Source organism: Trachypithecus francoisi, unplaced genomic scaffold (genome assembly GCF_009764315.1).
Source record: "Trachypithecus francoisi isolate TF-2019V2 unplaced genomic scaffold, Tfra_2.0 Lachesis_group0, whole genome shotgun sequence".
In the NCBI taxonomy this organism is placed as follows: Eukaryota; Metazoa; Chordata; class Mammalia; order Primates; family Cercopithecidae; genus Trachypithecus; species Trachypithecus francoisi.
In genome coordinates this window covers 161,370,522-161,584,212 of record NW_022681453.1, presented here as the reverse complement: position 1 = coordinate 161,584,212, position 213,691 = coordinate 161,370,522, and the positions used below count along the sequence as shown (strand labels likewise).

Genomic DNA, 213,691 nt, shown 5'->3' with positions numbered 1-213,691 from the left:
AGGAATATGGTTTATATACACGTTATGCAGTTATCCTGTATGAAGAGTTTTTAGCTATTGTCCAATGGCAGTAGATAAACCTAAGGTCTACAGAGAACATGGCCTCATTCCCTGGACCCTAACCAATGCCTGTAAGCAGGAAAAGAGGAACTCATGCCCTCAGTCTATTTCAGGGAAAAGTTTACGAAGATGTGGCATGAGTCAATGAAAGAATGAGTCATTTGTCTTCAAAAGGAAAGGTCATATGGAAGTAATTCTACAAATATTTAGCTATGCATAAGTTCAGGAAAGTCACTGGAGTTACTTAAGCTCAAACCCCAATCTCACATTTTAGTATTTTACACGACTCAAAATAGCCCTTCGTATATATCTATCAGGTCTCCCAGCATTCCAAGGCAGGAAATGGAACATTTTTCCCAGCTTTAAATCTAAGAGCTGACCTGAGGACAATCTTGTCAACACTAAAACAATCAAGGTGAGTTCAGAGTATCTAAGCAAATCTAGAGTTTGGAACAGAAAACTTTATCAAGTGATACACAGCTGGATGATAGCACACCCTTCCTGTGGCAGAGGCTTTCCTAAAGTGACTCAGCACTGCAGAGAGCCTTCGAAGGCAGCCCTTAGTGTGAATGCTGACAGGTGTTTACCTGCAGGTATGGCAGTAGAAGCACAAAAGAGGCCAAAACGGGAAGAAAAAAGGAAATCTGGAGGACACTACGAAGAAGAAAGCATTGGAAAAGAAAGCTGTATAACTATACCGTCAGAGATAAGCATTGCATCTACAAAACAACAGGATGCCACTTTGAAAATTTTTTCCCACAGAAAATCAGGTCTTAAAATTTTTTTCATAAAAATAGAGGAAAAACAATAGAAGACATTGACAGAGAACGTTGAGGTAATCTTGTTAAGCAGAGTAAGATGGAAAAATAGAAGAGACCCAGTTCAGGGAGCCCATTATCCAAAAAACTTAGATCCCAAAAGAATTCTAGTTTTTGGCCGGGCGCAGTGGCTCACGCCTGTAATCCCAGCACTTTGGGAGGCTGAGGCGGGCAGATCACGAGGTCAGCAGATTGAGACCATCCTGCCTAACACAGTGAAACCTCGTCTCTACTAAAAATACGAAAACCTTAGCCAGGCATGGTGGCGGGCACCTGTGGTCCCAGCTACTCGGGAGGCTGAGGCAGGAGAATGAAATGAACCCGGGAGGCGGAGCTTGTAGTGAGCTGAGATTGTGCCACTGCACTCCAGCCTGGGCGACAGAGTGAGACTCCGTCTCAAAAAAAAAAAAAAAAAAGTTTTGAAAAGGGGCTGAGAACAAAATAAAAACTACAAGCCCTTTCCCAGTAAGGAAGACTATGCCACTGAGGAGGCCAAGGGAACTTGTCCTTCATCCTCTGAAGGTTTGCTGAAAAATCAACTTGCAAAACACAGATTCATTGGAGAAAAGGCATACACATTTATTTAATGAGTATACACAGGAGCCTTCAGAATGAAAGCCCAAAGATCCTGGGGATATTGTTCACTTTGATGCTTAGGTTCAACAAAGTATTGACAGCCGTACTTTGGCCGCGTTTATGATTGGACAAAAGGGAAAGACCGAATGCTAAGGGGCTGCGTGGGGAACCAGTAAGGTCTGTTTAGACTCTCCTTGGCCTATCTGAGCACGCAGACCTTCCTTCTGGGTATGGGGCGGGTCCTTCTCTGGAACAGGGGTCCACTGACCTGTAGTCAAACAAGGTAAGTCGGATAATTTTTATGGCCAGTTTTTACATAGAAAGGTGGAGGGAAAGCGTAATAATTCTAGGTTTTATGGCTGACTTTGGGAAAAAGAGGTTCTGGTTTCTGACCCATCTTGGGGAAGAGAGATTCTAGTTTCTTTTTTTGTTGTTGTTGTTGTTGTTGTTTTGTTTTGTTTTTTTGTTTTGAGATGGAGTCTCGCTCTGTCGCCCGGGCTGGAGTGCAGTGGCCGGATCTCAACTCACTGCAAGCTCCGCCTCCCGGGTTTACACCATTCTCCTGCCTCAGCCTCCCGAGTAGCTGGGACTACAGGCGCCCACCACCTCGCCCGGCTAGTTTTTTGTATTTTTTTTTTTTTTTTTTTAGTAAAGACGGGGTTTCACCGTGTTAGCCAGGATGGTCTCGATCTCCTGACCTCGTGATCCGCCCGTCTCGGCCTCCCAAAGTGCTGGGATTACAGGCTTGAGCCACCGCGCCCGGCTGTGACTATCCTTGGGGGAGAATGGAACTGAGCGACAGGAGGGTAGAAGAGGGTAGAAGAAAGTCAGAAAAACTTCTGGTTCTGAGGCTGCTTCTGAGGCCTTCATTTTGGGGTTTGTTTTATGAGTCCCAGTCAGAGGTGTTTGAACCAGAGTGACTCCACCTTGAATAGGGGCTGGGTAACATAAGGTTGAGATCTGCTGGGCTGCATCCCCAGGTTAGGCATTCTCAGGCACAGGATGAGACAGGAGGACAACAGGACTGGTATCACAGATACAGGTCATAAAGACCCTGCTAATAAACAGGATGTGATAAAGAAGTCACCAAAACCCACCAAAACTAAGATGGCAATGAAAGTGACCTCTGATGGTCCTCACTGCTCATTATACACCAATATATTAGCATGGCAAATTATTCCCACCAGCACCATGACAGTTTACAAATGCCATGGCAACATCCAGAAGTTACCCTATATAGTCTAAAAAGGGAATTTTCTGGAAAACTCATGAATAATCCACCCCTTGTTTAGCATATGATCATGAAATAACCATAAAAATAGCTGGCCAAGCACGGTGGCTCATTCCTGTAATTCCAGTACTTTGGGAGGCTGAGACGGGTAGATCACGAGGTCAGGAGTTCAAGACCAGCCTGGTCAAGATGGCAAAACCCCATCTCTACTAAAAATACAAACAAAAATTAGCTGAGTGTGGTGGTGTGCACCTGTAATCCCTACTACTTGGAAGGCTGAGGCAGGAGAATCACCTGAACCTGGGCGGTAGAGGTTGCAGTGAGCCAAGATCGTGCCACTGCACTCCAGCCTGGGAGAGAAAGCAAGACTACATCTAAAAAAAAAATAATAATAACCAACCAAACCAGCAGCTCTCCGGGCCATTCTTTTGTTTCTTCTTTAATAAACTAGCTTTAACTTTATGGACTTATCCTGAATTATTTCTTGTATGAGATCCAAGAACCCTCTGTTGGGGTCTGGATTGTGACCTCTTTCCAGTAACACCAACACCACCGAATGCCAGCCCAGTAGATGAAAATCAACCCTTACAAATGCATGTAATTGTGAAATTTTACCATATGAAAACAAAGATGCTATAACCCTCCAGGGTGTGGCAGGAGAAGAGGAAACATTTCTGAGAAAAGAACAAGAATCAGAATAGTATTGGATTGCTCAGTAACAGTGAAAGAAGAAAAGGGAGTGATGCCTTCAAAAAGCTCAACCCAGGATTCTATATCCAGTGAAACTATTGATTAAGTGAAGGGACAGAATTAGGAAATTTTTACACACACGAGGTCTCAAATTTACCTCCCATTAATTCTTTCGTAAAAAGTTCCAGAAAGATGTTCTGTACTAAAGCAGGGGGTACCCAAAAAAGTGTGGGGGCCAAAGTAGAAACTTGCCCGTCACCCTCTGAAGGTTCACTGAAAATCAACTGATTTTCAGATGAATAGGAGAAAAAGCATGCAAAGTTATTAACGTGTACCTGTGGTCCCAGCTACTCGGGAAGCTGAGGCGGAGGATCACTTGAGCCTGCAGGTTGAGGCTGCAGGGAGCTATGATCATGCCACTCTACTCCAGCCTGGGCAGCAGGCAAGACTTGGTCTTGGAGAAAAAAAAAAAAAAAAAAACAGCTTTACAGGATACGTCAAAGAAGTATATTTGGGGGTGAAATATTTTGGTTTTCTTCAAACGAATGGTGGAATTCTTCAAATGGTATTGAAAAGACATTTCAAATTAAGACAACAGCTTGCAGCTGACTTAGACAACTACCCATCCAGATGGAACAGGTTAGAGGCTCTGGGAACAAATTCTTCAAGAAGATGAAATTGATAGGCAATATATGTATGAACATATTGAGAGAAGAAAGAAGATTGACGTACCTGGAAGAAGAGTTTAGAATAGTTGGGCAACGAGATAATCATAGCACAATGTAACTGTGATAGGTCTGTTGCTCTTTGTGTACAGCAAGTCAACACTCTGAGACATCGGGTTGCTGCAGAGAAAGAGGTTTAATCATAGGGCCACCGAATGAGGAAACGGGAGGATGCCTCAGATCCATTTTCCAAAGGAGTTGGGGCTGAGGACTTTAAGGGTTTTTGAGTGGGCCGAAGTGCGCAAATTGTTGATTGGTAAAAGGGTGCAGGGGGAAGTCATGGGATGGGGGATGAAGAAACTATATAATGCTGATTCTGTTCCTCTGTGGGGGTCTTATGTACTGTGAAAGCAAAATAAATATTGGGACCCCAAAATCACTAGGCCAAAGGGAAAAGTCAAGCTGGGAACCACGTAGGCAAACCTGCCTCCCATTCTATTCCTAACAAAGATAGCTACAAAGATAAAAAGCAACATGCTTCCCTCACAATTTGCCCACAGGGAAATTCCTTGTGGAAAAAGGACTGACAGATCTCAAAGTCATCCCTCTGCTCATGTGGGAAAAATGCATATCTGATTGCCTCCTTTGCCCCATTGTTTTACTAAGCCAGACTAAGGCATAAGTGACTATTCCTATAAATTGTGTACTCAATAAAAGGCTAATCAGAAACCCTCCAAAAATGCAAGCATTTGTCCTTTACCTATGACATGAATCCCCCTCCCTCCCCACTTTGAGTTGTCCTGCCTTTCTGGACTGAACCAGTATACATCTTACATATATTGATGTCTCATGTCTCCCTAAAATGTGTAAAACAAAACTGTGCCCAAACCGCCTTGGGCACATGGCATCAAGACCTCCTGAGGCTGTGTCACAGGGGTGTCCTTAGCCTTGACAAAATAAGCTTCCTAAATGGATTGAGACTTGTCCCAGATACTCTTTGGTTTACACTACTATGATTATTTTGCTTCCCAACTCTTCTAAACTCTTCTCTCAGGTACATCAGTCACCTTTCTCTCAATGTGTTCAAATACATATGTTGCCTATCCATTTCACCTTCTTGAGGAATTTGTTCCCAGAGCCTCTGACCTGCTCTAGTCTGAATGGGTAGCTCTCTAAGTGAGCTGCAAACTGTTGGCTGTTTCACTGGAATTCAAAACCTTAAAAACATCTTAAGCAATTCTTAAAAGCTTTATTATTCTAACGTGAGATCCTGTCTATAGGAACAATATGCATGCAAATGGATCTAGCGCTAGGAGACCGTCAGCAACAACGAGGTAGGCAAAAGTGCAGCCTAATTAATGCTTAATTATATTTCTGCTCAGAACCCAGCATGCAATTCTTGTCAACCTTGTGGGGACAGCTTCACATATGACATGGTAAGGTAAGGTTCTGACTGGTACTTACATAACTATAGTATCAATGTGATTATATTAGGAGGATGAAAAAAGAGGGAGTATATGTGAGAAAATAAATACTTTTGGTGGGGAGAGAAGATCAACAGTTGAATTCTCATCTTCTAAACTGAGAAATCAATAGATGACTAGACTACATATGACCTTGTTTTATCAAGGTCAAATTCTTGTGTCAATATTGTTAGGTGACATAATATCTGCACCTAACTCTCAGTTCAGAAACAGAAGGAGAAAGCAAGTGTGAATCTAGATAAGGATATATAGGTGTTCACTATATTCTGCCTCTAACTGAAGGTTTAAGTAAAATAAACCATTGAGAGGTGAGAGTATTATAACTATTATTTCAAGACTTGGAAGTAGATCTCCATGCTTATCAGTTAAACTGTTTTGTTTATTTATTTAATTTTGAAGTGGAGTCTCATTATGTTACACACACTGGGCTCAAGCAATTCTTCCACCTCAGCCTCCTGAGTAGCTGGAACTGTTAACAGAAAAGGGGTTTTGTCCCAGGGCCCAAGAGTGGGTTCTTAGATCTTGCATGGGAAAGGGTTCAGGGCCAGTTACATAGTAAAGTTAAAATAGTTTATTAAAAACTACTATATTGCAGAGTAGGGTGTCCTCAGAAAGCAAGAGGAAGAATGCCCCTACCTTAACCCATTTATGCCTCAGGTTGCAATTTTTTGAATTTTTGCAATCAGACATTGGCAATGACCTTGAGAGCAGTAGGATACAAATAACTCTTGCATGCTTAGCCTTCCAATAATGGAACACTAGTTATAAATGGATTTAAACAAGAATGCTTGCTTATATAGGATATTAGGCCTATAGCACAGTTTATTATAAAGGCTTGTGACAGGCTGTTAGTATAGTTATTCTCTTGTGTAACTTCTGATGTTGGCAAGAATTTACAAGTGTACAATATATTATCTTTAGAGGAAAACCTATTTTTTAAAATAAGAATGGCTTTTTCCACTAACTTGTTTCCTCAACCATAAACATCTTGTGATCAAGAGTGCCTAAATTCCTTGGAATGTAATGCAGCAGCTCTTGCTATATCCAGCCTTTTTTTGAGATAGAGTCACTCTGGTTGGGATGCCTCTAACAGGACTATAGGTATCCAGCTATATTAAATGTTTTTAAGTAGTTGTTTATGGGAATGAGAAATTAGCATGTTGGGATGGTGAGAGGAAGAACCACTGATGGTTTTCATAACTAGCTTTGGACAGTAATTTGATAGTTGAACTCTGAAATGTATACCTTTGATTAAAAATTAAACTAAACTATAAAAAAAGGATAAATTAAAAATCAGTAAAACCAAAACAAAAATTAGCAGCTTTTGTGGTAAATATAATTGAAAAAAAGGCAACATTCAATTGCTTAAAAAAAAAATTCAGAAATAATTTTTTTTTCCAATTGAATGTTTCCTTTTCCAAAACTACCTATGGCCTGCCTCACCCCCATCCTGTGCCTACAAAGACCCTAGACTCAGTTGGTAGAGGAGAGAGAGGTGGTTTGATTTTAGTGAGGTGGCTTCACTTCAGTGAGGCTGCTTGATATCAGAGGCAGCCTGACTTCAGGGAAGAGCTGGTCAGACTTTGGAGAAGAGATGCTGGACTTGAGGGGAAGACTACCTGCCCATCCCATCCCCTCTTCAGCTCCCCTTCTTTGCTGAGAACCATTTCCATCTCTTAGTAAAATCCTCTGCCTTCACCATCCTTCAAATATTCGTACAAATTCATTCTTCTTGGACACTGGACAAGAGCTTGGGACCCACCTAACTGCAGGGACCCACGAAAAGGCTGCCACACCAGTGGAGGAAGTAGACTGCCAATGTCAACGGGTCTATGTTGATCAGCCTGAGAACCAGCAGCTATGACTACACGTGAAAGCAGGCTGTGAAAGGAGCTCATTCGCTTCTCTGGAGAAGGGGAGCTTACTTTTTCACACAGGGACCATCCACATCTGATCAGCAGGCCATCCCTCTAGCCTTACATCATGGCTGAGTTCCTTAACAGTAGAAAGTTTGTGTGGCCTTTTTGTGGACAGAGATGGGAGTTACAATGGTCTCAACTGAATGAAATGCAGCAAGTAAGCCCTTCCGGTACCATTTCCCCTGAAGCCAAAAACATTATGAACAATTTTCCAGAAGGTAGCTTGGAAAAGAATAATGATAACCATTTTTATTTTTTATTTATTTATTTATTTTTTTTGAGACAGGATCTCACTCCTGTCACCTAGGCTGGAGTGCAGTGATGTGATCACAGCTCACTGCAGCCTTGACTTCCCAGGCTCAGATGATCCTCCCACTGCAGCCTCCCAAGTAGCTGGGACTACAGGCATGTGCCACCACACCTGGCTAATTTTTTATATTTTTAGTAGACACAGGGTTTCACCATGTTGCCCAGGCTGGTCTTGAACTCCTGGGCTCAAGTGATCTGAACTATGTAATCTTAAGAGATTGAATTCACACACACTTCAATTCCTATGTATTGCTATGTATTGGAGTCAACTTTTTTGGCAGTCAGAAAACCTAACCACCTTGCACAAATACCAATTTTCCTTCAAATGATCTTTAGTAATATCTATATTACAGGAACTTTGGTAAACTAGAAGCACTTAGCAATTTCTTTTCATGCTACGTTTGGGTTTTATTTTACTTTTTCTTTAATACAGGAGATGAGTACAGTCAACTTTGCCCTTGCCGGTAGAGGGCAGCCACCCCATGCAAGGAGGCAAGGGGTCAACTGAGCTGTTAACACACGGCCATTCACGGACAGCAGAACGAAAGGAGCATTGTAACACCCACTCCAGGGCCTCGAGGTCGCAGGCAGTCCCCCACAACCCGGGCACCACTGCATGGAGCTTTCTCCCGCTGGTGTTTGGAGTGGCCAGCTGGGACCTGCACTGGCTCACTTGCACCTGGTCTGGCTGTGGGCCCCACCCAGAGCTTGTTCCTGGGTCAGTGCCCGGAGTGGTCAGTCAGGTCCCGCACTTGCTCACTCACATGCTCCCTCCTGCAAGGGGTTGAGCGTGGTGGGCGGAGTAAACTTTCGCTCTTGTCACAAGTTCAAAGAAGGGGCTGAGAAAAATTCTGCACTATTGCCATGCCAGTGCTCTGAGCGTTGTACTTGACTCTCACATCTCTCTTACCACACTACTTCTAATTTATTGTGTTCTGTTACTTCTACATCTTTAATATCTCTAACAATCTATGTCCAGTACACCTACTGTCGTGTGGGCCTCTAACATGTCTTCCATGGGTCAATGCAACAGGATCCTGACTGGTCTTCCTGCTTCTGATATAGGCTGAATCCAACCCCTTCTTCATGTAGTATGTCTACTGCCCATCAGTGACTCCACTGCTCTTAGGACCAAGTCCAGTGCCTCATCTTGGACTGTGAGGCCCTTTGTGATCTGGCCCCTTCTTTGTCTGGCATCATCTCTCCATAACAGGAAACAATAACATTTACCAACTGACATTAAGAAAACCACAGGTTGTGTCTGAGTCTATGCTGTGTGGGCTGGTTTCTAAAATTACAATGAGTAATTTCAGTTCCAGGCCAGTCTTCCCTGACCTCAAAATATTTCAAAGTTGACTCTAGTCCATCTCCTATATTAAAGGCCTCCAGAAGGCCAGCTTCTCAGACATTTGGGGCTGGGACTGGAGTTCCCAAATAAAGAGAAATGCCACCTATTGTCTTTTCCTACTTCTTGCTTCAAGGTTCTTTCGTTGAAGTTGCTTCAGACTCATCTTGCACACTGTCCTCAGTGGCAATGGCTCTTAAAGAAAACAGAATTTGCAAATGTTTCTCTTTTGTTTTCTATGTAAAAACCAGCTTATTTTCTAAGTTGTGTGGTTGACAAAAATCCTGCCCTATCTAGTAGGAAAGGGTGGGGCTATTAGATTAAGTAAATTGTCAGTTGAATGAACTATCTACCTCCTTAGGACAAGGACACCAGGGGCCTTATCACATGTGCATCCTCCACAGGCATCCGTAAGGACTCCTTGAATTGTTCAGAATTGCATGTGTCCTCTGTCTCCTCTAAAATTAATCTGGTTTCTTTCAAGTCCAATTGATCTAGTGTTGTGTTGCTTCAACTAGATATGAATAAGACATCCTTTTGATTTGATGCACTCTGAAGTGTATCGAGAGCAAAGACACCACTGAACAGGAAGGAAGGATTTTAAGCCCCGCAGCCTACGTGCTCCACATCTGGGAAAATATTACACTGTGAGTGGCTCTTTCTTCCTCATTTCTTTTCTTCTAGATTTTTTTTTTTGTTTGTCTCAAACTTTGCCAGCAAAAGAAAGGTTAAAAATAGAAGAAAGAAAATTCTCTTAGCATGTGAAGATTACAACATATTATGGATTTGCCTGTTAAATTATGTATTCCTTTAAGATTAAATTAGTCCAGCTGTCTTAGAGGGCTGGAAGAAGACCTCTTGCAGAAAGGTTTCAGCTGGATTTAGAATTTAGAATCTGACCTCAACCAGTGGAGGAGGTAGACTGCCAAGGTCAACAGATCTGTGTTGATCAGCCTGAGAACCAGCAGCCATGACCACACGTGAGAGCAGGCTGTGAAAGGAGCTCATTTGCTCCTCTCAAGAAGGGGAGGTTATTCTTCCACACAGGGGCCATCCACATCTGATGAGCAGGCTCTCCCTCCAGCCTTACATCATGGCTGAGTTCCTTAATAACAGAAAGTTTGTTTGGCATTTTGCGGACAGAGATAGGAATCACGATGGTCTAAACTGAATGAAATACAGCAGGTAAGCCCTTTCAGGACCATTTCCCCTGAAGCCAACAACTGTATTCTGAAGTTTTCCAGAGGGTAGCTTGGGAAAGAACAATGATTACCATTTTGAATTGTTTCTTTTTTGGAGACAGGATCTCACTCTTACCGCCCAGGCTGGAGTGCAGTGATGTGATCACATGTGGCTCACTGCAGCCTCAACTTCCAAGGCTCAGGTGATCCTCCCACCACAGCCTCCTGAGTAGGTGGGACTACAGGCATGTGTCACCATGCCTGGCTAATTGTTTATGTTTTTAGCAGCTACAGGGTTTCACCATGTTGCACAGACTGGGCTTGAACTCGGGCTCAAGCGATCTGCCCGTGTCAGCCTCCTGAAGTGCTGGGATTACAGCTGTGAGCCATCGTGCCCAGTCCAGTTTTGAATTGTATAAAAAATCTTTTTTCCATTTCTCATAACAAGATCATTCTGAATCCCACTGAGCAGGGAAGAGTCTTTGGCTCATAAATCAACTATGTAATCTTAAGAGATTGGAGTTCACATACACTTCAATTCCTATGCATTGCTATGTATTGGAACCAACCTTTTTTGGCAGTCAGAAAACCTAACCACCCTGCAGAAATAACAATTTTCCCTCAGATGATCTTTATTTTTATTTATTTATTTATTTTTGGATGGAGTCTCGCTCTGTTGCCAGGCTGGAGTGCAGTGGCATGATCTCGGCTCACTGCAACCTCCGCCTCCTGGGTTCAAACGATTCTCCTGCCTCAGCTTCCCGAGTCGCTGGGACTACAATATCACAGGATTGTTGGTAAACTAGAAACACTTAGCAATTCCTTTTCATGCTAGGTTTTTTTCTTTCCTTAAATACAGGAGATGGACTAGAGTCAACTTTTTCCTTCACCAAACAAGATATATAAAATCACTATTGTGAATGGAAAATAAATTCCGGGACCCCCCAATCACTAAACCCAATGGAAAAGTCCAGCTGAGACTTTTGCTTAGGGCAAATCTGCCTCCCATTCTATTCCTTAAAAAGATAGCTACTAAGATGAAAAAGCTATATACCTCCCTCACAATTTGTCCACAGGAAAATTCCTTGTGGACAAAGGACAGACAGAATTCAAAGTCATCCCTCTGCTTTTTGAGATAAGTGCATATCTGACTGCTTACTTTGGAAAGGTTAACCAGAAACTCAAAAGAATGCAACCGTTTGTTTCTTATCTATTTATAACCTGGAAGTCCCCTCCCCACTTCAAGTTGTCCCGCCTTTCCAGACTGAACCAATGTACATCTTACATATATTGATTGATGTCTCATGTCCCCCTAAAATGTATAAAACCAAACTGTGTCCGAACCACCTTGGGCACATGTCGTCAGGACCTCCTGAGGCTGTGTCACAGGCATGTCCTTAACCTTGGCAAACAAAAAACAAACAAAAAAACAAACGACAACAATAAAAAACAACTTTCTAAATTGACTGAGACCGGTCTCAGATATTTGGGGTTCATACTATGCTCCCTTAATTACCACAGTGAACAATCGTTTGGGGCTGCTCCACATCCATCTCTATTTCTAATAATGTCCCAAGTTTTTTTCTCCCCACTGAGTGTGAGTTTGGTGAGAGGGAGACCTCTGAAACCGTGAGGACCAAGGGGCTGGAGCTGAGTGGCCCAATACAACAGCCACTGGCCACACATGACTACTGAGCACTGAAATCGGGCTAATGTGGTTGAATTTTTAAAAAATTATTTATTTATTTTGAGAAAAGGTCTGACCCTGTCGCCCAGGCTAGAGTGCAGTGGCACTATCTCAGCTCATGCAACCTCTGCCGCCTGGGCTCAGGTGACCTTCTCCCGCAGCCTCCTGAGTAGCTGGGACTACAAGCGTGTGGAACCATGCCCGGCTTATTTTTGTATTTTTTGTAGAGATGGGGTTTGGCCATGTTGCCCAGGCTGGTCTCAAATTCCTAGGCTCAGGTGATCCGCCCACCTTGGCCTCCCAAAGTGCTGGGATTATAGGCGTAAACCACTGCACCTGGCCCTGAATTTTTTACTTAACTTTAAATGAATTATTTAAATTTAAAAACTGAGTTCAGGTTATTTGAAAACTGTTAAGTATGTTTAGAACAAGTTGGGCATGTGAACCTACTTTTTTAACTATAAATTTTATGAAGCTTACTTACACACAGTTAACTTTTTCCAGATCAAGTATTTCCACTGAAAATTTAGCTTCCAAGTTGAGATGTGCTATAAATACAAAATATATTGGGATTTTGGGGCAAAAGTGTAAAATAGCTTACTGATAATTTTTTATATTGATTACATGTTGAAATAATATTTGGATATATTAGGTTAAATAAAATATATTAAAATTAAATTTCATTTTTTTAAATGTGGCACTGTAAAATTTTAAATTACATATCTGGCTTACCTTATATTTCTATTGGTAGCACTGGAAGAGCTGTCCTCTTCCTGGACAGCCCAGAGGGCAGCCCTGTAGCCTGAGCGTGGTCAACCATGAGCACCTCAGAGCCGAAGCAAGGCAAGGGCAGAGAGACCTGCTGGACAAGGTCAGACGGAGGTCACCAATGCAGGGGTGTCTCTTCCATCCGCCGGGTCAGGCTGCTCTGGTCCCGGCTGCAAAGACCTGCTTCCTTCTCTGCTGGTGTCTTGGCGGGATCTTCCAGACTTCCACAGTCTTCCCTTCCCATACTCACGCAACAGATTTTTTGGCTCACATTAGCCAGTCTTTTCCTAGTGTTTGCAGCCACGAATGCTGACTTAATCAAGATTTGTCAGGAAGTGAGGCTCTCCCCTGACCATCGAGTCACTAGAATCCCAGGTGAACCTTGTTATTACTAAAGTAATCGTTACCAGGGCTGGGGCTGAGGCAGCTGTAGCTATAGCAAGCTGCTCAGGTGATTCTGATGTTCAGCCAGGGTAAGAATCACTGCTTTAAGTTGTTTTTTTGAGATGGGAGTCTCGCTCTGTTGCCCAGGCTAGAGTGCAGTGGCGTAATCTCGGCTCACTGCAGCCTCCGCCTCCTGGGTTCAAGTGATTCTCCTGCCTCAATCTCCCGAGTAGCTGAGACTACAGGTGCCCACCACTGCACTCGGCTAATTTTTATATTTTTAGTAGAGACAGGGATTTTGCCACGTTGGCCAGGCTGGTCTCAAGCTCCTGACCTCAGGTGATCTGCCTGCTTTGGCCTCCCAAAGTGCTGGGATTACCGGCATGAGCCACTGCACCTGGCCCTAAGTTTTAAATGTCTGCATGGCAAGTGAAGGAACATGAGCCTATGCTACTGCACTTCTCACATAGAGTGACTCAAACATCGTGCGTTCCCTGCCGTCTGCAGCCAGCATGCATTCACGCATTCAACAAATGTTTATTGAGGACGTATTGTGAATGCTCCAGGCATCGCTCCAGCTTCTAGGGATGTGGCAGTGAGCAAAACAGACAAGAACCCTTCTCTGCTAAAACATACTTTCTAGTAGGGGGAGAGGAAGAGGTAATATGCAAAAGAAAAGAGAAAAATACATAGTATGTCATACGATGAAAAGTTCTAAGAAGAAAACCAAAGCAGGGAAAAAGAATGTGTGTGTGTGTTGGGAGGGTATAGAAATTTAGATGGGGTGGTTACAGAAGGAATCTCTAGAAGGTTACATTTGCAGGAAAGGAGGAAGCCTTGAGGACATGCAGTGCGGGGAGAGTTTTCTAGGCAAACAGAAAGGCAAGTGTAAAGACCCTGAAGTAGGAATATATCTGGGATATTGGAGGAACAGCAGAAGGCCAATGTGTCTGGCATGGAGAGAGTAAGGAAACAGAGCAGTAGAAACTGAAGTCAGAGAGGTGGTGGAGGGAGGGGGTGTCTGCACCCACTTAAAAAAATGAAACAAAAGGCTCCTCATCGAGGTGATTAGCCATCAGACGAAGGAAGACTGGGTAAAATACCTTCTGGAGATCCTATCCATGCAACTGGTCTCCATTTGACCTGTACTTATTTAGGGTGTCCTAAGAGTGACGCGCCTCTCCAGGATAAATTGTTACGCTTTACTTCGTCACATGATTTGGGGGTGAAGGTAAGGCAGAAAGAAGCCCTTGCTTCACAGAGCTTATGGTAACCACACTCTCACACTAGAATGCACATGAGTTTACTTCACAACAAACTCATAATCACCACAATGAGAAAGAGGTGCTGAAAAGAAAAATAGCATGGCAGGATCATAAATCCTAAATGCTCTTTGTCTGTTTTGAATTAAGGGAGGGCACTTCCTAGAATCCTGCTTATTTGGAAAATTGGAAAATTCCAACAATCACCAGAAGTGGTTTTGTTTCTTTTAGGCATCCTGACTGCCCTCTGTACCTAGAGCTGATCACAGCCCTCCAGTTGATTAGACTAGATTAGACATCAGGAGAAAAAAAACAAAATGCATATTTCCCTGGATTGTTAAATACTCATTAAACACCTATTCCATCAACTGACTTGCCCAAACTACTGTGCGCCCCCACTGCCAGGACACTGATGTCCTTTCCCAGGCTTAGGTTTTCTCCAGCTACCCATAAACCCTTCTGGGTCTGTTGCCCAGCCTCTGTGTTGACTGACTGGGGCTCAGGCTCTGGCTCTGTTCTGTTGGCAGGCCTATACATGAATGACAGGGTTTCACCATGTTGGTCAGTCTGATCTCGAACTCCTAACCTCAGGTGATCCGCCTGCCTGGGCCTCCCAAAGTGTGGGATTACAAGCGTGAGCCACTGCGCCCAGCCATGGTGCTAGTTTCAAGCAATGGTTAAGAAAGGACATTTTAATAATGTGCCTTTTGACTTAGACATCTGGAAAACCTCAGCGTAGATCCTTCAGGCAGAGAAAACAGTCCGAACCACGGCCCAGAGGCCTGGCTGTGCTGGCATGTTGGAAAGGCGGCCAGAAGGCTGTGCTGGAGCAAGTGAGCCAGGGCGATGAGATCAGACAGGTGTCAGAGGACGAGATCAGATGGAACCTCGTCAGCCAAAGCAAGGACTCTGCATTTATTCTAGGTGAGATGGAAGCCACTGCAGCATTTGAGAAGGTCATCCTGGCTGCTGTGAGAATAGATTAGAACTCCAGTTAAGAGACTACTGGAGGCCGGGCGCGGTGGCTCAAGCCTGTAATCCCAGCACTTTGGGAGGCCGAGACGGGCAGATCACGAGGTCAGGAGATCGAGACCATCCTGGCTAATATGGTGAAACCCCGTCTCTACTAAAAAATACAAGAAACTAGCCGGGCGACGAGGTGGGCGCCTGTAGTCCCAGCTACTCGGGAGGCTGAGACAGGAGAATGGCATGAACCCGGGAGGCGGAGCTTGCAGTGAGCTGAGATCCGGCCACTGCACTCCAGCCTGGGCGGCAGAGCAAGACTCCATCTCAAAAAAAAAAAAAAAAAAAAAAAAAAGAGACTACTGGAGTGATCCAGGCAAAAGAAATGGTGGAGAAAGACATGTGACAGACAAACACCAGCCTGTCAACAAGAGGCCTCCCCGCCCCTTTCCTCTGCTTCTTGGAGAGGGGTCATCTAGTGAAAGGGAAAGGGAGGAGCCAAGCGGGGCTGCCTGTTTTGACTGAAATAAGACATTTTTCATAGCAGACATTTTCATAAATACATTGCACTTTATATCCTTTATTTAAGAACTTGACGAACTTAAAGCCCTTAGAAAGCCTAAGTAAAGAATACCTGCCTTCTGAACTTCGCCGGCACTGCTGTAGCTTCATTCAAGATAAGGAGAAAAGCAGTTTTGAGCAAGCCCTGCCCAATGTATCCATTAAAGTGTCTAAATTGCTTTTCATCTACTTTATTTCTCTTGGACAAAATGTGGGCATGCCCATGACACCTAAGTGAGCCACAGTTGTATGGGAACAGCTGGGGTGATGAGGACCCACCCTGAAGAAGCTCTTATCAATAACCACAGGCTGATGAGGAAATCAGTCCTCCATCATCCGCTGAACTTTCTGTTGCGTGTTCTTAGAGTAAAAAGGTCAATTACCAGAGACCTTTAACTAGCCCCTCCCCAGGACAATCACAGCTACCCCCCCGAGCATCCTAAATGTTTGCTGGAGAAAGACCATGACCTTTTTGTGTGGCGCCTCATGGTGTCTTCCCTGTCTGGCAGTCTCAAGGCCCCTCGTCGAGGCTCTGTCACTGACCACTTGGCAATCTTGGAGGGGTCTTCATGGTAGAGCCCTGACTGGTGAGCTCTCTTATCCCTGCTCCCTCCCTGCCATCTCATTATTAGAAAGGGCAGTTTCTTGCTTTAAAACCATGTGGTTTCAAACATATGGCAAACCTGGCAGACTGTCCCAGATGAACGGCTGCCTAGTGACTCCCAGTGACAAACAGAGCCCTAGAAATGGTCACAATGCTGAGGAGTTTGCCTTTGGTCCATTCTCCCACCAGGACTGGGGCCCTGATCCTGAAATTGATCTTCTCACTTTATCCTTTGGAGACTTTTTTCCTTTTCAAAACAATCCTTGGTGCTCTTTTTAACATAATTTTATCTGACTACATTCAGGGAAGGGAGAGAGGTAAGCATAGATCACATGGAGTGACTTGCCTTAGGGATGGCCAGATACATGACAATAGATTAACTAAAACAAATCACCAACCAATCCAGCCAGCTTTCCTCAGACAGAGAAACAAATTACAAAACTGTAAGGACCAGATATAGCCTTTATTTCCTAATGTTCAAAAACAATCCTGCCTTCTAAATCACAACTTTTAAAATTAACCATAAGGTTAAATAGTTTGAGTTATAAGATCTGTCCACTTCAAATAAGGATACCTTTTTATAAAGTACTTTATTGTGGTTTCACAGATTTCAAGGTGCTTCTACATGGCTTCAGGGACTCTCACAACAAACCCTCAGTGGGTCAGGGTCTTCTAAGATTAAAATATTAACACCAATGCATGCAAAGTAAAGTGAGGTACAGTGAGGTTAAGGCAAAGTGGCAAATGTTAAAGAGGCCCACAACACACAAGGGATCAGAGCCCAGGTCAAATTCTTGCTCCCCACCTCCACCCCTCCCCAAGAAGAAATTTATTTTTTATTTGTTTTTATTTTTAGAAAGAGTCTCACTCGGTCACCCAGGCTGGAGGCCATGTCATGATCACAGCTCCTGTAACCTCAAACTGCTAGACTCAAGCAATCTTCCTGCCTCAGCCTCCCAAGTAGCTAGGACTACAAGCATGTGCCACCACACTTGGCTCATTTTTAAATTTTTTTGTAGAGATGGGGGTCTCACTGTGTTGCCCAGGCTGGTCCCAAACTCCTGGCCTCAAGAAGGCACTAGATTGAATGACAACAGCTACAGCATTTCTTATTGAACTCAACCCTGTGTGACCCTTGAAATAATAAAACCCACTGATCAAAATAGATGCTATAATCTTTACCACAAGTGAATAATTAACCCTGTGCTCAAACTGCTACAAAAATATGAGATTCAAATGTTGGCGCCAATGAAGTTTGTATGAAGGAGAGTTTCTGCCGGTGGGATGTGGCAGTGCCACTCTCCTTACATCTTGGCTGTCAGCTTTTTGGCTTGGTCCTGCAGCTCCATTGTTGCGATTGCTGAAAGGTGAACTTCGTCAGGTCCATCTGCTAAACGCAAACTTCGGGTTACAGCATACCTGAAAAAGCAAAAGAACCAGGGATCACAGGGAGTTATGGAAGAGGAACATGGTACTTTGACGTCAGTCACTCTGATTGTAAAACAAAACTATATTAATTCTTAAATCCCACCAAGGTCATGGTAAGAAAAAGAGTACCAGGAAAATAAGCTAAAGGGCTTCTGCAATGCCATCTTAAAGTTCCCAACTTCGGAAAGTTAAATGGCAAAGTACAGTGGAGTTCATCTCATTCCTGGTTTCCTATAGTTTGCTAGATGTTGCTAGAACTTAGAACAGGCAGTGAATGGTATGATACTTTATATTTAGTTCTTTCTTAAGGGTAAAAATTGATGAAGGATGAGGCTCTATGTCCAGTGTGATAGAGAAGGAGACGCTGTAATTATGTATGGAGATAGACAGATGGGGAATGGAGAATGTTCCTGCCTCCCAGTAATCAGGATCTAGATATTAGATAGTCACTGACATGTACCGCTATAAATTCAGCGAAACCCCATGCTGTGTCTATGGCCCAGGAATCCTCGGTGGGTCACCTCAGTGTAAAAATTAACATAATTGAATGAAACGATTATTGTAATAATAAGAGCAACTATTTCTTGGCGTTGAGCTCTATATTAAAGTATGTATATCACTTCATTTAGCCTTTAATTACACTGAAACTAAATGTAAGCAATTCATGTCAAGGCATCTATAGATTTTTTACCTCCATGCCTATCAAATGTAGACAATTATTATTATTTTTTTTTTTTTGAGACAGAGTCTTGCTCTGTCGCCCGGGCTGGAGTGCAGTGGCCGGATTTCAGCTCACTGCAAGCTCCGCCTTCCGGGTTTACGCCATTCTCCTGCCTCAGCCTCCGGAGTAGCTGGGACTACAGGTGCCCGCCACCTCACCCTGCTAGTTTTTTGTATTTTTAGTAGATACGGGGTTTCACTGTGTTAGCCAGGATGGTCTCGATCTCCTGACGTCGTGATCCGCCCGTCTCAGCCTCCCAAAGTGCTGGGATTACAGGCTTGAACCACCACGCCCGGCCGTAGACGATTCTTAAATGACATCTACTCACATGTTGGCCAGAGGGTAATCCTGGGAAAGACCAGCACCTCCGCACACCTGGATGGCCCAGTCAACGATTTCGCAGACAGCCCGTGGGGCAGCCACTTTGATCATTGCAATCTACATAAGCAAGATATGAAAAGAATGCTTTTTTCTTAGACTATACACAATGTGGCAAAACTGGGAAATGAAACAAGGGAACTTTCCCACACCCAAGTCACCACTCAAACAGGATCTTTAACAAAAGCCAACAAAGAGATCCTGCTGCAATGCAGTTAATGGCCGTATTTCAGTCAATACAGACCCTCTGGAAAGAGACACCTCTTCCAAATCACATTTTATCCATTTATTTCTAACTTGCCTTGTTTCCAAAAGGATTTCAGGCAGCTGATAAATCACACTCATTACCTTAGGGATCATAAATATCGTCCAAGGGCCTTTGTGCCACTAATCAGTTTTCTTTTAGCAGTTTTATGGGCTTTTAGAATTAAATGATTATGTCTTTATTTCATATAAGCCAGAAACATAAGAAAGCAGAGGATGGGAGGTCTCTTCCATGAAACATTTACCATGTAGCAGTATCATGCTGTGCATTTTTTTGTTTTGTTATTTGAGACAGGCTCTCACTCTGTCACCCAGAATAGAGTGGAGTGGCTATTCACAGGCGTGATCATAGCTCACTACTCATGCCTCAGAATCCTGGGCTCAAGCTATCCTCCTGCCTCAGCCTCCCTGGGACTACAGGCACATGTTACTATGTCGGCTATTTTTTTTTTTTTTTAAGAGACAGGGTCTCACTATGTTGCCCAGGCTGGTCTCGAATCCCTGGCCTCAAACAATTCTCCCACCTCCACCTCCCAAGTAGCTGGGATTACAGGCCAGAGCCACTGTGGGTGGCTGCTGCACATTCTATGTATATCATCTTGGTTACTCTTCACAAGAACCCTAGGCCTTAGGCAGAAAGGTTAAGTACTTTACCTGTGATCACAAGGCTAGCAGAAAGTGGCAGAGTGGGTGCAGTTCCAGGGCTGTGTAAAACCTATGATTTCCCCCACTCTTTGTTGCTGTATCTTAAGAATGCTGAAGATACTCTCCCTCCCGAAAATCATTCCCTAAAGCACTTGCTAGGAGACTAGCAAGTGACAGGCATTTATAATTTATAATCCAAAATCACATGGGGGCTTCCAATATTCTGAGTGCCATCAAGATGCCATGAAAACTGAAACGTCCAACAGGTGGAGAGAACTGGAGAAGGCTCAGCAGTTGGTGGTCCAAGGGGAGAAGGTAGCCTCACCTCCTTCTTAGCGCCAGCACTGCCCAGAGTGTCAATGCTGTGAGCGGCTTTCAGAGTCAACAAGCGGATCTTCTCAATGGCAATGCGGCTTTCAGCAATCCGGTGAGCCACAACCTCCTATAGGGGAGCAAAAGGCACCAAATGAAGGAGGAGCTAAGCTGTAACAGTCTTATAGTTTGGTGAAAACACTCTCTCAGCCAGAGATTGTTCACAAGCTTTACTCTAAGTATTTTTAAATGGAAGAGTTAATTCATTTGATACACACCAGCCTAACCACATACCTGTGGAATGCTACAGTTAAAATTGAAATATTTCAGAAAGACGTTTTATTTTCCCAGAAAAATCATTTATTTTGGATATCTTAATGTCTAAGGTAAAGATGGCTGAACTAAGCAACTGCCTTACTGCCAAACCACTCAAAGGCCCTCCTGAATGCTAATTGCCTGCTGTCATGGAAGCGTGGCTAAATGTATGGTAGTGAAGCTGCTTATAGGTAAACTAGAAAATTCTCAGGACAATTTCAGTGTGGGGACAGTTCAGCAGCAATCTGCTGTGCTGTCAGTGTTATTTATTTAAAATGACCTTTCATTTGGTGGACAGTTGAATTATAATACATGTATAGATTGGAATAACCACAGTCAAGAACACAGAATAGTTCCATCTCCCACAGAACTCCCTGGTGCTGCCCCTTTTTAGTCACAGCCTCCTCCCACTCCTAACCTCTGGCAACCATTAATAGGTTCTCCATCACTATAGTTTTGCCTTTTCCAGAATGTCATATAAATAGAATCATACAGCATGTGTTGTTTTAAGACTAACTTCTTTCATTCAGTTTAATGCCTTTGAGCTTCATCTAAATTGTTCTGTGTATCGACTGTTCATTCCTTTTTATTGCTGAGTAGTATCTGAGTAGTATTCCATTGTAAGTATGTACCAGTTTGTTTATCTATTTGCCTGTTGAAGGACATTTCAGTTGTTGCCAATTTTTAAATTTTATTTATTTATTCTTTGAGACAGACTCTGGCTCTGTCACCCAGGCTGGAGTGCAGTAGCACGATCTCAGATCACTGCAATCTCCGCTTCCTGGATTCAAGTGATTCTCCTGCCTCAGCCTCTGAGTAGCTGGGACTACAGGCACCCGTCACCATGCCTGGCTAATTTTTGTATTTTTAGTAGAGGCAGGGTTTCACCATATTGGCCAGGCTGGTCTCGAACTCCTGACTTTGTGATCTGCCCGCCTCGACCTCCCCAAGTGCTGAGATCACAGGCGTGAGCCATTGCGAGATTATTCATAGAGCTTCTGTGCATTTGTATATGGGTTTTTGTGTGGACATGTTGTCATTTTTTAAAGTAGATAGCAGGAGTAGAATTGTTGGGTCAGTGGTAAATATTTATTAAGAAACTGACAATTTTCTAGAGTGGTTGTACATTTTGCATTCCTACTAGCAGTGTATGAGAGTCCCAGTTGCTCCACAAACGATCAGCACTTAGTATCATATTTTATTGTAGTCATTTTAACAGTGTGCAGAGATATCACGGTTTTAATTTGCATTTCTGTAATGGCTATTGCTATGAATCCCTTCAATGTACTGATTTGCCATCTCTATACCTCTTTGGTGACATGTCTGTTAAAGTCTTTTGTCCATTTTTTAATTGGGTTGTTTTTTTACTATTTGATTTAGAGAGTCCTTTATATATCCAGGACACTAGTCATTTGCCATATGAGCAATTTGTCAATTCTTTCTTTTATGGGTCTTGCTTTTGGTGCATGTTTAGGAACATTTTACCTAATCCCGGAAAATGATCTTTCCACTACGTTTTCTTCTAAAAGTTTACAGTTGTACCTTTTACATTTGGATCTATGATCCATTTAGAGTTAAAACTTTGTGTGAGGTGTGTGGTTTAGATCAAGGGTCACTCTTTTACCTATGTATGTCCAATTGCTGCAACACTATTCACTGTAAAGATGTAACTTTCTCCATTGAACTGCCTTTGCACCTATATAAAAAATCAATTGGCCTATATTTCTATGAATCTATTTCTGGACTCTCTCTTATGCTCCAAAGATCTACATGTCTTTTGCTTACTGATTACTGTAGCTTAGAGTAAGTCTTAAGATTGGGTAGTGTGATTCACTGAGCTTTCTTCTTTTTCAAATTCTTTTGGCTACTTTAGTTTTTTTTGTATTTCCATATAAATTTTAGGATCAGCCTGTCTTTATCTATAAAAACATCCTTTTGGGATTGTGTTTGGAACCGCCTTAAGTCTGCAGATCAGTTTGAGGATGGTTAACATCTTTAATCTGTTAGTCTTCTAATCTACATATTTACTTAGGTCTCCTTTGATTTATTTTATCCCTTTTAGTGCATGTGGATATTGTACGTGTTTTGATAGAGTAGTACTTAAAAACAAAACACTATTGTAAATGGTATTTTAAAACTTCCAGTTCCCCGTTGTTCACTGCTTGTATATAAAACTAAAATTGTTATGTATGGACCCTGTATCCTGTAACTTTGCTAAACTCACTTATTAGTTCTGGGAGGGTTGTTTCGTTTTGTTTGATGTGTTCCTTAGGATTTTGCATACACTCACATTGTCATCTACAAGCAGGCCCAGTTTTACTTCTTTTTTCCCCAACTACATGCTCTTTTTTTCTCTTGTTTTACTGCACTGGCTAGGAATTCTTCTATGATCATAAATTGGAATAGTGAGAGTGAACATTCTTGCCTCATTCCCAGTTTTGGGGGAAAAGCATTTAGTCTTTTATCATCAAGTGTGATGTTAGATTTTAAAAAATACTCTCTATAAAGTTGAGTAAATTCCTTTGTATTCCCAGTTTGCTGGGAGTTCCTATCATAAACAGATGCTGAATTTTGTCAAAAATGCCAAAGCATCAATTGATATGATGATGTGATTTTTTAATGTTCATGCACTTTTCACTGTTAGTTTGGCAGATTATAATAATTTATTTTAAATTATCAAGTTATAGATATGAATCAGGCTTGCATTTGTGGGATAAACCCTACTTGACTATGCTGTATGATTATTTTTACATACTGCTAGACTTTATTTGGTAATACTTTGCTGGTGGTTTTTGCATCTATATTGGTCTATGATTTGTTCTTGTCTGGTTTTGGATTAGGATAATTCTGGCCTCATAAAATGAGTTGACGTGTGTTTCCTCCTTCTCTATTTCTGGAAGAGATATGTAAAACTGGTGTTATTTCTTCTCTGTTTAGTAGAATTTACCAGTAATACCATCTGGGCCTGAAGATTTCTTTTTTTCAGGAGCTTTTTAACTTTGAATTCAATTTATAACAATAGTTGTAGAACTATTCAGGTTGTCTATTTCATCTTCAGTGAGTTTTGATAGTTTGTGGGATTTGAGGAATTGGTCTACTTCATCTAAATTGTTAACTTTATGTGTTTTGTACACATACTAGAGCGTGTGGGTCCCAAGTCCTAGATCTGGAATGGAGGAGACTCTGCTTCCGCCTTGGCTCCAGGCCCCATTCTCCAATCCATGTTTTCCCAGAGAGCTCTGCATTGTGGCTTACAGACAGCCTACGAAAATCAGACTAAGAAAATCAGTATGTCTGATATCCTCTGCTTCTAACAAGGATGGAATCGATATATTTTTCCCTATTCCTTCTGTTAAGTACAACTAATAACCCTGGGCATTATCTATAAAACAAACTTAAGAAGACTCTGAAAGGTAGAGAAAAAGTAGTCTTCAGGTCCAAAATAATAACCTAGTGGTGTGTTTCGGAGGTTTTCTTTTTGCCTCATATATCTCAGCTGCTGAGATTCTTCCCAGCAGCTGAAGAATCTAGTAACCTGGAAATGTCAGTGAGCACAGACCAAAACAAAACAAAAACATAAAGCACCCCAACAAAAGCATAATCTCTCTAACCAAAGGATCAGCAAAGGGGCAGCCTAGCAAGTCAAAAATCTTTTAGAGAATAACCACCTTACTCCAGCCAAACACCACAGAAAAAACACTGGCCCCCACCCCTCCTCACACCAGCAAAGACAGGATGGGGAGCACAGGCTTCCACCCTGGTAAGCACTGTAATGAGGTGCCCCAATACCCCTCCCAGGAAGGTATCAGACAGTGCCAAGTAAAAACCTGAGGCTTTCCTCCCCACTGGCCAGTAGTAAGTCCCCCTGACCCATCTTATGAAGTGTTAGTGCCGTCCAAATGGGATGCCCGGACCTTCATCCCGCCTGGCAGTATGAGGGCATCATCCTCTTCAGATACTGATGGAAGCTGGGAGGGAAACCTGTACTTCTCTCTCTGCCTAGCAGTAGTGAGGTGATGCCACTCCTTTCTCTGACTGAACTCAGGTGTCAAAGAAGGCTAATTAAAATAGCAGCTTTAAAAAGGTCCAGAGTCTCACAATATAAAACTATTCAGGTTTCAATTTTAAAAATCACCCATAATACCAAAAACCTGGAGCAATTCAAAATGAATTTTTAAAAAATCAAGAGACACAGTGATATCGTTTGGATGCTTGTCTCCTCCAAATCACATATTGAAACATGAAGGTGGAACTTAGTGGGAGGGTCATGGGGGAATATCCCTCATACATGGTTTGATGCCTTCTCTTCAGTAATGAGTTCACAAAAGATCTGATTGTTTAAGAGAGTCTGGGACGTCCTCCCTTATCTCTCTTGTTCCCTCTCTTGTCACGTGATGTGCTGGCTCCCTCTTTACCTTCCACCATGATTGTAAGCTTCCTGAGGCCTGCCCAGAAATAGATATTGGCACTAGACTTGTACAGCCTGCAGAACCATGGGTCAAACAAAACCTCTTTTCTTTATAAATTACCCAGTCTCAGGTATTCCTTTATAGCACTATAAAATGGACTAACACACCCAGATAACAGAGATGTTAGAATTGTTGACAAAATTTTAAAGCAGCCATGATAAAAATGCTTCAGTGAGCAGTTACAAACACAACTGAAGCAATTAAAAAAATTGAAAGCCTCAGCAAAGAAATAGAAGATGTAAAGAAGAACCAAATGGGTATTTTATAAGTAAAAAACATAACAGTTCAAATAAAAAGCTCAGTGGATGGGTTCCACAGCAGAATAGAGGGGACAGAGGAAAAAAATCAGTGAACTGGAAGATAGGACAATAGAAACAGCCCAACCTAAACCACAGAGAGAAAACAAACTGGAAAAGAAAAAAAAGAAGAAGAAGAACAGCATCATAGGAACCTGTGGAATTACAACAAAAGATCTACCATTCACATCACCAGATTCCAGGAAGAAGAGAAACAGTAAGGCTGAAAAAGTACTTGAAGAAACAATGGCTGAAAACATCCCAAATTTGGCAAGAGACCTAAACCTGAAGATTCAAGGAACTGGGGTGAATCCCAAGCAGCATAAATCCCAGAAATCCATACCAACAAACATCATAATTAAATTTCTGGAAAAATAGAGATAAAAACATCTTGAAAGCACCAGAGAAAAATGACATCTTATCTACAGCAGGGAGATATATATGTCAGAAGGAAGTAGCACAATATTTTTCTAATGCTGAAAGAAAAGAAACTTATATCCAGTGGGGATATCTTTCAGGAATAAAGAAGAAATAAGACATTCTTAGATGAAGCAAAACAGAATTTGTCACTTTTAGACTCTAAAAGAAAGGTTAAAGGAAGTTCTCTAAATGGAAAGGAAAAGATAAAAGAAGAAACCTTGGAAAATCAGGAAAGAAAGAACACAATAAGCAAAAATATGGCTAACAAAATTCGTTTGCTTTCTTCTCTAAAATTTTCTAAAGTATATTTGACAGTGGAGGCAAAAATTATAACCCTGATGTTACTCTAAATGTATTTAGAGAAAATAATTAAGACAATTATATTGTTTATTTATTTAGAGACAGAGTCTTACTCTATCTACGAGGCTGGAGTGCAGTGGGGTGATCTCAGCTCACTGCAACCTCTGCCTCCTGGGTTCAAGCAATTCTTGTGCTTCAGCCTCCCGAACAGCTGGGGTTACAGGTACACGCCACCACGCCCGGCTAAGTTTTGTGTTTTTAGTAGAGACGGGGTTTCGCCATGTTGGCCAGGCTGGTCTCGAACTCCTGATCTCAAGTGATCCACCCGTCATAGCCTCCCAAAGTGTGGGATTACAGGCATGAACTACTGTGCCAGACCCAAGACAACTGTATTATAAATGGGAGAGTAAAAGGAACTTAAAGGAAGGTAAAATGTCTATACTTGACTCAAACTGGTAAAATGATGACACCAATAGACTTTAATAAGATCTAGAGAGAAAGGTAACTAGATAGATAAATAAACATGTATATGTAATACCTAGAACAGCCACCAAAAGAGCTATACAAAAAGATACACTCGAGAAATATTATAAATAAATCAAAATGAAGTGCTAAAAATGTTAAATTAACCCACAGGAATGCAGGAAAAGGAAAACAGAAAAGCAATAACCAGAGAGAACAAACAGAAAACAAAAATAAAATATCTGATTTAAGCCCTAACATATCAGTAATTATAAAGACAAAGATTGATAAAGTGGATTAAAAATATGACCCAACTATATGTCATTTAGAAGAAATATACATCAAATATAATGATATAGGGCCAGGCGTGGTGGCATCCACAACAGGACATCTACAAAAATGCTATAGCTAACATTATACCTAATATTCCCCTAAGACAGAGAACAAGGTAAGAATGTCAGTTCTCACCTCTCTTATTCAACATAGTACTAGAAGTTCTAGCCAGTGCAGTAAGACAAAGGAAGGAGACAAAAAGCATGTATATCAGAAAAGAATAAAGAAAACTGTTCCTTATTTACAGATGACATGATTATCTATGTAAAATTCCAAGCAATCTACAAAAAACTCCTAGAACTAATAAGTGAGTTCAGCGAGGCCACAGGGTATGAGATAAACATACAACATGGTGAAACCCTGTCTCTACTAAAAAGACAAAAAAATTAGCCAGGTGTGGTGGCAGGCACCTGAATCCTAGCTACTTGGGAGGCTGAGGCCAGAGAATCACTTGAACCTGGGAGGCGGAGGCTGCAGTGAGCCGAGATCATGCCATTGCACTCCAGCCTAGGCAACAACAGTGAAACTTCAGCTCAAAAACAAAACAAAACAAAAAACTAAACTTCTATATACTAGTAATAGACCCTGAAGTTAAAAACACAATACTTATTATAATTGCTCAAAACTGAAATACTTATGTATAGGACTTGTATGCTGAAAACTACACACAGATGAGACGATGTGTGTAGATGATGAAAGAAACCAAGGAAAAGCTAAATAAACGGAGAGATATACCAGGTTCACAGAACAGAAAACTCTACATAGTAAAGATATCAATTTTTCTCAATGTTTGCAGATATAGACAAGATTATTTTTAAATTATATGCAAAGGCAAAGGAACCAGAAGAGCTGAAACATTTTGAAAGAGAAGTCTAAACTGAGAGGAATCAGTCTAGCTTATTTGAAGATTAATTATGTAACCACAGTAATCAAGACTGTGTGGTGTTGGCAGAGAGACTGACACATAGCTAATTAGGACAGAAGAGACAGCCCACATATAAACCCACACAAATAATGTCTGACTGATTTTTGAGAAAAGCATGAAAACAGTTCAATGGAGGAAAGATAGCCTTTAAAAAATGTTGCTGAAGCACTTAGACATCCACAGGCAAAAAAAAAAAAAAGAACCTTGACCTAAGTTTCATACAAAAATTAACTCAAAATGTAAGCAGACACAAATGTAAAATGTGAAACTTTTAGAGACACATTATAGGAGAAAATCTTCAGAATATAGGATTAGGCAGAGTTATTAGACTTGACACCAAAAGCATGACCCATAAAAGCAAAAATTGACAAATTAGAGTTCATTAAAATTAAACACTTTTGTTCTGTGAACGACCTGGTTAAGAGGATGAAAAGACAAGATACAGAGTAGGAGAAAATATTTACAAACCACATATCTGACAGGATAGTATCTAGAATCTAGAAAGAACTCTCAAAATTCAATAGTAAAAAAAGTGATCTAGGACATGGACACAGGACATGAACCAAAGAGGATGCAAGATGGCAAATGAGTACATGAAAAGATGCTCAACATGATTCACCCACAGGGCAACTGAGATTAAAGCCACAATGGGTGGTTTTAAAACCACAAACCCATCAGAATGGCTAAAATTAAAAAGTAGTAACACCACCATATGCTGGAGGGGATGTGGAGAAACTGAATCACTCATACTCAGTTGGTGAGAATAAAAAATAGAAAGGTTTAGCAGTTTCCAAAAAAACTAAACATGCAACTACCACATGACACAGTAATTGCACTCGTGGGCATTTATCTCTGAGAAACGAAAACTTATATTTACACAAAAGCCTACACAAATGTTTACAGCAACTTTATTTGCAATAGTCCAGACCTGGAAACAACCCAGATGTCCCTCAACAGACAAACAGTTAAACAAACTGTAGTATATCCAGACTAAGAAATACTACTGAACAATAAAAATGAACCAACCACTGATAAACACAACCTAGATAAATCTCCGAGAAATTATGTTGAGTGAAAACAGCCAGTGTCAAATGTTTTCATACTGTATGATTCCATTCTTGGAATGACAAAATTGTAAAATGAAGAACAGATTAGTGGTTGCCAGGAGTTAATGAGAAGGCTGGGGTGGAAGCAAACTAAATGTGGCTATAAAAGGGCACCATGAAAGATCCTTGCAGCAAATGGAATGCTCTGTATTCTGACTATATTCATGGCAACATCTTGGTCCTGATACTGTATTCTAGTTTTGCAAGAGGTTACCATTGGGGAAACTGGGCAAAGGATTCAAGAGATCTATATGTTCTTATACCTGTATGTGAAACTGTAATTATCTCAAAATGAAAAGTTGAATTTAAAAATGGTACTTGCTTCTTGTTTAGCTTAGAAAACATTCTCTGAGTTTTCCCAATTTGTCAGAACTTGTAAGAGAAGCAGGGAGGTAAGTGGAAAAACATTAAAATCAAGCCTCACCGTAAGTCTCACAGGCAACCAAACATTCAGAATTCCTCAATGAAACCCAGGGAGCATACAAAATGCATCCGGCGAGCTCTAATGAGTTTTTTGGTTTCCAGTTCTAAACACAGAACTGAGTTGGTCTGAGTGTCGCGGGTTATTGTTAAGCTAAACACAGAATTGGTTTCCAATTCTAAATACAGAATTGGTGTTTACACTGAAGAAAAACGTTCATTAAGATGACTTAAACCAGCAGACAATTACAGTGCTTTGATTCAAGCCATATTAACCTTCCATACCTGTGTTTTCCAGATTATATTTACATTTTATTTTATTTTTTTCTGATGGTAATCATATATTTTTTATTTTTTATTTTCTAACTTTTCTTTTAAATTCAGGGATACACGTGCAAGTTTGTTATATAGATAAACTCATGTCATGGGGGTTTATTGTACAGATTTTTTATTTCGTCACTCAGGTATTAATCCTAGTACCCATTAGCTATTTTTCCTGACCCTTTCCCTCCTCCCACCTTCCACCCTCTGGTAGGCCACCATGTCTGTTATTTCCCTTTATGTGTCCATGTGTTCTCATTTAGCTCCCACTTATAAGTGACAAAACGTGGTATTTAGTTTTCTGTTCCTGCGTTAGTTTGCTAAAGATAATGGATAATGACCTCCAGCTCTATCCATGTTCCCACAAAAGAAATCAACTTATTCTTTTTATGGCTGCATCATGTTTCATGGTATTTATATACCACATTTTCTTTATCCAGTCTATCATTGATGGGCATTTAGATTTATTCCACGTCTTCACTATTATGAATAATGCTGTACTGAACATATGCATGCATGTGTCTTTATAGTAGAACATAGAACGACTTATATACCTTCACTTATATATCCAGTAATGGGATTGCTGGGTCAAATGGTATTTCTGTTTTAAGTTCTTTGAGGAATCCTCACACTGTTTTCCACAATGGTTGAACTCCTACCAAGAGTGTATAAGCCTTCCTTTTTCTCCACAACCTCACTAGCATCTGTTATTTTTTGACTTTTTTTTTTTTTTTTTTTTTTTTTTTTTTTTTGAGACGGAGTCTTGCTCTGTCGCCCGGGCTGGAGTGCAGTGGCCGGATCTCAGCTCACTGCAAGCTCCGCCTCCCGGGTTCCCGCCATTCTCCTGCCTCAGCCTCCCGAGTAGCTGGGACTATAGGCGCCCGCCACCTCGCCCGGCTAGTTTTTTGTATTTTTTAGTAGAGACGGGGTTTCACCGTGTTAGCCAGGATGGTCTCGATCTCCTGACCTCGTGATTCGCCCGTCTCGGCCTCCCACAGTGCTGGGATTACAGGCTTGAGCCACCGCGCCCGGCCTATTTTTTGACTTTTTAATAACAGTCATTCTAACTAGTGTTAGATAGTATCTCATTGTGGTTTTGATTTGCATTTCTCTAATGATCAGTGATTTTTAGCTTTTTTTCATATGCTTATTGGCCACATGTCTGTCTTCTTTTGAAAAGTGTCTGTTCATGTCTTTGGCCTACTTTTTAATGCTTTTTTAAAAAATTTGTTTAAGTTCCTTATACATGTTGGATGTTAGACTTTTGTCAGATGCAAATAGTTTGTTAAATTTTCTCCAATTCTGTAGGTTGTCTATTTACTCTGTTGATAGTTTCTTTTGCTGTGCAGAAGCTCGTTAGTTTAATTAGACAGCATTTGTCAATTTTTGCTTTTTTTGTAATGGCTTTTGGCGTCTTCATAATGAAATCTTTGCCCATTCCTATGTCCAGAATGGCATTGCCTAGGTTGTCTTCCAGGGTTTTTATAGTTTTGGGTTTTACATTTAAGTCTTTGATCCTCAACAAAATACTGGAAAACAGAATCCAGCAACACATCAAAAGGCTTATCCACCATGAACAAGTAGGCTTTATCCTTGGGATACAAGGTTGGTTCAACATATGCAAATCAGTAAATCTGATTCATCACATAGAACTAAAGACAAAAACCACATGATCATCTCAATAGATGCAGAAAAGACTTTCGATAAAATTCAACACCCCTGCTAAACTTTTCTATTAAAAACTCTCAATAAACTAGGTATTTGAGGAACATGCCTCAAAATAATAAGAGTCATCTATGACAAAACCACAGCAAACATCATACTGAATGGGCAAACAATGGAAGCATTCCCCTTAAAAACTGGTACAAGACAAGGATGCCCTCTCTCACCACTCCTATTCAATACAGTATTGGAAGTCCTGGCCAGACCAATCAGGCAAGAGAAATAAATCAAGTGCATCAAAATAGGAAGACAGAAAGTCAAACTATCCCTGTTTGCAGAACACATGATTCTATATCTAGAAAACCCCACAGTCTCAGCCCAAAAGCTTCTTAAGCTGATAAACAACTTCAGTGAAGTCTCAGGATACAAAATCAACAAACAAAAATCACTAGCACTCCCCAAGAGCCAAATTGGGAATGCAATCCCATTCACAATTGCCACAAAAATAATAAAATACCTAGGAATAGAGCTAACCAGGGAGGTAAAAAATCTCTACAAGGAGAACTATGAAACAGTGCTCAAAGAAATCAGAGATGACATAAACAAATGGAAAAACATTCCATGCTCATGGATATGAAGAATCACTATCATTAAAATGACCATACTGCCTGGGGCAATTTATAGATTCACTGCTATTCCTATCAAGCTACCAATGACATTCTTCACAGAAGTAGGAAAAACTATTTTAAAATTTATATGGAACCAAGAAAGAGCCCAAATAGCCAAGGCAATCCTAAACAAAAAGAACAAAGCGGGAGCCATCATGCTACTTGACTTCAAACTATACTACAAGGCTACAGTAACTAAAACAGCATGGTACTGTTACAAAAACAGGTACATAGACCAATGTAACAACAGAGAGCCCAGAAATGGGGCCACATACCTACAACCATCTGATCATTGACAAGGTGACAAGAACAAGCAACAGAGAAAGGACGCCCTTATTCAAAAAACGGTGCTGGGATAACTGGCTAGCCATATGCAGGAGATTGAAACTGGGCCCCTTCCTTACACCTTAGCCATTTTTTTCACATTTAATTATCCTTTTATTGTCATTTCTTTTCTTCTTTTTTATTATTTTAAGTTCCGGGATACAAGTGCAAAACATGTAGGTTACATAGGTATGCAGGTGCCATGGTGGTTTGCTACATTTATCAACACGCCATCTAGGTTGTAAGCCCTGCATGCATTAGCTATTTGTCCTAATGCTCTCCTTCTCCTCGCCCTGACCCTCCAACTGGCCCCCGTGTGTGTTGTTGCCCTCCCCATGTCCATGTGTTCTTATTGTTCAACTCTCCACTTATGAGTGAGAACATGCACACCTTAGCCATTTTTATGCTGGTCATGTTTGCCCTTCAACAGGGGATATTTGATTAGAGTTTCCCTAAAGCAGTGATGTTCAACATGATAGCCACTACCCATATGTGGCTAATAAGCATTTGAAATATACCTAGTCTGAACTGAGATGTACTATAAGTATAAAATATGCACCCCATATGGAAGAACAAATGTTAAAATAGAAAGTATCTCATTAATAATTTTTATATTGTTTTCATGTTGAAATAGTATTTTTGATATATTGGTTTAAATAAAATATATTATTAAAATTAATTCCATCTTTTTACTTTTTAAAAATGTTGCTATTAGAACATTTAAAATTACATTTAAGGTTCACAATATATTTCTTTTGGATGGCACTACCCTAGAGGTTGAAACATGGCTCTGAATTAATTTCAAACAAGTTGCTGGTGGTGAATAAATATTTTTTGATGGCTGTAAAACAGGGTAATTATAACTTTTATAACTTCATGAGCAGACTTGAAAGACATTTACTTCTCAGCTTTAGAATAAAGGAGGTATTCTCAGCAGGGTTTCTATAGACCCTAGATTTGCTGAAAAGCATTAAATGGGTAGAAACTAGGTGCTCTAGGGAAATGCCAAATATATTTCCTGAGACAGAACTGGGATGGAGAATTTTTTGTTACAGCCTGGAGTAAATTAGAAGGCAGCTGGAAGGAGCCTTCAAATTCAAAGAAATGAAATGTTCCTTTCACAAATTAAAATAAAAAAGCTGGCCCAGATGTTTGCTTATGACATGCTCACACATCTTTTTGCTTCTGCCAGATCATGTTATTTGTGCCAGATGTGAGAAGTTTCCAATGAAGACAGGCATATTTGTTAAAAAGCCAGGCTTGCTCTGCATGAAGCATTAACTTTAAAAGGTGGAAGGGAAATTTTGTACTAGTGCAGTTTTAAAACACCACTCATGAAAGAGCACTTGCACAGAGTGCTTTTGTGCATTCGAGATGCTTGTCTGTCGACTTTACTGTGACCTCCCTTCACCCTGCGCTCCAGGGTTTGCACGCAAGCTTGACAAAAGGGTAAGAAGTAATGGTTGGTGCCCTGAGCACCTCTTCATCCTTTTTCAACAGCATCAGGGGCTATATCCATGGCCCCAGAAGGTCACACATTCTCACCTCCTCCCACAGTGCCCACCCAACAGCTGAACCCTTGCCTTTGCTGCATACTAAAAGGGCTCCCGACAAATTATTCCCAGGTGTAGTGTCATAAAGCGGCTGTAGCTTTTCAGTCAAAAACCTATACAAATAAATCATATACATGCTGAATAATACTTTACAAAAAGCAAACATAGATTATAAACATTTAAGGTAAAAAAATATACTGCACATTTTATAGGATGGCCAAAAATGTACAAGGAGACCGACGTACTAAAATATACATGTGCAGCAAACACAAATACAATTCCATCACCACAGATTTGACATAACACTGTTAGCAAAAATAAAGAGTGAACATTTAATAATAGTTCTTCTTGACTTCTTAAAACTTAGAAGGGAGATGATTTGGATATCCTACTTCTTTGTAAAAGACTTTTCAAGGAAGTTTGAAATCATACCTTCTAATTCCTCTCAATACATATTTCCTAATTTTTTTTTCTTTTTCTGGAGGCAGAGTCTCACTCTGTCGCCAGGCTGCAGTGCAGTGGCATGATCTTGGTTCACTGCAACCTCCATCTCCCGGGTTCAAGCAATACTCCTGCCTCAGCCTCCCGAGTAGCTGGGAGTACAGGCACATGCCACCATGTCCGGGTAATTTTTTTTTTTTTTTTTTGTATTTTAGTAGAGACGGGGTTTCACCATGTTGCCCAGGCTGGTCTCAAACTCCTGAGCTCAGACAATCCACCCACCTTGGCCTCCCAAAGTGCTGGGATTACGGGTGTGAGCCACTGCACCTGGCCATATTTCCTAATTTTTATTATATGGCCCACATGTAACTATGTTTACAGTGATTTGTAACAACAGACTCAGTAGTATATAATTTATAATGAAATTTCAAAAAATCATGAATATCTCACAAAATGTTGGTCCCATTTCTACTTGTGTTTCTCCAGTGGCAGAACTCAAGTCCTCCTGAAGAAGCTGATTCCACTTTTATGTTTATTAGCATGTCTCTCCTTTCCCTGAGTTTTGGGTTGTTTTCCTGTATCTTTACACTTATGTGTCCTAATTCCTTCTAGGAAACCAAAGGACAATGCAAATCCTTCTTCCTTATGACGGCTCCTTCATGTCCACAGGGAGCTCTAATGTTCAAGTTCTCTAGAGAACAAGAATCTGAGAAAGTTGAAGGAACTGTCTACACTCTTGTGTGCAGAGGTGTTAAAGCATTTTAAGAACTATTTAATCTTTCACAAAGATACATACCTCTCATCAGACTATATTTAAATACAGACATAAATACGCCTTATTGAAAAGGATCACGCTGTTCATGTAGAGAAAGTCTCTCTGCCACAAGTAATGTTTTTGTTCAATGTTAGTGTAGTGCACCAGGCTACAATAAATTCGAATAAGTAATCATCCTTACATGTGCATACAACTTCTTCTTGAAGGCTACCCTTTGTGTTGCTCGCTCACACATGATCTGCAAAGCACGTTCCGCCAAACCTACTGTTCTCATACAGTGGTGGATTCTGCCAGGTCCAAGGCGGCCTTGGGAAATTTCAAATCCCCTACCTTCACCTGGGAAGAAAGGGGAAATAAAGCGGGAATGTGAAAATGGCCTAGCCCATTCCTTTTGTTATTTATACAAATCCTGGGAAAGTGATGAGCTGCCCTTAATAAAATGGCTTTCTGGTGAAGTCAGTTCTATAATAAGGTTCACTATGAATTCATGGGAATTTTGATTTCTATGTTTTTGAAACCACCACCATTAAACATTTCAAATTTAAGAACTGTCTCTTAAGTATATACTATGCATAAGCTATTTTATTAGTGCTGCAATAGATACAAATTTGGAATAACGCATAGTCCCTATACTAGGAGTTTAGAATCCAGAAGAGTGGGCAAGGGTAAGGGATATAGAGAGAAACAAAGAAAGGCAAAGGAGGAAGAGACTTTCTTTTCATCATTATAACCTTAGGGCCTGGCAGGTATCAGGGGCTTGGTTAATGGATGGGATGAACACAAAACATTCCTGGAAGAGGTAGTATTCTAGATGTTCTTTGAAAGGGATATAGGATACTAATAAGCAAGAGGATGGCATACAGTGTTTGAAGTTATTTATGCTTCTAACTTATATCTAAGACTTGAATTCATAAAGTACTGAGGTTTTCTTAAAACAAATAGAGGCCTACAGATCATGTTCTAGGAGAAAGTGTGTTGCTCTGAATTGTATAATTTTCATATTAAGTTATCTTTTCAATTGACGTGATATACAAAACCACATCCAACAATTAAATAAAACCTCACCATTCCATGTAAGAAAATCCACCAAATAGAAAACTTTCCCTTGACAAATGGAGTAAACAAGAAGGGAAAGTATTAGGTTGGTGCAAAAGTAATTGTGGCTTTTGCCAAAAACCGCAATTACCTTGGTGCAAAAGTTACTGTGGTTTTTGAACTGCAATTACTTTTGCACCAACCTAATATCTAAATCAAGGTAGACTCCAGGTCTAAATCTGGAAAGACTTATCTTTTCCAGATTTAGAGCTGAAAGTATTAATATACAATACTGAAGAATCATTTCCAAATTCAACTCACCTAGTATTAGATTTGTGGCAGGAACTCGCACTTGATTAAAATGGATCTCAAAATGTCCTCCATGAAAATTATCTATAAAATAGAAAATAAAATTTTAAAGAGCAAAAGGAGTTGAGTAGAGAAGAGTCACATATACTTAATCTGCTGAAATACAATTACTTGAAGAAAATAGGATTTCAAAGATCCATATGGCATGAACATTCCAAAGTAAGCCTCAGCCCTGAACCCCAAGGACCCAGCAGCCCAGAAAACTCATCAACTGTTCAAGAAGAGAAACTCTTTGATCCAGACGTTTTCTAATTCATTCTCTGAAGTACAATTTCAGAGAGTTAGGAAAAAGGAAGACTAGGCTCCATAGCTACAGCCAGAGTATTTTGTTTGTTTTATTATTGCTGCTTCTTTGAAATATTTTACATATGGGGTTCCAAAATATTTGCATGGAAAAAAGTTTCAATGTTTCAAAAATTAAAAATGAGTAACGTAATCCAAGTTTCTAATTTTATCATTGTGGAAACCAACGCCTAAAGATGAGAAGGATCTGCTTGAGGGGAAAGAGCAGGCTTGGCATTAGTGATGATACAGAAAATGGACCTTCAGGCAGGTTTACTACCAGTCTACACTTGTTCCACTGTGTGTTCGTCTCTTGAAAACACTGGCATTTGAATCACTGAGGCCAGGAACACGTTCACATTTTATCTTTGCATTATCCCTTCTCCCCGCCAAGTTCTAGAGATAATCTCATGCTAACGCTACTCTCTTTTCCTGTCAGAAGAGACAATAATCAGCCTTCTCCACACTATTTCTTTTGGCCTTCGACACAGGGAGTTGGAGAGGTGCTAGTAAAATTTTCATACTGAATATTCAAATGTAGCCTCTGCAATGGAAACTATCTGCAGTTCAACTATATTATAAATGCATTTTTGGTATCTTTGAGGCTGTTTCTCTGCAACCCAACAATTTCCTACGTGCAATTTTCTCCAGCAAGCTTGTTCATCCCATCTTGCCACCTATGCTTACCCCGTGGTACACCCTACAGCTGCATCTTACTGATAAGTGATTCTATAAAACTACAAGTCTTATATCTGCTGCTTGAACATATTCATTAGTCATATTCAATGATAAAAAGAAAGCCAGGAGCCGGGCCCAGTGGCTCATGCCTGTAATCCCAGCACTTTGGGAGGCTGAGGAGGGTGGATTACCTGAGGTCAGGAATTCGAGACCAGCCTGGCCAACATGGTGAAACCCCATCTCTACTAAAAATACAAAAATTAGCTGGGCGTGGTGGCTAAGCAAATACTTCCTAAGAGAGTGATCTTAGCAAATATTTATTGGTCACAATGAACATGTGCCACGGTAGATGGCAGGAAACAAATGGATCTTTGCTTCTTAGAAATCCCACCCAAGGGCAGAGGAAGGAAGAGTTTTGCCCTCAAGTCAAAAACTGCTTTTTAACAGTTCTTGTAAGTTGATTAAGAAGGCTAAAATTGGAGACAAAAATAATTTTATTGTGGATTATCTGTGCATTAATCCATTTTTATGAATGACAGAGAGAAGACCAGTAGAGTTGCTCTTCCTTAAATACAATCTTCCCTTTCCCAAAAAGTAAACAAAATGAGGTAGAATGCTATACTATTTCTTTTTTTATTTATTTATTTATTTATTTATTTATTTTTATTATACTTTAAGTTCTAGGGTACATGTGCATGACGTTTATATCATGTATAACTCCCCAATGCAATCCCTCCCTCCTCCCCCCTCCCCATGATAGGCCCCAGTGTGTGATGTTCCCCTTCCCGAGTCCAAGTGATCTCATTGTTCAGTTCCACCTATGAGTGAGAACATGCGGTGTTTGGTTTTCTCTTCTTGTGATAGTTTGCTAAGAATGATGGATTCCAGCTGCATCCATGTCCCTACAAAGGACGCAAACTCATCCTTTTTTATGGCTGCATAGTATTCCATGGTGTATATGTGCCACATTTTCTTAATCCAGTCTGTCACAGATGGACATTTGGGTTGATTCCAAGTCTTTGCTATTGTGAATAGTGCCGCAATAAACATACGTGTGCATGTGTCTTTGTAGTAGAGTAATTTATAATCTTTGGGTATATACCAGTAGTGGGATGGCTGGGTCATATGGTACATCTAGTTCTAGATCCTTGAGGAATCGCCATACTGTTTTCCATAATGGTTGAACTAGTTTACAATCCCACCAACAGTGTAAAAGTGTTCCTATTTCTCCAATCCTCTCCAACACCTGTTGTTTCCTGACTTCTTAATGATTGCCATTCTAACTGGTGTGAGATGGTATCTCATTGTGGTTTTGATTTGCATTTCTCTGATGGCGAGTGATGATGAGCTATTTGGCTCTACTCTGAACTCCACCAGCAATTTTATTAAGACAGTTGTCAGAGACAAAGGAATATCTAAGAATCTATTTCATGCATTAAAATACTATTGCCTTCTATGTTACTGCATGTTCTAGCTTTCCTGCTTGCTAATGCATGGTCATATGTATTGAATACCTACCTATGTAGCCAAAAACTGACAAAGGCCTTATTATTTCTACTCCAGGTGTGTTCATGGGAACAAGAATCATGCTGTGCTGTTTGTGTCTAGTCAAAAGACAAATCATGTTAGAAAAAGTTTGCAAAGAAGAAAAGCAAAACCGGTAACAAGCAGAGTCACAACTATCTTTTTGATGTTTTCATGTCATCATGCAAGCAGTGATGACTGGAATGGGACCTGTGTAAAAGATGTACACCAACATAGTCTGATGCAGGCTGTGATCTGGAACGGAAACAATGATTTGAAAATAAATGAGTTGTTTGATTGAGGCTTCTCACTGCTCAACAATGGTAACTGGAAGCTTATATAATTAAACATTTCAAGACTATTGCCTTTGATCTAAACATTTAATCACTTCATTACACAGGTCTGAAAAAATTTAGGTCTGATAATTTAATCCAAACAGCTTTGATAATTTAGCAAACTTTCTAATACTGAAAATTCCACAGTGAAGAATGTTCAGCAATACTCCCTAAAATGTTTTCCAAATACACCTGTTAGAAAATACTTGTGAAATACAAATATATGACATTTACTCTCATATTTTATATTATGATTTGTGAGTCCAAACAGTGAATTTTAAGTAAATTACATAGATAGGAGGAAAGATTGACTCATTCCTACACAAGTTTCTCAATCAGAATTGTTTAATTACCTGGAGACAGAAGTATTTTGAGTTTTTCCCAAAACAATTGCGATTTTGCACTTGGGATTCCCAGCTCCTAAAACCAAAGGGAACACAAGCAGATTATAAAAGGAAATTTCTAGTTTGACATTTCACCTTGAAGGTTCTAATCCTTCCCATTTTACCTATGGCAGAAAACAAAGAGGAAGAACATTCTTGATTCATTAAGATAATAATTCTTTTGTAACGCTACATATCATCCAAGAAAAATGATTAGGCAAGGACAAGAATGGACTCCATCCATGAAAGCTGCTACACAAAAATAACCAGAAGTGAAAGCAGCATGAAAGAGTTGACACCTCTCCCATATACACCATTTCAGACATCAGCATGCTAAAAAAGCTGAGAAATTTTGTATGTCTAATGTAATATTTTATATGTCAACATATATGAGGCTGTGATCCTGCTTTCAATAAGCCTGGTTCTCATTTATTAATTTCTTAAGGGTAAAATTTTAAAAATATTTTCTCATTTTAATGCAAAATTTTAGTTTATCACAGTTCAGGGGTCGGTAGCAATTGCCTACAAGGGTCTTTTTGCAAAAAATACTTTTCATGTTTACTAGTAAGTCTAAGCATCTAGTCCCTTGGAGAAACTACCATTTAACTAGATTTTCAATTACAAGGCCACACAGAACTGGATCAGATTAAGTTAAACACATCTGTACAAAGTCTCAAACAAATGATCGGACTCTTTTTTCTCATTTATTATAAAAAGAGGTTTGAGGAGATTTGAAATCATATAAAGATTTAATGAGAAATGTTAGGAATTATGTCAAATAGTTGAATAATATTATAAAATTCCAGGAGTTAAAAGGATAAACTCCGTGGAACATATTAAAGGACACTGCAGGGATGTAATCAGTAAAATTCAGACTGTGGGAAATTTATAAGACAACTAATCCAATTTCTTCAACAATTAAATTGCGGCCGGGCGCGGTGGCTCAAGCCTGTAATCCCAGCACTTTGGGAGGCCGAGACGGGCGGATCACAAGGTCAGGAGATCGAGACCATCCTGGCTAACACGGTGAAACCCCGTCTTTACTAAAAGATACAAAAAATTAGCCGGGCGAGGTGGCGGGCGCCTGTAGTCCCAGCTACTCGGGAGGCTGAGGCAGGAGAATGGCGTAAACCCGGGAGGCGGAGCTTGCAGTGAGCTGAGATCCGGCCACTGCACTCCAGCCTGGGAGACAGCCAGACTCCGTCTCAAAAAAAAAAAAAAAAAAAAAAAACAATTAAATTGCAATAAAAAGAAAAAAGAAAGAGCAGTAGCTTGTAAGAACAAAAGAGAGAGACTTAAAAGGCATATCAACCAACAGCAATTTTTAGACCTTACTTAGATCCTAATTCAATCAAGCAAAATAAAAAGTATTAATGATAATTATTAAGCAATTAGAAATGTGAATAGTTATTGGATAGGTAATGATATTAAGTAATTTTAGGTGTGCTAATGGTATTGTGGTTATATTTTTTAAAAAGCCCTTACAGAGATATATACTAAAATATTTGCGAAGGAAATTATGTGATGTCTGAGATTTATTTCAAAATATTATGGGGAGAAGATGGGGAGAAGTTAATAACAGATAAAACCTCAACAAGCTACCCTTTCTTTTCTCTTAAGTGTGAATAGAAAACAAAGAATCTGTAATATATAAAAAGAACCTGCAATATTAAAGAGAATGGCCAAAAATGTAAGAGACTCTTAGAGCCAAAACATGAAGTCTAACATCAGAGTAAAAGGAGTCAAATAAAGGGAAAACAGAGAAGAACAAAGGGAATAATTTATTGAATAAATGTGTAGAAGAAAATTTTCTAGAACAGAAGAAAAACATCTTCAGATTGAAAAAGCCATTGACTATCAAGAAGAATCTATTAAATGCTTGTGACATTTCAAAACATCAACGATGAAGGGGAAATCTTAAAAGGTTTCAGAGAGAATAAAACAAGCCAACTAAAAGAAATGAGGATTAGCCTGGCATCAGACTTCTCAACAGCCACAAGGGATGCCAGATGAAAATGAATAGTTCAACTTAGAATTCTATACTTGTCCAAACTATCAATTTATGTAATGGCAGAATAAATACATATTCAGATATGTAAGGTCTCAGAGAATTTAACTATTTTTCTCAAAAAAATTAAGAATATACTCGAGCAAAATAAGGGAGTAAATCAAGAAAAAGGAAGTCCTAGAATCCAAAAGATACTGGATCCCAGGAAAGTATTATCTGAAAATCCTAGGATAATTGCATCAAAGTATGCCTAAAGGGTAATCAGTCCAGATTGGAAAATAAATACTGAAATCTTTTAAGAGAGAGGTCTCCAGAAAAGAAAGTCAATAGAAGTAAAGGTGCAATCTAGAGATGTGTGTGTATGTAAGGGGAAGGAGATATTATAAAAGCAAATAATGCAAATAAAGAGACATGGCAATTAGAAACTCCAGGAAAATAATGTTGAAATACACAACTGTGGGTCCAAATATAAAATAATGTGACATGAATTTAATATATAGTATATAAGAAAAGCATTCTAATTGACCTTAATTCTAGAAACATTCCTTAGAATGGCCCAGGTGATTTTATATTGCATCAGTTACAGAAGGACACAAAATCTAACATACTACTTAGGCCAGTATCAAACAATATTTACATGGTCCTCTAAGCTAAGTGCTGTGTATTGGTTTTCAAAGTTTATAGTCATCCTGTAGTCAACTACAATTGTGGTTGTAAGACAGAACATAAATATTACTAATCCTGACAATGTGAAAGTATAAGCTATAGCTGATACAAGTTACAACAAGAAAGGGAGGGATAAACAGTATAGAAAGGGTTAAGAGTATACATATTCTTATATTAAAGTAGAATTTGAATAGAATCTGTGAAATGAGGATGCAGAGAACTTTAACAATTATTTGAGGTTTAAAAAATAATAAAAAAAACAACGTAATAAGATATATACATTAAGAAAGAGCAGAGAGAGTTATGAGACAAATGAGCGAAATTGTCATTATTCAAATTGGGGAGTCAATGGATACTGTCTAAAATGAATAAATTAAGAAAGAGAAAAAATATTTTATCTGTAATTATAATGGAAACCAGAGAACTAAAAACAGAAACTGTTAAAAAAAAAAGTTTTCTCTAGGGCATGATGTTGGGATGTGGAGACAGGAAACAATGCTCTTAGATATTTTTTTTTCCTTTGTTACTACTTCTAACTGGATAATAATAATGACTTTAAAAACATTAAAGAAAAAATCCATCTTGTAAACAAATCTGTGGATCCCCAAGTAGGACACTGAGAGGCTTGTTGAGTGAACTACATTGTTTTATTTTTCTTTCCGAATTTCCTTTTAATCTGAATATCTAATCTGAGGGCTGTGGAGGAATCATTTCCCCACTTTTGTGTAATACATAACTCCAGAAATCCTACATGCACACTCTGCCTGATAAAATGCTAAAACTGATTTTTAAAAAACCACCTAAAATAGATATTATCTGAGAAAGGGAGGGAAGGAGAGGAAGGCAGTGTGCCTAAAATGGGTGACTCTGTTCATCTCCAGGCTGGCGGCAGAATAAGGAGACACCTTAAACTGACTTAGAACTTGAATCATAAGCCTGCTTTCTCCACAGTCACAGTCTCAGAATTCTAAGAACATACAATCATATATACATATAAATGATTTTATCTATGACTAAAAAGGAAGAGAGAGAACTCTTAACTGGAACAGGAATTTTTTAAAAAATATGCATTAAATTGACCAAGAGATGTCCCACTGCAATCAGATAACAAATATGTTGGGCAAAATTCTCTCTCCCATTTTTCCCACAAATACATGACTTATTGTCTATATTACATCTGAGATAGAAAAACCATTTTCTCTACCTTCTGGGCATTTGCTCCATAATCTCATTAAATAAAATAAGAAACTATCATACCGAAAATAAATTAATTTTTCACTAAAAGAAAAATTACAAGCATTTTCATAAATACAAGTTAAAAAATGTAATGTTTTTCAAGTAGAACACTTTATCATGCATCAAAAAGTCTATAATAGGCTGGGCACGGTGGATCACGCCTGTAATCCCAACGCTTTGGGAAGCCGAGGTGGGAGTATCACCTGAGGCCAGGAGTTCAAGACCAGCCTGGCCAACATGGCAAAACCCCATCTCTACTAAAAATACAAAACATTAGCCAGGCGTGGTGGCAGGCGCCTGTAATCCCAGCTACTTGGCATGCTGAGGCAGGAGAATTGTCTGAACCTGGGAGGCAGAGGCTGCAGTGAGCTGAGATCGCGCCACTGTATTCCAGCCTGGGCAACAAGAGTGAAACTCTATCTCAAAAAAAAAAAAAAAAAAAAAAAATCTCTAGTATATGCACTGACATTAGACAATAAAGACCCTTAATTCAGGTTAAACACATTCATTTTACATCAATCAAAAATAATTAGCAGTTTTAGAATTTTTAGAGTTTATTCTTTCAAACACAAATCTCTCCCTCTTGCCTCTTCTTGAACTCTACACATATTTTAGAACTAAATGGTCCCTAGGATTGTTCATTTCTTTATATCTTTTCTTCATATTGGATAATTTCTATTGTCTATCTTCAAGTTCATTATTTCCTCTGTTATTATGTTATTAAGCCCAGTCAGTGAATTTCTTTTCACATATTTTACCTTTAAGTTCTGATATTTCTACTTGGTTATTTTCTGTTTTCTATTTCTCTTCTGATATTTCTTATCGTTTTATTTTTCTTGACCTCAATAAGCACATTTTAATAGCTGCCTTAAGTCCTTGTCTGATGATTCCAACATCTGAATCATTTGGGTGTTGGCCTTTCCCCTTGAAAATGGGTCATGTTTTCCTTATTCTTCATTGGTTGAGCAATTTTAGATTGTATTCTGGACGTTGTGATTTTGTTTTTTTTTTTTTGTTTTGTTTTGAAACTCTAGATTCTGTCATATTGCTCCACAGAATGTTGATGGTTTTGTTTTGACAGGCAATTAACTCAGGTAGAGTAAAACTGCAGAGTCTATCACAATTCAGGTGGAAATCAAATTTCAGTGTAGTTCTTATTATTTAGCTGCAAGGTGCTTTGAGTTTGCCCTGTGCATTACTTTCATTCAGGAGTTAGCCAGACACCCAGTTTCCACATGAAAGCTGGAGCTCCCCTTTTCTGGCGTTTTCCTTTCTAGGAATACCCACCTCATTTCCCAGCAGTGATGGCTGCCCTAGACACTCTCCTCTGGTTTCTCAGGACACAGAGATCTGAGTTTTCCAAAGAAGCTTTAGCTTTCCTGTTCTACACTTTTTCCTCAGGCTAAACTCTAAAAATGAAAAGCTCACCCTATGCCCATCTCACTTTCCAAATTTTGACTCCCCTACAAAATCGGCTTGCCTTTTGTTTACTCCCCTGAGGATTTCAGGCAGGCAGGTATGTATGTATGTATGTATGCATGCATGCATGTATGTATTTTGTAGCTTTTTAGTTGTTATCTGTGGGAAGGTTAATCTTAAGTACTTACTCCACCCGACTGGCAATAGAACTCCTCCAGAGTTCTTACCTTTAAACTTTGCCAAAAACCAGGTCTTCACTTACCCAGTGTTATAATTTCTTATACATTCATTAATATTTGAATACAAATATACATTTTTATTCATGACAAATACATTAGTTTTATTTATCAGCTGAAATTTGAGAAATGCAATGCTCACTTCAAAATGATCACATAAGCAGAATTAGAAATCTTAGAAGCTCTCAAATTTCAAAACTAATAAAACCAAGAGCTTAAAATTCTAATCTCCTCCATTATTCCATACTATAAATAACATATGTAAAGTATAGTTAAGATTGAAATGCAATGCCTTTAAAACTGTTGCTTATAATTTAGATTCCTTCAAATTTAATGGAACCTATGTTTTAATCAGTTCAGAAAGGACCATCCTCATTTGTACTAATGAGAAAAGATCCCCCATTAACATATTTAAAAGTTAAGTTTAAAAATCTCAAATGTCATATTCTTCACAGTAACTCTATTTGGCTTTCCTAATTTATCCAAACATCTAAATTTTCAAATTGTTTACCATTGTTTATATTTACAAGAACATGTCCTTTTGATTTTTACAGATGTTAACAGGTAAAGAAACTGCTATGGTCTGAATGTATGTGTCCCTCCCTAGAAGTCATGTGTTGGAATCCTAACTCCCAAGCTGCTGGTGACGAGGTCCCAAAGGAGGTGATTAAGTGATTAAAATGGAATTAGTGTCTTTATCAAAGAGGCCTGAGTGAGCTTAGTCACCTTTTTCACTATATGAGGACAGAACAAGAAGGTGCCATCTATGAACCAGAATGCAGGCCCTCACCAGGCACCAGCTCTACCGGTGCCTTGTTCTCGGACTTTTCAGCCTCTAGAATCATGAGAAATACATCTCTGTTGTTTAGAAGTTACCTAATTATTGGTGTTGTATAATAGTGGCCTGAATGGACTATGACAAAATTCCACTAATCTGAGGACCAACGCAAAGAATATTAACAAACCTCCTTTAATCATTAAAGATTTAATGATTTAATGGCAGATGATTTAATGGCAGATGACAATACTTACCTTTCATTGTGGATGTTACCTGAATGACTTATCTGGAAATGCTCAGTTGGGGGAATCTTTTATCCCTGGCTATGCAATAATATGCAATCATGCTTTGATTCTTAGTTAGAAATTAAAGAGGAAGAATCATTTACAGAGTGTTCGCTTCTAATTTTTCAACTGGATATTTTTCTACTTGGGGCTATCTTTGAGGTTTTAGTTGTAGGAAGCCTTGGCCAGTGCCTCTCTAGATGCCTACAGGCTGAAGGATCAAAGCTACTTGCCTCACATAATGCATTGTGTGGGCATACTCCTTGGTAGGCATACTTCTGAAAATCAGATTAGGACATAACATGATTTGAGGTTCATTTTCATGAGAAATATTTTCTTTAAAAAAACCCCAAACTTGTATTTTAGGTTCAGGGGTAAATGTGAAGGTTTGTTACATAGGTGAACTTGTGTCACTAGGGTTAGTTGCACAGATTATTTCACCACCCAGGTATTAAGCCCAGTACCCAATAGTTATCTTTTCTGCTCCTTTCCCTCCTCCCACTCTCCATGCTCAAGTAGACCTCTGTGTCTGTTGTTTCCTTCTTTGTGTTCATAAGTTCTCGTCATTTAGCTCCCACTTAGAAGTGAGAACACGCGGTATCTGGCTTTCTGTTCTTGCGTTAGTTTGCTAAGGATAATAGCCTCCAGCTCCATCCATGTTCCTGCAAAAGACATGATCTCATTCTTTTTAATGACTGCATAGTATTCCACGGTGTATATGTACCACATTTTCTTTATCCAATCTGTCATTGATGGGCATTTAGGTTGATTCCATGTCTTTGCTATTGTGAATAGTGCTGCAATGAACATTCACATCCATGTGTCTTTATGGTAGAATAATTTCTATTCGGCCGGGCGCGGTGGCTCAAGCCTGTAATCCCAGCACTTTGGGAGGCCGAGACGGGCGGATCATGAGGTCAGGAGATCGAGACCCTCCTGGCTAACACGGTGAAACCCCGTCTCTACTAAAAATACAAAAACTAGCCGGGCGAGGTGGCGGGCGCCTGTAGTCCCAGCTACTCGGGAGGCTGAGGCAGGAGAATGGCGTAAACCCGGGAGGCGGAGCTTGCAGTGAGCTGAGATCCGGCCACTGCACTCCAGCCTGGGCGACAGAGCGAGACTCTGCCTCAAAAAAAAAAAAAAAAAAAAAAAAAAAGAATAATTTCTATTCCTTTGGGTATATACCCAGTAATGGGATTGCTGGGTTGAATGGTAGCTCTGGTTTTTTGTTTTTGTTTTTGGATTTTTTTGAGACAGTCTCACTCTGTTGCCAAGGCTGGAGTACAGTGGCGCGATCTCAGCTCACTGTAATCTCCCTGCTCCCAGGTTCAAGTGATTCTCATGCCTTGGCCTCCTGAGTAGCTGGGATTACAGGCATGTGCCACCATGCTTGGCTAATTTTTGTATTTTGGGGTTTTGCCATGTTGGCCAGGCTGGTCTCGAACTCCTGGTCTCAACTGATCCTCCCACCTCAGCCTCCGAAAGTGTTGGGATTACAGGCAGGAGCTACCGTGCCCAGCCAGTAGTTCTATATTTAGCTCTCTGGGCAATCTCCATACTGCTTTCCACAATGGTTGAACTAATTGACACTCCCACCAACAGTGTATTAAGTGTTCCTTTTTTTCTACAACCTCATCAGCATCTGTTATTTTTTGGCTTTTTATTAATAGCCATCCTGATTGGTGTGAGATGGTATCTCATTGTGATTTTGATTTGCATTTCTCGAATGATCAGTGATATTGAGCTTTCCTTCATATTTTGTTGGCTGCATACATATCTTCCTTTGAAAAGTTTCTGTTCATGTCGTTTGCCCACTTTTTAATGGGATTGTTTTTCTCTTGTAAATTTGTCAAGTTCCTTATAGAAGCTGGATATTAGACCTTTGTCAGATACATAGTTTGCAAATATTTTCTTCCATTCTGTAGGTTGTCTGCTCTCTCTGCTGATAGTTTCTTTTGCTGTGCAGAAGCTCTTAAGTTCAATTAGATCTCACTTGTCAATTTTTGCTTTTGCTGTGATTTCCTTTGGTGTCTTTGTCATGAACTCTTTGCCCATCCCTATGTCTAGGACAGTATTGCCTAAGTCGTCTTCCAGGGTTTTTAATAGTTTTGGGTTTTACATTTAAGTCTCTAATTCATTTTGAATTAACTTTTGTATATGTTGTAAGGTAGGAGTCCAGCTTCAATCTTCTGCATATGGCTAGCTAGTTATCCCAGCACCATCTATAAAATAGGGAGTCTTTTCCCCACTGCTTGTTTTTGTCAGCCCTGTCGAAGATCAGATGGTCATAGGTGAGCAGCCTTATTTCTGGGCTCTCTGTTCTGTTCCATTGGTCTATGTGCCCATTTTTAGAGATATTTTTCTTTCTCTACTTTCCATTCTAGCAATCAAGAACACTTGGGTAAATCTTTCAAAGTTTCACTGATGCTAGATATCCAGCATCAGTGAGCTGAAGTAAAATCTTCTTTCTATTTCCTTTGAACCCTGGCCTAAAGCCCTCTTTTTCTAATATTCAGAATATGTAATTTTTTATCTAATACTTCCCAATATTACTTCTTACCTCATTCTTTCTATCATTTAAAAATGCTGGCCGGGCATGATGACTCATATCTGTAATCCCAAAAGGGAAGCTGAAGCGGGAGGATCACTTGAGCCCAGGCATTTGAAACCAGCCTGGGCAACCTAGCGAGACTTCATCTATACAAAAAAATTTAAAAATTAGCCAAGCATGGTGCAGTGTGCCTATAGTCCCAGCTACTTGGGATGTTGACGTAGGAGGATTGCTTGAGCCCTGGGAAGTCAAGGTTGCAGTGAGCCGTGATCATGCCCCTGCATTCTAGCCTGGGCAACAGAGTGAGACCTTGTCTCAAAACAAAGCAAACAAACAAAAATGTTGCCACAGACTTACATAAATGCCCAATAGATTTCAGATACCAGGTAAATATTGAAGAAACTCAAGAAGCAAGGCAAATAATTATTTGATTCTGTCTTCCTCAATCTTATATGGAGAACAATTAATATTCTAAAAAATACAATTTTTAAGTTGGATGTCTTTTGTGACCATTAAGTAGAGGAAGTAAGGGTGAATGCATAGTTTGTAGAATTTGAAATATTTGTATTTAACAACGATGTTTCAGAAAAATGAGAAAAACCCTTCTCAAAGATATCATCTCCCCTTAGCTATAAGCAGAATTTGGCAAGTGCAGCAGTTGAAACAACCTTCTTTTATAGAGAGTTTTGCTTGTTTGTGGCATTTTAGTTAATGAACAGGATACCCAATGTCATAAATAAAAAATATTACAGGAAATCTGAATAGACCAGAGAACATTTAAACACATATGCTGTGTCACAGGCCTTCATGAATGAAAACGGATGGCCTAAAGTAATTTTGTTTTTAATCCAGACACTGTGGTATTTCAAGGCTGTTCAAGTGCCAGGATTAAATCAGGCTGAAAATTACATCTCCCTGATGTTAGTTGGTGATTTTTAATTTCTTAGGCTTTTATCCACAAAATCATTTTCAAGCAAAATGAGATACGATAGGTGGATAAAAAAACATGTTTTTTTTGAGTAAAGTGTGGTTTGTAACTATTAAGAAACTGATGTAAACAATTACATACCATGAAGCACAGATAGCTATCCACAAATTCTCAAGGCTGTTTCTTCTACCAACATTGAATTTCTGAGGTGGAACAATTGAACTTCATTTGGTTTTAGCTTTAATACTGACAATTCAAATTGAAGTAAGTACTATTTTGCAATAAAATTTCCCTTATAAGAAAAAAGATGTTTATTGTACAATCCCACAGTTAAAGAAAAAAAAATCCCATGTGTTCTCTTAGAGTGTGTATCTTTAACAGGGAAATCTTCAAAATTCACTGAATCCATCTCTAGGTTTACATCTAAATAATAAGAATTAAGTAATAATGTTACAAGCTGCTGCTATTATGTTGTTACTATAGAATATGGTTAGATCAAAATAAATCCCAAATAGATCAGAGTTTAAAATTTAAAAAAATCAAGACATAAAAAACTAGAAGAAAAATAATAGAATATTTATCAAATCTCTGGGTGAGAAAGGATTTTAAAACTTAAAAATGATAAATGAATCAAAATCAAAAGATAAAGATCAACTGCTTTGTCCATATAAAACGGTTGTACATTAGAAAATAAAATTAAAAAGCAAAAAAAATTGGGGGGAAAATGTTTCAACATTTATGACAAAATGTATGCAATATTTAGTTCCCTAAATTATAAAGAAATCATACTGTATACTGAAAATCAGTATACAGATGGACAAAGAACACAATTGCAAAAAGAGGAAATAAGAATAATAAAAGAGATTTTTAAAATTGCTTAACTTTACCACTAATCAAATAAATGTGGAGTAGAGTAATAAGGAAATAGTCAAAGCAGTGTATTATCCAGTATTCCACACATGCCTGGCAAGGGTAGGTAAGGGGTGCTGAAGTTGTTACAAGTCATTTAGAAATCAGAGTGGTAGTGAAACAACACATTCTACTGGCAATATTTTAGAAAAACAGACACTTCTAGACATTATTGGTAGAGAACAAAGTAATACCATCCCTGTGGAGTACAATTTGGCAATACTCGTCAAAATTACAGATTCACTCCAGCACTTTTGGAGGCTGGGATGGGCGGATTTGTTTGAGTCTAGGAGTTGGAGACCAGCCTGGGTAACATAGCAAAATGACAATACAAGAAAAGGGATGAGAAATGGGTGGGGGGAGAGAGATTCTTCAAGAACAAGGGACACTGCTATGTTAGGGAGGTTAAGAGTAGGAGCCAATTTATGGTAAGCAGCAAAATGGAATCATCATCAGTTCTTAGGAATACGAGAAGTAGAAGAGAGTTACACAAGCATCAAGTAAGTACTTTGAAAAGTTGCCTAAGGTGAGTGATGCTTCTGCCTACCCTCCAAGCTACATGATTTATTTTGCATATTTTGTCAAATCTCCCTATTACCACTGTCTCTCCTAGTTCTATCAGGAGAAAAGGGAAAATACAGGAAAAGGCCAGCCAGTTAGCTAGTTTCACCATGATTCATACACCATGATTTATACACAGCATTCATACACACGCTACCAGAAGAAGCTGGTCAATCCTGAGATCCCCTATGCCTCAAGGGCTTTGTATGTGTCTCAGTTAGTAAAAACAATGTGTAAATTCAAAAGACGTAAAGATTATAGCATTACAACCGATTTGCAATAAAGGAATCCCATTTACAAGAAAGTTTATGATTGTTGGGGGTGGGGTAAATAAAGGAAAGGGATAGATACTTTTGAATCTATAAAAGAGTATCAAGATTCTATAATAGATGGTATCATAAAATAACAAAGAGATATAAGAGATAAGATGATAAAATAGACTGAAGATCTGAATTCAGAATTCCAATTCCATTGCTAAACTTACATGGCTGTGGAGGATGAGTTACTTAAACATCAGTTGATTGATTCATGAATTTAATTATTATTCATTAAGCTGGTACCATGAGTAAGGTACCAAGCCAAATGTTGAGGATACAGCAGGGTATAAGACGCTATGGAAGAAAATTTAAATAAGTACCAACAATACAGTGAAAAGACTATAGAAGAGTAGGTATCTCTGATCTAATCTGAAAGAGTTATGGAAGGCTTCCTGGATTAATGTTAAGGTCAGAACTAAATCTGAATTGTAAATAGGAGTTAGGGATCTAAAATAGGGTGGGAAGAGTGCGCTAGGCAGGAGTAAGAGTACTTGCAAATGCCTACAAGTCAGTATTGTGTATTACAAAAAAAGACCAAAGAGATTATCAACTGATAATTATGGAGGCTGCAGTTACAGACCAGTTGTTAGATAATAATCAAAGTGGACAGTAGAATTTTTTTTATTAATTCAAAATAGTTTTGAGTAGTCATTATGTGCCAGATACTATTCTTGGTACTTGGGATATATCAATGAACAAAGCAAACAAAAGTGCCTATCCTGATGAAGCTTATATTCTAATACAGGGTGAAAGACAATTTACAGCAATCATAGTATAAATGATATGGTACATTAGAACATGATAAGTGCTATGGGTCTGGTGGACTGGGAGTCCAGGGGGGTGAGGGGTATTTTAAGTAGAGTAGTCAAGAATTGCCTCAGTGAGTTGGTGGTGATTAGGAAAAGACTTGAAAGAGAAGAGGAAGTGAGCTTTGCAATTACTAAGACAGAACACATTCCAGGCAGATGGAAGAGCCAGCACAAAAGCCCTAATAGGACTGTGACTGGTATGCTCTCAAACAGCAAGAAGCTGGGCATGGCAGAACAAGTAGGCAAAGGGGTGAGTAGCGTGAAATGAGGTCAGAGAGACAATGAGGGATGGAGGCAGACCCTGTAGGATCTTGTAGGCTACTATGATAATTCATGATGAAGCAATTGCAATAGAAGCAAAAATTGGCAAATGGAACCTAATTAAACTGAAGAGCTTCTGCACTGCAAAAGAAACTGTCAACAGAGTAAACAGACAACCTACAGAATGGGAGAAAATCTTTGCAAACTATGCATCTGACAAAGGTCTAATATCCAGCATCTATAAGGAATTTAAATTTACATTTAAAAAACAACCCTATTAAAAAGTGGGCAAAGGATTGAGAACAGACACTTCTCAAAAGAAGACATACCGGCCGGGCGCGGTGGCTCAAGCCTGTAATCCCAGCACTTTGGGAGGCCGAGACGGGCGGATCACGAGGTCAGGAGATCGAGACCATCCTGGCTAACACGGTGAAACCCCGTCTCTACTAAAAATATAAAAACTAGCCGGGCGAGGTGGCGGGCGCCTGTAGTCCCAGCTACTCGGGAGGCTGAGGCAGGAGAATGGTGTAAACCCGGGAGGCGGAGCTTGCAGTGAGCTGAGATCTGGCCACTGCACTCCAGTCCGGGCGACAGAGCAAGACTCCACCTCAAAAAAAAAAAAAAAAAAAAAAAAAAGAAGACATACATACCACCAACAATCATATGAAAAAAAGCTAAACATCACTGATCATGAGAGAAATGCAAATCAAAATCACAATGGAGATACCTTCTCACACCAGTCAGAATGGCTATTATTAAAAACTCAAAACATTACAGATGCTGGTGAGGTTGTGAAGAAAAAGGAGCACTTATAAACTGTTGGTGGGAGCGTAAATTAGTTCAATTATTGTAGAAAACAGTGTGGCAATTCCTCAAAGACCTAAAGACAGAAATATCATTCGAACCAACAACTCCATTACTGGGTATATACCCAAAGGAATATAAATTATTCTCTTATAAAGACACATGCATGCCTATGTTCATTGCTGCACTATGCACAATAGCAAAGACAGGGAATCAACCTAAATACCCATCAATGATAGACTGGACAAAGAAAATGCGGTACAGATACAGCATGGAATACTATGTAGCCATAAAAAATGAGATTATGTCCTTTGCAGGCACGTGGATGGAGCTGGAGGACATTATCCTTAGCAAACTAACACAGGGACAGAAAGCCAAATACTGCATATTCTCACTTATAAGTGGGAGCTAAATGATGAGAACACATGGACACATGGAGAGGAACACACCAGGGCCTATCAAAGAGTAGAGGGTGGTAGGAGAAAGAGGATCAGGAAAAATAACTCAGGGGTACTAGCCTTAACACCTGGGTGATAAAATAATCTGCACAACAAACCCCCATGATACATGCGTACCTGTGTAACAAACCTGCATGTGTACCCCTGAACTTAAAAGTTTTTTTGTTTGTTTTTTTTTTTTAAAAAAAGAAAAGAAAAAATGGCATGGGTCTAAAATAATTTCTGCAGGTGGAGACTGAGCCTGGCCTTGCATGAAAAAATAGATAACTGCCATGCAAATTTGAGGACAGCCAAGTTCAAATAGACTGATGAGGGCCAAATCGGCATAAATTTCTCTTCTTTCTCTAACTTATTTGTGTGGAAATGTGGAAAAAATAAACAGTCTCCCAGACTGAAGGATTTTGAAGGTTCGTATTCTAGCTTTGGGAAAAAAGGTAACAAGAAAGCAAGAGAGTTTAAAGCCATGGGAAAATAGTCTGGGACAAGGATAGAGGAAGTACAGTGAAGCCAGGAGGAGTTTAATAGTTAAAATAAATATTAAATAATGTGGCATAAAAATGTTAAATTCTATTGCAAATACCTAATGATTACTTATAAGTTAATCTTTGATAGTTTAGTCTTCAAAAAGATATTTTTCTTGGTTAAAATCATATTTGCTTTCTTTCTTAGGCAAAATAACTTTAGAGAGTATTTCTCTAGATGTTACCTACAAGCGCTGCCTAGATGCCCTCAGGTGGATTCTCCTTCTGCTTCAGCAGTCAGTAGCTCAGCTGCAGTCACTTTCTTGTCACCTTTAACTAAACGGAAACTCAGAAAGGTCTGTAGTTTTTGAAAAAAGATGGATTTTTTTCAAATTTGTAACCTAAACCACTTAAGAAGTTGAATGTAACTTCATAGATGGTTTTACAGGAAATAAAAGATCAAGTGCTCACAAGGTTAAATTTCAGGAAAGCCTCTTGGATACGAGATAAAGGCGGGGTGTAAAGTGAAAACAAAAGTAGCTGGAGTTAGGTCATTTGATTTTACACTCTGTACTCAAAACTGCTCCTCTCTGTCGACTGCAACAGGTTGGTACTTTATTTCTTTTCTCATTCTGACTTGAATATGTTTTTTAAGCCCAAAGACCTTGTATATTTACTTATATAGAGGGAGTCTTGATGCATAAAAGTTTAAATGCTTACTTGTAAAACAAAAAAAAGTTACTTGAAAACAGCTGTACACTTTAAACTTAAATGAAAATCTTAATATAGCAAGAAGAAAATATGATTTTAAATACCATTACTTGCTGGTAAAATTTTGTTAAGGAGAAAATAGGTTTTGTTATATCACTTTTTTTCACTTTCTTTTACAAGTACTGATTTTTTTTTGTTCTAATAGTAATTACAAAGACACTTAAAAGTGTGTCTATATATCTGCCAGAAGGATCATTTCTACAAATAATTCCATTTCTACTCTTTTTTACTCACATTTTTAGTAAGACTAATTCTTACTTAAAAATTCCCTTCCTTAATATATTATAATACTTGGCCATATTATTATCATCAGGTTCAAGATTTTCTTATGAAAGAGAAAGGAAGAACAAGGTTCATATTGTGTTAATAATTAATGCATAAGAACATGAAGACCAGAGTAGTCTTCCAGATTGGAACTTTTTAACTAACCTTAATGATAAAAAGAGTCATTTTAAAAAGTTGGCACCTGGTTTTTACATAATGAAAGCAATTCTGCTATGTGGTATCTTTCTTCAGAGCCTTCTTTTCTTTGCTATATTCATTCAAAAAAAGTTAGCAAACATAAGAATGTTCTTTTGAAAATGTACTATAAGTTGGCACACTGTTTTAGAAATAATATTTTCATTATTAATTCTATAAGAATATTTGAGATACTTAAAAGGACAAAAACAACCCAAGGAAGATAGAAAGTCTAAAGAAAAAGGAAAACAAAATTCAGCACTATAGTAAAAACACTGACAGTCATTATTTTATACATTCCATACATTCCAAAACTTATGAATTCTGTGCAAGCTTATCTTAATACTACGGGGTGCTAGTAGCCAACACAGTGCAATAACAATATTGACACAGAATGTTGCTGGCATACTATCTATCCATTCTAGAATAATAGCTTTATATCTGTAGGCAAAACCTTTAATTTGATAAATATTTACTGAGAAGCTACTTTGTGCCAGGCACATTAACAAGATTGTATTTACAAACACAAATCAAACAGGTCATGCTTTGAGGAACTTAAAACCTAGAGGAACAAGGTAGTATTGGAAACGCATCCTTTCCATAGAATGGATCAGTTCTCTGAGGGGTATGTAGAGATTGCTAATACATCAGGAAAGTCTTCTGGGGAGGTGGCATCCGCGTTAATTGAGTAGGAATTGGCCCTTCCAGGGAAGGGCAGGAAATCGTATGGTAGATAAAGGAACAGAATGAGCAATGATGTAGACAGATGCTGCTGCATGGTGGGTGCCAGCCCACTGCTGAGAAATTAGTCCTACCACTGTCTCCAACATGGACACAGAGTAGGGAGAGGTGGCAGAAGCCAGGGATGGCACTACATTATGAAGGGAGCCTTGGGTGTTATGCTTAGGAGCTTGGATTGTGGCTTTCAGGTGAAGAGATGTGTCTTCCAGATGAGGAACAAAACAGAGGAGAGGCAGACTGGCGATTCAGAGATCAAATACTCCGGTGGAAATAGGAAAAACGTTTTTGACAAGGAGGTATTGAGGAGGAGTAACAACAGGGTATCAGTTAGAAAGATACTGCTTGGTCAGGTGCGGTGGCTCATGCCTGTTACCCCAACACTTTGCAAGGCCAAGGCAGGTAGATTGCTGAGCCCAGGAGTTTGAGACCAGCCTTTGCAACCTGGTAAAACCCCGTCTCCATCAAAAATACAAAAGTTAAACAGTCTTATAACAATCAATCAATCAATGGACTAAAATTTAAAAATAGGCCAGGCTCGGTGGCTCACGCCTGTAATCCCAGCACTTTGGGAGGCCGAGGCAGGTGGATCACGAGGTCAGGAGTTCAAGACCAGTCTGGCCAACATAGTGAAACCCCATCTCTACTAAAAATAGAAAAAATTAGCCAGGCATGGTGGTGTGTACCTATAATCCCAGCTACTTGAGAGGCAGGAGAATCGCATGAACCCGGGAGGCGGAGGTTGCAGTAGCCGAGACTGCGCCACTGCACTCCAGCCTGGGCAACAGAACGAGACTCCATCTCAAAAAGGAAAAAAAAATTAAAACTTAAATATTAAAAAAGAAAGATAGTGCAGTAGGCTAGGTGAGAAACATAATAGCTAAATTGTGCAAATGTGTGGAAGACTGCAGATTAAGAGAAGACAGATTCAAGACCTATTTGGAAGGCAGAATCAGAACTTAGGAACTGATGGGGAATCAGGGATGAAGGTAAGAGAGAAGACAAGAATGAAGCAGGCTTACAGTTTAGATGACTAGAGGATAGTGGTGCTACTTAAAAACAGTATACAATAAGCAAGTAGTGACCAGTTTTGGAGTGAAGATGGCTAAAGGAGATCTTGTTTTATAAAAGGCAACTAGTGAAATTTAGTACAAATGCTGAGAGAATTTATTTAACTTACATTTATAAATAACATCAAAATCAAAAATGTAATTAAATAAACCAAGTAATTTACTATTTTCATTTTTATTCAGTTTGTTGTAGATATACTTTTAAGATTCACAAAATTATGTATATAAAGATTATAACACTATTTATTCTTTCTAGTTAAAATCTAATTAAATTTTCATATTTTAAAAATCATTTTTACATAAAAGTCTTCACTTTTATTTAGGATTTAATGATTAAGAAAATTCTCCAGGGCATTATGTTTATTGCCCTGTGCAAATCCCAGTTCTTTCACACAGAATCGTACAAGCAAAGTTTGAGTAACTGATCTTGGGGTCATATTCCAATGTGGCTCCCATTAAAGCATTTCAAAGAGTGCTAGATTCAGGCTCATATATGTTACAGCAACAGGCTATACTCTAGGGAAAGAACAAAACAGCTTGTTTCCTTTTAAGCATATTTAGACAAATATCTATCCTGTATTCTCTTTGCCATCTAGATTGGAGCCATGGCTTTGGAACAGAACCAGTCAACAGATTATTATTATGAGGAAAATGAAACGAATGGCACTTATGACTACAGTCAATATGAATTGATCTGTATCAAAGAAGACGTCAGAGAATTTGCAAAAGTTTTCCTCCCTGTATTCCTCACAATAGCTTTTGTCATTGGACTTGCAGGCAATTCCACGGTAGTGGCAATTTATGCCTATTACAAGAAACAGAGAACCAAAACAGATGTGTACATCCTGAATTTGGCTGTGGCAGATTTACTCCTTCTATTCACTTTGCCTTTTTGGGCTGTTAATGCAGTTCATGGGTGGGTTTTAGGGAAAACAATGTGCAAAATAACTTCAGCCTTGTACACACTAAACTTTGTCTCTGGAATGCAGTTTCTGGCTTGTATCAGCATAGACAGATATGTGGCAGTAACTAAAGGCCCCAGCCAATCAGCAGTGGGAAAACCATGCTGGGTCATCTGTTCCTGTGTCTGGATGGCTGCCATCTTGCTGAGCATACCCCAGCTGGTTTTTTATACAGTAAATGACAATGCTAGGTGCATTCCCATTTTTCCCCACTACCTAGGAACATCAATGAAAGCATCGATTCAAATGCTAGAAATCTGCATTGGATTTGTAGTACCCTTTCTTATTATGGGGGTGTGCTACTTTATCACCGCAAGGACACTCATGAAGATGCCAAACATTAAAATATCTCGGCCCCTAAAAGTTCTGCTCACAGTGGTTCTAGTTTTCATTGTCACTCAGCTGCCTTATAACATTGTCAAGTTCTGCCGAGCCATAGACATCATCTACTCCCTGATCACCAACTGCAACATGAGCAAACGCATGGACATTGCCATCCAAATCACAGAAAGCGTCGCACTCTTTCACAGCTGCCTCAACCCAATCCTTTATGTTTTTATGGGAGCATCTTTCAAAAACTACATTATGAAAGTGGCCAAGAAATATGGGTCCTGGAGAAGACAGAGACAAAGTGTGGAGGAGTTTCGTTTTGATTCTGAGGGTCCTACAGAGCCAACCAGTACTTTTAGCATTTAAAGATAAAACTGCTCTGCCTTTTGCTTGGATACATATGAATGATGCTTCCCCCTCAAATAAAACATTTGCGCTATTCTGAAACTCAAATCTCAAACGCTGTGGTCGCAACTTACAATAAAGAATGGGTTGGGGAAAGGGGGAGAAATAAAAGCCAAGAAGAAGAAACAAGATAATAAATCTACAAAACATGATAATTAAAATGAAAAATATAGGAAAATAATAGTAACAGGCATAAGTGAATAAGAACACTCTGCTATAAAGAAGAGGAGCTTTGAGGTGATAATTTTGTGTCTTGGTTGCAGTGGTGGTTATACAAATCTACACAAGTGATAAAATGACACAGAACTGTATATACACATTGTACCAATTTCAATTTCCTGGTTTTGACATTATAGTATAATTATGTAAGATGGAACCACTGGGGGAAACTGGGTGAAGGGTATCCAGGGCCACTCTGTACCATCTTTGTAACTTCCTGTGAATTTATAATAATTTCAAAATAAAAGTTAAAAAAACAAACCTACTATGCTATAAGTTAGGCCATCTAAAACAGATTATTAAAGAGGTTCATGTTAAAAGGCATTCATAAATATTTTTAATTATCTGAGTTTTAATACAAGAACAATTTCCCTGCATAATTTTAGTACTTGAATAAGTATGCAGCAGAACTCTATCTTTTTTCCTGTTTTTTTTTTTTTTTTTTTCAGTTTGTAAGTAATTTTATAAAACCCACCTCCTCCAAAAAGGCAATAAAAAAAAAAAAACTATAATAAGCTTTTCTGATTCTTTTCAAAACATTCCTGGTAAGTTCCTAAAGACAATTTGCTTCTATGATGTCAACTTTCTTAGTACTAACTGGTTATCATGACAAATGTTAGATTTATCATGTGTAGTCTAGGTGTAATCCTCAGATTATCATTTTCATCTGGGTTCCAATTTCTTAACTTCCTAAAGAACTCATCCATTTATATGAGTCTATCACTGCCGATTGACTAAAAAATACATTATCCCATGCATAAAATGTCCTATTTTCATTTAAACACTTTATTTTTCAGTAATAAAAATATGTACCACAATAAATTATTAATAACATGTACAACTTATCTTTTAAAAAATTTTTGCTGTAAATTATTATAATCCATGTGATATGCTCCTACTAAAATTAAAATTTTCCAGCAATTACTTTGGTCAAAAATAGTAGGCACTAATGAATTTTATCTCTAAAACTACAAAAAATGATGTTTTCTGCTCTTAAACATCACCTAACCAACACATGTTATTTTAAAATTACTTTTTCTTTCAACCACTATTTCTAAGTTTGAAAATGCTTTCACATGCAGAATTAATTAATTAATTTTTCATTTTTTTGAGACAGCGTTTCGCTCTTATTGCCCAGGGTGAAGTGCAGTGGTGCCATCTCAGCACACATCAATTTCCACCACCTGGGGTCAGGCGAGACTCCTGCCTCAGCCTCCCCTCCCGAGTAGCTGGGATTACAGATGCCTGCCACCACACCTGGCTAATTTTTGTATTTTTAGTAGAGACAGGGCTTCACCATGTTGGCCAGGTTGGTCTCGAACTCCTGGCCTCAGGTGATCCACCCACCTCAGCCTCCCAAAGTACTGGGATTACAGGTGTGAGACACCGCGCCTGGCCTACACATGAAGAATTTAAAGAATTATGGTCATGAAACTGATCACTATGTATCACAGAATTATTCTAGCATAGCATCTGGCACAAAGGATCAGTGAGTTAGATGAAAAAATTAGGCTGAACACTCACCACTGCTCCACCACTTCTTGCCATTAATTACATAGCTATCTTCATCTCGTTGGATGCTGCATTCAATATTTGTGGCATCACTTGAAGCTACATTAGGTTCTATAAATAAACAAGAGCTGAATTTACAGACAGGCAGATATCATCAGTAGGCTTAGATAAGGATATGGAAACTTTAAAAACAAAGGCATCTTTATCTTTTTCAATGTCCTATCATTCCCCGTGCCACCCGGCTTTCCCCATAACCTACACACAGTAGGTATTCAATAAATGTGCACTGGAAGAGTGAGTGAATGAATGAAGTATACTGAACATTGGGGATCAGTAATTTGAATTGTATTTTTGGCTTCCTCATTGATATATGACTTGGGATACAACCCAGTCCTTTCTCCAGTCAGCAAATGTAGTAAAAGTATTGTTTTCTACTTCTCACAATGGAGATATGTACTAAATATTGATGGGCAAGACAGATTCCCCCCATATAGTTTACCGTCTTAAGCAATTTCTAATGTGCCTTGCAAATTCCATCATGAATGCTTTTACTGATTTACATACTTTGCATTCTTTAAAGCCTGTTCAACACTTAAGGTCTTCAGAAAGTCCTCCATGGGACATCCTTAGACAACTGCTTTACTGCATGGCACTTCAGAACTGTCTAGCTCTCAATCATAGCAATCTGCACTTGTTAATACGACACTCCTTTAAACGAGTCCTTCAGATATTTCCATGTGTTCTGTTTCTAAAACTTAAGGCTCTTTTTTTTTTTTAGAAAGAGGGTTGTGTATTCTACTTATTTTGTAACCCCCACCTAGTGCTTTGTAGACAATATATCATACTGTAGGTATTCAATAAATGCCTATTACTGATTTAAATGGAGATCAGTTCTGCTATTATAGTAGGCCCCTGTAATCTGTAGCTTTGCTGAGGTTTCAGTTATGAGAGGCCAGCTGCATTCCAAAAATATTAAATGAAAAGTTCCAGAAGTAAACAATTCATAATTTTTAAATAGTGTACCATTCTGAGTATTGCTATAATTGTTCTATTTTATTATTAGTTATTATTAATGTCTTACTATGCCTAATTTATAGATTAAACTGCATCATAGGTACATATGTATAAGAAAAAACATAGTCTAAATAAGGTTCAGGACTATCCCCAGTTTTCAGACACCCACTGGGGGTCTTAGAATGTATCCCCTTCAGATAAAAGAGGAGTACTGTATAAATGTATACAATGTCATACAAAACAATACAATCTGGCCATTATTGAAAGCACTTAAAAATTATGGCCAAGCAAAATTTGGTTTAATTCTAAACTAAATCGCAAAACAATGATTTTTTTCTACTGAAGAGTTCTTAATGCTTCCTATGTACAAATGATATTAAATCTGTTTTTATTAATATGTTCCTTTATTTTCCCACATGATTATAATTTGAGCCATATGTCCAGTACTGGTGAAAGTTCTATTTTTCTGGGTTTATGGAAGAGTTGAATATTTTATAAGTATCAATATAAAATTATCACAAAAATAGATATTTCATACATAAGAGCAAAGATCTTAAATATTCATAGATAGCAATTTTAGTAATGACATCAAAAGATTGTGAAACTAAATTTACTCTGCTGCTAATGCTGCAGCAGGCTACTAGAGAACACCATCTGATATTCTAACAAAGGAGAGGATAATATTTTTCTGAACATTTGAAAATGCCAAAATTTAATAACAGGCTCAAAATAAACATACTCATATTTTTGGCCAATGGCAAATTTGACTGAAACACAGAACCACATCCTATATTTCTTCAGCTCATCCATAATAACTCCAGGATGACTGACTACAAAGGAGAGAATGTTGATTGGCATTTACCTGTCATACAGAAGCAAGAGGTAATGTTCCCTTGAAGAAGAGGCTCAAGCCACTGTTTCTTCTGTTCCTCACTTCCATACAGGTGCAGAACCTCCATGTTCCCTGTGTCTATACATAAGAAGGAGTATTTGTTTTGCATTTGAAAATTTATCAATATGAAATCCACAACTTTATATAGAGAGTACAGAAATGTACCTTTTTAAAGCAAATGTTTGCTAATAAAAATGTTTTGAAACATATAGTAAGTATAATTTACATTGACAGCATGTCATAAATATTTACAAGTACATGGCATTTGGTACATATTTATTCAACTTTTTCTGAATCACATACTCTTCATCAGTTCATCCCAATGAAGAACGGCACTAATGACGTCTAACTCAATTAGAACTGAAGGAAATAATTTACTGGCCTAAACCTTGCCTGCTGCATTGCAAATATGCCCTGCTAGAAGTGATTGCAATGCTCCCGGAGAACAATTAACATTGCATGTCCTACTGAGACTCCAGCCCTTAATTCTATCTGCTGTTCTTCAAACACACCATATGCTTTCTAATTTCCACATATTTGCTTGGGTCAGGCTTTTTCTCAAGTGAAATTCTCCCTGCCCTTCACAAGTAAACTCCTGCTTATAAGCCACCTCCTCTGCAAAGAATCTCTGATTACCCAGTCAGTAATACCTCCTTCCTCTGAACTCATATAACAATTATTTCCATTTAACTCTAACATTGCTCTTACTTTTTTTTTTTTTTTTTTTTTTGAGACGGAGTCTCGCTCTGTCGCCTGGGCTGGAGTGCAGTGGCCGGATCTCAGCTCACTGCAAGCTCCGCCTCCCGGGTTTATGCCATTCTCCTGCCTCAGCCTCCCGAGTAGCTGGGACTACAGGCACCCGCCACCTCGCCCAGCTAGTTTTTTGTTTTTTTTTTTTAGTAGAGACGGGGTTTCACCGGGTTAACCAGGATGGTCTCGATCTCCTGACCTCGTGATCCGCCCGCCTCGGCCTCCCAAAGTACTGGGATTACAGGCTTGAGCCACCGCGCCCAGCCCATTGCTCTTACTTTTATGTACCCCATACTACCTAAAAAATAGTGATAATTCTCAAGGATGATAAAGACAGAATCCCTGCCCTGGAAAGAAAATGGCAGTAGAGAACTTCAAAGACTCTCTCTGACCCTTGGAGGGTATTGTTTATAGTACGTGATGCACTGTAGTATTGCCCTTGGCTAACAAATTCTTCATGTCTGCTATGGAGTAAAATTTTCTAGATGGCTTCCTCTGATTTTCCATTCCTGTCAAATTTCTTAAAATACTGTCTAAAATCTTTTCCTTGAGTGTTGATTATTCAGAAGATTTTGAGAAAACAATTTTCATATCAACATTTACAATGACTTTAAGGATAGTTACTGAAATGCTTATGAAAATTGAATTGTGTAAGTTAAATCTCTCAAGATGTCTGCACTCTGTTCAGGGACTCCTAATAGAGCCAACATTATATCAACATTAACAAAATTCCTTCTAGATTAACACAGCTGAACATTCTTTTTGACTGAGGGAGAAAATAAGTCCTGAGTTATAATTCATGAAGCTCATTGTTTGTTTTCTTTGGCTGTTTTAAACTCACTGTTATGTGTTATAGTACAAATAAGGTAAATATTGAATTCAGAATTTCCAAAAATTATCAGTTTCTTCTGAAAAGCTCACAAAGTTATCATTTACGGATTGGGAAACAACAACAACAACAACAACAACAACAACAAAACGTAGATAAACTACACCAGAAAGAAAAATTATTCCCCATTAAAAGATATCAGACCAGCTCTCTAGATTCCTCCTTTATGGGCAGGGCATCTCTAAAAGAAAGGCAGTAGCCCCAGTCAGGGGCTTATAGATGAAACTCCTATCTCCTGGGGACAGAGGACCTGGGGGGAAGAATGGGTGGCTGCGGGCACAGTTTCAGCAGACTTCAACGTTCCTGCCTGCCGGCACTGAAGAGAGCAGCGGATCTCCCAGCACAGCGCTTGAGCTCTGCTAAGGGACAGACTGCCTCCTCAAGTGGGTCCCTGACCCCCGTGCCTCCTGATGGGGAGACACCTCCCAACAGGGGTAGACATACACTTCATACAGGAGAGCTCCGGCTGGTATGTGATGGGTGCCCCTCAGGGACGAAGCTTCCAGAGGAAGGAACAGAAAGCAATCTTTGCTGTTCTGCAGCCTCCACTGGTGATATCCAGGCAAATGGGGTTGGGAGTGAATCTCCAGCAAACTCCAGCAGACCTGCAGCAGAGTGGCCTGACTCAGAAGGAAAACTAACAAACAGAAAGGAATAGCATGAACAACAAAAAGGATGCCTACACAAAAACTCCATCTGAAGGTCACCAACATCAAAGATCAAAGGTAGATAAATCCACGAAGATGAGGAAAAACCAGTGCAAAAAGGCTGAAAATTCCAAGAACCAGAAGGCCTCTTCTCCTCCAAAGGATCACAACCCCTCGCCAGCAAGGGAACAAAACCGGACGGAGAATGAGTTTGACGAATTGACAGAAGTAGGCTTCAGAATGTGGGTAATAACAAACTCCTCTGAGCTAAAGGAGCATATTCTAACCCAATGCAAGGAACCTAAGAACCTTGACAAAAGGTTAGAGGAATTGCTAACTAGAATAACCAGTTTAGAGAAGACCATAAATGACCTGATGGAGCTGAAAAACAGTGCGAGAACTTCATGAAGTATAAACAAGTATCAATAGCTGAATCAATCAAGCGAAAGAAAGGATATTAGAGACTGAAGATCAACTTAATGAAATAAAGCATGACAAGATTAGAGAAAAAAGAATGAAAAGGAATGAACAAAGCCTCCAAGAAATATGGGATGATGTGAAAAGACCAAACCTAGGTTTGACTGGTGTACCTAAAAGTGATGGGGAAAATGGAACCAAGTTGGAAAACACTCTTCAGGATATTATCCAGGAGAACTTCCCCAACCTAGCAAGACAGGCCAACATTCAAATTCAGGAAATACAGAGAACACCACAAAGATACTCCTCAAGAAGAGCAACCCCAAGACACCAAGGTCAGATTCACCAAAGTTGACATGAAAGAAAAAATGTGAGGGGCAGCCACAGAGAAAGGTCAGGTTACCCACAAAAGGAAGCCCATCAGACTAACAGTAGATCTCTCTGCAGAAACCCTACAAGCCAGAAGAGAGTAGGGGCCAATATTCAACATTCTTAAAGGAAAGAAATTTTCAACTCAGAATTTCATATCCAGCCAAACTAAGCTTCATAAGAGAAGGAAAAATAAAATCCTTTACAGGCAAGCAAATGCTGGGAGAGATTTTGACACCACCAGGCCTGTCTTACAACAGCTCCTGAAGGAAGCACTAAATATGCAAAGCAAAAACGGGTACTAGCCACTTCAAAAACATACCAAATTGCAAAGACCATCGACACTATAAAGAAACTGCATCAACTAACAAGCAAAATAACCAGCTAGCATCATAATGACAGGATCAAATTCACATATAACAATATTAACCTTAAATGTAAATGGGTTAAATGCCCCAATTAAAAGACACAAACTGGCAAATTGGATAAAGAGTCAAGACCCATTGGTGTGCTGTATTCAGGAGCCCCATCTCACAGGCACAGACACATATAGGCTCAAAATAAAGGGATGGAGGAAGATTTACCAAGAAAATGGAAAGCAAAACAAAAACAAACAAAAAAAGCAGGGGTTGCAATCCTAGTTTCTAATAAAACAGACTTTAAATCAGTAAAGATAAAAAAAAAAAAGACAAAGAAGGGCATTACATAATGATAAAGGGATCAATGCAACAAGAAGAGCTGACTATCCTAAATATATATGAACCCAAAACAGGAGCACCCAGATTCATAAAGCAAGTTCTTAGAGACTACAAAGAGACTTAGACTGCCACACAATAATACTGGGAGACTTTAACACTCCACTGTCAATATTAGACAGATCAACGAGACAGAAAATTAACAAGGATATTCAGGACTTGAACTCAGCTCTGGACCAAGCAAACCTAATAGTCATCTACAGAACTCTCCACCCCAAATTGAGAGAATATACATCCTTCTCAGCACTACATTGCACTTATTCTAAAATTGACCACATAATTGGAAGCAAAACATTCCTCAGAAAATGCAAAAGAATTGAAATCATAAAAAAAGTCTCTCAGACCACAGTGCAATCAAATTAGAACTCAGGATTAAGAAACTCACTTAAAACTGCACATCTATGTGGTAACTGAACAACCTGCTCCTGAATGACTACTGGGTAAATAATGAAATTAAGGCAGAAATAAATAAGTTATTTGAAACCGATAAGAACAAAGACACAATGTACCAGAATCTCTGGGACACAGCTAAAGCAGTATTTAGAAGGAAATTTTTAGTACTAAATGCCCACAGGAGAAAGTGGGAAAGATTTAAAATTGACATGCTAATATCACAATTAAAATAACTAGAGAAGCAAGTCATACAATTTCAAAAGCTAGCAGAAGACAAGAAATAACTAAGATCAGAGCAGAACTGAAGAAGATAGAGACAAGAAAAACCCTTCAAAAAACAAATGAATCCAGGAGCTGGTTTTTTTAAAAAAGATTAACTAAATAGACCACTAGCCAGACTAATAAAGAAGAGAAGAATCAAACAGACCCAATAAAAAATAATAAAGAGGATATCACCACTGATCCCACAGAAACACAAACTACCATCAGAGAACACTATAAATACCTCTATGCAAATAAACTAGAAAATCTAGAAGAAATAAACTCCTGGACACATATACCTTCCCAAGATTAAATCAAAAAGAAGTCAAATCCCTGAATAGACCAATAACAAGGTCTGAAATTGAGGCAATAATTAATAGCCTACCAACCAAAAAAAGCCCAGGACCAGACGGATTCACAGTTGAATTCTACCAGAGGTACAAAGAAGAGGTGGTACCATTACTTCTGAAACAATTCCAAACAATACAAAAAGAGGGACTCCTCCCTAACTCATTTTATGAGGCCAGTATCATCCTGATACCAAAACCTGGCAGAGACACAACAAAAAAAGAAAATTTCAGGCCAATATCCCTGATGAACATCGACGTGAAAATCCTCGATAAAATACTGGCAAACCAAATCCAGCAGCACATCTAAAAGCTTATACACCACAATCAAGTTGGCTTCATCCCTGGGATCCAAGGCTGGTTCAACATATGCAAATCAATCAATGTAATCCATCACATAAACAGAACCAATGACAAAAACCACATGATTGTCTCAACAGAAGCAGAAAAGGCCTTTGATAAAATTCAACACCCCTTCATGCAAAAAACTCTCAATAAACTTGGTATTGATAGAACGTATCTCAAAATAATAAGAGCTATTTATGACAAACCCACAGCCAATATCATATTGAATGGGCAAAAGCTGGAAGCATTCCCTTTGAAAACCGGCACAAGACAAGGATGCCCTCTCTCACCATTCCTATTCAACATAGCATTGGAAGTTCTGGCCAGGGCAATCAGGCAAGAGAGAGAAATAAAGGGTATTTGAATAGGAAGAGAGGAAGTCAAATTGTCCCTGTTTGCAGATGACATGATTGTATATCTAGAAAACTCCATCATCGGCCAGGTGCAGTGGCTCACGCCTGTAATCCCAGCACTTTGGGAGGCCAAGGGGGATGGATCACCTGAGGTCAGCAGCTTGAGACCAGCCTGGTCAACATGGCGAAACCATATCTCTACTGAAAGTACAAAAATTAGCTGGGCATGGTGGGAGGCACCTGTGATCCCAGCTACTCAGGAGGCTGAGGCAGGAGAATTACTTGAACCTGGGAGGTGGAGGTTGCAGTGAGCCAAGATTGCGCCACTGCACTCCAGCTTGGGCGAGAAGAGCGAGACTCGTCTCAAAAAAAAAAAAAAAAAAGGAAGAAGGAAAAAGAAAACCCCATCATCTCAGCCCAAAATCTCCTTAAGCTGATAAGCAACTTCATCGAAGTCTCAGGATAAAAAATCAATGTGCAAAAATCACAAGCATTCCCATATCCAATAATAGACAGAGAGCCAAATCTTGAGTGAACTCCCATTCACAATTGTTACAAAGAGAATAAAATACCTAAGAATCCAACTTATAAGGGATGTGAAGGACCTCTTCAAGGAGAACTGTAAACCACTGCTCAAGGAAATACGAGAGGACACAACCAAATGGAAAAACATTCCATGCTCATGGATAGGAAGAATCAACATCATGAAAATGGCCACACTGCCCAAAGTAATTTATAGATTGAATGCTATCCCCATCAAGCTACCATTGACTTTCTTCACAGAATTAGAAGAAAAACTGCTTTAAATTTCATATGGAACCAAAAAAGAGCCCATATAGTCAAGACAATCCTAAGCAGAAAGAACAAAGCTGGAGGTTACCTGACTTCAAACTATACTACAAGGCTACAGTAACAAAAACAGCATGGTCCTGGTACCAAAATAGATATATATATAGACCAATGGAACAGAACAGAGGCCTCAGAAATAACACCACACGTCTACAACCATCTGATCTTTGACAAACCTGAAAAAAACAAGCAATGTGGGAAGGATTTCATATTTAATAAATGGTGTTGGGAAAACTGGCTAGCCACATGCAGAAAGCAGAAACTGGATCCCTTCCTTACACCTTATACAAAAAATAAGATGGATTAAAAACTTACATGTAAGACCTGAAACGACAAAAACCCTAGAAGAAAACCTAGGCAATACCATTCAGGACATAGGCATGGGCAAAGACTTCATGAGTAAAATATCAAAAGCAATGGCAACAAAAGCCAGAATAGACAAATGGGATATAATTAAATGAAAGAGCTTCCGCACAGCAAAAGAAACTATCACCAGAGTGAAAAGGCCACCTGTAGAATGGGAGAAAATTTTTGCAATCCATCCATCTGACAAAGAGCTAATATCCAGAATCTACAAAGAACTTAGACAAATTTACAAGAAAAAAACAAAAAACCCCATCAAAAAGGGGGCAAAGGATATGAACAGACACTTCTCGAAAGAAGACATTTATGTGGCCAACAAACATAAGAAAAAAAGCTAATCATCACTGGTCATTAGAGAAATGCAAATCAAAACCACAATGAGATACCATCTCACGCCAGTTAGAATGGAGATCATCAAAAAGTTAGGAAACAATAGATGCTGGAGAGGATGTGGAGAAATAGGAAAGCTTTTACACTGTTGGTGGGAGTGTAAATTAGTTCAACCATTGTGGAAGACAGTGTGGCGATTCCTCAAAGATCTAGAACAATTTGACCCAGCGATCCCATTACTGGATATATACCCAAAGGATTATAAATCATTCTACCATAAACACACATGCACATGTATGTTTATTGCAGCACTATTTACAATAGCAAAGACTTGGAACCAACCCAAATGCCCATCAATGATAAACTGGATAAAGCAAATGTGACACATACACACCATGGAATACTATGCAGCTATAAAAAAGGGATGAGTTCCTGTCCTTTGCAGGGACATGGATGAAGCTGGAAACCATCATTTTCAGCAAACTAATACAGGAACAGAAAACCACACACTGCATGTTCTCACTCATAAGTGGGAGTTGAACAATGAGAACACATGGACACAGGGAGGGGAACATCACATGTCGCAAGGTAAGGGGCTAGGGGAGAGATAGCATTAAGAGAAACACCTAATGTAGATGACAGCAAACCCCCATGGCACATGTATACCTATGTAACAAACCTGCATGTTCTGCACATGTATCCCAGAACTTAAAGTATATAAAACAAATATCAGCCCAAAGGCCCCCAAACTTTCCAGTAATAGCTTTAGAATTAAAGTTGCTATTTTCAACATTCCAATATACAATATTGTATGACTTATTGAAGGGGGGAAAAAGCGCAAACTGGAAGACTATATATGTTTCCCATATGTTTTATAATTATTTGAGAAATGATCTGGGTGACTTAAGTAGAAATTCATCTTTTATACTTAAGAAACCTCTCGAAGTATTTACTGAACATCAATTATACTGCCTTCTTCATCTGCTTTGGAAATGACCCAAAACACAATGCTTAAGGCCTTCATGGTATCTCCACCACAAAGAGAAAATGCCTAGTTTTCTATTTATAGTTTTACACAACTTGTTTGCTTAGGAGAGCTGCTCATCACTTCTTAGTCAAATCAAATCTCTGTCCAATTTTAAAATTTCAGCAATTTAGTTATCTCCTTTAGGCAGTACAACTGATGGACTCATGAAATTTTAATGCTAGAGAAAAATCCATGACCATCTAGTGAAAAGTGAGTTCACAGGTCAGTGGCAGAACTCCATCTGCAAAAGAAGTCTTTGGTAGCATTATTTTTCATATTATGATCCATTAGTGCACTATGAAATCAACTTAATGAATATAGCTAGCATTCTCTAAAAAACGAAATAGAACAAAATATGATGCATTAGATTAGACTCGGTGGAAAATATCCAAATGCACTTGCATGTAGTAAGAGAAACTCTTGTTTTGTGAAACTTCTGTTTCAATAATATACATCTATTCATTCATCCATCCATTCATCCATCCATCCATCCATCCATCCATTCTGAACATATACATACACCTATATATTCTACAAATTGGATCGCAATATAAAATATAAAATACATTTCTTACTATGAGTAGCAATCAAAAATTAGCATTCAGTTCCCTTTCCACAAAATCATGCTACCTATGTAGAATGATGTAATAGCCTTACACAGTTGAGACGAAATCTTTAGAAGCTCTGTGAATAGACTTTACTTTTACAGTAGCTTATTATCGGAATACAATCTAGTACAGCAGTAATTTGATAAATCAGTGTTTGGAAAAGAGAAAATCATTTCAGGGACAAGTTCTACCATTATCAGAACTCTACAAACTATTTTAATGATGCCAAAGAAATGAGACAAAGTCCAGTGTGGAAAATCCAGACTGCATTTTGTCTCAGAAGTCCAGTATTGCCTTATATACCTTTTTCTGGCGGCCTACATTAACTTGTTTTTGGTAGAGCTTTAGCACCAGGGCCATGTATAAACACAAAAGGAAATACTGAGGCATATCTTGTACAGGGATGGGCCTGCCATTGGATATTGTGCCATAATCATCCTACTACAAATCAAGAGCTAGTCCTTGACTGGTAGCATTAGGATAATCAGAGTAATTTGAAAAAAAATATATTCCCAGGGTCTACCCTAGATATACTGAATGAGAATCTCTAGGGATGGAGGCTGGGAATCTAGATTTTTCAAAAGTTCCTTAGGTGGTTCTTCTGCAAATCCAGGTTTTAAGATACCTCCTACAGACTACATTCCAGGTTTACTCCTTTCATTTTACTTTTTAAAAATTGGCCTCCTTCCTTCATCTTTTCAATTTGATGTTCACCTCAAAATCCTTGGAGGCATCCTTGACTCTTCCATTAATACCCCATATCCAATCAGGATATCCTCATGGCTCTGCCTTTAAAATATATTTAGAATCCTGCTACTTATCACCCACTGCACTACTACCACCCCAGTCTAAACCACCATTATCTCTCACCGGGATTATTGCCACAGACTCTCTGCTTCTCTCTAACCCTCCTTTGGTCAATTCTCAACATAGCAGTCAAGGTGATCCTTTCAAAACTGAAGTTACAACTTATCACTAATCTGCTCAAAATTCCCATTGGCTCATCCTTTCAATGAAGGTATAAGCCCTTCTTATTTGCCCTATAAAGCTCAAAATATGAGGCCCTTACCTCTCTGATCTCTTCTCCTATTATTTTCCTGGCCACACTGGCCTCTCTGGTTATTACTGGAATACATCAATCACACTCTTGCCTTTTCTGTTTCCTCTGCTATAAAAACTCTTTCCCCATGGAACAGCATGGCTCACTCAAGCAATCACCTTCTACAAGTTATTATCAAATGTCATTTTCTCAATGAGGCCTATCCTGACCATTCTATTTAAAAATGTAACCCATATTCCCTGTACTTCAAATTTCAGAGCTCCCCTATTCTGCTGGTGTTTTCCCAAAGCACTTTTCATCTTCAAACTTATTACATAAGTTTGAAGTTTACTTATTATAATTATTATTTATTTTTGTCTCTTTGTATGTCAACTAGATCCTTGAAGGAAGGCATCTTTGTGTATTTTATTCACTGATATATCATTGCAAGAACACAGAACACTGCCTGGGACATAGTAGGTAATCAGTAAATAATTGGTAAATGAATGGTTTATTCATTTGGTGAATGAACAGTGAAGCTAACCAAAAGATCTGAAACTCTCTATCCATTCCAACTAGTAACAGAAATATCCAATTCCCAATCAGGAAACTGAGATCCTTACATGACCAATCCCTTTGGTGGCTAATTTTTTTCACCAATACTCTTAATTGTAATTATATTTAACAAAGGAATAGTCCAATGAAAATTTCAAATCCATTTCTTACATTTAAATCAAAGTAACTGAAAAATAAAATTATAGCCAAATTCGTAAGTCAATAACTTTGTATAAAAACACATTCTTAGAAATTTTAAACACTGATCAAAATATTAGAAAAAAATCTGTTTTCAATTAATGTAGTAACCTGGTGCTTGGCAGTTAAAGACATCTGGAGCAAAAAAGCATTTTCCTGTTTCTTCAGCAATCAAGGCATAGTCCACGTTGCTGAGACCGCTGACAGCCGGCAAAAACAAGTTCCAGAGACCCTCGGCTTTGGCCATTTCCTGTCAAGGTGATGAACATGCCAGAGTGACCATAATTTACCAGGACTCACAGTAGTTTATTTCTTTTTTAAATATTGGTATTTATGACCTTTGAAATTTAAAAACACTTATGGAGTTATTTATTTTACTGTATTCTCCAGTGAGCAAAACCAAGTTCTTACTAATTCATTATAAATCAACAGTTTAACCACTAATAAAATGTCTTTTCCCTCAAGCTTCCTTGGATTTGGCTGAAAAATTAAGTTGGCCACTTGAGAACTTCTTATCAAATCAGAACTATTACAATCTCCCACATTTGAGTATAATATGCCAAATATACTACTTTGTGCATTTTATTTTCTTACATGAATTGATGTTAAGATTTGAAAAACATGAAATTTAGATTAATTCTATGTGGGACAAATGACCTGCCTTGACTTCAGTCTCAATTCAGTGATGGCTAATAATAAATAGTTTTAATCATATTTTTCCCTTTGAACAGCTTTAAGAGGTTGTCTTCATTACTACCATATATAGAACACTACCTAGCCTAATTTGTATGTTATAGACTCTGTTAACTTGCTTTTTTAAAGGTTATATTGATATAATTTTCCTCTACATATATAACAGTAGCAACAACAAAACTAAGGTCTAGGGTCTCAAAAAACACTTGCATATGAATTTTCCAGCATTAAAGATTTTCTTACCTTGAGTTTATCAATCACTGAAGGTCTTCCCCACTTGTCCACTGAATTTTCATTTTGAACATAGAACTCAATCACCTCCTTAAAGTAATAAAAGAAAAAAAATTCATTAGCTAAAGTTAATACAAAGTAAACAACATCATAAACTGCTAATATCTAAAATAAACATTTTTAGGCGAAGATGCTTTTTCAGCTATTATTAAACCAGACACAGAAGCATAAAACATTCTAAAGGTTTACTGATCACAAAATCATGCTGCCACAATATTAGATAGTAGGCTACTAAAATCTTATACCAAGATTTGAGTGTTTCATTTCTAACAATATGGCAAACTAGATAGTCATAGAAACCCCTCAACTAAAAACGTTGTGTAAAATATTAAAAATAGTTTAAAAATACATTTATTAATACATAGCCATGCTGGAAGGAAAAGAAGAAAATTCCTTGGAGGCCAGAAACAAAAAAGCCTGCTCAAGTGTGAGCACACATTGCAGCCAAGTTTGCCCAGGGCATATAGGCTGATCTATGTTAGCCTAGGTAGGCCGTAGGTTTTAATGGGCCACATAGACAGGAGTCAGACATAGTCAAATGCCCCAAACATGGCAAGAGGGAGGATCAAAGATCAGCTCTTCCCTCCACCAAAGCTAGGCTGCTTGATGGGTAAAACCTAAGTGGAAGAAAATTTATAAAGCAAAAATAAACAGAAAACCCACCCCTCAGAGGTAGACCACAGGAATACAGGCCTTTATATAGGTCTTAGTTCTAGCTGGAATCGACAAAATAAACACTTCTAACTGAAGCCTGTCTTCACCCAAGTTTGGGACTGAATTCACAGACTTACGGGGCTCTAAAACTGCAAGCCAACATTTAAGTTTGCAATGCTTCTAGTGACAGTGCCTGCTAACACATGGCAGATGCAAAAACAAATCCTATCTGTAGGAAAGAGCTTTAAACAAAGCCTTAAATAACTTTCATAGATAAAATTCCAGAACATGAGTTCAAAATAAAAAAAGTACTTATCACTCAAGGAAACAAGCCACCATTAGTAAGAGTTAGCAAAAACAATCATTCACCCAGACAGAATTGCACTTCCCAAAGACTATAAATAGAGTAATGATCAGTCACAGGAAATAAACTATTTGTGTTTAACATATTTCAAGAATAAAGGAAGAAATCAAAAGTATAACAAAGGACTATCAAAAGTGACCAGGCACATTTGAAAAAGAATTGAATAAAACCTAAAGAAAGGAAAACCATAGAAATGAAACTTAAAAACTCTATGGCAGTGATTCCCAAATTTTGGTGGCTCTAAGAATCTCCTGGGGAACTTGGTAAAAATATGGGGGCCTAAGCTGTGTCCTACTTCAATGAACCTGCACTTCTGTGTCCTTTACTAGCTTAAGCAATTCTTACACACTCCAAAATTTGATAACAGTTACTCTGTGGATGTTGAAAAGTAGATTAGATAACAGCTGAAAAAACAAATCATGAATTGGAAGAAAGATCTGAAGAAATTTCTCAGAACGATGCACAGAAACTCAAAAGAAGGCAAATATGAGTGGTAAAGGAATATAACGAATTCAAAGAGAAGTTCTAACATAAGTCTAACTGGAGTCCCAGACACAAAGAATGAAGAGATGCAATATTTGGAAAAATTACTCTTAAAAGTTTTTGGAACTGATATGACAGCAATCCTCAAATTCGGAAAGCCAATGAGGCCAGAGCATTAAAGAGAAAGAAAAGTTCTTAGAAAGAGAAAGAGGAAGTTGCCTCCTTAGCGCAGTAGGCCGTGTATCAGTCTCATAATCTGAAAAAGAGAAAGAAGGGGGGAAAAAAGAAAGATTACTGATAATAAAACAACAGTTAAGATTGACAGCTGACTTCTCAAAGCAACAAATGAAGCCAGAAATCACTGGGATAATAGCTTCAATTGCTGAGAGAAAATAACTGTCACTGTAAAATTCTATACACAATAAAACTATCTTTATAGAACTAGGGCAAAATAAAGGTATTAACAATAAGTAAAGTCATTGACACCTCTCCCTAGCAAGAAAAAAGGAAAACAAAACAAAAAAAAAAAAAAAAAGAAAAGAAAAATAAATGAAAGGTTTACTAGCACATTCACACTAAAGGAACTTGACCTAGAAGAAACATCTGAGTTGCAAGAAGGAATAGTAAATAAAATGATAAATAGGTAGGTAAACTTAAAATTTTAAACTATAATCCCAGCATTTGGGGAGGCCAAGGTGAGCCACAAATTCAAGGCTGGCCAGAATCAGAATTCTGGCCAGAGGTCAGAAATTCAAGGCTGGCCAACATAATCAAACCCATCTCTACCAAAATATACAAAAATAAGTTGAGTGTGGTGGCACATGGCTATAGTCCCACCTACTTAGGAGGCTGAGGCGGTAGAATCACTTGAACACTTGAACCCAGGAAGCAGAGGTTGCAGTGAGCTGAGGAGATCACCCCACCTCACTCCAGCCTGGGTGACAGAATGAGACTCTGTCTCAAAAAAAAAAAGAAAAAGCCAGATAAAACAATAACAATCTCTAATTTATACAACTAAAATAATCAATATAGAGCAAAAACATTGGACTATAACCGCATTTTCCAATATTTTGCTATTATAGTATCTCTGTATATTTCTACACTTAGGCTAGTGGTATTAATTATAAACATTGTCAAAACTCTTAATCCATATTATCCAATTATTTTCCAAATCTTTCTTATCAATTTACACTCATATAACAATGTACTAAAATGTTGCTTTCATTGAAGCATGGCTAGTCTACAATATTGCTGTATTTAGTGAAAACCTCAAGAAGGCAAAGGTCTGCTCTTTCAAAGGTACCAGGATGAATAGCCCTTGTCATTTCTGTCAGGAAGTCAGTTAAATTGGAAGATTTCCTGTTTGGGGTTGTTTATTATTTCCATCCCTTATACTGCCTTGGAAATATTCAGTGCTACTGTGTTTGATAAGAAATATGTAATATATTTCTCATTTTCTAATCTCTGATCACCTTTTCTCATCTCTGATCACAGTTTGAAGAAATTAAATTATGCCAGTGTTTATATAATTATTTTAAAATTTGTATTATTTAATACTTTGAGTTCTAAATTTTATCCATTTAGATATTTGCAAAGTTTATTTGTGGCATGGTAGGATTCAAAATTAAATAAAATTCCTCACTACAAAGAACCCCTCTTCGGTTCTTAAAGTCAGAAAAGTAATTTATAGTTAATAGCCAAAAGCAGAAACTAGGCTTGGTGCCTGGTCAATCTTCCCAAAATATCACCTGTAGCATTCTGCGTCCTCATTCACTGACAGAGATACTAATTTTAAGTATGTTGGTTGGTTCAGCATCTTAAATCTGAGCCTACAAATAATTTTGCAAAATGTTTTTCATTTTAAACTGAAGTCTACTAGAAAGAAGCAACAGTTCATCCTTAGTACATTAGACTCAGTAGGAAAGTATGATTAATGTTACCATTAATGTTAAAAGTGTGTTCTCAGTGTGTTATGTTGCTAGTTCCTGTTTTACATGCTATTTTTAGGATGTCTTATCCACTTTAAATTGGCTTAAACTGGCTTTTAATGTTTTCCAGTTGGAAGAATTGGCTTTTAATATTTTCATAGATATGGGTTATGTTCTCACTTTACAATATTCAAGGGGTTTCAAAAGGTCATTAGAAAAGTTTAAATGAAGCTTATGTTTTCTCATTATAGAAAATTTGAAAGTACCTAAAAATATAAAGAAAAAGTAATCAAGAATCTCAGTAAAGACAAGTGCTGTTAAAGTATTGTATTATATGATACAACCTATTTTCTAGAAATGACTATTTTGGTTTCCGTAAACTTAGTTATAATAATTTTGGATAGAATCTTATATAGATTTTTCCCTCTTTCATTTTGAAAAAGCTATTTACTTTTCTCCAGATATAATCTCCAAATAACATCCTCTAATATGTTACACAGAGATTTGTATTGTTCACAATCATTCTACAGAATAAAACATTTTTACAGATGTTGGTACAGTACAATTTTTTTAAAAGAAGAAAAAGCTCACATTATCAGATATGGATATGTCTCAGATTTAAAGGATCTTCAAAGATTGTGGCTTTTCTGGTCACACAAAACATTGGCAATCTTCCCTTTAAAGTCACAGGCTGCTTTTTTATTTATCTTAAAGCACTTCCTTTTATTGCAAATTTTTTGTACATATTTCAATAGCTGCATGATACAAAGTTCAGCAGAGTATCACAACCTAACCTGTGATACCTCTTCTGTGCTGCAGTTTCTCTTATATGCTTATTCACATTTACCAATGAAAGAACAAGCCTGCCTGGTTTCCTCTGCCAATTCTGGCCTCTCCTCTGAATGATGGGCTGGTTCCAAGTACTAGCATGCTATCAAATAGGCTTCATTTTAGAGAAAGTAGGTACTGACCCATTTGCATTTTTTGGAGGGCTGTTGCAGCCTTCTGTCTGGGGGCAAACACTACTGCTATAACAGGTTGTAAGAGACCAACCCAAGCAGTCGTCCATGTGTAGGTAATTTTTAAATCAAACATCTTGATTTCTTTTCCTTTCTCATTTTTGCTGTCTATATAAGCCAATCACACGGGGCTCCATTGTGGGAAAATGGTTGCCACTTGTGCTACAGCCTTCTTTCAAAATTCTTTTGAGATATGGCTTCCGTTGTTTCATTATTCTAGGGGTTAATCCATTCTGCTTTCCAAATCTAATTTCCATTCTCTTTTCAAAACCTTAATTCCTCTGATATGTCCCTCTTCTGTTTTCAAGCTTATTCCAATTTATTCCATTTTATAAACAAACTTTATTATTTATTAAATTGGATTTTATTTGAGGGAGGGGAAGACAATGTTGAATTCCCACTGCTATCTTAACCTAAAAGTGTTGCATTCCCTTTTTAATACTCAAAAGCTCACAGTTTTAAAACTCAGAACTGAACAAATACTAACTAGATCAGAAAATATTCAACATGATACTTTAGTCACTAAACACATGTGAGAGGTGACTATTTTAGAAAGAATTTCCTCACTTTAAGTAGTATTTTTAAAATAAATTATACCCTATTCTGAGACAAAGTTAATCTCAAGCCAGATATTTACTAAAAATATAATATTTATATAATTCAAGCAATAGCACAAACTGTCCTACAAACACATATTAGCTCTGAACATTTCTGTTGAAAGGATTTTGGTCTCTTTCGGTTCCCTATTTGATTTTGCCAGGCTAGTTGCAGATCTCTCAGAATCACAGATGATTAAAATGAGAATGTATTGTATATTTAGTCATATCTACTCACATTGTAGAGGAAAATACTGAGGCCACTAAAGACCACCTAACATAAGGCCACCTAACTTGTGACAGGAATAGACTAAAGCCATTTGCATTTCTACACCAGTGTTCTACCCACATACACACACTCTGCCCCACCTCCCTTACATATTTTTGTAAAAGCTTTTTTATCTTTTCTTCACAACATTTATCATCTCTTATTTAGTGTCTTCCTTTCCTGCTAAAGTCTAAGCTTCACATGAGCATACGCCCTGTATGTCTTATTATTTATTTACATTCGGTAGCTCTCCAGGTGCCTAAGCCATCATCAAGTACCCAATAATTATTTGGTAACTGAATGAATGGATGTTCCATGTTGCCTCTCTACTCTCAGTGAACTTATTGAAACTTAATGCCTTAAAATAGTAGCTTATAGGGAAGAGGGGTGGTAGTATCTGTGAACAGCTTGAAATGATACGTAAAATTTTCTAGGTGTGTCCATCTTGTATAGTCAACACTTCCCATTAAATTCTCAAAGGGGTCCACATTTACAAAAAAAAAAAAAAAAAAAAGATAATGCCTTAGGACAAGGCCCCCAAAGTAGCGTTTACTCTAATATATTTAGGCTCCCAATTTTAAAACTACTAATTCTCTTTGACTTAATTATAAAGCCACAGACTTATCTGTGCATTCCCTGGGTTCCATCGTGGCTCAATGCTAACGTGAGAAGAAGAATCTAGGTAAGGACTGACTGAAGAAAATGACACCATGCTTCTCCTATAAGCAGAAATAATAGAAGTATTCATCGATAGTCTTTCAGCACAAATACATTGTTTACATAATACTCACCTTTTCAGCTGGAAGAATGTGTTGTTTCATGAAATGCTTCACCTTAGTAAGAACTTCCTGACCCTTCCGAGTCTGTACAAACAACTGTCCAGTAGTATCAATCTGTGGCAGTACAGTACTGAAAGTTCTTTGCCAAAAGAAAAAAGGAAAAAGGTGACAAAGATGTCCAAAGATCATCATTACATATTTCTAATATAATGTGAAGTTTCCTCAGCTACCCAAAAAATATCCCCCAGAAGGAGGAGCTATATTTTATATTTTAAAAAAGTCTTTCATATTGTGGACTGAATGTAGAATCTCTTATATTTTAAATATTTAACTTTAATGCTTAAAGCACTATTTGGGGAAAACATATAGGCCTGGCATCACCTCAAGCAATGTTAGTGATAGATGCAGGAAGCACAGGGTCTTGTCTGGACGTGCCCACAACAGACTGGAGGCACGCCTGCACACTGGGGGAATGGGGTGGAGCCACCGGAAATTCGAGCCTTATGTAGGGGGAGGATCCTGGCCTCTTCAGCTAGCGTGTGGTAGCCTGGCATTCAATCTGTGAGGCGGGAGCCTGTTGGCAGGACCATCTCTTTCTTTGCTGAGAGCTTTCTTTCCGCTTAATAAATCGGCCCTCCTCACCCTTTAATGTGTCTGTGTGCCTACTTTTTCCTGTGAGACGAGAACCTGGATTTTAGCTGAACTAAGGAGCAAAAAATCCCGCTTCATTAGTTTTGAATCTTTATTGAAGTCACCTGTCAGAATCTCCAAAAGAAAAAGCAAAGAAGTTGAACACAAATAATCATTATTCTTAGTATTAATATATGCCTCACAAATATAGCTGCTGAATATTAGATCTGTAGAATAGAAAACCAAACACTGCATGCTCTCTCTCACTCATAAGTGGGAGTTGAACAAACCACCATGGCACATACATACCTATGTAACAAACCTGCAGGCTCTGCACATTTATCCCGGAACTTAAAAATAAATTAAAATAAAACAAAGAAGACCTGTAAAGGTCATTATGAAGCACAACAGAATCAATTGTTATGGTGTAGAGAGAACAAATACCCATCTATAAGATAAATTGGAAAAAGCAATTGCCCTAACATTATGCCATGGGTACTTGTGGCTTAAGCAGAATTTCTGGGACAGCATCACACATGCATTTGGTAAGCAATGGAAATGTAACTGGCAAAGTGTGTTCGATGCTTGAAAAAGTGCTCCCACTGATGAAGACACGATGATGGGTTTCAAATATGCTTATGAAATGTCTGAATAGTGGAACAGAACAATATTTCTAAATTAATAAATCATCTTATATAATGCATTTTTAAAATTAGGTATATGTAAGTGACTTAAATATTAGAAAGAAACACTTGAGAGTTTTATCTATATCCTTAAAAGTTTACACATTCAAGTGGCACAAAAATACTTTTAAACTTAAATATGGAGATTTTCTTTATATTTTAGGTCAATTTGTTTTTAGACATAGAAGAGATTTACCAAAAAAAAAACTATCGTGGTTGGCAGCAGTAATCCTGGTGTATGCAATAAAATAATCCCTACTCCCCTAAAGTTTATAACCTTCACATACCCATAAAGGCTCTAATTTCAGTTTGCCAAGGAATCTGTTTTCCTTACCGTTTGGAGAGTTGTAGTCCAGTTTCTGCCAGAGGTTGCACAACATTGGCAAATAAAAAGCTATCCTCAGATGAATTATTTCCCAGAAGATATCTGCTATATATCCCCTACAAATAAACGTAGAACAATTAAAATTCATTGGAAACTGTCCTTCAACTATCCAATCAATCTTTCCAGTTTCTCAGTTATGTGGGACATTATACTCACACGGTATGAAGATATAAAACAGACTATCAATGATATCAATGTACATGCAGGAGTAATTATACCCTTCTAAAGAGTCATACTCATATCATCCAGTTAACGCACTCTCATCCTAACATAACTCTAATTTATAATCAAATCAAACTTGAAAATGATCTCAGCAGTTACCAAAGATACCAAGTCTGCAAGTTATTTCACCTCTAAAGATCACTACCCTCCTTCAAAAATAAGATTAAAAAAACTATAAAACCAAAGGGAAGACAATGAGATGATCTCTAAGAACATTTTTCTCATTTTTGGGCCCCTAATTTAGGTTAAACTGTCTCTTTTGAACAGTGTTAGTTGAATGCTAATCAGTGTTTCTTTGATAATTCTCCATTTCTGTACTATCAACATAATAAACTCTTTCCTCTCCCCTAAAAACAAACATTACTGTGTCTTCTTTATATGATTCTTTATACAATAAAACATTGTAATAGTTCTATCATATTCAATTTTATATTTCCAATTAGATTGGAATGTTTATGATCATCTGGAAAGCTACTACATGTACTATATATATAGTTTACGTTGTACATTTTTTTTTGAGACGGAGTCTCACTCTGTCACCCAGGCTGGAGCGCAGTGGCGTGATTTCGGCTCACTGCAACCTCCACCTCCCAGGTTCAAGCGAATCCCCTGCCTCAGCCTCCTGAGTAGCTGGGACTACAGGCACATGCCACCACACCTGGCTAATGTTTTATTTTTAGTAGCTATGGAGTTTCACCATGTTGGCCAGGCTGGTCTAGAACTCCTGACCTCAGGTGATCCACCCGTCCCGGACTCCCAAAGTGATGGGATTACAGGCATAAGCCACCGCACCGGCCTATGTTGTACATTTTAATGTCAACCATAATCCATGTCAAACTTTTATTTGAAATGAAAAGCCATTTCAAATTTAAAGCCTATCTGGTATCTTATTTGTGGAAACTGTCAAATACAGAGACATATCCATTTTGAGAAACCCATTCTTTCAACATGATTAACTCAGGGTACAAGATGAGATGTAACGCAACTATTTCAGTTGTTCATGGATAGTATGAACTCTGAGGACAGAAAGTCAATTATGATAATTTTAATTAATCATTCTTTTCCCATTCTTTTTTGCTTTTAAACTTATTCACCTGTTTTTCTTCTAAACCCTAGCCCCTTGCTATTGATGAAGCATCTCAATTTCTTAAACCTCCAAGATTCAAAGTGCCTGAAAACTGGATTAGTACAAAGAAGGCATCTGTTTAGATTACAATATAATTAGAAAAAAAACTAAATTTATGCTCTATTATCTTTCAAAATTAATCACACAAATATGACTATGAAAATGGAAAAATCTTACTCATCTACTTACTCAAAAACATTTTAAGAGGCTACTACACACTAGATACTGTGCTGGCCTCTGAGAAGTACAAAGATAATTCTTCCCTCATCATCAACCCTAACTAATAAATGGTTTCATAGCCTGAGGCAGAGATCATCAAAAGATCTTAGCTTTTTCTCACACTGGATATTCAGGAAATGACTAACCCTTACATGCTTTTCTCTTTTTATCATTATGTCATTCTTTCTTCCTCCCTCCATCTTGTAAGTTTATTATACAAAAAACTGATAATACATTTTGCTACTCAAATTTTTTCCTTGCCAAATTCCTATTCTGTAAATTCTGGATTTGTATTTTACCCACGTCTGATACCTGTCATTATGATAAGCAAAATGATCTAAGGATAAAGAATATAAAACCCAGAAGACTGGAAAACATTGTCAACAGTACATTGGTAAATAATGGCAAAACGCACGTTTAAAACAATTAATTACCTGTGCTATTCCAGCCATCTTAAAAAATGAAAGGGCAAGAAAGAAATTCCAGTTAGGAAGAATAGAATTAATTCCCCTGCAGCGGCAATATATTGAAATCAGTTCTTCCATTGATGGTATCCCTATAAAAACGGCATGTAATATAAACTTTAATTAAAATGTCATGGTGAATATTTCACAATGTTATGAGACAGATATGTAAAACAGAATTGTAAAACCATTAGCCCATACAACAAAACATGTTCTAAACCTTGACTTCCAAAAGGATTACATTTGGTCATAAATTACTAAAAGTGGCATGCTAAGTTCAGAAAATTTAACAAAGAAAATGAAATAGGCCAGTCATGATGGCTCATGCCTCTAATCCCAGTACTTTGCAGGGGCCAAGGTGGGAGGATCACTTGAGAGCAAGAGCTTAAAACTAGCCTGTGTAATACAGTGAGACACCGTCTCTACAAAAAATTTAAAAATTAGCTGGGCATGGTAGCATGTGCCTGTAGTCCTAGCTACTAAGAAGGCTGAAGTGGGAGAATCACTTGAGCCCAGGAGTTCAAGGTTTCAGTGAGCTATGATTGTGGCACTGTACTCCAGTCCGGGTGACAGAGCAAGACCGTGCATCTAATAATAATAATAATAATAAAATAGAAACATGTTTAAGAAACAAAAACTACTATCTAAAATTACAGGATTTTATATTTTAATTATGAAATAAAGACAATTTTATATTAATAGCAATTTAGACAACACTATGTTCTCATACCTGAGTTTTCTTGAATATGAGAACCTTGATTTATCATTGGAACTGTCCTTGGCCAAAAGTAGAAGAGGGAAAGATGAGCTAAGTCTGACAAAGGATGACCAATGGTTGAAAGCTCCCAATCAAGCACTGCTATAACTCGACACTATAATTAAAAATAAAGAGGTCTTTAATATATTAAAACTTAAAACAAGTATAATAAAGAAATAACATCGAATACATTCAAAATCATATTTTCCATCAAAAGTCAATTTCAGGTATTTACCCATAGTGGCATATCTCATTTATAAAATAGCCAATTAGCCTTGATTATATAGAGCTAAGTCCTCTGGTTCCATCGCTGGCCATCAATCCTTCTCATTTTACTTTACACAGCCTTAATATCTCTGCTAATGAGCAGATGCAAAAGCAGTTAAAACTTCTCAACTGAAAGTAACTGTGATAAAAAGAATTATAGTGAATTACTAATATTTTAATAATCCATGTTATGCATGATTAAACATTTGCTTTAGTAATTAATCTAACTACATAACAAATGTACTACTCCACCCATAGTACTTTTAAAAGTTATTTCATGTTGTAGATACAAAGCATAATTGTTATAAAAAATACTGTTAGTTTTATAAATATAAAATCTACTATTACACAGCAACATAAAACAATCATGTAACGTGGAACCAATAAAACAGAAAGCTTTCCTCATTCAACCTTGTAACAGTATGTATCAAGGGAATATATATCTTTTTTTTTTTTGAGACGGAGTCTCGCTGTGTAGCCCAAGCTGGAGTGCAGTGGCACGATCTCTGCTCACTGCAAGCTCCATCTCCTGGGTTCACGCAATTCTCCTGCCTCAGCTTCCCGAGTAGCTGGGACTACAGGCGCTTGTCACCCACACCCGGCTAATTTTTTTGTATTTTTAGTAGAGACAGGGTTTCACCGTGTTCGCCAGGATGGTCTCGATTTCCTGACCTCATGATCCACCCGCCTTAGCCTCCCAAAGGGAACATATATCTTGATGTTAAGAATACAGGACATTCTACTGTTCATTTCTTAAGTTCATTTGGCTGTACATATGGCCAAAAAAATCAATTTGCAGAATAGTACATAGCATATGATCCAATTTTTGCTTAAAGAGAAAGATTATAAATGAATACTGAAAGTTGAAAGGATATTGCACCAAACTGAGAGCTATGGCTGTGGTTACTTTAAGGGATTAAGGCCGGAGGGATGAGGTCCAGAGAGGGGAACCTTCACTGCAGGGTTCTGTACACAGGAGTGATGTGACATGATCTGTATTTTAAGAGGGTCACTCTAGCTACTCTGATTTCAATATACTATAGGGGGCCAGCGAGGCAGCTGCAGCAATACTCTAGGCAAGTTATCCAAGCTACATAAAACTGCAGACCCCATTTAAGTAATATGAGTTACTGGGTTTCATGCCTCCATATAACTGTGTGTGCTTGCATTCCGTTGCTCCTCTGGCAAACTTACACACATTATTGGAGCTTTGTGTGGAAATGTGGGCTTTGGAATCAGACAGGCCTGTATTGAAACTCTAGCTCTACCATTTGCTGACTGTATAACTCTGGACAAGTTAGTTAACCTCTCTAATCCTCAATTTTCTCAGCCATAATATACACCTCTCACACAGGGTTAGTTTGAAGATTAAATGGGCAGGTAGCATGTATAGTTCATTTACCAGTTTCTAGCAAAGTACCTGGCACACAACAGATGGCCAATATGTATTTATTTGATGAATACGTACAGAGCCTCACATATATAGCCAGGCAATCAAAACTTTGCCATTGTTACTGTGGAAAAAAATTGATCACTCCCTTCTCTATGACTTTATGAGAGCTTTTACTGTGGTTATATACTATAAATTTATAATATTATAAGTATTATAAATTACTATACTAGCTAGGTTTGTGAAACTACTGAAGAGGATGGATGCATTTTTCTCTTACATCATTCTATTTGTTATCTATGCTTTTAACATCCAAAGAAAAGATGAGGCGCTTACTTATGCGATAAATGATTACTTTTCTTTTTTAATACAAATTGGGAAACTTCTCTGGAGTTATGTTTCAGAATATCTGAACCATTTTTGGGGTAAAAACACAAAGCTATAAAACAAAAGCCAGTGAGAAAAGCTGATGGCTCATCAAATTGCATAAATTAGTGCAAATTAATTAGCAATAACTTATTAGAATCCTGTCGATGCCTGTTTGTGTTGAGAGTTATTAAAAGCTCAACGTAACTTTTAGTGGTTGATCTGGACATTTACTAAATCGTTACTGCTACTAAGGAACTTATTAGTAAAATGATTTTTGACAGTTTTTCTGAAACCTCAGCACAACAGAAAGCTTTTAGTTTTTTAAATTATCTTCTTTATAGAGAGATTCATTTTATGTATACTTTTTATGCCATTGAATTTTATTAATATGTATGTGTATTGGCATTCAAAACAAACAAAAAATACATACAATCCAACAGAACAAACAGCAGATGAAGAAGGCAGGGAAGAAAATAACAGAATTTGTTATAAAAAGATGAAGCTAGGAGTAAGGTTATTACACATAATTGAAAGTGATAGGACATGCAGGGTTGTTAGTGTGGGTAGTAAGATTTGCTTTGAATTTTATAGCGGGTAAAATAAAGTGTGTGAAGCATGGTCAGTCACAATCTTTACAGCGAATGCAGGTCAAAAACAAACCAGCTGCTGAAGAGGGACAACTTTTCTTGGCAATGAGGCTAAAGAAAAATATCACCCATCAATCTGCATACAGGTGATATTGTGTAGCGGACTAAAACGTCTTCAACAATATAAAGAGAACTTTTGAGGGGCATGATGTAATTCCTAGAAAGCAGGCTATGCTGGAAAATGACTGAAAGGACAAAGATGAGTCAAGTAGAAGACAAGACCATATGCTGGGAGTGGAAGCTGAGATGGGAAAAGAAATGTGAGAGTTTGAGAAGAAGGGAAAAGATTTAGAAAAGCCATTTTTTAAATGTCACAGGTTTTACTAAGAGATGAAGTTACAGCCTAGATAAAATCATGTGGCATAAAAATGTCTCAGACCCAGTTAACCTTATTTCACTTTATTCTGCAGTAAAAATATGAGGATTCAAGTTTAGGGCTAGAAATTGGTTAAAGTCAAGGGGTGATGAACAGCCCCTGTAGGATTATTAGAAAAAGTAAAATAATAATGATGATATAAAGTCAGGATGAGAAGATTCTAGAATAATAAGTAACCTAAAGTCAGGACACTTCATAATTCTTACACTACTTGCATACATCTATAGTCAAAAAATTATTAATGACATCGATACTAAAGAGGGTAGTTTTTGAGATGACTGATTATGATCATGTGGCTTATGTAGGATAAGACATCAAGTGAAGTCATGAAGGGCTTATGGATTCTAAATTAACAGCAATCAAATTTGCAGTGTCTCAGGGAAGATACAGATAAATAAACGAACAGAAGGTAAAGAGGGTGAGGTCAAAGATAACAGGTTTCAATTTCTAGATCACTGAAGTTGACAAGTTCCAATGGATGTTCCTAATTATATTTTTCAAATTGAAATGACAATATGCAGATTTTACATTAAACTCCAAGATCTTAAACATTTCTCTACCGGTAAAATTTATATTTGGAAAATCAACATTTTCCAGGAAAACTGGATTTCTTTTCAACACTGCAGTGAGCATGTTGTGCTACTGAAACACTTGCTCAAACATGCTTTAACTACTTTATAAATAAGTAACGGAAAATAATTTCGTTTTGCCATATCCTGTAGTTTCTTTTACTGGCTTACCCCATACATTCCTGGAAGGTTTGTCATTTAAAATTGCTTTTGTCTTCTTTCTTAATTGTTGTGTTTTCCGATGACAAAAACACAACATGCTGTTGTTTTAAAAATGAAAACCAAAAAACATCAAATCCTAAACATTACAGTAATGTACAATTATGTCTCCTCTAATTCCATTCCCTACAACCACTGTTTAGGTTTTAGTACATTTTATGAAAGATTTACTTATACCCTAATATTTTTCTGAAGAAGCTTGACAAGTAGTCTTAGAAAAGTCAGAGAGAAAAATGAAGGGGAAAAAATGGAAAAGTGAGGGTACCTAAAATAAATTGAGCATCATTGATGTGCCACGTACCAGCTAGTTGCTCCATATTGACTGTTTCATTTTAGCTGCCCAGCAACTCAGAAATTTTTTTTTTCAATTTTAAAAGGCACACAATGTCAATTTACTGGGTTTGATAACGTACCATAGTTGTATAATATCCATTTTGCAGAATTTGGATGATGGATACACAGGACTTCTCTGTACTATAATACTTTTACAACTTTTTGTGGGACTCTAATTATTTCAAAACAAAAAGTTAAAATAAAAACAGAGATACAGAGAAAGATTAAATAACTTGCTTTAAGTTCACACTGCTAGGGAATGAAAGTTAAGCACAAATTTATGAGAAGGAAATAGTTGCTTAGTGAATAATTAAAATTAATCCCTTCAACATAGATACATTCAGAATCATATAAGCACCTGCAATATAAAGACGAATAAGATACAGTCATTGTTTTAAAGGAACTCCAAGTCTAGTGGGTTCTGTTATCTACTATAGAGACTCAATATTACATAGACTTGACTAAAATATTAAATGACACAGATCAAATACAGGCCAGATCCTGGTATGTTTGAGGGCATATGCTTTTATAATTTTCTAGATTATAAATTAGCATATTTAATTTTTCTAATCTAAGGGTAGATAACTACCAAGGTTAGAATTCAGAATTCATCAGTGCCAGTAGCAACAGGTTGCACATCTATGCACATACATACATAATTACATAGTATAATTTTAATATCTAAATTGACTTTTCTTTTTTTTTGAGACGGAGTTTCACTCTTGTTGCCCAGGCTGGAGTGCAATGGTGTGATCCTGGCTCACCGCAACCTCCGACTCCCGGTTCAAGCAATTCTCCTGCCTCAGCCTCCCAAGTAGCTGGGATTACAGGCATGCGCCACCACGCACAGCTAACTTTGTATTTTTAGTAGAGATGGGGTTTCTCCGTGTTGGTCAGGCTGGGACTTTCTATGAAAAATTTTTTCTCCTGCGGGTAAACATGCTCACATGTGTTTACATTATTTTTGGATTTTCAATTGATATACACTACTTTGAGTTATGACAACAATGCAATTTATAAAGGTATTTTCCACCATCCTTTTCCAATAGGAAAGGAACACAAAACCTGGAAGTTTAGCACATGAATTTAGAGCAGCTCTTCCTGCCCTAAAACATCTTAGCATTCTAAGAAAACTAATGAACCCAGAAAATCCTCCTCTCAGAAGCAGGATTCAGGGAACTGCAAATCTTTCTCATGCATGTAGGAATACTAAGTGCCAAATGGCATGCCCAAAGACATACAGTTAATCAGAGGAAAACTGAAGGAGTTTCCTCTTTCCCACTATACTGTAATCCTAGGCCTCATTGCAGGTGCTCAGTGGAGGATTACAGCTTTCATTTGTTTGTACTCTTTATAAAGAGTACAGTGTGCACATTTACACAGAGCAAGCTTATATTAATCTCATGTAATTCTTTTGAAGCCTCAAGAAGCTTTTGGAATTCTGTTCTCAGAGTTTATAATAAACAAAGAATAAATTCTTCATGAGATAGGGCTAAAAACCCCAAAGCAGTATAAATGAACCAGAAAAAAAAGCAAGAACATGGATAAGCTAAATATTGTAAGTAGTAGATGAAAAACTTCTTTGAAGAAAACAGCATCCTGCATGTAAAATTCCCAAATCCTTCTAAGCAGTAAACCAAATACCACTTGGGATTAGAACCAGTCTTAAAGGTAGGCAGCTAACTTATGCTGGAAAATCTTCAGAACTGCTTTCTAAAAATTTTGAGTGGTGACGACAGTCTTGAGCTGTAGGGGAACAGGGAGTCGGTTGGGCTTCTTCAGTGCTCTGGGGGGAGCATTTACTTGGTATTGTGTCACAAAACAGACCTACTCAATTAATTGTAAACATAGCTAACTGCACCTCTTTAGGGTGGAAAACTATATTATCTAGTCTGAAATCTCCATGAATCAAATTCTCTTCATTGTCATTATCCGGCAAGTTCTTCATTAGCCAGTCCGATAACTGCTGCATGGCAGGGATGTCCTGATGAGCTGCAGCTTGATATTGCTTTGTCCAGGTTGATACCTAAAGACATATAAATAAGAAAAATGGTAAAGCTGAAAGTGGAATGTAGGATCTAGCAATTCTAAAATTAAAACAAAATTCAAATGCTGTTTTACTCCTAAATACTTAAGACCCACACTGGTGATACTCATGTCAGCCTAAAACACTCAAATCAGCCTAAACCTTAAACATTTAAGTCTCTTTTCCATATAGTTCCATTTTACTTACCTAGCTTTTTGTCAGGAGAAAAATACTAGCGTAGGGATCAAGAGATATGGTTCTAGTCTTTATTCAGCAACTACTTTGTAGAAGAAAAAAGAAAGAATGCATACAAACACACACAAACACACATGCACACATACCCACTCTCTCTCTCTCTCTCACACACACACACACACAAACACAAATATATAGACATAGATAATTTCTGGAAAGGGTCACAAGAAATAAGTAACCCCTGAAAAAGGGAATATGGGGACTAGAAGAAAAAAAGAAGACATTTACTTTTTTTTTTTGAGACAGAGTCTCACTCTGTTGCCTAGGCTGGAGTGCAGTGACTCACTGCAACCTCCACCTCCCAGGTTCAAGCAATTCTCCTGCCTCAGCCTCCTGAGTAGCTGGGATTACAGGTGCACGCCACCATGCCTGGCTAATTCTTGTATTTTTAGTAGAGACGGAGTTTCACCATGTTGGTCAGGCTGGTCTCGAACTCCCAACTTTGTGATCCGCCTGCCTTGGCCTCCTGAAGTCCTGGGATTACAAGCTTCAGCCACTGCACCTGGTCTACTTTTCATTTTAATACTCTTTCTTATTATCCATAGAATTTTCTAAATATATTATAGGTATGATCAGTGTAAAGATCTTCCATTGTTCTTAGAATTGAATACAAACAAATCAACTTACTCGTAAAGTCTTCCAACAAGTGGGACCATCTTGTTTATTTGTTTTTTTAATCTCCACTTCCCAAGGCATCTTTGCTCAATTTAGTGCAATAGAGCAAAGATCTCTACTTGGTCTTACCCAGTCATATCGACCTGGGTTTAAATTATATCTAAGCCACTTACTTGTGTATTACTTGATTGATGCAAGCCTCCCTTTCTTCATCTGCAAAATGGGAGTAGTAATACCTATATCTTAGGGTTGTTGTAAAGATCAAAAAAGAGAGGTCGACAACTCACTCTGCCACGTAGGACCTAGCATATAGTGAGTATTCTCTAAACTTTAGCTCCCTTTTCTCTTTCCTTAGCCCCCACAAAATGATATGCTTATAAAGGAAAGCAGCCCCATATATATCTAATATTGCTTTCCTTTAATTTAAAATGATCCCCATCACTCTAAATTTTATCTTTCCTTAAATATTCATTATAAGATATCTCTCCCAGGAAGCTTTCTCTATATAAGCAAGGGCAACCCAACTTCTACCCTTTGAATGGCACAGCTCTCATGATGAGTATCAAACAATTTACTACTAGATTTTACACTCTTTTACACCATTTTCAGGTTTCACGTATGACATGCATGTACAGTCTCTCAAAAATGACCACAAGTTCCTATGGGGAAGAACCTATTGTGTATTTTTCTTGATATTTAACACAATACTCAGCAGGTATTAAACACACAGTCAAGCTTAATAAACGTCTGCTAGTCCAACTTAGGAAGATAAAACTGTAGGCCGGGCATGGTGGTTCATGCCTGTAATCCCAGCTCTTTGGGAGGCTGAGGTGGGCGGATCACGAGGTCAGGAGATCGAGACCATCCTGGCTAACACGTTGAAACCCCATGTTTACTAAAAATACAAAAAGTTAGCAGGGTGTGGTGGCGGGCGCCTGTAGTCCCAGCTACTCGGGAGGCTGAGGCAGGAGAATGGCATGAACCTGGGAGGTGGAACTTGCAGTGAGCAGAGATTGTACCACTGCACTCCAGCCTGGCCAATAGAGCAAGACTCCGTCTCAAATATAAATAAATAAAAATAATAATAATAAGAAGAAAAAATTGTATAGTTAAAAGTATTGGAAAATTAAGTGAAAAGTCTAAAACAGAAGATTTTGTGGAACAAAACCTAATATAAAAACATAAGATAATTTTATACTAAAAACTAGTCATTCTGAAGGACAATGTTAAAAGTCATAGCCAAGCTTCAGAAAAGTATACAATAGTAAGTTTTTTTGTTGACTAACAAGGTATATTATTTACCAGAACTTGAAAAAATAGCTATTAATGTGGATGTATTACCTGTCTTTTGCAGTACCCAGCACCTACACCATATCCTTCCAGCTGCAATGACTGTATATTCAAGGAATGTAACTGAGCCAATGTTTCTACCATGGCCACATATATGGCTGAACGTTCTGCTGGGCTAACTCCAGGAACTGTTAAATCACGAAAGATTCGACCCTATGGAAGTGATTACAACAGATTATTTAAATGTGTGCAATCAATACTTTGTAGAATATACTAGAAAAACATTCATTTGTGAAACATATTTAACATTAGAGTATACATGCCAAAGGGAAAATAGAAGGATATGCCAAGATGAATGTAAACATCAAAACTACTCTCAACTATTTTACAGAAAAAATTTAAAACACATTTTGAATTTATTGTTCTTAATGGCTTGACCTATGTGGAGTCTTGTTTTCCCTGCTACCTTATGGACAATTTGGTTATTGCCATTACAGATAGCTCTTTACTGACACCTAGAGGAAAATTTAAAAATATGTCAATACCCCTTAATTACTAAATTTGTTTCGTCTATTCCATCCCTCCCTTTGTAAGTGCTCAAATTTGAACAAAATTGTAAGTCTTTGCAAAGCAATCTAATTACCTAAAATGTTAAATAACAAACTATATCCTTTATTAAGTATCATAATAAAACATCTTAATTAACTTCATAATTAAAAGTAAAAGCAACAACAAAATAAGATTAAGTGTTAATTTACCTGCACATGTTCCATTATGTAAAATTCTGTTCCAATGACAGAAGTATCACTGCAGTACAGTATAGGCTTGGGAACAGGGAATCCAACTGAAAACAAGGCTTTCTGGACTTTAAATTCTCTATCAATCTAAATAGGATGATAAATCATTAAAAATCAGAGAAACTGATTTCATTGTAATTAAATTTAATAACTACTCATCAGCTAACCTTAAGGCTAGAAAACAACGTAAAACAGTATCAACAAATACTCCAGAGGATAATAGTAATAACTTCCCCAATAGTAGTCTTGGTGTAAGCATTATGATTATAAATTAGACCACTACTAAAAAATGTAATTTAATTAGGATAAGAAGATGAGCACCTGCATGAGACTTAACCCTGGCTCTGATAATGTGAAGGCAATAGTTACTGTTCACAATATTTCACATATTTTATCATAAAATATCCCTTTTTCCTCAGCAGTTCCCTGGCTGGCTGCTCACTCTTTCATGTTTTCCAAGGAAGCTCAAGTAAGTCTCTATTCTAGCACTCTGCCACAGTCAGCTACAAAGAGCTGGGGGTGAGAGGTGAGTGGTGGTGGAAGGAAAAGTACCCGCCCTTTCTGGAGAGCAAGGGAGGCATGTGTTTCCAGGGCAGGGGCATGGGGATCTTTCCTGGCACTCATGACTGCTGTGGAGCTCAAGATAACTACCAGGAAAGTAGGCAGCTAGAAGCAAACTGGAGCCCAAATAAGATAGTGGGGAAAAAATGGCTTCCTTAATTAGGACAGATGCACAGGCTATCACTCAGGACCCAAGGGCAGAGCTGTTGATGCAAGCCAAGTAACGATGGCTCATCTACATGTAGTCACCTGGCCCCAGACTCAGGCAATGGTGACTGACCATTCTAAGGAGGGGAAACTATGTAGCTCATTTTGACATCAGGAAGTAAAGCAGGAGCTGCGGCAATAAATGGACCAGGAAAGTAATGAAACCCATGTCCAGGATGAGAGCAGCCAGTGGTACCAAGGGCTGTGAAAAGAAGTGTTAACCACTCAGGTGTTGGGAAATGAGGGGGAGGAGGTAAAGGGGAAAGGGCAAAAGGGTTAGAGAAGCAAAAAGTGGATCACAGAGCAGGAGCATTGCTTTTTTCAATGCAGAGTTGAGAAAACTGAAGGGAGTTGAAACAGAGTACTCCAGATCCTTGGGAGCTGTACTAGGGCTGAGAGCATTATGCCCTGTTCTGATGTGTTCAGGTGGGATGCCATCAAGAAAAAAGACAAATAAAGCTGTTTATTGGGGCATGCGTGGGGATTATCCTTCAGCCATACTATATTGATATTTAATAAAAGTTACGCAACTTTTTTTATCTTAAGCATCCAACTTACTTCATGTTTCTGGGAATATGATATGGGACCAAGAAAGTCCCATAGAATCTACATTTTCTATTACTGTGGTATTAAGCCTACCCCACAATTGTCCTTCCCCAGTGAGCTGGGCCTGGGAAGCACCTGCTGTACATGATTACAGTCATACCCTAAATATGCACAGTGCTTTTAATGTTCTCCAGTGCTTTGATTTCTGTCCCCTCTTGTTCTCTGAAAATCCACAGATAATACCTGTTTTCTGAAGACAGAAAAAGCTAGTTTTTAACAAAAATTTTTATAATTCTCACTAATAGAGAGTACTATAAAATACTCAAATCTTTCTTTTTATCACCAAAAGATTAGAGGATTCTCATAGCCAATATATTAAAATAATTCTGAGTAGCTATTACATATAATAAATATATAATAAAACAAAACATCTATAGATGAGTAGCACTGAAAATATTCATTGGTTGATTTTACTTCTAGCCAACAGTGTAGAGGAAAATCAAATACACAAAAGAACTGGTGTTGTTCAAGATTAATAGCCTAAAGATAGACTTACATCTCAACCTCAAATCATTTTTTAAAACAAAAAAAGATATAATTCAACAGAAATTTTCATTAGAAATAAAATACATTTTATGTTATTTGGCAATCATAAGATGCCTTTTAAAAGTAAATTGGCTTTGTGTGTATTAAAAGCATTTGTCACCAAAGAATTTATCATTACATTTGTATACTATACCTTATGTGCTTTAGGAAGAAGTGAACCTGGTGGTTTTTTCCTGAGCACATATGTTTGAAAGCCCTTCTGGAGATAAAAGGTTGGATTGGACTGTCCTGATCTAGATAAGAGTAAAAAAAAAGAAAAAAAAGGTCAATTACAAAGATATGTTTTCCTTCATCCCCAAATCCTACTGAAATGTCAGAAGAAACAAATGAAAATAAATTTGTCTCAATGCTGGAAAATCAAGAGGGGTGTTATCAGCAGCTCACAACATGAATTTCTAGTTTAAAGCAGATGGCAACATACTGGCAGCTGGAGAATCTGTGACTCACACAGGTAGAAGAGAGGATCCCACTTCCTGACTGCAAATCCTAAGTTTTATCAGGAGTACCTGTAGAACAATCTAAGTAAACCTGTAGAACAATGACTGATCTAAGTAAATAAAGAATCTGAGGAGAGATTGTAAGTTATCAGTCAGAAAATGAATTAAAAGATGCAGGAGCAGTTGGCTTAATGCCCCCTCATCTGCCTTTAGAGAGATAACCCTCATAAGTGTCAACAAGGTTAGCGCTTGAGTTCAGCTCTCTACAATGGGAGTTCTGAGAAGTGAGGTCCCACAGTGAGCATCTGGCCCAGGGAAGTGCGGTGCTGGCCCAACTGACTCACAGACACCAGGGCATTGACTTTCCCTGCCAGATGAGCAGAAATTCTCACCTAGACTAAGGATAGACACTTCCGCTACCAAAACTATTCAGTCTATTCCTTCACTTATAATATGGGCATTTAAGAATCACCCAACTTTGGAAGAATCCAACTATATAAAGGAGAGATCCTAAATTAAATAAACAGAACAATCAATCCTTAAAGTAACAGGTAATAGGAGAAAATAGAAAAAATAATCTTTGAAGCTTCTTCCCAGGACTCCAGCCTCCAACAGGAAAAAACAAGCATGATCCTAGATTGAGTTTGGCAGCAGCCCCAGTGTCTATGTCTTCTATAAATCAGACCCATCCTCCCTGGCAATCATATCAAGGAGCATTGGTTTTGGTACCATCTAATCCTGTGTGAGTGCCTTTTTAACCATATGAAGGTGGAGATAATCACCAGTGGTCAGGAAATAGGACCACCACAGGCTAGGCCGTCTTTATTGATACAGAACAATTTATCTTTGATGCTGCAAACAATCAATTGCAACGAATCTTTTTTTGTTTTTTTTGAGACGGAGTCTCGCTCTGTCACCCAGTCTGGAGTGCAGTGGCACGATCTCAGCTCACTGCAAGCTCCGCCTCCCAGGTTCTCACCATTCTCCTGCCTCAGCCTCCTGAGGAGCTGGGACTACAGGTGCCTGCCACCGCCCAGCTAATGTTTTGTATTTTTAGTAGAGACGGGGTTTCACCGTGGTCTGGATCTCCTGACCTCGTGAACCGCCCGCCTCGGCCTCCCAAAGTGCTGGGATTACAGGCATGAGCCACCGCGCCCAGCCACAGCAAATCTTACAAACACATTTTTTTTAAATGCCAAATATCTGATTGGATGCATTTTTGATGAGGCAGTTCTTTAGTCTTATATAAAGCACTAGTCTTTCATGATAGTAAATGACCCAAATGAAATACAAAGAAAAAACTAAAAGCTTCTTGTTGAAGATAGAGTGACCCAGCAAGTCTGCTTCTACATATATATCCAAGAGAACTGAACACATAAAATTAACACAAAAACTTGTACATGAATGTTCACAGCAGTGCAATTCACAACAGCCAAAAATTAGAAACAGTTCAAATGTCCATCTGCAGACAAAAGGATAAACAAAATGTGGTATATCTATACAATGGACTATTGTTTGGCAATACAAAGGAATAAAATGCGGATTCATTTAGAAGCTAGCCACAAAAGACTACATATTATGTGATTCCACGTCTATGAAATGTCCAGAATAGGTAAATCCACAGTGACAGAAAGTAGATTAGTACCAGCCAGGGATGGGGGAGGAAAAAATTGGGAATATGAAGTTTCTTTGGGGGTGATGGAAATGTTCTAGAACTAGATAGTGGTGATTGTACAACACTGTGAATATATGGAAAACAACTGACTTACACACTTAAAAACGGTTAAATTTTTAAATGTTACGTTATATGAATTTCTCAAAAACAAACCAAAAGTTTCTCTTTTGAGGAAGTATCTAAAATGGTTATAACAAAGACAAAAAAAAATTGCAGAAGCCCATTTGCATCAGAGGATCATTGTCAACACTGTCAATACAGTACTCGCTAAATTTAACCACGCCAAGCATCAGGCCTCCAAATAGCCTGGAATCACTGATGGTCTCAATATAAGAATCATCATTGAGCCAATAGTCGTAACTATTATTAGTTCTTGGACAAGATATTTGGTGCTGAGAGAAATGTGTTGATCCATAACCTAAGAGATGGTACTTTTGATGTGTCCAATCTCCATTAACAAATAGAAAATCTTTGCATGTAAGTGTGCAGCCATGGACACTTACTTGGTTAGAGAAGACTTTAAACAGACAATCTCACGAGACCCTACTAAGCCATCCATAGCATTGGTTCCCTTAGGAGCATAAAGAGACAGGAAAAACAGGATGTTGTCATGGCGGCATCAGATGAGTTTCTTCAGCAGACTCCTTGCAGCAGTCCAGGGTTTACTCCATGCCCCCGTTCCCCCTTGGTGACAGCTCAGGTGAGAGGGAATGAGATCAGGAAATGGATGAGTATGGGTACCACCTTGATTTAGAAGTCTTAGTCTATTTAGGCTGCTAGTCTATTCAGGCTGCTATTATGAAATACCATAGACTGGGTAGCTTATAAACAACAGAAATTTATTTCTCACATTTTTGGAGCCTGGGAAGTCAAAAATCAAGGCGCCAGCAGATTCAGTGTCTGGTGAGGACCTGCTTTCTTATACACAGCACGTTCTTGCTCTTTCCTCACATGGTGGAAGGGGCAAGGCAGTTCTTTGGGGTCTCTTTTATACCACTAATCCCATTCTTGAGGCCACTGTACTCATGATCTAATCATCTCGCAAAGACTCCCCACCTCTTAATATCATTACCTTGGGAGTAAGGATTTCAATATATGAATTTTTGAGGGACACAAACATTTAGATCATAGTACAGCCTCGTGCCCTACAGAAGCCATTATCTGTAATAGCAGTCTTTTGGCACCAGCTTCCAGGGCCCTAGCAAAAGACATGACTAGTTGAAATAATCCTCTACACTTAGGAAAGCCCAAAGCTATGCCTTTCCACCAGATACTTAAACAGTTCTTTTACAGACTTTCCAGTTCAGATGCAGTTTACTAATTAGATGTTATTTTTACCATAAGGAATGTTGCCTGGAAACACATGATATGCCACCTTTACCAAGTTTTCAGAATTACAGAGCTAGAAAATTAGATAAATTTATCCACAGAGCAGGAGAAAGGTTTTTTAACCCTTTATTTATGTCATGGTTAACAAGTCTCAGACTCATGGCATCCTCCTAGATGGTGCATCTACCTGCATCTCTAAGCTTTAGAAACTCAGAAATTCCTATGGGAATTTTTTTTTTTTTTTTTTTTTTTTTTGAGACGGAGTCTCGCTCTGCCGCCCAGGCTGGAGTGCAGTGGCCGGATCTCAGCTCACTGCAAGCTCCGCCTCCGGGTTCACGCATTCTCCTGCCTCAGCTCCCGAGTAGCTGGGACTACAGGCGCCCGCCACGTCGCCGGCTAGTTTTTGGTATTTTTAGTAGAGACGGGGTTTCACCATGTTAGCCAGGATGGTCTCGATCTTCTGACCTCGTGATCCGCCCGTCTCGGCCTCCCAAAGTGCTGGGATTACAGGCTTGAGCCACCACGCCCGCCCCTATGGGAATTTTTTAACAGAAAGGAACGAAAAAAGAAAAGCACAGGCCCTCATAAGGGAATCCGTTATGTTTGTGGATATCTAAGAAGCCATCTAATCCCTTGTGCAGAGATTTGAAAATATTCAGGATTTGCTGCTTTTTAATTTTACTCCTTTTCCTTTGGTGGAAATCATGACTGGTGGAATCATGACTATTCTGATCAAGTGCATTTAATAAAACCACTAAGCAGACTCAGACCTTTACCAACTATCTACTCTGACAACCAGTTTGGTTTGCTCATTAAGGTTCATGAAATTGAGTGAGCAATGATGAAGGATAACAACCATCCTGGCAAATTTGAACTCACAAGCATTCCTCCTGAACCCTTTGGATTTCCACAAATTTAAAAAACTTTTTATATTGATGCCAACAGCATCTCATATGTGTTTGCTGTTGATAAGAGATTAGGCAAAAAGAAGATTAAAAGACAAATGACCCAGTGTTTGCCCATGGAAACATTGAGTATATGGTCCAAGAGGCATAAAAGTACAACGCTGGAAAACAAGAAACAAACAGACAGAGTTTCTCTTAAGAAGTTGCTCAGCTCCTATGAATTCAATAGGCCACAGTGAAAAATGAGAGATGGCAAAGCAGAATCAAAGATAAAGTCAAACAGAAGACTCCTGACAAGTGCAATGGAGTCATCAATGGTGGGTCAAGAATCTCATTACTGATAAGGAAGAATTTAACATCAGCCAAAAGAGCTGGAGAGTGTCCAAACACTTCCATTATCACACTGTACCAGAGCTAGCACCATCCTAGGTGCTTTGCTAGGGACTTCCCCAGTGGTTACCCATCCTCTAGAGGTGCGCCTTCTGGAACCATGACTACAAAAACAGACTAAGCCAACCAAAACTCAACATGAAGTTTGAGCATGAACACACAGTCATGAAATCTGAAGGACTCTGATTTGTAGGAAGTCAGTTTAGTGACAGTTTTTTTTTTTTTTTAAATCATACTTGAGCTGCTATTTCATATATTATTAGACATTTTTGAATACCTGAATATACACAGGGTAAGGACATACAGTTGCACTTCATCCACATGATAAATAGAATTCATGATAGAGGACAAAGGTTTTTAAAATTGGCATCATTTAAAAAAAAAAAAAGAAAGAAAAACAGTGAGTCTGGACTACTTAACTTGGTGTACGACTGTCCCTTCCCAGCCCCAATACATACCTACCACTTCCCATTTCCTATCACTGACAGCACTGCTGCCTTGAGACCACCAGAACTGGTTTCACTGTGCTCTTTACCCCTCTTTATATCATCAATACCAGAAGTCCCAAATTCCCGTTTATACTTGTTTACTGAATTATGATTCCCATAAGACTCTGCACATTCCCTATTTTCTCTCACATCTTCTCCACCCCCTCAACTCCTCATATCCTTCCACTGTGCCCCTGGAACTCACAGTCTTTCACAATTCCATACAGCTTCAATATCTTCTCTGAATAGACCCTTTACCTCCTTGCTCTAACTAAAACCCGAATATTTCATGAGAATCCTGTTTCCTTTGTAGGCTTCTTAAGTGGTAGATGTTTTTCCCACTTCAGTCTTCTGGTAAGCCTGGATGGAGTCTATATCCTTCCTGAAACTCACTGCCACTTCCCAGACTCCTTGCTCTCCCTCCTGTGTAAATTCTTCCCTCAGCTTTGAATCTCAGGCCATGAGACTCTGCCACCCTTTACCCCTTTTTCTTGCAGTCACCTACTAACTCTCAGATCATTTTCCCCTCATTTCTTAAGGACTTTGGCATATTCACTACTACTCTAATTCACATTACTCCTGTCTTCATTCCTGATTTCAAAATCTACACAGATGTCCCTTTTAACATTTAGGCCAATAAGTTCCTTGAATTTTTCTCCACCAGTGATATTTTCCTTGACACTATCTCAGCCAGTAATTCTGAGTTACACCCTACATTTTAGCAATATCAACAGTAAAAGCACTGAATAATCCTAGTTTCTAAACATTTCTACCTCTGACCTCCTGCCTTTCCACTCACTCCTGCTAGTACCTCAATTCCAACAATCCTTCAATCAATCCTAGACCTACCATCTACTGATCATACTGCCATTCACCTCATACCCCCCGACCATGTCCTTTGCCCAAGACTGTGGGAGCCCACCTCTTGCATCACTGTGACCTGGATGTGAACATGGAGTCAAGAGATAGCATTTTGGAACTTTAAGACTGTCCCATTGGATTTTCGACTTGCATCGGGCCTGTAGCCCCTTTTGTTTCGGACAATTTCTCTGATTTGGAACAGGTGTATTTACCTAATGCCTGTACCCCCATTGTATCTAGGAAGTAACTAACTTGCTTTTGATTTTACAGGCTCATAGGCAGAAGGGTCTTGCCTGGTCTCAGATGAGACTTTGGACTGTGGACTTTTGAGTTAATGCCGAAATAAGACTTTGGGGGACTATCAGAAGGTGTGATTCATTTTAAAATACGAGGACATGAGGTTTGGGAGGGGTCGGGGTGGAATGATATGTTTTGGTTGTGGACCCACCCAAATCTTATCTTGAATTGTAGCTCCCATAATTCCCAATTCCCATGTGTCGTGGGAGAGACCTGGAAGGACGTAATTGAATAATGGGGTTGGGTCTTTCCTGTGCTGTTCTCATGATGGTGAACAAGTCTCATGAAATCCGATGGTTTTATAAAGGAGAGTTCCCCTGTACACACTCTCTCTTGCCTGACTCCATGTGAGACATCCCTTTGCTCTTCGTCTTCTGCCATGATTGCGAGGACTCCCCAGTCATGTAAAACTGTGAGTCCATTAAACCTCTTTCCTTTATAAATTATCCAGGCTTGGGTATGTCTTTATTAGCAACATAAGAACAGACTAATACATTCTTTCTTAACTAGGTTAAATTTGATAGTAAATTATATAACCACTACCTTGAATACACCTTCAGTACACTTCACTTGCCCTTTCCTCACTTCATGGTGTTTGCTTGGCAAAACTCCCATCCATGTTAAATCCATTTTTTTTTTTTTTTCTTACACTGATATAACTGGCCATAGCTGAAGAAAGACACATACAGTCATAATTACTGTTTTAGGTTAGGTTCCCAATAAACAGACCATGAGAAAAAAAATTATTAAGGAAATGTTTGGGGAACTAATAAGACATTTGGGGAAGCAGGTCAAGAAAGGGGAGAAAGACAAGCAAGGGTGTGGTCTAAGGCAAAGTCCCTTAGAGGGTAGCTTCAGCCTGATCTCACCACTGTGTGGGTAGGGGTAAAGATAATGGGAGAACTCTGCCGTGTCGAAGTTCAAAACATGTCTCTGAAGCAAGGATAATGAAGATTTCATACTTCTGAATCACTAGTGGTTAAGGTCCATCTCAGGTACTCCAACAGTAAGAGCAAAGTGTGCTCCAGCAGCCTGAGGGCAGTTTGCGAAAAAAAGAGCCATGTTCATTGGAAGCAAAAACCAACAAAGGCAAGACATGTACAGCAACACTAAGAAGGGATCCAAGAGGATCTGGGCAAAGCATTAATAATATCTACTGAAATATCTATTCTTGCTTCAAATTCATGACCTCAGCAAACCTCAAAATGAACCACATCTGGCAATCATATTTCCTTAGCTCATTCATTCTCCCATTCTCTTGGATGGCTGTTTCATAATTCTCTCTCCTCAAACCTCAAACACTTTCTTCTCCATCTTCATTCTCAGCTAATTAATTACCTAGTTTCCTATTTCAATGAGCAAATAGGAGCAATCAGATGAGAACTTCCACAAGCTTACACTACTGTATCTACTGCATACAATAATCTGTACCCATATATTCTGTCTTCCCTCCAGAGTCTGCAGAAGGATGTGCATATTTCTAAGCGCAGCCCCCTCTCTTGCATATTAGATTCCTGCCTTCTTAAGGACTTCTTTCCAGGCTTCTCTCCTACACAAAATTTTCTCTTCTAGATTATTGTCATCAGCATACAAATATGATATTTTTTAAAAAGCTTTGTCTTGACCTCACTTCCCCCTCTACTTAAAACATTCCTATTTCCTTTTGTAGAAAAACTCCTCAAGAGTTTACATGTCCTCCTATCTTCTTAAACCCATTTCAATCAAGCTTTCATTACCTTCTTTCCATTAATACTACTTTCTCAAGATCACTAATACAAACCATGGTTTTCCCCCACCTCTTTGGCCACTTCTTCTCAGACTCCTTTGTAGGTTTCTCTTAATCTGCCAGCTTCTTAATATTGGGGTGCCTTGGACTCAGTCTCCAAACCTCCTCTCTATGTGAACTATTTTCTAAGACCTTCGATCTCATGTCTTTAAATATCTTCTTTTTGTCGATGATTCCCAAATTTGTATGTCTAGTCCAGATCGCTGCCCCAACCTCAAGATATAACCAACTGCTTACTATACATATCTACTTGGATGTCCAAAAGGCACCTTGAAACTCAACACTCCAAAACTGAGTTCCTCAAATTCCCCCCAAATCTGCTTTCCTACAGTCATCTATATTTCAGTTCATAATAACCCTATACTTTAAGTTACCAAGGAAGAAATGAAATAATCTTCGTCTCTTCCTTTCCTAGCCCACATCTAATCAGTTAGTAAATCCTTCAAAATACAGTTATGCATTGCTTAATGACAGGGATATGTTCTGGAAAATATGTTAAGTGATTTTTGTCATGTATAAACATCCTAGAGTGCACTTACACAAACCTAGATGGTATAGCCTCCTATGCACTGATACATAATTATGTTTTGTGATCCTAAATGTCTCAAAATTGAGTCACTTATGACAGGTGACTCAGCTTACAGTGAAATCACTGACCCCTCAGAGTAGTAAGCATATGGACTGAGGTGATAAGATAGCATCTGCTGTGGCCAGGCACCCCGACACCTGACAAGAAAGTGAAGCTAAAAGTCAGCTGAAGATAATGGCCATGGACACTTCTGTGGGGAGCTGTAAAAGCCTCAGAGAAAGCAAAAGCATGGCTGAGATGCCTGCAGAATCTCTGCCCATGAGAACTCTGAGGCCTCCTTTCCTTTGGCTGTGGTAAGCCCTCTGGGAAAAGAGCAGCTACCCACCACCCGGGTCAGTGGGCATTCTGAGGAAAACCAAACCTGGTTTTCTCAGTCAGTGTGCAGGTCTCCCAAGCTACTTGCTCTGTTTCCCCTCTCTATTACTGCCTATGTGTGTTGGATAGAGTTATAGGATTGATGTGTGGAAGCCACACAATAAACCGTGAATTCTTATGCATTTAATTGGTCCTGATTCATTGTGAAACTTCTCAGCTGGTTGGAGTTAGCATAAGTAGGCTGATTCGAACCCAACAGGACACACCTGAGCTCTATGGGACAGCCTGCTGCTCCTTGGTTATAACCTGTGCAGCGTGTGACTGTACTGAATACTGCAGGCAATTAATTGTAACACAATGATAAGCATTTGTGTATCTAAACATATTTAAACATAGAAAAGGTACAGTAAAAACACAGTATTATAATCTAATGGGACCACTGCCATACATGCAGTCCGTCATTGACCAAAACGTCATTATGCAGCATGTGACTGTATACTTACACTATGACCACTTCTTACCTATTCTACACTACCACTCTGGTCCATGCCACTAATATCTCCCTGCTGGAACACTGTAACGCATTGGTGTCCTTGCTTCTGCCCTTGGCCCCTTCAGTCAACACTCTACACAAGAAGCAGAGATTCTGGTTTTTGTTTTTGTTTTTTTAAAGACAGATTACTTCCTTCCTCTGCTCCAGCCTGTTTTAAGTCTCTCCCCATCTCAATTCAAAGTAAAAGCCGAAGTCTCTACATTGCCCGACAGGGTCCCTGTTGCCCTTGCTTACACTACTTCAGGCATTTGGGCTGTTGTTTCCTCAACACACTAGGCACACACCCCTTTCAGGGCCTTTGCATTAGCAGTCCCCTCTGTCTGGAACCACTTTTCCTGGATATTTACATGGCTCACATTTTCATCCCTCTTCAAGTCTTTGCTGAATGCCATGTGCTCAAGGAAGCCTTCCTGCCCCACACCCAAATATTCCCTATTCTTTTTTCCTCCATATTACACATCAACTTCTACATTGTGAAGTTCAGAAGTTGATTTTCCTGTCTGTTTTCTACAAATACAATGGAAGTTCCAGGGAGGCAAGATTATTGTTATATCCTCAGTGGTTGAGACAGTGCCAGATACATATTAGGCACTCAGCTGCAAATCACAAGTTTTGTTGTATCAAGCCATATAATGCTTTCATTATTGATTCGTTCTAAATATTTTTATATTTCCAATAGGATTTAATTTTTGCAAATTTTAAAAGTAAATCTTGCAGATAAAAAGAGTATTTACAAAATTGATAAGGCATGAGGAATAGTAATGCCACAAACACCACTTTCACTACCCAGAGAAAATTACTGTCTTTGAAACCCTGTATGTCCCTCCCCTTGAATAACTAGTTTTGAATTTTATATTTATCATTCCCTTGAAGTTTATCTCTGTACACAATATACTGTTCATTTCTTCATGTTTTTTATTCTGTGTTATGTATAGCTGTAGCTGAATCATTTTCACTATTGTATGGTACTCCATTATGTGAATACACTGCAATTTATTTATCCATTCTCTATCTATAGACGTTGTGTTGTTTCCTGGATTTTTGCTATTACAAACAGTACAATGAACATCTTTGTAGATTGTCCCCTTATACTCTAGTATAGGAAAAGTCTCAGGAGTATACATCTATGAGTAGAACTGCTAGTTCATAGGGCATGTGTATCTTCCCAACTTCATTTTTTACAAGATCATGTCAAGTTGTTTTTCAATAGTAGCTATACTAATTCACACCCCTATATGAGTCCCTGTTGCCCCATATTCTGACCAATGCTTGATATTGTTAGTTTTTTTTTTTTTTTTGAGATGGAGTCTGCCTCTATCTCACCCAGGCTGGAGTGCAGTGGCGCAATCTCAGCTCACTAAAGCTTCTGCCTCCTGGGTTCAAGCAATTCTCCTGCCTCAGCCTCTCAAGTAGCTGGGATTACAGGTGCCCATCACCACATCCAGCTAATTTCATATTTTTAGTAGAGATGGGGTTTCATCATGTTGGCCAGGCTGGTCTCGAACTCCTGACCTCAGGTGATCCACCCGCTTCGGACTCCCAAAATGCTGGGATTACAGGCATGAGCCACCGTGCCTGACCTATTGTCAAATTTTTTAAAAGAAGTCAATCTGGTGGTGTGAAATGGTTTCTCATTGTGTTGTTTTTTTCTTAATTTGCATTTCCCTTATTACTACAGTATAATGAAGTTGAGCACCTTCAAGTTTTCACCTATTTTTCTGGTGAGCTATTATAGTTATATTCTGAATATTTTAACCATTATATGCACTGAAAATATTTTCTTTTGTCTTTTCACTTTAAGAAGTCTTTTAATGAACATTTATCATTTCCTTTGTGGTTTCTGCTTTTGTCTTTAAAATTTTTTCTTCTCTAAGTCATAAAAATAACTTACACATCTTCTAAACATTTATAGTTTTGCCTTTAACATTCAATTCTTTTATCTACCTGGAACTGTGTGAGATAATGAGTCTAATTTCTATTTCTTCATATAGATAACAATTATTCCAGTATAACTACTTGAAAAGTTCTTCTTTCCCCTCCACTGACTCTCAGTGCCAACAATGTCACATATCAAACTTCTATAAATATGTGGGTCTTTCTGTCAACTGTCTATTCTATTTCATTGGTTTGTCTATCTCTGTGCTAATATCATATCAACTTAATTCAAATTTCCCACCCTGTGGTTCTTTAAAAATGTTTCTTCTATCCTTAGCCCTTCGCTCTTACACATAAAATTTAGGAGCACTTTTTCAAATTAGAGAAAAAAATTAGGATTTTGATTGTCATTGCTTTGAATCAATAGATCGATTGGAAGAAAAAAGTTTGCAATACTGAATATTCCTATTCAACAACATGACATCTCTCATTTTTTAAAATTCTTTTTAAGGTCCTAATAAAAGTTTTATCATTTCTCTACAAAGGTATTGCACATCTTTTATTTAGGTAATTTATATTTTTGATGCTCTTATAAGTTTTTGAAAATTACATTTTAACTGTTGCTAAAGTAGAGAAATGCAGTTAATTTCTGTACACTGAACTTTGACAGTTTTCTACTGTCTGTGTAGATTATTGGCTCTTTAATCCATGAATCAATTAATTTATAAACATGTATTTGTTAGCTGTCTTCTGTTAAACTTTTGGCATTTAAAAAAACACATTTTTTTTCTTTCTTTTTTTTTTTTTTTTTTTGAGTCTCACTGTGCCACCCAGGCTGGAGTGTGGTGGTGCAATCTCAGCTCACTGCAACCTCCCTCTCCTGGTTCAAGAGGTTCTCCTGTCTCAGCCTCCCAGGTAGCTGGGACTACAAGCACATGCCATCACGCCCGGCTAATTTTTGTATCTTTAGTAGAGATGGGGGTTTCACCATGTTGGCTAGGCTGGTCTTGAACTCCTGACCACAAGTGATTCACGTGCCTCAGCCTCTCAAAGTGCTGGGATTACAGGTGTGAGCCACTGCACCTGGCCAAAACACATATTTTCAAAATATAAAGATCGATTCTTTTGAATTTCTGAGACTTCCTTCATGGCCTATGTGTTTTCAATTTTTATAAACTTTTGCACGTGTCCTAGAAATGAATGCGTGTTCTCTGTGGGATCCAGAGTTCCGTATATATTTATTAAACCAAGCTTATACAACATTTCTGGAAGCAATTTTTATACCAAACTAATTTCATTTTTTTAACACGATTATGGTTTAACATTCAGCTTGGTTCAGAATTAAGTCTCTTTCAGTTATGTACCTCTTCAACATCCCTACAATATGAACGTTACTATCTCCTGTTTGCCAAAGCAGGACTAGATGCTCAAAGGGCAACTTGTCCAAACTCCACAGCAATTGAAATAGTTGAAATTTGAACTTTGATCTGTTTTAGTTTGTCACAACACAAGGCTTCTGGCCCAGAAATCTCAGCTATTCTTTATTCCACCTTTTCCTTCATCCTCCAATATCTACTGGGACATGGGACCTTTTGATTCTACACCCTAAAATGTTCCCTGATCAATCTCATTTATTACTATTTTCATTTTCACCAAAATCAGTAGTCAAAGAATATAAATGCCAGTGATAAAATACCACTAGCATACTGTGTTGTTGCAATTTTTACGCCCTTTCACCTATATTACGGTACTTCATTTCATTAATAAGACTAATTAAAACAGGTATTACAACTTAGGAAACCGGTTCTCAGAATGTTTATGTAACATATTTAAACTCCCAGACAGCAAGTGACAGATCCAGTTTTCTGAATGATAGGACTCTTTCTATAGCCCTGTATTAGTAACAATGTTATTTTTAGAATAAAGTTTTAAGAATGTATCATCTATTGTAAAACATCAGACTAAAGCCAGATTCCCGGTAGGGAACGGTATTCTCAGGATCCTCTCACCCAGTTGCATTACCTCACTTCAAAAAACCTGAGGCCCAAAGTGGTGCTGTGACCTCCTAAGTGGAAAAGCTAGTACTCGAATTCGGATCCTCCATCTGGTGTCATTAACTCAGCCTCCCGGAATAAGGCCAATCAAACGGAATTACACCAGCTTCTCAGAAAAAGATCTAATGGTTGTATTACAAAAGGAGGCATCTATTTCTCAGAATTTCTAGCCTTAATTGCCTTGGTGAATCCTCGAAGGACATAAATCCATCCTTTAACAAAGACTCCTTTGGATAGCAGAATGGTGAACGTTACTGCGCTTCCATTACCGCCCTCCAACTGGGAAGACCCCAGCATCGAATTCGGGAGGCCGGCAATAGCAGCTCATGCCTGCAGGGTGCGTCCACCGACTGCAGGAAAAGCAGTCGGGGTGGGAGAAACTTAGGAAACCACCCAGGGCCAAAGGAAGGAAAACGCAATGCACAAATTTGTTTCCGCTGGAGGCAAAGGCTGGCGTCGATACCTGTACTGGGCAATGGTCAGCGTAGCCTCACGTTCGGGCCCAAAGCCAGGCAAGTGCTCGTTTAGGTAGGCCTCCAGGGACTTGCTGTCGAACTTGTGCTGGGGCAGCATTTCGGCCAAATCGGGCTCGCCAGTAGCACCTAGCTTCATGATCGCCCCCGCAGGCCACTGCAACTCAGAATCCACAGGTCTGGAGGGCAGAAGTCCTTCAGGATTGGGTAACGCCCCCAGAGCACGGGCAGAGGCCGGGGCGGGGTCTGGTTCCAGCCAACCACATACACCCTACGCGCCGTTGCTGAGCAACGCTTGCCCGCTGAATCTGGAGGTTTTAGCTCTAGCCAAGTGCCAGAAGAGCCTAATGTGTGTTCGGATTTCAGTTCTCCAGTCAGCGTCAGAGTTGGAGGCCTCAATTTTAAAGAAAGCAAAGCCACGGTCATCGTTGCGCACAAGGAACAACGCAGAAGCCTCTTCCATCCTCAAATTTAATGCATCAGCAGGCGGAAGACCTGTAGGGTCCGGTTCAGAAAAAGGCCCGTCAGGACCTCGAGCCCAAGAATAAAAAGACCCTGTTCTCCTAGACACCCGGTTAGAAAGGCAACATCACAGGCCTCCTGCCCTGGACACTTATCACCCCGGTCCTGCTGCGGCCGGGTTTAGCCTACCCAGTGAGGAAGGAAGCCGAAAGAGCCAGGTTTTTGCTAAGGGGGAGCGATGTCTGCGACGCACCGGAAGCGGCTCCGAGGAAGGAGTGAAGGAGACGTGTCTGTCTGTGAGGCGCTGGGTGCACTTCCTCAGGTCTCTGGTCTAGGAAGGCAGCGGCTAGGTGCCTCCCCAAGTACCCTTCGCGGACCCAGCCGAGCAGCGTGGGGCGAAGGCGGCGGCGAAGGCCTGGGCTGGGAGCGTTGGCGGCCGGAGTCCCAGCCATGGCCGAGTCTGTGGAGCGGCTGCAGCAGCGGGTCCAGGAGCTGGAGAGGGAACTTGCCCAGGAGAGAAATCGGCGGGCTCCGGGGAGCGGTGAAGGAGGGGGCGGCCGGGTCCGCATCGAGAAGATGAGCTCAGAGGTGGTGGATTCGAATCCCTACAGGTAATCTGCGTCGCCAGTCGGAGGCAGGCGCGGGAGACGAGGTCAGGCTCCGTGAGGTCAGAAGTGAGGAGCTTCCCACGTCCCACTCATGCGGACTCCCTCCACCCTTTTCTTGGTCTGGGAATCCTGTTCCCAAATGGGCAAGGCCACATCTTAGTACTGATCGGAAGATATTCTTTCTCTTTTTAATAAACCTCCAGTGAGTCAGCCATATGGTGCTGCTCCTGTGCCTGCTGAAGACGTGTGTCCAGTTTCCTATCGCCCTTGCCTTTTAATTAGTCCACCTCGCTGTGTATAAGACTGATAGTAAGAACTTTTAGAAGATGTAAAACCTGCTAAGGTAAACTTTGAGTTTCATAAAGGCTTATCAATGCATCTTAAATGGGGGCGGGGCGGGGGAGAGCGGGGTTAGCGATAATCTGAGATATTCGGGTGCTCCTTAACATCTCAAACCATTCGACATTACCAAGACTGCCCAGGTCTCTCTTTTCTTCTTTCCTAATAAAACCTGTCAATTCCGCAGATGGAATGTAGTGCAATGGTTAGGGTAGGGACTCTACCGCCAGCCAGACTGATTGCAATTCAAATCTAACTACTCTCTTAATAACTGTCTAACCTTAGGCAAGTTGTGAAACTCTCCGCTTCAGCTTCTCACCTATACAATGAAGATAATAGTAATATCTATCTCTGTCATAGTTGTGGGGATTGAAAAAAATCAGTATGTATAAAGGTCTTAGAGTAGCGCTTGTACATGGTAAATCTTATACAAGATTTTATTGCTAGGTGCATTTAGTAGCAGGCAGTTATTGAGCTTTCACTGTGCTAAGCAATTTACATGCATTGTCTCCTCTCACCAAAACCCAATGGGATTGCTACTATTTTACCCCTGTTATATAGGTGAGAAAATTGAGGCTTAGACAGTCACCTCAGGTTCATGCCTTGGTAGTAAATAATACGGCCTGTCTTGCATTAGATTTGTCTTAATGTAAAATTCTCATGAACCATCTCCCCAGTAAAAACAATTAAGTCGTGTGGCTAAAAATTGTATAGTGTTAAAGTAGATAAGGAAGATTTTATTGTTGCTTTTTTCCTTTAAAGAGCATAAGAGTTTTTATTTTTAAAACAGGTTTTAGTTTGTGATACATAAAGCTGCAGTAGAAGTCTTAGGGTGCACTGTTTTAACTGTGTTGCCAAATATGAAGGGTTAATGGTCCAAAATTTTTAGAGATTAAATAAGCATGAACTGACGTCTCTAATCAGAATAAGTGGAAGCTATTTGACATTTTTAAAACATTTTAAAATTTTACAAATGAAGACTTTGAAATTTTCCCTCCAGAATGAAAAGCAGAGGAATATGGGTCATGAACTTAAGTTGTCTTTCAGACATTATTTTAATATGAGATGATCCCTTGACATTGTAATGATGACAAACAAGACTTTCAGAACTCAAGTCTCAATATTTTGTATTTCCTATCTGATTTGCGCCATTGACTTTATTAAAATTGCTATACAGGAGATGGCAGTTTGATACCCAAAGCTCTTCACTGGTATATGGAAGTTTAATAAAGGTCAGCTTTAATTTTTTGAATTGTTCATACAGCAAATATTTACTGAGTACCTTTTCATCTCCAGTCCTCCTTGACAATATGATTTACTTTGTATTGAGTAGTTATTATGTGCAGACACTGTGAATATAAAGTAGACATGGTCTTTTTCCTGTAGAGCTTACCAGATGAGTGTGAGATAAATAGAAAAGTAAATGTGCATTGCAGTACAGGTGGTAAGAATTATGATAAAATACAGCGTTATTACTGATAAATTACAGGTTATTGAATTATGATGAAGTACAGAAGGTTATAGGAAAGGGATATGTATGTGTTCAACACCATTTTAACTGCTTCAAGAGATACAAAAGAAATATAAAGCCCCTGACTTTTGCTTCAGTTTGAGAGACTACATGGATGTGGGATATTAAATAACACAAGTAACCGTAACATTATGTGTTATGGAATACAGTTATAAGCTTGTGGAAAAACTGGAGAGGCTTTGAGATTAGAAAACCTGGTATCAAATCCTGACCCAGAAACCCAGCTCAGAATACTGTTTGCCAGTTAGCTAATCTTGGGCAGTTGATTAACCCAAACTGTTTCCCTCATTTGAAAAAGGGGGTTACCATCCATGCTTTTCAGGTTATTTCAAGATTGAAGGGAGCATCAAGGTAAGGATAGCAAATTCCTGTGATGGATCTGCCATCACTTTCTAACCAACCTCACTAAAATGACAGTAAAGGAATTTTTTAAAAGAAAACTCCCATTGAAAATATAAAAGGTTCGTATTAATAACTTATGGGGAGGGGTGCGTCCCTGTACTTGATTATAGTAACAATTTGGAAACTAGAGAAGGGATGGGTGAAGGTAACTGATTTAATAGATTCAGAGAAGTTTAATCTTAAGCTTGCAACCCAGTTTATTGCAGGAATCCCCAAAAGCTCAGGAATAGACACAGGTACTTGGAGAACTTCAGGGAGGGCTAAAAAACCCAAAACTTTCCGTTTAAAATCTGTTGAAGAAACAAAGCCCCAGATCCCCTACTCCACTGTGGGTAACTGGGCAAACACTCCTTCCCTACCAGAAGAGGAAAGTAGAGATTTCTTCATTAGAAAGACTAAAATAGAAGATTTCCAAGAATTGGGGCAGGTCTTTGTACCTGAAGGAAGGGGTAAACTGTTTACATGCTGAATGTTGTGACTGAATGTAAACTAAATGCTTACATACTGAATGCTGAGACTCACTCCCAGCCTTGCTTCTTCACTTCCAACAGCTGATCGTGGGGTTGGAACTCCAACTCAGGTTGGAGTTTGAAAGATTATTCACTAGGGAATCTGATGGAGCCAAGAGGAAAGACTGAAAGACTGACATTGTGGATTTCTCAACTAGTCAGGCCAGTGAAGTCAAACAGTGTTGCCTATATTGTTACCTTTATTGTGTCCCACTCTTAAATATGAACAGAACAAAGGATGAGAGAAACTTCTAACATGAAAGAAATAAAAATAGCAACTTGGATAGACTATGTAAGAGAAACACATCCCCCTAAATTATCATTAGTATCCTGAGATGAGAGAAGATATAGTACAAATGATACAGGAACAAGGTGCAAAGTAGTTAGATGATCAAGGATTCTTGCAAATGGAGATGGTAATAGAAATGAAAATCTTAGTAGAAGTGTTGGAAAATAAAGTCGAAAGAAATCATCCAGAGAATAGAGCAGAAAACTAAAATGTTAGATAATTGGAGAAAGAAGATAAAGGACAAATCCAAATGGTCCAACTTCCAAATAATAGTTCCAGACAGTCCAGGAAACAAACCAAACAAGGAAGTAACCAAATTCTTCAAGGAAATTTCCCAGAACTGAAAATGTCAGTTTTCATTTTGAAAGCGTTCACTAAAAACTCAGCACAAGGGATGAGAACAGATTCACATTAAGGGACACTGTGAAATTTTACAAGCTAGGAGACACTGGAGCATACCTTAAAATGTTGAAAGACAATTCTAACTTTAGACTTCTTTACCAAGTAAACTATCGATTAAGAGTATATGTGTAGCTTCCCAAAATTATATGCCCTTTGCTTTGTCATTTTTATGAAGAACATAATTTTGATAAGGAACATTTTCAGACATGGAAGTTCTCAAAATTACCTCTGCTGTACCCTTTGCAAAACTACTGGAAGATGTTCTAACCACAGCAAGAGAGTAAGTTTAAAAATAATTGATGACAGTCTTTTAAACTGTCATGTACATCAGAATTACTGGAGGGCTTGTTAGAGCAAATTGTTAGACTCCACATTCAAGATTTCTGATTCAGTGGGTGATTATAGGGTAGGGCCTAAGAAATTTCATTTCTATTAAATTCTCAGGTGGTCCTGTTGCTGATCCATAGACACTTTAGAACTAGTGAGCTATACCATACAGGAAGCAGTGGATTAATACAGAATAAAGAAATTAAGAAACTTTGTAGTATAATGATGAAGGAAGAGCTTAGGAAGGGAGCTGTATGTGCAGTAAGTCTAGAGATATCATGTCAGATTCTAGGAGATACATCTTTAAGAAGATGAAATTGATAAAATACCTCATGAATATGAATGTATCTAGAGGAACTTTAGACAACTAGTGAAAAGTTGGAGTTGATTTTGTGAAAATACATAGGAAATTAAGCATCAGGAGAAACACACTTATTAACTTCAGGGTTGGGGGTTAAAGGAAAGGGTAAGTTTTAATATACTGCATGACCCAGTTGTGAAGAGTTAACATCTAACCAAGATGACCATATAATAATATTGGGAGGTTGGTGGAATGGAAAATGTCTGTGTGCAGTAGGGATGAATGCTAAGAACAAAATCTGATTCAGATAATTGACTATAACTGAAAAAGAAATACAATGTTAGCATGTTGTTTAGGAATATGATGGTAACAGAGTTAAAAGTGAGGGCGTGGAAAATGGGGGTGGAGGCTGAATTTCCTGACAAGCCTGGTGGAACTATTTGACTCCTTAAAGTGAAGATGAATGGGAATTAATTATAGACTTAAACTGCAGATTACCAGTAACTAGTTAAAGCACCTCTTAGAGTCTTTGGCATACAGTAGGTGCTTACTAAAGTAGACATGATCCATTGTGGGCAGAGGCAACGAGAATGGAATTCCAGCCATGAATTTACTCTGATGATGGAGATCTGAGTATTAAAACATTAAATATTTACATATTCTACCAAAGCATAGAAAAATGTTGAAATTTAACTTTGACCCTTAACATTTAAGTAGTAGTCACAATCTTGGCTGCAAATCAGAGTACATAGCTTTTAAAAACCAATCTTGTTTCATGGACTACACTTGGGAGTTTTTAAAGATACCTGGGTAATTTAGTTTCATCTGGTAAAAACCAGCCTGTAAGCATCCTCCTCTTTGAAACGATTAGTAATGATTATATTTTGGTGTTTATTTTCTGTGATGATGTATGTCTATTTGTATTACTATTACCTAAAAGACTGTAAGCTTTAAAACATATTTTTCTTTGTTTTAAGCCGCTTGATGGCATTGAAACGAATGGGAATTGTAAGCGACTATGAGGTATGATAAACCCTTTCCAAGTTTTTGTAAGATGAATTCAGTGAATTAAAATAACTTCTGGTGACATATTTGATGAAGAGCTATTAACCAGCACATACTATTTTGTCTTTCACAGAAAATCCGTACCTTTGCCGTAGCAATAGTAGGTGTTGGTGGAGTAGGTAGTGTGACCGCTGAAATGCTGACAAGATGTGGCATTGGTAAGGTAAAAACATTTCTCTTTGCCTCTTGTATAGGGAACTACTCACTCCTGGAGTAAATCAGGTACAAATTAGGATTCTTTTTCTTTACTAATGCCTTATTGCCTTGCAGTGTATTAGTTCTATTTGGGTTGAGACATATCCCCACCCAAATAAAAGGTGATATTATTTCTAATTAGACAAAGATTGTCTAATTGTGTTTAGAAACGTTTTTGTTTGAAGTAATATGTAAACAATTTGGACTTAAGTGTTTTAGATATAGAAGCTTAGGAAAGAAGGCTGTTAATTTGATAAAGTGGGTGAAACGCTGAAACATCTAACAATTATTTTATTAAACATACCAGACAGAATAGAAAACATGTACCTTTCCTACTCTTGATTTTGAACTAGAGAATGCTCTGGATGGATTTTTAAAAATTGGTACTTTTTTACTTTTTTCTAAAATTTATTTAGATTATGGGAAGAAGTAACTTTCTTGTACCAGAATTCAGTCTACCACTTTTAGATTTACAAAGCCAAAGTCTATGATGTTAGATACATAATGGTTGAATAAATAAACTTTCCACAATTATGTATCCTTTAATTTGTTGTTCTGGTAAAGGAAGCATTCTCCCAGTTTACCAATGCTTTCTAATATGTTGGTCTACCCCAAATTCTTAAAAGAAGGTGATTTCAAAATTGGCACTCACTTATCAATATAGAAATAACACCAAAATACTAAAAATGTTTATTGAAATTTTAATATCTTTCAAAAGATTTACAAAATCTGGGTAAAAATTGCTTACAGCTGACTTAAGCACCCTGACCAGGGATATTAGAGATCACTGACCTCTATTGACCAGGGATAATAGAGGTCATTGAGATTAGCGGCTCTCAAGTTTGAATATGTTATCACAATTAGTTGGAAGCCTTGTTAAAGCACAGATTAACAGATCCTACTCTGGTGGTGTTGATTTTATAGGTGTCAGGTGGACTTAATAATTGACAGCGCTAACAAGCTCCCAGGTGATCCTGATGATGATGTTCCTAGGATTACACTAGTAAGAACCACTGGATCTTTGCTACTCCAAGTTTGGTCCCTGAAGTAGTAACATCAGTATCAGCTCTCAGTACCTACCCCAGACATACTGAATCAGAATCTGTATTGTAACATGATCCCCAAATGATTAATTTGCATATCATTTGCATATTCATTTGGCGAAGTGCTCTTGCATCGCCAACAAGCTTCAGGTGATGCTAATGCAGCTAGACCAGGCCACATTTTGAGTAGCAAAGAGGTAGAACAGTAGTTATATATTGCTGTAGTTAGAATCACCTGGGAAGTTTTAAAAAATTCTGGTGTCCAGACTGCACCCCATATAAGAATCTCTGGGGATGAGGCACAAACATCTGTATTTTAAAAAATTCTCCAAGTGATTCCAGTGTGCCCTCGTTTGTAAACAGAAGCTACACAGGTAAGTTTCAGGAAGTCTTTCTTTAATTTGTAAAACAGATAAATACGAAGCGAATTAATGAGGTTAAATAGGAAAGTAGAAGATGTTAGGAAACCCAGAGTCCATTTCTTATCCCTGAAAGCCTCTGGGATCTCTTTAAAGTTATCTGGGGTGCCTTGGATCACCAGATCTATACTCGCTTCTTTATTTTAGAGATGAAGATACAGGCCTAAAAAGTGAAAGTGGGCCGGGCGCGGTGGCTCAAGCCTGTAATCCCAGCACTTTGGGAGGCCGAGACGGGCGGATCATGAGGTCAGGAGATCGAGACCCTCCTGGCTAATACAGTGAAACCCCGTCTCTACTAAAAATACAAAAACTAGCCGGGCGAGGTGGCGGGCGCCTGTAGTCCCAGCTACTCGGGAGGCTGAGGCAGGAGAATGGCGTAAACCCGGGAGGCGGAGCTTGCAGTGAGCTGAGATCCGGCCACTGCACTCCAGCCTGGGCGACAGAGCGAGACTCCGCCTCAAAAAAAAAAAAAAAATAAATAAATAATAAAAAAATAAATAAAATAAAAAGTGAAAGTGATTTACCCACAATCAGAACTAATTAGTGGCAGAGTTACACCTCAGACCTTCTGTTCCCAAGTTTAATGTTTCCTGCAACTTATGTATAAACAAGCTATGAGGCAGAAACTCATTTAATCCTTAGCCTGACCTAATACATATTTATTGATGAGCTTAAATAAACTATGTTTTGGAGACTCTTAAGTAGGAACAGAAAATTTTGGAGAGTGAGATCTTTTCTAGCAAGGTATTAAGGGCTATCTAGGAGTTATGGGTTAGGTTAATTTTTTTTCTTTTTAGTTTTTTTATTGAGAAGAAAATCCCATTTTTGTGTTTATTGTTTAGTATGCTGAGAATTGTATTACAGAGTCACAGAATTTCATATCAAGAAGGGACTTAGGAAGTCCTTGTCTCTAGCCTGTTCTTATTGATAAGAAATGTAATCTAATTGCCATTTTAATGTGTGTGTGTGTGTGAAATGCTTTTTGAAACAGGCTTGAGTATATAGCAGGAAACAATTAACTGGTTTGTAAATCTATTTGGAATGATGTTTTAGCCATGTCACTGGTATATATATTCTGTCATATACACAAAAGGAGTCAGGTTATACTATATTTTAAGTTACAGCATTTGTTTTTATCTTATTTAAAGATGTCATTTATCCAATAGATTCCTGGCTTTTAGCAAAAAAATGGAAATGAAGTAGGATTTTGCCACAGTTTTAAAAAATGGAATGAAAGGGAATTAATTTTTGAGTGAATTATTTAGAGAGGCAGCAAAGCATTGTGGTTGAGGTGCAGATGCTGGATTGAGAATGCTTGAGTTTGAATGCCATTTTCACCTCATATTAGATGAGTGGCCTTTGGACAAGTGTTGTAGTTGCCTCATTTTTAAAATAAGGATAATAGTACCTACATGCCTCACATGAGCATTCAGTGAATTAATATATGGCACTCAGTGTTGTAAAGTTAGCTAATATTATCATCAAACTGTTACACTAATTAAATGTAAAGCTCTCTAATTTATTCTTTGATATTTTTATTTTTTTGGTATGCTTTTCATCAGAATACCACTGTTTTCATTTTAGTTGCTACTCTTTGATTATGACAAGGTGGAACTGGCCAATATGAATAGACTTTTCTTCCAACCTCATCAAGCAGGATTAAGTAAAGTTCAAGCAGCAGAACATACTCTGAGGTAAATGGAATAGCAGTCAAGAAACATATTCAGTGAAATCTTACTTTATGTATTTGATATGAGTTAATATAAATGGATCTTACTTTTTCTCTATAAAATGCAGATTTCACTTGTACAAAGAATTCTCTTACCTGTTGGACATGGGGTTGGCAAACTTTTTATGTATAGGGTTATATAATAAATATTTTAGTCTTTGAGGGCCAGATGTTCTCTGTTGCAACTGTTAGTTGTAGTGTGATAGCAGCTGTAGGCAACACAAACATGAATAAGCATGTCTGTGCTCCAATAAAATTCTATTTTTGGACTCCAAAATTTGAATCTCATACAATTTTTAATTTTTTAAATTAAAAAACAAATTTTTTTTGAGACAGAGTCTCACTCTGTCACCCAGATTGGAGTGTAGCAACACAATCTCGGCTCACTGCACCTCCATCTCCCAGGCTCAAGCTATCTTCGCATCTCAGCCTCCTGAGTAGCTAGGACTACAGGCACGTGTCACCATGCCTGGCTAATGTTTTGCAGTTTTAGCAGAGACGGGGTTTTGCCATATTCCCCAAGTTGGTCTCGAACTCTTGAGACTCAAGCCATCTGCCCACTTAGCCCTCCCAAAATGCTAGGATTGCAGGCATGAGTCACCGTGCCTGGCTGATACAATTTTTGTATGTCATAAAATGTTCTTTTGATTCTTTTCCCAACCATTTAAAAATGGAAAAAAATTCTTAGCCTGAAGGCTGCACAAAAACAGGTGGTGGGCCAAATTTGGCCCATGGGCCACAGTTCACCAATCCCTGCTTTAGGAACTTTCTTTGTGGCCCCAAATTTGTTCTTAACTGGAATAAGGAAGTGAGGCTGAGCTGTAAGTAGTTACTGGGCATGGTTAAGTCTTAATTCCCAACACTTAGATTGATTGGGGTGGGAACAGTTTTGTAATCTTTATGACAAAAATGAACCTAGTACTTGAAGTGTGAGATAAAAGAGATAGAAAAGAACTTTGGGTTTTCTTTGAATAGCTTGAATTCGCTTCTCTAAGGTATGTTAAATGCCCTTTAGCTCTTTCAATTCTTTTCCTCACAGCTTTTTCTTACTACAGCTACTAGTAGTGGTCTTTTTAAAAACATTTTTTTTTTTTTTAGAGACAGGGTCTCACTGTGTCCCCCAGGTTGGGGTGCAGTGGGTGCGATGATAGCTCACTGTAGCCTTGAACTCCTGGACTCAAGTAATCCTCCCACCGCAGCCTCTTGAAATGCTAGGATTACAGGCTTACAATCATTCCCTTTTTCCTTCTTAGGAACATTAATCCTGATGTTCTTTTTGAAGTACACAACTATAATATAACCACAGTGGAAAACTTTCAACATTTCATGGATAGAATAAGGTAAAATTTTAATTTATGAATATTTTGTATAATGTCTAGCTCAAGTATTAGAAAATTATTAGAAAAATCTATGGATTAATCCAATGAATGGAAGATTGATATATATTTTTCCATTTTTTTAGAACAGTAATTTTTGTGTGATTTTTATGTATTAGAATATCATTTAAAGGTATATATTGTCCAAAAACAATTAAAAAGCAAACAAGCAAAAAACCCCTGTAAGTTACAATATAAGAAGAGAGTGTCAGTTTTAAGTTCTGTGTTCTAGATTGTATTTCTGTCTGAAAATGGTTTTCTTCAGAGACTGTCAGACCACCACTGAAATAATGAATTGCATCCAATTAGCTTTTATTACATTTGTAATGAAGCATGAATAAAAGTGTGAAAGCCGGTAGTGAAAAAGTAATTGTTGTGAACATACTTTATACTTCCTTCACCCTTGTAGTTCTTGTAAAATAAATAATACTACAGTACCACTGATGTTATATTTGTATGTTACTCAATACTTGATATATATATCTTTAATATTACACAGTTATGTGATAATTATAGTCCAACATTTAATGAAAGAATAAATGTTGGACTGAACAAGTAAAGTATAATGTATTAGAGTGTATTTTGTGTCCTGATGTTTTTCAAACTTATTTTCTTTGACTAGTAATGGTGGGTTAGAAGAAGGAAAACCTGTTGATCTAGTTCTTAGCTGTGTGGACAATTTTGAAGCTCGAATGACAATAAATACAGTGAGTATTCCTGCTGTGCAAGATATATTCATGGATTTAGCTGTTTTCCTGTATATTCCATCAGTATATAATCCCCATCCTAAAAACAGTTCTGAATGCAAACCCTTTTCTGTGTTTTATTTGTAATGTTCTCTTAGCCTACTCTTAAAATCTATTCTAATAGCTGTGATACCTGTCTAGCCTTGCTGCTGTGACATGTGTTACAGTATCCTACTCTTTTTGCTGGTAAACTGTGAAACAGCAAATACCTCTGATGTATAATTCTTAAATTGGTATCTTATAATAATTATTGGTCAGCGTTAGTTTTAGCTTTTGTTACTTTATTTTATAAATGTATAAATATGTATAAATTGCCTAAAAACCTGGTTTCTCAAAAATAAAAATAATTATTTTCCTTTTGAATATTGTTTTTAACTTTTCAGATGATATTTTGCCTTTTTTTGTTCCTGAAATTATTTTAGAAAAGTGAAATTTCACATTAATTTGACAAGAAATCCAATAAACTTTGATTCAATTTAATAATATTTACTGACTGCATCTTGAATACTGTCACTTTACTCTTTAATAGAGTATGGTAATTACCAAGGAATTCCATTATCTTACAACTTACCTCATTTGTTCTGAAAATTAATTTTAAAAGACCTTGGTAATCCATTCAATTCAAAGAATGTATTGTAAATTACTTCTTGCCCTTTTATTTTTTTTCCTTATGTTTTCACCCATTTCTACTAAGGCTTGTAATGAACTTGGACAAACATGGATGGAATCTGGGGTCAGTGAAAATGCAGTTTCAGGGCATATACAGCTCATAATTCCTGGAGAATCTGCTTGTTTTGCGGTATGCATTATTCTTTTTGGATTATTCTTCACTGTTAGGTACTTGAGTTCTTAGGGGCATTGAAAATGTATTACAATTCAAAGAAAAAACAAACTTGGATGGAATACTATTTGGAACATCTCATACTTTTCCTCTTTTTTTTCGAAATGTGTTTTCTTTTATTCTTTTTCATGTAGTGTGCTCCACCACTTGTAGTTGCTGCAAATATTGATGAAAAGACTCTGAAACGAGAAGGTGTTTGTGCAGCCAGTCTTCCTACCACTATGGGTGTTGTTGCTGGGATCTTAGTACAAAACGTGTTAAAGTAAGTCAGGGCTAATTTTTCTGAATAGTCTTATATGCTTTCAATAAAAATAAATACATTTCACAAAGCCTTTCAGAAATTGAAATTATAAGCTAAGTATATAGTTACTTTTAAATGTAGTTTTAAATGTTTTCTATATGCATACATGTGCATTCTATTTTATATATGTATGTCTACTTTTCATATATATTGCTATATTAAATATTACATATATTAATATTCATACATGAATATATATGAATGTCAGTTACTCCCTGCATTTGGAATAGCTTTTATGAAATGATACAATGGTAGTGGCATATTTTTTTATGAAGCATTAACCAAATGATTTAAATCTTTCCAAGTCTGACCAGTGGATGGAGACTTAAGCACACTTGTTTCTACTATATTGATTTAAGTCTTACCAAAAATAACCCAAATGTGACTAAACAGTAATTATTAATGTTAATGTAATTAAACATTAGTGTTACTGTAAATTTTACACTTACATATACATAAAATGTTAACATTTATATTAGTGTTAATATAAAACACATTAACAATACTTAAAAAAAAAAAACCAGATTCTTAAAATCTGCTTTTGGATACCTCTGCTATCCAAAAACAAACATCCAGCAACTGTACTATCTAAACTATAGCTAAAAAGAAGGGAAAAGATTTCTTTGCTGCTAAAATTTATGTCAGAGTTCATGAATCAACTCATACTTTATTAAAAGCAGATCCCCTTTAGGTGTTCTCTAATTCAGGCTATTTATTTTCCCTCATTTTACAACTTTAATAAGCTTAGTTGTATACCCTCAGCCTCCAATATAATAAGAACAAATTGCAACAAGACACATGGAGGCACCAATCAATAAGAAGTGTCAGTTGCTAGCAAAGAAATTGAAAAAAAGTACGTATAAACTCTCAAATTAATGGTCTAGGGCTATTTCATATAAGAGCAAATAGCCTGTTTAGACAGCAGTAGGCCCTGTCTAAACAAAACATTTTATAGTATGATACAAAAAAGAAGCAAGGAATCATGGCTAACCAAGTATTCTCTTAAGGATGTGTCCTATTTAGCTAGCCCCTCTGTTGATGGTCATTTAGACTACTTAATTCTTTTTTTTTTTTTAATTAACAATGCTACAGGCTACATCTTGTATATATCTCTGAATACTAGATTGATCTCTCTTCTTCTTGTTTTTTTGGAGACAAGGTCTCACTGTGTTGCCCAAGCTGGAGTGCAGTGGCACAATCATGGCTCACTGCAGCCTCAACCTCCCGAGCCCAAGTGATCCTCCCACCTCAGCCTTCCAAGTAGTTGGAAGTACAAGTGTATGCCACAATGCCTAGCTAATTTTTGTATTTTTTGTAGAGACAAGGTTTCATCACATTGATCAGGCTGGTCTTGAACTCCTGAGCTTAAGTGATCTGCCCACCTTAGCCTCCCAAAGTGTTGGGATTACAGGCGTGAGCCACCGTGCCCAGCCTAGAGTTTTCTATAGTACATTTTTTTTTTTTTTTAAAACAAGGTTTCACTCTGTCACCCAGGCTGGAGTGCAGAGGCACAATCTCAGCTAATTGCAATCTCCACCTTCCAGGTTCAAGTGATCCTCCTACCTCAGCCTCCCAGGTAGCTGTGACTATAAGCACCCACCACCACGCCCAGCTAATTTTTATGTATTTTTTGTAGAAACAGTCTCTTTATGTTCCCCAGGCTGGTCTTGAACTCCTGGGCTGAAGCAGTCTGCCCATATCGGCCTCCCAAAGTGCGAGGAATTACAGGCATGAGCCACTGCACCCGGCCTATAGTACACATTTTTTAAAGTAGAATTTCTGAATTTATGAAATATTTACTAAATTTCTCCTGCAAAAGGATTATACATTTGTATCATAGTTTAGATTATACATTTGTATCATAGTTTAGATTATACATTTGTATCATAGTTTAGGAGTGCCTGGTTCACCCATACCTTTTTGGGTATCATCAAACTCTGTAACCTTTGTCATTCTGGTGGGTAAAAAATAGGCATTTAATTTTTATTTTTATTTGTGAAAAAAGTTGAACACTTACATTCATCTGTGAATTGTCTGCTAATAGTTATTGCTCTTTTTTGTCTTGTTGTATATTAAGAATGTGTATTTGCAAATATTTTTCTTTTGTCATTTATCTTTTTTATGTGATTTTCTCTGTATAGAAACTTTTATTATGTTAGTGCAAAAGTAATTGCAGATTTTGCCATTACGTTTGACAAAAACTGCAATTACTTTTGCGCCAACCTAATAAAAAAAATCAGATTGGCTGGGTGTAGTGGCTCACGCCTGTAATCCCAACAATTTGGGAGGCCAAGGCAGGCAGATCACTTGAGCCCAGGAATTCGAGACCAGCCTGGGGCAACATGGCAAAGCCCCATCTTTACAAAAAAAATACAAAAATTAGCCAAGCGTGGTGGTGCTTGCCTGTAGTCACAGCTACTTGGGAGACTGAGATGGGATTGCTTGAGCCTGGGAGGGTGAGGCTACAGTGAGCCATGATCACACCACTGTACTCCAGCATGGGCAACAGAGTAAAAAGTATCAGATTTGACTGGGAAGATGACAGGAGGGAGCTGGAGGCCATGGGATGCTGAAAATGTTCTATATCTTGATCTGGTGATGGTTCCATGAAAGACTCATACAAAATTTTACTGAGCTATACATTTAAGATTGTGCATTTTATAGTAAATTACATATAAAATGTTAAACAAAAATTAAGTAGCTTTAATACCATATCTCAGGGATTTAAAAAATACACTTCTCCCACATTTTAGCTTCTCTGAAATCAGCATGCTTCTTGAAGTTGTTGACATGTAATAGTTTAGCTGCCAGCATTTAATCTTTATTAGAGGTTCAAAAAAATAGTGTGTTCTACAGTTGATGAAATGGAGTAATCTTTTCTTTCCTTCATTCAATAAACACTGAAGCATCTACTGTGAGCCAGGCACTGTAAATAAGAGAAAATTGCTGTTTTCTGGATGCAGATTTGTTTTCTGATTTAAAAAGTATATCATTTACCTATTTCAAAGTTATTTTTAAAAAATTTAACTGTTCTAGCATTTTTCATGGTTTTAATTTTTTTATTTAAGTCTACTTTGATTTTTCTAGGTTTCTGTTAAATTTTGGTACTGTTAGTTTTTACCTTGGATACAATGCAATGCAGGATTTTTTTCCTACTATGTCCATGAAGCCAAATCCCCAGTGTGATGACAGAAATTGCAGGAAGCAGCAGGAAGAATATAAGGTATATGGCAATCTGTTAGAATGCATGAGGGATCATATTGCATAGGACAATAAATAACTTAAACAGATTTGGAATACAAGATAAATGATTAATTTATTCACCATACTTCAAAAATGAATGTTCTTTCTTGCTTTTGGTAAGATAAAAAGCCTGTCTGAATTCTTGATTAATGCTTGTAATGTCCTATATATTAGTCATAAAGGAAAATTCTTGATTAATGCTTTAGAGAACTGAGAATGAGTAAGAACACTTTGATGCTGTTTGATTTCTACAGCAAAAGGTAGCAGCACTGCCTAAACAAGAGGTTATGCAAGAAGAGGAAGAGATAATCCATGAAGATAATGAATGGGGTAGGTGTTCTTTTATAAATTGAAATGGCAGCATAAAACAAAACCTTTTATGGTAGCCAATCAAATAAGATTATACAAATTGAATAATTATTGCTTATTAAATTCCTTAAAAACTGATACAGGATCAAATTTACAGGTATTGAGCTGGTATCTGAGGTTTCAGAAGAGGAACTGAAAAATTCTTCAGGTCCAGTTCCAGACTTACCTGAAGGAATTACAGTGGCATACACAATTCCAAAAAAGGTACTTCAAAAATATGATTTACCCATATGTAACTATCATATAAAATATTTTTCTTCTTTCATCTTCATTCTAATTTGTAATGCCAGTGAAGTATTTCCTGTTTTAAGATACTTTATGCTATAGGCATTAAGATGTGAGAGAGGTATTCAGTGTTAATATGCAAATATTTATAGCTTATTTTAGACTTTTAAAACATAGAATAAAATGGTTTTATTCACTCATTAATGAACCAGGTATAATAGATTTTGATTAAATGAAGATCTCATTTTTGTTTATTGGTAGTTTTAGCTACAATGTCGTTTAAAAATACTAGAGCTGTCAAGAATATTGAAATTACTGCCTTGTAAATCAAAAGACTGGTGGGGAATGTAAAAGACTTTGTCTGTCTTCTAAAAAGAAAATTTACTTTATAACCCTGTTGAGCACGGTCAAAACTTACTGATTATATATTCCTGAGCATCAAGAATTCTATATGGTTCTTTTTTCACTGTATTTCCCTTATTTGTCAATAGCAAGAAGATTCTGTCACTGAGGTAACAGTGGAAGATTCTGGTGAAAGCTTGGAAGACCTCATGGCCAAGATGAAGAATATGTAGATAATGGACTGGGATATATTTTATTTCTCATGTTAAAGCCTCTTCCCTTGAAATTAAAAAAAAAAAATTAACTGATAAAACTTAGGGCAACATTAATTAATGTATATTCTTACCTGAATTGTTATACTTTTTGAAAATCCTGTGACTTGCCTATTTCTCCCTGCTCCAGTGAAATCATTAACTCTCCTAAAATGTATGTTTCATTCTAGTAAGAAAACCTCAAAGGATATTGTAGGATATAAATCTTACTTGAAAACATAGCTGTTGAAATGTTTTAGCCTTTTGGAGTGGGGAAAGGACAAATCTGATCCTGTAATCTTTTTCTTTCCAGTAATCCCTTGTGTCTGTTGCATGAGGACATGGACAATAAAGCAGTACATGATTCTCAGATACAGGGAGAAGGACAAGGCATACAGCTTATTGATTAGAGCTGGCAAGCGTCTGCTCATTATGTTTGGAATTGCTTTCTGTAAGAAAATTGCCCACTACTTCTAACTTGATCAACAATGAATTCAAAATAGTTAATCTATGAAATAACATCCTCTCAAATGTTTGCTGATGAAATACAAGTTGAAATGTAGTTATTGGAAAAGTCTGTAACCTGTGGATTATATATATTCAAAGTGAGACAAAGGCGAATAAAAAGCAGCTATCTTCATGAATAGACAAAGTTGATTTCAGGAAGTATAAATTATATTCTGCACCGACCCAGGAATAGAAATTATTGCACCTGTGGAACATATATCTGGAGTTACTATACTTTACTGAAGAGCAAGGCATTAATTTAGACTAAAATCCATCCAGATTACATGCATTCTTTAGGCCACTCCTGGATACTTCATTTAAATTTGATTCTCAAGGTAATGAGACGTTGGCAAGGTTTGTCCTGTATATTAAGCATAAAGGAAAAAATCTAAACTGCCTCTGCAATGACTTGTAGTCAGTGGTAGAGTATCACTTTCCCTGATCATGACCACTAAACTGTAAATTGATATAAATTAGTTTTCTCTGGAGTTACATCCAAGTAATGAAGACTTAAGAGAACCTTGGTTGAAATAAATTTCCAATAGTTTGGAAACTCATAAATACCATGCAGGTGTAGCCATTGCCAGTAGGCTGTTTCTATGCTTATTTCCTATTTTGACTTTTACGTTGAAGATAGGAATATCTAAATTATATCTCTAGGGAGAAAATGTTGTAAAAAATTAAAAGTGCATTCCTGATTTGTAAAATAAAGTTAAAAAAACTGATTTCAGAAAGTCTCAAATACCAAATGTGTTCAATACACTAGTTTTGAGATGCTAGGATTATACTGTGATTCTTATGTTTATAGTAAAGTCTGGAAAGCAGGAGGATAGTTTTTTTTAGCCTTGAGACTTATTTATGTTGCCTTGGTGAGTCTTCTATCATTTTTTAAAAATTTAGCTTATTTAACTGTAAAATAGCATTTCTAGTATAAGAGATGTTTTGAATTTAAAAAATGAAATGCAGTTTTTCAAAAATAAATTTCCTGTGGAAATTCTTGCATATCAATTTAGTAAGGTTTTATAAAATTTTATAATTTGATAAAGTATCATATCTAGAATTCACTGTCTTCTTTTATCTGCTCTCAAGTTGGCATTGCATCACTGCCTGTGTCATACACTGCACCAAATCTTACCTAATCTAACTTTTTTTGTCTAATATCTTTCATTAAAAACGACTGGATTATTTTACCAGAAAAAAAAAAATCTGGTAATAGATATGTTGCTATCCTAGAATACGCTTGACAGTCTGCAGGCCATGAAAACTTGCATAAGAAGGCAGCAGATTATGAAAAATTAATCATCATTGAATTTAGTATTACTAAACTCATAGCATTTGTCCAAATTTGTAAACACTACAAATCTGAGAATCAAATTTAACTGATTCTAATGTGAAAGATGGAAAAGCAGTCCCAAAATTTGCTTACCTCAGAGACTCAAAATGATAGTAAAACAACATACTCAACTTTAATTCCTGTCTCATTGTTAATGGGAAGTTAGTTATGGTTCTTCTTAAATGTTGTACAGAAAATAAGTATTACTAGTTTCTTCACTGAACAACACAAAAAACCGAATAGCCACTTAAGAATATTTATTTATTTTATTTTTTTTTGAGACAAGAGTCTCACTCTGTTGCCTAGGCTGGAGTACAGTGGCGCAATCTCGGCTCACCACAACCTCCGCCTCCTGGGTTCAAGCGATTCTCCTGCCTCAGCCTCCCAAGTAGCTGGGATTACAGGTGCCCACCACCATGCCTGGCTAATTTTTGTGTTTTTAGTAGAGGCGAGGTTTCACCATGTTGGCCAGGCTGGTCTCCAACTCCTGACCTCAGGTGATCCACCCGTCTTGGCCTCCCAAAGTGCTGGGATTACAGGCGTGAGCCACCGTGCCCAGCCAAGAATATTTATTAAAGGAAGCTTTGACCCCTCCATCACATTTTTTTCATATTTCCCTTTCTGTAATCTCGCACTTTGGGAGGCTAAGGCAGGTAGATAAAGAGGTCAGGAGTTTGAGACCAGCCTGACCAACATGGCGAAACCCCGTCTCTACTAAAACTACAAAAATTAGCCGGGTGTGATGGTGCATGACTGTAATCCCAGCTACTTAAGAGGCTGAGGCGGGAGAATCGCTTGAACTCGGGAGGCAGAGGTTGCAGTGAGCCAAGAGAGCGTCACTGTATTCCAGTCTGGAAAACCCCCCCCAAAAAAACAGTATTAATGAATGAAAATTATAACTAGAATGAATAAGTACTCTACCAATTCAGATTTATAATTGAGTTGTATGAAAGCTACCTTTTTCATTGTGAAGGTGCATATTAATGTGAATAAAATATTCCTATTTGAGAACTTCAAATATGCATACACAAAGATGTTCCAGCTATTTTTATCTTTTTAAGTATGCATTCTACATGAGAACATTTGGGTTGGTAGTAAAATAAGTAGTAATATCAAAATATAGTTTATTATGTTTCGATTTCATTCTTTTGGAATACATAATTTTGAGTGATCATGTCCCCATCTATAGTTATTCAGGCACAAATTTTGGAGGTACAAAGAAGAAATAATATTCTTAAGGTAGTTTTTCCTTTTGTCAGGGTTCTTCTAGAGTACTAGTCTCAGATTATTTCCTAAAGCAGTTTTTCTAAGGTGATAAACTGAACACATTACTTGCTATGTATTAAATTACTTGTACCCCTAAATAATCAAATTCTAAGCTCTAACAACTTAATTCTAAAATCATTGTCTGGTATATTTGTGTTTTCAATTACTTTGTGTCTTTCACAGCTGCCAAACCCAGAAAGGTATGTTAATGGCTATAGTTTTCTTGTATTTTTCCCTCTTGGACTACTCCCAAAGGAGGAAGAAGGATGCTCATTATATACTGCCTCATTTCTTTTTAAATTACCACTATAGTGCTGTAGGGTTATACCACTGCTTCTCACACTTATGTGCACATTAGTCATCTTGGGATATAGCTAAAATAGATTTATTCCGTAGGTTTGAGGAGAGGCCTGAGAGTCTGAATTTTTAATAAGCTGCCAGGTGGTGGTGATAATGATTTGTGGACCACCCTGTGAGTAGTAACTCGGCCTTAAGAGAACATTAACCAAAACCTTAAGCTGAGCAAACTACTGAGCAGCAAGTATTGATAACATTTCAAGGTTTTTGTTTTGTTTTGTTTTGTTTTGAGATGGAGCCTCACTCTGTCGCTCAGGCTGGAGTGCAGTGGTGCAATCTTAGTTCACTGCAACCTCCACCTCCTGGGTTCAAGCGATTCTCCTGCCTCAACCTCCCAAGTAGCTGGGACTACAGGCATGTGCCACCACACCCAGCTAGTCTTTTATATTTTCAGTAGAGATGGGGTTTCACCGTGTTAGCCAGGATGGTCTCGATCTCCTGACCTTATGATCCGCCCACCTTGGCCTCTCAAAGTGCTAGGTTTACAGGCATGAGACAACACACCCGGTCCATTTCAAGTTCTTAAAAAAACGTTCAGGCCGGGCGCGGTGGCTCAAGCCTGTAATCCCAGCACTTTGGGAGGCCGAGACGGGCGGATCACGAGGTCAGGAGATCGAGACCATCCTGGCTAACACGGTGAAACCCCGTCTCTACTAAAAATACAAAAAACTAGCCGGGCGAGGTGGCGGGCGCCTGTGGTCCCAGCTACTCGGGAGGCTGAGGCAGGAGAATGGCGTGAACCCGGGAGGCGGAGCTTGCAGTGAGCTGAGATCCGGCCACTGCACTCCAGACCGGGCGACAGAGCAAGACTCCGTCTCAAAAAAAAAAAAAAAAAAAAAAAAAAAAAAAAAAAAGTTCAACATATTTCTTTAAAAATTATGCAGAACAGCCCTCTTGTATAAACGAGTGGAGAAAAAAGAACTTAAAATTGCACTTTTATTTTAAAACAGTGAAGTGTGGCTATTACATATTTCACTTTTACAATTAATACATGTTAGGATCTTACAAGTATTAAATTGATGATTTTATTATATATAATACACAAACGGTCCAAAACAATATCTAAAATGTTACAATATTTATAAAATTCATAAAAATAATTTTCAGTATAAAAATGGCATACTAATTTGAGTTTGAGGTAAATGAAGAGACAGATTTAGGCCATCTAAGGAGGAAGATAAAGGAGAATATCATCTCTCTATTTTGGGAAAAGACAAAGAATGCTAAAGAGCTTGACCTGTTACTGCATTAATGACTTCAGACATTATGCAGATACATATACTATATAGTAATAAATAATACACAATGTAGACAGAGCAGAAAGCAGAGGGACTGGACCAGTCTGCTCAAGGAAAGGGTAAAGAATTTTTTAAAATGCAGCAATAGGGATTCTTGTGACTAATGTGTTTCACTGAAGACAATTTGAATCTTTCATAAACATTATCCTTTTAATCCTTGAAACTTTCCTTTGAGGTAGAGAATTGGGCCAGACTACTGCTGAAAAGCAAGAGGAATGGCGAGGCTAAAGTAGCTCTTGAGAGCTGAAAAGAAACATGGAATTCTTTTTATTTATTTATTTATTTATTTATTTTTTTTTTGAGACAGTCTCACCCTGCTGGCCAGGATGGAAATGTATTGGTGCAATCTCGGCTCATAGCAACCTCCACTTCCTGGGTTCAAGTGATTCTCATGCCTCAGCCTCCCGAGCAGCTAGAATTACAGGCATGCACCACCCTGTCTGGCTAATTTTTTTTGTATTTTTAGTGGAGACTGGGTTTTACCATATTGGCCAGGCTGGTCTCAAACTCCTGGCCTCAAGTGCTGCTCCTGCCTCCTCCTGCTCCTGCTCAGCCTCCCAAAGTGCTGGGATTACAGGTATGAGCCACCATGCCTGGCCAAGATTCATGGAATTCTTGAACTCCTTGTCTTAACTGCTGTGCCAGCTTTTGTTGAACAAAGACCAATCCACTTTTCATGATTTGCTCCTCATGTCATCTTACAATTCTAATGTGTCTACATCCTTGGATACCAGATGATAGGAAAATTCTTTTAAACAATTAAAGCAGACACAATCACAATTCCAACTTAATGCATTCCAATACAACTTCATACAAATAGCAGTTAAATCACACATGGTAAGAGTAAAATTTCTTAAAACATTTTTTTAAAGTTTCAAATTAAAATGTTCCGAATGTTTAATTATTTTGTCTTAAGGTACATTTGCAAAGAATTCTAACTGCTGCTATTACCTTTGTCCTTGCTGAAGGAAAACATTAGGAGAATGAGCTGTTTTTAAGCTAAACGTGTCTCCACTTGATGAATGGTGTGAAGGAGCTTTTCCACCCAAGAGTGATGTTTCTGCTTCTTTTATTTCCATTGCCCTTTTGTATAATTCAGCAGCTTTTTCAAAATCTCCTCCTTCATAGCTTTGAGAGAGCGAGAGAGAGAGAGAAAAAAAAAAACAACTCTTAAAATGAGAATATAACCTCTTACTAATTCAAAATGACCTTATGGGATACAGAAAAAGAAGCTATAAATATTTGCCCATTTCCCCCCTTTTCCCAGTGTATTCACTCAAGCAGACGAGTAAAACAACACCTAAACTCTTCTCCTTTTTACCAATATCAGTATTTTTGTGTCTCATATGGATGTCATTAAAACCATGTTGTAATAGAGGCAGTGAAATTGCTAAGGAAAGTTAGGTATTCTCTGCATCCTGAGAAAAATACAAATGAACAAGGAAAAGTCAACATATACTTAATGGCAAATTCACTCTGAGGACAGCAAATTACCCTATTACTCCCAGAGCCAGTTGCAGTGTAAACCATCCTTCACTATTTACCATGATGCATATATACACTCCTCTGCAAAACAGATCATGCAGCCTTCGTTTCATTTCTGGATACTACTTTAGTACCTCTTGAAGTCGATCAGCAAAAAACAACGCCTCCCCACTCTAAGAAAACATTCAGTAATACATATTTTGTGCTCTTCTTAGACAAATTAAAGCTACTTCAAATAACAGAGGCTTTATAAAGAAAGTGAGAAAAATTCTTACCTAAGCACAGCTAAATTTTTCAGTGTTTCTCCAACTCGAGGATGCATCCGACCCAGGCTATCTTCGTAAATCTTTAATGCTCTTTCATATAATGGCAAAGCTTCAACATGTTTTTTCTTATTAAAAAAATAATAATGCTCACTTAGGCACACTGGGTTTCTGAAATTAATGTATTCTAGACTAAGCTAACTGACTTTGATTAGTACTTTAAAATGTTAATATCCTTCTAAAAGATGGGAATAAATAGATTAATTTATGAATAATCATCGAAGAAGCAGTATAATAGAAAGTCAGATACTTAAGATTTAGACCTAGCTTGGTAACCCTCTGACCATAGTCCAATACTGTATGCAAAAACCTGTTCCTTTATTGCCTAATGGGTCCCCCACCTGATTCTTGCCCATCATAATCAAATGCCACAGGCTTAAATACAATAATATTATATGGAGGGGTATAGGGTATCTCCACAACTTTAGAAACTAAGCCTATGCTCTGAACTAAACAATATTTTACACTAAGAGGAAGGGACTTCATATAAGTCTAACTTCAGTAGTTTCTCAAGTACTAAAGGAAGTAGTAGAAATATCTTTAAATTGTCTTTCATTCTGTTTACTGTTCCCTATCTAATTCATGTTTATCTATATTTTATACCATAAAATCATTCACTGATAAAACGTTAAAATATAGGAACTTACCATTTGGCTATAAAGAACAGCTAAGTTCACCAAAGCAGTAGCTACACTAGGGTGCTTTGGGCCAAAAGATTTCTGTCGAATTTCAACAGCCAATTCATACAAAGGTACAGCTTTGTCAGGTTTCTCCTAAAAATCAAAAGTTAAAGCTAACAAAAATATAAGGCAATAAATACTATCTTATCAGAGCTTTCTTCATACGTAAAATTTCATATTAAAGGGTAATTTTGAGGGAAAAAAACCTCAGAAGCATTTCCTCTCAGCTGAATGATTAAGCTAATAGATAACTGAAAATCTAAAGCTACACTGTATACAAAAGCATTTCCTTTGATAATTCAGAACACCCTTTAGGATCATCCACTATTACTGTTTCTAGTGTAGTAAAAACATATCAGCTAAAGTAGATTTACCATATTGCACATAATTTGGAGATTGCATCAAAATAAAAAGCTCATTTCTTGCCAAATCCTTTCCAGATTTTTCTAACTACTTCATTTCACCTGAAAGTTGGGCAGAAATAGCAGCAATGTACCCTTGTTATTAAAACAACTTCAGTGTCAGGATGACCAGTAATGGTTCCACAAAGTCTAAAGATAGTCTACAAAGCTCTGTAACTATGCTAAATGAAAGCAGACTTCCCTGGATTTTTTCTTTTTTTTTTTTGAGAACAGCTAAAAAATTCCAAATATCACTCAGTATAGAACACTATGGCAAACAATGGTTATGTTTAATTACAGGCAAAGCCAAGAAAGAATGAAATAAAAATGTTCACTTAATCAACTACAAAGATGTCTCCTGATTTCTTATGTTTACGTTGCTTTACACAGCAAACTTAATATTGGTGGAATTTTAGAACTTCTGAAATGTAAAATAAGTTTGATTTAGAATGCTAATAAATGCATTTGTACTTGGAATGTATTTAACAAAACAAAACCAGCATATTAATTTACTAGTGTATTATTTCAGAATCAATATTCAATGTTAACCAGTTCAGTATGAAATAATTATTTTTACATGTTCTGCTCAGTTACTTGTTAAAAGTTAAATCATGATTTTTAAAGCTCATGTAAACTAACCTATCCATGATAAAGATGAATTATTTTGCTGATAGCAGTTATGGCTTAACTGATGTGTTGTAAAACATGTAAGAATGCCAAGGATTACTTACCATTTTCTTATACAAGATGGCAAGATGCTTCACTGTATATGCCAAAGAAGGGTGATCAGGAGCTAATGCACGTCTCCGAATATCTAAAGCTCTTTCATAAAGTTCTTCTGCTTTATCATACTGTTTCTTTTCATTGCACAGAGCTGCCAGATTATTCAAAGACTGAGCACAGTCAGGGTGATCTGGTCCTAGAACTCGCTCCCTCATTTCTAAGGAACGCTTCAGAAACTGGTCAGCTGTTCTGTGAACACAATCCCAAAATGGCTTAAACTATCTGTTCTCTAGAGTTTGGAATCCTGACCCCTAAACTGAGTGGAGAACTGAATCATCTTTATTCTTAGATTCAAGTTAAAATAAGAGATTCAGCTCAAAATCTTACTTTCCCCCTCTTCCCCACCCCTATCTCTTCCTGCCCTTTTCATGGCAGTTTGAGGGCCTAAAATGTGTGGATGATTGCCTCAATTCTCCACTTCTGAAAGAAAAACTGACATTTTCCAAAACAAACTTTTTATACTTTAAAAATTATTAGACCTAGGTCAAATAAAAGATTTTGGTATTCACTCTTCCTCCCTTTGGAGTTAGTACTAAATAATTTTTATTTATTTTAGTGTGTGTGTGTGTGTGTGTGTGTGTGTGTGTAACCTTGAACTCCTAGGCTCAAGTGATCCTCTCACCTTAGCCTCTCAAGTAGCTGGGTCTACAGGTGTGTACCACAATGTCTGGCTAATTTATTAATTTTATTTTAGAGACAGGGTCTCACTATGTTGCCCAGGCTGGTCTCGAATTCCTGGCCTCAAGTGATCCTAATGTCTCAGCCTCCTAAAGCTCTGGGATTACAGGCATGAGCTATCCATGCCCAGCCAGTACTAAATAATTTTTAACAAAAGAATAAATCATTATTTTTTACGTAAGTTTCTGTAAGTGGGCTAAAGATTTATTATACTTTTCTGACATCCAAAGTTTCAAATTTGTTACATTTTTCTGATATCTGACATCCAAAAATACTTATTTTTTATAACATATAAATATGTCATTTTGAACCCTTTTGCCCAAATAAACTGACAAAACTAGAAACCATCTGCATGATTTACCATTAGTCCCAAGCTGCTGCTTCTGTGAGGTCTCATGCACAATATCTACACAAACTCACTTTTCATAAATATATAAAATACACCAGGGAAGCTACAGAATAACTTTTCAGTTAAGAAACAAAGTGGGGCAGGTGTGGTGGCTCACAACTGTAATCCCAGCACTTTGGGAGGCCAAGGCGGGCAGATCACAAGGTCAGGAGATCGAGACCATCCTGGCTAATACAGTGAAACCCCGTCTCTACTCAAAATGCAAAAAATTAGCCGGGGTGGTGGCATGCGCCTGTAGTCCCAGCTACTCGGGAGGCTGAGGCAGGAGAATAGCTTGAATGGGAGGTGGAGGTTGCAGTGAGCCGAGATCGCACCACTGTACTCCAGCCTGGGCAACAGAGCGAGACTCCGTCTCAAAAAAGAAAAAAAAAAAAAAAAGAATGTGAAAAGAAACACAGTAGAGAAAATACCATGGTCTTCAGGTATGTGTATGCTCATTATATGACATCATACACGAAATTTGGCATTATCAATTTTTTTCTAGCTTTAGACTTGATAAAAATGTAAAACAACATTGTATCAAAGAGAAAATGGTTAATTATTTTCATTATTAACCCCATGGTACTCACTCCAGGTTATTTTGAAGATAGTAGAGAACACCCAGTTCATTGAGGGTCCGAGCATTATCAGGTGTGTCCTTACCTAATGTAAGCTCTTCTAACTGTAGAGCCCGTCTACGTAAAAGGGCAAATCCATACTGCAGTGAACATGAAAAGTGAAAAGCAATTACTAAGTAGGTGCAATCCTTGATTCTGAAACAATATATGAGGGTCCTAAAAAATCTTCCTTTTTTCCCATTTAATCTACATAACTTAAGTATCACAGTAAATTAACCTGATGATTACAAATACAAATATTTCCACATGGCAACACATTCTAAAATTCATTAAAAACTATTTCATGAAAATGATTGTATTTTAGAAAGTAAACTATATCTCAAAGTGCTTCAAGAAACAATAGAATATAATTAATTTGCAGATATTTATCAACCCCATAGGTAAACACATAAATATCAGGTCCATAAAAATGCACACAGCATTTTAAATTAAAGAAATATGCTACATTTAGACTTTATCAGCAACTTAAAAAAATAAAAATAACTTTTATTGTGTATTTGAGGGAAAGGCTTTCTTCACATTTGAACATAACACAAAATGTTAACTACATTTATTTTATTCCTTTTTCCAATCCTTTAAAGAACTGAGGTAGCTTTAAATTCCATCTTTCAAAGTCTAACCTTCAAATGAATTTAGAGTTCCACTTTTTAAAGTCTAAATTGTACTTCTCAGTAATATATTTTAACACATAAATAAGAAAATGTTAAGTAGTTCTCTTCTAAAAAACTAGAAGATTTTAAAATCTAAAGCTCTTAAACATGTGGGGTGTATGCATTTATGATGCTCTTTTCCTCTTACATGCAAAACACAACACAAAAGAAATCTCTCCTTACCACGTTGCCTTTTTTCTTTATAGCTTTCTGACGAATTTTAAAGGATTTTTTCCTAAAATGTTCAGCTTGTTCATATCTTAAAAAAAATTACAGTAAGTCAAACAAAAGAAACATATTCAAAGTATACTTCAGTGAAATGAAAGCACTCTTTTCATAGTGTAAAGTCTTTATGGACTATTAAATACATCATTTTACTAGAAATGATAGTCATATGACATTACAAATCTCTAAAAAACCCTTCATAAAACAAAATATGACAAAACATTAAGATATTTTAGTCTATCATGGATGTTTTTCTAATAAAAAGTTCTGTTCAATTAAAAAAATTTTGACAAAACAAAGTAAGTCTAGTCCTCTAAGTAGCTGACATTTAATAATCTTTAACTAACTCATCCTGAGTCTCTGAAGGGCAACCTAACTAAATGAAAATCCAAAATTTTAGTTTTCTATAGTGCACTATTAATTTTTAACAACTTTTTCTGCATAGACTAATTTCTGGTCAATTTTAAATGTGAAATTCACACAAAATTTGTATGAATCAACGCTTCTAGAAGTTAAAAAATGAAAACCAGTACATAAAATTACTTTCACGCTATGTGTATAAGTTGTATATGAAACGTAAACAAATTTTATGTTTAGACTTGGGGGATGTCCCATCCCCAAGATAATCTCATTATATATATGCAAATATTCTGAAATCTGAACAAATCCAAAATCCTAAACACTTCTGGTTCCACATTTGGATAAAGGATACTAAACCTGTATTAGTAAAGCACTCAGAGTTAGTCAGCGAATGAGCCAGGATTCCAGGATTCAAACCCAAGACTACATGACTCGAAAGTCCATGTTCTATCCTTCATGCATCATCAAACAGAGATGAATCTTACAGTTCTAATTTTCTCTGTTTACCACATGAAGACTAGGCACAGGGTACGGAAAAGTACACAGTGATAAAATAAAGCCTACCCCATAAGTACATTAAAACTATAATTCCCCTTCATAAAATCAGACATTACTGATCTAAAAAATCTTACTTATTTTGTTTCTGGTACAAAGTTGCAAGTGCCTCCAGTTCACGAGCAGTATATGGATGGTCCACACCATAAGCGTTTTCTGAGATTTCTAATGCCTGTTTATACAGTTGTTCTGCATTGCCAAACTTCTTCCACTGCACATATACACTTGCTAGTTGGTGGAGGGACTGGGCTACCCTTGGGTGATCGGGATCTAAAGCTGTTTCTCGAATCTCTAAAGACCTCTGCAAAGGTACTACAGCCTGGGGGGAAAAAGGGTGAAAGGCCAATTAAAGTGAGTGAAATGCTACAAGATCTGTCATCTGATTAAATATTAAAGATTATAGCACAACAAATGAAAACTACATTAACATCTTGGAAAAATAGAAGAGTGAACACAAAAATCCCACCTGTCTCTGGTTTGCCACTGATGTGCTGAGCTTACCTGACTGAGAAGGCCTAGATCCTTGAGAAATCGCCCCAAGGTTTCATAAAGATCAGCTAAGCAACTCATGTTCTCCTCGCCTTCGCAGTTTTTCTCATACTGCTTCAATGAATCGAAGTATTCTGTTGCCATTGCACTTTTGTCTTTGCCAACAAACTGCCAATAACTCAGCAACTCAGCAAAGTGTCCCCTGTTTCAACAAATAACAGTACTTTAATGAAAAACACACTTTAAAATCCACTACAGAATGAAAATTCCAGAATTAATATCAAGTTTTTGACGATTTATTAGTAGGTGAGTATTGTGTAGTGAGGTGAGACTCAGACCACTCACTATCTGAGTTCCACCACTATCCTAGCTATGTGATCTTGAGCAGGTTGTCTGACCTCTTAGACCTGTCACCTTCATCTGCAGAAATGGAGACACTACCTGCCTCGGCTGGTACTGTAGGGGGATTATGGCACACAGTAAGTAATCCACAGTGTTGGCTGTTATCCTTAATACCATCATGGCTACTTACCAATGGGAACCTATTTGAATCCTTTTTATATATTTTACAATATGGAGCCAACTGCTGAGTTCACTCCCAAAATTATTTTAAGTATGGAAATTCAAAGAGAAGAAACTAATGAAAAATAAACTGTCACAGAGTATCTACTTTGCATTTTCATCAAGAAATTGAATGACAAAAGTAAGCTTATTCATCTGTAGGTGATTTTAAGTAGTATGGGAGAGCTGGTAAACTAAAATAATCTGATTTCAAAGGAATCATGAAAAATTGGAATGGAGATCAGAAATAATTTAAGAGATGTAACAAATTTGAAAGAGTTTATACAGGAGCAAAATAAATTATGTACATATTGTATAAGAAATGTCTAAATTTCTAAGTAAGGCAGAAGAAAACCCTCATGAAGTTTAGTAGGTTAGACAGTTAGCTCACAAAAAGGTAGTTCTGCCACTGACAAACCAGAACACAACAAAAGAGACAAACAGAATACATTTTGAATTAGGGTAATTATTTATTTAAATTCAACACCAGACAAAATAAACAAACAAACAAAAACAAATAAATTCAACACCAGACAGATTCTATTGTAGCCCAGAGTCTACTCTGAAGCCAATGCTTTCAGATATCTGAAGGCCCAAAGAAGCAGACATCATGAACCACCTCTCTGGGTGGTTTACATTTAGACCTGCTTAAATGTAAGCATAAGATAAAAAGTTGAACAGAAATCATTCCAGCTCTGATTTCATAAAGCAGCAGTACTCCATGTTTTCCTCCTGGGAAAAGTAGATCTAATAGAGATTTGTAAATTGTCTCAAGATTTCTCCTACATTGTTTGTACTTCAGATACCTGGACTAATGTTTAAATTAAAAATACCATTTTTCTTTGTTAAACTGAACATCTTTAAATCTCTCTTTCTGGGGAAGGATGTTCTATAATGTTTCTTACCTTTTATAAAGGTTTTGAGACACAAAGAGATTGAGAAGGCAATCATGCAGTTTCTGTTTACTTCCCTGCTGCTGAAAAAGCCACGGGAGTTCATCTGCACTTCTCCAAGTCACTCTGTCCTGACTATCGTGAGAGAGGAGACAATATTCAATATCTTCCTACAATGAGACTGCCTCAAAAAGGCTTCAAACTAATGTTGAAGGAAGAAAAATATATTTAACATGTCTCTGATTCTTTAAGTATAATTTAATACTAAAAAAGTTAGGTCAAAATCAGAGACTTTACCAATCTAAGAAAATAAATTCAGTGACATGCAGAACCATCAACCAAACTCTAAAAGTATTTTCCTAAAATTGAACTATTTTTAAAAAACCCTCAATGGACCCATATACACACATACAGATACATGGACACAAACTATTGGAATAAAATAAAAATAATAAAATGATCCTACACTGACTTTCCTTGTTTAAACTTTTAGCATAATATTAAAAGACAAAATCATCTTTTGCACTTTTGACATTAACAGAATAGGGAGAAGATTTAATCTTTTTTGTAATAATTAAATTTTTATACTTTAAGTTGTAAGCTAAGAAACAGAAATCAGGACACAAAGGTAGAGGGTGTTGCAGAAGTCACAGAAGAACAATAGGAACATTCACAATACCTTAGCTGCAAGGTGAAATAGTTGATCAGCTTTTGCCTGTATGAAGAAGTAATGGTGGGGTCTTTCAGGTACTCCAGTCTCACTGTTTCCCAAGCCTAGGGAAAAAAAGAAGAAATACTCAGTTCTGTTTCATGTAAGTCACTGTACATCTAACAATAGATTTGCAAAAAAAGAATTCATAATTATTCCTATTTTATAGCTGTATACTAGAAATGTCACTTAAATGTTTTTAAATTTAGGACATATTTATTTGATAAACTGTTACTAGAATAAAAATTCCTGTACTAATATTTATAAGCTCAAAACACAATTTAATTCAAACTTGAGTTAACACATTAAAAATCTCAGAAGTGTGGAATGAAAAGTTACTAAAAAGAATAAATTATATTCAAACAATACACAATAAAGGAAAAAGGCTGTGAAATTGTAAACATTTCACATCTACAAATACGATACAGCATACTCAAATGTAAGACTTAATTTGCAATTGTGTATATATGTAAATCAACCATGGCATTGCAGATGATAGGAATCATTTTATCCAAAACATCCTAAAGATTTACTTCTATGTGCTAAACATCTTTCTAGTTCCTCACAAGGACCAAGAACCACCTCAATTAATTCGCTTCACAACCCCTTTTGTAAACTGCTAAAGTCTGCCCAGGGCTTAGAACTTGCCCAAGTTTAGATAGGTATTAATCCAGGAAAAGGAGGCTGACTGGCTTACAGAGTACAAACTCTTAATACATATACAGTCATATGCACATAACAATGTTTTGGTCAACAACAAACTGCATATATGATGATGATGCTATAAAATTATAATCAAGCTGCCCTATACAGGCATACCGTTTTAAAACTTTTATACCACATTTTTACTGTAACTTTTCTGTATTTAGATACACAAACACTTCCAGTCACACACAGTATTCAGTACAGTAATATGCTGTGCAGGTTTATAGCCTGGGAGCAATAGGCCATACCATATCGTCTCCAAGTGTGGTAGGCTGTACCATCTAGATTTGTGTAAGTACGCTCTATGATGTTCACACAATGATAAAATCACCTAATGATGAGTTTCTCAGAACATATCCCCATTGTTAAGCAATGCACAGCTGTATAATAATACCAGCAATTCAATGAAACATAATTGAAAAAAACTTCCTTCTCTTCAAGAAATAAACTACCTTTAAGAAACTATTTTTGGGCCGGGCGCGGTGGCTCAAGCCTGTAATCCCAGCACTTTGGGAGGCCGAGACGGGTGGATCACGAGGTCAGGAGATCGAGACCATCCTGGCTAACACTGTGAAACCCCGTCTCTACTAAAAAATACAAAAAACTAGCCGGGCGAGGTGGCGGGCGCCTGTAGTCCCAGCTACTTGGGAGGCTGAGGCAGGAGAATGGCGTGAACCCGGGAGGCGGAGCTTGCAGTGAGCTGAGATCCGGCCACTGCACTCCAGCCCCGGCGACAGAGCAAGACTCCGTCTCAAAAAAAAAAAAAAAAAAAAGAAACTATTTTTGATCTTTTGTATCTGACTTGTTTTTTAATTTTAAAAATTGTATTGTGGTAAGACCACTTAACATGAGACCTACCCTCTTAATAAATTTTTAAGTGTACTACAGTATTGTTAACTTTAGGGACAATGTTGTATAGCAGATCTTTAGAATTTATTCCTTTGGCAGAAACAATCTTGCCACTGCACTCCAGCCTGGGTGACAGAGGAGACCCTGTTTCTTAAATAAATAAAGAAATGAAAAGATGCCTAAAATCACATTACCTGCAGATGCTGAAACCTGAGCAAGCCACAACCATAAGTCAACAAACACATTTTGTATAAACTGTGAATAAGGGAGGTCAAGAAAGTCCAGGACATCTCAGGATAGAGTTCCATCAGTTCTGATTCACTCACACCATTGTGACTAACATTGACAAGGCAGAGAATCTAGGTAGCAAAACAAATTAACAGTAATCATAAAGCACCTCTATAAGTAACTAACAGCCATTAAAATTTCCATAATTCTTTTAAGGCTATTTTTTTTTTACCAAAACTTATAATCCAAATGATTTAATAAATCAAAAAATAGATTTTTTTAAAACACACTGTCCAAAAGACATTAATCAAGATTAAGATAGTGTATCTATAAAATCTAGCACACCAAAGATAATACTCTTATAGAAAAAAGTATAGTGAAAATTAAAACTGCATAAATGCATTATTATAATTAATGGCAGAATTCCAATTCCAGGAAGACAGTGGAAGAAAATAGCCCTCCTATTATAAACATGTATGGATATCAGACACATTTCTAAAAGCACAGTTGATCCTGGAAAAAAGATAGGAAAATTCTCCAACTGTCAAAAATGAATAGGAAATTGAAATCAGAGTTTTGACAGCTGAAACTGCTGGCTATGGGGGCAGTGGAGCTAGAGGACAGGCAGCAGCCCCCAGGAACTTAAGGGTTTAGGTTTCTCACACCCACAGTGGGATGGAAGGTGAGCCCTTAAGCCGTGTGAGGCAAAGAGGTGGAACTAGATTTCTTGTCAACAACAGAACCGTTGAAGGGCTTTGAAGGACCGTCACGCTCAGTGAAGGGGTGCATGGGAAAAACATTAGCCCACAGTCATGGAGAGAATACAAGGAAGCTTGCAGGGCTGGAGTGGGCTGAGAAGTCCAAACCCCGGGAACCACCAAGCTGAAAAGTTAACATAAAAATAGATCCAGGTTCAAACTATGAGGTTGCTAGATATACATTTTCAAAAACCAAAACTGAATACATCAACAAAAACTAAAATGTTATTTTAATTACATAGCACTTAATTCTAAAAATATATATGGAAAATTAGACAAAGCAATTGTGAAGAATAATAATAAAAGGAGATTTACCCAAGTAACTACGAAAGCTTACTTTAAAGTTCTAATAACTAAGCAGTGTGGCACTGGCAAAGAATAGGCAAAATCAGAACAGAAGAGCCTAGAAATAGACCCACATTTTTATTTGTGAGCTTGATATTGTCAGTTGGCATTGCAAATGAGCAGAAGACATGTATTATTTAGTAAAAAGAACAATTAATTATCCACATGACAGAGGATTAAAAAGTAGATCCCTTCCTCACACAATAAACAAAAAGATACCAACAAGAGTTAAGGACTTCACACATGAAGAACAAAACTGTAAAACTTTTTGAAGGAAATTATGTGTGTGTGTGTGTGTGTGTGTGTGTGTGTGTGTGTGTGTGTGTGTATGTATAAACACAAGCATATATATATGAAACAAAGCTCTGTATAATGGATGAAACCATAATGAATGATACTATACAGTTAAAAGACAAGAAACAAACAGGAAAAAGACATTTATTTGCAAATTTTTTTTTTTTTTTTTTTTTTTTTGAGACGGAGTCTAGCTCTGTCGCCCAGGCTGGAGTGCAGTGGCGCGATCTCGGCTCACTGCAAGCTCCGCCTCCTGGGTTTACGCCATTCTCCTGCCTCAGCCTCCCGAGTAGCTGGGACTACAGGCGCCCGCCACCTCACCCTGCTAGTTTTTTGTATTTTTTAGTAGAGACGGGGTTTCACCGTGTAGACCAGGATGGTCTCGATCTCCTGACCTCGTGATCCACCCGTCTCGGCCTCCCAAAGTGCTGGGATTACAGGCTTGAGCCACCGCGCCCGGCCTATTTGCAAATTTTTTAATAAAGGATTTGTTTTCAGTACGCAGAACATTTAAGACACCTACAGATCAATAAGGAAAAGACAAACAACCCAATTAAAAAATGGTAAAGACTTGAACCAGCAATTCAGAAAAAAAGGAAACAAGGATAGCCAGTAAGATGAAAAGATGATAAATCTCAATGATAATCAGGAAAACACAAATTTCCATAAGCACACTCTGGCTATCAGCATTCCTGCATACGCCTGAAACATATTTAAGCACAAATTTTAAAAGAATTGTTACTGACTTCCATTCACACACACATAAAGCAAACTAACATTCCTTTTTATAAGTTTTACCTGATTCATTTTACATTTTACCTGCTTCATTAGCTCTTTATCCACATCATTTGCCATGGACTCCTGGATAGAGTGCAGAACGAGTCTATATAATGAAACAGTATCTTGACACTGGAAACACTGATGAAGGATTTTATCTAAATTGCCTGCTCTCCCAGCACTGTTGGAATTGAGAAGAGATTTAATTTCTTACAGATTGCCAACATCTATGAAAATTTTGAGATCGATTAAAAACAATGTGAACTCTTATTTTTTGTACTGCAACCAATAACAAATTCAATAAAACATGATACAGGAAAGTGGTAGTTTTATGCGGCTGCTAGAGTCATTGGGTTTATTTTACTATATATAATTTAATTCAGTGCAATAAACATGCTGAAATCTATTATTTGTCAAGCAATTACTAGGCATTAGGGAACATAAAAATGAGTCAGTTATGGTTCTTATTATCCAGAAGCATGCCACCTACATACAGGAAGCAGAGAAACGATGGTAAGTATTGTTAGTTAGCCATGCAAATTAAATTTGTGTGGAGCCAGAATTTTGAAAACACAAGGCTAAAGAAAATCATTAAATAGGGGGGGTTTGTTTGAAAAGATTACACAATATTTACCAGTTTTTAAAAATAATATAAAGGTGTACAAAGAGAAAAAACAAAGAGTCCATAGTGTCTTTAAAATAGGTACTTTCAAAAATAAAAACAATAAAAGATACTTTCAATGAACATTATTAAATGTATGAAAAATGACTCACACTCCTGAATCATACTCATTGTATCACTTATGTTCACAGAGGCCAGATGTGTTGCCACAACTAACAGTGGAAAAGGACGGTGGAAATATCACAGGCAGCCTGGGCACAGTGGCTCACAGGCTGTAATCCCAGCACTTTGGGAGGCTAAGCAGGTGGACTGCTTGAGCCCAGGAGTTCAAGACCAGCCTGGCAATCATAGCAAAACGCCGCCTCTACTAAAAATACAAAAATTAGCCAGGCATGGTGGTGTGCTCCTGTAGTCCCAGATATTCAAGAGGCTGAGGTGGGAGGATCGCTTGAGTCTGGGAGACAGAAGTTGCAATGAGCCGAGATCGAGCCTCTGCTCTCCAGCCTGGGCAACAGAGGGTGAGACACTGTCTCAAAAACAAAAACAAAGATGAAATATTGTGGGCAATGTAAAGTTTCAGAAGATTTTTTAATTTCAAATTTGGTGTTGAAGACAAGAACATGGAATAAAGAGACAAGAAGTACTAGATTCAATGTCTGGAAATATGTGTGCTAGAATTGCCATCTATTGCAATGAGTAACAAAAAATGTATTAATCTTTTTTTTTTTTTTTTACCGCAGATTGAGAAAAGACAAAGTAGAGTGATGCTATACTGAAGAAGAAATAAAAGTAGTAAAACATTCTAATGGTTGAGAATAGATAGAATAGGGTAAAGCTATACTGAGGAAATAAAAGTAGTGATACCCTAATGCTTATCTAAAGGCAGATTACTAATGGATATCTAAAATAAAACTATTTTATAATAAAAGTTTATCAGGACTTGAGAATAGAGACAATTAAAAATTCGTATCTATATCTACCTCCTGATATTCAAAGACACCTGAAATAATATTCTAACCCTCGGTTGTTTCCTTCACTCTCCCAAAGCTAGGGGCCACAAATGAGGGTGAGGATGGCTTTCTTTTGCAATCTCCAATAGGGAACAGATTAGTGTGAAGAAAATTAGACAAATCTATCAAGTTCTGACAATCATGGGCAGTAGGTACTCAATCTTCACCTGTAAGCCATGTTCTCACAAATGTTAGTATCACTATTCAAATAAAATCTGAGTGGCTCAAGAGACCAGTGTAGTGATTGGTTTGCAGTTTTGCAGGGTGAGAAAGGGTCTGCAGCAATCACAAAACATGCAGAAGATCATGTAAAATAACCAACACTTACCGCGCGATCATTTTGCCGAAAAGGGTGACATAAAGGGCATTGCAGGTTGTAGCAGAACGACAGTGTCGTTCCAGCTTCTTCTCCTGCACCAGTTTACCAAGAAAAACAAAACAGAAATACAAAAACCACCCTGGAATTAAGCGGTCTTTACTATCCAGCCATCAACAAATACCCCAACAGAAGTAACACCATTGCTGCCATCAGTGACATCACGCCTTGCATGGTGGATCCTCGGCTGTGGTCAGCCTTCCAACTGCAGACCACAGATGTGGCCAGTAGGAAAATGGTTTTTTGCTTTTAAAATACCTGCTTAAAACTATATAGTAAAGTAAACCTTAAGACCAACATCTTTTTATTGCTTCTTTTCTACCTGTCATTAGTTTAAGAGGCAATACATTTACCAAAGTCATTACTAAACTCTAGTTTTCCTTATAACAGATCCCCTACATTGAATTTTAAGTCTCATATAAGATGTTTCATAGGAAAGATAAGAAAGAGTAAAAGATTGCATCAAAATTAAAAATACACACCTGCTCTTTACTCAATTTAATGTCTACAGAGTGGCATTCTGCAATTATAACAGATTTTGCATCTTTTGGACTTAAGGGATCAAGATGAAGTGTAGGCCACAACCTTTTATTTAAAGAAAAGAAAAATGAAATTTTAATAATACAAGAACTGTAATTACCCACAACACAATTTAAAATCCACCACAGGAATTAACTTTTTATACTGCTTTTGTAAAATAAGCAAAACTAATGTCTATTAATCATATTAAGTAATTAATATATCTCACTCATTCTAACATGTGTATCATTACTTTCAGCAATGAATCACAACAAAGTTATAAAATAAACAGTATATACATTAGATAGTTATGTGGTAAACATTTCTAGTTCTATATTCCATACCATCAGTAAAACTAAGCATAGTTATGAGTATCTATCAGGAGTGGCACCAGACACAATTATTGTCCACAAGCACTTGTAATGCAATTGAAATTGAACTATTACAACATAACATTCTCGATGTGGTAGTGAAAATTGGATTTGTGGGGGAGTTAAGCTTACTCTTTTTATGTATAAAGTACACAGAGACACATGTATCTATTTATATATACAAGCTGATATACAATATGTGTGTGGCATTAAAATTTCTTGGGGGAGGCAATTTACAAATAAAATGTCTAAAAAGGTTCCTTATAGGAGCAAAAACAGGTTGAGAAACACTGTTCCATGTGATCCAATTGCTCTACTACTTTTTTTTTTTTTTTTTTTTTCTGAGGTGGAGTCTCGTACTATTGCCCTGGCTGGTGTGCAGTAGTGTGATCTCGGCTGATTGCAACCTCCACTTCCCAGGTTCAAGTGATTCTCCTGCCTCAGTCTCCCAAATAGCTAGGATTACAGGCGCCCACCACCATGCCCGGCTAATTTTTTGTATTTTTAGTAGAGATGGGGTTTCACTGTTGGCCAGGTTGGTCTTGAACTCCTGACCTTGTGATCCACCTGTCTCGGCCTCCCAAAGTGTTGTGATTACAGGCATGAGCCACTGCACCCAGCCATTTGTTTGTTTTTTGAGACAGAGTTTCACTCTTGTTGCCCAGGCTGGAATGCAGTGGTGTGATCTCAGCTCACTGCAACCTCCGCCTCCTGGGTTCAAGTGATTCTTCTGCCTTAGCCTCCCAAGTAGATGGGATTACGAGTGCCCACCACCACGCCTGTCTAATTTTTGTATTTTTACTAGAGACAGGTTTCACCACGTTGGCCAGGCTGGTCTCGAACTGCTGACCTCAGGTGATCCACTTGCCCTGACCTACCAAAGTGCTGGGATTACAGGTGTGAGCCACTGTGCCCAGCCACTCTACTACTTTTTAAAGGACCATTAAAGTGAGCTTGCATTTCAAAATAACAGGTGTCTATTATTCCCAGCCCAGCCTTTTCTCTATTTTCCTCATCTATAAATTTAACTGCCCACTAGACATTGTTATGTGGAGCTGCTCAAAGTAACCATGATTGAAAACTACATTCATCACCTTTTCCCCACAACCTGCCTGTCCTCCGTGCTTCCTATTTCAGTTCATGAAGCTACATTAATTAACTTCTTAAGTCAGAAACTCCAGAATCATCATCCTGGCTCTTTCTTTTTCCCTTGCATCCCAGATCTATCTAACCTCCCACCAAATCCTTTTTTTTTTTTGGAGACAGGGTCTCCCTCTGTCACCCAGGCTGAAGTGCAGTGGCACGATCTCTGCTTTACTGCAACCTCTGCCTGCCTCCCAGGTTCAAGTAATTCTCCTTTCTCAGCCTTCCAAGTAGCTGGGATTATAGGCATGCACCACCATGCCCAGCTCATTTTTGTATTTTTTGTAGAGACAGGGTTTCACTATGTTGGCCAGGCTGTTTTCAAACTGCTTGCTCCAAGTTATCTGCCTGCCTTGGCCTCCCAAAGTGCTAGGATTACAGGCTCACACCATCGCGCCCAGCCCCAAAACCTATAGATATTTTTTTCATAAATTCACCCACTTCTCCCCATCCTCGCTGCAAGTTACATAAAAAACATGAAAACCATAAATGCATATTTAAAACCTTTCCTTGTTTGTACTTAAAACATTTCATGTACTCTGAAAGAACTAAAGTTGGCATCGTACCTCCATGCTGGAGGGCATGTTTCTACATTCACAGAAACAATTACTCTTACATTCACTGGCAGTGGATCTATCAGCCATTTCATGTGTTTTTCAACTTGCTTAAAAATATAAAAACAAAATTCAATCTATTAATCAAAATATTTCAAAACAATCCAATAATAGCTGCCCAAATAAAATGAAATTCTCATTAAGTTTATCTTATTAAGGACAAAAATCTTATTTTGGGGTGATTTATTTTAGAATTTTAAAAGAACAAGTAGCAAACATTATTATCACTAATCGAACTCTGGACATGTCAGGAAATGTCAAGGCCCTAAAAATATGTCAAAACTAATAGTCTTTGCTAATTGTGTAAATTCAGTTGGTCTTTGTCAATAAAACATTAGTGTCTGTGGACATACAATATATTTTTTAAATCCATGTTTCCTCCCTAGAAATAAAGAAGAAATATGAAAAATAACATCATATTTTCTTCTCACAAACATATAATTTAAATGCCTGATCTAGCTATTACTGAATTTGCATCTCTTTCTGAGTGTATCAATAGGTAACAAATAGAAAATGGTACCTGAACTTGATCTATAGAATCAATAACAATGATGATGCTGCCTTGATGACGAGCAGACAGTTTTTCCAGCCAACGTGGAAATTCTTCCAGAAGCTTAGCAGGATCCAGTGTCAGAGCAGAGACTGACCAAGAGTGCTGCATCAACTACAAGATAAGAACATACACAAACTGAAGTAGTTACACATAGTTACTGAAGTAGTTACAGAGCTATTCTCACTTTTTTATAAACCCAAATCAAGTCACCAAGAGGATCTGATTGTATCAAATATTATTTTTAACCTAATACAAAACCAGAACAGGTGGCTAATACTGAAAATCAGTTTACCAGTAGGTACTTATTAGTCCCAACAATTTCTGAATCTAAATAAAATTCTGTAATTCCAAAAGATGGAATACATACCTTTAGAGTTAGTCGTTTAATAATCAAGGAGGACTCTGAGCTGGTCGACATGGGCCTTCCCACAAAATGGGAAAGAATCAGTGTGTTGGGGGAATTCTTCTGTTGTAATTGAATCCTAAAAGAAAAAGGCAGCACTTTTATAAAACGGATCAAGTTCCTTGACTGTCAATAAAAAAAGAATTCACAATGCAGTAAATATCAAATGTTGCCTAATTGAAGAATCAGATGGTCTGTTACTTTTAAATAAATATGGAAGTTTCTGTTTTTTTTTTTTTTTTTTTTTTTTGAGACGGAGTCTTGCTCTGCCGCCCAGGCTGGAGTGCAGTGGCCGGGTCTCAGCTCACTGCAAGCTCCGCCTCCTGGGTTTACGCCATTCTCCTGCCTCAGCCTCCAAGCAGCTGGGACTACAGGCGCCCGCCATGTCGCCCGGCTAGTTTTTTTTGTATTTTTTAGTAGAGACGGGGTTTCACCATGTTAGCCAGGATGGTCTCGATCTCCTGACCTCGTGATCCGCCCGTCTCGGCCTCCCAAAGTGCTGGGATTACAGGCTTGAGCCACCGCGCCCGGCCGGAAGTTTCTGTTTTTACTCCACTTTTAGATCCTTCTAAATAATCTTTTAAAAAATTGTAGATTCATTTTAATTACAAATAGATGTTAATTAACATAAACCAAAGTACTTTACATATAAGGGTAAGGTATTAGTAAAATAAGTATTAACTTTTAATTAAAAATTCCTACTAGAGGAAAATTTGTTAGGTACAAAAATATTATTTTCCAAACATAACTTTAAAAGGGTAATAAAAAGGAAACAACTACATACGCTAACCCTTCAATGTAAATAATTATGAATGAAAGAAAGTATTTTTACTGCTTGTTTTTAAATAACATAATGAAAAAATAAAGTTTATTAGCTTCTATGAACCTTAGTCCACAATTTGAAGAACTAGATTGCATTCATAGTAAAGGTTATCCTTAACTTTGATGTTCTGTAGAATGTATTTCACTCTAACTAGTCTGCTTTTGTCTTGTTTCCAATATTTAAAATCCCAATGAAACTTTTAAATAAAGGCAATAATTAAAAATAAAGGCACATTACTCGACAATCCACTTAACATGTCATATGTGTTATATGACATGTTATGTCACATATGATCACTTCCTTACATAGCACTCCCATAGCTGTTACCTATGCGATTTATGTACATAATCATGAATGTTCATGCTTCCTATTGCTTTCTCATTCTGTGTCTTCTCTCTGACATCCAAATTCTATGCATTTCAGGGCATGAACCTATTATTTTATTCATTTGTACTTTGTTAATGTTTAGTGTAGGCCACGCAGGAAGGCAGGCATGCAATACATTTTGTTGAATAGATTCAGTAATTCAAACAATGACAACAATAATTTAATTGCACTGCATCATACCACTTGGATAAAAGAAGAGACTTTCCAGAACCTGGTCCTCCAGACACCAGAAGAGGTGGAATCGGGGCTGGTGCTGCCACTAGATCATTAAGGCGCTGGTAATACTAGAAAAAAAATGAATTTACATTGTAAGGAAGCACATGCCTCTGAGACTACTGAAGAGTCAACTTCTGATTATTCTCTGAAAATACTGGAGAAAAGCTCCGTGAGAAAATGAAATCTACTTTTAGTTGACAGCACCCTCATAACCGGCTATTTTTATGGCTGCCAAAACCATGACTGAACTAGTAAACTAAGAACAGGCCTCAATCAGCCGGGCGCGGTGGCTCACACCCGTAATCCCAGCACTTAGGGAGGCCGAGGCGGGCGGATCACGAGGTCATGAGATCCAGAACATCCTGGCTAACATGGTGAAACCCTATCTCTACTAAAAATACAAAAACAAAATTAGCTGGGCGTGGTGGCGGGCGCCTGTAGTCCCAGCTACTCAGGAGGCTGAGGCAGGAGAATGGTGTGAACCCAGGAGGCGGAGCTTGTAGTGAGCCGAGATCGCGCCACTGCACTCCAGCCTGGGTGACAGAGCAAGACTCCATCTCAAAAAATAAATAAATAAATAAAAAGAACGGGTCACGATTTCTTCTACACATAGTACTGCTGCAAATTAATGGGTAAAGGACAACATTTCAGGTCCCTGTGGGGTTTTGCAACACTCAAATGTTTGCAGAATGTTTCAGGGAGCTCATTGTAGCCCCCAAACCACAGAAAATATTGCAGAAGACCTTGAAGGTACTGGCAGGCGACCTAGATCTCCCGGTCAGAGGAATAAACACCTGTTCTGGGAATCACCTTAGTTTCTGGGGGTTGCTGAGAAAAGGTCCAAATAAGAGGTTTTGTGTGGGGACTTGGAGTCTCCCAACCTGCCCGAGAATCAGGTTAGCCTAGGCTGCCTGAGATCTTTCTGAAACTAAGTGAGTTCGGTGTAAAGTCCAAGAATTCCTATTTCCCAAGCTTTCCCCAGAAACTCAAAACTGGTTCAAAGCTAAAAAGGACACACACAAAAACCAAAATATCTTAGTACTTATTAAGGAGTTTCAAAAGTTATCTTGAGACTTGAGTTTTTCTTCAGTGTACCAGTGAAGTGATAGCTGATGAGGAATTTTAAAAAGTGTATAGCAAGTAGTTTGCAGCCAGCTTTAGGCTAGCTTTAGAATAGCACAATTCTCCAGCAACTACAATGAATTACTTGGTATAGGTTTTCAATCAATTTTTCTACTTGTTATATTTAATTAACAAGCAGAAAAATTATATCTCTAAAGAATATATTCCCCAGGAACTCAAATAATTTGAATAGAAATGATTCTTCTGAAGGAGCAAAGAAAGTCTTGATTTACTACCTCTAAGTCCTAATGACTTAGTTCTTGGTCCCACAGAAAGTCCATTTATAGGATCCATTCTTCCCAAGTTCAGACCCCTGGCTATAAAAGAAAAACCATGGATCTGAAGCCAGAAAAGAACTAGGTTCAACTCCCAGATCTGCAATCTACTCACTGTGTACTCTTAGGCAAACCATAATCTGAACCACAGTTTCTTAATTTATAAAACAACAATAGCAATACTTCTCATAAAATAACGACTAACATTTATCATGTATCAGGTACTGTGCTAAGCACTTCATGTGCATTATCTGGTTTAATCCTTGCAACAAGTACCCATGAGGTAGTTACTATTAGTTATTCTCATTTTACAGCCAAGAAAGTAAAAGTTTAGAGTGGCCAAGTAACTTGAAAAATCTAGTTAGTAAATGATGGAATCAGGACATTGACAGTCTAAATTTTAAAAGTTCTGTAAAAATACAACTGTTAGTATTAGCTACTATAATATTCTTTAAAATATTAGTTCTTACATTAATTTTTAATTATTATTAAATTTTTTTGAACTTGCACATAGATTTCATTGTATACCTCAAGTTCTGATAATTTGTTTAGATATTTAAGGATGTTGATAAGACTGATAAAGAAGGACTTATCTGCCTATTTCATGAACTACTATGGTTTGTTTTCTGAATGTAATATTTTGAGTCAAGAATTGGAGAACAGATACTCTTCCTATTCATTTTTCTTATCTTTTCTTTTTTTAAGACAGGGTCTTGCTCTGTTGCCCAGGCTGGGGTGCAGGGGTATCCAGGTCACTGCAGCCTTGACCTCCTGTGCTCAATTGATCCTCCCACCTCAGCTTCCCTAGTAGCTGGGATTACAGGTGCATACCATATGCCTGGTTAATTTTTCTATTGTTTGTAGAAACAAGGTTTTGCCATGTTGCTCAGGTTAGTTTCAAACTCCTGGGCTTAAAGCAATCTGCTTGTCTCAGCCTCCCGAAGTGTTGGGATTACAGGCGTGAGCCACTGCACCTGGCCTCAGCCATACTATCCTTATCAAGTTTCCTAGCTATCCTAATTCTAGTCTGAGTGAGTTGCAGATGGTGGCACAATAAACATGTGGTTGATAAATTCTGGTCTGTAACTAAAAATGTTTGGTCTATAAGCATATTTGAATCTCACATATCTTTCTTATGACATAAACCTAAGCATGTCTCAACATGGATAATCAAGCCATGAGATTAGACAACTAGAATAATCATAAACCTTAACTATATTTAGATGAAAATAAAATCACAATACAGCCTGTAAGTGATGACAGATCGTTGTTAGACTAATACTCCAAGCACTTACTTTCTCAAATCCCAACTCATGGGCTGAATTAGAAGCTTGCTGAAAAGTTTCCATTTGCTCTTGTTCATCATGTATGTCCCACAGAACATCACCAAAATCATCTTCTTCTGGAATGGAATCCTCACTGCTCAAATCCTTAGTCTCCAGGTCTGTGTTCTCAAAACCCAGTATATCCTGAACACAAAGAACAACCACACAAAAATGAATGAAGAAAATAAAGATCTTACAGCGGGGGCACCCAGGCCCAAAGTGGGCTTCACCTACTTTCGGGAGGGCAAGTTCAAACATATGGCCCTTGTATAACACCTACAAGAATAAACTTATAACTATAAAAAATCACTAATTTAAAACAAAAGAAAAATATTAAAGTAATAGAAATGAATACCTCTTTTTATAAAAATAAAATTAAAGGAATATTTTGAATCCCATGGAATTTGTTTCTTGAAAAATGTTACTCACCATCTTTGGCTGAATCTGGCTGGTGAATAGTTATAAAGTACTAACGACTAGGAAATATGTTATAAGAATTGAATTACTGGCCGGGCGCGGTGGCTCAAGCCTGTAATCCCAGCACTTTGGGAGGCCGAGACGGGCGGATCACGAGGTCAGGAGATCAAGACCATCCTGCCTAACACGGTGAAACCCCGTCTCTACTAAAAATACAAAAACTAGCCGGGCGAGGTGGCGGGCGCCTGTAGTCCCAGCTACTCGGGAGGCTGAGGCAGGAGAATGGCGTGAACCCGGAAGGCGGAGCTTGCAGTGAGCTGAGATCCGGCCACTGCACTCCAGTCCGGGCGACAGAGCGAGACTCCGCCTCAAAAAAAAAAAAAAAAAAAAAAGAATTGAATTACTAAGATGTGATTTCTTGATCTCAAGTATCTCTGCTGTCATATTTAGTCTTTATATTAAGTTACTGAAAATATGTTCTCTTTCAAGCACTAATGATGTTAAGTATATTTACTTTCACTTGCTGCCATTCTTTCTGCTCAATGAATTTTATTTATCTTGGTCCTAAAATTCACAAGATTGTGAAGATCGAATTTGATAAAGACAACTGTCATACTAGAGAATACCATATAAAATGTGCTGCCAGAGGTCATATCATTTTGGGGCTCACTCTCTTTCTCTAATAATAAATCTTCATACTTCCTACTTCTCAAATAGGGTCCCTGGATGCCTGGGGGATGTGTCAGAAGGTGTGGGCAACCACAGGCTAAACATGGCACATCTTCCCACTGTGCCCATTCTGTTTGAGGAAGAGGGGAGTAATAAATAATCATTATTACTATTTTTTTAATACATAATTTAAAATTATTTTTTATATTAAACACAAACATAGACATAATATCAGGCAGAATATATAACTCACATAAATTTTCAAGACAGCACATGAAACTTCATAAAGACTTCCAGCTTAAGGCCCCTCCCTGGGCCATGTTCTCATCCCCCCTGGAGGCACGCTTTCATCCTCCTCTTCTGTTAGGGATAACATGGTGGGAAAACCTGAAAGGGACTTTCCTAATATATAAAAACTCAAAGGGTACACAGAGGAGCCTCCCTATTGAATAAAATGAACACTTTCTCTCAAACAGTTTTTAGCTAGCGCTTCTGTAATATGTTTTACACTTAGGTATTGAAGCATCAAATAGTCCTGTGAGATAGATCAGAGGTAAAGATATTAATACATGATCCTAGTAATGCTAAGAACATACCACAGGATGGACTCCCAACAGAAACAACAGCGCCTTCCCCAGGTACTGTGTTCAAAAAGACAAGCAAGTGGTTTTCTCTGGAAAATTCAATTTTATAGAAAGCGATCTTAAAATATTTTAGATGAAATCTTACAGAGAATGCATATTTACCTGTTTAATAATCTTTTCTACACAAATGTAAGTTTTATATACTCCTTCTGCAGGATCTCCTGAGTGATCAATGATCTGGATAAAAATCATTTAAGAACAATGAGAAAAACCATAATATCAGAAAGAAGTGGTGGTAAACACTTTTATAGTGCTTATGTGACAGGAACTATTCTAAATATTTAACACATATTAGCTAATTTATCTTCACAACAATCTTAGGAGGGAGATACTATTATTATCCCCATTTTATAGAAGAGTAAACTGAGGCACAGTAACTTGTCCAAGGCCACACAAGGGATTTACTGTGAAAAATGGAACAATAACACAAGAAGTAGGCCAGGTGCGGTGGCTCATGCCTGTAATCCCAGCACTTTGGGAGGTGGTGAGGCGGGTGGATCACGAGGTCAGGAGATCGAGACCATCCTGGCTAACACGGTGAAACCCCATCTCTACTAAAAATACAAAAAATTAGTCGGGCATGGTGGCGGATGCCTGTAGTCCCAGTTACTCGGGAGGTTGAGGCAGGAGAATGGCATGAACCCGGAAGGCGGAGCTTGCAGTGAGCGGAGATCCCGCCACTGCACTCCAGCCTGGGTGACAGAGTGAGACTCCGTCTCAAAAAAATAAATAAATAAAAAGAAGTATACATTTTTTTGCCCTGTCTCCAAATTTTCTCTTATGTATTTCCACACCACTGAATATATTTACCCTTCAAAATGCATCAAAATACAATTTTATGTCAATAAAACTATAATTCTACAAAAGACAAAAGCAAAATAGTATTTTACTATGTAGTCTTACTGAGTCTGCTGAAAGAAGAACGCCTAATCTGTAAGAACATGTGTACTGCTACTAATAATATTTGATAAAATGAGAATAAGGCAATGATTTTACAATAAATACCAAGTGAACAAGCATGGAGATTCACCCTCCATTTACATTTATAATCATGGTAGGGAGACCTTATTTCACTCCTATTTTATAAAATAAACTCATCCTTCTAGCATACTAATTTTTTAAAAGTAAAGCTTATAGAATACATAGAATAAAAAAGATAAATATCTTTTTTTGTGGGACCTAGTGGACTACTTGATACTACAATAATTAAAGAATGAAATGGGTCTGGAAATGATAATAAAAATGCACTTCCTTTTTGTCTTAGCCTCTTTAGTTTTATATGGCATGCTGGTCTCAAGCTATCTTTTCAATACTAAATGATGGAAAGAAAAATGCTTGTATTCATATTTGATTTTATTTCCTGGCTGGGCACAGGGAAGTGAAAACTGTAAAAATCCTAGAATTGTTTTCAATTGTATTATTGACATTAACTACAGACATTTACCAAGTTGCCTCCATGTACAGTAATAAAAAGCCTATAATATCTATTCTAAAAATTATCCCAACATGCATCTAGGAATGATCAAATTTCTCTCATCCCATCATCAGCTTTTTGTTTTCCCCAATGCTCTCAGGAAAAGTCACTATAAAAAGTCTCCTCCTACAGCATGGACAACATAATGAGACCCCATCTCTATAAAAATGTTAACAAAGTAGCCAGGCATGGTGGCCCCTGCCTATAGTCCCAGCTACTCAAGAGGCTGAGGTGGGAGGATTGCTTGATATCTGAGTCCAGGAATTTGAGGCTTCAATGAGCTATGAACATGCCACCACACTCCAGCCTGGGTGACAGAGTGAGACTCTGTCTCTTAAAAAAAAAAAAAAAAGTCTCCTCCTGACACTAATCCTTGGTCAGTAGACAGAAGAACTCTATGCTTGGGAGAAAAGCACAAAATACCATCTGATCATACAGATCATACTCATGCTAGCCACACTTGCGATTCATTTCTCTCTTTTTCTCACAACCCACAACCAATCCGTTAAGAAATGCTATTGGCTCTACTGTCAAAATGTATTCAGAATCCTACCACTTCTCATCATTTCCTCTACCACCACCCTGCTTGGAGCCACCAGCATCTCTCACCTGGATAACGGCAATGGCTCTGAGACTCTGCACACTACCCCCTGAATGACCACCTCTTCTCAACGTGGCAGCCAAAAAGATGACTGTCAAATGATCACGCCGGTCCTCATTCTATTGCTTATAGTCCTGCAATGGCTCCCAATCTCACTCCAAGTGAAAAGCCAATATCCTCAAAATGACCTCTGAGGTTCTTCACAATCAATGAGGTCCCCTCTCCTTCTCCTCCCCTCACTTATCTGCTCCGGCCACATGGGTTTCTCTCCCCTGCCCAGACATGCCAGGCTCATGTCCATCTCATGGCCTTTGCTCCAGTTTTTCCCTCAGCTGAGTGTTATTCAAAAATGCCTATGAATTTTACCTTGGCTTTGTTGGTCTTGTTTAGATTAGAAACTTGATCAATCAATTGCTGGACAGAGTCAGAACTGACTTTTCCATCTTCCAAACGATGAAAGATTAATCGAGGTTTTCCTTCAGGGTTTTTCAGAAAAGCTTCTTCACAATCTTCCAATAAAAGGCTAGATTGGAAATCAGCATTTTGTGTGCTATACTGCATGTGGCAGCAAGCAGTTAGTTAATCAACCTATATCAATAATGGAGTTTTACTACAGTGACAAGTGGCCAGAAAAGGTCCAACTGCAGAACAAGTGAAGCTTTCCAAAACTGGATGTGCTACGGCTCTCTTCCAGCTTGGTCTTAAAATATAATATATTCATTAACCCATAGTGAGCATAAATATAATAAATTATGCATTAAATTGTAAAGCCCATAGAACTTTATTTTTTAAAACTAAAAAAGATCTCAAAAACACTCTTAAACTTGGCTCAAAATAATGGGCTAGACTCATGAGACTTTGAAAATAGATGGCAAACAAAATTCCATCTAAAAAGGTATAATTTCCATGTTAACACAAGTAGGCAGGAGGTCATGCATGGGGAGGTACACAGGCACCATCCAGGGCAACAGCCAGGTTCCTGTACTGCTTTTCCAGGGGTTCTTTTTAATGCTTTTAATTTGACCCACCTCACTTCATGGCAGAATCACAGGAGAAATCTCTTACAATGGAAGATAGGAACTGAAATATGGCAAGTCCAGGAGAGGCCTTTATTCCAGATAAAGGTTTCAAAATGAGGAATTCTTTGCTCTTGATTGGCCCTCCTTCATTACATCAGCACCCTTGTTGGGCAGACCAGGCTCACTAAGAATTCTTGAACCTACATAGAAGGAGAGGAGCTTCTCTGTTTGGATGGCAGCCCCAAAGTTTTGAGAGTTTTCTCTTTCCCAGTTCTTTTAGTCTTTTCTCATCTAATAAATGACCCTAATCCTTATACCCAATATATACTACAAGAAAGATCTGGAGACAGATTGGAAGAGGTTGGATGACTAGAAAAAACCTTGACTGAGGTGAAGGTAAAAAAAATTCCAAAAAACAACTTTGTTACAGGGAACCAAAATTATATTTTTAATGAAAATTCTAGAAAAAAAATCCTAGAACTAATAATCTGCTGAGGTATTTCTCTCTCTCTCTCCCTCCCTTCTTTCTTTCTCTCCCTCTTTTTTTTTTTTTTGAGACAGGGTCTCACTCTGTCATCCAGCCTGGGGTGCAGTGGTATAATCACAGCTCACTGCAGCTTCAACCTCCTGGGCTCAAGCAATTCTCCCACCTCAGCCTCCGGGGTAGCTAGGCCCACAAGCACATGCCACCACACCCAGCTAATTTTTGTATTTTTTGTAGAGATGGGGTTTCACCATGTTGCCCAGGCAAGTCTTGAATTCCTGGGCTCAAGTGATCCTCTCACCTTGGCCTCCCAAAGTGCCGGGATTACAGGCATGAGCCAAGGCGCGCAGCCCACATCTACTGGGGTTTTCTACACAACAAAGGACACTGCAACCAATTCCCCTTTCTAGAAAGCATTCAATGAAAGTTGTCTAGAGAAACAAATTTTGTGTGTGGGGTATGTGTGTGTATGTGTAGAAGGGTGATACTATATGATTCAGAATTTGCAAATTAGACTACTGGCCCAAAATATTAAAAATTAAGAAACATTCTATTGTATATTTCTGTGCCAATCCATTCTACCCAAACCACAGAAGTTTTCTATGTTAAAATCACTCTGACCATGTTCTATAGAATTTTGGAATTCCAATGATTCATCTGTCAGTGCTTTGGGGGAAAAGTCTGTGGCCCATTAGAAGACCATAGAGTGGGTGTCCTGCTCAGGCACATGTACATATTTCAAAACATTCCCTACAAAACTGACCCATGGGGCTCAGATAAAATGATATGATCTCTGGGATTTTATTCAAATAATTTGGTGGAACGGAAGCAGATGCTACAGATGAAACAACTGGTCATGAGTTGATAATTGCTGAAGTTAGTATGACAGGCCAGCTAATATGTTGATAAACTGCACTTTAAGATCCCTTCAGAAAGTAGCCTGAGCAGACAAAAATGTAGGGGAGGAGCTGCTAGAGAAGATGCAGCTTTGTGGGGCTGGAGGAGTTAAAACAGTGAGGCTGAGGCATAATGAGGAAAGTTCAATTATAGAACAAACAAGAGCTTCCACTTGCCTAAATTCTATAAGGAAACTCTATGGGCGATCTGGTAAAACAAACAAAACAAAAAAAACCTGAAACCAATAATAGGGCCTAAGAAGTCCTGAAAGGTGACTGAACTACCCCTTAGGCACGGAGGCCTCCCCATCCCTTGAGAAAGACTGATGATGCCCTGAGGAAAACCAGTCACAGTTGCCCCTCTGTGCTGCTGTGCGAAGGGAGAGGCACCTCTCCTTCTACTCCTTCTACGTAGGTTCAAGCATTCTTAGTGAGCCTGGTCTGCCCAGCAAAGGTGCTGATGTAATGAAGGAGGGCCAATCATGGGCAAATAATTCCTCATTTTAAAACCTTTATCTGGGCCGGGCGCGGTGGCTCAAGCCTGTAATCCCAGCACTTTGGGAGGCCGAGACGGGCGGATCACGAGGTCAGGAGATCGAGACCATCCTGGCTAATACGGTGAAACCCCGTCTCTACTAAAAAATACAAAAACTAGCCGGGCGAGGTGGCGGGCGCCTGTAGTCCCAGCTACTTGGGAGGCTGAGGCAGGAGAATGGCGGAAACCCAGGAGGCGGAGCTTGCAGTGAGCTGAGATCTGGCCACTGCACTCCAGTCCGGGCGACAGAGCGAGACTCCGCCTCAAAAAAAAAAAAAAAAAAAAAAAAAAAACCTTTATCTGGAATATTCCTACTCAGCCAGCCTCTCCTGGACTCGCCATATTTCAGTTCCCATCCTTCATTGTAGGAGATTTCTCCCAGGATTTTTCTCCTTCCATGAAGGGAGGCGGGTCAAATCAAAGGCATTAAAGAAGAACCCCTGGAAAAGCAGTGCAGGAGCCTGGCCATTTCCCTCTAATGCACCTTCTCCGGTCAGTGACACTGAGAGGCACAGTGCCTGTGCACCTCACTAAGCATGACTTCCTGCCTACCTTCCCCACCTACAACTAAGCATGTTGTTAGCATAGCTGCTCCAAATCCAATCATTTCATACCCCAAAACCATGCATTTTGAGCTTCATAATTTCTTGTAAGAGACCTGAATAGTGTGAGAAGCCAGTGAACACTATCTTCAAATAACTCTGTGGATACCATCTGCACACAGGGAATAGTTATTGACCAGGAAAGTGTTTCCCCATGGAGCTTCCAAGCTGCTCCGGAGAGGCTTTTCCAGATTCATCTTTTGGGAAGGATGGGGTAGTCACTGGGGTGGGTGAAGGTGCAATCTGAGAGAAACAAAGTCTCCAACAGCCCGTTTGTGGTGTGGAGCCCATCCCCACGGCCATACCTCTTGACAGGCATGAAAGAAACAATAATAAAATAATAAGCAGCTGGAATAGGAAAAGTTTAAGTAAAATAAAGCCAAAGTAGAGACTAAAATTATTAAATTTAAGAAATTTAAATCCTTACTTAACAAGAATAAAATTTTTTAAAATGTACAATATAAAATTTTACTAAAAGGAGATAAACTGAAAACTACTAAGCAAAAGTAATAAAATATGAAATAAATGGGGAGGAAAACATTAAGAAGAGTTTAAAATTGGAAAAGAAAAATAAATGTTAAAAGGGTAAATATAATGTATACAATGTTTTATTTAAAAAGTAAGGGGTTTTTTTTGGTTTGTTTCTAAAACAGGGTCATGCTCTGTCACCCAGAAAGTTTTTTTTTTTTTAATTATACTTTAAGTTCTAGGGTACATGTGCATAACGTGCAGGTTTGTTATATATGTATACTTGTGCCATATGTACATATGCAGTTGATGCTGCACCCATCAACTCGTCAGCACCCATCAATTCGTCATTTATATCAGGTATAACTCCCAATGCATTCCCTCTCCCCTCCCCCCTCCCCATGATAGATGCAGCTGGAAACCATCATTCTTAGCAAACTATCACAAGAACAGAAAACCAAACACTGCATGTTCTCACTCATAGGTGGGAACTGAACAATGACATGAGTTGGAATCGGAAAGTTTTTTTAATGTAAAGAAAAACAAAATGGTTGTATGGATTAAAGATAAGAATTAGAAAAAATAATGTAACAACAAATAACATATTACCAAGTAAGATAAAAAAAAAAACTACTTGGCCAGGCGCGGTGGCTCAAGCCTGTAATCCCAGCACTTTGGGAGGCCGAGATGGGCGGATCACGAGGTCAGGAGCTCGAGACCATCCTGGCTAACACTGTGAAACCCTGTCTCTACTAAAAAATACAAAAAAAAAAAAAAACTAGCCAGGCGAGGTGGCGGGCGCCTGTAGTCCCAGCTACTCGGGAGGCTGAGGCAGGAGAATGGCGTGAACCCGGGAGGCGGAGCTTGCAGTGAGCTGAGATCTGGCCACTGCACTCCAGCCCGGGCAACAGAGCAAGGCTCTGTCTCAAAAAAAAAAAAAAAAAAAAAAAACTACTCAATCATTAACAAGACAAGATATATCCTTAATAAATATAAAAACAGGGAAAGAAGAAGGAAGGGGTGGATAGCAATGAAACCCAACTGAAGACAATCAAGTTGAAGAACTCCTTAAACACATTCTGAATGAAGGCTCATTGACTAGGTAGTTCCCTGTTCACCTGGCCACTAGGCAAAGTCTTAAGGGTCAAAAATGCGTTATACTGTAGGGAAACTTGTGAAACTTAAGGCCCTACATATATCTATACACAGTTAAAGTCAGAGTTGGTCCACAATTAAAAATAAAAAAGCAAAATGCTTTAGAAAGGTTAAATTTAGACAGTAAATCTAGAAAGAAAAATTAGCCTCTTATTAATCTTATTTTGTCCTTTATATCTAACTGGTGAAAAAAAATCTTTATTTGCAGATAAGACTTATTAGCATGATTATATTCACATTATAAGAACATTGTTCACTTTACTGGGTCTATTTAAATAGTAAGCTCCTCACAGTATGTAAATTATGATTCAACACCTATACAAGTGATCAAGTGCATGAACTTCATATGTAACATATATAGTTCAAATACCTCTCAGTTGGTATCCAAAGAAAGAAAACAATGAAGGTTAATGTTGATTATTGAAATTAGGAGTTATCAACTTTTTCTGTAAAAGGTCAGATAGTAAACAGTTCAGGTTTTGTATGACATATGGTTTCTGTTGTAACGCTTCAACTTTGCTATTATAGTATGAAAGCAGCTGTAGAAAATATATGAATGGGCTGGGTCAGTGGCTCACGCCTGTAATCCCAGCACTTTGGGAGCCCAAGGTGGGCAGATCACAAGGTCAGGAGATCGAGACCATCCTGACTAGCACGGTGAAACCTCATCTCTACTAAAAATACAAAAAATTAGCTGGGCATGGTGGCAAGCGCCTGTAGTCCCAGCTACTGGGGAGGCTGAGGCAGGAGAATGGCGTGAACCCGGGAGGCAGAGCTTGCAGTGAGCCGAGGTCGCATCACTGTACTCCAGCCTGGGCAACAGAGCGACTCTGTCTCAAAAAAAAAAAAAAAGAAAAAAAAAGAAAATATATGAATGAATGAATGAATGAATGTGGCTGTGTTCCAATAAAACTTTATTTACAAAAGCGGACTCCTGGCTAGATTTGGCCCTTGGGCTATATTTGCCAAACTCTGATTTATAATAAGTTATAAATTAATGATGTTGATCATATGACCTATGAAAAAATCTAACAGCATAAACTTTTTAAATTAAAAATCTAACAACATAAAACTTTTAATTCTTGATTTTATTTAAGTATGAAACAGTTGTAGAATTAATAATTTCATGGACTTTTTTATTATAAGGATGCAATTAAAATTTATCTTTGAAGCTTATTTGGCAATCTCAATTCTATTTACAGTTTACTGCTTATAATACATTACATTTTTTTCAGCTTACCTTGGTAATGTTAAGTGAATAAATAAAATAACTAAAGAACTTTTCTCAATTTCCCATTTTCTTACAGTGAGGTATTGATTTTCAACATCTATTGGAAAATAAACAGCATGGAAAAAATATCCCATTGTCTCGCACATTCTCTTAAGTTTAGGTGAATAGTCCTAAAAACAAATGAAAACATATAAAAGCTTAATGTATTTAACTAAAGACCAAGTGAGATTCATACTACTTAAAATAAAAAGTATGCTTTAAAACAGGTTATACTGGATATCTTTTAATATAAACTTTTAAAAATAATCACATTTTAAAGAAAATCTTAAAGAGAAAAGGCATGTTTCTCTCAAATACAAATAATAATAGCTTAGCAACCTGGCCTTCTTCTAGCTCAGAAGATGACTTATTTCATAATAAACCTAGAACAATAGGAGACAGTATTAGGCTATTTTGCTTTGGTATTTGTTTCTTTTCGGTATTATTACCATGAACAATCTGTTTTATTGTCATACAGAGTGCAAAATATAGATCCATAGATCTGTATAGTAAAAAACATCCACTATGATACATCAGAACGCTAAAGCAGAGCGATGTAAATTAAAACACATAAATCTACAATTAAGAGAGTAAGTAATGATGACTATTATTATGAAAGAAATTAGTAATACCCTCAAAATGTCCTTGGGAATAATATATTCAATTACTGGATGGAAGCTTTGGGCTTTAAAATATTTTATCTTTTTACTAAAATTGAATAATATCACAAAGGAAAGCTAAATGAGTTTGGTAATCAACAACAGGGAAGATGTTAATATAGCAGGTATAGCATGTGACACACATTCTATAAAATTCCCTTGGAACACTCGTAGGCAAGCTTTTTATATAAAGGGTTAGATAGCAAATATTTCTGCAACAATAATAATCGCTTAACAACTTGGCTGTTTTAGCAGGGATCTTTGTGGTTTATTTGGCTTCCATCACAATTTACTCTGCCATTGAATTGGTGTTGTAGTGCCGCCATGGATGATATGTAAACGAATGAGTGTGGCAATATTCTAATAAACTTGATAGACACTAAAATTTGTATTTCATATAATTTTCACGTCATAAAGTATTATTCTCCTTTTGACTTTTTCTACCACTTAAAATGTGAAAACCAATCTTATCGCTGGGCCATTTAAAACAGGCAGCAGGCCAGATTTCGCCAACAGGCTATAGTGACCCCCGCCTTAGAATAACTCCAACGGCTGCCTTGGAAAATTTAAACCATGGTAGGGAGAAAATTTTATTACCTGAGACAGACTCAAGGATAGAGCTGGCAGAGACAGTAACTAAAGCAGACACAATCAACAAGAGTCTTAAACATTGTGGAGAATATGCAATGAAAATTTCACAAAACAAGCCTAGGCAACACAATGAGACCCTTTCTCTACAAAAAAAAAAAAAAAAAAAAAAAAAAACCAAAAAATTAAATTAGCCATATTTGGTGGTGTGTGCCTGTAGTAGTCCTAGCTGTTATGGAGGACTAGGTGGGAGGATTGCTTGAGCTCATGAGTTTGAGGCTACAGTGAGCTATGACTGTGCCACTGCCCTCCAGCCCAGGCAACAGAGCAAGACACTGTCTCAAAACAACCAAACACACACACAAAAAAAACTCCAGAAAGTTCCAACACCTTAGTCTGACATTTATAACTAAAACAAGTTAAAACCTTCTTTTTCTGTCCTAGCTCCCGTCCTAGGAAAGTTAATTCCAGAAAGTAAACATAAATAAATAAACCCTCAATTCACTACCTTTCTTTGCATATAATACTGAAAAATACTTTCTCTTAAGAAAAGCCCAAGACGCTTCCTATTCTTTAAGACATAAAATCTAGTAGGAAACTATTTGGTTCAGAAACAGTAGTATCAGAAACAGAATATAATATTAACTTATATTTTAAATTGGTGGATACAGAATTTATAAATATCCTCACCTTAACGAAAAGATCCATCTCAGGCTCGGTTTCATCTGTATAAATGAGGTAACATCTGACAGTGTTACTCCACAGAGAATGTGAAAACAGAGGAGTAACTTGTAATAAACTAGCTACAGCAATATCCCAATCATCTGAAAATAAAATTGCTCAAGTTCATGAAAAAATTACCAGAACATATTTGATCATTCTAAAAAAGTTTAAAAAACATAACAGGCATCATAGAATGGAATCTCATCTTACATGTTAATACTGCCATAGCTTCTAGAGTAATATATTCAAAGGCAATTAGTTTTCTAAACACAAATCCTATCCTAGGACTTGAAGCAATGAATGTCACCAGTGGTCTTCCCTGAGGCACCAGTGGTTCCAGTCAAGTGTCATGAAAAAATTTTACATGAGTTTTTTGATTAGTTTGTTACTTGAAGTTAGCCTACATTACCAAGAGGATCTGTAGCTTTACTTTCTTATTATTCTTGAAATATATTGAGTTAAAAGAAAGCTCAAGAATGGCATAAAATGAAAAGTAGCCTTATGCTAACTATATTTAGTGAGAATAAAAATTTAACATATATTTGGCTAGTTCAAGAAGCACAATTTTAAAAATGATTTTCATTTTGCTGATAGAGAAATAATTGTATGGTTTTAAGGAAAAAGAGTAGAACTACTTATAACTTCTTAGGTCTGCACTGATATTGAAATTCTAAACAGATCTTAGAGCTATTCTGGACACTGTGTTATGTAAAAATAATGAAAATATTCTTTTGGGTATGAATACAGTTGTCCCTTGGTATCAGTGGAGGACTGGTACCAGCACCTCCCCTCACATACCAAATCCACAGATTCTCAAGTCCCTTATATAAAATCATGTGGTATTTGCATATAAACTACGCACATCCTCCCATATACTTTAAATCAAGTTTGTCCAATCCGTGGCCTGTGGGCCTCATGTGGCCTAGGATGGCTTTGCAGCCCAGCACAGCATTATAAGACTTTTTTGCCATTTTTTTTTTAGTTCATCAGCTATCATTAGTGTTCGTGTATTTTACTTGCAGTCAAAGACAATTCTTCTTCTTTCACTGTGGACCAGGGAAGCTAAAAGATTCGATACCCCTGCTTTAAATAATCTCTAGTTATTTACAATACCTAATGCAATGTAAATGCTATGTAAATAGTTGTTATACTGTAATGTTTCTTGTTTTTGTTTTTATTGTTATATTGTTATTTTCTTTGTTATTTTTCCAAATATTTTTGATCACTGGTTGAGTGGATCTGTGGATATGGAGGGAAAACTGTACTATATTACCTAATAGAGATTTTTGGTATTTTGTTCCGTAACCTGCTCTAATCTTTAGCATTATCAAAGAAGCAGAGGGAAAGATTAAAACCTACTATTTTTCAGTTAATCTACATTAGATTTGCTGCTCAACTAAAACACTGGAGAATTCAGACCAGAACACAGTTACCAGAACCTGGCTGGCCAGGCTGGCAGAAGAACCACCTGATCCCCATCTAAATTACGTAACCTCGTCCTTCCTTGTTAGTTACAGCCCCACTGTATGATGGTTTGTCAATGGAAAGCACTAGGAACACAAATTTCATGCTTTGCTAATGGTATTAATAGTTCTAGCACAAGATTATAAAACATGAACAATCACTACCACTAGGCAAATAATTGACAAAGAGCATGTATTACCTCTGTTAACATTTGCAAAGGGTCCTTCCACATCTATAGAACTATGGGCAAACTCAGGGCCTCTGAAGGACTGCTGAAGCTGGATCATGCTTCCTATGGAAGGTTCACTTCCCAAGGCTCCGCCAGTCCAATATTCACATTGGGTTCCAGCAGCTGTTCAGCAAGAGATTTTTATCTTGTGAAAGCCAACTTACTGAACGTTCAAAACCTCATCACATATACTGAACAGGATTTCTAATTTTAAAAAATACTAAAATATTATAAATATTCAAACGATTTTGAAAATACTTTGCCATTGACTTTTGGCAAAGTTCAAAGATACTGATTAACATAATTCTGGTTATCATCTCAAATTCAAAGAGCGGATTAAAAAGAAAAAGATAAAGAAACAAACAATAAAATAGAAATCATAATAAGAGGGAAGTTAAAAACATTTCACACAAAAAAATTCTAAAAACCATTTCTAACTGTACAGCTTAGGCATCAATTAAAATCTGAAGGAAAAAAGCCTCAAAGGCAGACTGTTACTAACACACATGAATATAAAAATATTCATAATTTATTAGGACATAAACTCTTTGCAGCAGGGAGTACATCCTTCTCAACCTCCTAGAGCAACAAAATTAATGTCTGAATCATTAAGAACTTATGAACTTGATGATTTTCTAATAAATTATATTTGCCAGAATGTCTACATCTCTGGCAAAACTGAGCTTACTATTTGTAGCTCTTTGAGTCTCAAACGGGTGACATTCCCCCTCAAGTGTTCCTTCTTCCTGTTTAACACAAAATACGAAGAAAAAAGACCTAGAAAGGAATGTGTTTCTAATTTGCCGAGACAATTACAATAGTTTTGAAACACTGTACATTTGAATATGTCAATACTGAAATAATCACTAAGACTTATGTTGGGGTATAAAAAAGCATTTTCTCAGCTACTCTTGGCCGTTAACAATCACTTTTTTGTTTGAGATGGAATCTTGCTCTGTCACCACGCTGGAGTGCAGTGGCGCAATCTTGGCTCACTGCAACCTCCACCTCCTGGGTTCAAGCGATTCTCCTGCCTCAGCCTCCTGAGTAGCTGGAACTACAGGCACATGCCACCATGCCCAGCTAATTTTTGTATTTAGTAAAGACAGGCTTTCACCATGTTGGCCAGGATGGTCTTGATCTCTTGACCTCGTGATCTGCCCGCCTTGGCCTCATCAAGTGCTGGGATTACAGGTATGAGCCACTGCACCCAGCCTTCATTTTTTTCCTTAAAAGTTAGCAATAAAGGCCAGGTGCGGTGGCTCATGCTACTTGGGAGGCTGAGGCAGAAGAATGGTATCTCAAAAAAAAAAAAAGTTAGCAATAAAAATTCCAGGATGTTGGTCAGATTTCAATGATACTAAAATGAAAATTAAGAAGGAACTGTCAGTTACTATATTTTACTCCAAAATGCATCCATTTGAAAGAGTATACTTACAGTTCATTATAAATGGGAGGGTGACTACATTTTTCCACTGCATTTTAAAATAGAATCTTTTTCTTTTTTCACTATCAATCACACTTTATTAACATTTTCTTAGAATATGTAAATCCTTTCACTCTGTGATTTCAAGCTTTTATTTCCAGAAAAACATATTTCATTTAATTATAAAACAAACACTTTTTGAACAGTTCACAAAGCTATACTGGAAACCACTCAGTGAACTATAATGCAAGTATTCTAAAGCAAAGAATACATCATTATGTAAAGAAATAACACTGCAGAGACTACGAACTCCAATATCCATTCTCCTTCTTTTTTCAGTAACAGAACCCTACATTTGAGTTGGACTCTTCTGCCTGGCTGCTGATTACACTATCCAGTCTTCCCAGGTATAGTTCTGACTAATGGGATTTGAGAAGTCATCTTAGGTTGTGCTTTCTGGGAAAGGAATGTATTCTCCCCTTCCTTCTTTCCCTTGGCTAAAATGCAGACGTGCTGGTGGGAGCTGGGATAGCTATCTTAGACCAGAGAATAAAGGTTATGGGTTAGGGTTGCCAGAGTGACAAAGTAGAAGGAACTTTAGTCCCCAAATTCATACACTTCGTGGAGAATAGGTGTCTTAGCAGCTGACAGAAATAATGTACGACTCTATTTGCAACAGTAGTTAAAGCGATAACCTAATATAGATAAGTAAAAGAAATCTAGCAGAATCCAAAGTTGGCTCTACATGTCATTAGAGCTATGTTGAAAGCTCAAAATATAAATAGGATATATACTTACCAGTGACATCTGTACAGTCGTCGTCTGAATCAGACTCCCCAGGATCAAATACTTGGATGCCCTGAGCCTGTAGCCTCTGAAGTTTGCTCTCCAACTCCCTCTTGGCCCTCAGTAAGTCCTGAATTTCATTTTCTTTGGTCTCTCTAAAAATCTTTAAAAAGAATAATTTTAATTTTGAAAGTTTTTTTATAATCAAAAATTGTGTCATCAACTTTAAGGGAAAAATATTTCATTCATAAAACCAATATTCATTTGGTCCTCGATGTCCCCTTTCACAGGGTGAATGTCCCAGTACCTTTACCTTACTGTTTTGCAACTGGAAGCCACTGGAATTCCAGCAGGATGCATGTCTGTGGTGTGGGTCTGTCATGTGCACTGCATGATGTTTAGGAAATCTGTCTCTCTCTCCCACTAAATACCAATAATACAACATCCCTAAACATTTCCACATGCTTTTCCCCATACAGAAACGCTTCCCTTCTTTTCCAAATTATTATTAAAATGTTCACTTTCATACATTTTTCTTTGAAATGATCTCAAGTTTACCACGTCTAACTCAAAAATGTGAAAGTGCCCTACACTAATTCTTACAATTTTCATGAATCCTACATAATACTTCTATTTATTCACCGCATTATATATTATTACACTTTTAGAATATACTATTTTATTCCATGTTGCTTTGGGGGTAAAAATGTAAGGAATTTACCTTGAATTGCCTTTTAACTTTATCTCTGTCATGTTCAAATGTTGCTGCTCTCTCCATTGCTTGGTATTTTGCTTCCAAAGCACTTTCTTTTTCTCGAAGTATCTTCTGGTATGTTTTTTGAAGTGCCTAGAATAATTTACCTCGTTATTTCCTAACAAAAATAGTCTTGCTCCCCAATTTTACATTCATATATATATATATATGTTACGTATCTCAGAATTTTAAGTCTACTTATTATTTTACTAATTATCAGGAACTTCATGTTGCCATTTTATTCAAAACATAATGGGAACAAAACTGCAAGCATGCTTGAACTACAACAAATAAAGACTTCAACATTAAGCTTTCAATGGAAATTAACTTTTTTTGAAACACTGCATCAGTTCTTTTTTTTTTTTTTTTTTTGAGACGGAGTCTCACTCTGTCGTCCAGGTTGGAGTGCAGTGCCTAGATCTCAGCTCACTGCAAGCTCCGCCTCCCGGGTTTACACCATTCTCCTGCCTCAGCCTCCCGAGTAGCTGGGACTACAGGCGCCCGCCATCTCGCCCGGCTAGTTTTTTGTATTTTTTTTAGTAGAGACGGGGTTTCACCGTGTAGGCCAGGATGGTCTCAATCTCCTGACCTCGTGATCCACCTGTCTCGGCCTCCCAAAGTGCTGGGATTACAGGCTTGAGCCACCGCACCTGGCCTACTGCATCAATTCTTAAACTTCCTTATGCCTTTTCCATCTTTGTGATAGTAAAAATTACACTTTATAAGGCTTAACTTGAAGGATACTTAGTTCTAAGAGACTGTGTGCCCCTTGGCACTATGTCTTATTCATCTCACCATCCCTTGAGCACTTCACAGTGCCTGGTATGCTGCAGGTCTCCAGTAAATGTCTGACTCAATGAATGAAATATAGAAGAGTTTTTTCATGCCTCGATATGTGAGAAAGGAACCAGTATGTTTCACAGGAAATCAGGACTTGTGACAGGAGTGACTGTAACACTTGCCAACCCTTATTGCACTCCGCCCTGTTTGGTCTGGCCTTTTCTACCCCCACCGTGCAGTTGTTTCCAACGTACAATGTCTGTTGGGCAGTGGCTTGGACACATTAAATCAGATACTTGAAATGCGCGAGTCCCTTTTATACATGCAAGTGCATTAAGGCTGCCCAGTAGGAAAACTGATAAGACAACAGATAAACTGCTATACGGACTTCTTCCCAGACAACCACAATAATTACACAACCGCTAATGAGGGAGTTTAAAAATAAAAACAACAAAACCTGACTAGAAGAACGTCTAGTCTTGAAGACAGGAGGCTTTTATTCTTTTAGAAAAATCATATAAAAATAAAAAAAATTAAAAAATCTGAGTGATTTATTTCACCCCTACTGTAATGATTCCAGGAACTCTTAGGCTGCCTAGAAGTCTCTCCCACAGTAAAGAATAAACAAACGACACAACAACGATCAGAGGGGCCCCAGACTGATGGCAAAAAGTCTTAGAGATTTGCTCATAGAAAAGCAACCTCTTGCTTTATATGCTTTTTTTTTTGAGACGGAGTCTAGCTCTGTTGCCCAGGTTGGAATGCAATGGTGCAATCTCGGCTAACTGCAACCTCTGCCTCCTGAGTTCACGCCATTCTCCTGCCTCAGCCTCCCGAGTAGCTGGGATTACAGGCGCCCGCCACCATGTCCGGCTAATTTTTGTATTTTTAGTAGAGACGGAGTTTCACCATGTTGGCCAGGCTGATCTCGAACTCCTGACCTCAGGTCATCCGCCGGCATAGGCCTTGCAAAGTGTTGGGATTACAGGCTTGAGCCACCATGCCCAGCTGCTTTATATACTATTTTAGTGAATTATAATCGACTTGCTACATGGAGGGCATGCAATAATTGATTTTAGAGTAAATTAATCAAATGGACTAAGGAAATTTGACTACATCTAGAAAAGGTTTTCAATCATAGCAGTTAAGATGGTGAGAATCAGGAGGCTTCCAGAAAATTTCATGTCAAGACCATTACAATGCAAGAGCCATGAAACTTCACAAAGAAACTGATTTTACCTGGGGCTCCCACTTTGGAGCCCCAGGTAAAATTTTTATGGGGAGGGGGAGGAGGGTAAAACTCCTAGGAAGAGTTTGTTGAGTTGCTTCAACAGATGTCACCAGCCTTCTGAGGGGGTGGGCGCAGGGGCCGGAGTGGAGCTGGAGATTGGCATTTGTCTCCTCAGGGCACTTTACGGCTAATTTCTTCTAGGTGTCTGAACAAATAAACCAGAAATAGAAAAGCGGGGGCCAGGCGCGGTGGCTCACTCCTGTGATCCCAGAACTTTAGGAGGCAAAGGCGTGAGGATCGTTGAGCCTGGAGTTCCAGGCTGCAGTGAGCCGCGATCGTGCCACCGCAGCGAGACCCTGTCTCCAAAAAAAGAGACAGATAAAGGGGAGGGAGTTAAGGAATCATTTCAGACTCGAAGAGAATATAGCCTCTCAAATTAAAATGGGCAGTTTCCGCCGAACTTTCAAAGCCGCTTGGTTTGGAGAGGGAGGAGGACGGCCGTGCTTCCTAGGGGTCTCCCGACGTCGCGGCCCGGCCCAGCGTTACCTGCAGTTCGGCCCGCAGCCGCTTGTTCTCTGTGTCCAGCTTGGCCTCGCGGCGGCCCATGGACAACAACTCCTGGTTCTTGCTGACGCGGAAGATCTCGTACTCCTTCTTGAGCCGCTCGTACTCGGCCGCCGCGTACTCCAGCTCGGGCACTGACGAGCCGGTGGACTTGAAGCTGGCCCCCAGCAGCCCGCCCGCGCCTGCCCCGCGGGGAAGCGACCCCGGCCCGGCCCCCGCCGCCGCCCCCGCGCCTCGGCGGAACGAGTTGCGTAGCAGGCGGGCCTTGGGCTTCACCTCCACCGGGATCTCGCAGGCCTCGCCGCCGCCCGCCCCGTACGTGTCCTCGATCACCTCCCCGCCCGCGGGGCTCACGAGCGACGAGGCGGTCCCCATGGTGTCCACGGCAGCCACTAGCCAGTGGGTACCGGCGGGGCTGGGCAGCTGAACGGAACGGGACGGGGCGGGGCAGCGGAACGGGGCGGGGCCCGAGAGCAGGACTGGGCGAGGCAGCGGAACGCGGCGAGGCGGGAAAACAAGATGGGGCGGGGCAACTGGAGGCGTGGGGCAACTGGAGGCGCGGGGCAGCAGGACGGGGCGGGGCGGGGCAACAGGACGGGGCGGGGCGGCAGGACGGGACGGGGCGGGGCAGCGGAAAGGGGCGGTGTGGGAGAGCGGGACGGGGCGGGGCGCCAGAACGGGGCGGGACAACAAGAGGGGCCGGGCAAGTGGGGCGGGGCATATGGGCGGGGCAGGGCAAACGTGGCGGGTCAAGAAAGCAAAAAGGGCCAGGCAGGCTAGCAAGAAAGGCGGGGCTCGCAGGAAGGACGGGGCTAGTGGCGACTGTGCAGGACCAGCAGCGGACTGGACGCTAGTGGAGTGGTGCTCCGACGCAGGGCTTCTCTCCGCTGTCTCCGCCCCGCTCGAGGCTCCCTGGCGGGCGTGCCTCACAGGGAGCACAGGCCTGGGTCCCAGCTCCTCCACCAATGCTGCAGCTATTTCTTTCGCTGCCGCCGTGCCTTACCGGAAACTCCTTTCTGGAAGCAGGTGGGAAATCTGAAAAATTTATGGAGTGCCTGCTATGTGCTTCCCGCGATGTCTCTCTCTTAGTTTGCATGTAGATAGAATGAACAGCAAGGATTAATGCCAGCCAAGAAAGAGCTTTTAGATTTTACAGTCTGAAACCACCAGGGACAATCGTTAGACAAGGTTAAGTGTTTGTGTTTTTTTTTTGTTTTGTTTTGTTTTGAGACGGAGTCTCGCTCTGTCGCCCAGGCTGGAGTGCAGTGGCCGGATCTCAGCTCACTGCAAGCTCCGCCTCCCGGGTTTACGCCATTCTCCTGCCTCAGCCTCCCGAGTAGCTTTTTAAACTCATTGCAACATGAGACATTGGAGACCGCACACCAATCTCTTCTTCATTCCCTCCATCAAAGTGGCTAGTCATCTTTTCTCTTACCCGTTAGATTTTCTTCAGGAAGAAGTCACACGCCAGGCCTTTGCATTCTTCAAAATCCAGAGTATACATACTAATTTCTTCAGGTGGTCTCCTGAGATAAAGGGAAACATTTCCACCATCACAGTACCTTAAGAACTTTCTACCTTTTCACATCCGTTATGATCTCTAACTTCTAATTTTTGAATTCTCCATGTGAATCAGGGGTTTAAGAATCATCCACTAGGTTTCTGACTAAACCCTTTGAACATTTTTGCATCTTAGTACCTCCTTTGGAATGGGCCTCAGCTGAACACTTCTATAACTATGCTTGAGTAATAAGATAAAATAGCCATCACCCATTCTCTCCAACAAATAACCAAACTCACTATGCGAACTTCCTACAGCTTGGAGAGTACATTCAGATTCTAGTCTGGAACTGAGTGCTCTGAAACAATGCATCTCTCCTTTCCCCACGTCATTTCTGTCCAGTGACATGCCTCTAATCCACATTTCTCCACCCTACTTGCGTACTGATCTTGGATTACTGTTGGTCAATGCCGAAGTGACCAAATTTCTTATTCCTAAAAACTGACATTATTTTTTCCTGGCTAACACGGTGAAACCCGTCTCTACTAAAAATACAAAAAATTAGCCAGGCGTGGTGGCAGGTGCCTGTAGTCCCAGCTACTTGGGGGACTGAGGCAGCAGAATGGCGTGAGCCTGAAAGGCGGAGCTTGCAGTGAGCCGAGATTGCGCCACTGCACTCCAGCCTGGGTGACAGAGTGAGACTCCGTCTTAAAAAAAAAAAAAAAAAAGACATTATTTCTAACCTCATAATCTGTTTTCTTCTTCATGCTGAATTTAACACACATGCTTCAGTCTGCATTTTGGAAGAATAACTTTTAATACAGAAATATAGTGAGAATAAAATATTTGTCAGATGGCTTATAACTTACTAAAGATGGCCACATTTTTTAAAATAGTCCTCCCATAGAAAAGACAGCTAAGACAGCTACATAATTTGTGGGACCCAGTGCAAAATGAATGTGTAATGCCCCTCATTCAAAAATTATAAATATTTTCAAGATGGCAACAGCAGAGCATTAAGCCAAGTATGGGGCCGTTTTGAGTTTTGGGCCCTGCGCGACTGCACATGGGGTTGCATGGCCCTGAAGCAAGCCTGTATATGACTCCTCACTTTGAAACTGAGTGAACTCTGACCGCTTGGACCAGTGGAATGTGGCAGAAATGACACTGTGCCAGTTTCCAAGGCCAGGTCTTGAGAGAATGGCAACTTCCACTTCTTGTGTCTTGGAACACTCGGGAGTGTTGAGCCACCATGTAGAGACTTACTAACCTGAGACTGCCTAACTTAAGAGGTCATACGTAGGCATTCCAGGTGACAGCCTCAGCTGCGCCCACCTTTCCAGCCAGAGTACCAAGGCATGTAAAATGAAGCCATCTTGGACTCTTCAGACCAGTGCATTCACTATTTGGAAATTAAGTGACTTCAGTATACACTACAGGGAGGAAAATCATCCAACCAACCTCTGCCCACATTTCTGGTCCACAAAATCATGAGATATAATAAAATTACTCTTGGTTTGAGCCATTACAACTTGGTAATTTTGTGTTTTCACCTGGAATAAGAAAAATTTTTCTGTATTTGGTCAGACAGCCTATAAACTGATAAACAATGCTACTGCCTTTTTTTTTTTGAGACAGAGTCTCGCTCTGTCACCCTGGCTGGAATGCAGTGGCACGATCTCGGCTCACTGCAACTTCTGCCTCCCAGGTTCAAGCGATTCTTCTGCTTCAGCCTCCAGAGTAGCTGAGATTACAGGCATGCAGCACCACACCTGGCTAATTTTTTTTGTATTTTTAGTAGAGATGGGGTTTCACCATCTTGGCCAGGCTGGTCTTGAACTCCTCACCTCGTAATCCGCCAGCCTCGGCCTCCCAAAGTGCTGGGATTACAGGCCTGAGCCACCATGCCTGGCCTGCCATTTGTTTTTAAAAAATGGGATTTGTAGAATAAATATCATTTGGTTAGGGTAGGGTGTATTTGGTTCTCAGACTATGAATCTCGCAATCACTTGGTACATTTGGTAAAAATTTGGGGAGCTTGATGATTTTGCGTGTTTAGTTCATTCCTAGGTGATGCTTATGTACTTTAAGCTCTCAGAACACTGAGACTGCATAAAAATTGTGGATAGGGATGATTTAATTCCTCGCTACTCAAAGCATGGTCCTCAGGCAGTAGCATCAACATCACCCTGAAGCTTGTTAATCAGATTCTCACATGCTATCACTGACCTCCTGAATCACAATTTGCAGATTGAAAAGATCTCCCAGGTGATCTGAATATAGATTAAAATTTGAGAAGCACTACTGTAGAAAAATGGTTCTTAACCTTTGTTGCACATTACCATCACCTGCAGGACTTAAAAAAAAAAAAAAAAAGACTGCTGCCTGGGCCTCACCCTAGACCTATTAGATCAGAATTTCCAGGAGTTGAGGTCTGAACATCATCAAGTTTTAAAAACTCCCCAGGAGATTTTAATCAGTAGTCAACGTTAAAAACTAATGGTTTCACCTCTGCCATCTCATTATTGCCAAAACGTGTGAGATCCCCTTTGGTAACCTTCTCAGTATCTGTTTACATGTATCCAGATTACTCTGTGAGCTTTCTTCACGGTTCATCATAGTGAAGGCACAGGTAATTTTGACCACATTGATATTATCGTGCTTCCAACTGTAGAGATAGACATGGAATTACAAATGGTCATAATGTCCTGATAAAAGTTATCACTTTGAAATAAATGACCTGTATAATTGGAAATGCTACATTGAGTAACAGTCTTTGAAGAAAAAGAAACTCTGCAAAAGGAAGGCATTCTAGCTCTCACTAAAATTGCCAACCTTCTTCCAGGCTGTTTGGTCCTGCTCAGTTCTACCAAGTGAACTCTGACTTCTAAAGTCTCCTACTACAAAGTCTGTAAGTATGACCCTAATTTTAGGAACTAATTAACAATAGGGGAAAACTGTGATTGAGCAGCTGTAATTTAACATTTCTACCATTAGGGGTCAGTGTAACTCAGGAAAAAAATAATTTGGCTGTATGTTAAAAAGGATCATCTTGTGAAGATGACAGTCTGGGTGCTGTCTTCATTAGCAATCATTTACACTGCCTTACTTAGTTCCCATCACAAGTAATAACATGACTCTGAAAATTATTATGAAACAGACAAGAGCAGGATCACCAAGGCTTTTCTATAAAGGACCAAATAGTAAATATGTCTTTAGTCTCTGTCACATTACTCAATTCTGCCATTATAGCACAAAAGCAGCCCCACACCATACACAAACAAATGGCGTGTTTGCATTCCAGTAAAACTTTATTTGCAAAAACTGGTGACTGGTTGAATGTAGTTTACAGGCTTGCTGACCCCTAAACTGGAGGAGTGGTTCTCAAACCTAGGTAATTACCTAGGAAGTTTGTTAAAAATCAAGGATCTAGAACTAGAAATACCATTTGACCCAGCCATCCCATTACTGGGTATATACCCAAAGGATTATAAATCATGCTGCTATAAAGACACCTGCACACATATGTTTATTGCAGCACTATTCACAATAGCAAAGACTTGCAACCAACCCAAATGTCCATCAATGATAGACTGGATTAAGAAAATGTGGCACATATACACCATGGAATACTATGTAGCCATAAAAACAGATGAGTTCATGTCTTTCGTAGGGACGTGGATGCAGCTGGAAACCATCATTCTCAGCAAACTATCACAAGGACAAAAAACCAAACACAACATGTTCTCACTCATAGGTGGGAATTGAAGAATGAACACTTGGACATAGGAAGGGGAACATCACACACCGGGGCCTGTCATGGAATGGGGGGGGGGGAGGGCTAGCATTAGGAGATATACTTAATTTTGTAAATGACGAGTTAATGGGTGCGGCACACCAGCATGGCACACGTATACATATGTAACAAACCTGCATGTTATGCACATGTATTCTAGAACTTAAAGTAAAAAAAAAGTCTTTAAAAAAAATTTAGAGTCATGGACCCCACATCAAGTCCACTGAATCAAAATGTTTTTAAGTAGAGCTCACATATCTGAATTTTTTAAAGTTATCTTTTGATTTAGAAGCAAATACTAATTTAGGAACCATTAGGATAAAATAAAGTTAACTTTACCTTTTAGGAAACCATAAAGTCCACCTTGTTACAATGTTTTTAGTATCCAAATAACTATCCATGGTATAAAAGATATAAATGTGAAGTTTAGGCTTACATAATCTCTATAACTACTCTGAAAGTACATCAATGAAAGGCTCATTCTTCTGTAAATGTTTGTATTAAGGCCCTAGTCTTCAGATTATTTTGGCCACAGAAAAATCCAGCCTGTCTTAACAGACAGAGGGGCATACTGAATTAACTTGAACAGGGAAGGAGAAGAGATTGATGAAAACAGTAAAGGAGAAGGAAAAGAGATAAGAGAAATGGTGGAGTGCTGTGTAGTATCTCCTTAAAAATGTCCCAAATGTTCCATAAGTTTACAAATTCTGAAAAACTTACTGTGACCTGTTAATTTTTTTCATGAATTGGTGAAGAAGAGGAGTTTAGTGCCAAGGTGGGTGCAAGGGTAAAACAAAGACAACACATCCACATGGACTGTACAGGGAAATGGGGTAAGAATATCTTCATATAGGGTATCCATTCTTTTATGAAGTATGTGTTCTAACGATAGGGTTTCCCTGGGCTGTTTCCCCTTGGGCTAATCAAATGTATGGATATTTAGAAGGCCATGCTTTAAGAAGAGCTGCAATGGCTTTTGTTAAGAATACCATAGCCAATATATTTACCTGTGGTCCTGTATAAAGCATACTGCACATTTGGGATATTTGTTTAACAAATAAAGGGGTTCTGTTTCTCCATAGCAGCCTCTAGAATGAAAGAAGCCATTTATTTCTTACTTGCTGAGAAATGTCCTTTTGTTTCTCAAATTCAAGGCTATTCTCCCACATCTCTCCACCTCTGCCTCATGTTCATCTGTGAAGTTGAATATAAGTTTAAATTCATCTATGGAGCCATCCATCCCAAACCTAGTAACCAGGGCCCACTTCAGGTTGTCATTAGTGACTATCATTTTTTTCTTACATTCAATGCCAGAAAGCTCACAGAGTAATCTGGATACATGTAAACAGATACTGAGAAGGTTACCAAAGGGGATCTCACACATTTTGGCAATAATGAGATGGCAGAGGTGAAACCATTAGTTTTTAACCTTGACTACTGATTAAAATCTCCTGGGGAGTTTTTAAAACTTGATGGTTCAGACCTCAACTCCTGGAAATTCTGATCTAATAGGTCTAGGGTGAGGCCCAGGCAGCAGTCTTTTTTTTTTTTTTTAAGTCCTGCAGGTACATTCATCCATGTGGCCAGGATGAAGATAAGGCGCCATATTCAATTAGGTCCTATGAAGGAGAGACGAAGGCTTCCCTACTGTATACATTTGAGATGTGCCTTTTCTGACATAAGTCAGCCACGGAGAAGAGAGTCAGCTGACATTTGTAGTTGCAAGGGGAAAAAAATCTCTTCACAAGTAATGTATGAATAAAAATGGCTGATTTTAACTTTAAGAGCTTAAAGCAGCCTGGTGTGCTGGCTCATGACTGTAATCCCAGGATTTTGGGAGGCCAAGTCAGGTGGATTGCTTGAGCCCAGGAGTTTGAGACCAGCCTGGGGAACATGGTGAAATCCACTGTCTACAAAAAATAAAAAAAATCAGCCAGGCATGGTGATGCACACCTGTATGTAGTCCCAGCTACTCGGGAGGCTGAGGTGGGAGGATCGCTTAAGCCTGGGAGGTGGAGGCTGCAGTGAGCCGGGATTGTGCCACTGTACTCCAGCCTGGGAGTGAGACCCTGTCTCAAAAAAAAAAAAAAAAAAAAAAAAAAAGCTTAAAACATAGGAGATACTATCTTTTAGATAAGATTTACTTATGGTTACAAAATTTTATTAATTCTCATCATAATTAAGGGGAGTTTACCTGTGAGTTATAACCCCAATTTAGAAAGGAATTGTGTTCCAGTGATTAATTTAAAAATCTGGTATTTAGTATTTGAAGCATATTTCCTCAAGAAACAGTGTTAGACAAGGTGGCTATTGGTTCAGCTCAGCACACAGCTGAATGCTGTTCATGCTAAGTGCAGAGTAAATGACTCAAACACCACTGTAATATGTAGTCTTTGGAAATATGCTTTCAGCATATTAACTCAGATTATCCAGGAACACGTCTATCCTTGGGCACCATGAAGAAGACACCTAAGGCCACAGGCCGAAGGGTGCACATTTCATTGGTCTGTGACAGTTGTTTCAGTAGGGAGGAGACCTGGAAAAGGGAATAGGGAACAAGTTGTTATATGGTTGCCATAGCTTAGATTCTGGCAAAATCTTGTGCAAGTTATTTGGCTTCTTGCACTTTAGTCTCCTCATCTGAAAATGGAGATAATAGTAGTTCACTTTATAACAGTTGTAGACATCCAAATGAATAAACTAGATTTGATTCTGTTTGGTTTCCCAGGGATCCAGAAAATGCACTATTTCATTTAAACTCTCTTCTCTAAGTAACTTAGTAGGGAGACCCTAAACATTTTTTTGACAAGACTAACAGATATATTTCATTCTTTGAAGGCTGTTTTGATTGATATCCAACAAAACTCGGCCTCTCTGTGACAGAAATCACTGGCATATCTGCATCTTTAAATCCATATCACTACCATTGTCCTAAAAAATAGTGTTTCTTCACTGTTTTCTGGCTATTCCATTTTGAACCAGAGTCAAATCAGTCCATGGAGATGGGTGATGATCTGTTATATTCTGAGACCAAAAGGCAAAAGGCGCCAGACTTCCTTTTAAAAAATTAGTTTATGCCATTCTCCTGCCTCAGTCTCCCGAGTAGCTGGGACTACCAGCGCCTGCCACCTCGCCCGGCTAGTTTTTTTTGTAATTTTTAGTAGAGATGGGGTTTCACTGTGTTGGCCAGGATGGTCTCAGCTACTCAGGAGACTGAGGCAGGAGAATGGCGTAAACCCGGGAGGCAGAGCTTGCAGTGAGCTGAGATCCGGCCACTGCACTCCAGCCTGGGCGACAGAGGGAGACTCCGTCTCAAAAAAATAAAAAATAAATAAATAAATAAAAAATAAAAAATTATTTTATTTCTTAAGTTGACAAATAAAAATTGTATATATTTTTGGTATACAACAAGATGTTTTGATACATGTATATTTTGTGGAATGGCTAAATCAAGCTATTTAACGTATGTATTACTTCACATACTTTCTATGGTGAGAATGCTTAAAATTTCTCTTAGTAATTTTCAAGTACACAATATATTGTTATTAACTGTAGTCACCATGTTGTATGACAGATCTCTTGAGCTTACTCCTCCTGTTTAACTGAGACTTTGTATTCTTTAACAGACATCCTCCAGCCCCCGTCACCACCAGCCTCTGGTAACCACCACCATTCTACTGTCTGCTTCTGTGAGTCCTCTTTTAAATTCCACATATAAGTGAGATCATATGGCATTTGTCTTTCTGTGTCTGGCCTATTTCACTTAGTGTAATGCCCTCCAGTTTCATTTATGTTGTTGCAAATGGCAGGATTTTCTTCTTTAAAGGCTGAATACTGTCCCATTGGACATACATAATAAATTTTCTGTATCCATTCATTTGTTAGTGGACACTTAAGTTGATTCCGTATCTTGGCCATTGTGAATAATTTTGCAATGAACATGGAAGTGCAGATCTCTCTTCAACATGCTGATTTCATTTCTTTTAGGTATATACCCCTTGGTGGGACTGCTGGATCATATGGTAGTTATGTTTTTAGTTTTTTGAGGAACCTCCATATTGTTTCCATAGTGGTTGTACTAATTCCTACCAACAGTGTGCAAAGATTTCCTTTTCTCCACATCCTTGCCAACACTTATCTTTCATCTTTTTTATAATAACCACTCTAACAGGTGTGAGGTGTGATAAGCTACAGGTAACATTTGACAGTTTACTTTAAAAGCAAACAGGCTTCCAAATTAACCCACTTTGGGAAGGTCTTATGATTCATGGTGACATCCTGTCCCTCAGTAATGAACCTTATGAGTTCCTCAGAGTGTTAGTGTACTAATAAAGACATACCCTACTGACACTGAAAAGGATGCTGATTTATTTTCTTTTTTTTTTCTTTCTTTTTTATTTTTTATTATATTTTAAGTTCTAGGGTACATGTGCATAACGTTTATATCATGTATAACTCCCCAATGCAATCCCTCCCTCCTCCCCCCTCCCCATGATAGGCCCCAGTGTGTGATGTTCCCCTTCCCGAGTCCAAGTGATCTCATTGTTCAGTTCCCACCTATGAGTGAGAACATGCGGTGTTTGGTTTCTCTTCTTGTGATAGTTTGCTAAGAATGATGGTTTCCAGCTGCATCCATGTCCCTACAAAGGACGCAAACTCATCCTTTTTGATGGCTGCATAGTATTCCATGGTGTATATGTGCCACATTTTCTTAATCCAGTCTGTCACAGATGGACATTTGGGTTGATTCCAAGTCTTTGCTATTGTGAATAGTGCCGCAATAAACATACGTGTGCATGTGTCTTTGTAGTAGAGTAATTTATAATCCTTTGGGTATATACCCAGTAGTGGGATGGCTGGGTCATATGGTACATCTAGTTCTAGATCCTTGAGGAATCGCCATACTGTTTTCCATAATGGTTGAACTAGTTTACAATCCCACCAACAGTGTAAAAGTGTTCCTATTTCTCCACATCCTCTCCAACATCTATTGTTTCCTGACTTCTTAATGATTGCCATTCTAACTGGTGTGAGATGGTATCTCATTGTGGTTTTGATTTGCATTTCTCTGATGGCGAGTGATGATGAGCATTTTTTCATGTGTCTGTTGGCTGTATGGATGTCTTCTTTTGAGAAATGTCTGTTCATATCCTTTCCCCACTTTTTGATGGGGTTGTTTTTTTCTTGTATATTTGTTGAGTTCTTTGTAGATTCTGGATATTAGCCCTTTGTCAGATGAGTAGGTTGCAAAAATTTTCTCCCATTCTGTAGGTTGCCTGTTCACTCTGATGGTAGTTTCTTTTGCTGTGCAAAAGCTCTTTAGTTTAATGAGATCCCATTTGTCAATTTTGGCTTTTGCTGCCGTTGCTTTTGGTGTTTTAGACATGAAGTCCTTGCCCATGCCTATGTCCTGAATGGTACTACCTAGATTTTCTTCTAGGGTTTTTATGGTATTAGGTCTAACATTTAAGTCTCTAATCCATCTTGAATTAATTTTCGTATAAGGGGTAAGGAAAGGATCCAGTTTCAGCTTTCTACTTGTGGCTAGCCAATTTTCCCAGCACCATTTATTAAATAGGGAATCCTTTCCCCATTTCTTGTTTTTGTCATGTTTGTCAAAGATCAGATGGCTGTAGATGTGTGGTATTATTTCTGAGGACTCTGTTCTGTTCCACTGGTCTATTTCTCTGTTGTGGTACCAGTACCATGCTGTTTTGGTTACTGTAGCCTTGTAGTATAGTTTGAAGTCAGGTAGCGTGACGCCTCCAGCTTTGTCCTTTTGACCTAGGATTGTCTTGGCAATGCGGGCTCTTTTTTGGTTCCATATGAACTTTAAAGCAGTTTTTTCCAATTCTGTGAAGAAACTCATTGGTAGCTTGATGGGGATGGCATTGAATCTATAAATAACCTTGGGCAGTATGGCCATTTTCACGATATTGATTCTTCCTATCCATGAGCATGGTATGTTCTTCCATTTGTTTGTGTCCTCTTTGATTTCACTGAGCAGTGGTTTGTAGTTCTCCTTGAAGAGGTCCTTTACATCCCTTGTAAGCTGGATTCCTAGGTATTTTATTCTCTTTGAAGCAATTGTGAATGGAAGTTCATTCCTGACTTGGCTCTCTGCTTGTCTGTTACTGGTGTATAAGAATGCTTGTGATTTTTGCACATTAATTTTGTATCCTGAGACTTTGCTGAAGTTGCTTATCAGCTTGAGGAGATTTTGGGCTGAGACGATGGGTTTTTCTAAATATACAATCATGTCATCTGCAAACAGGGACAATTTGACTTCTTCTTTTCCTAACTGGATACCCTTGATTTCTTTCTCTTGCCTGATTGCCCTAGCCAGAACTTCCAACACTATGTTGAATAGGAGTGGTGAGAGAGGGCATCCCTGTCTTGTGCCAGTTTTCAAAGGGAATTTTTCCAGTTTTTGCCCATTCAGTATGATATTAGCTGTGGGTTTGTCATAAATAGCTCTTATTATTTTGAGGTACGTTCCCTCAATACCGAATTTATTGAGCGTTTTTAGCATAAAGGGCTGTTGAATTTTGTCAAAAGCCTTTTCTGCATCTATTGAGATAATCATGTGGTTCTTGTCTTTGGTTCTGTTTATATGCTGGATTACGTTTATTGATTTGCGAATGTTGAACCAGCCTTGCATCCCAGGGATGAAGCCCACTTGATCATGGTGGATAAGCTTTTTGATGTGCTGCTGAATCCGGTTTGCCAGTATTTTACTGAGAATTTTTGCATCGATGTTCATCAGGGATATTGGTCTAAAATTCTCTTTTTTTGTTGTGTCTCTGCCAGGCTTTGGTATCAGGATGATGTTGGCCTCATAAAATGAGTTAGGGAGGATTCCCTCTTTTTCTATTGATTGGAATAGTTTCAGAAGGAATGGTACCAGCTCCTCCTTGTACCTCTGGTAGAATTCAGCTGTGAATCCATCTGGTCCTGGACTTTTTTTCGTGGGTAGGCTATTAATTGTTGCCTCAATTTCAGAGCCTGTTATTGGTCTATTCAGGGATTCAACTTCTTCCTGGTTCAGTCTTGGGAGAGTGTAAGTGTCCAGGAAATTATCCATTTCTTCTAGATTTTCTAGTTGATTTGCGTAGAGGCATTTATAGTATTCTCTGATGGTTGTTTGTATTTCTGTGGGGTCGGTGGTGATATCCCCTTTATCATTTTTTATTGCGACTATTTGATTCCTCTCTCTTTTCTTCTTTATTAGTCTTGCTAGCGGTCTGTCAATTTTGTTGATCTTTTCAAAAAACCAACTCCTGGATTCATTGATTTTTTGGAGGGTTTTTTGTGACTCTATCTCCTTCAGTTCTGCTCTGATCTTAGTTATTTCTTGCCTTCTGCTAGCTTTTGAATGTGTTTGCTCTTGCCTCTCTAGTTCTTTTAATTGTGATGTTAAAGTGTCAATTTTAGATCTTTCCTGCTTTCTCTTGTGGGCATTTAGTGCTATAAATTTCCCTCTACACACTGCTTTAAATGTGTCCCAGAGATTCTGGTATGTTGTATCTTTGTTCTCATTGGTTTCAAAGAACATCTTTATTTCTGCTTTCATTTCGTTATGTACCCAGTAGTCATTCAGGAGCAGGTTATTCAGTTTCCATGTAGTTGAGCGGTTTTGATTGAGTTTCTTAGTCCTGAGTTCTAGTTTGATTGCACTGTGGTCTGAGAGACAGTTTGTTATAATTTCTGTTCTTGTACATTTGCTGAGGAGTGCTTTACTTCCAATTATGTGGTCAATTTTGGAATAAGTGCGATGTGGTGCTGAGAAGAATGTATATTCTGTTGATTTGGGGTGGAGAGTTCTATAGATGTCTATTAGGTCCGCTTGGTGCAGAGATGAGTTCAATTCCTGGATATCCTTGTTAACTTTCTGTCTCGTTGATCTGTCTAATGTTGACAGTGGAGTGTTGAAATCTCCCATTATTATTGTATGGGAGTCTAAGTCTCTTTGTAGGTCTCTAAGGACTTGCTTTATGAATCTGGGTGCTCCTGTATTGGGTGCATATATATTTAGGAGAGTTAGCTCTTCCTGTTGAATTGATCCCTTTACCATTATGTAATGGCCTTCTTTGTCTCTTTTGATCTTTGATGGTTTAAAGTCTGTTTTATCAGAGACTAGGATTGCAACCCCTGCTTTTTTTTGTTCTCCATTTGCTTGGTAGATCTTTCTCCATCCCTTTATTTTGAGCCTATGTATGTCTCTGCATGTGAGATGGGTCTCCTGAATACAGCAGACTGATGGGTCTTGACTCTTTATCCAGTTTGCCAGTCTGTGTCTTTTAATTGGAGCATTTAGTCCATTGACATTTAAGGTTAATATTGTTATGTGTGAACTTGATCCTGTCATTATGATATTAACTGGTTATTTTGCTCATTAGTTGATGCAGTTTCTTCCTAGCCTCGATGGTCTTTACATTTTGGCATGTTTTTGCAATGGCTGGTACCGGTTGTTCCTTTCCATGTTTAGGGCTTCCTTCAGGGTCTCTTGTAAGGCAGGCCTGGTGGTGACAAAATCTCTAAGCATTTGCTTATCTGTAAAGGATTTTATTTCTCCTTCACTGATGAAACTTAGTTTGGCTGGATATGAAATTCTGGGTTGAAAATTCTTTTCTTTAAGAACGTTGAATATTGGCCCCCACTCTCTTCTGGCTTGTAGAGTTTCTGCCGAGAGATCTGCTGTTAGTCTGATGGGCTTCCCTTTGTGGGTAACCCGACCTTTCTCTCTGGCTGCCCTTAAGATTTTTTCCTTCATTTCAACTTTGGTGAATCTGGCAATTATGTGTCTTGGAGTTGCTCTTCTGGAGGAGTATCTTTGTGGCGTTCTCTGTATTTCCTGAATTTGAATGTTGGCCTGCCCTACTAGGTTGGGGAAGTTCTCCTGGATGATATCCTGAAGAGTGTTTTCCAACTTGGTTCCATTTTCCCCCTCACTTTCAGGCACCCCAATCAGACGTAGATTTGGTCTTTTTACATAATCCCATACTTCTTGCAGGCTTTGTTCATTTCTTTTTCTTCTTTTTTCTTTTGGTTTCTCTTCTCGCTTCATTTCATTCATTTGATCCTCAATCGCTGATACTCTTTCTTCCAGTTGATCGAGTCGGTTACTGAAGCTTGTGCATTTGTCACGTATTTCTCGTGTCATGGTTTTCATCTCTGTCATTTCGTTTATGATCTTCTCTGCATTAATTAGTCTAGCTGTCAATTCTTCCACTTTTTTTTCAAGATTTTTAGTTTCTTTGCGCTGGGTACGTAATTCCTCCTTTAGCTCTGAGAAGTTTGATGGACTGAAGCCTTCTTCTCTCATCTCGTCAAAGTCATTCTCTGACCAGCTTTGATCCGTTGCTGGCGATGGGCTGCGCTCCTTTGCAGGGGGAGATGCGCTCTTATTTTTTGAATTTCCAGCTTTTCTGCCCTGCTTTTTCCCCATCTTTGTGGTTTTATCTGTCTCTGGTCTTTGATGATGGTGACGTACTGATGGGGTTTTGGTATAGGTGTCCTTCCTGTTTGATAGTTTTCCGTCTGACAGTCAGAAGGACTGTCTGTTGGTCTGTTGGAGATTGCTTGAGGTCCACCCCAGACCCTGTTTGCCTGGGTATCAGCAGCAGAGGTTGCCAAAGATAGAATATTGCTGAGCAGCGAGTGTACCTGTCTGATTCTTCCTTTGGAAGTTTCCTCTCAGGGATGACTCCACCCTCAGTTGAAAATGCAGAAATCACCGGTCTTCTGTGTTACTCGCGCTGGGAGTTGGAGACTGGAGCTGTTCCTATTCGGCCATCTTGCTCCGCCCCCTGGAGTCGATTTATTTTCAAGTTATAAAATTTTACTGGTTGTATTGTATGACATTTTAGCCTATATGTTGCAATCTGTATCTACTGATTGTACCTTTTATATTGTACTCGCCAATGAAAAAGGACAACTCCTATGAGGAGTCCCCCTCCCTTCTCCTAAATTTTCCGACAAAAGCCTTACAACTTGTAAGGGACTCTGGAACCCTCCCAATTTTGTTGGTGTGTCTTCCTGGGTTGATCCTCACATTTGGCTTCCAAAGTACCTTTATCAAATTATTTCTGCCTTAAAAGACTTAATTTCAGTCAACATTCTGGCATAATCAGCAGGATTCCAGAGCAACTTCCCTGGACCATCCAATGTGGCTTTTACCATTGTGCATGTACCAGTAATGAACCTATTGTGTTCCCAAATTTAAATGCTTCTCCCGGGTGCTGCAGATGGGTTCCTCCTGGAACCCTCACATCTTGGCTGAAGTTCTGGTTTGTTAAAGCTAGTTTCCTCCCTGGCCAGGAGGTACAATGACTCTTTTCAGAACAAGAGTTACTGCTACCAATTCAAGGGAAGTGTTTTATTGGGAATTTTAGGGCAGAATGCTCAGTGAATTGTTTCCCTGGAGGCTTGGGGTGAGACAATCTTTCCTTAGTTTTCTCCTTCTCAATCACATGAGGGCACTCTTGCTCCAAAGATAAGAGACATTCACTCCCTCTGGCCAAACTGAACTTTTTGCTCAGCCTGTAGGCTTTAAAAGACTGATCATCTCTTACCCCTGAGCATCCTGACCCTTCTTTGGAGGTGACTTGGTCGTCCAAGACACATAAGAGCTCTTTTCAGCCCATTGAATGAAATCTCCAGAAGAAAGATTCATAGTCAGCACACCTGATCCCCTACAGAGCTTGTTTTGCTCAAAGCAGCCAAGATGGAAAATGCATCCAGACTGAAGGTACACCACCTCTGTTGACATCAGCTGGTTTCATGTTCTTTTACTTGCAAGTACTTAGATAAGTGGACCCAGCTAACTCAGGATGGTCATCACAGCAGTGGCCAAAATGGAGATCTTTTGAAAATGCCTAAAATAATTTATTTGTGCACACAAATGGAAAAAGTTGGTTTTAGAACCACATTTAATGGGAGACTTACTTCCAACAGCACCTAGAAGCTTCTAAAAGAAATCTTTTGAAAAAAAAAGTCTCCATTCAAGATGTAAACAAAAGGATATTTGAAACCATTCAAACTATTGTACATTAGTTGAAAAATACTTAGAAGGCTCTCTCCCTTTCTTCCCCATGGCTCCTCCTTGTCTATCCCTGTTCTTTCATCTTCTCTCTTATATGAATTCATTCATTTCTGCTTGTTCCTTGGGCTCCCATATGTCTCTTAGGCAGAGATTTTTGGAATTTCACAATGCACTCATTTACTTCTTTCAAGGTGGTTAAAATGTATTTGACTTTAAAACAGAAGGAGCAAATGAAATAACTACAGAATGAGAATGAAACTACTGAGATTCTAAAAATACAGACCCACAAATTTTTCTGAACTGGGACTAATGATCGACACATTTGATGATTTATTGCTAGCTTTGCCAGGCCATTTATGGTCCCAGTCTTCCATATACATTAGTAAAATACATATAGCCACCTCCATTAAAGTGGAAGTAAACCTGATTAAACCTTTTACCCAATATCAGACAATACTCTTTAAATGTATTGCTACACCTCATAGTCCCTTGAAGATGTAAAACTTTACTGGCCTTTTAGAAAACTTAAATTATGTCTCTGTGCTTTGAGATGTCAATTTGCTATACTCAGTAAGATCTTTGGCTATGGAAGTCAGATTAACTTGTTCTATTTACAGAGGCAAAATTTAATTCAACTGTCCTTTTAAGCTGGTGAATTTTACCTGACTCATGAATAAAATTTTAAAGGCAAAACTATAAAATCTTCATTTGCATCTGTTTGTATTTTTATGTGTACATGTCTGTATTTGTATATTGTTTACATGGTACCAAATTGGTTTATAAATAAATGAGCACTCATCAATTAGTAAGCCAAAATACGTTGTAAATTCATATCACCTGAAGAGATCTTTTAGCAAATAAGACTAATTTAATAAAAACAACCATCTTCTGAGTTTTTGGCAAAATATCCATACATTTAACTTGAAGCTTCTTTCTTAAGTGAGCATCTGATATTCACAGGCTATAAAAGTGGTTAGCAGGAAAATAACTTGAAATGATGACTAGCTTTTTCTAATATTTCAGTTTTCATACATATTCTAGGTAAGCTGTTAAAAATAAATAAATTAGATAACTGTCAATGAGATATACCTCTAAAGGAACTTTACATGTAATTTGAAATCTTAAAGCTATGTTAAATTAAATAATATCATTTTCTCTCCCAGTCTTGTTTCTCTTTCCTTCCTAAGTCCATATTTTGAAACAACCTTTAAGTAACCTACAAATTAGACAAAATTATTTTTTCTTTCTCAGTAAAGAACACATTTTTATAATAATTATTATAATAAAGAGCACTTCTTATAATTTTTTCTCATCAAAAACACATCTTACTTTTGGCACATTCTATATATAAAATTATATATAAATATTAATTAAAACTTTTAACTCTTAGTGACCTTACATTTTAGTGACAACCTCGGCAACAAGAATCTTTGTTTGTCACATATCAGTATCTTATAAATGAAAATCATTTTATAATCTTTAGAAACATGTTTTCTTATAACATGTTTGCCTTAGTTGGAAATGACCCAGACATTTAATGACAAGGCTGCTTTGAGGGATTGAAACTGACTTTGTAAAGCCAATAGACTTGGAAAAGACTGGCCCGGTACCTTGTCTACGTAGTTCCTTTATAGAGTTCCTGACCTTGCAGTAATTAAAGAATGTCACTTTCTGACAGGCCCAGGAACCTCCAGATATTTTGGGTACCTCAAAAAGACAGAAATTCACCCATTTCATACAGGTATTATAGGCACAGTCTGATGGTGAATCCTTGGCTTGGCTCCCTAGCCTGAAGGGGTTTTTAAAAGTCTAATCTAAAACCACTTATGAAAAAGTTCCACCAAAGTCAACTTAAAAGAGCCTATATGGCCAATCACTATTTTTGTTGTACTTTATGCAAATAATTAGGTCAACTGTGATAAGACAAAAACTTATATTGTGAATAGAATTGGTCTCATTATTTGTCTTTGGTAAAAAAGGAGGACTGGAGAGAGAATAATTATGTTTCAGAAGAAAACTATAGTATACCTGCTTTTTGATTCTAGACCTGCCCATTGTTTTTGATATTTATTATTATTATTATTTGCCTACAATTTGGACTGAATACTAGATTCCTTGAGATCAATGGCTAATGTCTCCCAGTGAGTGGAGATGATTCCTTATTTAGGAAACTAACATGTAGCCTGTCTCAAGACCTGCCCCATGTTGCTAGTAATCTTGCCTGCCTGTAATAACAAAGTTATTTCCGCTTGCTGAGGGACATGAGTTCCTAGGAATGGGCCTTCCCCGTGCTGAGAAATAAAGAATGTCTGTCACTCTAACTTAAGCAGAGATTGAGTATCAATGTTTCCATGGGAAGATTTTTGATCAAAAGGGGGAAATAACCTACAGGTCACATTTGATAGTTCACTTTAAAAGTAAACAGGCTTCCAAATTAACCCACCTTGGGAAGGTCTTGTGATTCATGCTGACATCCTGTCCCTTAGTGATGAATCTTATCATGAGTTCCTTAAATTGTTAATGTGTTGATTAAGGCATAACTTACTGACTCTGAAAAGGACACTGATTTTATTTCTAAATCATAAAGTATTACTGATTATTTTTCATATAGACATTTTAGCCTGTGCTTTGCAATCTGTATGTAGATTGCAACCTCTGTTTTATAATCTCCAATTAAAAATGACTATTCCACTACTGGGAGTTCCCCTCCGTTCTCTTCAATTTTCCTATAAAAGCCTTTCAACTTGTAATAGAATCTAGAACCCTCCCCAATTTTTTGGTATGTCTTCCTAGTCCGGTCCTCACATCTGGCTTCCAATGCAATACTTGGAATGTGGAAATAATTTGTCAAATTATTTTTGCCTCAGCAGCCTCAGTTTTGGTTGACATGTGATAGCTCATGTTTTTATTTATGGTTTTATTATTATGCAAATCATATAATTTGCATTTCCCTAATGATTAGTGATGTTGAGCATTTTAAAAATATACTGTTGGCTATTTGTATGTCTTTCTGAGATATGTCTATTCAGTGTGACTTTTGGTAAGTTCTTTTACCCCTTTGAGCTTTGCTTTTGTTAGTTTTTTTTCCCCCCTTGCTCATTTTAAAATCAGGTTATTTGTTTTCTTGCTATTGAGTTGTTTGAATTGCTTATATGTTGGATATTAAGCCCTTATCAGATGTACAGTTTGCAAATGTTTTCTCCCATTTCATCGGTTGTCTCTTCACTCTGTTGATTGTTTTGTTTTGTTTTCGTTTTTGTTGTTTTGTCATGCAGATTTTTAATTTGATATAATTCTGTCTGTTTTGCATTTGTTGCCTGTGCTTTTGGGTTCATATCCAAAAACTGTTGCCCAAACCAATGTCATAGCATTTTCCCCCTATGCTTTCTTCTAGCCGTTTTATAGTTTTAGGTCTTATGTTTAAGTCTTTAATTCACTTTGAGTTGGTTTTTTAATATGGGGTAAGGTAACGTCCCATTCATTCTTTCTGCATATCGGTATCCAGTATTCCCAACACTATCAACTAGACTGTCCTTTCCCTATTGTGTGCTCTTGGCACTTTTGTCAAAAATTAATTTATCATAAATGTATGAATTTATTTCTGGGCTCTCAATTATGTTCTATTGGTTTATATGTCTGTTTTTATGCTACTACTATGCTGTTTCGACTACTATAGCTTTGTAGTAGATTTTGAAATCAGGGTCATGCCTTTAGCTTTGTTTGTTTTACTCAAGATTGTTTTAGCTATTTGGGTTATTTTGTAGTTCCATATACATTTTAGAGTATTTTTTCTGTTTCTGTGAGAGGTATCATTGGCATTTTGATAGGGATTACATTGTATCTGTAGATTACTTTGGGTAGTATGGGCATTTTATCAATATTATTCTTCTAATCCATAAACATGAGATATCATTTCATTTATTTACATATTCTTCAATTGATTTTTAGCAGCATCTGAGTTGCCTCCCACACATCAGTTTATTAGATGACAACAGACTCACAAACTAAATTGAACCAAAGCAAAAGAAGACCTACAGAAAGAAATGCTACCCTGAAAACGGAAGGAAGGGTTGTTATTCATGGTGGGGAAAACATAACCAGCATATATGATTTAAGTTTTAACAAAGCATTAACTGTTAGCACAAAATGATAGGATATAGCACATAGGAAATAGTTTGCTTAATCACTTTTCATTATCTGTAACTAATGTTTTCTCCACTGCTGCCGGATTCAGGGAGTGTATTAGTCTGTTCTTGCACTGCTATAAGTAAATACCTGAGACTTACAGAGAAAAGAGGTTTAATTGGCTCACAGTTTCACAGGCTGTGCAGGAAGCATGGCTACGGAGGCCTCAGGAAACTTACAAGCATGGCAGAAGGGGAAGGAGAAGCAGGCACGTCTTACATGGCCAGAGCAGAAGGAAGAGAGAGAGCAGGGAGGTGCTACATACTTTTAAACAACCAGACAGCTAGATCTTGTGAAAACTCTATCATGAGAACAGCTCTAGGGGGATGGTGCTAAACCATTAGAAACCACCCTGATGATCCAATCACCTCTTTCCCAGGCCTCACCTCCATTGGGGATTATATTTCAACATGAGATTTGGGCAGGGACACATCCAAACCATATCAGGAATCTCCTCAAAACTATGTCCTCTGTTTTTCTTCCAGTGTATTTGGGTTTTGAGTGGCTCTAGTCTCAGGTGTGAGCTCAGCTCCTGTCTACACAAGTGATATTTGAATTCATCTTTTCACCTTTGAACTTATCACCTCTGTCCATTTTTTACATTGCCCTTTTTCAAATGCACTTCTTTCACTGGACATTCATTTACAACTCAAATTATACCCAGTGAAAGCCCATCTTCTACTCTTTCCCAGGGAAGGGTAGCCACAGCCTTTTCCCTTATACCATTTAGTCTCCAAATCAGGGAATTTATAAATCCCATTAGTAACTTATTAATAGGGTCTTACCAACTACACCAAGCCAGTTAATGCAAATTTACATGATTCCCTGAGTCACTAGAAGGAGTTCCTAGAGATTCAAGTTCACTGCCCTTGCCTTACTTATACCTTATGCAAGTTAATTTTGATCCCTGGTGGTTACCCACAAATTCTCTTTAGGGAAGTTTAAAAATACCACCAAAAAGAAACTTCAGATTCATTTAAAATCTATTCTTGCCTTTTTTTCCTGTATGTACCCTTTATTACTTAAAATTGTTCAATTTTCTTCTAGAAGATTTTAGATTACTATGGCATCTTTCCCCTCTGTGCAGTTTTAGAATCACAGTAATATTGCCCAGAATGTTGGAGCTATGTCTTCACCGTAGTACATTCCCTAGCATTGGTCTTTTCTAGTTAATCCCTGAGACTTTCCAAAGCTTTTACATAGTGGAAGGGAATAAAGGAGGCAGTGAGACAAAGCAAGGTTTGAATCCCAGTTCTGCTATTTTCTAGCAGGGTGACTTTTGATAAATTCCTTTAATCCTCTGAGCCTTACTTTTGTCTGTTAGTTTCTTTCCCTCTTAACTATAAAATGAAGTTGGTAATGTGTGCCTCATAGACTGGCTTTACGAATTCAATGAGGTAACACAGTGGTGGTTCTACCTAGCAGGATCCCTAACAGTGGCTCAGTGAGTGCTAGCTCCTTTCTCCCTCACTTCTCATCCCATTCCACCCCCTTTCCTCCGGGAGCTAGGTAGAACCAATTTCCTGAGAGTTAATGGGTTGAAGTTCAGAGGGAAGTAGATTCTGACATTATATGCATTATTAATACAAATCGACAAACATGTGTTTTTCACTTCCATGTAGTTCTCTTATAGGAAAGCCTCAGCTGTGTAAAATACCACCCCAAACCCATAAGCGGAAAAAGAGAAAAGTAATTTTGGTAAAAGTCTATGCACTTTCCATATCCAGCATTCATCTAACTCACAGGAGAGGATGCATGAAGATCCTGTGCTCTATTGTGTTGGACCTTGGCTTTCAAATTTATAATATATTAGAAAAGACTGGACAAAGCAGGAACATTGGCAGTACTGAAAACTACAGCTGTGGCCTGGAGTCAAGAAAGGAAGCAGGAAAACCACAAAAATTAGATAGGATAATTTTCCTTAAAAAAAAGAAGTAGTTTAGCACCTTGAGCAGTTCTGCAGTCCCTGAGAACATTGTAGGCTAGTATAATGATCAGTGTTCATAATAATGGTCCTTAATTATCAGTAAAAGTATATATTATGTGATTTGTAGTTGATGTAAGTATATTGGGAAGTGTATAATAATTTATAAAAACTTCTCTGCTAAGTAGCTAATACGTTTTCTTAAAAAGATGTTGGTGACCCTTCATCAGAGAAACTTCTATTATCTTGAAACTTCAGTGTTTGTAACATCTGTGATAAGTCAGTTACTTTCACTAACACCAATGTGTGTGTGGTGAGGGGGTGGGTGTGGATAGGGTATGTACATACAAATAAATAAAAAGATTTGTTACGATATATTCAAGTAAAAACATCCCCTTTCAACTCCACATCGGGAGAGTTAGTTACCAAAGGTATAAAAATTCTTAATTCTAGTATGGTTTCACAGAACATTGCTACAGTGAAGCCTCAGAAGATAAAACCATATCTATCAAATACTATTTCCCTGGATTAGGAACAAACATCCTTTGAGTAAATAAGAGCCTTCTTCACCTGAAGAAATAAAACTTCACACTTCCCACCATCACCTGAAAAAAGTGATTTTTGTCATTCTCCCTCTGCATTAAATTATCCTGAATATTTCAGCTTCTTAAAGTAAATTGGCTTCCCCAGAACTAGCTATGTTTTTGAAATTACGTTTCTTTCCTTAGAAATAATTTCCATATGTTATTGAACTCTACTACAAAGTTTCTATCCTGGGTAATTTTTCTTCTGCAACTTGGTGGATTTAAATATAATAGTTACATAGGCCACATATATATTGACAATATTTATTATCAATACTTGTGACTTACAAGTTTTAATTTTTTCCTCATTTTTTTTTCAAAACAAACCAAAGGCCTATATCCAACAGATGCTGAAGTTTTACTTCCATTTAAAAGGAATATATATAGCATATAAACATATATTTTATATTAAAAGAAATATACATATATATTGCGTATAATATGTATTTTGTGTATAAATATGATATAGATAACAAATACATATGTATGTGTAAATATGTATGTTTATTATGTATATTACATTTACATAATAGTATACATATGTATATCTTGCTTTTATTTGGATTAATCAAGTATTTTTAAATGTTATTTCATTTGTCCATGTTAGCTAGTTATATATTTATGTATTAGTCTTCTAGTAGTTATTATAAACATTTCAACATGTATGCTTGGCTTATTCAGTTTATCATTATTTAGAACTTTTAGTATTTCATGGATAATGCAAGAATTTAAAAACTTAAACTTCATTTACTCCATTTTCAATTTTTATGCTTTTGTTGTCAAGTATCTTAATTCTTTCTCTATTTTAAGTTTTATCAAACATAACTGTTTTTATATAGTGAGCATTTGTTCATATTGATGTCCTTTCATCCTTTCTGCTGCTCTTCATTCCCTGCTGCATTCCTCTGCTTCCATTTGGGGCGATTTTCTTTTTGTTTTTCTTTTTTTTAAATTATACTTTAAGTTCTAGGGTACATGTGCACAACATGCAGGTTTGTTACATAGGTATACATGTGCCATGTTGGTTTACTGCACCCATCAACTCATCATTTACATTAGATAATTCTCCTAATGCTATTCCTCCCCCAGCCCCAACCCACTGACAGGCCCGGGTGTGTGATGTTTCCCGCCCTGTGTCCAAGTGATCTCATTGTTCAATTCCCACCTAAGAGTGAGAACATGCAATGTTTGGTTTTCCATCCTTGTCACAGTTTACAGAGAATGATAGTTTCCAGCTTCATGCACATCCCTGCAAAGGACTTGAACTCATCCTTTTTTATGGCTGCATAGTATCCCATGGTGTGTATGTGCCACATTTTCTTAATCCAGTCTATCATTGATGGACATTTGAGTTGGTTCCAAGTCTTTGCTATTGTGAATAGTGCCGCAATAAACATATGTGTGCATATGTCTTTATAGTAGTATGATTTATAATCCTTTGGATATATACCCAGTAATGGGATGGCTGGGTCAAATGGTATTTCTAGTTCTGGAACCTTGAGGAATGGCCACGCTGTCTTCCGCAATGGTTGAACTAGTTTACACTCCTACCAACAGTGTAAAAGCATTCCTATTTCTCCACATCCTCTCCAGTGTCTCTTGTTTCCTGAGTTTTTAATGACTGCCATTCTAACTAGTGTGAGATGGTATCTTATTGTGGTTTTGATTTGCATTTCTCTGATGACCAGTGATGGTGACCATTTTTCATGTGTCTGTTGGCTGCATTAATGTCTTCTTTTGAGAAGTGTCCATTCATATCCTTTGCCGACTTTTTGATGGGATTGTTTTTCTTTTGTAAGTTTGTTTCAGTTCTTTGTAGATTCTGGATATTAGCCCTTTGCCAGATGGATAGATTGCAAAAATTTTCTCCCATTCTGTAGGTTGCCTGTTCACTCTGATGGCAGTTTCTTTAGCTGTGCAGAAGCTCTTTAGTTTAATTATATCCCATTTGTCAATTTTGGCTTTTGTTGCCATTGCTTTTGGTGTTTTAGTCATGAAGTCCTTGCCCATGCCTATATCCTGAATAGTATTGCCTAGGTTTTCTTCTAGGGTTTTTATGGTTTTAGGTCTAATATTTAAGTCTTTATTCCATCTTGAATTAATTTTTGTGTAAGGTGTAAGGAAGGGATCCAGTTTCAGCTTTCTACATATGACTAGCCAGTTTTTGCAGCACCATTTATTAAATAGGGAATCCTTTCCTCATTTCTTGTTTTTGTCAGGTTTGTCAAAGATCAGATGGTTGTAGATGTGTGGTGTTACTTCTGAGGGCTCTGTTCTGTTCCATTGGTCCATATCTCTGTTTTGGTGCCAGTACCATGCTGTTTTGGTTACTGTAGCCTTGTAGTATAGGTTGAATACTATACGCTATCAGATAGCGTGATGCCTCCAGCTTTGTTCTTTTTGCTTAGGATGGTGTTGGCAATGTGGGCTCTTTTTTGGTTCCATATGAACTTTAAAGTAGTTTTTTCCAATTCTGTGAAGAAAGTCATTGGTAGCTTGATGGGGATGGCATCGAATCTGTAAATTACCTTGGGCAGTATGGCCATTTTCACAGTATTGATTCTTCCTATCCATGAGCATGGAATGTTCTTCCATTTCTTTGTGTCCTCTTTTATTTTGTTGAGCAGTGGTTTGTAGTTCTCCTTGCAGAGGTCCTTCACATCGCTTGTAAGTTGTATTCCTAGGTATTTTATTCTCTTTGTAGCAATTGTGAATGGGAGTTCACTCATGATTTGGCTATCTGTTTGTCTGTTATTGGTGTATAGGAATGCTTGTGACTTTTGCACATTCATTTTGTATCCTGAGACTTTGCTGAAGTTGCTTCTCAGCTTAAGGACATTTGGGGCTGAGATGATGGGGTTTTCTAAATATACAATCATGTCATCTGCAAACATGGACAATTTGACTTCCTCTTTTCCTAATTGAATGTCCTTTATTTCTTTCTCTTGCCTGACTGCCCTGGCCAGAACTTCCAACACTTTATTGAATAGGAGTGGTGAGAGAGGGCATCCTTGTCTTGTGCCGGTTTTCAAAGGGAATGCTTCCAGTTTTTGCCCATTCTGTATGATAATGGCTGTGGGTTTGTCATAAATAGCTCTTATTATTTTGAGGTATGTTCCATCAATACCTAGTTTATTAACAGTTTTTAGCATGAAGGGCTGTTGAATTTTGTCGAAGGCCTTTTCTTCATCTGTTGAGATAATCATGTCGTTTTTGTCATTGGTTCTGTTAATGTGATTGATTACGTTGGTTGATTTGCTTATGTTGAACCAGCCTTGCATCCCAGGGATGAAGCCAGCTTGATCATGGTGGATAAGCTTTTTGATGTGCTGCTGGATTGAGTTTCCCAGTATTTTATTGAGGATTTTCACATCTATGTTCATCAGGGATATTGGTCTAAAATTCTCTTTTTTTGTGTGCGTCTCTACCAGGCTTTGGTATGATACTGGCCTCATAAAGTGTGTTGGGGAGAAAAATCTTTTTCTTGATTGGAATAGTTTCAGAAGGAATGGTACCAGCTCCTCTTTGTACCTCTGGTAGAATTTGGCTGTGTATCCGTCTGGTCCTGAACTTTTTTTGGTTGGTAAGCTATTAATTATTTCCTCAATTTCAGAGCCTGTTATTGGTTTATTCAGAGATTCAACTTCTTCCTGGTGTAGTCTTGGGAGGGTGTATTTGTGCAGGAATTTATCCATTTCTTCTAGATTCTCTAGGTTACTTGCACAGAAGTGTTTATAGTATTCTCTGATGGTAATTTGTATTTCTGTGGGATCAGTGGTGATATCCCCTTTATCATTTTTTATTGCATCTATTTGAGTCTTCTCTCTTTTATTCTTTATTAGTCTTGCTAGTGGTCTATCAGTTTTGTTGATCTTTTCAAAAAACCAGTTCCTCGATTTATCGGGTTTTTTTGAAGGATTTTTTGTGTGTCTATCTTCTTCAGTTCTGTTCTGATCTTAGTTATTTCTTGTCTTCTGCTAGTTTTTGATTTTTTTTGCTCTGCCTTCTCTAGTTCTTTTAATTGTAATGTTAGGGTGTCAATTTTAGATCTTTCCTACTTTCTCTTGTGGGCATTTAGTGCTATAAATTTCCCTCTATACACTGCTTTAAATGTGTCCCAGAGATTCTGGTACATTGTGTCTTTGTTCTCCTTGGTTTCAAAGAACATCTTTATTTATGCCTTCATTTCATTACTTACCCAGTAGTCATTCAGGAGCAAGTTGTTCTGTTTCCATGTCGTTTTGTGGTTTTGTTTGAGTTTCTTAATCCTGGATTCTAATTTGATTGCACTGTGGTCTGAGAAACAGTTTGTTGTGATTTCTATTCTTTCACATTGGCAGAGGAGTGCTTTCCTTCCAATTATGTAGTCACTTTTAGAATAAGTGTGATGTGGTGCTAAGAAGAATGTATATTCTGTTGATTTGGGGTGGAGAGTTCTGTAGATATCTATTAGGTTCGCTTGGTGCAGAGCTGAGTTCAAGTCCTGGATATCCTTGTTAACCTTCTGTCTCATTGATCTGTCTAATATTGACTGTGGGGTGTTAAAGTCTCCCATTATTATTGTGTGGGAGTCTAAGTCTCTTTGTAGGTCTCTAAGGACTTGCTTTATGAATCTGAGTGCTACTGTATTGGGTGCATATATATTTAGGAGAGTTAGCTCTTCTTGTTGAATTGATCCCTTTACCATTATGTAATGGCCTTCTTTGTCTCTTTTGATCTTTGTTGGTTGAAAGTCCCTTTTATCAGAGACTAGGATTGCAACCCCTGCCTTTTTTTGCTTTCCATTTGCTTGGTAGATCTTCCTCCATCCCTTTATTTCGAGCCTATGTGTGTCTCTGCATGTGAGATGGGTCTCCTGCATACAGCACACTGATGGGTCTTGGCTCTTTATCCAATTTGCCAGTCTGTGTCTTTTAGTTGGGGCATTTAGCCCATTTACAGTTATGGTTAATATTGTTATGTGTGAATTTGATCCTGTCATTTTGATGTTAGCTGGTTATTTTGCCCATTAATTGATGCAGTTTCTTCACAGCAGTAATGGTCTTTGCAATTTGGCATGTTTTTGCAGTGGCTGCTACCAGTTGTTTCTTTCCATGTTTAGTGCTTCCTTCAGGAGGTCTTGTAAGGCAGGCCTGGTGGTGACAAAATCTCTTGGCATTTGCTTGTCTGTAAAGGATTTTATTTCTCCTTCACTTATGAAGCTTAGTTTGGCTGGATATGAGATTCTGGGTTGAAAATTCTTTTCTTTAAGAATGTTGAATATTGACCACCACTCTCTTCTGGCTTGTAGGTTTTCTGCAGACAGATCTGCTGTTAGTCTGATGGGCTTCCCTTTGTGGGTAACCCAGCCTTTCTCTCTGGCTACCCTTAGCATTTTTTCCTTCATTTCAACCTTGGTGAATCTGACAATTATGTGTTTTGGGGTTGCTTTTCTTGAGGAGTATCTTTGTGGTGCTTTCTGTATTTCCTGAATTTCAATGTTGGTCTGCCTTGCTAGATTGGGGAAGTTATTCTGGATAATATCCTGAAGAGTGTTTTCCAACTTGTTTGCATTATCCTCATCACTTTCAGGTACACCAATCAAATGTAGATTTGGTCTTTTCACATAGTTCCATGTTTCTTGGAGGCTTTGTTCATTTCTTTTTACTCTTTTTTCTTTAAACTTGTCTTCTCACTTTATTTCATTAATTTGATCTTCAATCGCTGATATCCTTTCTTCCACTTGATCTAATTGGCTATTGAAGCTTGTGCATGCATCACGAAGTTCTCATGCCGCGGTTTTCAGCTCCATCAGGTCATTTAAGGTCTTCTCTACACTGTTTATTCTAGTTAGCCATTTGTCTAATCTTTCTTCAAGGTTTTTACCTTCCTTGTGATGGGTTAGAACATGCTTTTTTAGCTCGGAGAAGTTTGTAATTACCGACCTTCTGAAGCCTACTTCTGTCAATTTGTCAAAGTCATTCTCCATCCAGTTTTGTTCCATTGCTGGTGAGGAGCTGTGATCCTTTGGAGAAGAGATGCTCTGGTTTTTAGAATTTTTATCTTTTCTGTTCTGGTTTCTCCTCATCTTTGTGGTTTTATCTACCTTTGGTCTTTGATGTTGGTAACCTACAGATGGTGTTTAGTGTAGATAACCTTTTTGTTGATGTTGATGCTATTCCTTTCTGTTTGTTAGTTTTCCTTCTAATAGTCAGGTCCCTCAGCAGCAGGTCTGTTGGAGTTTGCTCGAGGTCCACTCCAGACCCTGTTTGTCTGGGTATCACCAGCAGAGGCTGCAGAACAGCAAATATTGTAGAAAAGCAAATATTGCTGCCTGATCCTTGGAAGCTTTGTCCCAGAGGGGCACCTGCCTGTGTGAAGTGTCTGTCAGCTCCTACTGGGAGGTGTCTCCCAGTTTGGCTACACGGGAGACAGGGACCCACATGAGGAGGCAGTCTGTCCATTCTCTGAGTTGAAACACTGTGCTGGGAGAATGACTGATCTCTTCAGAGCTGTCAGGCAGGGATGTTTAAGTCTGCAGAAGTTTCTGCTACCTTTTTTTTCAGGTATGCCCTGCCCGCAGAGGTGGGGTCTACAGAGGCAGTAAGCCTTGCTGAGCTGAGGTGGTCTCCACCCAGTCTGAGCTTCCTGGCCGCTTTGTTTACCTACTCAAGCCTCAGCAATGGCGGTCGCCCCTCCCCCTGCCAGGCTGCTGCCTCACAGGTTGATCTCAGACTGCTGCATTAGCAGTAAGCAAGGCTCCCTGGACATGGGACCTCCCAAGCCAGGCACGGGAGAGAATTTCCTGGCCTGCCAGTTGCTAAGACCGTGGGAGAAGTGCAGTATTTGGGCGGGAGTGTCCCGTTTTTCCAGGTACAACCTGTCACTGCTTCCCTTGGCTAGGAAAGGGAAATCCCCCAACCCCTTGTACTTCCTAGGTGAGGTGATGCCCTACCCTGCTTCAGCTCACCCGCCATGGGCTGCACCCACTGTCCAACCAGTCCCAATGAGATGAACCAGGTATTTCAGTTGGAAATGCAAAAATCACCCATCTTCCTTGTTGATCACGCTGGGAGCTGCAGATCAAAGTTGTTCCTATTTGGCCATCTTGGAACAGAACTTTCAGGTCATTTTTAATTTACCCAAAAAACTCTCTTTGTATTTTGTTTTAGCCAAAGTCTGCTAGGAACAAATTCTCTTCATTTTTGTTTGTCTTTAAACATTTTTATTTCACCTTTTGAAGGTTATTTTTGCTGAATATCAAATTCTAACCTGTTAGTTTTATCTTTCAGCATTTTTTTTTTTTTTTTTGAGGCAAGAGTCTCACTCTGTCACCCGGGGTGGAGTGCAATGGCTTGGTCTCGGCTCACTGCAACCTCCACCTCCTGGGTTCAAGCAATTCTCCTTCTTCAGCTTCCCAAGTAGCTGGAATTACAGGTGCCTATCACCATGCCTGGGCAATTTTTGTATTTTTAATAGAGGTGGGGTTTCACCATGTTGGCCAGGCTGGTCTCAAACCCCTGACCTCAGGTGATCCACCCGTCTTGGCCTCCCAAAGTGCTGGGATTACAGGCGTGAGCCACTGTGCCCAGCCTCTTTCAGCATTTTAAACATGTCATTCCATTGATTCCATAGCTTTCATTGCTTATATTTAATAGTTAACTATAAGTCTCATTGCAGTGTCCTTGAAGATAATGTTCCCCTTTTTCGTCTGTTTCTTTTTAAATTTTTTTATTTATTTTTCATTTTCAGCAAATTGACTATAATTTTTTGCATTCTGTTTGAGATTTTAGAGTTTTTTTTTTAGCCTAAAGCTCAGTGTTTTGGGTTGATCATTTTTGCATATTCTCAGCCAATTGCTCTTTAAATATTGTTTTTGCCAAATTTTCTCTCTCTTTCTATTCTGATTCTTTGGTTAAATGTATGTTTGTCCTTTTCACTCTATTGTATATATCTCTTATCTTCAGAAAACAGATAAGAGAATGGAAAATAATTTTCCATTCTTTTATTCTCACTGTATTTCAGTCTGGATGTTTTATACTGAACTATTCAGTTTCATTAATAGTCATTTGAGTTTGATTTGTCTTTAGAATTATCTATTGACTTCTTATATATATTTATTTATTTAGCTATATTTGCTTATTTACACTTAATTTAATTCCTTGAAATAGAGTGTTTTTCCATAAAATTCTTCATATAGTCATCTATTTTCTCGACCCTATGACTATTCTAGAAATTTCACTAGACCAAAAGACTTCAGTAGAAAACAAATCTACTGAAAGATGACTGCTGTCCTGGCCTATTGAATCCTATCTCTACAAGTAGTAACAATCAACCCAAGATATAAAGGCAAAACATCTTGAGAATTACATACAGCCAAAGAGAGGGTGACCTGCATACATGACATAAAAATGGTTATATAATTTAAATGCTGAATAAGATTTTGGTGATTGTGTGAGCTAAACTCACCGTGCTTAGTATCTTGCACCTAATGAATACTCAATAAATCTAAATAATGAATTTATTCTCTAGATGAATGAATTAAGCCCAGTAGGTGACCTGCCCAAGACGCATAATGTGACCCGAGCTAAGATGGAGCTCAATGTAGAAGAATGTCACGCAGAATTTTCATCTCTACAAAGTATCTTTGACATTGACACATTCATTTTTCTTTGCTTATTTGCTTATTTTCTTTGCTTATTTGACTTTGCTTTCTTTGTTTGACACTTTATTTTTTAAAATTTTAAATATATAAATTAAATAGAATCATTACAAATATAAAGTAGATAGAATAATGAATCTCCATGTACATATCACCCAAGTTTAAAATTGTTCAACATTCGAATGGTTATTTCAACCAGTTATTTTTTTCATCTATTCTAATACCCATTGTCCAACCCTCCATTTATTATTCTTCAACAAAATTTTCAAGGTAGAATTTATAATCATGAAAAATACAAATCTTAACCGTACAATATTGGCCAATGGGTCTACTTATATAACTGTACTGTTATGGGCTAAATGGTATCCCTCCATAATTCATATGCTGAATTCTTAACTCCCAATGTGACTATATTTGGAAACAGGGCCGATAAGGAGGTAATAACGGTCAAGTGAGGTCATAGAATGGGGCCTTAATCTGATAGGGCTCACGTTCTTATCAGGAGAGGAAGAGATGCCAGATATCTCTCTTTCTCTCTTTCTGTGCATACACAAAGAAGAGATCATGTCAGCATATGGTGTGATGGCAGTGCCTACACGCCAAGGTAAGAGGCCTCAGATTGATACCTACCATGGCTGCACCTTGATCTTGGACTTTCCAACCTCCAAAACTGTGAGAAATAATCCACCCAGTATTTTGCTATTTTGTAAAGCAGCCTGAGCTGACTAACATATGCCCAATAGCATGATAGGAAGCTTAGCAATCTACCCAGGAAATTCTCTCGTGTCTCTTTCCAGGCAATTTCTAAGCTCTTCTTCCCACCCTTGAGGCAGGCACTGTTCTTTTTTCCCCCCTTATATTAGCGTTGCCTATTTTAGAAATTCACATAAATGAAATAATACAGTATGTTGTCTTTTTTCTTTCTTTCATTCAATATTCTGTCTGTAAGACTTACCTGTGCTATGATTCCTTTTCATTGTTCCATAGTATTCCATTGTGTGAGTGTAATTGATCTGTTCTCATGTTGTAGACATCTGAGTTGATTCCAACTTTTGTGACTATAACTGCTATGAACATTCTTGTACAAGCCTTTTTGTGGACATGAATTATGACTTCTCTTGGATAAATGCCTAGAAGTGAAATTGCTGGGTCAAAGACTACTTTATGTTTCACCCATTCTAGTGAATGTGTTGTGGTAGTTCATTGGAATTATAGCTTAAATTTCCCTGATGACTTATAATGTGGAACACTTTGTTAATGTGCTTATTGGTCATTTGTATATTTTTTTCTGTGAAGTGTCTGCTGTGCCTTTACTTATTTGGAATTGCTTATTAAGTTGTAACTCATTATATGTTCTGCATGCAGACATATAATTTGTGATATTTTCTGTGTGTCTGTGGCTTGCCTATTCTTCAGAAGAGGAAGATATTAGAAGAGAAGATAGCATTTAGAAGAATACACAAGCCACAGACATGCAGAAAAATATATGCTATCTTTTGATGAGCACAAATTTTAAATTTTAATGAAGTCTAATTTATCAAATTTTTTTTTTCTACAGTTATCACTTACTGCACTGCATTTTGCCTAAGAAATCTTTGCCTACCTCATGTTATGAAAACATTCTTCTTGATTTCTTTGAAAGGCTTTAAGGTTTTAGTTTTTACATTTAGGCCTATGATCTATGTTAATATTAACACACTTGAAATCACATTGTGTATATAGCTTTGTAATGTTCTCCCACCTCTAACACTATTTCATCCATCTTTTCACATGTCATTGAAGATACTTCATAAATAATATTAGGAGCTGTGTGACTTTCTATGCTATAGATGTGCTGTAATTTATTTAATGATTCCTTTATTTTTGGACATTCAGATTATTCTCTCTCTGCTGTTATACTTGTAATAAAAATCTGTTTTTGCATATGTATGTGCATTTTGGATTATTTCTTTTGGCTGCATTCCTAGAAGGGGAATTACTGGGCCAAACAGTATGGAACATCTTTAGGTCTCTTAATGCATATTATTTCCCTAAATGCTTTCCAGAAGAGAATATGATCATTTAAATTCCCACCAGCAGCATATGAAAATGGCTATCTTATCATATTCTCTCATTGAGTACTATCCCTCTTTCAAATCTTTTCTCCTTTGACACACTAAAGAAGGTATTTCTTGCAGTGTCAATTTGTATTTCTTTTATCATTAATGAGTTTGGACTTTTAAAATAGATTCATTAAATTTGTTTTCCTAATTTTTGAATAGCCAGTTCATATAGTATACTCACTTATCTATTACGCTTTCAATAGGGGTCCTATCTTTATTTCCGTGAGTTCCAGAAATTTGTATATTAAGTATATTAGCCACTTGTCTTATTTTATACTCATATTATTCTTAGTTTTTGCTTATGATTTTTGGTTATGATTTTTGATGATGTTAGTGGTCCCACTCAAAATTTTTGTCAGTACTATAAAGACATTTGGAAATATATCAGGTGTAAAATTTCAGAGACAGGAAAAGCTAGCAATAGTGAGCTAAGCCTAAAGCCTTTTACCAGGGTGGTAGAGTCAGAATTTTCATCTTTGGCCTGCTCAGCAATTACTATGTGTTTAAGAACGGGTCCCATGTTTATCTTCTGCCTGTTTCCCCATGTATCAAATACAGATACATATTAAAATTTTATGAGACTCCTAGATGACATCAGTATAATTAAATGCAAAGTATGCCTATAAGCTATTTTAGTATACATATTATGTGGAAAGTACAGAACAATTTTCTTTCTTTTTATATATTTGTAGGAGATAAAAATGTAATAAAAATGCATACATTATTATACTTTTATGGTAAAACTAAATTTATTATATTAAAAAAAATTCCCTAAAAGAAAAGATATTATTATTGAAAACAGATGTAATTGTATTGGATGTAATGCCCTGGGAAAATTAAAGAAGAAAGACGCCTTAATTAATGAAAAGGATTCGTTCTAAATATACCCTTTCTTTATCAGACACAGCTATGCTTTGTGAAACCTCACCCCTCTTGTTAGTTAATAGCAGAATTCACAAATGTTCTTTATGAATTTAAAGTGTTTTACTTATATCATGTTGCTTTCTTTGGATTATGAAATCATAGACTCCTTATAGACCTGGAAGATTTGAAGACCCTCTTGTCTAGTTTTATCGTTCTGAGAACTGAGGCCCAAGGAATTTCAATATTTTCTCAAAAACTAGTTATTTCCAGCTGGGTGCGGTGGCTCACACCTGTAATCCCAGCACTTTGGGTAGCTGAGATGGGTGGATCACGAGGTCAAGAGATTGAGACCATCCTGGCCAACATGGTGAAACTCCGTCTCTACTAAAAATACAAAAATCAGCTGGGTTTGGTGGTGTGTGCCTGTAGTCTCAGCTACTCTGGAGGCTGAGGCAGGAGGATCGCTTGAACTCAGGAGACGGAGATTGCAGTGAGCTGAGATTGCGCCACTGCACTCCAGTCTGGCGACAGAGCGAGACTCCGTCTCAAAATCAATCAATCAATCAATCAATCAATCTAACTAACTAGCTAACTAACTAACTAACTAACTAACTAGTTATTTCCAAAAAACGAATGCTAGGGCCCAAACCAGAACCTGAAATCTCTTGCTTTCTACTCTGGAGTTCTCCCATAGCTCCCACACTGAGTAAACAAAGTTAGTAACTAAATTCAAAGCACAGCTACCTCAAAAATGAAAAACAGAACACTTCAAAATGTGTACTTTTTAACATAAGGTTCATTATCCAAGAGCCTAATGCTTTCTTATTCTAACGCAATGATTTGCTTGTGTTTCCAATATACAGGTAACAGGAGAGTAGTATCCAAACTCTAGCATGTGGAAAATTGTGTGTTCAAAAAGAGGTATGGATTATGGCTTTTAGAGAGTATATTTGTCATTTACCTATAGAGTGGCTTCTGCTTTACAAGACTTTCTATCAGATGTCACAAGGAAAAACTTTTGGAGGTATTTTCTATTTGCTACTTAAGAAAAAATACATGTACACATCTGAAACCCTCTTTTAAATTTACTTCAAAGGAAAAAATATCTGCTGCAAAGACTCTTCAGATTATTTATGAAAAATGAATTGTCATTTCATTTTAGAACAAGGTAAACAAAGCCATAAAAAGCATTGCTCAGAACTGTCAGAGATGCATACAGCTTTTAAATCAGAAAGGCTGCTACATTTTAAGCCAGTGCTTTGTTATTCCACACTATGTAAGTAATTGAAATGATGAATGAAAAACACAACATTCTAGCGATAAACATGCTATCAACACTCTTGTTAACTACCACAGAGCATGACGAATGAAACTGATCCACTGACCTTTGTGAAATAAACTACTATCTGTAGGCTGTGTGGAAAGCTTGTTATTATCTAAATTCATTTTCAGTTAGACGGACTGTTGTTTGGACGATGTATAGTTGCAGTAGCTATCAATAAAAAAGGACTCAATTAAATGCTATTAATTTAGTGACTTCCCCTGAAAACATGTTTCATCCACGCAAAAATATCTCTATAGACATATTGGAAGATAAGGGAGTCTAAAGCTTTTTGAGAATCTTTCTGAAAATGTATCAGGAAATAAGATATTGAGTGCAGAATTGTTGAAGAACAACCACTATATTTAACTCTATTTGACTCAGTGAGCCCAGCTTAGCAAAGCTGCTTGCTTTTGTTTTTTGTTTTTTTGTTTTTGTTTTTGGTCACACACTCTTATGGAACATTAAAGTGTTCTAATCAAATTATCATAAACTACAGTACCAGTACTGGCAGTCCTCTTTTCCATTTTCTTAAATTAAGTGTTTATCGTTTGTTCTTTGAAAACTTAGGCCAATAAATATTTGCATAGATGACATAAATGAATTGTGTAGGCTTTCCACTCTATGCCCATTTTGAAGGTGAATAAGCTTAGCTGTGGAGGGAGAGTATATTCAAGTTCCTTAGCAGGTTGAAAGTAAATGGCAGAAGGCACAACATCTAGAATTCATTTGCTGGCACCAAGTCCAGAGTTCTCTCTAGAACCCAATGCTAAGAATGAGTTCATCTATAGAAGCACTGGACAAAAGTAAAACTTGGTGTTTTCATTTTGCCACGTTTTTCTTAATGAAAATAGAAACAGATACGTTAAATAACTAAATTTACCAAACAGTTCTTTTTTGGGAGTTAATTCAGCAGGAAACCTATTATAGTTTCCCCTTTCTAGGTCAAGAGAAAAACATTCTAACAGCACTAGGGGATTTTGAAATACATATCACATCTTTCAAAAGAGAATTATAAATCAGAAAAATGACTGCTTAACTTGTGATTAAAGAAATGCAGACAGCATTATGACAGCCTAGTGCATTGCCAGTCTAGCTTTGACATTAACTTGACATGTGTCTCAGTCCAAGGAGTTGATCCCACCAAACTATTTTTTTGCCCTATGTTTTATGATGCTTACAGAAAAGAATGATGTTGGCTGCACCAAGAGCAGCATGAAGGGTCTTCATGGTGCAGAGCAGTAGAATGGAGTGGGGACACATACCTTCTACAGGGATAAAGATAGTTCCTGATGAATATCAAAATAAGGTGACCACTCTGTGGTAATCACCTGGCAAATTCTGCCCCCAAATGGAACATTTTGTTAAATTAGAGAAGGCAACATTTCCTAACACGAGACTGTTTAAGAATTTAACTACAACTTGAATGGGAAATAGAAGCACAAACAGAATGACAGTGATCACCTAGGGTGGCAACTATCACCCAGTGTTCTGAGGATTATGTCTATTCAGATTGAACTTTAAATTTGCACTTGTAAACATTCAGCAACCAGGAAAGGCTGTTCCATTGGAACAAACTCTAACCGTTCCCAGAACATTAATCAAAGACCACCAAGTCAACATTCATTCATAGCTAACTATTAACTGATATTTTCTACAGGATTATGTTTTGAGCTTTCAAATTATAATTACATAAGTGAGATAGACGGAAATCTTTATTGGGGATGGAAAGGATAATGTGTAAATCAGCAAGCTGCTTGTTCTGTAGTTATTTCCTTCTTTCAGTTCTTGGTATTTTAGGTTACCATGCATATGTGTGAGTGGTAAAGCTGAACCCTCAACAACCCTGCTAAAATCATTTAGCTTGTTTACATATTAATTGTTCCATTTCAGACTAATGTTTTATTTAACCCAGGTTATTATCCTTAATGGACATAATTTTAACCCTTTTAAGCCTTAATATTTTATCAGAATTATAAAAAGGATGATAAAATGGGAACAAAAATAGAATCTGATTCACAAAGTAGTAGTGGGTGGTAGGAGATAACATCCATGAAGCAAGTGTTCAGCACAGAGGTTGACATGCACTAAGCACTCAATAGTTCTATTAGTATTATTAACGATGTGTTAAAGCTATGAGGATGAGTGTGTGTGCGTATGCATCTGTGTATGTGTTTTGCCTATATGAGCTTGTCTGTTTATTTTTCAATAATTTAGGTGCTTTAAAACAAAACCTTTTGAAGTTTCTAAAAATGACTAACAAGAGCAGATTTCACTATAACAAATAAACAAATAAGCAAACATTGCCTTTAGAAGTGAAGTAGTATGGATGTATATTATAAATATTGATTGTAGATTATTTGGAAATTATATATTAAATCTGAGAACTTTGATAGAAGAGGGTTTTCGTCTGAAACATATAAATAGAGGTGAATTAAAGCAAACAGAACCTATGATCCTTCATTTGTACTATTGTTTATTAGTGGTTATTGTGGAAACTTTTAAATTAATTTCTTCTCTGGCAGAAAATACATATAAATGTTACATTTCATTAAAAAATGTTTTCTAACAATGATTCTTCTCTATTATCTCACTAATAAGGTCTTTAAAGTATCTTTTCTCTTTAATTTCTAACCTATAATGATAAAAACTACCATGAGAAATTTTTCTTCATTGTCCTAGGTTTCAAAAAATTATACTCTACATATCTCAAAAAGTTCCTGTCATTAAAATTGCACTTGTATTATAGGGGGAAAATTCTCATTTCATCAATGAGCCCTAAAAATGCTGGTTGGACAGTGCCCAAAGCCTTATGTC

The 213,691-nt window shown here is 38.1% G+C and overlaps 4 protein-coding genes and 1 long non-coding RNA gene across 15 annotated transcripts; 3 read left to right on the top strand and 2 right to left on the bottom strand.

The window, feature by feature from the left end:
• Positions 1-16,951: 16,951 nt before the first annotated feature.
• Positions 16,952-110,330, bottom strand: ACAD11 (acyl-CoA dehydrogenase family member 11). 2 transcript variants are annotated; one of them, XM_033212664.1, is made up of 20 exons: positions 109,856-110,330; positions 95,972-96,071; positions 93,880-94,005; positions 93,173-93,334; positions 90,797-90,961; positions 84,739-84,880; positions 83,979-84,100; positions 81,927-82,033; positions 80,292-80,418; positions 74,141-74,218; positions 73,316-73,454; positions 62,680-62,787; positions 60,816-60,914; positions 39,622-39,688; positions 38,928-39,013; positions 36,402-36,473; positions 35,227-35,381; positions 20,269-20,385; positions 18,985-19,094; positions 16,952-17,926 (listed from the first exon to the last, which is right to left on the bottom strand). In XM_033212664.1, exons 1-20 carry the CDS (start codon positions 110,002-110,004, stop codon positions 17,812-17,814), a joined length of 2,346 nt encoding a protein of 781 aa, XP_033068555.1. In that variant the 5' UTR covers positions 110,005-110,330; the 3' UTR covers positions 16,952-17,811. The 2 variants fall into 2 exon arrangements, with proteins under 2 accessions (XP_033068555.1, XP_033068556.1); XM_033212665.1 differs by lacking the exons at positions 38,928-39,013; positions 39,622-39,688 and having other exon boundaries at positions 109,856-110,311.
• Positions 54,857-60,228, top strand: ACKR4 (atypical chemokine receptor 4). The gene is made up of 2 exons (XM_033212669.1): positions 54,857-54,943; positions 57,972-60,228. Exon 2 carries the CDS (start codon positions 57,981-57,983, stop codon positions 59,031-59,033), a length of 1,053 nt encoding a protein of 350 aa, XP_033068560.1. The 5' UTR covers positions 54,857-54,943; positions 57,972-57,980; the 3' UTR covers positions 59,034-60,228.
• Positions 110,331-110,555: 225 nt separating the features above from the next.
• Positions 110,556-128,412, top strand: UBA5 (ubiquitin like modifier activating enzyme 5). 3 transcript variants are annotated; one of them, XM_033212666.1, is made up of 12 exons: positions 110,556-110,938; positions 116,013-116,058; positions 116,174-116,263; positions 119,342-119,451; positions 120,740-120,826; positions 121,485-121,569; positions 122,303-122,407; positions 122,584-122,711; positions 125,838-125,973; positions 126,248-126,323; positions 126,460-126,566; positions 127,079-128,412. In XM_033212666.1, the coding sequence occupies exons 1-12, from the start codon at positions 110,778-110,780 to the stop codon at positions 127,160-127,162; spliced, it is 1,215 nt and encodes a 404-aa protein (XP_033068557.1). In that variant the 5' UTR covers positions 110,556-110,777; the 3' UTR covers positions 127,163-128,412. The 3 variants fall into 3 exon arrangements, with proteins under 3 accessions (XP_033068557.1, XP_033068559.1, XP_033068558.1); XM_033212668.1 differs by lacking the exons at positions 116,013-116,058; positions 116,174-116,263 and adding an exon at positions 116,295-116,322 and having other exon boundaries at positions 110,740-110,938; XM_033212667.1 differs by lacking the exons at positions 116,013-116,058; positions 116,174-116,263 and adding an exon at positions 112,452-112,506 and having other exon boundaries at positions 110,740-110,938.
• NPHP3 (nephrocystin 3) lies at positions 125,439-175,438 on the bottom strand. Of its 8 annotated transcripts, XR_004437333.1 has the most exons (29): positions 174,895-175,436; positions 172,305-172,430; positions 171,596-171,746; positions 169,342-169,494; positions 167,646-167,779; positions 165,679-165,839; positions 159,646-159,802; positions 157,307-157,381; positions 155,445-155,618; positions 152,717-152,820; positions 151,291-151,405; positions 150,891-151,034; positions 150,323-150,420; positions 148,206-148,308; positions 147,676-147,758; positions 145,758-145,896; positions 143,508-143,672; positions 141,730-141,824; positions 141,063-141,185; positions 139,609-139,798; positions 139,185-139,426; positions 138,151-138,226; positions 137,270-137,397; positions 135,562-135,802; positions 134,397-134,522; positions 133,702-133,817; positions 132,893-133,069; positions 132,527-132,689; positions 129,835-130,253 (listed from the first exon to the last, which is right to left on the bottom strand). XR_004437333.1 is itself a non-coding variant. In XM_033212660.1 (28 exons), exons 1-28 carry the CDS (start codon positions 175,285-175,287, stop codon positions 125,637-125,639), a joined length of 4,029 nt encoding a protein of 1,342 aa, XP_033068551.1. In that variant the 5' UTR covers positions 175,288-175,436; the 3' UTR covers positions 125,439-125,636. The 8 variants fall into 8 exon arrangements, 5 of the variants coding, with proteins under 5 accessions (XP_033068551.1, XP_033068550.1, XP_033068552.1 ...); XM_033212660.1 differs by lacking the exons at positions 129,835-130,253; positions 132,527-132,689 and adding an exon at positions 125,439-125,676; XR_004437334.1 differs by lacking the exon at positions 141,063-141,185 and having other exon boundaries at positions 129,834-130,253.
• A 237-nt stretch (positions 175,439-175,675) lies between these two features.
• On the top strand, positions 175,676-183,886 carry LOC117077699. The gene is made up of 3 exons (XR_004434831.1): positions 175,676-175,938; positions 179,259-179,324; positions 183,836-183,886. It is a non-coding gene; the product is annotated as an uncharacterized LOC117077699 (long non-coding RNA).
• The last annotated feature ends 29,805 nt before the right edge of the window (positions 183,887-213,691 follow it).

Coding starts and splice junctions, on each gene's coding strand:
- ACKR4 (XM_033212669.1), top strand. CDS start 57,981: ATGGCTTTGGAACAGAACCAGTCAACAGATTATTATTATGAGGAAAAT.
- ACAD11 (XM_033212664.1), bottom strand. CDS start 110,004: ATGAAGCTAGGTGCTACTGGCGAGCCCGATTTGGCCGAAATGCTGCCC. Junction 20,386..35,226: donor AGAAGAAGTTGTATGCACAT/GTAAGGATGATT, acceptor GCTCCCCTATAG/GAGGTTGTGGCTCACCGGAT. Junction 17,927..18,984: donor GATTACCCTCTGGCCAACAT/GTGAGTAGATGT, acceptor TTGCTTTTTCAG/GTATGCTGTAACCCGAAGTT.
- UBA5 (XM_033212666.1), top strand. CDS start 110,778: ATGGCCGAGTCTGTGGAGCGGCTGCAGCAGCGGGTCCAGGAGCTGGAG. Junction 116,264..119,341: donor CAAGATGTGGCATTGGTAAG/GTAAAAACATTT, acceptor TTTTCATTTTAG/TTGCTACTCTTTGATTATGA. Junction 122,712..125,837: donor TTAGTACAAAACGTGTTAAA/GTAAGTCAGGGC, acceptor TGATTTTTCTAG/GTTTCTGTTAAATTTTGGTA.
- NPHP3 (XM_033212659.1), bottom strand. CDS start 175,287: ATGGGGACCGCCTCGTCGCTCGTGAGCCCCGCGGGCGGGGAGGTGATC. Junction 159,803..165,678: donor ATTCACTTAACATTACCAAG/GTAAGCTGAAAA, acceptor TTTCCAATCTAG/CCTTTTATTGGAAGATTGTG. Junction 135,803..137,269: donor TATCTTCAAAATAACCTGGA/GTGAGTACCATG, acceptor TTGTGTTCACAG/AACAGCTGACCAGTTTCTGA.